At 40.1% G+C, this 243,793-nt stretch overlaps 5 protein-coding genes and 1 pseudogene across 11 annotated transcripts; 3 read left to right on the top strand and 3 right to left on the bottom strand.

Moving 5' to 3' along the window:
• The first annotated feature begins 619 nt into the window (after positions 1-619).
• PARP4 (poly(ADP-ribose) polymerase family member 4) lies at positions 620-77,722 on the top strand. The gene is given in 35 exon segments (XM_070380564.1): positions 620-739; positions 5,615-5,747; positions 6,944-7,145; positions 9,626-9,695; positions 13,149-13,224; positions 13,981-14,094; positions 16,171-16,320; positions 16,820-16,957; positions 17,776-17,949; positions 21,069-21,229; positions 22,051-22,188; positions 24,721-24,816; positions 27,114-27,297; positions 27,485-27,641; positions 28,718-28,842; positions 30,982-31,113; positions 31,828-31,914; positions 33,966-34,130; positions 35,715-35,761; positions 35,913-35,991; positions 40,482-40,619; positions 44,098-44,293; positions 45,235-45,302; positions 45,874-46,061; positions 47,719-47,818; positions 49,861-50,031; positions 50,289-50,369; positions 53,671-53,751; positions 54,999-55,094; positions 55,694-55,816; positions 60,622-61,689; positions 61,692-61,898; positions 63,539-63,638; positions 71,310-71,442; positions 76,026-77,722. Coding segments are annotated over 35 exon segments (5,397 nt in total). The 5' UTR covers positions 620-716; the 3' UTR covers positions 76,222-77,722.
• On the bottom strand, positions 8,186-9,473 carry LOC102274527 (antizyme inhibitor 1 pseudogene; annotated as a pseudogene).
• Positions 77,723-79,820: 2,098 nt separating the features above from the next.
• Positions 79,821-125,003, top strand: MPHOSPH8 (M-phase phosphoprotein 8). 2 transcript variants are annotated; one of them, XM_005888733.3, is made up of 14 exons: positions 79,821-80,222; positions 91,455-91,610; positions 105,690-106,511; positions 110,351-110,450; positions 113,290-113,547; positions 116,464-116,589; positions 116,669-116,757; positions 117,697-117,837; positions 118,460-118,546; positions 119,898-120,052; positions 121,710-121,864; positions 123,393-123,520; positions 124,338-124,421; positions 124,759-125,003. In XM_005888733.3, exons 1-14 carry the CDS (start codon positions 79,998-80,000, stop codon positions 124,798-124,800), a joined length of 2,568 nt encoding a protein of 855 aa, XP_005888795.2. In that variant the 5' UTR covers positions 79,821-79,997; the 3' UTR covers positions 124,801-125,003. The 2 variants fall into 2 exon arrangements, with proteins under 2 accessions (XP_005888795.2, XP_070236662.1); XM_070380561.1 differs by having other exon boundaries at positions 113,287-113,547.
• A 2,159-nt stretch (positions 125,004-127,162) lies between these two features.
• On the bottom strand, positions 127,163-206,827 carry PSPC1 (paraspeckle component 1). Its single transcript, XM_070380562.1, has 13 exons — positions 206,319-206,827; positions 202,374-202,675; positions 193,185-193,280; positions 188,844-189,040; positions 181,584-181,668; positions 177,809-177,914; positions 160,177-160,234; positions 156,152-156,321; positions 150,525-153,953; positions 129,980-130,075; positions 129,248-129,355; positions 128,037-128,169; positions 127,163-127,639 (listed from the first exon to the last, which is right to left on the bottom strand). The coding sequence occupies exons 1-9, from the start codon at positions 206,679-206,681 to the stop codon at positions 153,768-153,770; spliced, it is 1,563 nt and encodes a 520-aa protein (XP_070236663.1). The 5' UTR covers positions 206,682-206,827; the 3' UTR covers positions 127,163-127,639; positions 128,037-128,169; positions 129,248-129,355; positions 129,980-130,075; positions 150,525-153,767.
• On the top strand, positions 183,689-184,292 carry LOC138990207 (c-Myc-binding protein). Its single transcript, XM_070380563.1, has one exon. It carries the CDS (start codon positions 183,729-183,731, stop codon positions 184,038-184,040), a length of 312 nt encoding a protein of 103 aa, XP_070236664.1. The 5' UTR covers positions 183,689-183,728; the 3' UTR covers positions 184,041-184,292.
• Positions 206,828-216,309: 9,482 nt separating the features above from the next.
• ZMYM5 (zinc finger MYM-type containing 5) lies at positions 216,310-242,417 on the bottom strand. Of its 6 annotated transcripts, none has more exons than XM_070380557.1 (8): positions 242,309-242,417; positions 241,373-241,442; positions 233,290-233,794; positions 232,958-233,051; positions 222,791-223,076; positions 221,757-221,922; positions 220,643-220,855; positions 216,310-217,710 (listed from the first exon to the last, which is right to left on the bottom strand). In XM_070380557.1, exons 3-8 carry the CDS (start codon positions 233,782-233,784, stop codon positions 216,943-216,945), a joined length of 2,022 nt encoding a protein of 673 aa, XP_070236658.1. In that variant the 5' UTR covers positions 233,785-233,794; positions 241,373-241,442; positions 242,309-242,417; the 3' UTR covers positions 216,310-216,942. The 6 variants fall into 6 exon arrangements, with proteins under 6 accessions (XP_070236658.1, XP_070236657.1, XP_070236656.1 ...); XM_070380556.1 differs by having other exon boundaries at positions 242,205-242,312; XM_070380555.1 differs by lacking the exon at positions 242,309-242,417 and adding an exon at positions 242,089-242,302.
• Positions 242,418-243,793: the final 1,376 nt, after the last annotated feature.

Raw genomic sequence — 243,793 nt, 5'->3', positions numbered from 1 at the left:
CCTCATAGCCCAAATCCCGCCTGAAAGATGAATCCGGGTCCTGACGCTGGAAGACCGCGCACAGTCCTGTCGCCATCCGCGGCGCTATACGGCTCCGCCGTGCGCGCCGCGGCCAGTGCAGGGCGGCGCCGGAACCCCAGAACCCGGAGCGGGGGGCGCGCCCGAAACCCGGAAGTGCCCGGACACGGGAGTCCCGAGTCCTGAAGTCCCGGGAGTCGGAAGGCGAGAACTCAAGGCCGCCAGCGCCTGAGTGGGCCGGAGCCTCAGGCAGGTGCGTGGGCGCCGCTGCGGCCGACCGGTCGGGCGGGGAAGTCAGCTGAAGGTCCGGGGGTGAGGCCGAGAAGGGGACCGCGCCGATCGTCCGGGAAGGGCTGGTCCCCTCGCCGCAGCGGCCGCTGCCGCCGCCAGCTGGGAGACACCCCCGCTGCCGGGTGCCTCGGGGTGTCCCCAGCTCGCAAAAGCGAGCAGATAGAGATAGAACTTAGTTTTTTCTTGGGTGGTTTTTTTTTTTTTTTTGGATAGTTTTTTCTTGTTTCCAATGTGCTAAATAGGCTTTCTTCTGAAAGTTAGGTTCCAGAGAAAGAAACTTGCCTAATACTGCATTTTGGTGACTAATCAGGGACTGTAGCCCGACGTGGCGAGTGACAGGGAGCCCGGGACGGAAACACGGAAGATACCTGCGAGTCCAAAGTGGAAAGCCCGGAAATGAGTAGCTGATGCCTCGGCAAAGCGCACGGACGTGGGTGCAGTCTCAGCTCCTTAGAACATGCTGCTGCCCTGTGTGGAGCCGTGAAGTGTATTCTGGGGCGGACGCAGTGCCGCAGCGTGTGGGCTTTGCCATTGCAGGGGTTTTAACAGTCCCATTAGAGATGTGCGGAATTAATGACATTTAAGCCCAGAAATGCAGGTTTTGTCAGAAGGGTTTTGGGTTGTTGTTTTTTTTTTTTTAAATACTCCTAGGCTTAAATTCCGGGAGAAGGCAATGGCACCCCACTCCAGTACTCTTGCCTGGAAAACTCCGTGGATGGAGGAGGCTGGTACGCTGCAGTCCATAAGTTCTGGCTTCCCTGGTGGCTCAGACAGTAAAGAATCCGCCTGCAACGCAGGAGACCCAGGTTCAATCCTTGGGTCAGGAAGATTCCCCTGGAGGAGGGCGTGGCAACCCACTCCAGTATTCTTGCCTGAAGAATCCGCATGGACAGAGGAGCCTGGCAGGCTACAGTCCATGAGGCCACAAAAAGTATGACAGGACTGAGCGACTAAGCACAGCACACAGCAGGCTTTAATCATGCTTGGAAGAGTTTATAGTTAGCAAGCGTTTGTTGAATGCCTGCTGCTATTGCTGCTGCTGCTAAGTCGCTTCAGTTGTGTCCGACTCTGTGTGACCCCACAGACGGCAGCCCACCAGGCTCCCCCGTCCCTGGGATTCTCCAGGCAAGAACACTGGAGTGGGTTGCCATTTCCTTCTCCAATGCATGAAAGTGAAAAGTGTAAATGAAGTCGTTTAGTCGTGTCCGACTCTTCGCGACCCCATGGACTGCAGCCTACCAGGCTCTTCCATCCATGGGATTTTCCAGACAAGAGTACTGGAGTGGGTTGCCATTGCCTTCTCCTGTTGAATGCCTACTGTGTGCCAAAAGATGTCTAGATTCCAAGGATATAAAGATGACCAAGGACCAGCTGTTCACATAGGCTTGCCATCCTGGAGACACTGATAATCTTAAGAGTGCAGGCCATCCCATGATTACAGAGAGATGTGTGATTAAAGCCACTGCTGTGGGCTCTTGAAGTGAAGGGAAAGCGTTAGTCCCTCAGTCCTGTCCAACTCTTTTCGATACCGTGGTCTGTAGCCTGCCATGCTCCTCTGCCCATGAAATTCTCCAGGCAAGAATACTGGAGACTGTTGCTGTTCCCTTCTTCAGAGGATCTTCCTTACCCAGGGTTTGAACCCAGGTCTCCTGCACTGCAGGCAGATTGTTTACTATCAGAGCCATCAGGGAAGGAAATGCCAGCTGTAAAGATGCCAGATTGGGTGGCAGTGAGCCTCTTGCTCCCAGATGCATCCATGGTTTCTGGATAGAGACAGGATTTGTGAGGGGAATGCTAGAGTTTCTTCGGACCTGAAGCTGAACTGGGCCTGATGGATGGAAGACACCCAGAGCTCACATGTGACAGAGCAGTCTCCATTGAAGATGTGAGATTGACTTCATGTAGAGAACGTATGAGAAGAAGATATTGACAGATGGTGTGTGTCTGTCAGGAAGCTGCTCACAGAAGAGGCAGGTGTTTGAGGGAGACTCCAGACAGAACCTGCAGGAAGACAGGAGTCAAGGCCAGACTTGAAGTTTCACAAAACTTAGTGTTAGTCTCTCTCCTGCCCATGCAGCCTCTGCTGGACCAGAGGAGGCTCACAGCCACCCAGTCTGGCATCTTTTCAGCTGGCATTTCCTCCCCTGGCGGCTCTGACGGTAAACAATCTGCCTGCAATGCAGGAGACCCGGGTTCAAACCCTGGGTAGGGAAGATCCCCTGAAGAAGGAAACGGCAACAGTCTCCAGTATTCTTGCCTGGAGAATTCCATGGACAGAGATTTATTAATATGTTTAAAATCTTTATATTCTGGTTTCACAATATGAATATACTTAATGCTACTGAGCTGTATGCTTAAAAATAATTATTGTTGTTCAGTCATTCAGTCAGACATGACTCTTTGCAGCCCCATTAACTGCTTCCCGGTCCTTTCCATCTCCCAGAGTTTGCTCAAACTCACATTCATTGAGTCGGTGATGACATCCAACGATCTCATCCTCGTTCCCTTCTCCTCCTGTCTTCAATCTTCCTCAGCATTAAGGGTCTTTTCCAATAAGTCTGCTCTTTGCATCAGTTGGCCAAAGTATTGGAGCATCAGCTTCAGCACCAATCCTTCCAGTGAATATTCAAGGTTGATTTCCTTTAAAAATGATTAAAATAGTAAATTTTATGTTACGTATACTTTGTTGTTGTTTAGTTGCTAGTTATGTCCAACTCTTTTGCAACCCCATGGGCTGTAGCCAGCCAGGCTCCTCTGTCCGTGGAATTTTCCAGGCAAGAATACTGGAATAGATTGCCATTTCCTTCTCCAGAGGATCTTCCTGACCCAGGAATCAAACCCACGTCTCCTGCATTGCAGGTGGATTCTTTACTGCTGAGCCACCAGGAAAGCCCATGTATACTTTACCACACAGGAAAAAAAATGTATATACTAACACTTTCTTCAAAATATATAATGAACAATTTTAGATAACCAAATACCTGATGACAGGGTAGGAGTTAAATAACAGAAAACTTATGCCCCACTACAAATTCTTTAAAAGAACATTTAGTGCCATAGGAAAATTCTCATGAAAAGTTAGAGAAACTGTCCATAAACTTAAATAAACAATATGAATAAATAACATTTTATAAGAATACTGTACAAAATAGTAATGATATGGGTAAAATAATACCAAAAAGAAATATTGCCGTATTAACAGTTGGGGTTGTTTCTGGATGGAGGGATCACAGGTGCTTTTTCTTTAATACATGTGTGCTACATACACGTGTGCAGAGTTGGTATAGTGGTGAGTGGTGGTATAGTGGTGAGTGTAGCTGCCTTCCAAGCAGGTTCGATTCCGGGCCAACACAGCATTCTGAGTGTTGGAGACTGAGAGCAAAGTGGATGAACCTGAATAGCATAGTCCCATATCTTTCACAGTGTCTATCAGCATTCTTGTCTATGCACAGTGCTAATTATCAATCTATCTGCATGTGAAAGACAGTCAACACCTGTGAAGTTAAGGAGTTAGTAAACATTAATGCCGCAGAAAGGCAGAGTTAAATCCAGGCACTTCGGTTTAACTGGATCTTAGACCATATAAGAAACAAGAAATGTGAAGCCTTAGTTTGTTGATTGTTGGGCAGACACCACTAGGTCCTGGGTGGGATACAACAGTGTGAGTGGCAGCAGTGGGTGGGTCCCAGGGAGAGGAACAGCTGTGTGAAGGCCCTGAGGGTTTGCCAACCTGAAGAAAAGCCACCTGGGCCAGGATGAGGCTGCGGGGAGGCCATGTCTTGAACCCTGACAGGGAAATTGAATTTGATTTGAAGCATAATTTTCAAAATAAGAAAATGGTTATTCATGCTTCAGTGTGGTGAAGGAATGAGAGGCGCAGGGGAGCGGAGGTAGGGAAACAGGTTCCACTGCCGGGGGTGGGGGGAGGTAGGTGGCTGGTAGGGGAGTAAGGAGGGCTGTAGGGGTGGGAGGGAGCCTGGCTCCAGAGCTGAGGAGAACAGTTGCCTATGGCAGGTGCCCGTGGCAGGTGGGGCCTTGACCTAGAACCACAGCCCAGTGGGCTGGCCAGGAGGAGACTGGACATGTCAGGGGCCCACGCTGAGACACAATAGACCTTCTGTGCTAAACTGGGGGTCGTTGGCACACAGGTGCATTGTGGGTCTCCCGTGGGCACTACGACCCAGCAGAGGGCCTAGGGTGGGACTCCAGCCAGGGGTACCCAGTGATCAAGGGCAGGTGCAGCAAAGGAGGCCATCCTGAGAGGTCACCTGCTCACTGACCGTTTTCAACCCAGTGGGACCCGCAGCCTTCTGGAAAGTACCAGCTCACTGTGGACAAGCTGTCAGAGAAGACTCCAGGTTCAAAGCTTGACAAATAGCTACTGTCTATTAAACCCAATATCTCACCACTCATTAGTTAAATACACATAAAAGTTCTTTCAGTTAAAAATATGCTTATTTTTCTTAGAAGTAATTCTTTTTTTCTATGTTATGTCTAAAAATAACAGTATTTTTAATATTAATGGTTCAAATTTTTTCCCCCAGAGTGGTTTTACAGAAACTTGTGTAACTAATGAGCCTCTTTGAGTTTAGAGAAGAATTATATGTAAAAATTCATGGCTTCACTGTCACATAATCTTAATTTTTAATTTAGAAATAAATGCTTCTATGGTCTTAAAATGGGCTTCCCTCATAGCTCAGTTGGTAAAGAATCCGCCTGCAATGCAGGAGACCCCGGTTCAATTCCTGGGTCGGGAATACCCGCTGGAGAAGGGATAGGCTACCCACTCGAGTATTTTGGGGCTTCCCTTGTGGCTCAGCTGGTAAAGAATCCGCCCGCAATGCGGGAGACCTGGGTTTGATCCCTGGGTTGGGAGGATCCCCTGGAGAAGGGAAAGGCTACCCATTCCAGTATTCTGGCCTGGAGAATTTCATGGACTATAGAATCCATGGGGTCGCAAAGAGTTGGACACAACTGGGTGACTTTCACTTTCATAGTCTTAAAACACACCCATTTATAACCGATACCTGCTACATTTTCATGAAGATGAGTATCATGAGTCTATGCACAAGGATTTGGGGGTGTTACAGTATTAGCCACAAAAATTAGAAACCAACATGCAGTTTACAAATTTGGATAATGTTGAGATTTTGTGATTATAACATGATTGCAATATCTTTTAAAAAAAAAATAACATCCAACTGCCCCACAGTTTTCCTGTAGAACAATTCTAAATTCAGTGTCAATTATATTCACTGGAAAGAGAATCCTTAAGAACTCAGACTTGAAACTTTTTTTCCTACAGGATGACTGTGGGAATCTTCGCAAACTGTACCTTCTGTTTGAAAGCCAAGCACTTAACTCGTCAACAGAAGAGAAAACTACAAACTGATATTAAGGAAAATGGTGGAAATTTTTCCTTTTTATTAAATGCTCAGGTATTTTCAAATTTTATGACAACTGTATGATAAACATTGTGCATTACCTGAGGGCAAGTCATGGTTAGAAGGGCAAGCAGAGGAAATCGGCAGCAGGAGAAAGCCAGAAAAGGCAGGAGAAAGTGTGCAGTTGTTTCCAGTTTTCACTGTTGTGGACAGTGGTGTGCTGGATGTTTTCTTGTCCCATCCTCATACATTTCTTTAGTTACTTCCTTAAGAGTAGAATGAGCGGTTCAAAGGCATTCATTATTTCTTTTAATTTGTTGATTTATAATTTTATCCATTTATTTTTGAATAAATATGAATATCTATACGTTGTAGAATATCTAAAAAGTAAAACAATAATAAGTTAACTTATTTCCCACCGTGGTTCCCGATTCTGGAGCTGCTCTCTGCATAGATAGCACACACGAGGACATATGAGTGCACACAAGCACACAGCTCTGTTTCAGCCCAAACGCAGAAAACACATTCTGCACTTACTTTTCCACTTCACAATTTGAGAGATCATTCCTCACTGTCACATATCAAACTACTTCCTTTGTTATAGTACCTGGTGTGCACATTTCAGATGTTTATATATATTGAAAAATAATGTCCAAAAAGATTGCAAAGTTTCTAAAATTAGAGACCCTGTTGGCATTCTCTACCCAGAAAATGGACTGAGAATAGGCAGGAATTATTCATCTATCCACAGAGATGGTGAGGTAGGTTAAGTTGTATGATTCTGCCTAACTGGTGGCAAATTGGGACATTTCATTTCTGACATTCACAGGCAAAGTATTAAATGCCAGAGAAGCACCCAGTACCTCCTGGCTGGAATAGAATGTACCTCATAGAACAAGCAGGCTCCCTGTGGGCTGTGGTCCAGGATGGTCCAGGATGGGAGTCGGCCCCCCCCCCCCAGTGACCCAGAGGGAAGCGCAGCCTAGGGGACAGGCCCTGCATTTCAGGCCTGGGGTCTAATAACTGGACTTCAAGTTTTACTTTTTATGATGAGGTGGTTAGTTGGTTAATCAATTATGGTACACCCATATCCATACTCTGTTGATTTTTAAAAACTTTTATGTAACTAGAGATTGTCATTCATAAAAGTTTTAGAAATCTGAGAAATATTAGTACCAATGGGGTGAAAAAACAGGTACAAATAATTTATTTTTGTCTTTACTAATGCATAATTACTTGTTTTTTCTCAGTGCACACATGTAATCTTAGACAATGCTGATGTTCTGAGCCAGTATCAGCTGAAGTCTATTCAGAAGAACCATATTCTTATTGCAAACCCAGATTTTGTATGGGAATCTATCAAAGAAAGAAGACTGCTGGATACAAAGATTTATGGTCCCAGTGAGTCATTGGACATCACATCAGCTTCCAGTGAAGAATGGAGCAGCCCTAGTAAGTATTTCATGTCAAGTGCCTAATGTTTTGGGCTTCCTTGGGGCTTCCCAGATGTTGATAGTGGTAAAGAACCCACCTGGCAATGCAGGAGATGTGGGTTTGATCCCTGGGTCAGGGAGAGCCCCTGGAGAAGGAAATGGCAACCCCCTCCAGTATTCTTGCCTGGAAAATCCTATGGACAGAGAAGCCTGGTAGGCTATAGTCCATGGGGTCACAAAGAGTCATACACAACTTAGCGACTGAGCACACACACTTAATGTATTAGAGTTTCTACAGTAAACATTTTGGTATATCAAAGATATTATTGACAAAAGATTGTCCAAATACTATGAAACTAAGCAGGCTTCTTATCATCCCAGAAAAGGGTCAGCAAACTAGTGAAGGGCAAAATACTGCTTTAGCAATAGAAATAGATTTCTCAATATTCTGTCTGGTACACTCAGATTCAAAATGACTACAAAAACACTGATAATCTCAGAAAGCTTGATGTGTAATTTTTTTGAATCTATTCAAAATTTCATTGTCATACAAAGGCTACATTAGGTTAAATACAAAAAATACTATGAGGCAATTTTACATTTATTAAACTATTGTTCAAAGCATAAGTTTACACATTATATATACACTGAACATATCTGCTGAAGTCAGGACTGGTCTTCCATTGACATTTGATACATCTTAGTGAAAGATGTTGACTTTGCAAAACTTTTTAATGTGAATCCTTAATATGAAAACTTGTACTACTTGTATGTAAATTGTTTAATGGGGAATCCAGTGAGTAGGCTTCCATCACCACCACATCCTCCATTTTGTTGCATATTTAATTTTAAATGCATATAAGGTAGGGCAAAGCGTCAAGTTTAAATCTGAACACATTACCTAAATCTCCCAATTACCCACAGTGAATTATAGATGAAAGCTGGTTTGATCTGGTCCCAAACACCTAATACTAATGGTTTTTGTTTGCAAGAGAATTAACAGAATAAAACTGTTCACATGGTTCCACACTGGAATGTAGACTAACTTCACCTGCTACTTCAGATCTTTCTAAAGAAAGTGCTGATGCCTGTTGAAGCATCAGTGGAGAAGCTGTCTTGGAGGCTTGGCTGAGTGGGTGAAGGCACAGAGAAGAGCTTTCATCATTGTGTCCGAAGTGATTGCAGCATCCTCCCCTCTTGCCAGTCACTGAATGACATCCTGTGATAAACGGCTGGCTCTGAAAAAGCGTTCAAAGCAGATGGTTTGTGGAAAGAATCTGCTTCCATGCTATCAGAGAAAAGCCAGCCTCCAATATTCAATAAGAGAGTTTTACACAGTTTGATCAAGCTCATCACAGGATGGACCCCACAGCCTGCTTGTAAACTTCATCCTTGTATTTCTTGTGAATCTTCGGGATGGTATTTAAGTCCTTAGACAGTTTACTTGCAAAAGAACCATAAACCCCATCATTCGGATAATACACAAAGTCTGGCTCATCACTTCTGGTGTTTTCTATTCCAGAGAAAAATGTTATCACTTTCAATAGCTTTCTTTTCAATGATGTTAATAGCAAATGTAAAGGCGGAAGACACCTAGTATCTTCTAGGTCCTGAAGTTGTCTTAATGCTAGATCCTTCTGGAAATTGGAACATCCAGCACCGGGCTGGCAACATATGAACCTCTTTCAGCTGAAGTTTAGTTCCTGTGACCGTCCCCCTCCCCCATCCACAACGTCTAGCGTGTTCATTGTGAGGCTGAGTTCTGCAGCCACGTCCCACACTGGGCATCTGATAGAGTGTGGGTGTTTACTTGAGAGTCTTTGCAGACCCTTGAAACATGAAATTTGACCCCAGTAATTTAGACACCAAGTTCCTTAGCACATTGAAAAAAAAACACCTATTGTTCTTCAGGGTAGTGCTGCCCTCGGTGTTAACCTTCTGCTGCAGTAGGTAGTGAGACCTCAGAGAAGGGGAGATGGGGCAGGGCTGGTCCACGCCCACAGCAGCACATGTCGGGCCTGCAGACTGGAGCTGTGTGGACGGTGCTAGCGCCCCCAGACCCAGGACTGGAGAACCAAGTGAGCCTCACAAAGTACAGTCTAGATTACAAGTCTTTTATGTCTCCTGCATTGGCAGGCAGGTTCTTCACCACTAACGCCACCTGGGAAGCCCATAGCTAATTTAAAGTGAAAGTGAAAGTGAAAGTCACTCAGTCGTATCTGACTCTTTGCAACCCCATGGACTATACAGTCCGTGGAATTCTCCAGGCCAGAATACTGGAGTGGGTAGCTGTTCCCTTCTCCAGGGGATCTTCCCAAGCTAGGGATCAAACCCAAGTCTCCGACATTGCAGTCAGATTCTTTACCATCTGAGCCATAAGGGAAGCCCATAGCTAATTTAAGGACACCTAAGAAAACATAACAGCATAGCAAGATTTATTGTTAACTAATTTTAATATATATTTGGGTAGTAAACATGCTTTGTTTGTTTTAATTCTAGAAATGGAAATGAATGATTCTTCATTCCTGGACAGTTCCACAGAGAAGGAGAACACTGTTGAACTCACTAAGTAATCTACTTTTTTTTTTTTAAGTTTTTTTTTTTTATTTTATCAACTTCATACTAAGTCACATTGTTCAAAAATAAAAAGGGACATTACCTAATAAACACAACAAAGTACTGCTAAAAACAAAGTCACAGTATATCCAGAGAAATAAAAAAAAATAAAATAAATAGAAACACAAACTCTCAGACAGTAAAATAGTAAAAGAATATCATATTGAGACATTTCTGACATTATTATATTGTATACCTGAAGATTAATATGAAGTTGTATGTCATTTATACCTCAATTTTTGTGTATTAATTTTGTATAATGCAACTTTACTGACTTTGCTGACTAGTTCTAACAATTCTTGGTGCACTCTATGATTTTCTATTTACAAGATCATGACAGTAACATTCAGAGACAATTTTATTTATTTATTTATTTATTTATTTTGCTTGTAGTTTTCCTGAGTTTGTTTATGCTTTTGGATATTTCTTAGTGAATTCAAATAATTTTATTTAAATTTTTCCCCCATTTTTTTTAAATTTTATTTTATTTTTAAACTTTACAATATTGTATTGGTTTTGCCAAATATCAAAATGAATCTGCCACAGGTATACATGTGTTCCCCATCCTGAACCCTCCTCCCTCCTCCCTCCCCATACCATCTTTCTGGGTCGTCCCAGTGCACCAGCCCCAAGCATCCAGTATCGTGCATCAAACCTGGACTGGCGACTCACTTCATACATGATAGTATACATGTTTCAATGCCATTCTCCCAAATCTTCCCACCCTCTCCCTCTCCCACAGAGTCCATAAGGCTGTTCTATACATCAGTGTCTCTTTTGCTGTCTCGTATACAGGGTTATTGTTACCATCTTTCTAAATTCCACATATATGCGTTAGTATACTGTATTGGTGTTTTTCTTTCTGGCTTACTTCACTCTGTATAATAGGCTCCAGTTTCATCCATCTCATTAGAACTGATTCAAATGAATTCTTTTTAATGGCTGAGTAATACTCCATTGTGTAAATGTACCACAGCTTTCTTATCCATTCATCTGCTGATGGACATCTAGGTTGCTTCCATGTCCTGGCTGTTATAAACAGTGCTGTGATGAACATTGGGGTACACGTGTCTCTTTCCCTTCTGGTTTCCTCAGTGTGTATGCCCAGCAGTGGGATTGCTGGATCATAAGGCAGTTCTATTTCCAGTTTTTTAAGGAATCTCCACACTGTTCTCCATAGTGGCTGTACTAGTTTGCATTCCCACCAACAATGTAAGAGGGTTCCCTTTTCTCCACATCCTCTCCAGCATTTATTGCTTGTAGACTTTTGGATCGCAGCCATTCTGACTGGGTGAAATGGTACCTCATAGTGGTTTTGATTTGCATTTCTCTGATAATGAGTGATGTTGAGCATCTTTTCATGTGTTTGTTAGCCATCTGTATGTCTTCTTTGGAGAAATGTCTATTTAGTTCTTTGGCCCATTTTTTGATTGGGTCATTTATTTTTCTGGAATTGAGCTGCAGGAGTTGCTTGTATATTTTTGAGATTAGTTGTTTGTCAGTTGCTTCATTTGCTATTATTTTCTCCCATTCTGAAGGCTGTCTTTTCACCTTGCTAATAGTTTCCTTTGTTGTGCAGAAGCTTTTAAGTTTAATTAGGTCCCATTTGTTTATTTTTGCTTTTATTTCCAATATTCTGGGAGGTGGGTCATAGAGGATCCTGCTGTAATGTATGTCGGAGAGTGTTTTGCCTATGTTCTCCTCTAGGAGTTTTGTAGTTTCTGGTCTTACGTTTAAATCTTTAATCCATTTTGAGTTTATTTTTGTGTAAGGTGTTAGAAAGTGTTCTAGTTTCATTCTTTTACAAGTGGTTGACCAGTTTTCCCAGCACCACTTGTTAAAGAGATTGTCTTTAATCCATTGTATATTCTTGCCTCCTTTGTCAAAGATAAGGTGTCCATATGTGCGTGGATTTATCTCTGGGCTTTGTATTTTGTTTCATTGATCTATATTTCTGTCTTTGTGCCAGTACCATACTGTCTTGAAGACTGTGGCTTTGTAGTAGAGCCTGAAGTCAGGTAGGTTGATTCCTCCAGTTCCATTCTTCTTTCTCAAGATAGCTTTGGCTAATCGAGGTTTTTTGTATTTCCATACAAATTGTGAAATTATTTGTTCTAGCTCTGTGAAGAATACCGTTGATAGCTTGATAGGGATTGCATTGAATCTATAAATTGCTTTGGGTAGTATACTCATTTTCACTATATTGATTCTTCCAATCCATGAACATGGTATATTTCTCCATCTATTAGTGTCCTCTTTGATTTCTTTCACAGTGTTTTATAGTTTTCTATATATAGGTCTTGAGTTTGATCTTTAAGACTTTACATAGTTTGTAAAATGTTTTGTAAACCTCAGTATTAAAATGCTATTAGTACATCAGTATTTTTATAGTATTTTAATTTATCTTGCTTATCTAACTATTAAGTTTTTACTTATTCACTTACTATAGTGATAATTATTTTTATCAGTATTATATGAGACTAGATGTAATTATTAGGTTGATTTTAAAAAAGAAAAACCACTGGAGATGAGATTTGGGCAGTCTGCTCTTTCTGTTACCTTCCTGAACAGCGTTCAGAGTAAAGACCATTCATTAGTCTCTACCTGATACTTTAAAAGACCCTGATACTGGGAAGGATTGAAGGCAGGAAGAGGAGACAACAGGGGATAAGATGGTTGGATGGCATCACCAACTCAATGGACATGAGTTTGAGCAGGCTCTAGGATTTGGTGATGGAAAGGGAAGCCTGCCGTGCTGCAGTCTATGGGGTCACAAAGAGTCAAACATGACTGAGCAGCTGAACTGAACTGATATTTTAAATAAATAGAGATAGAAATAACACAACCTTCCCCAATGACATATATGAGTCTAAAGTTCTATATGGACTCTTAAAGTGTACATACCCTCAGCTGCACTGTCATTTAAACATCACAGTTGATCCCACTTTATTGTTAATCTTCATGTTACAAGAGAGAACAAATATCAAAAATAAAAATACAGATTATAGGAAATCTGATACCCTTAATTAATTAGTTTGTTAATTAGCTAATTATTGTAAAGAGGACTTGAGTGTAGTCTGGAGAGGTATGGGTCCCTCTGGAGTGACCGGCTTCCAAGGGCCAGAGCCCAGGGTGAACACAGGTCCCCCTGCCCCCATCTCCGTGACACATGTCACCCCCCCACACCCTGTTGTAGACTCACAGCACTCAGAGCTCTAGAATTGTGTACAGAAGGGATCAATCCATTCTCTCCACAGGACCTTGTTGCCATCTTTAGAATATCTAAGGAGGTGTTAAGAACTTATATTTTGTATGGAATTAGGAGAGCTACAAGAAAAATTTTACGAAAAGTCTGTTTAGTCTAAAGCTTCATTTTAATGTTAATATTGTATTATACAAATTTCAGGTTTTATGCAGAGGGTGTTGAAATTCCTCATTTTCCTCAAGATTTTGAAGTTGCAAAATATAACATCTTGGAAAAAGTAAGAGTCTAATTTCTAGTTGAGGGAACAAAGCTGTTTGAAGTCTTCTGATTATTTTTCCTGTTTGATAATCTTCCCGTTTTTGAAAAATTATGCATCTCCTGAATAAATACTCCTTAATATATGAATTGATTTTTAATAGTAAAAAAACTTCACATTTAAAATGTTTAATTTTAGTGTTTTTATTATAAAAGAAATGCATGCTTATAATAAAATATAGTAAAAATATAAATAGCACAAAAACTTAATATGACATTAAAAAATGAAGATATTCCTCTCTGTTAACAGTTTCTTGTATTTTAAAAGAGTAGATTTCACACCAAGTATTTACACTATGTTGAATTTCCATTATTTTTCATTAAAAAGAAAAACAAAAAACTTTTCCTCTGGCATCATATAAATGCAAAATAACAGTAGCATTTAAAATGATGCTCCATTTGTATTTTTAAGATATTTTAATAAAATATAACTTGAAAATAACATTTTCTCTGTGATTAAGAAAATGTGAAAAGTGGGATGGTTTAAACATATACAAGTATATTTATAACAAAAATCCCAGAAGGAAATATAAAAAAATATTAATAGTGATTATATATCTGTAGTAGGACTCCAGATGATTTTTATTTTCTATTTACTTTCTAAATTATATCTGCAAATGATATAATTTGTATCAGGTTTATAATCAACATTTTTAAATGGCATGTGTAGTTTGTTATTTAGTGAATGCAGTTTATAAAAGAGCAACATGTTTTCCAGGTTGTGACAGAGGGAGGTAAGGAGACCGCGGTGGTGGAGCTGCAGTGCCTCCAGGGCCCTGGGGACCGTGGCTTTCTGATATGCACACACTTCCTCCTGGCCACTGGCACCCAGGTAAGGGCTTCGTGGTGACACCTACGTTTTTATTGTCCACCTTGTTGATAGCGAATTTGGTAAAAACTGGTAAATTGAACCAGCCAATCTGTTAGCGTCTCTCTTTTTAGCTAGTACCATTTTGAAAAGTGGAGAGGTGCTCTTTTGGGATATGGAGGTGAGGAGTGCAGGCTGGGAGCCAGGAGAACATTCCCTGGGGTGCAGGTTCCTGCTCCTGCTCTGAGTTACTTACAGAAACTTTGCTAATGTTTGTACCTTGGCACTGGATCCCTTCACTCACTTCATTAAACACCTGCTCTGTACCAGGGAGTCGCCTAGAGGCCACTCCTAGTGTGAGGTGAAAAGACAACACACCCACCCTTGGAAATTGGGAGGGACAGCAAATCATGGTCCTGCCCCCGCCGTGACTCAGCTGCTACTGAAATGTGTGAAGTGCCTGGGCTCAGGGACAGCAAGTGGGGCTGTCCATGCCCATGACCTTCTCGAGGTCAGTGTCAGGTCAAGGGCAGGGTTCTGACCTAAGACAGGTAGGGAAAAAAAACAACCCAGAGCCTACACCTGAAGTTCCAAGTAAAGCCTGCAGCCCTGTCAGAGTCTTCTGTGAGATGCTAACTGACCGGAGGCTCACAGGCTCCCCTTCGAGTGACCACACAGTGGTTCTCTCAGGCTCAGGACGCGCCTGCCTCACCCATTCCCCACAGTGGGGGTCAGCTGTCGTCCAGGAAGGAGACATCTCAGGGCCCAGACTGCTGGTGATGCCCCCGGATTCCTGACGCCCAGCAGGGAGACAGTTACACAGTCCTGGGCCCAGGGCTGAGGCTGGCCATCTGTCGGTGTACACTGCTGACCTCCAGTCCTGGTGTGGAACTCCATTACCCAAGCAGTTCTGCCAAATATTACAGCTGGTATCCCACACCTATCAAGATTCCATGAGGACATAAAAGATTAACCCAAGGTCAAGTGTGTCCAAGAAAGAGAAAGACTTTGTTAACCTTTTACCCAGAAATGTAGACCATGTTTTGTGGAGAATTTAGGTATGTGGGTGAAAAGTAAGTAAAAATCAAGTTGAAAACCAGGTAGAATGTGTCAGAGCTGCTTCTGCCTTCCCAGCCTCCCTCCTCCAGCCTGGCCCTTCTGCTCCTGGGTGAGTCTGTTCCCTCAATGGGCATAACCCTCCCTGATGAAAGAGACAGAGCTTCTCTGGCCCTTGTCCTTTGTTAATCCATTGTGGCAGAAATCTTCCAAAATTAGGTTAAATTTTACCTTTTTTTTATTTTGTTTTTTTTGCAAAAATTGATTTTATTGAATCTTGGCCCTTGTTCTTTTTTTTTTTTTTTTAACTTTCCCTGCTTGAATGGAGTGACATGGACGTGGTGTGTGTCCTGCGGCCAGTGGGGCAGGGTTATTGGCCCCATGCGATCCAACCCCCATGCACAGCCCGCAGGGTCTCCACAGCCCACTGGGCAAGCCCTCCATGTTCGCTGAGGTTGGGATGGGGCAGGATTTGGGGGGGACAGACACCCCATCAGGACGGCAGGAATGATCACGGTGTTTGCCTCTGCCTTTGTCTGCGTGACCTGCCAGCACCCCTTCCTGTCTCCTTGGCTAGGGCAGTCCTTTCGTTTAGGCTGTGCCTGTCTCCAACGATGCCTCATCTCTGAGGTATTTTTCTTTCCTCGCCTCGCCCGGTTTTCTTATTTCTGGAAGGCTAGAAGCCAGACTTCAAAGCGGGGTAGGATGGTGTGTAAGGTCAGATTCTGGGCTCTGAACACATGTCCTGAGGCTCTTCCGTGAGTCCAGTGCTTCTTTCCCACCTGCCGTGCCTCTCAAACTTTCCCCCCCAACTTGCAGATTTTAGGCTGTTTTGTCAAGAATTGAAAATGTGAAGTCATTCCTTGAAATACTAGTTTCTCAGTTCTGTTACAGCAGGAAACTAGCGGAGGCGCCGTATCTGTGACCCTGTTCCCCACCCCCACCCCCACCACGGCACCCAGTAGGTGTTCAGCAAAGGTCGATGTGCTAATAGGCTTCCATGTGCTCATGTCCTGACACTGTGCTGCGTGCTCTAACTTACAGACCAGAAGGCAGTCCTCTGTGAAGAAAACCTCTGCAGACGCAAGTGAATACTATGAGAATTATATTGAGGAACTGAAGAAACAAGGCTTTCTACTGAGAGAACATTTTACACCTGAAGCAACCCAGTTAGCATCTGAAAAACTGCAAGCAGTAAGCTTGATTTCTACATATTCTTCTGTATTACTGATTAAATAGATTTAACAGAAATGTTTTCTTCATGACAAATAAAAAGCTGGCAGGAGATGAGAATAGGAGTTAAAAGAAGGGAAGAGGGGCCCACAGAGTCGAGTGGGGAGTGAGTCCCAGGATGAGCCACAGACCTAGCTTCCCAGAGATTTTACTGGGAGCCAGGCCCAGGAGTCAGGGTCCTCAAACCCTTAATGCCACTTGATCTTTAATGCCACAGCAGGCCTAAAGAATTGCAGAGTGAATAAAAAGGCAGGAGGGAAAACAGCATGGGGGTAAAAGAGAAGAGGGTCAAGAGAGGAGGACAAGGAGCAAGGGCAAGTTGGGAGGGGCCCGGGGTTAACAGTCACCCTCTCCTGGGATGACATGGGCTGTTTCCTCTCACACCTCTGCTTATCTCAGGTTTAAAGGAGCACACTCATGAACTCTTTGTGGATGTTTCTCTGTTTCTCTGTGGTTGCAGTTGCTTTTGGAGGAGGTAATAAACTCGAATGCCCTGAGCCCCGAGGTGAGCGGCTTGGTGGAGATGCTCTGGGCAGAAGCCCTCGGCCGCCTGGAGGACACACTGCTGAGACCTGTGGGCATGATGAGCCTGAATGACGTGAGTGCCGTGTCCTGGAAGCAGGTTCTGCCAGGCAAGCCTGCCTTCTGCTTGTGGCTTAGAGGCCTGTGCCTCATCTGAACCAGGCTCCCGCTGTGCTGCTGCTCTTCCTTCTCTCGATGGAGAGAGGGGCACGAGGGGCGCTGCTGGGAAGTGGACTTCCGAGGAAACTAGAGTCCCATCTGCAGCATCAGCCTTGGGAGCAGAGCAGGGCAGGCCTGGGACATGGGCGCTGCAGATCCTCAGGGAGAGGTACAGACCCTGGTCCACTTCAGAGTGACCGTCTTGAGCCTTCGACCGTGTGGGGAAGGGCAGGTGCACCTGCAGCCATCAGGAAGCTCTTCTTGACTGTGTACAATTGAAGGAGCAGGTGAAGAAGGTGTTCCCAGGGGTAGAGCATGTGTGGCTGCACCAGCACATTGAAATAACTCGTGGAGAGAGTAATGGGATCAAGTCCAAAGGCACTTGTGTGATGAAAAAGGTGTTCTGGTGGGCTTCATCCCTGAGCCTGATCCAGACGTCTTTCTAAATGTCTCATGTGGAAGGAAGTCCCCTAGTGAGAACTCCTCTCTGTGGACTCGAACGTGGATGCAGACACGCTGACAATGAGGACTCTGGTTCCCTCCTCTAGTTAAGCCCAGCCCAGTTTGGAAATGAGATGCATTTTCAACAGCATCAAGCTTGCTTTGTACGTGTCCAGTCGAAAGCTAATAGTCATGTATCTAAGAACCATCTTAGGTATTTTTATACAAGTTACTTTACTTTTTCTAGATTATCAAGTTAAATTTTAATAATCATGTGTCATCTTCTATTTAAAGGTGAGCAAGGCAGAGGGAATTCTCCTCCTGGTAAAGGAAGCAATGAGAAATGGAGAAACACAGGAGCAACTGCAAATGATGCTGACCGAGTTCTACAGATTAATCCCTCACAGAGCTGCTGTGGCCGAGAAGGTCAGCCTGAGCCTGCTGGCTAAGAAGGAGGACCTGTGCCAGGTAAGCCTCTGCACCTTGGGGTTCAGTTTACACTTTGTGGGGACAGGGGAGAGGGGTCTTTCACATCTGACTGAGATAACACTGGATCACAAAATTTGGCTCTTGAGATTCCTCAAAAACAAACGGTTGAGCCATTTGGGGGTGATTGGGGTCCTTATGGAAGTTACCTGAATCACACTCCCAAAAGAGCCTGTGTTGGAAGAATGGTGCAGAAGCAAGTGTTTAGAATTGTTACGCTGGGGACTTCCTGATGGTCCAGTGGTTAAGCATCTGCCTTCCAATGCAGGGGATGTGGGTTCAATGCTTGGCCTTGGAACTAAGATCCTACCTGGTCCCAGGCAATTAAGCCCACACACCGTATCTAGAGAAGCCTGTGAGGAAGACCTAGCACAGTCCCCCCGCCACACACACACACACACACACACACACACTCACATACACAAAAAAAGAATTTTCAAAATTGCTATGTTGTGAAATGACTTTCCGGATCAGGAGATAGGTAGGATTCTTTCCTAGAAGAAACAGAAAGCTGCTCCTGACTTGAACAATGAGGAGGCTTGTCACCCTGTAGGACGAGTAGTGCAGCTGTGGGGTGGCCACTGGTCCAGTTCACTCAAGGCTGCAACCTCACTGGGGCCTGGTCTCTTCCCACTTCTGTGCTTCCTGTAGGAATGGCTCCCCCCTCTGCCAACTCCCCTTCCCATCAGCCCACAGCATCCTTCCTGGATGGTTTCTTCTTATGTTTCTTGGAGGATGCCCCCAGTACCCTCTTATTTTTCTTTTTATTATTATTTTTAAATTAAGTATAGTTCATTTATAATATAGTGTTAGTTTCAGGTGTACAGCGAAGTGGCTAGGTTTTATATACACACATAGCTATATACATATATATTGTACACATATATATACACACATGTACACATATATATACACACACGTACTTTTCTATGATAGGTACTGTAAGATGTTGGATATAGCTCCCTATGCTACAGTAAATCCTTGATTTTTTATTTCTTTATATTTACTTCTTTTATATGTAAGGGTATGTATCTGTTAATCCCAGACTCCTAATTTATCCCTCCCCTTTTGTAACTATAAGTTTATTTTCTATGTTTGTGAGTCTGTTTATGTTCCATAAATAAGTTCATTTGGCTTCCCTGGTGGCTCAGACAGTAAAGAATCTACCTGAATGCAGGAGACATGGATTTGATCCCTGGGTCGGGAAGAACCCCTGGAAAAGGGAATGGCTACTCACTCCACTGTTCTTGCCTGGAGAAATTTCATGGACAGAGGAACCTGGCATGTTGCAGGCATGGACAGAGGAGTCTATGGAGTCACAAAGCATTGGACATGACTTAGCAACTGAACAACAACAATATTGATTCCACATACAAGTGACATCATAGATATTTGTCTTTGTCTGACTTACTTCACTTAGTGTGATAATCTCTAGTTCCATCCATATTGCTGCAAATGGCATTATTTTAGGCATTATTTTATTCTTTTTTATGACTGAGTAGTATTCCATTGTATATATGTATTACATCTTTATCCATTCATCTGTCAGTGGGCATGGGTTGCTTCCATGTCTTGGGTATTTCTTTAGCCAGAAGCAAGTCATGTGTGCATAGCTAAGCCAGTTTCTGCTGAGGAGGATAGGATTACTGAGACTGCTCGGAAGTGGGGGAAGGAGCTGTTCTTTCACAGAGAACAGCAGGAAGGCAGACAGGGCTCACCCTGTCCCGGGTGAGGCAGCACCCACTCTGACTCTGGGTTGCCACATCTGAGCATAAAGGATTTGGGACACAATCAGAGATCCATGACCTCTAGACTTCAGAGGAGTTTTTGGATGTTAAATTTTGCATGTTTGGGGGAAATTACAGCTTCCCACAGATTCCCAAGTGGTGCTAGTGGTAAAGGACATGATTGAAGCAACTTAGCATGCATGCACACACCGATTCCCAGAGGAGTCTGTAATCCAAAATATGTGAGGAACCAACAAATGAGATGAGCTAGTGAATGAGCTGACAATGGACCTCCATGTTTAAAGTTCCATGATTTCCTCAACACTGAGTGTAACTTCAGTTCCTGGTTTTGCTACTGAGAGGGTGTGTGCTGCCCACCCAAATACTGTTAACCTGGATTCTGTATTTTCAGTAGATCACACATCCCCATGATTCAGAAGTCAAAATTATATTTAAAAAGTGTACTATGTTGCACCCTGTCCCCACCACCCCTATTCCAGCTCCTCTTCCCGAACACATAACCATGCTTGTTAGTTTCCTGTTTGTCTTTGCACCATTTCTTTATGCAAATAAACGTGAAAATGAACAAGCATACTTAGTCCTTCCCCCTTTTTCTATGTAAAAAGTCATATACCCTCTTCACTGTCCTACACCTGTTTTCTTTACGTGACATAATGTACTCTGAGTGTGGAGACCACCCTCATTCTGGTCCACGGTGGGACATGCCCCTGGGTGGGCATCCTCCACCCATCCCCGCCAGACACAGTGAATGACGCCACAGGAAGTAAACTCTCTGTGTGTCTGGTGTCTTGTTCTTGCGCAGGGACATCTCTGAGAGGCAGTCCCCAAGGGAGAAGTGCAGCCCGAAAGAATAAACACGTCAGTAACGGGTGATTTTGTCTGCTTCCCTCAGGGTTTCTCTGTGCTGCCCTGTCACGGCCGATGAATGACAGTTTCCTTTTCTTGTCATCTTATGAGCTGTGTCTTTGTCAAACTTCACCATGTGTATGCACTAGAAACGGCTTCCGTGTAGTGAGTCTAAGCACCTTTCCAGATGTTTTAGGGATGTTTGTGTTTCTTCTGTGAACTGTCTGTTCATGTCCTTTGCCTCTTTCTCTCTTGGGTCTTGATGTTTTTATTCATGGTTTTTAGGACCTTTGTAAGTTAAGAAGCTTAATCTGTGTTATGAATTGTGACTATTTGGCGGTTTTTGCAGTTTATTTGGGTTTCTTTCTTTGCTCATACTGAGTTTGTTGGTGGTGAAAAAAGCTTATTCAACCTTTTTGAGAAATGCAGTATGATATAAATTATTTTGATATGTGGTCGTTCTGACGTGTCAGAAGTAGAAATGACTGTAATCATTTCTGCTTACAGCTAATAAGAGACATGGTTAATGTCTGTGAAACTAATTTGGCCAAACCCAACCCACCGTCTCTTGCCAAATACCGAGCTTTGAGATGCAAAATTGAGCATGTTGAGCCGAACACTGAAGAATTTTTGAGAGTAAGAGAAGAAGTGTTGCAGAATAATCACAGGTAGGATTGCAGGAGATAGGTGAGGGTCCACTCTTTAACTTGCTTCAGATTCTGGTAGAGCAGATCTTCACACACCTAGATAATTAATCCTCACTGCAGAGTAATCACGATGTGATGACAGATACTCACTTCTGTGTCTATAATAGGGCTCAGAGCTGTGTTCTGTGCTTAAACACTCCCCACTGTTGCAGTCCATTCCAAGTTCACCTACTGTTGCACAGAATTAAATTCTAAAGATTGAGATGTTTTGTTTGTTCACAAATGCAGTGTTTAAGTGCTGAAGGGTATTGCATGGGAAAATCCACTCAAATTAAGATTTTAAGGTGAAGAAACATGTTTTGGATCTCTCTCTGAACCTGGCTGGACTGCTAAGCAGCACAGAAGGTCAGCTGTTTATTACTTTCTTGACCTTGTCTCGTCAGGGTGTCAGCTTGGCAAGGCTGAGACCGTGTTTTCTTATTTCTGTTGCTGGTAGAGTACTTAGCACAGAGTATGTTTGTTAAATGAATGCATGAATGTTGAACGAAGGAACATATTCAATTTGTATATTCTGTATATGTTTGATAAAATACGGGATATTTTGTATGATGTTTTATAGCCTACTTATAACACTTACATCTTACTATAAGTTTTGTTTCACATCCTTACTTATTTTTAAGAGAGTATTTTTTAATGGCTGCATAGTATTTCCAAGAAATGTTGCATTGTGATTCATTGAATCAGTTCTCTAATAATGGACATTTGGGCAGTTTTGGGTTTTCTGCTGCTGCTAACAATTTTTTATTGTGCTTTCAATTATGTAATCTCTTCTAATTCTACAGTAAGGGTCCAGTGGACATCTTGCAGATATTTAGAGTTGGCAGAGTGAGTGAAACCACAGAGTTCCAGGGCCACCTTGGCAATGTCAGGCACTTGCTGCATGGGTCTCCTGTGCAGAGCTTCATGGGAATCCTGTCCCGGTAAGAGCACACCATCTCTATTTTCCAGACTTTCAGCTCACAGTTAGACTTTTTTTGCTGTAGTACGTGGATCTATTCCATTGAAGTCAGCCAGCTTATTGAATTGCAGAGAAAACTGAACACTTTATAGTTAAGTGTGTAATTTAAGTCATATGTTAATTATTATATATTTTAAAGTGCAGTGCATGGAAATGAATTGCTTCTTGAGGAAAGGGGATTCTCTATGTCCTGAGTCTTCTCTGTGTATCTAACTCAAAGATAGTCTAGAAATTAGAGCTCCCAGATGCCACGAATTATCTATTCAAAACATAGCTCTAATTTCTGTTAGCTTTGAATAACACTTAATATTGGAGTTGAAACTGAAGTCACAAGGAGCAAGGGAAAGCATAGTTAAGTCTAGATCTTAGTTAAATCCCCTGCTGCTGCTGCTGCTAAGTCACTTCAGTCGTGTCTGACTCTGTGCAACCCGATAGACAGCAGCCCACCAGGCTCCCTGTCTCTGGGATTCTCCAGGCAAGAACACTGGAGTGGGTTGCCATTTCCTTCTCCAGTGCATGAAAGTGAAAAGTAAAAATGAAGTCGCTCAGTCATGTCCGACTCTTAGCAACCCCATGGACTGCAGCCTACCAGGCTCCTCCATCCATGGGATTTTCCAGGCAAGAGTTAAATCCCCTACCAAAGACTTACAAACATGCAGGCTCCACCTGGAAAAAGCTTTAACTGCTTCAGAAGAACCCAAAGGCAAGCTGATTAGAAAGATACAGGTTTTCCTTGAATTGACCTATGCATTTTGTGCTATCACAATAAGAATACTAACAATACTAACAATTGACTTCCCTGGTGGTTCAGTGGTAAAGAATCTGCCTGCTAGTACAGGAGACACGGGTTCAGTCCCTGATCTGGAAGGATTCCAGATGGTGCGGAGCCACTAACCCCATGCACCACAGCTATTGAGCCTGTGCTCTAGAGCCCAGACACTGCAACTACTGAAACCTGTCCACGCCAAAGCCCATGCTCCGCAACAAGAGAAGCCACCACAGTAAGAAGCCCGTGCACCACGACTAGAGAGAAGCCCATGCTCGCTGCAACTAGAGAAAGCCCACGAGCAGCAACGAAGACCCAGCACAGCCGTAAATAAATAAGTAAATAAACCTACTAACAAGATTTTTTTTTAAGAAAAGAAAAGCTGATTCTATAGCCCATATTTTTTTTTAATTTGAATTTATCAGGGTAATTCTGAAAAAGAAGGATAACCAGAGAGGATTAACCAGTCAGATGTTAAAAACATAAAGCTTTACTGGGTAAAACAGTGAGGTGAGAAATAGATGAGGCAACAAAATAAAAATCCACAAATAAATGCAAAAACATAGGGGATTTAATATATGATAAAGTTAGCTTTTATCTCTATGGGAAAGTTTATTTTCTTCAGTACCATATATGGATATAAATGGTTAACTGTCTGGAAAAAAATATAAAGTTGGATCCTTACTTCATTCCTCACACAAACTCCATGTGGATTGAAGATTTGAAAATTTAAAATAAAATGAAGCAGTAAAAACAATCTTTGAGTAAGAAAGATTATTTTAAGTACATCCCAAAAGCCATTTTACAAAATTAATTCTATTTCATAACATGGAACATAAACCAGATGTAATAAAAGGCAGGAGTCTCTCTTTTACCACCTTCCCAGAGATAATCTAGTTTGTTTGATTGCAGAGAGTTCTAGAAAGCAAGAATCTGCAATGGGAGCACAGTCAGCCTTGGCCTCATGGCTGTTCTGGTGAGCCCTTCATGGGCCCAGCCTGAGGGTGGGCAATGGCTAGCTGGCCAACCAGTCCAGATGGTGATGAGAAATAGCCTTGGCTGGGTCCATTTCAATGGCACCTGGAATTCCTACTCTGAGGTTACTTTGAAATATATTTTTCTTTTCACTTCATGCTAATTATTTATTTATTGACTTTCAGTTGGTATATTTTTTCCAGGTTTGTTGAGTTATGATTGACAAATAAAAATTGTATATCTTTAGGTTGTACAACGTGACTTCTTAAAGTTGTACAACGTGATGGTTTAATATATGTATTTATTATGAAAAGATCTCCATGATCAAGTTAATTAGCATATCCGTTAATTAGCATATCCGTCACCTCGCAGGCTTACCTTTTCTTTTTCTTGTGGTGAGTACAGAAGGTCTAATACTATCTTAGCAGACTTCCGGTGTACAGTATCATCACAAACAGTCACCACTGTAGGCATTGCATCCCCAGAGTGTTTTCGTCTTGTAACTGGAAGTTCATGATTTTTGACTAGCACCACCCCCTGTAGCTTCCCCCACCCCCAGCCCCTGGAAACCACAACTGTACTCTCTAGGTTTATGAGTTCGACTTTTTCAGATTCCACATAAGTCTTGTAGTGTTTGTCTGTGTCTGGCTTGTTTCACAGAAGTGCTTAAATAGCTTCTTTCTTGGCCAGAATTGTGAGGCTATAATGAAAGATTCCTTTTTTCTAGTAAATCACTATAATGTTCTTTTCCAGTGGGTTGCTTTTACCCAAAGTAGTTGAAGATCGTGGCATGAAGAGAACAGACATTGGAAATCTTGGGAGTGGGATATATTTCAGCGATTCAATCAGGTCAGTACCTTATCTTTTTAATTACATCATATACACCCGTCACCAAGGAGACATGACCAATACTTGCTGCGAGTTTTCACCAAGTTTTCACCTGTCTTTGCTTGGTGAGGATTTCTCACCAAGAACAGATAATTAAAACAGCCAGTTTTCTCAGTATATTGTAGAAGCCTGTCTTATGGTGGATATTTGGGAAAATTATATTTGAAATCATCTTAGTGATTTTACTATCCTAAGAGCTTTTACCTGTATTTACTCACTCAGTCTCACAGCAAACCTCTGAGGTCAGGCCTTGTGACTCCCACCCCGATCACAGATGAGAACACTGTGGGACAGTGGGGGTGACTTGCCGAAAGCCACACAGAACCTTGTCTTCTCCAGAGCCAGCGGTCCTGACTTCTGCAGCACATGACCTCGCTCACAGACAGGGCCTGGAATAATATCTGAGTCTGTCTTCATTTCAGCCACAGCATATTGAACTTACTAAGCACCAGGTTTAGTGCTTCAAGTATGTTGTTTGATAACCTCACAGTGGTATTGGGAATCATTTTATGAAGATGAAACACGTTTATGGAGTTTAAGTAACTTGCATTCAGGTCACAAAACTAAGAAAATGACAGGTTCAGGCCCAGGACAGAGGATGATTATCCAGGAATTTAAGGAGTCCCCCCAAATCAATGAGAGGAGGAATACCCAGTAAGCAAAGGGCAAAAGATATGAAGAGGAAACATGTATGGACACACTTGAAAAGATTAGTGATCAAGAACGTGCAAATCAAACCAGAATGAGACCATTTCACACCTGTTGTATCAAAAGACACTTCAACACCTTTAGGTGTTGGTGAGTCTCCCCTCCTGGAAAAGGGTCCCATCATCTCATGGAGCTGAAGAGCAGCTGTGCTGATGTGACTTGGCGGTTGGGAGTCAGCGCACCCCATCCTGGCTGCACGTGGAATCACCCTCGAGCTTTCAGACAGTGTTGGTGCAGAGTTCACTCAGATCAGCTCAGTCAGGGTCTCGGGGGCTGAGATTGGGCTCCCAGTAGTTTCTCTGCTCCGTGTATGACTTTAACACACAATCTGGGCTGAGAATCACCACCCTAATAAATACTGGTATACGTAGACAAGTGGGGATTGGACAGTGGGGTGGTGTTGTGCTGGTGTGGTCCAACGTTTCCATGTGTGTGTGTGCGTGGGTGGGTTAACCAGGTGCCCTCCACCTGCACGTGTCAAATGGATGAGCCTTAGAACCAGATCACAGAGTGACTCTCTCCACATAACATTATTACCGAGGGGCATGTGCCTATGTGCTGACTCCGAGAAAGAAAGACAAAATAATGATGCTCTTTTTCCTGAGCTGGTGGCAGCTACGATAGCTGTCTTATTATTATTCTTGAGACTGAATATTTATAGAATAAATGCTTTCCTCTGTACAAAGTATTTCCAAGTAAGCACTTTTATATGTTAAAATATTTTTCAAAAGACAAACTGGCAGTCAGTTGAATTTAACCAAATTAAAGTCCTCAGTGGATATGGACAGTGGGGTTTTGGTGAGGAAGTGCAAGCAGACCAGACTGCAATGGGTTGAGAGCTGGTTCGCAGACAAGCCAGAGAAACAGTTGCTGATGGTGAGGAGCGAGGAGGGAGGAGAGGGGGGCGAGGGGAAGGGGAATAGATGAGCAGGAGGAGGGTGGGGTAGTCAGGGTCCTGTGTTTATAAATATGGAGCACCCATTAGCACAAACAGAAGTGCAAGTTTTAGAGGTGTGTCCTCAACAGTGCCCCCCAAGGTGCCCAGCCTGAATTCTTGACACAAAAGTTATTTTATTAAAGCTGTTGGTTCCTAAGAAAGTTAAATGGAATTGCTCATTTGGGCATCACTTGACATTTTGTTTTTCCACTTGGATCCAGAAGGCTTCATGAGGGTGCAGCATTGTTTGTCCCTTGACCAGTTCTTACATGGCATTTCATGTTCTTTCTGAACTTCAGTGCCAGGAATTAATCCACTTTTTCTTCTTATCAGGTGGGCTTCTTCCTTCTCTTTCCTCAGTCTCTATATTTTAGTAGCTGATAAAGAGCTGCCTAGCACAGCAGAGGAGCAATAAATGTGTGTTTTACATAAAAATTTTAAATAAGTAAATAGAGTTCTAAATGGAATCTTCAGAGATATTTCAATAACAGTAAAATTTGAAATATTCTACTAGCAAAGTCGTTTGGATTCTAGTTTTCCTACATGTATAAAATAGTGTTGCCATGCAACTGTAAAGTAAAACACATATGTGCTTACTTCCTGTGACATGCAGTACAAGCATCAAGTACTCGCACCCTGGACAGACAGATGGCGCCCGACTCCTGGTTGTCTGTGATGTCACACTCGGCAGGTGCATGGACCTGCACAAGCGAGACTTCTCCCTGACGGAGGCACCACCCGAGTACGACAGCGTCCACGGGGTGCGGGGAACGGATATGGTCAGCTCGGACTTTGAGGTATTTCTATCGAGGCAGACAAACAGGCTCTTGTTTTTATCAAATATGTTTAAGTTTAAATAATTACTGTATAGCTACTGTCTGAATTCAACAGTTTCTAAATTAACAAACATGAAATTCTGCTTTTATGAAAACATTTGCCAATAAAGTTTCTTTTCCTTTATTATTAAACTTCTGTTTTCTCTAGGATGATGAATTTGTTGTATACAAAACCAATCAGGTTAAAATGAAATATCTTGTTAAATTTTCTGTACCTGGAGATGAAATAAAGGACTTTCATCCTTGTGACAATACGGAACTAGAGGAAGACAGACCTGAGTTTTCAAATTTTTCAGCAGTTGAAGGTAAGATGGCTTTTTTGACTGCTGTTCTCTATGATGTTTATAGAACTTAAACATTGTATTTTCAGTGAAATTTATATTCATGTCTGGTAACTATATCTCTGATTTCTTACATAAATGCTTCATTTCCTTTTTTATTTTGTAAAAACAAAACCTGGGGTGATTGAGAGATCGGATGATGTCAGAGCCCCCTGTTACTTCATTAACGCGCTGAGGCTGAGCTACCACCCCCCCCGATCCAAGTCCAGGTGTCGTAGTGTAGAAAACGAAGCCTTAGAGTTGAGTAGCTTGCCAGTTACCAGGCTGTGCAACCTCAGACAAACCTCATAACCTTTCTGGGCTCAGCTTCTCCCCTGTGGGAATGAGATCAACACCTGCATTACGTGAAGGGGCTGCAAAGTCACCATGTGCAGCTTGTGTATCAGCAGAAGGTGACCGCTTCTCAGAAAATTGTAAATTCAAACTAGTATAATATTAATTGATAGCATTTAAAAACACATCAGCATTTTAAACTGTGATCAAATTATTTTTTATCAGAAATATATGGCTTCATGTAGAACATAACCCCTGTTTTCTGCTGGGAGTCACTAAGTGTGTATCTCCTAAGAGTGTATCTGCCTCTCTAGCCCAGTCCGGCACCTTCCCCACGTGACTCATGGGGACATGGGCTTCCTGGGACTGAAGTCTGAGAGACCTTCTGTTGCTGCAGTTCTGTGGCACAGTGACAATGCTGACTGAGCAGGGAGTGCAGAAACCCAGATTCATACTTGAGATACACTTAATAGGTGTTCTGAAGACCTGTGTGTGCTTGTGTATGTTTAAACTCTGAATTTGCGAGATGATGCCGCGTAGTTAGCAGACTTTAAAAAGGCAGCATGCCCGTTGGGAATGCTTCCCTCACCCCATTTCATGTGGGTTAACTTTTCAGAAATGGTGACTGAGAATCATAAAATGCTATTTGTCCACTTACCCTAAAATGTAACGTTTGAAGGGAAGGGGAAGGAATAAAGGTCAAATTGACAGAAACAGACAGTGGAGGGAAGGCTTTCAAAGCTGATATGAATGTTTCTGACTTGCAGTTCACCAGCTTCCAGGCAGCACGCCTTTCCCCGACATCAAGGCCGGCCTCCAGGATGCCTCTGGGAATTCAGTTCCTCTGGAGGACGTTCACATCAAGGGGAAAATAATAGACTTTGTAGCCCAGGTATGTTCTTTGTGGTTTTGTGATGCTTAAACTAAATGAATATAAATCATACACAAGAATTGGATTACAGTTGTGTGAACTAAACACGTACATTTCTAAAATTTGTTCATTGAGCACCCAGTGTGTGCCTGGGGCCGTCCTAAGCTCTAGGTGAACCGCAAGGAGCAGGCTAAGGAAAGCCTGCCTGGTAGAGCAGGACCAGGCAGTGCACTCGGGAAATAGATCAAATATGTAACATGGGCCTTCTGGAGAGAAAACCAGGGCAGGTAGGAGGGGATGGACTGGTGAACATGGTGGCCAACAAGGCCTCCTGAGAAGGGACATCTGAGGTGCCCATTCCAGGTGGTGGAAGGGCATGTGCAAAGGCCCTGAGGCAGGAGTGCACCTAACATGGGGTGCACCAAGGACCAGGGTGAAGAGGGGTGGGGGGAGCACGGAGGAGCAGTGGGGGCACCAAGGAGCAGGGTGGAAGGGACACTGAGGATCAGCATGGGGGGTGGGGGGCCCGGAGGAGCAGCGTGAGGGGGCCATGGTTGGAAGTGCATGAGGAGGCGGCAGGCACTCTTGTCAGGCACAGACAGACACACGGTGTGAGCGGGAAGCCTTTGGAAGACATTTGCAGTGACGTGTCAGAGCTGTGTTCTCACGGGATCACTCCAGCCCCTGCCCTCCTCCCCAAGTTGAGGACAGTCAGAGGATGACCAGTTAGGAGACACAGGTCTGTCCAGGAGCACACCGTGCAGGGATGCGGGCTGGAGCGAGGCCTGCAGGGGAGGGAGGCAGGCTGGCCAGAGAGACTGGCTGTGGTCCTTCAGAGGGAAGTGGGGCTGGTCTTTAGTGAGCACCTGACTGGGGAAGGCGGGGGTGGGGCGGGGAAGAGCCTGCCTGCCACCCCTGAGGCTGACACCGAGTGGGTATGTCTGACCTCCACCCCTGCCAGTGCTGACCCACCCCCACAGCCCTGAAGCCTCTGGGGGCACCATGTCCGGCTATGGGAAGGACCCAGGTGTGGGCTCCAGGCAGGGCACTACAGGCGCTCCTCTCTGTGGGGCCGTGTAGAAGCTGTGAGCACATGACTGCCACTTCCTGTGACTCAAGCTTCATCTGCACGTCAGTTCTTCCCAGACTGCACAGGGTGAGCACTTGTACTGTTGTTTGAACGAGGAGGCACTGAACAATATGATAAAGACCAGTCTGAACTCGTCATTCCAACTGGATAGTCTGGGATGGATTGAGTTGTGGGGGGACTGGTGTTGACTGCAGAGGAGCCCTGGGGTTTGAGAGCCCAGTTAGGAGTTCGTGCTCATCCTTCTCCAGCCTGATCATGTGGTGGTTTCCTCAGGTGTAGATGAGACAGCAATGCTGGGCTGCCCATCGGTGGTGGCTGTTCTGCGTAGTTTCCTCAGGTGCAGCTGAGACGGTAACGCTGGGCTGCCCGTCGGTGGTGGCCATTCTCCAATGGTTTCCTTGGATGTAGATGAGACGGTAATGCTGGGCTGCCCGTCGGTGGTGGCCATTCCACAGTGGTTTCCTTAGGTGTAGATGAGACAGTAATGCTGGGCTGCCCATCGGTGGTGCCTGTTGCGCATAGTGAACGTGATAGTCCCGGTGCACACAAGTGTTGCAGGAGCGGCCTGTGTCCTCCGTGTGTCACTGTGGATTAGACACTGTTTGATGAGTCTTTTCCGTGGAGAAGTTTGCCCCACACATATCTCGTGGTGCAGCTGTGAACCTTCCTCTCATTTCTGGATAGCTGGCCTGTTGTTTGACTTGAGTGTCCACACAGGCCGGCAGCAGGGAACTTGGCTATACGTGGCCCACTCTGGACTTCTCAGAGTGAGCTTAATGTTTTCAGTTTAACAACTAAACTGAACTAAAACACTAATTGCATTTGAAGGAGGAAGATTAAGATGTCAAAAATGTGTACAGAGTATTGGTTTCTGTTGTAAGTCCTAGTAAAAATCCTCCATCATCTTTACTTAAAATTTCTTTCTTTTGGTGCCTGTGCGTCATCAAAGGCAGTGACTTGGATGTGGTCTTGACCTCTGGGCCTTACATGCACAGCAGTTTCCATTAATAGCTGTTCCTGCAAACATCATTAATGCAGTTTCATCAAATATATGGGTTTTTCTTCTTCAGGTCATTGTTTTTCAAACATACACAAACCAAAGTCATGTGCCCATTGAGGCAAAATATGTTTTTCCCTTGGACGACAAGGCAGCTGTATGTGGTTTCGAGGCTTTCATCAATGGGAAGCACGTGGTGGGAGAGGTAAGGGAGAACCCCGGCTGTTCTGTGGGGATGGGCCATCCTAAGTCCCTTAGTTTCGGGCTGAGTGGCAGCCTGGTCATAAAACAGGATGTTCCTGGAAGAGTCAGGCCCTTGTACAGCCAGCCTCCACTCAGACATCTGGCGTCCCTCCCTGGTTAGCTAGCCTCTGTCCCTGCCTGTCCAGATTCCTTGTCCAAACACTTCAACAAACAGTGATTTCAGTATCAAAAGTTTGAGAGACACATTGGAAAATTGGTGAAGCCCTTTATGTATTTTTGCAAAAATACTGATCCTTTGTACCCTGCTATAAAAGCCAACTGAAGTGAAGAAAAATATGTCCAGAAGAAGTATAAATTGATTAATTCTTTGTTTATTCTAAGAGTCCACAGTTGCAATAGTAACTCACATTTTATCAAATTTAAGACGAACTTAATTTTTTATTTATTCAGAGTAAAGCTCCAAACTTCCTTTTCACTGTCAACTCTCAAATATTTTCGTCCCAGCTTTTAAAGAGCATCCTCTTCAATTGGCCTTTTCTGATTCAAATTCTTATTAGATAAGTACATTTTTATGATCACTGTATGTAAATTTTCATTCATCTTAGATGCTTAGTTTTCTGTTTTTGCCTGGGTTTTAATAAATGTTGATGAAGTTTTCCTTATTAAAGTCTGAAGTCACTGTTCATATCGTGACTGGTACAACTGTCTTTTTCAGATTAAAGAGAAGGAAGTGGCCCAGCGAGAGTACCGAGTGGCGATCAGTCAAGGTCATGGCGCCTACCTGATGGATCAGGACACACCTGTAAGACTTGATGTTCATCCAAGTCAGTTCCGTGTGCTTGCTAGAAAGGGGAGAATAGGTGGAAATTGATTTAGAATATGAAATTCTAATTTTCACTAGAAATTTAGCATATGAAATTCTAATTTTCACTAGAAAGTGGAATCATTTTTACTGGTTTAGGCTCTGGAGTTTCATGTGGTTGGGAAGGGAGGTTGGGCTAGTGAGACCCATATGACTTGTTTAGATAAAGGAGGAAATGGCCAGGGTCACCCAGCGGATCCTAAGAGCCATTTCTGTCCTTGGGAACTGCATTCCCCAGACGTGACAACGGAAAGAAACCATGTGGGCACATAATTTCCATCTTCCCGTAGAAGCGTAAGATATTTACATTTCCCCTTGAACTAAGCTAACTTAGCAGTTTATCCAGTTTTCACAAGTTGTATCTCAGGAAGGCGCATCTGCAGGGCTTGGACTGGTTCCACGGTTAGGGTTAGGTCTTCACAGGGTCAGATGTGGAGATCTGGGAGGAGGAGCCACAGGGCCGCGTCCACGCTCTTCTTGCCTTAACTGTAAGATGTTTTAAGTATGCCTCAGGCAGGTGCTGGGCCGCATGCAGCCTCTCCAGCATAGACACATCAGTCGTTTGTAAAGACAGCCACAAGCTTCAGACACACCTCTGAGGAGGACTCATCGCCAGAATACTGTCAAAATGTGATGTTTGGAGCAATCAGTTATTAAAATTACAATAGATTTAAGGGATAAATCTGCAGAATGGGGATTAACAAGAAGAGGTGATTATTCCACAGGGAGCTCACTACCCCTGTGCTCAAGTGCTGGGTCCCCTGGGGTCCCTATAGGGGCATGGTGCTCACACAGGCCCCTAGTGCTCTTTATGCAGGTGGAGGCCCAGCTTGGAATCCCAGTGTTTAAGTGGTGAAGTAACAAGAGAGGTTAGATAAAAAGTTAATGGGAAAACAAAGAGAAAATTTGAGTGCCAAAAGCAAGGCTGGAAACAGTGCCCAGCCTCTGTGGAGAAGGCCTGCAGGAGTTAGACCCCTGTGTCAGGAGGCCCAGGTGCCCTAACCATGGGTCCCCTCTTCCTCTGAGGGATCAAGCTGAAATTCAGTTCACCTGGCTGCCTGGCAGCTCGGCCTTCCTTCAGGTTTGGGACAAGTTAGGATTCTGTAGGGGACCTGGGTGACACCACATGGGTGACAGCTGGCACCCATCCAGACCCTGTATCGGCAGTGCCACCATACACCTCCAGTGGTGCCTCTCCAGGAAGCCCTGGCCTCCATACCCTTCCCTTGAGGCTGAGCGCTGCTGCCGTGTGATAATCCTGTCTTCATTGTTTATTCCCACCTTGATGTCAAAGATAACAACAATTGACTCCTCAAATCCACATTAATCGTGATATCATACACCCCTAGTCTAAGCACACTGAGTTTTCACAGCAGCACTGTTGAGTGAAACAGAGCACAGGCTTGGCCATGTCAGGAGGCACCCAACATGGGTTCAGAGGAAGTGATCCAGTCTCTTTCTGACCTCACTAGGCATGAAGTTGTTTCCTTACACAGTGATTGGCAATACTCACTAAAAGAAAGCAAAGCAATTATTCTGAAAAGTAAGATGATGAATTTTCTAGAAAAGAGTTAAATGAGGGCCAAGCTTGGTGTGACAGGCTCCAGCTCTATAGCCAGGAGGAGTCTCCTGGTATACTGTGTCCTCAGAGAGGCCTTGGGGTTGAGGGGGTGGTCTCCAGGGAGGGGCGGGCAGGCATCCTGGGCAGAGCCCTGCGGCCACAGAGAGGCCATAGAGTTGCAGCGGGGGTGGGGAGGGGGTAGTCTCCACTGGAGCAGAGGCCACTGGGTGCAGCTGCTCGGATCCCAGACCGCTGGGGAAGGGCCCTGGGTTCTTCTTCCGCACAACCAGTGCTGGTCTGGAGGCCACGTCCCCTTCTCTGAGGAGGAAGCAGGCAAGTTGTGATCAGACCATTTATGTAACAGGAGGGGATCGCCCAAAGGATAGAGATGCTTCTGAGACACAGGCTAAGTCATGTACTTCCATTTCAGGACATCTTCACCGTCAGCGTCGGGAACTTACCCCCAAAGGCCAAAGTCCTGGTCAAAATCACCTACATCACGGAGCTGAGCATCCAGGGTGCCTGCGCGGTCTTCTTCCTGCCGGCCACGGTGGCGCCCTGGCAGCAGGACAGGGCTCTGAGGGAGAACCTTCAGGTCTGTTTGGCGACAGCAGCTTTGTTGTGATTTATGCAGAGGGAAGAAACAGCATCTAAATAACCTAACCTTTGGGCCATAGAGTCAATTGTAGTGACATTTAGGGATTTAGACACAATTGTAGTGACATTTAGGGATTTAGACACATGTAACGTCTGCTTTATTGACTATACCAAAGCCTTTGACTGTGTGGATCACAATAAACTGTGGAAAATTCTGAAAGAGATGGGAATACCAGACCACCTGACCTGCCTCTTGAGAAACCTATATGCAGGTCAGGAAGCACCAGTTAGAACTGGACATGGAACAACAGACTGGTTCCAAATAGGAAAAGGAGTACGTCAAGGCTGTATATTGTCAACCTGCTTATTTAACTTATATGCAGAGTACATCATGAGAAACACTGGGCTGGAAGAAGCACAAGCTGGAATCAAGATTGCCGGGAGAAATATCAATAACCTCAGATATGCAGATGACACCACCCTTATGGCAGAAAGTGAAGAGGAACTAAAAAGCCTCTTGATGAAAGTGCAAGAGGAGAATGAAAAAGTTGGCGTCAAGCTCAACATGCAGAAAACAAAGATCATGGCATCTGGTCCCATCACTTCATGGGAAATAGACGGGGAAACAGTGGAAACAGTGTCAGACTGTATTTTTCTGGGCTCCAAAATCACTGCAGATGGTGATTGCAGCCATGAAATTAAAAGACGCTTACTCCTTGGAAGGAAAGTTATGACCAACCTAGATAACATATTGAAAAGCAGAGACATTACTTTGCCAACAAAGGTCCGTCTAGTCAAGGCTATGGTTTTTCCTGTGGTCATGTATGGATGTGAGAGTTGGACTGTGAAGAGAGCTGAGCACTGAGGAATTGATGCTTTTGAACTGTGGTGTTGGAGAAGACTCTTGAGAGTCCCTTGGACTGCAAGGAGATCCAACCAGTCCATCCTAAAGGAGATCAGTCCTGGGTGTTCATTGGGAAGGACTGATGCTGAGGCTGAAACTCCAATACTTTGGCCACCTTATGTGAAGAGTTGACTCACTGGAAAAGACTCTGATGCTGGGAGGGATTGGGGGGAGGAGAAGAAGGGGACGACAGAGGATGAGATGGCTGGATGGCATCACCGACTCGATGGACATGAGTTTGGGTGAACTCCAGGAGTTGGTGATGGACAGGGAGGCCTGGCGTGCTGTGATTCATGGGGTCGCCAAGAGTCGGACACGACTGAGTGACTGAACTGAACTGAACGTCTGTGAGATGAAGAGAATAAACACAGATATGCTCAATGACATCCTGTTTTTATTCTGTTCAGTCTCTTTAAAGTTTATGTTGGTACTGCCTGCTCATTATGAAGAATTTTGATAAGCATAAAGAACGCCAATAAGCCAAAGAGGAAACTTTAAACCATCCTTAATTCCGTCGCCAGAGACACCACCAAAGCTGCTGTTGCTGCTTTCCATACAGTGTTCAGACTCCTTGCTTTGTGTGCATCTGTATAAATTGTGTACTTGTGTGTGTGTGTGGATTCTTGTGGTGAAACTGAGCAGATACTTAGTTGTGCATATGTATTTTTCTTTTCACAGGATACAGTGGAGAAGATTTGTATAAAGGAAATAGGAACAAAGCAAAGGTTAGTACCTAAAATACAAAAACCTGTCAATCATTCAGTGAACATTCATTTTATAGCTTAAGTTATCATTAAAACTTACACAGAAGAGCTGCATGTAGTTGGTCAGTAATTGGGATGTTGGATTGAGCCACCTCTCTGTTCACTTCGGTAGCTTTTCTCTGAGCATGTCTATCGAGATGCCGCACATGATTGAATTCATCTCCAGTGACACACACGACCTGAGAAAAAAGGTTAGTAGGTCTTTGCTTTCACTTCTTAAGAACTCGTATTTTAACGTTAGTTTTCCAAAGCAATACATGCATGTGGTTTAAGTTAAATTACACCAAATTACATCAGCTTATAATCAGGAGCAGCAGCTGGTCCTGCCTCACCCCTCCCCACACCACCGTCTAGGGACAGAGACTGACTACATGGTTTAGCTCTTTTCTGGTGGCTTCCAAAGATTTAATTAAATTTTTTACTGCTTGTTCTTGTTTCAGAAGAGCAAACATCTGTTCCAGAAGTTATCTTTTTTTTTTTCCATGTGTGCTTCTGTTTGTTTATGTTATGGCCATTATGTATGTGCACATGTTAAGTCTCTTCAGTCGTGTCCAGCTCTTTGCGACCCTATAGACTATAGCCCACCAGGCCTTGTCTGTCCATGGGATTCTCCAGGCAAGAGTACTAGAGTGGGTTACCATGCCCTCTTCCAGGGGGTCTTTCTGACCCAGGGATCGAGACCCTGCATCTCTTAGGTCTCCAGTATTAACAGGCAGGTTCTTTACCACTAGTACCACCCAGGAAGCTCTTATGGCCATTATATTGAATATAAATTTTTACATTTGTTTTTTTCACTCTACTTTGTATTGTAAATATTTTTGCAAGTATTCAAATTATTCTGAGATACAGCTTTTTATAAGCAACTATCCATTGTGACTATATAAGAATCTATCATTCACCTCTCGTTAAGTTTATAGGTTCTTGTTTTGTGGTTGTTGATTTTAAAAAAGCTCTCCAATGTCTATCTGCTTGTCTTCTCTGGTCTCCATTCCTTCTTGCTGGAGGATCTTTCTCCATCTAGTCTTTCTTAAGGCTGCCAGAGGTATCTATTCTCTTTCTGTTATGGCAGATGAAGATGTAACCCACTTGCCCTCCTCTCACCTCAGTGCACATGTTTCTAACCCACTTATTCCAAGAGTTATAGTATGGTTTTTGGTTAAATCAATTTGCTGCTATTATTTAGTCACTAAGTCCTGTCCAACTCTTTGCAACCTTGTAGACTGTAGCGCTCCAGGCTCCTCTGTCCATGGGATTCTCCAGGCAAGAATCTGGAGTGGGTTGCCCTTTTCTCCTCCAGGGGATCTTCCTGACCCAGGGATCAAACCCATGTCTCCTGCTTGGCAGGCAGATTCTTTACAGCTGTGCCATCTGGGAAACCTGGTTAAATCAATAGTAAATGTTTAAGTTATTATGAGTACATAAATGATAATTACACTGAGCCAAGAAATGTATTATGATGGCTTTTTTTCTTTTTACTTCTTTATATTTCTTGGGGGGAAAAATTGCCATTTTCTTCGTCTTCTAGTACTGTTTCTTCTCATTTGTTCTAACCTGTCATGTAAAGCCCCTCTGGGGCTGTTTTCGCTGTCTCAGTGAGTCAGCAACTCCTCTTCCCTGACCCTGCCTGCTCCCCTGGGGCTGCTGTCCACGAGGCTTTTCCTCTTTAGTTCCCAACACCTGACAGCACAGTCTCCCTTATAACCCGAACGTCTGAAAACATCCTCTTCTGCGTGCTTCTGCATGGGTAGGTGATCCCACTCAGAACCTTGAAAAAATTGTCATCCCGCCCCCAGCATTACTTTCGAGAGATTAAACCTTTTTATCCCCTGTTCTTGATAGGCAGTTGTTTTGTTTTTGAGCCCTGAAAGAATTTCATGTCTTCTCTTTATCCCTGATGTTCTGAAAGTTCATCAGAACCTGACATTCATTCATCATATATGTAATTCCTGGCCTTTAGTTCTGGGGGATCTTCTTATATTTTAATGCACAAGTGTCCGTCTCCCCTTCACCTCTCAGTGGCTCTTAGTGAGACGTCCCTGAATTGAGCCCCTTGTTTTCTTACATTTTCTCTCCTGTTGTCCATTTCCTTGTCCTTTCATCCTGCTTTCTGGGTGATTTTCTCAGTTGTAAGTTCCAGCCATTTTATTTAAATTTTCATTCTCTCTCTCTTTTTTTTGGCAAGAGCTCTTTTCTGTTCTGTAAGTATTCTCTTTTTTTCTGGCTTTTTGCTCAGTTGGCCTCCATTTTCATGTTAAAGGCTTTTCCTCCAGCATCTGAGTGGCCTCTCTCTATGTTTGTCCTCAGAAGTCAGTTACATGCAGTGTGGTAAGTGGGGCAAGTGGGCCCCGGGTCCCGGGGGCTCGAGGCTGGTGGCAGCTGGTCGGCTGGTGTCGGGGTGAGTCTCTTGTGTGTTTTTACCCTTGCGGGGTTGTGCAGAGTACCTCCAGGGTGTTCACAGGTATGACTGGGGATGCCAGCCTTCACTTCACTGCCCTCTGTGTCTATGCTTCGTTATACTTAGGACTCCCGAGTCTGGACTCTACTTGGTTAAATTTCTCTAAGTAATAAATCCTCAATTTCCATTAGTGAGAAAACAGGTGCCAGCTGCTTGCTACCAAGGGCAGGGAGGGGACCTGGGCTAACAGCTCAGGGCATGATCTGCTCTCCGGTGCCTCCGAGGGGTCCTTCCCAGGGAGCTGCAGGCCCTGAGCCCACAGCTCATGGCTGCCCCGCCATGGGGCTCGGGCAGTGGCTTCCTCTCCTCTGGCTGAATCACTTAACACAGCTCTGTCAGTTCTCCATCTTCTTATTGAAATTTGCTGGCATCTTCTCTGCTTTTATCTTTGTTCCCATTTTCAATGTCTTTATGCCCTTTTTATTGTAGGGAGTTTTGGGATCTTGCTAGGAAATAGAGTTGTCTGTGTGCTCAGTCGTGTCTGACTCTTTGTGACCCCATGGACTGTAGCCTGTTAGGCTCTTCTGTCCATGGGATTCTCCAGGCAAGAATACTGAAGTGGGCTGCCATTCCCTTCTCCAGGGGATTTTCCTGACCCAGAGATTGAAGCTGTGTCACTTGCATCTCCTGCATTAGCAGGAACCTTCTTTACCACTACACCACCTGGGAAGCAAGGGAATAAAGTTAAACACATGTAAATAATACATTCTTAACAAAGAACCCCTTGGCATCAGAGCTTTTGCTGTGTAACAATCCCAACATTTTGTGGATTAAAACAATAAGCATTTGTTGTTTCTCAAGCTTTCCTCCTGTTGCTGGGGACAGGATGGGCTGGGACAGGTGGCTGACGGCCTGGTGTCAGCCAGGGTGCTGGCCCTGGTCTCTCACCTGCCATAGGTTAGCTCAGAGCTCAGCACAGCAGAGGAGGGCAGCCCGTTCCACAAACACAGCACAAGCCCCTGCCTGCATTCCATCTGCCAGTGTCCCCTTGGCCACAGCACATTCAAGGGCAGAAAAATGGGCACGACCTCCTGAGAGGAGGAGCTGGAGAGTTTTACTACAGAGGGCAGGCCCAGAAATATACCATGCCGCCTTTGTCACTTAAAGCCTCCCCTCTGTATTTTCAGAAGGTATTTTATACTTATAAAAATACTATTTTACAATAAAGGCATAATTCTAAAATTCTTGTTGGATTTTCTGTTTTACTATTCTGTGTTGTAATTATCTTCTGCATCCAGATAACGGGATACACAGACCAGTCACCTTTGGGTCCAGGGTCTGAGACTGTCTCCAGGGGGTTGAGTTTGCTTGTGTGTATCCACTGTAGATGGAGAAGGAAATGGCAATCCACTCCAGTATTCTTGCCTGGAAAATTCCATGGATAGAGAAGCCTGGTGGGCTACAGTCCATGGGGTTGCCAAGAGTTGACCATAGCTGAGCGACTGAGCACATGTACCTTAGAACCAAGAGGATAAAAACATGATCTGGTGAATGGATAGGAAAGCTATGGTACATATACACAATGGAGTATTACTCAGCCATTAAAAGAATACATTTGAATCAGTTCTAATGAGGTGGATGAACCTGGAGCCTATTATACAGAGTGAAGTAAGCCAGAAAGAAAATCACCAATACAGTATACTAATGCATATATATGGAATTTAGAAAGACGGTAACTATAACCCTGTATGCGAGACAGCAAAAGAGACACAGATGTATAGAACAGTCTTTTGGACTCTGGGAGAGGGTGAGGGTGGGATGATTTGGGAGAATGGCATTGAAACATGTATAATATCATATGTGAAACGAATCGCCAGTCGAAGTTCGATGCAGGATACAGGATGCTCGGGGCTGGTACACTGGGATGACCCAGAGGGATGGTATGGGGAGGGAGGTGGGAAGAGGGTTCAGGATGGGGAACACATGTACACCCATGGCGGATTCATGTTGATGTATGGCAAAACCAATACAATATTGTAAAGTAATTAGCCTCCAATTAAAATAAATAAATTTGTATTAAAAAAATAATAAATGAATTTTATTCTTGTTTTAAAAAAAAAAAACGTGATCTTGGTCACACTTGTAAAACCTACAGTTCACAATTTGGGGATCTGTTGACACATTGTTGATTTTTAATAGAGTTATGTAAATCATGCATGGATTTGCTACTTGATAGTATGGTGTAATTCACTTATTTACTTTGTTCTCACGGTTGTTTGTTTGCAGAGAACAGACTGCAAAGCTGTGATTAGTACTGTGGAAGGCAGCTCCTTAGACAGCAATGGATTTTCTCTCCTCATCGGTTTGGTTGATGTGTATCTCCCAAGAATGTGGGTTGAAAAGCATCCAGAAAAAGAAAGCGAGGTATACTCATTCTTACTTAGAAGTAGGAGATACTGTTGAAAAAGTATTTTAGGATAGATCATTTAAATTTGGAAATGATTGATAGTCTTGAAAAGCTAGCGTTACATAAAGAGCTCTCACCACCCCAGGACTTTACAATGAAAAATATTCGTGATAGAGGAGATTCCTTGGCAGTCTAGTGTTTCCACAGCAGAGGTTTCAGGTTCAGTCCTTGGTTGGGATCCCTGCATGTGAGAGGCACAACCCAAAAATACTTAACGACATCAAGAATGAAAAATTTTTGTGGTTTCAAGCAAAGCCCCCATGTGGCATATTTCCCATAAAAATTGTCATTTTTACCTTTGTTGTTGTTTAGTAGCTAAGTTGGGTCTGACTCTTTTGCGACCCTATGGACCATAGCCCACCAGGCTCCTCCATCCATGGGATTTTCCAGGCAAGAGTACTGGAGCTGGCTGCCATTTTCTTCCTCAGGGGATCTTCCCAAACTAGGGATCGAACCCAAGTCTCTTGTGTCTCCTGCATTAGCAGGCAGATTCCTTACCACTGCACCACCTGGGAAGCAATTTTTACCTTAATAGTGTTCTTTGCTCAGTTGTGTCTGACTCTTTACGACCCCTTGGACTGTAGCCAGCCAGGGTCCTCTGTCCATGAGATTCTCCAGGTAAGAATACTGGAGTGGGTTGCCATTCCCTTCTCCAGGGAATCTTCCTGACCCAGGGATCAAACTCAGGTCTCTGGATAAAGGCAGATTCTTTATTGTCTGAGTCACCAGGGAAGCCCTAACTTTTTTTTTTTACCTTAATCCCTAACAAAAAGAAAATGTGCCTTCATATATTACATTGGTTAGTCTGTATACTTTTTACAGCTTTTAAAACATTGATACTGTAAAAAGATAGAAAATTATTTACGGCTGTTAGACCATATTATGTGGCTGTTATAATCTCTTCTAATTAAAATAAAAATTGAGAGCAACATCAGCAAGATGGTCAAATAAGACATCCTTTGCATGTACCCCAAACAAATGGGCAACAGGTTCATGAAAAGATGTTCAGCATCACTAATCATCGAGGAAATGCAAATGAAGACCTGTGGTATCACTTCACACCCATTAGAACGACTGTTTTCAAAAAGACAAGTATTGATAAAGAAGTGGAAGAAAGGGAACGCTCAGACATTATTTATGGGAATGTAATCCAGTGTAGCCACTATGGGGAACAGTGTGAAGGATCCTCAAAAAATAGAACTACTAGGACTTCCCTGATGGTCCAGTGGTTAAGAATCTACCTGCCAGTGCAGGAGACACAGGTTTGATTCCTGGTCGGGGAAGATCCCACATGCTGCAGAGCAGCTAAACTCACGCTCCACAAATACTGAACCTGTGCTCTAGAGCCTGGGAGCCGCGACTCCTGATGCCCAAATGCCCTGGAGCCCTTGCTCCCATCTCTGCAATGAGAAGCCCGAGCACCACAACTAGAGGGAAGAGCCTGCTCACCACAGCCAGAGAAAGCCGTGTGCAGCAACCAAGATCCAGCACAGTCAAGAATAAATAGTAAATAAATATTGCAAAATAGAACTACTGTATAACCCTGCAATCCCATATCTTGGTATATTTCAAAGGAAATGAAATTGCTGTCTCAAATACTCACACCCCAGTGTTCATTGCTGCATTATTTATAATAAGACATGGAAACAACCCAAGTGTCCTTTGATGGATGAATGGATAAAGAAAATTAAATATATACACATATGTGTAACATGTGCAACACATATGTAATATATGTTACCTACACATACAGTAGAATATTACTCAACCATAAAAAATAAGGAAATCTTGCCGTTTGCAACAATACAGATAGACCTTGAGAGTATCATGCTAAGTGAAACAAGTCAGACAGAAAAAAACAAATACTGTATAATCTCATTTACATGTGGTGTCTAGAAAAAGCTGGGCTCACAGAAACAGAGGGTAGAATGGTGGTGGTTACCAGGGCTCAAGGGTGGGGGAGTAGAAACAAGGTGGTGTTGGTACGAGGATACTAAGGTCTAGGTATAAAACAAATAATTTCTGGGGATCAAATATGTAGGATGATGATTGTAGTTAGGCATACTGTGTTGTGTATCTGAAGGTTGCTAAGAGGCTAAATCTTAGATGTTCTTGCTAGCTAACCTTATTGTGGTAGTCATTTCACAGTACTGTGTGCTAAATGGTTGCACTGTAAATCTTGAACTTACACAATGCTGTATGTAAATCGTGTCCAGTGAATCTGGAGGAAAGTTTTCATGGAAAGTAATAGTAGTTCTATTTTGAGTGTTGGTTGGTTATAAGATAAAAGGTCAGTGTGTGCATTTCAGTCATCACACACCACAGTGCCAGAGATTGGGACATATTCATTATTTATTCATCCTGAAGACACTTTTGATATCACAGCAATGTTCAGATATTAATTCTGTATTAGTTCTGAACCTCTCAGGGGTTTATGAGGTTCACGTTGGGAACCCCAGCTCTGACATTCTGCTTTTTGTTTGATCTCCTATAGGCCATCTCATTTTTGAATAAATCTTATTATTTTTGTTTTTATAGTAGTATTTTGCCTGATTATAAAGTTTTCAGATTTTACAAGTAAATCTTTTCCAATAAAAATTACACATTTATGCCAGATGTTGCAAATCCTAGGTACATGTGTATCTTGTTTGTACCTTAGAGGGTTTTGTGAGATACTGCTGCTGCTGCTGCTAAGTCAGTTTGGTCATGTCCGACTCTGTGCGACCCCATAGACGTCAGCCCACCAAGCTCCCCTGCCCCTGGGATTCTCCAGGCAAGAACACTGCAGTGGGTTGCCATTTCCTTCTCCAATGCGTGAAAGTGAAGTCGCTCAGTCATGTCCAACTCTTAGAGACCCCATGGGCTGCAGCCTACCAGACTTCTCCATCCATGGGATTTTCCAAGCAAGAGTACCATTGGAGTGGGGTGCCATTGCCTTCACTAGGTGTGTACAAACTCAAGGGTCTTTGAAGTGCAACAGCTGATTGTGGTTTAAAGGGGCAGGGTAAGTTGCTGAACCCTGTAAGTAGCAAGAATTAGTACCTTTTCATTCATCTTGCCTGTGACGTGGGTTGTTGTACACTTGCTATGCTCCTGATGAAGTGCACACTCCTATGTACATTAGTGTGGGGTGTATCTCCCTTCTGGAGGCTTAGAGGATTTTTTTTTTTTTTTGCCAGCCATTCCCATTGACAAGTGGCACATTCCCATGAGGCTCTGAGAAGTAGTGAGAAACCATGGGCCTGAGCCCATAGGGCCTCATTGTTTAGATTGGTGACTCAGTGTTTTATAACTGTCCCAACTATGAGTGCATCGTTCAGAAAAGCTGTGGCATGGGTTTTAGAGTGAAGTTCTGGGTCTCTGGGTGCATGTAAATAACCAGATGAACTCAAGTGATAAGAAGCACCAGCCTAGCTCCTGTTTTTCTCCCTTTAGGCCTGCATGCTTGTGTTTCAACCAAATCTTGGTATTACCGTCCCTGACGAAGCTGAGAGGAGTGAAGTGATTATTTGTCTTGATTGCTCCAATTCCATGGAGGGCGAGACATTCCTGCAAGCCAAACAGATTGCCTTGCATGCACTGTCCTGTGTGGGAAAGGAGCAGAAGGTGAACGTCATCAAGTTCGGCACAAGTGAGTGCTCCGCCCTGCGCCTCCTCCAGAGCGTCAGCACGTCAATGGGAAGGGGTGACTGTAACCTGTCTGTGGAGTGAGCGGCAGCACAGCGAGGTTCAAAAGCAAGAACTCTGGAGCCAGGTCCCCAGCTTGAATCCCAGCTCTGCACCTGAGCCCTGGATGTGGCCCTGGGCAGCTTACTGGAACTTGGTTCTCTCATCTGTAACAGGAGAGAAATAGTCCCTCCTCGTAGTGCTGTGGTGAGGGTTGAGCTCATGTATTTAAAGGACTTTAAACAATGCCTATCATATAGAAAATGCAAGATGAGTATTACTATTGTTATTGTTACCAGTTGAACTGAGTGTGAGACCCTTGGTTTGATGAGTTCGAGGGTCCAAGGATCAGGACAGAACCTCTGAAATCAGCACAGTGGTAGAGGAGCTGTAAGGAACAGTCTCAGGAGGCACCAGACAAGCCCCACTGAAGAAAGGACTGTCCCCTTCAGGTGGGGTCCAGGGGCCTCTCAGCCCCTCGGAAGGAGCAGCATGGGGTGTGGGGACAGCCACACCCTGCTGATTATTTACTGTGCCGTTTGGTGGAAGAGGCAGCCCCTTCACGAAGGAGGAAGGAGCCAGGGTCTGCTGCTGCTGGTGGGGAGAGTTCAGATGAGCAGGGACATGCTGAGGGCCGGAGGGCGGCGTGGCCTGCTGCCTGGGCTGTCCCAATGTCCTGTGTCTTCCTCTGCACATAGTTGGCTGAAGAGCAGACTCCTCATGCACAGCCTGACCCAGGTCGTTTTTGCTCAGTAAAGTGCGTCATTTGAATGCAGTGGAATTTTTTAAAGGAATGCTGTGGTGAATTTTTTTTATGTATTAAAATTACCAACCATTATTATTGTTTGTTAGTGGTCAAAAAGTGAATATTTAATGGCAACATCTTACGCCAGTCTTATCATACAGGTTACAAGGAATTATTTTCATATCCTAAGTGCATCACGAGCAATAAGATGCCGACAGAGTTCATCATGGTGAGTACCAGTAGCTACCTTTGTCCTCTGTCTTCTCTCCGTCAGGCTTCAGTGGTTCTGCCAGTCTCCCCAAGAAGCCCTAGTCCTTCCATTTCTGTATGCGGATGGGCTCGTTTAGTTCATTAATAAAAGTGACATGAACTCATTAAGAAAATGGAAAATTAAAAAATAAAGAAAAAATCGTTCACAGTCCCACCATCTGAATACAATCAGCATTAACAGCTTTGAATGTTTTGCTCTGTCCCCTTTCTTTCTTTCTTTTTTTAAATTGAGCAAACTAGGAATGACCAATTGTGTCCTCGGTCCAGACTAGCTGGCAATCCCAGGGGTGTTTTGATGTAATAGTTCTTTGAAAACCGTAAAGAAACAAAGAAACGCCAACTAATAATATTATAGGTACTGTGTGACATGAAATAAACTAAAAGGATAGTTGTTCCACAAATGAATCATTAGGAAAGAATTTCCTTTCGGTGACAATAACCCTCACTAAGGGGTGTGCTTCAGTAAGTAATTACAGTTGGTGGTGAAGACACCCCAAAAGAAGTAAATGATTTTGCTTCAATTCCTCCAGTCTGCTACACCTACCATGGGAAACACAGATTTCTGGAAGACACTTCGATACTTAAGTTTGCTGTACCCTTCCCACGTGTTACGGAACATCCTCCTCATATCCGACGGGCACCTCCAGAACGAGAGCCTGACCTTGCAGCTCGTAAGAAGAAGCGTGCCACACACCAGGCTGTTCTCCTGTGGGGTCAGGTGAGCACAGGCGGGCCGGTCCCACGGGGAAAGTCAGCAGGTGGGAGCTGCTTGGTGCAGAGGGGCCAGCTCTGGGCTCTTGGCCCCGGCCGCTGCCTGGGTCTCAGAGCCTGAGCAGCCTCAGGTTAGCCGTGCCTCTGGGGGGGCACCTTCACCCTATTCTGTGAAGTGGAGATGACAGAGGGTCTAATAAATTTACTCTGAAAATCTCGTGAACTTGTATACATGGAAACAGCCAGCAAGCTCCACTTCAGTGTTGGAGACTGTTACTTGAATAATTGAACCTAACCTGGCAGGCCGGGCACACCCAGGGCTGATGGTCACCCCACCCCACCCCACCCCCGGCTGCTCTGTCCCTTCCCTGCACCGCTCTGACTGCTGCCATTTTCTCACTGGCATTTGCTCACCCTGCTGTGTACAGGAATCTTTCTCTAGAGAAGCTAAAACCCACGACTGTTGGGGTTCACTCCCTCCCCATTTATAGTTAATGTTTTTGCATTGAATTGAGGATTATGGTATAAAAATAAGGAAGACAGCGGAGAGCAGGGGCCATGCTGGCATTTGCACACAGCATGCCTGACCCTGCCCCCCTGCCCTCCCCTGCTGTGAGGTCACTGTCCTGACCAGTGGGCATCGGCCTCCCTGGGCAGGACGTCCTGCTGCACAGGCAGGGGTGAGGAGGGATGTCCAGGGCTCTCCTGTCCATAGTCATAGAGCAAAGGGAGCAGATCATGATTTGGGGGGGGAGGTGACCCTGAGCTTGGACACAGTTTGTCCAGTTTTTAATGTTTTCTACGGGTTTCTTCTTCATTTTATATGTACACATTCGTGTTCACATGTTAACCACATTTCGTGAGTCTTCAGGAGCAGAGACTGTTTATTCCACCTGTTTAACAAGTGGTCCTCTCAGGCTCACACGGCAACCTCACTAACCTGTAAAAGCTGTAAATACATATAGACTCTGTCTTAAGGATTTTCTAATCAGTGTTGTAATCAAATCAGTTAGTTTTTATCACCGAAGACATACCCACGTTATCAATAGGCTGAAGTATATTTCCAGAATATCTTTCTCAAACTCTTTTTCTGAAAAAATTATTGATCACTTGTCTAATACTTCAGGAGGAACTTCTCTAACAAAGTACTCTTGATTAGTTGTAGAATAATTGAGAGAAATGTAACAGAACATTGTCAATTAAATATCAAAGATTACATTTGCCGGAATGAAAGTTACTTCCTAGTTCTTTGTCATCTAAATGTGGACCAGATTTTAAGACACAGGCTTGGTTAACTCTTCTGTCAGCCTTGACTTTAGAATCAGCTGAGGGCAGCTTTGACATTCATTGAGAGTGGATCCCAATCACCATCCCTGTCACAAACACTCCGGAGGTTTCTCAGAATCATCTCCTCCCTCCTCCAGTGAATCAGAAGCCAGAAATTTATGCTTTTTTCTCTTGTGAAAGAGACATGAGTCTTCTGATATGTGGGAACTTGGATTACCCAGACCTGTAGATGTTTCCTACTTTCTGGCCTAAGTTTTATATCTGCCTTCAGCTGCAGAACATAACGTGTCTTCCACTGAGTCCTAAGCTGTGTCAGTATTCACTATGTGTACTTCAACATGTTTCTAAAATTCCGTTAAAACGTGAAATGTTATCAGTTCTACAGCAAATCGTCATGTCTTACGGAGTCTGTCCCACTATGGCGCTGGAGTATTTGAATATTTTAACTCAAAATCCAAACATAGCTGGAAAAAACAGGTATGTGTCTCAAACATCTTATTTCAGTCTTATGTTTAAATGTGGAAATCTTATCTTCTTAGAAATCTAGTGACAGTAACTTCTGTGTTTTCATCAATGGAAAAGGGAGCTAGAAAAAGGCAAAAAGGTACCCAAAGCATATGCAACCCACCCTTAGTTACCCCTAGCCTTCCCTCCCACCCTTAGTTACTGCTAGGCTTGCACAGGAAACACTCCACTGGGGCGTTCTTCTAGCTAACTTTTTTTTTTTTTTTTCCAATTTATGTATTATTGCATGGATACAAGCCTTAACCCTGGTTCTGACAACATGAATTCCTCTTCCCATCTTTAACCACTGATTACTATAAACCTCGGTGTACTGTTTATTTTAGCCACATGGAGCTTGGCCATTTATTCCATCTTGTCATCTGGATGAGCTTCAGATTCAAAACACACACTAACCAGAGCCCTGCAGGCAGTTGTAGCTAGTGGTTTGATTTCTGCTTTATATAATGTCATGGGTTGGTTTTTAAAAGTGAAATATTACACGTTTTTTTGGCTCAGATTAATTTTTTATTGTGGCAAAATATACATAAACTTTACCATTTTCAGGTGTACAATTCAGGGTTATTAAGTGAACTCACAGTATTGTGTAGCCATCACCATGATCTAGCTCCAGAACATTTCCATCATCCCAAACAGGAAGTCTATCCCTAATTCTTTTCTTTTTTTGGCTGTGCCATGTGGCATGTAGCAATCTTAGTTCCCTGACCAAGGATCAAACCTGTGCCTCTGCAGTGAAAGCACAGAGTCTCAACCACTGGGAACCCAGGGAAACCCCCTACCCCTGGTTAAACAATGACTCCTCACCCCTGCTCCCCCAACCCCCTGGCACCCACCCTCTTCTGTCTCTGTAAATTTAGCTCCTCTAGGAACCTCATATCAGTGGAATCCAGCAATGTTTGTCTTTTTGTGCCTGGCTTATTTCATTTGGCATAGTGTTTTTGAGGTCCATTCATGTTGTAGTATATGTCAGAATTTTGTACCTTTTTAAGGCTGAAAAATACTCCATTATATGTATACACCACATTTTGTGTATCCATTTATTGTCACTAGACCCTGGGGTTGTTTCTGCCTTTTGACTGTGAATCATACTGACCTGATGATTGGTGTACAGGCATGTGTTGGAGGCCCTAATTTCAGTACCCAGAAGTGGGATTGCTAAGTCATGTGGTAACTGCACTTAGTGTTTTAAGAGCTGCCATTCTGCGGAGAAGGCAATGGCACCCCACTCCAGTACTTCTGCCTGGAAAATCCCATGGACGGAGGAGCCTGGTAGGCTGCAGTCCATGGGGTCGCTGAGGGTCGGACACGACTGAAGCGACTTTGCAGCAGCAGCATACTGTTGTTCACTGGCATTTTACATTCCCACTAGCAGTGTGCCAAGGTTCCAGTTTATTCCACATCTGCATCAACACTTATTTTCACACTTTTTGATTTTATATAGCCCTCCCAATGGATGTGAATTTGTATCTAATTAAGGTTTCGATTTGCATTTCCCTAGTAACAACATGTTTTCATGTGCTGATTGGCCATTAGCATATCTTCTTTGGAGAAATGTCTATTCAAGTCCTTTGTAGGGTTAATTTTTATAACTGGAATCTACTACACGACAAAGTTGTTTATTGGTAATTAATTAATAGAATAATTCTAAGATGGTTTGTGAATTTAAATTGTGTGCTAGTGCTATTATTAAAAATTTGACTTAGGAGGCCGGGAGTGCGCGTGGACCCAGCTGGCGCTGAGCTGGGGTGGTACGATGAACGGTTGGGTGGCTCGGGGTCTAGCTCGGCGTGCTGCGGCCCTAGGCCTGGGGCTGCAAATTTAAAAAAAAAAAAAAAAATTTGACTTAGAATCCTGTTGGAAATATACCCAGTAGCAGGAAGGAGGGGAAAAAAAGAGCTACAATTCCCAAAGGACAGAATGTAAAGTCATTTTTAAGTGTTAGGTAACTATTTTCTGAATGTAACACTGAAAGAGAAATAACTCCTCTTGATAAATAGATAGAAGCCCAGATGGATAGGCTGAGTTCTCCCAGTTGCCACTCGGTCTCCGTCAAATGGCAGCAGCTGAGCACGGACACGCCCACACCCCTGCAGGCCCCCACCCAGGTGCAGTCCCTGTTCCACAGCGAGCGACTCCTTGTCTACGGGCTCACTCCTCACTGTACACAGGTGAGGAGCACGCAGGCTTTTTATTATGGGAACAGCAATGTGTTTTGCTAATAACTTTCTTTTTCTTTTTTCTTCCCTTTCCTTTACCCCCAAGTCATAATATGCTACACAGTTTTTCCTGGGATCACAGTGCTTGGTTAACCAAGGGCACTGGAGAGCCTCTTAATTCTCATTAAAATCACTGAAAGAATCACTGTTGAACTAACCAGGACATTATGAAGTAGAAAAACTATAAGGAATTTTTTTTCCCATTTCAGGCAACTCTACATGCGCTGATTCAAGAGAGAGAGTATTCTACAGTGGTGTCAACTACTGAACTTCAGAAGACAACTGGAACGGTGAGATTAAAAACTTAAACTGTGCACTCACTGTTTTTGAAAGTTAAAATAATTCTGTATTTTCCTATTTAATGCACCACGTCCTTCCTGCATTGTTTTCTGTGTTGACATCTTAGCACCTGATGTGATGTGGAGGGTTGTTATCTCCACAAGCGAGGACACTGACCATCAGTTTCTAAGGCAGCAGCTCTTCATCCGGGGTCTTGAGTCCAGGAGTAACCACAGGGGCATGAGTGGGCATAAATAACTGCAGTTAAACCTGGTGTTTTGTGAATGAAACCTTTAAAGGTGGTTCTCAAAGATGTGCATGTCTCCCTACAAGTTCAGTGTACCTGCAGTGCCTGGTCCTTGCCTCTTATTTTAGAATACTGAGTATAACTGTACTGGATTGCCGGGGACCAGCCCCAGCTGATCCAGGGTATTCGAAGGAGAGACGGCCTAGGCGACTATTTATATGCTAATTAGAGATATAAAGAATAATAGAATGAGGATAGCTCTGTAGGAAAATTCAGTGGAGAAAAGAGGCTGAGTAGCTTGGTTTACGCGGGAGACCAATAAAACTTCAAGACAAGAAGTTTGCACCACTTACGTAGGCCGCAGGCGCCCTCTCAAATAGCGGAAGGTGCCTCACCCTAGACACCTTCTCGAATGGGTCTTAGAAACCCAGGCATAATTAGTAAGCGTGGTGGGTTCCGCGCTCCAGATGGAGACTCAGCTGGAAGTTAAAGGGAAGAATGACATGGGGAGACCAAGCGCTGGTGAGCAAGGCCCGTAGCTTTATTTTTAACAGGGGCTTTTATATCCTAAGTTACACATAGAGGATAATAGGGGATGCAAAGTAAGCAGTCTTTGATTCTTATCAAAAACCAGGGTTTCTTTCCTGCAAATTTATCGTATACAAATGGTTTAGGTGATTTACATCATCTTCTGGCCAGAAGGCCTACTAACATTTTATGACTCTTGACAAGGACTTATCAACAAAGACTTATTTTCTCTAAGAGTAATTATTTTAAGGTTTGGCGCCATCTTCCAAAGATAAAATTGCATTCCTATAGGGCGGATGTGTAATGGGTTTACAACAAAGGAAAGAATTTATTACCTTAAGGGTCTAAAGTTACTAACACCAAGGCCACTACTTATTTTTTCTACATACCCACTATTAATTAATACACATTCAAGGATACAATTCAGAGGATGTGAAAACTTGGCAACAAGCATTGACTCATCAATGAAATCCTTTACTAGTTTATTCTGACAGTTTTTAACTCTCTGAGAGGCTCTAAGCTATTTGAATACCTTAAGCTTTCCGTGCCTCTCGAGGCTGGGAGACTGTAAACAATCGTATGCATAGCTGCAGGAGTCTGGGTAAACTTGTCAGGCGAGTTAGAGAGCCATCTGAGGGGTTTGGATTTAAACACTCCTAATTGCCCAGGACCTTTATTAATTGGAGCTGTAAGTTAACTCTTTGACAGAGAGAGCGAGATGGTGGTAGGGGACAGCCCCCAGTAAAGTCAGAGGTGAGAGCACAAAGCAATAAAGTAGGCAGACTCTGGTTTTTTGGGGGGTAGATGCTCGAGAATATCCGGGGACTCCTGAGGCTCGATCCCGCCTTTGCATATGCCGAGCCTCCTTCCTCATGACCTTTGTCACGAGTGGAATGCCTCACCGGCTCCCAGCACTGGATGATAAATAAAACATTGTATATTGAGGATGTGTTTTTGTTTTTCCTATTTTTGGATTAAAAGCAAATGAATTTGTAGTATTTGCATTAGTACCAAATCTGCTATAGTTAGATCTGGAAAACTCCTAAGCTGTCTATGCTGTATGCCTGGAGAATTCCATGGACAGAGGAGCCCAGTGAGCTACAGTCCATGGGGTTGAAAAGAGTCAGACACGACTGAGGCAGTAACTACTACTACTATTCATAGGAGTATTTATATAACCAGACAACCATTCCTTATTTATATCTATATAATCAGACATTGCTGTGGCTCAGTGGTAAAGAATCCACCTGCCGATGCGGGGGACGAAGGTTTGATCCCTGGGTCGGGAAGATCCCCTGGAGAAGGAAATGGCAACCCACTCTAGTATTCTTGCCTGGGAAATCCCATGGACAGAGGAACCCAGCAGGCTACAATCCACGAGGTCACAAAAGAGTTGGACATGACTTAGTGACTAAACAATAACAACAACAACAACAAAACTAAAGCAAAGCTTTCATTTTGGCATTGAATGAAAACTTATTACTTGCCAATGACTTATGTATAGAATTTAAGGGTATCTTTGTATTGTCTGAAAAACTGAATCTCAGTGGGATTTTACCTGGGAGCAGGTCATTTTCCATAAAGTCACAATTTTTATAGTTGTCTTTCCACTGTGAATCGTGGCCTTACCAGTAAAAAATGGCAGGAGTTGGAATTGTCACTGATGGGAGACGTTGCCTTTTGAGTCCTGTTGTTTCAGCCATTTGAGGAAAGGGTGGTGCCCTGGCCCTTGACTTCCTGGTGCTCTGTCTGTGGCCCCTTCAGAGTGGAGATCACAGGCAGGCCTCACAGCCCTGGGCTGGCTCTTCCAGTAGAGCAGGTCACAAGTGTATAGAAAATGCCAACTATAGGGACAGAATGGAGACGAATGGGTGCCAGGACTGGAGGTGACTGCACAGCGACACGACACGAGGTTTTAGTGGGAAGAAATCCCCTTGTCTGTGTTTCAGTGGTGCTCACACACCGTCTGTATGCATGTATACTCAGTCACTTCAGTCGTGTCTGAATCTTTGTGACCCCATGGACTGTAACCCACCAGGCTCCTCTGTCCATGGGATTCTCCAAGCAAAAATACTGGAGTGGGTTGCCATGCCCTCCTCCCAGGGATCTTCCCAACCCAGCGATCAAACCCTGATCTTCTGCATTGCAGGCAGATTCTTTTCAGCTGAGCCACCAGGGAAGCCCCCACATACAGTCTGTGAAAGTGAAAGTCGCTCAGTCATGTCCGACTCTTTGCGACCCCATGGACTATACAGTCCGTGGAATTCTCCAGGCCAGAATGCTGGAGTGGTAGCCTTTCCCTTCTCCAGGGGATCTTCCCAACCCAGGGATCAAACCCAGGTCTCTCACATTGCAGGCGGATTCTTTGCCAGCTGAACCACCAGGGAAGCCCACACAGAGTCTACATTAGTTAAAACTTATCAACCTGCACACCTAAAGGGGGTGAATTTCATTGTATGCAAATGCATCTCAATTATGTAAATAATTTCCTATGTATGACATGAATTAGAATCTTTTTTCCTTTGGTGCCTGAACAGATGATTCACAAGCTGGCAGCTCGAGCTCTGATAAGAGATTATGAAGATGGCATTCTCCACGAAAACGAAGTGAATCACGAGGTTTGCTTTTTCATGTGAAAGCCATTGTCTGTTTTTTTGGCCTTTCTTGAGTTGCTTTATCCTTGGAAATGTGAATGAGGATCAGCAGATGGAAAGGGACCCCTGTCATCATTGCCGTGTTTTCCATCCCGGGGTGCAGGGTGCCCCATAGTTACTGGATTTAGTTTTTAGTTAGCTTATTGAATGAATTATTGACAGAACAAAGGAAACTCAGATGCCTCCCTCAGTGCCTGTAAAGACACCACCTAGGTGCTTGTGTGTTGTAGGGTGAATGTCTCCATCTGTGATGAAAAGGCCAGGTCTGGGGGGCTGAGCCGCCTGGGGAGCTCAGCAGAGCCAAGCCCACCTTGCCCCCCCATCACTGAGCCACTCTGAGGCCCTGGCAGGGGACTCCCTCTGCTACCCCATACCCAGATGACTGCTGTCAAATGATGGCTGGAGCATTAGCGCTCAGCACACTCCTCCCCAGGCAGTTGGTTCCCTCAGAGGTCAGCACCCTCCTTCTCACCCTCAGGTCAGCAGCCTTGGTCCTGCTTTGCTCAGGGTCCTTTTCCATCTGAGGGCAGCTGACCAGCCGCACTGGCAAACCAGCCTGGACCAGTCCCTCTACCTCCTGACACCCCTGGGCTCCTCATCTTTACAGTGAGAGACAGACTCAATGTGACAGGTCTTGGCAGCTCAGCATCCTTGACCTTGAGGGCTCCTTATAAACACACCACAAGCCACAAGAAGCTCATGAATATGAATTGCTGTTTCTGTACTTTAGCCTCTCGTTGAGCCCAATTTTTGCAGGAAATGGCAGGTTAGCCACTTGAGATACTTAGGCAGAGCCATCGACTCAATGTTGCGTTGGAAATCCTAATTATAAAATTGCTGCTAAGTCACTTCAGTCGTGTCTGACTCTGTGCGACCCCATAGACGGCAGCCCACCAGGCTCCCCCATCCCTGGGATTCTCCAGGCAAGAACACTGGAGTGGGTTGCCATTTCCTTCTCCAATGCAGGAAAGTGAAAAGTGAAAGTGAAGTCGCTCAGTCGTGTCCGACTTTTAGCGACCCCATGGACTACAGCCTACCAGGCTCCTCCATCCATGGGATTTTCCAGGCAAGAGTACTGGAGTGGGGTGCCATTATCTACTTCTTATTGAAAGACACCTTTTTGTATTATGTAGTATTCATTTAACTGGTCAATAGGACATGATTTCATTTGTTATTCATTATTATTCTGTCTTATTATTCATTTTTCTTAGATGAAGAAGCAAACTTTAAAATCTCTGATTATTAAACTCAGTAAAGAAAACTCTCTCATAACACAGTTTACAAGCTTTGTGGCTGTGGAGAAAAGGGTATGTATTGTTAATTCACCGTCATTTTATCTATATTTGCGGGCTAAGAAGATGATTCTTGCCTTTGCTGTCACTGGTGGCCCCTGCGTCTGTGAAAAGCAGCAGAAAGCCTCTTATCCACGCAGGGCACAGGGCTTGCGTGATCTCTGCGTGAGTTACCTATGCTGTTATTTTAATGTTACAGTTGAATTAGTACACAATTAATAAAGATGAGAAATGCCAAAAATGTAACAAATTGTTGAATATGTGAATTTTAAGATATACTACAATTTGTTACATTTTTGGCATTTCTCACCTTTATTAATTCTTGACCCTCAGAAAATAAGAGAGGCCTGGGCTCCCCTTACCCTGTGAGTGGCCCTTTCGTCTACACAGTTTGAGAGGAGAGCCCTCCAAGGCACTTGGTACAGCACCACCCAGCAGGTGCTCTATGAAGGGGACCCTCACCCCAACCTGACCATCTTCTCCCCCAGGACACAGGATCCAGTCCGACCCCCAAACATATTCCAAACCAAACGTTCATGAGGCTTTAGAATTTGTAATAATAATTTAATGTGATAATGTCTGTTTTCTCTTTACCTGATTGTTATTCAATATAGTATGGTAATGAGTCACCTTCTCCTGATATTCCAAATACTTTGGAACTTATTGCCAAAGAAGACATAGATTTTCTGCCATACATGAGCTGGGAGGGGGAACAACCAGATGCCAGCAGGATGCAGGTGAGTGTTGATTACAAATCAATTGATATAATTGTGTGTACAAGTTGTGATTACAAATCAATTGATACAATTGATCAATTGTGTGCTCATGCTTTTATGATGGTAAGGGGAACCCTTCGCTAAAATAGCACCCTTTTGATCTGTATACGCAGATACTGATGTCTCCCTGATGATGGGAATTTTTGCACATTTTTAAAAATGCTGTTATGTGAGAAAGGCTCCATTTACAAATGTAGCTATAAAGTGCAAAAGAGGAACAATAGTGGTTACAGACAAACTGTGGTTCAGGAAGCCAAAGGCCTTATCTCTAAGAGTGACAGGCAGTTCATCCTGAAAGTAGTGATAAAAGCCTATCTAATTATCTAACTTCACCACCAATATTTATTAAAGTTTGTAGTGCTTTATGCTGTGGCCTTTGTGACCACATGATAGAAGTTGAGAAGCACAGCTTAAATAAAAACTGGAAGATGTTAGTCACTAGTCATGTCCAACTCTTTGCAACCCCATGGACTCCCACCAAGCTCCTCTATCCTTGGAATTCTCCAGGCAAGAATACTGGAGTAGGTTGCCATTCCCTTCTCCAGGGAAATAAAACCTGGAAGATATATACAAAAGCAAAGGAACAAAACAGTGGTAGTAAGACTCTGGAGTATCCAAATTAGAGAAGTAAAACTGCCAAAATCTAAGGATTTAAAATCCAAGGGAAAAAATTTATGTGCTTCCAAGGTGGGCCTAGTGCTAAAGAACCTGCCTGCTGACACAGGAGACATAATAGACACCAGTTTGATCCCTGGGTCAGAAAGATCCCCTGGAGGAGGGCATGGCAACTCACTCCAGTATTCTTGCCTGAAAAATCCCATGGACAGAGGTGCCTACAATTGGCGGGCTACAATCCATGGGGTTGCAAAGAGTCTGACACAACTCGGCAACTAAAGAACAAAATGTAAAGGATCTTGGCTAGCTAAAACACCTTTGAAAAGGAAGAAGAGGTTGGAGGCCTTACACCATGTGATATTGAGGCTTACTATAAAGCCACAGTAAGTAGGAAAGTGTGGTATTAACATAAAATGGACATCTAGACCATTGGAACAGCATGGAGAATCTAGAAATATATCCAGATATATAGGGCCAATTGTCTACAGAGGCCCAAGGCTATTCAATGGGGGAAAACGATCTTTTTAAAAAAAGATTCTGAAAAGATTGTATAGTCATGTACCAAAAAACAAAACAAAACCCCTCTACCCTTAGTTCACTCCATATAAAAAGATTGACTGGATTATTGGCTTGATTATTGGCTTAAATGTAATAGCTGAAACCTGAGTATCTGGGAAGAAAACAGGAGAAAACCTTAATGAGCTAGGGTTGTACAAAGCTTTCCTAAATTTAAAGAACAAACCACAAAAAAAAATTTGTGAACTGGACTTTATTAATATCAAAAACTTTTATTCTTCAGAAGACACTGTTAAGAAAATGAAAGGGCAGACCACAGACTGGGAGAAAATGTTTGCAAAACATATCTGACAAATATGTTTATCTAAAATATATAAAGAAGTCTTACAATCCGATAATAAGAAAACAACCCAGTAAAAAAAAATAAGCAAAAGATCATTTTAGAAAACTCTCAGTTTCTTAAAGAGTTAACTATACACCTATCATTTGACCCAGCCAAATGAAATGAAAGTATGTGTTTACACAAAGACTTGCGCATGAGTATTCATTGTGGCTTTACTTGTAGCAGCCAGAAGTTGGACACAACCATCAGGAGATAAATGAGTAAACAAATTGTGGTACAGCCTTACGAGAGTAACTACTCAGCAGTAGAAAGGAGAAATAGTCTCTCAGCCGTGTCTGACTCTTTGCAACCCAGTAGACTGTAGCCTGCCAGGCTCCTCTGTCCATGGCGTTCTCCAGGCAAGAATACTGGAATGTATTGCCATTCCCTTCTCCAGAGGATCTTCCTGACCCAAGGATTGAACCCAGATCTTCTGCATTGCAGGCAGTTTCTTTACCATCTGAGCTACAGGGAAGTCCTGTAGCTCAAAAAAAGGTTAAAAAGGAGAATTAACCATTGATATATACAACAACATGGATAAATGTCAGGGCAGTTATACTAAGTAAAAGTCAAAGAATATAAGCTGTAAGCTTCCATTGACACAAAATATGTGCAAACCAATCTGAAGTTACAGAAAGCAAGGAGGAGGAGTGAGATGGGGCACAAAAGGGCACGCTAAAGGAGTGTGTGCTGAATATGTCATTGCCCTCGTTGTGACAATGGTCTCAGGGATGTATATTTATGCCAGAACTCATCACTCTAAGATGTAGTTGTTTATGTCAATTATACCCAAATAAATCTATTTTGAATATCTAATTAGCTTTAACCAAATTGCCTGTTTGCGTGTCCAACTCTGTGGCCCCATGGACTGTAGCCCATCAGGTTCCTCTGTCCATGGAATTTTCCAGGCAAGAATACTGGAATGGGTTGCCATTTCCTACTCCAGGGGATCTACCCAACCCAGAGATCAAACCCGCCTGTCTTGCATCTCTTGCATTGGTAGGCAGATTCTTTATCTCTAGAGCCACCTGAAAGCCCAAATTGCCACTACATAGGTTATATCAGTTCACTCTCCCATCAGAAGCACTTGAGAGGCTGTTACTCTATTCTCTCTTTAACCCAGTATATTATTCAAATTTTTGATCTTTACAGATCTGATAGGTTGAAAGTATATTAGTGATATTTTAATTTTCATTTATTTCTTTATGAATGAAAAGGAACATGTTTTCATATTCCTAAGAGCCCACATATTCATCTTTTCTAGGTATCGTCCATTAATGTCTTTTACCTTTTTAAATTGTGAGATTAGTCATTTTCTTGTTTATCTTAGGAAAATTATATTTTGTAGGGAAATTAGGCCTTTATGATACGAGTTGCAAAAATTTCTCAGTTTGTCATTTGTATTCTGATGTTGCTTATCATCATTTTGTCATGCAGATATTTTAATGAAGTCAAGCATTTTCATCTTTGGGTTTCTTTGTTTTGTATTGCTTTGTCTTTTGTCATGCTTAGAAATCTTTCCTTCAGATATTATGCTTTATAAAAATTTCCCATGATTTCTTTCTTTAAATAGTTGTATGGCTTCATGTTTAGTTGAAATTTTCTTTCCTGGTATAAGATGGGACATATGGGAACAACTTTATTCCTTTCCAGATGACTTCCAACTTTCTCCAGCACCATTTATTAAATAAGTCTTCTTTTCCTCTAATTGATTTTAGGAATCTTTGTTGTCTTTATCATCTCCTAACTCCCCACTTGTGTTAGGATCTGTTGCTGGACCCTGTATTCTGTTTCCTAGATCACTCTGTTATAATTGTAATTTTATAAAAGTCTTTAATGTCTGATGGGTCTGGTCCATCACTTGCTCTTTTTTCACTTTACTCATCTAATTAAGAAAAATTAAACCAGAAAAATTTAAATATTATTTTAAATGTGTGTCTTGTCCTGTGTCCTGCAGTATTAATTATATGTGCTGAGCTGTGCTTAGTCTCTCAGGCATGTCTGACTGTGTGTGGCCCCATGGACTGTAGCTTACAAGGCTCCTCTGTCCATGGGGATTCTCCAGGCAAGAATACTGGAATGGGTTGTCATGCCCTCCTCCAGGGCATCTTCCCAACCCAGGGATTGAACCCAGGTCTCCCACATTGCAGGCGGATTGTTTATCCTCTGAGTCACAAGGGAATCCCAAGAAGACTGGAAGGGGTAGCCTATCCCTTCTCCAGGGGAGCTTCCCAACCCAGGAATTGAACTTGGGTCTCCGGCATCACAGGAAGATTCTTTACCAGCAGAGCTACCAGGGAAGCCCCATTAATTATTTAAATATACACATTTGTCTGAACTGGGAAGGGACTACTCCTTTTAAAAAAAAAAACCTCATTTACATTGGTAAAACTAAAAGCTGATTATTTTCAAGATATCTCAAGGACTAGTAATTCATATAAAATTTGATTTTATTTACATGTATGTTTTTAAGGAATACTCTTAAAATTTATTCAGATAATAGTAGTGACAGCATCCCTCATTCTCTTTTTTTTATATATTTTCATATTCTAATATAAAAGACATTAATTTACTTAAAGCTTTGGAGTTTTTTTTTTCAGTTTTCTCATTTTCTTAATATTTCTTAAAGCAGTATAAAAGACTGGAATAATTTCATTCTATCAGTTTATTTTAGGGCTGCTAAGTTGCTTTAGTTGTGTCCAACTCTCTGTGACCCCATGGACTATAGCCCACCAGGCTCCTCTGTCCATGGGATTCTCCAGGCAAGAATACTGGAGTGGGTTGCCATGCCCTCCTCCAGTGGATCTTCCCAAACCAGGGATTGAACCTGCATCTTTTATGTCTCTTGCATTGGCAGGTTGGGTTCTTTACCACCAGTGCCACCTGGAAAGCCCATTTTAGGACTAATTTGACACTATAATATTGCTTATTGTCAAGTCTTTGGCAAGTCTCTTTTATGGTCCTCAGTTTCCTCTTGTGGAAAATAAGGGATGTTTAAAATTCTGTGATTCTAAGAACAGAGAGAGATTAAGATATTTGGTGTATTTACCACTGATATTGTCTCCAGCTCTCCAACTCCATGTCTGTAAATGAGGGCACTATAGGTAAGTGACCCTGAGTGTCTGGTCTTCTCAGTGCCCTGGGACAGACAGTTTCATCAGTGCTGAGAGGTCAGCTCCTAGGAAGCCTGGCTTCTTGATCATCATCCACTTAACCTGTGCTTTCCTTATATTGTCACTTCTCTTTCTGGCAGACACTTTCAGCATCGTCTGAATGGAACCAAGAACCCAAACGTAAATGTAAACGTAAACAGACTAAAAAGAAGCGTTCATCACTTAAGATGATACTTTCTGAAGATTTTGAAGCCTTTAGCTCAGATGCCCCAGAAGAATCTGAAGCGGTCAGTTTTGTCTTCAGGGATGCGGAGGAGCCCTGGGGTTTGGGTCCGATGGAGTCATCTAAACAAACAGAAGTTAAACCACAATTCACAGAAGCTATCTCACAGAAAACGGCCGTTTCTGACATTCCTACTGCCCCTAGTTTCTTAACTACACCCCTCCATGTTGGCTCTGGTTTCTACCTTCAGGCCAGTTCAGCACTGTTTGGTTCTCCAGCTGGTCCCAAACACTTCGGTTCCCCTAAGAAGTACCTGGAAATGGGCAGTGGTGCCGACATTTCCCTGGACATGGCATCTTTTCCCAGGCTGCATCTCCAGGGGTCACCTTTGCAACTTGCTGCTGCTCCCAGGGTCTCGTTTAGCTCCAGGTCTCAGCTGCCCAAAACCAATCAAGGGGGTGCCACAGGCTTCAGTGCCCTCACTACCCTTCAGCCAGACCCTCTCTCACGGCCGAATCTTTTTTCCTGTTCTGCAAGTCTTCTCCCTTGTCCACTTGTAAAGTCTGTCTTTTCTTCCCCTGCCTCTCCTCCCTCCCTACCCAGGGGCGTTGTTCCCCCTCCTCCCCCTCTACCTGGGTGGTGTGGTGTTCTTCCTTCTCCCCCTCTTCCCCCTCTAACTGGGGGACTTGTTCCCCCTCCTCCCCCTCTACCTGGGTGGGGTGGTGTTCCTCCTCCTCCCCATCTTCCCCCTCTATCTGGAGGAATTGTTCCCCCTCCTCCCCCTCTATCTCAGGGGGTTGGCATTCCTCCTCCCCCTCCTCCCCCTCTTTCCTCTCCTCTTCCCTCTCACCATCTCCCATCTCCTAGGAGTGCCAGTTATAAGCTGCCAGTGGCTCCATCTGGCCCTGCTGAGGATGCCCGGCCGGACATTCCTCTGTTAGCTGTGTATGATAAACCTTTGTCATTAGACTCCCTCAATATGACTGTTCATTTTTTGAATGTTCTTCTGAAACGGAAAGTGATAAAACAGGAGAACTTCTGGCAAGTAGGATTTTTAAAAAGCTGGCAGAATATGACCTGAGAAGTGGCTTTACTGCAAGTACTCAGGCACAAAAAGATGAGGATGGCCTAGTTGGCAAAGCAAGCTGGAGGAATTATGTGCCTTCGACTGAACTCTTCAGGCTTCAGACCAAGGTACTAGTCTTCTCTCTCCATAAATCTGCTTCATTAGCTTCAAAGTTCAGGATGGTGCTACACAAAGTAGCTACTCACCAGACTGCTGCTGGTCCACACTGACATGAGGAGCTAGTCCCAGAACGCAGCTTCCTTCACTGAGAAGCCAGCCAAACAAACAGTGTGCTTGAGAAAAGCTGGTGTTTACCTACCTATTTTTAACTGTTAGGCCAGAATATCATGAAAGGGAGTGTTAACATTCCTCAGTTGAAGGTTAGCATCCCTCAGTGGGTCCTGGGGTAAGACATTAATCTCCTAGGTTCTAAAACTGCTGAACTGCAATTCACACAAATTTCACATTGCAAAGTAAAGCACAAGTGTTGTAAGTACACTTTAAATATTAAAAGTTCTCAGGAATATGACTCAACATGTGAGCTTATATTAGAGATTAGCATTCCATTTGTGAAGCTAAATCACACTATAAATTTAGTTCTTGCACTGGTACTAAGACCCAATCTGATATCTGTAATTAACTTGTTTTGATGTAATATGCTCAATCTCTCAGCCATGTCTAATTCTTTGCAACCCCATCCACGGTAGCCTACCAGGCTCCTCCATCTGTGGAATTTTCCAGGCAAAAGTATAGTAAAGTAGAAAAGTAACTTGGTTTAGTGTCAGTTCAAGTCCCAACCCTTCCACTCTGTGATCCAGGGCAAGTCAGTCTTTCAGTCATCCACGTAATGAAAGTAATAAAAGTGTCCAGCTCGCAGAGAGGTAGACCAGCTGCCCGCAGCCTCCACCTGGAGAAATGCATGTGAAAACAGCATAGCACAGCAACAGTCTTTGAGCCAGAGTGTTGAGGTTTAGGTCCTGCTGCGACTGCTTGTCAGCTGTGTGACTTTGGACAACTTGCTTAAGTTTTCGTACCTCAGTGTCCTCATCTGCACAGTGGGTTCAGTGACAGTACTTCACAGGAAGCAGCTCACAAGAAAACAGCACTCCACACTAGGTGAAGGCCAGCTGGCACAATGTGTCACTCCTGTTAGTTTTCAAATTGTTGCCATAGATCCTTTCACCCATGTGCTTGCCTGCACCCCACCTTCGCCTCCACGCCCTGTGTTAGTTCACCTTGGACCTGGAGTCTGTCTGCTTCTCAGTTAGGATCCCAGGATCAGGCTTGCAACACTTCTGTAAGCATGTGATGAAGATCTGTCTTAGCTGGAGTGGGCAGAGTATGTGAGCACAAGGAAGGTAGTTTCAAAGAGCATGTTCAACATAATTTTATCTTCAGTAGAAAAGAGTCATTTTCATATTTCATCATAAGGACACATTTTAATGTTGAACAAAAGGAACCATGTTATTTAAAAGTTTGAGAAACATTGTTTCAAAGAATTATTAGAAGAAAAAAAGTATAATACTATTTTAAAAAACGTCCATACGTGAACCTCTCTACTGCTTTATTACAAATGCTACCAGATATAATACTTATTGTCCATAGTATTTATGAGATTCCCAATAATACTGTGTTTGCACATGAAGAAACTTCAATTTTACAGTATAGATGTCTTAATTCCCTGAGTGGAAAACATATTATTCATCACATAACTCATGTGATGAAATTGTAATAATGTGGCTGAAATTTTGTTTTGTTAATTTCTTAGGATGGATGCTGGAAACTTACACAAGAACTGGGATTTATATTAAAACTTAATACAAATATTTTAAACAGCTTTCTTGAGCAAAAAGGCATTCGATCTTTAGGTATGTCACTAGTTTTCTATTTATAAATGTCACGCTCTTAAATGTTACACGTTTTTGTAAACCAGTGTTCTAATATATTTGTTTCTTCCAGTCCAGCATTTCTCATGATGTACTCTGCATATAAGTTAAATAAGCAGGGTGACAATATATAGCCTTGATGTACTCCTTTTCCTATTTGGAACCAGTCTGATGTTCCATGTCCAGTTCTAACTGGTGCTTCCTGACCTGCATACAGATTTCTCAAGAGGCAGGTCAGGTGGTCTGGTATTCCCATCTCTTTCAGAATTTTCCACGGTTTATTGTGATCCACACAGTCAAAGGCTTTGGCATAGTCAATAAAGCAGAAATAGATGTTTTTCTGGAACTCTCTTGCTTTTTCCATGATCCAGCGGATGTTGGCAATTTGATCCCTGGTTCCTCTGCCTTTTCTAAAACCAGCTTGAACATCTGGAAGTTCACAGTTCACATATTGATGAAGCCTGACTTGGAGAATTTTGAACATTACGTTACTAGTGTGTGAGATGAGTGCAATTGTGCAGTAGTTTGAGCATTCTTTGGCATTGTCTTTCTTAAGGATTGGAATGAAAACTGACCTTTTCCAGTCCTGTGGCCACTGCTGAGTTTTCCAAATTTGCTGGCATATTGAGTGAGCATGTTCACAGCATCATCTTTCAGGATTTGAAATAGCTCAACTGGAATTCCATCACCTCCACTAGCTTTGTTCGTAGTGATGCTTCCTAAGGCCCACCTGACTTCACATTCCAGGATGTCTGGCTCTAGATGAGTGATCACACCATCGTGATTATCTGGGTCATGAAGATCTTTTTTGTACAGTTCTTCTGTGTATTCTTGCCACCTCTTCTTAATATCTTCTGCTTCTGTTAGGTCCATACCATTTCTGTCCTTTATCGAGCCCATCTTTGCATGAAATGTTCCCTTGGAAAGCTGGAATCAAGATTGCCGGGAGAAATATCAATAACCTCAGATATGCAGATGACACCACCCTTATGGCAGAAAGTGAAGAGGAACTAAAAAGCCTCTTGATGAAAGTGAAAGTGGAGAGTGAAAAAGTTGGCTTAAAGCTCAACATTCAGAAAATGAAGATCATGGCATCCAGTCCCACCACTTCATGGGAAATAGATGGGGAAACAGTGGAAACAGTGTCAGACTTTATTTTTGGGGGCTCCAAAATCACTGCAGATGGTGACTGCAGCCATGAAATTAAAAGACACTTACTCCTTGGAAGGAAAGTTATGACCAACCTAGATAGCATATTCAAAAGCAGAGACATTACTTTGCCAACAAAAGTCCGTCTAGTCAAGGCTATGGTTTTTCCTGTGGTCATGTATGGATGTGAGAGTTGGACTGTGAAGAAGGCTGAGCGCCGAAGAATTGATGCTTTTGAACTGTAGTGTTGGAGAAGACTCTTGAGAGTCCCTTGGACTGCAAGGAGATCCAACCAGTCCATTCTGAAAGAGGTCAGCCCTGGGATTTCTTTGGAAGGAATGATGCTAAAGCTGAAACTCCAGTACTTTGGCCACCTCATGCAAAGAGTTGACTCACTGGAAAAGACTCTGATGCTGGGAGGGATTGGGGGCAGGAGGAGAAGGGGACGACAGAGGATGAGATGGCTGGTTGGCATCACCGACTCAATGGACGTGAGTCTGAGTGAACTCCGGGAGTTGGTGATGGACAGGGAGGCCTGGCGTGCTGCGATTCATGGTCGCAAAGAGTCGGACACAACTGAGCGACTGAACTGAACTAAATATATTTGTTACATGTGAAAGGGATTATATTTGTTAATCATCAAAGGATGGGACTAGTTTCTAGTCATCTTTACCATTAAGTAGGGTACTACCTGTGCAGATCTATTTGCACGAGTAGCAATGACTGCTGTAGAAAGATCCAAGTAGCCTAAACACAAAGATCGCTTTCACACACACCTCATAGTCAGGTGTCGGTCCATAGGAAAGTCCCACCCCATACAGCGGTTTGGACACGTAGACTCCTTCTATACTGCAACTCGTCCATCACCAACATGTGTCTTTACAGTTACTCCTATTGAAAAGAAGAAGAAAAGATTACTCTGGCATCATCCACCTGGTAGACCAGAGGGAGAAAGAGAAAATGTGGCAAGGATGAGGCTCTGAGCCCCACCCAGATATTAACACAGGGAGTTGGGAAATGTACTCTTTGAATTGCACTTTGAATTGCATTAGACGAAATGTAACAATGAAAACTTGCACAAGCAGAGTGTTCTAGTTTCTGGAGTGAAAGAAGAGCTGATTAACTCCTGCCAATAACATTTATTAACCCTAGACAAAGTATTTTAAAACCACTCTCTGAAGGCCTGGAATATAATCAGAAGCAGGCAGAAACTAGCAGGGACACAAACTTTGAAAGAAGAGAAACAAATTAGGTGAGCTCCACTTTTATCCAGCTTTTCACCTGAAGGTGCGTCTCAGTTCACGAGGCACATGGAGGTTAGAACTGAAACAAAGTGTTCATGGGATGATGGCACAGGGGTCAGCGTTTGAGGCTGAGAGCACCTCGAAATTAAAGGTGAGAATACTTAATGGAGGGGACCGAAGAGCAGGGAGCTCTGAAAGCTGCACTGAAAGCTCCCTCAACTTTTGTTTTGGGATTGTGTGTTTGTTTTTTGTTGTATTGATTTATTTGCTTGTTTTTAGAGAAACAAACTGCTACATCTGCTAGTGGAAGAAAATGCTTTGGTTTGCTCTGAAGATTCTGCAATTGTTCAGGTGTATCATAGTTCATAGATTGCCATGAATAATGCTAATTAAATGCCAGTAAACTTTATTTATTCTTTTTGTATGGAATGTACAAATTTCGGGGGATGATCGTATCAGTGGGCCCTGTTCTTAACTTATGTAAAACATTCTCATCAATATTGGCATCATCTGTGTAATACTCCCAGTAGATTTTCTCAAAGTCTGTTCACTTAAAATTGTATGGAATGACATAATAAAAAAATCTGACTTACGCACACACACCTCCCTCAGATCCTTGGCTGTCCCCTAACCTATACATACACCAGTGTGCCTTCAAGGAATCCAGAAAAAAGCAACAATCCAGAAGCTAGAGGGCTGAGCAGAGATTTCAGCTGTCACCAAGTGTTAGGAAGACAGAATTTGGTGTTCAGATTACAACAATTTAGACTTGATAAATGTCTCAGGCTTTCCACTGAAACCCTAGAAGAGCCATAAAGACTGTATATCATGATCAAGGACTGTCTGACAGGATGAGGGGGGGGAAACTGAACAGTCCCACCCTAACAAGGCCTAAAGCAAAGCCTTCAGAGGATCCACCAGAACAAATGTAAAACTATGAAAGTCCTAGAAGGACACAAGGAAAACTGAAAAATTGAAACATATATGGAGATTATGCAACATGTTACAGAAGAAAACGTGAGTCAAAAGAGAAATTAAAAAATACCTTAAGACAAATGAAATTGGAAATTGTGGTGGTTGTTGTTTAGTTGCTAAGTCATGTCCAACTCTTGGGACCCCACGGACTGTAACCTGCCAGGCTCCTCTGTCACCTGGTGGCTCAGCGGTAAAGAATCCGCCTGCAATGCAGGATGTGCAGGTTTGGTCCCTAGGTCAGGAAGATCCCCTGGAGAAGAGAATGGCACCCACTCCAGTATCTTTGCCTAGGAAATCCCATGGAAAAGAAAAGAGAAAATGGAAATACAACATGGCAAGATTTATGGGATACAGCAAAAGCAGTTCTAAGAGAGAAGTTCATAGAGATAAATGCCTAATTAAAAAATAAGATGTTTAATAAGCAATCCAGCTTTTTCTGCAACCATTGAGATGATAATATGATCTTTATTCCTCGATTTGTTGAACACATTGATCAGTGTGTGCATATTAAACCGTGATCTTAACTCTTCTCTACATATTTTGCTAGAATTCACTGTGAAGCTGTCTGGTCCTGGACTTTTGTTTGTTGGGAGGATTTTGGTGTGTTTTTTTTTCCCCCTAATTCAGTCTCATTACTGATAACTGATCTGTTGATATTTTCTACTTTTCTTCCTGATTCAGCCTTCTTGTTGTTCAGTGGCTCAGTCGTGTCTAACTTTTTGCGACCCCATGGACTGTAGCACACCAGGCTTCCCTGTCCTTCACCACCTCCTGGAGCTTGCTGAAACTCATGTCCTTTAAGTTGGTAATGCCATACAACCACCTCATCCTCTGTATCCCCTTCTCCCCCTGCCTTCAATCTTTCCCCTCATAAGGGTCTTTTCTAATGAGTTGCCTCTTCCCATCAGATGGCCGAAGTATTGGAGCTTCAGCTTCAGCATCAGTCTTTCCAATGAATATTCAGGATTGATTTCCTTTAGGACTGACTGGTTTGATCTCCTTGCAGTCCCAGGGACTCATGAGTTTTCTCCAATACCACAATTCAAAAGCATCAGTTTTTCGGCATTCAGCCTTCTTTATGGTCCAACTCTCACATCCATACATCACTACTGGAAAAACTATAGCTTTGACTAGACAGACCTTTGTTGGCAAAGTAATGTTTCTGCTTTTTAATACACTGTCTAGGTTTGTCATAGCTTTTCTTCCAAGGAGCGTGCGTCTTTTAATTTCATGGCTGCAGTTACCATCTGCAATGATTTTGGATCCCAAGTAAATAAAGTCTCTCACTGTTTTCCCATATATTTGCCATGAAGTGATGGGACTAGATGCCATGATCTTAGTTTTTTGAATGTTGAGTTTTAAGCCAGCTTTTTAACTCTCTTTCACCTTCATAAAGAGGCTCTGTAGTTCTTCTTTGCTTTCTGCCATAAGGGTGGTGTCATCTGCATATCCGAGGTTATTGATATTTCTCCCAGCAATCCTGATTCCAGTTTGTGCTTCATCCAGCCTGGCATTTCACATGATGTACTCTGCATAGAAGTTAAACAAGCAGGGTGACAATATACAGCCTTAACGTGCTCCTTTCTGAATTTTGAACCAGTCCGTTGTTCCATGCCTGGTTCTAACTGTTGTTTCTTGACCTGCATACAGGTTTCTCAGGAGGCAGGTAAGGTGGTCTGATATTCCCATCTCTTTAAGAATTTTCCACAGTTTGTTGTGATTCACACCATCAAGGGCTTCAGCATAGTCAGCAAAGCAGAAATAGATGTTTTTCTGGAATTCTCTTGTTTTTTTTGTATGATCCAGTGGATGTTGGCAATTTGTCCTCTGGTTCCTCTACTTTTTCTAAATCCAACTAGGACACCTGGAAATTCTCAGTTCACATACTGTTGGAGCCTCGCTTGGAGAATTTTGAGCATTACTTTGCTAGCGTGTGAAATGAGTGCAGTTGTGCAATAGTTTGAACATTCTTTTGCATTGCCTTTCTTTGGGATTGGAATGAAAACTGACCTTTTCCAGTCCTATGGCTACTGCTGAGTTTTCCAAATTTACTGGCATATTGAATACAGCACTTGGGAGATCCAGTCTTGGAAGATCATATATCGCTAGGAATTTTTGCATTTCCTCTGTGCTGTGTTTAGTCAATCAGTCGTGTCCGACTCGTTGTGACCCCATGGTTTGCAACCTTCCAGACTTCTCTGTCCATGGGGATTCTCCAGGCAAGAATACTGGAGTGCGTTGCCATGCTTCCTCCAGGGAATCATCACAACCTAGGGACAGAACCCAGGTCCTCCCACATTGCAGGCATTTCCTCTAAATTGTCCATTTTCTTGGCATATAACTGTTCATAGTCATCGACGATCACTTTCAAAAGCAGTGTATGTCACAGGAATGTCAGTCCCCAGATCAGAAGAGTGTTTATTTTGAAAAGCTGAGGGAAGGTTGGAGTGTAAGTGGATGGATTGGAGGACGTATACAAGGGGGGCTTCAACTTAAAATATTTTCTTTCTTTTAAAGAAAAGAGAAAAATTCAAAACGTGGAAAACTGTTAAGAGTAGATAAGCTATGAGGTGATGGGGATATTCATCATATTGTTTTTTCTACTTTTCTGTAGGCTTCAGATATTTTTTAAAAAACCATTGAGTGACTTTGTTGTGGTGATGCAAACAGTGCTACGTATCGGACATTTTGGAAACAGTTAATTGACCTGGGAAACTACAGGTGTACATAGGCGTGTATGTAATTCAAGTTGTTTCTTTCTCTTGTTACTCTAATGATGATGAAGGTTGTAGGAGAGGAAAAATAACTCTCTCTCTACCCTTCTGGTTCTTGGCTGAGACTCCCCTGTAATTAAAGGTTAACAAGAGAGAAACAACTTGAATTACATACGTGCATATGTACGTGTATGTATGGGAGCCAAAGAAACATGAGACTCAAAAGGCAGCCAGGCAGCTGAGAAAGGGAGAGGGACAGGGGCTGTAGGGCTCCCTGGAGGGTGGGGAATGGGCAGGTGAGGGGACAGAATGTGTGGTAGACAGATATTTGCACTGCCTGGCGATCAGTCTCTTGATGGAAGACTGGCAACAGCTCTCTTCCTGTTATAGCCCCTCTCCTAATTTATTTTAGACTGTTGTGGGTGGGGGATGTAGTAAAAAGCTTTTCCTGAGTCTCCTAAGTGTTGATTGCCTTTAGCTTTTCACCAAAGTGGTAGATTCTGGGGTGGCTTATTTTGAACCCAAAAAGATGTGGAAAGTTTGGTTTCACAAAGTTTGGGATTGGAAAAGTAACAATATTTAAAATGAAAATATTTGTATAAAGTCATCTCAAATACATAGGTTGCATTTAGAAAATAAAAATGGGTCAATTTCTGGGCTCAGTAGATATAAGTATTCATTTTCAATGTTGGTATTTTTCATAATAGAGTAAAATATCTTGATTTGGATAAGGACACTGGTTACCTGTATGCACTGTTAAAATCATCAAAGAGAGCAATTTATTGATCTTGAAAAGCAAAAAGGTTTTAATCTCACACTTCATAAAGCAGGCAGACTCCAGTCTCGAGCCCAGAGAAGGCACAGTAAGGAAGGGGCTCTTAGCTTTTATAGGAGGGGGCAGCAGGGGACAGGAGGTGCCTCTGATTGACTGATGCATATCCGACTTCTCAGAAAGACCCAGGAACAAAAAAATAAGCAGAGACCCTAGGAGCTGATTTAAGAGTTGCAGGCTTGGCTGCCTGAGTGTGTAGTGCTTCTGGTCAAGCAGAGCATTTACAGGAACATGAAAATTATCTAAATTTTGTTTTACTGACAGGGCCCCCAAGGCACCAGTAGTGCTAGAAAGTCTATTCCAAGACTACTGATCACTTAGGAATAATTTGATATTAATACAGTGGTCTAATCAATGTATCAGTTGTTCATCTGTTGTATGCTTAGGTTTATCCCCCTGAGGTATTTGCAGCAGGAGCCTAGAAACTAAATTTCTTTCCGTGAACTTCGCACATCTCTGGTTATGTGGAAAGTTAGGGTGCAGGGGGGACTCTGGATGGAATTCAGTTTCCTAACAACCATCAGCATATTATGATAAACCCTTGTTCCAGTTGCCCTCCTTTTTTATTTAAATAGCTGGTTAGTTAAGGACCTTGTTAAGTATTACAGAGTTTTGTGATGTGCTCATGTGTTATGGTTTAATAGTAATATTAATGTAATTCTTCAACAGAACTGTTATAAACAGGTACCGTTTGGGATGCAGTGTCTCTAACAGACATAAACAAATGCTTCACTTCCAGGTATAAGAGGAAGAGAGCGCCTTCTAGACCTGATCGCCACGTTTCTAGTGCTGCAGTTCCTTCGCACCAAGTTGGAACAGGAGGGAATAATCGTCAAATCGCTGATGAGACTGGATGATGCTTCCATTCCCAGGTGACTTTAACTCATTTATATTTTCAGTCATTTCTTTTATTATATTTGCTTATTTATTTGCCCTCAGCCTGTTTGTTTCATCTTGTTTGTTTTCATCATGAGCAAAAGAAGCTATAGCAAGTGTATGTGTGTCGGCCAGGTTTTTATTGTACTGTTTTGTGGATCCAGTGTAATAATTATGGAGAGTAATTCCTAAATTAACAATGATGCCCCTCTTCCCCACAGAATTATCTTAATCAAGAAAAGAAATTGTTTAGGCTACAGGGAAATACATTCCTATTAGGTACCCTAGTTAGCAACCAAACTCTTTCAGTGGATTTCTTGTAATAAGCAAGACACGGGTAGAGAGCAGGCCAGGAAGCAACTTTAGGTGCTCATAAATAGCACCCCAAGTCTTAAAGCATTATGTATAAGGCTAAAGGAAAATTTGTCTATATTTTTTTTATTCCAGAAAATAGTGGAGTAAATAGGGAATGATTTTTTTTTTATTTTTTAAGTTTTTGTGTATAATAAGCCTCTACATTTTGAAATCATCTTTGAATTTATCTTTAAAAATTAACAAAATTTTTCACATCCATGAGTCTTTTATTGGTCATTTATATGCCAGGTAGCAGCGTCAGCAAAAACAAACAAAACAAGTGTTTCCACCTAAAACAGCATCTTGTCTCCTCATTTGCCTTTTCATGGAGTGCTTCTCTCCCAACTCTAGATCCACATAGATGAAAACAGCTTTACTGGCAACAGATCTTAAGGGGAAAAATATTGATCAGGAGGCAAGAAAGCTATTGATAAACACCTCCCAAATACAAAAATACTAGCCAGCAGTTACTACACCAACTAGCAGTTTCACATACAGTCTCCCTTTAAGGCTAAGATGATCCTATTTTATAAGGGGTAGAGGCAACAAGTTCCAAGAGAATTCAACCTTCTTTGAAACTAGCCCACATGCTCTACAGCAGACACTATAAGCACAGCTTTTATGGCCACCGAGACCAGGGTTCAGATCCAATGGGAAAGGGAACTGGAGAGTAACAATTTCTTTAAACACTTTTACATTGAATAAAAGTGGATCATAATTTATGCTGATCAATTACAAATCAGCTATGTTTTTACAAAGTAATTGGAAGTAACTATTTTACAACTATTTCCTATTTGAAAACATTTTTTCAAGGCTGTAGTTCACAAGTGTGTGTATGGAGGGCAGGGATGTGGAAAAGATGAAGATGGATTATTTAGTTAAAAAAAAAAGGCTCAACCATTTCTTAACTACCTTGTAAGAAGCTGCAGCGAAGTATAAGCACAGAGATAACTGTTCAAGGGAGCCTCTCACCGGAGCTCTCCCACTGTGTGCGGGTCAGACAGTGTTTTCACAGGAAACGGCTCAGAGAGTTACTGTGCTGCTGGGTCCTGGTTCAGTGCTCCTCTCACTACAGCACATGGCTTGTATGTGCTTTTGGAAAATCTAACATTTCCTGGGCCTGGGACAAGCATACAAATAGAGATTCACATGCTATATGTCTTAAGTATTTAAAAATTGCAGATTAAACCTTCAGTTAAATATGTTTAAAGCTCTACTCCAACAAATACAACTTTGTAACCACCTAGAAGACCAGGTTCAGATTTAGAATTCTGGGGCCTCCCTAAGTTTTATGCTTAAATGTGGCAGCGTGTGACAAGTGTGTAAGTTCTGGGGCCCCAGCCCTTGGCTGATGCCTGGTACCACGGAGGCCTTGGGGGCAGGTATGAACACCCTGCTCGCTCATCGAAGCCGCATCTGTACCCATGCATATGGTACAGTGTTGTGTGTGTACACATATGCACACACACATACACAGTGTTTTTTCAAAAAAGGCAAGATAAGGGGAAAACTAACAAAACTAATAAAATATTTTCTTTGGGGGAGAAGGAGGAGACAGGATGGAAGTTAGGTTTCTCATGTACTTTGTTTTATGATTTTGACTTTGAAACTGTGTAAATCTTTTACCTAATAAAGACCAGGTATCAGAGAACAGAGATTGAGCATGTTAAATTATACCATGGAAATGTAGTCAGCAGTGTCTGGAATATGAGGAAATAAATGACAAGAGAAAAAAGAGAGGAGAGGTGAAACCTATAAATTAAAGGACATTTAAAAAAAATAGAAGGACGTTTGAAAGGAGGCAAACGTAGCCCTCATTTGGATCCTGATTTGAACAAGACCCATTGTACTTTTTTCTTTTAAAAAAAGACAGGGAAATTTAAACATTACCTGAATATTTTGTGATATTAAAGAATATTCATAACTATTTTTAAGTTTCACATTTAAGAAAAAGTTGTCATCTCTTAGAGATAATATAGACGAAACTAAAATAAATAAGTAAATCTACTTGTACCTTCTCACAAGGACTGATTAAATTCTCCACTTCTGGGGAATTCCCTGCTGGTCCAGTGGCTAGGACTCCACAGTCACTGCCAACAACCCAGGTTCAATCCCTGTTCTTAGAACTAAGATCACACAAGCCACGCAGCTCAGCCATAAATAAATTAATAAATTCTCTACTCCCAACAGCATCAGACCAGAGAAGGCACTGGCAACCCACTCCAGTACTCTTGCCTGGAAAATCCCATGGATGGAGGAGCCTGGTGGGCTGCAGTCCATGGGGTCGCTAAGAGTCGGACACGACTGAGCGACTTCACTTTCACTTTTCACTTTCATGTATTGGAGAAGGAAATGGCAACCCACTCCAGTGTTCTTGCCTGGAGAATCCCAGGGATGAGAGCCTCGTGGGCTGCCATCTATGGGGTCGCACAGAGTTGGACACGACTGAAGCGACTTAGCAGCAGCAGCAGCAGCAGTAGCAACAGCATCAGACACAAAGGAGGTACTCATAAAATAATTAACTGAGCATTTTACTATATGTAAGCAACATGTTTTAAATGAATATCTGGAAAAATACATTGAAGAACTAGTGGAAGGGACTGTTTGATTTACAGGCACAACCAGTGAGCCACCTCCTCTTTTTAAATCTTTTCCAATTATGATAGCCACTGGAATAACTTTGAGTCTCCTTTTGAATTGTAGTGGCACAAACTATTAAGTGAAGATTTTGAAAAACGGTGAAGTATATTCCATCACACATCATAACACCCATGCTGTTACCCTATCACTGTTATTGTGTGGGCAAAATTATTTGTTGGCACTTTACAACAATATTTTAAGGAATTTTTGTTTCGTATTTATGCATATTTAAAGCTTTTATATATTTTCGGCTTCATGATATATATAACATTAATGCAGTAGCACATTGCTTGGAGGTATATGATCAAAATTTTCATTTTAGTAGAACCATGAAAATTTAGAGGCCATTTGGATTCGTGAGAATATTTAAAATCATCTTGCTGCTTTCAGTAGTTAGTAACTGTCAATAAACTAATAATTAGTGGGTCTTTTTAACCATGTTGGGTATGCCAGCTATTTAGTATGTTCATGTCATCATATTCAGCTAACATTTATTGATTGCCCACTTTGTGCCAGAGACTGTTTAAATTCATGCTTTTTGTTAATCCCCACAGCAAACTCATAGGATCTTGTATCACTGTCATAACTGAAGAAACAGACTTCCAGTGATAAATGAAAGCTCTAACAATATCACACAACTAGAGAATTCCCTGGTGGTCCAGTGGTTAGGACTCTGCAGGTTCACCACTGAGGGCCAGGGTTCAGTCCCTAGTCAGGGAACTAAAATCCCACAAGACAGGTGGCCAACAACAACAAAAAACCAATATCACAACCAGTGAGTGCTCTGTGATCACAGAGGCAGGATTTGAACCCAGCTCTTAACCACCACACTACTCTGATGGCCTTTTCCCAGTTCATGGGGGGGCGGGGAAGATGGAGAAAATTCTCCAGGTTTTCAGTTTCCCCCATATTCTTTAGTATATATCAACATTTGTTTGCTAGCAAGTTCTAGCAGACAACAAAACAATGAGGAAGTAGCTAACTCATACTAATGAGCAGTCCCACGGTTTTTCTGAGTCTTTAGTTTGAATAATTGACACCATTTTCTGGACACAAACTTGAAGTTTTTATGTTACGCACATTTTACAAGTAAGTTGTTCCTCGTTTGTGTGCTAAAATTAGATATATACCAGTATCTTGGGTGACTCTCAGGTACTTTACAAGTAAACAATGGAGTTGAGAATTCCTGGGACAATAAAAAGGAGAGAGAAATGAAAGCCTTTGTAAAATAGCATCAAGCTTGTCCTTGAAGTATAGAAAGGAGATGACAACAAGCAAACATGTAAAGGGCCAGAGAAGCGATAGTTGTCCTGGAGCGAGAAGAACATGTGTCACATGCGGGGAAGCTGGGCAGTGAGGGGGCTACTCTGTTTCCAAGTAGTTGAATAAGTTAAATGCACCATGTCAGACAGGTGGAAGAACTTTCACAAAACGTCAGAGGAAAAATAAAAGAGAACTGCTTTTATTAAGTATCTTAATTTTTGACAGATTTTGTCTGATTTACATAATGTGCTAGATTTGGCACCACATGACATTTCGTATGTAATTATATTCTGAAATTGATGGAAAGATGTGTTTAATCTAGGAATATTCCCTGGGATTGCGAGAAAATAAAGAAAGCCAGTGAGTGGCTCAGAAGAACTGAAGGGCAGTACCCATCCATCTGCCAGCGGCTGGAGCTGGGTAAAGACTGGGACTCCGCCACCAAGCAGCTGCTGGGTATCCTGCCCAGAGATGCCGCCTCCCCTCCTCACAGGCTCCTTAAGCACAGCCAAGGCTGACGCACATGCACTTGTCTTTTAACATGCACTCATGCCTCATGTATATGATAATCAGATATAATAGATGCCTATAATGAAATCTAATTATGATTTTATTCAGTATAGCAATCACTTTAAAATAAATGGAAAAAGGCTATTGTTTCAGTGAACTAACAAGCAACTATACAATAAAAATTTCAAGGAATTCCCTGGTGGTCCAGTGGTTAGGACTCCAAGCTTTTAACACTGTGATTCTGGGTTTGATCCCTGGTCAGGGAACAAAGATCCCACAAGCCAAGCAGTACAACCAAAAAAAACTTTTTTAGATAAAAATTCTAATATTACAGACTTTTTCTTTAACCAGAGGTTGGGGAGGGTGGAGATTGGATGAAGGTGATCATAAGGTATAAACTTCCAGTTACACAATAAATAAGTACTAGGATGTAATATGCAGCATTAAAATATACTTAACACTGCTGTATAGTACATGTGAAAGTTGTTCAGAGACTAAATCCTGAGTTTTCATCACAAGGAAAAAATGATTTTCTTCTTCTTTTACTCTATATCTGTATGAGGTGGTGGATATTCACTAAACTTACTGTGATCATCATTTCCTGATGTTTGAGAGTCAGATCATGCTGCTGCCATCTTAATCTTATACTGTGCTATATGTCAATTATATCTCAATAAAACTGGGAGAAAAAATTAAATCACTACCCTCTTTGACCTATAAACTCCACTGGTAGGAATTGTACTTATAGAAATTAATCTTACAGAAACATGGACACATTGACACGTGCAGGTATCATATGTGCATATATACATAGTGCCATCACCCAGCGTGTGCAATAGAGCTCATTTTAAAAGTTATATAAATAGGTGTTTATGAGATAGAACTCTATAATGTCATATTCCAAACTAGTTACCTTTGTGGAATAGAAACTTTATTTCTGTCTTACACACTTTGAATTTTAAAAGTTGAAATTAAAAAAATTAAAAATTTTTACAGGGAATGTATATATTTAGTTTTTATTTCACAAATACATAAAAGCAGAGTAAATAGTGTAATGACCCCCATCAAGACTTAAAGTATTTTGTCAATTTTTTTACATGTATAACAGTCTTCTCTCCCCTCTTGCTGTCTTACCGAATGTCTCACATTCGGATATGTCTGGCTGTGTCCATTTCTTTTTCCCCATATTTCCTGTAAACTGGGAATTAAATCTGTAGTCCCAAGGAGATTAAGGATCAACATTTTTGTCAACCTGAACCATGAAGTCTGGTTGATCTGCTTTAATAATGTTAACACTGATTAGCAGGTTTCCTATATGAAGTTGTTTCCGTACAACCAGCATATATCTGTGGAGAGATATACTTTGACATCCAATTCCTTATCAGTCTTTCAGCTAATGATGCTGTTGTCTGAATCATTTTAAGAAATATTGTGATTCTCTATTTTATTTCCTTCTCATTAGCTAGAATTCTGAAATAATAAGCTGTCCCCCATCAACTAATATTGCTTTATAATATTTTTTAAATTATAATTTAAATATTTTATTTTATTTAAAATATTTTATTTAATATTGTAAATATCTCAAGTTATTAGAATTGCTGTCCTTCTTTAGAGGCTGAGAGTCCCTGGAGGGCAGGCTGTGATGTATTTATCTTTATGTTCCTAACGCCTAGGATGCTCTTAGCGAGCCAGCACAAAGATCTGCTGCATCAGTCGTAATCTGTTAATTTAAAAGAGTTAATTTTGTAAATTAAGTTGTCAACTAAAAACTGTCACTTGCCATCTGCCTCTACAAGGATGAGGTCATTAGTCACTGCAGTCTCTGACCTACAACACCCCCTAAAAGGAACTTGGGGCCAGGATTAGGAATGAGGCTCTGTGCTCTGGGAAAAACTCGCAGGACTGGCTTCAGATAGATATTTTCTGGAGATTTTATGAGCCCAATTCTCACACCTCCTCATACCTAGAAAAGCACTAAAGTCATTAAAAAGGACATCTGCTCCAAGCAACTAGCAGCGGCCCTCTGCCAAAGCAGGTGCTTGAGTGTGAGTACCCTCTTCACTGAAGTCACACCTGTGCTGAGCCCCCACCTCTTTGGAGCAGTTCCTCCAGTGCTGGAGAGAGCCTGTCATCTGCATAGAGTTCTCATTTTACCCCAAATAAGACTTCGCTCACAATTCTCACCTTGTGCATTTATATTAATCAACAAAATTCAAGGTTAAAGAAAAAGCTCCACTGCCACAAAGTCTCTATTTGCTTATTTGCAATTCAAAGAGAAAAATATTTCACCTAACTACTGTGGGAGCAAAGAAGAACTAAAGAGCCTCTTAATGAAAGTGAAAGAGTGAAAAAGTTGGCTTAAAACTCAACATTCAGAAAACTAAGATCATGCATCCGGTCCCATCACTACATGGCAAATAGATGGGGAAACAGTAGAAACAGTGACAGACTATTTTTTTGGGCTCCAAAATCACTGCAGATGGTGATTGCAGCCATGAAATAAAAAGATGCTTACTCCTTGGAAGAAAAGTTATGACCAACCTAGCAGCATATTAAAAAGCAGAGATATTACTTTGCCAACAAAGGTCTGTCTAGTTAAGGCTATGGTTTTTCCAGTAGTCTGAGAGTTGGACTGTGAAGAATGCTGAGCACTGAAGAATTGATGCTTTTGAACTGTGGTGTTGGAGAAGACTCTTGAGAATCCCTTGGACTGCAAGGAGATCCAACTCTTTAGGATTGACAATCCTAAAGGGAAACGAGTCCTGAATATTCATTGGAAGGACTGATGGTTAAGCTGAAACTCCAATACTTTGGCCACCTGATGCGAAGTACTGACTCATTGGAAAAGACCCTTATGCTGGGAAAGATTGAAGGCAGGAGAAGGGGACAACAGAGGATGAGATGGTAAGATGGCATCACCGACTCGATGGACATGAGTTTGATTAAGCTCCGGGAGCTGGTGATGGCCAGGGAGGCCTAGTGTGCTGCAGTCCATGGGGTCGCGAAGAGTCGGACACGACTGAGCGACTGAACTGAAATGTGGGCGAGAATTCATTTGGGGGGGGGGGCACTTTTTGTCAATCACTTATAACCTGGGCAAATTACTTTTTATCACGTTCTCTGATTTTCCGGGGGGGGGGGGGATGGAGGGGCGGAGAATCCCACCTAGAACTTGGAAAATAAACGTTTTCCTTATCTTTAAACAGCACGCCCCTAAACCGTAACAGCACTGAGTTGCGTTTGATTGGATCCTAGGCGTTTATCCTAGCTACATCACCCAGATAAGAATCCCGGTATCTGGACAGCATCCGGCCAGGGAAGAGGTTTCGCCGGGTATCTTTCTGGCCCGCCTGCTCCACTGCCCGCCCGCTTCCCGCAAGCCCCGCCCGCCGCGCTCCCCACGGCGCTCCCCACGGCGCTCCCCACGGCGCTCCCCACGGCGCTCCCCACGGCGCTCCGGCGCTCCCCGCCCCGCCCACCGCGATGCCCAAGTCCCTCAAGCCCCGCCCCCCGTCGCTGCCCGAGACTCTCGCCGCGGCCTTACGTCACGGCTCTTCCTTCCGCCCAAGGCACCTCCCGCCTTGGCCCGCCCACCCGCTTCCTGTGGGCGGTGCAGGGCTGAGGCGCGCCCGCGTTTACGTGTTTGTTGTGCGCGCGCGTCGCATCTCGGTCCCGAGCCCGCCATTGGCGCTTTCCAGTTAACCGCGCCCGACTGACCGGGGTTCGGGACTGAGAGAGGGGCCCGCGTAGCGGCCCCTCTCCTGGCAGCTCGGAGAGCTCCGTTATGGCGGAGGCGAAGGCGGAGGCGGAAGGAGCGAGCGTGGCTACAGTTCCTGGTTCGGGTGCCGACGGCAGTGGTCAGTTGCCTGCAGTCGAAGGAGAGGGATTTGGGGCGAGGGGTAAAGAGAAGGACGCGGCCGCGAAAGGAAAAGAGGCCGGCGGGGACAGCGAGGAGGACGGCGAGAATGTGTTCGAAGTGGAGAAGATCCTGGACATGAAGACTGAAGGGGTAGGTGCGGGCCCGGGGTGATGCTGCCCGCGCAGAGGGGGCTCCGGAGGCGATGTGGCGGAGGTCCACGGCGCGGGGGCGCTGAAATCTCGGCTCCCTCCTAGGCCGCCGTCCTCGGCGCGAGGGCGGCGTCTCGGCTCCGAGAACCGAGTGTCCTCGCCGCGCTCTGCTCCGCGCTTCCCCATCTCTCGTGGGGAACCCTGCTCAGTGTCTTGTTTGACCCTGGTCCCCTCAGAGTGAGGTGCTTTCTCCGTTTGTGCCCTTACGAAACTTTGTGTAGACCTCTGTTTTACATTTCAAGACTTCGTTCTTTACATGTTGGTGGTCTGCTAGACTGTGAACTCCCTTAGTACAGAGACTGTGCTCTTTATTAACTTGTTAACGCTGGCACTTGAATCCGGTGTCTAGCATGCAGTAATTGCTTAATGTGTATGAGGTTGTTAAGTGAGTGAATCATTTGTGGGCTGGGGGAAGGTGAGTGGGTGAAGGATGGGCAATGGGAAGATAATATATTTTAGTAAATAGGTGTAGGGCGACCAAAGGCCCTACACGATCGTCCTCTGTGTGTTGTGTTTTTCAGTTCAGTTTCTCAATCATATCCGACTTTGCAACCCCATGGACTGCAGCACTCCCGGCTTCCCTGTCCTTTTTATTCCCTTTGTTTTTTTAATTGTCTCTCATTTCCCATTTGTCGTATGCTACCTTTTTTTTTTTTTTGCGCATTCATTCGGTAGAGTTTTGCTTTCAATTACTGCCTGGTAGGTGCCGTGTTTAGGTCCTGAGGCTATAGAGATGAATTGTAGCATACACAGTTGCTGACACAAAAGATTCTCTTGTCCAGTGGGGGATAAATAACTAAAATCCAATGTCGACAATATTATTGTTAGTTGAAGTTAGGGACGTTCTTATGTATTTAATTTTCCCAATTAAGTTGTAAGTACCTTGAGGTGAGAGGTGAAGCAGTCTTACACTTTTGTATCACTTGCGTTTAACATAGTGCCAGGCAGGTGGAAGATATTCAGAAAATAGTTAAGACGGTAATGTCTTCACAATTAAGATGATTCACTTCTTAATACAATATTTTCTCTTGTTAGCTTCGAAGGATTGTAGGAACTGCACCCAAAGCCCCATTTTTAAAATCTTTTTCCTTTAAGTGGAATCTCACTATATTTGTTTGGTGTGCATCTGCTTTTTTTGCTCAGTAACATCTTTGTGAGGTTTAATCCCTGCTGTTGGAGCTATAGTTTGGTGTTTTTTGGTTGCTGCTTAGTACAGTTGACCTCAAACAACTCGGGCAGAGGAGTGCTTGGCCCCACACAGTTGAAAAGCCAGTATAACTTTTGACTCCCTCAAAACCTAATTACTAAAAGCTTTTATACCAGAAAGGGAAGCCTTACCATAGTGTAAACAGTTAACAAATATTTTGTATGTTATGCATATTATATACTGTGTTCTAATAAAGGGCTTCCTTGGCTCAGCTGGTAAAGAATCTGCCTGCAATGTGGGAGACTTGGGTTTGATCCCTGGGTTGGGAGGATTCTTAATAAAAAAGTAAACTAAAGGAAAGAAAATATTAATAAAATTGTAAGGAAGAGAAAATATATTAATGGTATTGCCTACCCTATTTACATCATTTGTTTACAAGGTGAATTACCTGTCAGAGCCTACATCAATATTGTCTTAAATAAAACATTGTAGGTGTTGTATGTATTACTAATACGGACATCAACAATGAAAAGATAATGTGAAAAAGTTGAATGATTCAGTGTTTTATGGTAGCCTAGTGTAATCAGTCAGAGAAGGCAGTGGCACCCCACTCCAGTACTCTTGCCTGGAGAAGACCATGGCCGGAGGAGCCTGGTGGGCTGCAGTCCATGGGGTTGCGAAGAGTCAGACACGACTGACCCATTTCACTTTCACTTTTCACTTTCCTGCATTGGAGAAGGAAATGGCAACCCACTCCAGTGTTCTTGCCTGGAGAATCCCAGGGACGGGGGAGCCTGGTGGGCTGCCGTCTATGGGGTTGCACAGAGTCAGCCACAACTGAAGATCCGCTGGCGGAAGGCATGGCAACCCATTCCAGTATTCTTGCATGGAGAATTCCATGGACAATCCATGGGGTCACAAAGAGTCAAACATGACTGAAGCGACTTAGCACAGCACAGCAGTCTAACCTAGACGCTAAAGAACAAATCATTAGAAAATTTTTATGGCATACAGTATTACAGTCCTATTTATAATATAGTATGAGAAACACTGTTACATTTTTAAAGACATCATTTACCTTGAATAATAGGCTAATATTCAGTTTCTCCAATTAGAAAAGAATGATATAATTCTTTGAAAGCAGAGTTATAACACATTAAGAAAACTTAACACATTAATTTTCCATTAACTGTCACTCATCTTATACTCTTGTAGTAATAGACCAACATCTGCATATTCTTCATGCATTCTTTTCATACTTTTTTCTTAATTATTTTAACATTTCTAGACTATATATGGTTCATCTGCAATTTTTTTGCAAATTGTTGAAAATCCCTAAAAATCTTTCCAATATATTTATTGAAAAAAGTCTGCATATAAGTGGATCCCACAGTTCAAACCCATGTTGTTAAAGGGTCACCTGTATTCAGTTGTATGAATATATTACAGTTTTATCTTTTCTACTACTTTTGATGGGCACCTGGGTTGTTTCCAGTTTTGAATAATGCTTCTGTGAACTTTACTGATGGAGAAGGAAACGGCAACCCAGTCCAGTATTCTTGCCTGGATAATTCCATGGACAAAGGAGCTTGGTGGGCTACAGTCCATGGGGTCACAAAGAGTCAGACACGACTGAGTGACTAACAGGCCAGGAACTTTACTGGACATGTCTCCTGGTGTATTGTGCACAAATGTTTCTTTCGGTTGTATTGCTATGTACCTAGGAATGGGAGGTATACACCTCGGAGGACAAGATGCATATGTCTTCAGCTCTAAGAAACTGTTTTCAAAAGTAGTACCAATTTACACTACTACTACTGGCTTATGAGAATTCCTTTCGTTTCACATCCTGTCAATACTTGATATCATCAGTCTATATTTTCAGCCAGTAGTGGTGGTGTATTTGTTGGTATTTCCTACTTATAATTTATATTTTTCTGGATTTTATATTAGAAATCGGCGTTGAAATCATTGAGCGTCTTTTCATATATTTATTAATCATTTGGTTATCTTCTATGAACTGCCCTTTCAGATCTCTACTGAGTTGTCTTTATTGATTTCTTGTATTCTGGATTCAAACCCTTTGTGAGTGGTGTCATGTAAATCTCTTTTCCTGCTATGTCTTTTTGGTAAATAGAATATGATTAATGTAGGAAAAGTTAATCTTTGTCTTGGTGTTGAGTGCTTTTAATGTCTGGTTTGAGAAAGCTTTCCTTACTCTAAATATTCTTTTTTTTTTTTTCTGAAAGCTGTGTTGTTTTGTCTTTCTGACTTATGTTTGCACTTTACTTGTAATTGATTTTGTGTATAGTGTAATGTAGGAGTCAAGTTTCATTGAGCACATCTTTTTTTATTCTTTAACAATGCCTTGTAAATTTTAGAATCAAGTTGTCAATTTCCTTGCACACAAAAACTTTGAGTTTTTATTGAGGTTTGCATTGAATTTGTGGATAAATTTAGAATTAATTTAATTTTTTCAATAATACTTTATAACTCTTTTTAAAAAATATTTATTTGGCTGCACCTGGTCTTAGTTGTGATGTGTGGGATGTTTTTTGTTGTTAGTTTCTGCAGGTGTGATCTCTTTAGTTGCAGCCTGCGAACTCTTGGTTGCAGCATGCAAATTATTATCTGACCAGGGATGAAACCCAGGCCCCCTGCATTGGGAGCAAGGAGTCTTAGCCACTGGACCACCAGAGAAATCCTGTTTTATAACTTTTTATGTTTTAGTAAATTGATTTTTAGGTGTTATTGATTTTTCAGTGCAGTGGTAAGTGATTTTTTGAAAAGTTTCCTTGTCTTACTGTTTGTTGCTTATGCAATTAATTTTTGTATATTTACTCTTTGTTAAAGAGATTCCCTTTATTTCTGGTTGCTAAATACTTTTATTGTGAATGGATGTTGAATTTTATTAAATTGTTTTGCTGCATCTAATAAGATGATTGCATAATTTGTCTCCTTTATACTTCTAATGTGATGAATTACATTGATTTCAACTTCATGTTCATAGAATAAACCAAAGTTGGCTGTGATATTATCCTTTTTAATATTAGATTATATAGTTCTTAATTATTTCATTTATTTCTGCTTTTTCTTTATGATTTTCTTTCTTTATTTGTTGGTCTTTTTCTAACATCTTGAGATGGGTGCACAGCTTTTTAAAAAAATATTTATTTTTAATTGATGATTGTTTTACAGTATTTGTTTGATTTGTCATACATCAACATGAATTAACCATAGATGTACATATGTCTCCTCCCCTCTTATCTCCCTCCCACCTCCCTCCCATCCCACCTCTCTAGGTTATTACAGAGCCCCAGTATGAGTTCCCTGAGTCATATAGCAAACTCCCATTGCTTGTCTATTTACATATGTTGGTGTGTATGCATTCATGCTGCTCTCTCCATTCATCTCACTCACCCTTGTCCATAAGTCTGTTCTCTATGTCTGTGTCTCCACTGCTGTTCTGCAAACATTTGTCAGTATCTTCCTTCTAGATCCCATATATATGCATTAATATAAGATATTGTTTTTTTCTTTCTGACTTACTTCACTCTATATATTAGGTTCTAGGTTCATCCACCTCATTAGAACTGACTCAAAAGAGTTCCTTTTCATGGCTGATGTGATTGTATATACGTACCACAGCTTCTTTATCAGTTCATCTGTTGATGGACATCTAGGTTGCTTCCATGTCTTGGCTATTGTAAATAGTGCTGTGGTGAACATTGGGGTACATGTGTCTTTTTCAGTATTGGTTTCTTCAGGGTATATGCCCAGTAGCAGGACTGTTGTATGGTAGTTTTATTCCTAGTTTTTAAAGGAATCTCAATACTGTCTTCCACAGTGGCTGTATCAATTTATGTTCCCACTAGCAGTGTGCTGCTGCTGCTGCTAAGGGGCTTCAGTCGTGTCCAACTCTGTGCGACCCCATAGACGGCAGCCCACCGGGCTCCCCCATCCCTGGGATTCTCCAGGCAAGAACACTGGAGTGGGTTGCCATTTCCTTCTCTAATGCATGAAAGTGAAAAGTGAAAGTGAAGTCACTCAGTCGTGTCTGACTCTTCGAGACCCCATGGACTGCAGCCTACCAGGCTCCTCCTTCCATGGGATTTTCCAGGCAAGAGTACTGGAGTGGGGTGCCATCGGGTGTAGTGGTTCCCTTTTCTTGATACCCTCTCCAGCACTTGTTATTTGTGGATTTTTTGATTATGGCCATTCTGTCTGGCATGAGGTGATATTTCATTGTAGTTTTGCTTTGCATTTCTCTAATAATGAGTGGTTTTGAGCATCTCTTGTGTTTATTAGCCATCTGTATGTCTTCTTAGGAGAAATGTCTGTTTAGGTCTTTTGCGCTTTTTAATTGGGTTGTTTGTTTTTCTGGTATTGAGTTGTATGAGCTGCCTGTATATTTTGGAAATTAATCTAACTCTGTCAGTTGTTTCATTTGCTATTATTTTCTCCCATTCTGAGGGTTGTCTTTTCACCTTATTTATAGTTTCCTTTGCATAGCTCACTGTTCTTAGCCTTTCTTTTTTCAAATAACATACCTTTATGTTATGTTAAATTATGTTCTCATCTTACTTTAGTTGCAGTTCATAAATTATGTTTGTTTTCATTCAGATAACATTATTTTCCAATTTCCATAAATTGTGTACAAATACATTGCTTAATTTCCAAACATTTGAGTATTCATAAATGTTTCATGCGCTTTAAAAGGATTTTTTACTTTCACTGACGTAAGTTCTTATGTTGTTTTACATTGAATATTTGCCTGATTAATTGTCTTGAAACCGTTCAACTCAGTCACTCAGTGGTGTCCAACTCTGTGACCCCATGGACTGCAGCCTGCCAGACTCCTCTGTCCATGGGATTCTCCAGGCAAAAATACTGGACTGGGTCGCCATTCCCTTCTCCAGGCGATCTTCCCTACCCAGGGATTGAACCCAGGTCTCCTGCATTGTAGGCTAATTGTTTATCATTTGATCCACCAGGGCCCAATTGGGTTACTTGAAACCTATAATATATCTGCCAGCAAGCAAATGAACCATTAGTTAAGAACTTGAAACTGTGGGAGAATGGGGAAGTAATGTGAGAATAATTTGAATGCAGGAGGCTATTCTCTGTTTCATTCAGTTTCAGTTCAGTCGCTTGGTCGTGTCCAGCTCTTTGCAACCCCATGGACTGCAGTCCACCGGGCTACCCTGTCCATCACCAACTCCCCAAGTCTACTCAGACTCTTGTCCATTGAGTTGGTGATGCCATCCAACCATCTCATCCTCTATCATCCCTTTCTCCTCCCGCCTTCAGTCTTTCCCAGCATCAGGGTCTTTTCAGATGAGTCAGTTCATACTTCATATTCTTCATATTATTGATTAGTATAACTGTCATTTTTTGTGATGTGTTTAAAGCAGTACTAAAAGATACCAGATATTTTTACTTCTTTTATTACTCATTTTTTGCCTCACCATTTTAGAATATATTCGCTATTTTTACTTCTTTTATTTATTTATTGCCTTGAAACAAGGCATCCTGACCAGGGATTGATCCCCCAACACCACATGAGAAGTGCAGTCTTAACCATTGAACCTCCAGGGAAGTTCTTGCTTTTATTATTAATATACTTGAAGTCCATTAAAGTGCCTAATTACAGTTGTGCTTTTTTTTTTTTAATTTCATGTTCATAATACACTCAGACTCACTGGCCTTGAGATTTTTTTTTTTTTTTTTAACTAATTATCTAGTATATAGAATCTTAAGAGGATAGGAGGACCATCTCCTTCCTTATAGTTTGGCTCATGGGTTAAGCTCAGCTACCAAGAAAATAGAGATTATGGTAGTTTTGAAGATAAGTTTATAGATCCCAGGACTGTCATGAAATTTTTTAGTATACAGCAAAGTCTTGGGCAATATATGGGTTGACATTATTCCTATTAAAAAAAGAAGTATAATTCAACGATTTCATTTCTTTTGTATACTGCTGTACACATAGTGACCCTCAGTAAACATCTGTTGAATGAATGAATGAAGCAAAACTGCTGAAATAAAGGCTGTTATTTATCAGTCAAGTCTGGAGCTAAAATTGAGAATGTACTCCTTATACTCAAAAATGATTATTAATATTCTTCATTGTCATTGACTAGATCAAACTTAATTGATAACTAATATTAAATTTATATCTATGTTCATTGTTGAAATAAAGCTTTACTAGTTTGTTTTTTTTTTTCCTTAAATCAGAAAAGCTGCAAGAATTGTGTAGAATCTCCCACATGCCTTCACTCATATCCCCCAGTTGTTAATATTGGCTTTGTTTTTTTTCCTCTATATACCTTTTTTTTTCTGCTCATATGAAAGTAAATGGTGTTTTTTTTTAAAGCTCCCTTGAGTAATAAATTTAGCATTATTTTTATCCACACAAAAATCAGGTGGCCCCAAAGCAAGGATCATTTGTTTCCATGCCCTATTGTTGGTACATTAAGGGGTTTTTCCACTCTGTTGTAACAGTGTAACTTCTCGTGTGATACTCCTACCAAGACCAAGAATACTGCTGCTTGAAGGCAGTACAGCACACTATTGACTAAGGTTTTTTTCCTTTGCCTCCATTGGTACAGCGGAGTTCAGCATCATGCAACCATGCTGTCTCACCTTGGTGTATCTGGTTTTAACTACACCTTCATAGAAGCTCTTGCAATGTTGTATACTAATTCTCTTTTTCCACACTTTTGCTAAAAAAAATGTGCATACATTTTCAGTTGGTATAATCACTCCTCCCCTGCCCCCGCCCCCACAGCTGCATAACTGAACCATTAAACTGACAGACTTTTTCTTTTTTTGGCCACTTTACGAGATCTTACCCCACTCCAGTACTCTTGCCTGGAAAATCCCATGGATGGAGGAGCCTGGTAGGCTGCAGTCCATGAGGTCGCTAAGAGTCGGACACAACTGAGCGACTTCACTTTGACTTTTCACTTTCGTGCATTGGAGAAGAAAATGGCAACCCACTCCAGGATTTTTGCCTGGAGAATCCCAGGGATGGGGGAGCCTGGTGGGCTGCTGTCTATGGGGTCGCACAGAGTTGGACACCACTGAAGTAACTTAGCAGCAGCGGGATCTTAGTTCCCTGACCAGGTACTAAGAGAGCCTGCTCACCCTGTAGTGGAACCAGAGAGTCTTAACCACTGGACCACCGGGAAGTTCCTACGTAGGCTCTTAATTATTATTTTAAAATTATAAAGATTTTCAGGATTATTGTTGAAAGTTAAGAGGCTATATACTTTTCCCATCATCTTTCACTTTCTCACCCTTTTAAAGGCTGATACTGAGTCTTCCTACAGGTAGCAGAGTGTCTGGAAAGCAGTGTGGGCATGACTGGGGGCTGACCTGGGAGGGCACTCAGCTTGGAAAGCTTGTGGCCTTGGTGGCTGTGTGAATAAAATCAGACAGTGTTAAAAGCAGAGCCAGAATGGTGCTCTGCAGATTGTGCGGGAACTATTGAATTGAGGGCATTCTTGCTTCTCAGTGAAGTTGGGCATTAAGGAGAAAAAAAAATCAGAAATCTAGAAAAGCAAGAATTTGGAATATATATGACAAAGACTTAATAGTCATCAAGTATTAAAAAGAAAGGGACCTCTCTAGTAGTCTGGTGGTTAGGACTCTGTGCCTGCTGTGGCCCAGGTTTGATCCTTGGTCGGGGAGCTAAGATCCTGCAAGATGCGTGCCATGACCAAAAACAAAGGTTTTAAAAAGAAAAATTCTTATAAATGAACAAGAAAAATGGACAAAAGACACAACAAGGAACTTTAAAATGTTTTTGTTGTAGTTTATGTATATGGGCTTCCCTGGTGGCTCAGATGATAAAGAATCTGCCTGCAATGAAGGAGACTTGAGTTTGATCCCTGGGTCGGGAAAATCCCCTGGAGAAGGGATATAGCAATCCACTCCAGTATTCTTGTCTGGGAAATCTCATGGATAAAGGAGCCTGGTGGACTACAGTCCATGGGGTCACAAAAAGTTGGACATAACTGAGCGATTAACACATACATATGCATTCTATATGTGTATCTTGAATTTTCCACTGTAACCACTCTTCAGTGTACAGTTGAGGGGTAATTAAGTACATCCACATTGATGTGCAGCAGCACCTCTGTCCAGCTCCGGAACTTTTCCATCTTCCCAAAGTGAAATTCTGTCCCCATTAAACACTGATTCCCTTTTCTCTCTCTCTCAGCCCCTGTCTCCTTTCTGTCTCAGTGAGTTTCCATGTTGTAGGTGCTTCATGTAAATAGAATCATAAATATTTTCCTCCTGTGCCTGGCTTATTTCACCTAGCATGTTTGTAAGGTTCATCCATGTCATAGCATGTGTCAGAATCTCCTCCCCTTTTAAGACTGAATACCACGTTTTGATTATACATTCATCTATTGATTGACTGATTGGGTTGTTTTCCACTATAGCTATCGTGAATAATGCTGCTCTGAAATGTGTGTTCAAATATGTCTCTGTTTTCAGTTCTTTGGGATATATGCCTCATAGTGGAATTGCTGGATTATGAGGTAATTCTCTTTAACTTTTTGAGGAATTGCTGAACTGTTTTCCATAGCAGTTGTATCATTTTACATACCCACCGTCAGTGTGAGAAGGTTCTCATTTCTCTACATCCTCACCAACACTTGTTATTTTCTGTGGTTTTGTTTGTTTGACCTAGTAGGTGTGAGGTAATATCTCGGGTTTTTTACATTTATTTTGGTTGTGCTAGGTCTTCATTGCTGCACAAGCTTTTTTCTAGTGGTGGTGAGGGGGGCTACTTTAGTTATATTGCAGTAGCTTATCTTGTGTGGCTCCCCGGCTCTAGAGCACAGGCTCAGTAGTTGTGGTGCACGGGGTTAGTTGCTCCTTGGTATGTGGGATCTTCCTGAATCGGGGATCAAACCTGTGTCTCCTGCATTGGCAGGCAGATTCTTCACCACTGAAGGGAAGCACAGTTGCCTATTTCTTAATCCGATTGGTTTGTTTTTTTTTTTTACTGTGTAGTTGTATCGGTTCTCTCTTTTGTTTTTTTGGCCACGTGGCACGCAGGATCTTAGTTCCCTGATCAGGGATCGAATCCACAGCCCTGCATTGGAAGCCTGGCGTCTTAACCACTGGAAGTTCTCAGTTCTTTATATGTTTTGAATTTGACTCTTTATCAGATACACGACTTGCAGGTATCTTCCCATTCAGGCGGTTGCCTTTTCATTTTGTTGATGACTTGCTTTGCTATGTAGAAGCTTTCTAGTTTGATGTAGTGTGACTTTTTTGCTTCTGTTGTTTTTGCCTTTGGTGTGATACTTTTTTTTTTTTTTTTCATATTTATTTATTTACTTATTAGGCCGTGCCAGGTCTTCGTTGCACCACCTGGGGTCTTTAGTTGGAACAAGTGGGATATAGTTCCCTGACCAGAGATTGAACCTGGGCCCCCTGCATTGGGAGTGCTGAGACTTCACCACTGGACCACAAGGGATACTTTTTTTTAAGGCCACTTGCTTCAGGAGAAGAACTCCCCCCACACACACATTTTATTGTTGTTGTTACTTAAAATTTTATTTTTTTTAATTTAAAAATTACTTATTAAGTGAAAAATACCATATATAAAACAGATTGAAGATGAACTCTCCTTCCGCTCTCCTCCCCAGAAACTTGGAATCACTGGTTTCTGTCTTAGAACATTTTAAGAGATGCTTTTAGGCCAGTTCATGTTAGGAGGGGACAGAAGTTAAAATGTGACTGATGTCTTATTATTCCACTGTGGTAAGCAGTTGCCCTCAGAGGAGAAACTTTAGCTGGACTTGGACTGGGTAGAATTTCATTACATGTTTTAAGGAATTCACAAATGATCTCAGGAGATGAATTTTTTTTTAGATGAACATTCTTTATCATGATTTTAATCTCCATTCTAAGTTGATTCATTTGTTCTCAGCAACCGTATGGCTTTGGAACTATAATCAAGTCTAATACCTTTTATTTGCCTGTTTTTAATTTATGTTACAGGGTAAGGTCCTTTATAAGGTTCGATGGAAAGGATACACAGCAGATGATGATACCTGGGAGCCTGAGATTCACCTTGAGGACTGTAAGGAAGTTCTTCTTGAATTTAGGAAGAAAATTGCAGATAACAAAGCTAAATCAGTGAAGAAAGATATCCAGGTATTATATTTTATCTCTTAGTGGTTTTTTTTAATATAATAAATTTACTATAAATATAATGGTATACAAAATGTACAGTATGGAATTTACAAGGAAAAATGAAATATACAGCATGTTTATTGTAAGCTCTGTATAGCCAATTGATTCTCATAGAATGCTTTCATTGATTTTTGCCAAACTGTTCTTTCTGTAGCCAGCCTGTGATTGCAGGTGACAAACAGCTATAGTTTGGACATGTTGATTAAGTTCCAAGTAAGAAGAAAGTGGGGAGAAAAGAGACGTGGGGAATTTTGTTTGTTTGTCCATGATGTGAACATTCTGTTTTTGTATACCTGAGGAATACCTTTTGTGCTATTCACGTTACTACTGCAGATACAACACACACTTTTATATTTAATCAGCTTTCAATTCAGTTCAGTTGCTCACTCATGTCCGACTCTTTGCAGCCTCATGAACTGCAGCACACCAGGCATCCTTGTCCATCACCAACTCCCAGAGTTTACGCAGACTCATGTCCATTGAGTCGGTGATGCCATCCAACCATCTTATCCTCTGTCGTCCCCTTCTCCTCTCACCTTCGATCTTTCCCAGCATCAGGGTCTTTTCAAATGAGTCAGCTCTTTGCATCAGGTGGCCAAAGTATTGAAATTTCAGCTTCAACATCAGTCCTTCCAGTGAACATTCAGGACTAATTTCCTTTAGGATGGACTGGTTTGATCTCCACGCAGTCCAAGGGACTCTCAAGAGTCTTCTCCAACACCATAGTTCAAAAGCATCAATTCTTTGGCACTCAGCTTTCTTTATAGTCCAACTCTCACATCCATACATGACCACTGGAAAAACCATAGCCTTGACTACATGGACCATTGTTGGCAAAGTAATGTCTCTTGCTTTTTAATACGCTGTCTAGATGGGTCATAACTTTTTTTCCAAGGAGTAAGCGTCTTTTTATTTCATGGCTGCAGTCACCATCTGCAATGATTTTGGAGCCCAGAAAAATAAAGTCTGACACTGTTTCCACTGTTTCTCCATCTATTTACCATGAAGTGATGGGACCGGATACCATGATCTTCGTTTTCTGAATGTTGAGCTTTAAGCCAACTTTTTCACTCTCCACTTTCACTTTCATCAAGAGGCTCTTCAGTTCTTCACTTTCTGCCATAAGGGTGGTGTCATCTGCATATCTGAGGTTATTGATATTTCTCCTGGCAATCTTGATTCCAGCTTGTGCTTCCTCCAGCCCAGCATTTCTCATGATGTACTCTGCATATAAGTTAAATAAGTAAGGTGACAATATACAGCCTTGACATACTCCTTTTCCTATTTGGAACCAGTCTAATGTTCCATGTCCAGTTCTAACTGGTGCTTCCTGACCTGCATACAGATTTCTCAAGAGGCAGGTCAGGTGGTCTGGTATTCCCATCTCTTTCAGAATTTTCCACGGTTTATTGTGATCCACACAGTCAAAGGCTTTGGCATAGTCAATAAAGCAGAAATAGATGTTTTTCTGGAACTCTCTTGCTTTTTCAATGATCCAGCAGACGTTGGCAATTTGATCTCTGGTTCCTCTGCCTTTTCTAAAACCAGCTTAAACATCTGGAAGGTCACAGTTCACGTATTGGAGAAACCTGGCTTGGAGAATTTTGAGCATTACTTTATTAGCATGTGAGATGAGTGCAAGTATGCGGTAGTTTGAGCATTCTTTGGCATTGTCTTTCTTAGGGATCGGAATGAAAACTGACCTTTTCCAGTCCTGTGGCCACTGCTGAATTTTCCAAATTTGCTGAAATATTGAGTGAAGTACTTTAAAATCGTCTTTTAGGATTTGAAATAGCTCAACTGGAATTCCATCACCTCCACTAGCTTTGTTCGTAGTGATGCTTTCTAAGACCCACTTGACTTCACATTCCAGGATGTCTGAGTCTAGATGAGTGATAACACACCATCGTGATTATCTGGGTCGTGAAGATCTTTTTTGTACAGTTCTTCTGTGTATTCTTGCTACCTCTTCTTAATATCGTCTGCTTCTGTTAGGTCCATACCATTTCTGTCCTTTATTGAGCCCATCTTTGCATGAAATGTTCCCTTGGTATCTCTAATTTTCTTGAAGAGATTGCTAGTCTTTCCCATTCTATTGTTCTCCTCTTTTCCTTTGCACTGATCACTGAAGAAGGCTTTCTTATCTCTACTTGCTATTCTTTGGAACTCTGAATTCAAATGGGTATATCTTTCCTTTTCTCCTTTGCTTTTTGCTTCTCTTCTTTTCACAGCTATTTGGTGTGAAATAGTGATTAGTAAAACTAATCACCTTTAGTAACATATTTCTAAGTCTGACTTGTCTGCTAATTAAAACAATTCTTAGATCACTTTATAAAGCTATAGTTTTTAATCTATAACTTAAAAGCTATACTTTTAATCTATTTCAGATTATTCACAAGTCTGATTTTATCCACTTCAGTTTTTAGCCACTTTATTGTTTTTCCCACTTGTTGATGCTAAGGAAGGGTAACGGATTCAAAGGAACTCAGATGAGTTAAACTTCCTTCATCAGCAGTTTGTAAAAAGACTTGATGGTGGTTGAAAGTGGGATAATGTTAAAATTAATGCACAAATTGGCTCAAGAGTTTCCTTCTAGGGGTTTATCCGTTGTTTTATCTTTGATTCTTGTATTCTACACATTATTGAATTGACTTTATTTATGAATCTTCTGAGAATTTCCTGTTTTACTATAAGTTTCATTTATAACTTTTATTTATAAATCAAAGCTACTCTTGTGCAGTTTCTTCTTTTTGCTTTTAGTTTTCTTTTTTATTAGAAATAATTTTCATTTTTTAGACTGACAAATGTTCTTGAACTTAGAACTATTAATATACAGTGAAAATCACTCACAACAAAATTTCTTATTGAAGTTTTTATTTTAAGGACTGAATATTGATCCCTTCTTTCCCTACAGTTTGAATTTTACTACATACTTAGTATCTTTTAAATGACAAAAGCAATATTAGGACTTGACTGTGTGTAATGGTTGTTAATAATAATTGTAGTGATAGAGGCACCTCTGCCTGGCTAGTGCTTGTACTCTGTATGTACCAGATACCCGGCCAGCACTTTTATGGACTAGACTGGAAAACTGAGGCTCAAATGAGCTAAGTAACTAGGCTCAGTTCACCAGTTAGTACTGATAGAGCCAGACACTATGGTAGGCTTTCTTTTGGTTTAGGCTGTAGTTTAAAATTGATTTAGAAGAGTGGAATTACCAGTTTTTAAAATGTATGGTGTAGTGGCAGGGTCTTTAATAAATAGTTTTTAAATTACTAAGGAAATTCTTTAGTGCTTTTTAAATTTTTGTAAAGGAAATACTTTATGAGTTCAGATTAGAGCCTTTTTTCCTTAAGTGTTTTGCTATAGTCATACTTCACTTTTCTAGAATGGGTGCCTACTTCCTCCTTCCCTATTTCTTTCATTAAAAATACATACATACAAATCCACCCATCGTACTAGGTGATTGGTTCATAGGCAATGGCACCCCACTCCAGTCCTCTCGCCTGGAAAATCCTCTGGACGGAGGAGCCTGGTGGGCTACAGTCTGTGGGGTCGCTAAGAGTCGGACACAACTGAGCAACTTCACTTTCACTTTTCACTTTTCACTTTCATGCATTGGAGAAGGAAATGGCAACCCACTCCAGTGTTCTTGCCTGGAGAATCCCAGGGACGGTGGAGCCTGGTGGGCTACCATCTATGGGGTCACACAGAGTCGGACACGACTGAAGCGACTTAGCAGCAGCAGCAGCAGCTCTCAAAAGTTAGACATTTTGATTGAGTTTTCTTAAATTTATCTTTAACTTTACTCCCTGATTAGTGAGATAAGTTTGCTGAAACTTTTCTCAGAAAGTCTTGACTCATAGAACACTGGCTTTGTTGTCCCATCACGTCACCAGGGCTCTGCTTCAACCCAGCTTGCACAGGAGTCTAGATGAGAACGACTCCTGATAGACTGCTGGGTTTGAGGCTGCTTCTTAAGCTTAAAAATCCTTGTCCTAATGGGAGATACTTTTCAACTAGAAAGTCTTTTTCTAAGTTGTCCTTACTATTTTATAAATAACTTAAAATTCCAGGCACTAATAATGTTTTGAATCTTTATAAGACTGAAATCTCTATTTCTCTTTATTATTATTTTTTATTTTATATTGGGGTATAGCTGATTAACAACATTGTGATTGTTTCAGGTGCATAACAGAGCAACTCAGCCATGCATATACATGTATCCATTCTCTCCCAAACTCCCCTCCTATCCAGGCTGCCATATTAACATTGAGCAGAGGTCCCCTGGGGTATACAGTAGGACCTTGTTGGTTACCCATTTTAAATATAACAGTGTGTGAAAATGAATGTGTTAGTCACTCAGTTGTGTCTGACTCTTTGCGACCTCATGGACTTTAGCCCTCCAGGCTCCTCTGTCCATCATGGGATTCTCCAGGCAAGAATACTGGAGTGGGTAGCCTTTCCCTTCTCTAGGGGATCTTCTTGACTCAGGGATCGAACATAGGTCCCAGATTATGGGCAGATTCTTTACCGTCTGAGCCACTAGGGAAGCCCATATTTATACAGTATTCCAGTATTTATATTGCTATGACTTTCAACCTAATTATTAACCTAATGGTGTCAGTAGACAAGCCTATGGCAAAAATGCAACTACTCATTAACCTTTTCCCACTTTAGCAAAATAGTTTTGCTGTTCATAAGTTCTTGTGATTCTTTCACTCTAGGTGTAGAAGTAGAGAGTAGGAGAAAATGCTTCATTCATCTCGTCATCACTGTTCATGTAAGAAACAGACATGTGCCGCCTGTAAAAAACGATATTTGCCTATCACCAAAATCTTTGTCTTATGGAAAAATGTTACCAATTCTGGGAACCCTACTTGTTCAGGACTCAGTCAGCATCACAGAAACAGAAATGGTTTCTACCAAAAAGTGATTGTTGATTCTATTCACCAGAAAATATACATCATGCAGAAATGGTATTTGTTCATTAAAATACTTTTTTTTAGCATTTGGATACCTTTATCTTTTGCTGACCATCCGGCAGTTTGAGATTTTTTTAAAAAAGCAATGAAGTATTGTTTAATGTTGATTTGTGTGATACAGTCTAGACCTTCAGTTTTAGTCAACTAAAAATCCACAGCTAGGCACTGGCTGGTTTCCTTGAGAGCTCTGATGATGATGTTACATGACAAAGAATAACCTCTGCTGGACCATCCCAGCAACATTTTACTGCTTTTACCTTCCTGGTTTTCTTTTTTAGGGGTAGCATTTTTTTTTTTTTTTTTTTAAGTAAATATCAAGTGTCTTATATGGGCCAGACTCTTAAATGGTCGTAGTTTTATGAGAATAGATCATATCTATCTTTTGTTCTTGAGAAGCCTTACAAGTTGTCCATGTGTGATCTTACTTTTAAGAATAGTTCCATATACTTGCCTTCTGCCTTTCTTTTAAAATAATTTTTTATCAGTACATATTCTAGCCAGCAAACAGATGTGTATTTTAATAATTAACCTGTGTCCCTACTCCTCAGCTAAGAGATAGTTTTGCCTTTATTTTAAAAATTTTCTGAGGCTAGTTTTTTTAGCTTCTTGAAATACTGGCTATAAAGTAATACTGGCTAATTCGTTTTAATATAAAACAAATGAGAATTTGCACACCCAAATGAGCTTTATTTTTAAAAGTGTATATTTTGTGAAGTAAACATTTATTCCAGTAGTGCCATGAACCAAAATATTTTTAAACTTACTGTTTTGCAGTTGTCTTCATAAGAATGTGAATGTCATGCAAGAAAATAATTTCTAATGACGCCTCCTTTTTGTGTGCAAAAAAATGCATGAGATGATGGTCTAACAGTGCAAAAGTGCACTTCCAAAAGTTATTTGAGCAGTGGTTGCACTGTCGAAGAGCTCATGCTTCCCAGAGGTGATTAGCTAGAGGGAGTGACCTTGAGGGGGGTGTATATTGTGCGGTGATTTTGTCATAACACCTTGTTCATCAGGTGTTGACCTAGAGGAGGAGAGTGACTGAGTCAGCCCCAGTGTATGCCTGTTGACTTACTGTAATCATGATCAGAGCCCCCCTTCATTTTCAGATTTTCCCTAGTTTATATAATAAATAATATGCTTGTTGTGTGTGTGAAACTATTCAAGTAAGTAAAAAGACATTACTAGTGTACTGAAAGTGCTCAGGTTTGTGATACGTGTGGTTTTAATTTTATTCGCTTTTTAGTTATTTTAAAAGTTAACACTAATTCCTTTCTATCATCTAATACCTGTTTATCAGTTGGTAACTAATTTTTATATCCTGACTTCATTGAATCTGGCCAGTTATTCCAGGGCTGGATCACCCCAGTGCAACTAACCCAGCGATTCATTTGAAATCAGCTAGATAGTTTCACAATGTGAAGTTACACTTTTTTCTTAATATCTTCTAATATCTAATCTGTTCAGTTTCTCTCAGTTGTCTCAAACAAAGCATGTCTTTGTTGACTTGATTGAACTAGGATTCGAAAAAGGTCTGGATATTATATATCCTTGATAATCTCTGCATCTCTCTTAATCTATAACAGCTTTTTCCTGTAACCTTCCTCCATTTTTCCCCATCATGTCTATTAGATGAAGAGACCAGATTATTTTTCTGTAGAGTTTCCCGTATTCTAGATTTTGAGCACATGGTGTCTGTTAACGTGTTCCTCTGTCCCTCCATGTTTTTGTGAACTGGTAGCAGATGGAGAAGCAGGATTGCACGGGAGTTTATTGGCTTTTTTATTGATATTTTGCACAGATGGTCGTGAGCCTTGCTGTGACCTGTCAGAATGCCCATCTTGTCTAGTTGACTCCTCTCCCTTGAGGTTAACAGAATCTCCGAGATGAGTTTCAGTCTGATCCATGTGACAAATCCTCACATTTCATGTGTAGGTTTTATGAGCCACTGATGGTCATTGCCTGGAATCATTATTTCATTACAGCTTGTGATTTTGTAATTCTGACATTCCTTTGCCTTTACTACTTTCATTACTGGGAAGATGATTCTGAGACGCTGTGGTCCTGACTGACTCTGGAAGGGGAAAAGGGAGGAGCTGAGTTGAGGTGGTGAGGTGCAGAATTGATGCACAACCGTCAGTGGCTGAGGGAAGAGCGGACTCAAGAGACAACTCGAATTACTGGATTGGGAACCTAGATACATCATGATGTTATTTAGGGAACAGCTCCAGTTTTGAACACATGAGACTGTAGTTACTTGCTTGTTGTCCAGGTGAAGATGGCCAGTCTCCCGTTGGAAACATGGGTCTGGTCTGAATTGAAGAGGAAGATTTTGGCTAGAAATGTAGATTGGGGAGCTGGTGGTGTGTGTGGGATACTTTTTCTTTTTTTTTACAATATTTACTCTTTATTCATTAATTTTGTCTCTGTGTTACATTTATTTATTTTTTTAAAATTTTATTTTATTTTTAAACTTTACAAATTGTATTAGTTTTGCCAAATATCAAAATGAATCCGCCACAGGTATACATGCGTTCCCCATCCTGAACCCTCCTCCCTCCTCCCTCCCCATACCATCCCTCTGGGTCATCCCAGTGCACTAGCCCCAAGCATCCAGTATCGTGCATCGAACCTGGACTGGCAACTTGTTTCTTACATGATATTTTACATGTTTCAATGTCATTCTCCCAAATCTTCCCACCCTCTCCCTCTCCCACAGAGTCCATAAGACTGTTCTATACATCAGTGTCTCTTTTGCTGTCTCGTACACCGGGTTATTGTTACCATCTTTCTAAATTCCATATACATGCGTTAGTACACTATATTGATGTTTTTCCTTCTGGCTTACTTCACTCTGTATAATAGGCTCCAGTTTCATCCACCTCATTAGAACTGATTCAAATGTATTCTTTTTAATGGCTGAGTAATACTCCATTGTGTATACGTACCACAGCTTTCTTATCCATTCATCTGCTGAGGGACATCTAGGTTGCTTCCATGTCCTGGCTATTATAAACAGTGCTGCGATGAACATTGGGGTACACGTGTCTCTTTCCCTTCTGGTTTCCTCTGTGTGTATGCCCAGCAGTGGAATTGCTGGATCATAAGGCAGTTCTATTTCCAGTTTTTAAGGAATCTCCACACTGTTCTCCATAGTGGCTGTACTAGTTTGCATTCCCACCAACAGTGTAAGAGGGTTCCCTTTTCTCCACACCCTCTCCAGCATTTATTATTTGTAGACTACTTTTTCTTATTAACTCTGTTCCCTCTGATAATCTGACTATAAGATTGACTGTATTTTGGGGGGAAAAATTCAGTTTTAGAATTCATTTAAAAATTTTTTGAAGCAGTCAAAGCTTTGTCTGTTCTTCCTCTTCGCCCCCCACCACCACCCTGCTTTCTCCCCTTCTTTTTTTTCTTTTTTGCAAAGAAAACTTCATTAAATGCTTTGGAAAGACTGACTAAAAATGAGTCACTTAAAAAAATCACAGTTGACAAAGAGACATTACATAATGAGGAAAGTTTAAATTCTCCAAGAAGATATAACAGTTCTTACTTTGCCCCCTTTATCAATGCAGAAAATTTAAGTAAAAACAGTGTATTCTGTTTGGAAACAAGGCATCACCGCTGTTTCAAGAAGGTGGAAGTCAGTTGTCAACTCTTCAGGATTGAGGGAAATTTGAGAAGGTCTCCTACAGGCAAGTAGTTCTGTAGACAGGTGTCCTGCAGAACTTGCTTAAAGCAGAGGGGTAGCTTTCTGGTGAGTTGCTTTCTTGATTGAGTTGCAGGCTTTGCCCTTGGTTTCTGCGTGTGTATGTTCGACGCAGCAGAGACCCTCTTCTGTGTCAGGGCCCGTGACACCTCAGCAGCGTCCGGCAGCAGCACTTTTGTCCCAGGTGCAGCCGGAGTCTGGCCACACTGTGTGGGTTTCCTGGTGGTCCTGGGGGGGTCCGTCACCGAGCTCTGTCCTGTCTTCTCGGTTTCCTCTCATCTAATACCCCTCAGAGCCCCCCTCCTTTTCAGAATCCAGGCCAGTAGTTTTATAGAAGCTTCTTCATATTGGAATTAGATGGATGCCAATTAATGTTAAATCACAAATCGTATTTTCAAAATTGAAATTAGATGATTTGTAGATTAAGCATAGACATTGGGCACATGTATTCTATCGGAAAGGTACATGACATCGATAGATGAGTCCTGTGTCAGTTATCTCATTGCTGGTGTTAAATTACAATTATGTGATAAAGTGAGGTCTATCATTTTTTGTTCCCTTTTAAAGGGAACTTTCCCCCTGTAAAATAGTAAGTAACCTTATAATAAGTAACCTTTCAGACTGTGAGAATCACTTCTTCAACAACCTCTCACCCATGATTTTAAGATAATTTTGAATAATTTTGCTTTAATTGGTTATTACTGTGGTGGTTGCAAATAACAACTTTTCTAATTCTGTTTTCTAAGCTTTTTAGTTTGTGTCCTATAAAGAACAGCTCCTCCCTCCCCGTTAAATTTTTTAAGTAGCGGTACACACTCTTGGAGTCTTCTTACTTGATTGCTGTTGTTAAACCAGGCCCACCCCTGGGTGGGAGGCCCTGTGGGTGAGCTCCTGCGTCCTCCTGTGGTTTCCCTGTCTGTCTGGGCATGTCTTTGCTCCCTGGACAAAGTGTCCCCATGTACTCTCCTCCAGCTCTGGCACCAACCTTTATTCAGGGAATCTTGATTCTTTTTAGGGCAGAATAGAATTTAGAAAGCAAGATGCAGTTATTGCTACTGGGATATCATTATTTCTAGGCCCTTTAGACAGAGATAAAGGGGGAAATACATGTTAGTTTTAAGTCAAGTTCATATTGATGTCTAATTTCAGTCCATCACCACTGTGTCTTCCTGTCATTTTTAGTGTCTAGTTCTGTCTCTCTTTTCTTCCATGAGAACTCTGATGTTCTTCAATATTATATGTAGTCATTTACTGAGCCCTGCAATAACTAGAAATTAGTTTCAGATTTACTATGCCCATTCTACTGTGAAATTCCAAATTTATTTACAGTTGTTTTTGTTCCTACAGTGTATTCATTTCTGGTGTTGATTGTTCAGAAGTTACTTGGATTAATTCTTTTTTTTCTTTGCTGTGGTTATCAATTTGATAAATAGGTTATTTGATGATGTTGATTAGTACCTGTTTTCTCACATCCTTCCCTTTCCCTCCACACCCAGTTTGAAATACGGATCTCTAATGACAAATCTGAGTTTCTTTCTCTTAAATGACTTGGTCTTTTTTACCTGATGCCTCAAATTTTTTTATTTTCACTGTTTTGTATAAACCAAAATTCAGCTGAGTAAATTTGAAGCTCTGATTAGCTTTATCCAATTCATGAATCAGACAGCATCTATCTAACAAACAGAAGGATGCCCCCAGGGAGCTCATGAAAGGAAAGGTTGTTAATTGGCAGATGGAGACGATTCAGTTCAGTCGCTCAGTCCTGTCCGACTCTTTGCAACCCCATGGACTGCAGCACAGCAGGCTTCCCTGTCCATTACCAACTCCCAGAGCTTGCTGAAACTCGTGTCCATTGAGTCAGTGATGCCATCCAACCATCTAATCCTCTGTCGTTCCCTTCTCCTGCCGTCGGTCTTTCCAAGCACCAGGGTCTTTTCCAGTGAGTCAGTTCTTTGCATCAGGTGGCCAAGGTATTGAAGCTTCCGTTTCAGCATCAGTCCTTCCAATGAATATTAAGGTTTGATTTCCTTTAGGATTGACTGGTTTGATCTTGCAGTCCAAGGGACTCTCAAGAGTCTTCTCCAGCACCACAGTTCAAATGCATCAATTCTTTAGCACTCAGTGTTCTTTACGGTCCAACTCTGAAATCCATACACGACTACTGGGAAAACCATAGCTTTGACTAGATGGACCTTTGTCGGCGAAGAAATATCTCTGCTTTTTCATATGCTGTCTAGGTTTGTCACAGCTTTTCTTCCAAGGAACAAGCGTCTTTTAATTTCATGACTTCAGTCACCATCTGCAGAAAATAAAGACTATGAGACTATTTCAGACCAGATCACCTTCCCTCACGGAGAGGCTGGGGGTCCTATTAGAGCAAGTAGTACCCTTCACCAGTGCTGATCAGGAAACTCTAGACTGCTGGTTTATAATTCTGAGTGTCGTTAGATATTTGTCTTGGTGGGCTTAGGATCAGCGACCACATTTGGGGCCTGTTGTTTCTTTCTAACAGTAGGTGTGTCTCTCTTGCATCCTGTTGTTCTTTTTAGGTTAATTACTCTGTTCCTTTGTCTGCTTTCTCTTATAACAATTTAATAAAATACCCTGCTTTAATCAATTTATATTGCTTATATTTATATGAATTACTTTTTTGAAATTTTAGTAGGCAAAGGAGAACAAGATAGTATTTTTTAGCTTCATGACTGCTGAGCAGGCTTTATTTATTTTATAAAGAATCAGACAGTATAACCTCAGACTTTATGAGGGGTTTTGGGGGCTCTAGTTTCACCCTGCCACCACCACCACTGTTGATTAGTCACTAAGTCATGTTCAACTCTTTTGCGACCCTATAGGCAGCCTGCCACCACCATCACTTATATCTGAATCTTCTATTTTCTTTCCCCTTCTTTGTTTGGAATCTGATCTCAGCAGTTTCTCATGGTGGGGCCTTTTCCGGTACACCTGGCAGGGAGCATCGGCTGGTTACTCTAGAGAATGCTCAACCTGGGCCATCCCTTCATGGTTCAGTGCCCAGAGCTCCTGCCCTTTCAGCAGCTCCCTTCCCGGTGACCCGCTAGACTCTTGAGTGATTTCTTCCATTCTCCTTGCTACCTTTGCTTGCTCCTGTGTGGATATTTGTACCACAGGGGTCTTATTGCTGTTACTAGTTTGTTCCTAAAGTGAAAAGTAAAGTCACTCAGTCATGGACTATACAGTTCATGGAATTCTCCAGGCCAGAATACTGGAGTGGATAGCCTTTCCCTTCTCCAGGAGATCTTCCCAATCCAGGGATCAAACCCAGGTCTCCCACGTTGCAGGAGGATTCTTTACCGCCTGCAGTGTTTGTTCTACCAGCTTATATTCTGGGGTTCATTGAAATACTTGGACACTTAATTTTGTTGTAGATGTTGTCTGTGGTATGGGGTGGGGGGCGGGGGTTGTTTTGCTGTCCTGGTGAAACTGTGTACCTCAGGTTGGGACTTGAACCCACTGTCTTTTTAAATCCCTGATCATACCTGGGACTTAATGAAGCTCAAGTACTTGATGTCACAGAAAGAATTCAGTGAGAGACAAAGTGATGGGTAAGAAGTGAGTTCACTTAGAAACAGTCCACAGAGTGAGGGCCATCTCAGAAGGCAAGAGCAGCTCCAAGCTATGAGATTGTCAGTTTTTATAGGTGAGTAATTTTTTATACTCACCTATATTTTTTATAGGTGAGTAAGTTTTTATAGGCTGATAAGTGGGAGGAGTATGCCAGCTGTTTTGGGGAAGGGGTGGGGATTTCCAGAAATTGGACCACTTGTTGACCTTTTGTGCTCGACCTTGGAACTGTCAACACTTCCTAGGTGGCTCAGGTTCCCTGAGAGGCCCAGGTTCAATCTTTGGGTGAGGAAGAGCCCCTGGAGAAGGAAATGGCTACCCGCTCCAGTATTCTTGCCTGGAAAATTCCATGGATGGAGGAGGAGCCTGGCAGACTACAGTCCATGGGGTCGTAAAGAGTCAGACATGCGGAGCCACTAGCACTTTCATTTTCTTGGAACTGTCATGGTGCCTCTGGGTATGTCACGTAGCCTGCTGGTGTGTTACAATGAGAGTACACTGAGGCTCAAGGTCTAGTGGAAGTCGTCTTCATCATCTTGGACCTGGTTGTTCATTGTTCAGTCACTTAACTCATGTCCAACTCTTTCGGCCCCATGAACTGCAGCACACCAGGCTTCCCTGTCCTTCACTATCTCCCAGAGTTTGCTCAAACTCATGTCATTGAGTCAGTGATGCCATCTAACCATCTCATCCTCTGCTGCTCCCTTCTCATGCCCTCAGTCTTTCCCAGCATTTGTGTCTTTTCCAGGTAGTCAGCTCTTTGCATCAGATGGCCAAAGTATTGAAGCTTCAGCATCAGTCCTTCCAATGGATATTCAGGGTTGATTTCCTTTAGGATTGACTGGTTTGATCTCCTTGCTGTCCAAGGGACTCTCAAGAGTCTTCTCCAGCACCGAAATTCAAAAGTATCAATTCTTGAGCTCTCAGCCTTCTTTATGGTCCAACTCTCACATTTGTACATGACTGGAAAAACCATGGCTTTGAGTATACGGAACTTTGTCAGCAAAGTGATGTGTCTGCTTTTAAATACGCTGTCTAGGTTTGTCAGACCTGGTTAGTTCTAACCATTTATGTCCTCTCCTTGGGCCATGTCATTCTTTTAAGGACTGTGCTTTACCACTCTCCCTCCTATTTCACTAGTCACTTTTTTATGAAGTGCTATAGGAAGAGTCAGAAAGTTTTGCCAATGCCACCACATTTCCACTACCTTATTAAACTTGGTGGTGGTCTTGCTGAAGCACCACAGGGAAAACTTAAAAATACACCTATCTTTATTCTTCTCCTTTTTGTCCTTCCCCAAGTCATTTAGAAGAGATTGTGGGGAAATAGGACCTGAAAATGCTTTGCATAGTGTTTTTATATCTAGACAGATACTTAATTCTTAAAGGGTTATTTTGACATCAAATAAATAAATCTTTACAAATTACTTATTGGTGTTTTGGAAATTTTGAAGTTGAAATTATACATAACCCACCATACATATGATATTAGGACCTACAGCAGCACTGATAATTTCTGCCCGTCTGTGTTTGTCTGTTTCCTTAAATTGATGCTTATTGTCACCTCCATTTCTTAAGTTAGCAGTGTAAGTAAGTTATACAACCTCAGTTACATAAACAATTTTAAGAAGTTGAGAAACTGGAGGAAAAAAAATTCCTACCAGATTTCATTAGTACGAGTATTCAAAACCTTTTAAATTACTGTGTTCTTAATGAGTTTTTAAATCTTTTTTATACTTTATAGAGACTGTCCTTAAATAATGACATATTTGAGGCAAACTCTGATAGTGATCAACAGAGTGAGACTAAAGAAGACACTTCTCCAAAGAAAAAAAAGAAAAAAGTAAGGCATAAGGAAGAGAAAAGCCCCGATGACCTGAAAAAGAAGAAAGCAAAGACTGGGAAACTGAAAGACAAGCCCAAACCAGACCTGGAGAGCTCCTCTGAAAGTTTGGGTTTTGATTTAAGGACAAAGAAAAGAATTTTGGAAGCCAAAGAAGAATTAAAGGAATCCAAAAAGCCCAAAAAAGATGATATAAAAGAAACTAAGGAGTTAAAGAAAGTTAAAAAGGGTGAAATAAGAGATTTAAAGACTAAAATAAGAGACGATTCCAAAGAAATTAGAAAAACAAAAAAAGAGAAATGTGTTGAATCTCAGGTGGACTCTGACCTGGGTGTACTTAGTGATTCCCCGCTTCAGGAAGAGGACTGTGAAGATTTACAGGTTGACAACAGAGAGGAGAAGCAGAAGTTTAGAGGTGCTAAAGATAAAGCTGAGCAAGAAGCCAGTCTAGATCCTGCTTCTGACATACAGCAGGATGGCAGTGTAAGTGCTGATGAGGAAGAGGTCAAAGCAAGGAGGAAAAAAAAGAAACCAAGAAGGACAGAGGAACTTAAAGAGAGCAAAAAGCTAGAAAACAAGAGCCTCTTCTTAGAGAAGAAGACTACACAGAAAAAGCAAAGGAATCAGGACAAAGGCCAGAGCAGCACAGAGTTGGATAAGCCAGTGCCTGCCTCTGCTCTGACACCGCCGAGGATGTCCAGGCCCACAGACTCCCCGGGGGAGGTGAGTACGCAGGTCCGGGTGGAGGGTGGTTGGATCCCACGAAGGTTTGTGTCTGACAGAATACAGGGACGGTCCACTCAGGCTGGTGCTCTAAGTAAAGACTTGGAGACAGTGGAGCACAGCCCATCCTCGTTTCGTTTCACTTAGCAGATAGTGCGTTTTTTATTAGACTGAAGGTTTGTGGCATCCCTGTATCTGAGCCGGTCTTCCTATAGTATCTGCTCACTTCTGTCTCCGTGCCCCATTTTGGTAATTCTTGCAATATTTTAAACTTTTGTTTTGCTTTTTGGCCACCCTGTGTGGAACTTTCCTGACCAGGGATGGAACCCATGTCCCTGGAGTCTCAACCACTGGACCACCGGGAAGTCCTAAACTTTTTCATTATTACTGTACTTCTTACAGTGTTTGTGATCAGTGACCTTTGATTTTGTTTTTGCAAAAGCTGAAGGTTCAGGCAACAGCCAGCATTTTTTTAGCAATACAATATATATTTTTAATTAAGGTAGGTATGGCTATTTTAGACATAATGCTGTTGCACACTTAATTCTATAGTGTAAATGTAACTTATATGCACTGGGAGGCAGAAAAATTATAACTCGTTTTATTGCAATGTTTGCTTTATTTCATGGATTTGAAGCCAACCCTGTAGTGTCTCTGATGTGTGCCTATAAGAGAAGTTCTTCTACCATTACAGAGTTAATACTTTATCGGGAGATTTTCTTCTCCCTCCTAGATTCTAGGTTGCCTGGCTGCTCTAGAATTGAACTGACATGAAACAGATTAACATGGGGAAAATTAAAAGTTTACTAACACTTACACATGAAAGAGACCTAGGAAAACTGAGTAACTCTCCAAAATGGATGAAACCCTCACCTCAGACACCACCCTCAGCCAAAGACAAAAGAGGATGCTGAGGATGGGGAACCAGTCCTGGGAGGAGAAGCACCGTAAACAAGGGCGAGGTTGCCACACTGACTGGTGAGTCCTCGCCTGCCACTTGAGAACTCTTAGACGCCCTTGCCAGAGGAGATTTCCCTCAGAGTTGCAAATGTTTCTCAAAAGGGTGGCTCTGACTTGACTTTCAGAGTTTTTTCCTTGCCTGCTGTTACTTATCAGTAACCAGCTTAAAATAGTTAAAATGCTAAAGAGACTATTCCCCTACTCCCCTACTAGTCTGTCTGTGCGGTGCTTAGTCGCTCAGTCATGTGCTACTCTCTGCAACCCCATGGGTTGTATATAGCCTGGTATTCTCCTCTGTCCATGGAGATTCTCCAGGTAAGAATATTGGAGTGGGTTGCCATACCCTCCTCCTGGGGATCTTCCCAACCCAGGGATCAAAGCCAGGTCTCCTGCATTGCAGGCAGGCAGGTTCTTTATCAGCTGAGCTACCAGGGAAGCCCTGGTCTTCCCACTAGTCTGACTGGTGGGAAGCAATTATAAATGCTAATGATCCCGCTTTTGAAAGCACCTCAACTCTTCCCTTAGTCTAATCCAGACTTTCTTTTGGACTGACCGCAGCTGGAAAACTGGGGGCTAATTTGTGAACAAGTCAGGGTTTTTAGAGGAATTCAGATACGATGTAGCATTGTGAAGTAAAGCTTAGAGCTTTGTCGGCTTACTCTATTAGCTTTTCACATCCTACATATATTTTCCCCATGTTCTTTTAAGAATATACCACTTCTGAAAAAAAAAAAAAAGAATATACCACTTCTGGAACTTCCCTGGTGTGTGTATTAGTTGCTCAGTTGTGTCTGACTCTTTGAGACCCATGGACTATAGCCTGCCAGGCTCTACTGTCCATGGACTTCTCCAGGCAAGATTATTGGAGTGGGTTGCCATTTCCTTCTCCAGGGAATCTTCCCGACCCAGGGATCGAACCCCAGTCTCCTGCATTGCAAGCTGATCCTTTACCATCTGAGCCACAGTGGACTCTACTGGTAGTCCAGTGGCTAAGACTTCCGTCTTCCACTGCAGGGGGTGCGGGTTGGAAACTAAGATCCCACATGAGTGCAGTGAGGCCACTCTACCCACCCCAGCTTGTGATGAAGAAAAGGGCAGCCTTTATGGGAAAGGCCCCAGTGCAAGGAGAATGGGTGTGGCTCCTGCTTGAAAACCCCAACTCTCCAGAGGGTTTCAGCATAGCATTTTTAAAGTGGGGAGAGAGCGGGTGGTGGCAGGACCTGTGATCAGTTGTGCACAACTCTCTGGTTCTTTGATGGTGAGATTAAGTGATGGTGTCACAGGGTTAATATTGATCCTTAGACTCCATTAGGCCTGGGAGGGCCATGTCTTCATGGTCCTTCATGGTCATCAAGCAGTTAACTAACACCTTCCCTTTGGTGGGGGATTTCACATCAGTAAAACTACACAGGAAGTGTGCACCGGACACTCTTACCCAGGTTCTCCAGAGTGGTTAGCTGCAGCAGATATGGGATGTGCGGTGGCGGGGGGTCTGCCCTGGGAAGGCCCCATGGGGCTCCTGCTCTGTTATTAAACTAATGCTATATCAATAACCTCAGATGTGCAGATGACACCACCCTTATGGCAGAAAGTGAAGAGGAACTAAAAAGCCTCTTGATGAAAGTGAAAATGGAGAGTGAAAAAGTTGGCTTTAAGCTCAACATTCAGAAAACGAAGATCATGGCATCCGGTCCCATCACTCCATGGGAAATAGATGGGGAAATAGTGGAAACAGTGTCAGACTTTGTTTTTTGGGGTTCCAAAATCACTGCAGATGGTGACTGCAGCCATGAAATTAAAAGACGCTTACTCCTTGGAAGGAAAGTTATGACCAACCTAGATAGCATATTGAAAAGCAGAGACATTACTTTGCCAACAGAGGTCCGTCTAGTCAAGGCTATGGTTTTTCCTGTGGTCATGTATGGATGTGAGAGCTGGACTCTGAAGAAGGCTGAGCACCGAAGAATTGATGCTTTTGAGCTGTGGTGTTGGAGAAGACTCTTGAGAGTCCTTGGACTGCAGGGAGATCCAACCAGTCCATTCTGAAGGAGATCAGCCCTGGGATTTCTTTGGAAGGAATAATGGTAAAGCTGAAACTCCAGTACTTTGGCCACCTCAGGCAAAGAGTTGACTCACTGGAAAAGACTCTGATGCTGGGAGGGATTGGGGGCAGGAGGAGAAGGGGACAACAGAGGATGAGATGGCTGGATGGCATCACTGACTCGATGGACGTGAGTCTGAGTGAACTCCGGGAGTTGGTGATGGACAGGGAGGCCTGGCGTGCTGCGATTCATGGGGTCACAAAGAGTCGGACACGACTGAGTGACTGAACTGAACTGATACTAGCCTGTCTAGTCATGAGGGAAAAAGTTAAGAAAATATAATAGTTGGGGACTGTTAAATATCCACTGAAATATTATGAGGTCAGCATAGCAAAAACAGAAACATTTACAAAATGTTACGGTGAAGAAAACCATACATACATGCGAACAAAGTAAAGTAAAAATATCTATGCAGTGTAAATAAAAATAAATTTTAAACAACAAAATTATCTGTAAAATTACAGAGATCCGAGGGACAATGTGGAGAATTAAAAATAGTTATGTTTGGTTAGTATGACTCTAGATGAAGTGTTTTGGAATTTTATTAGTAGTAATAAAAAATTCTTCAAGGAAACTTGGTGTTGGGTTTTGAATGTGATGTTTTGTGAATTGTCGAGGTTGGGGGTAAACTTGACCAAGGAAGCAGTTGACATGAGTCGTCAGGGGTCATGTGCACAGTTCACAGAAGGGGGGCCTAATGCCAGAAACCTGTTTCCCAGTTTTCAGAATCAGTATCAGTTCTGTCTGTGTTTGGGGTCTTACATGTGTCTTTTTCAGGAGAGAGAGACCAAAAAATATGAACCCAAAGAAAAATACCAAAAAAAGCAAGATTTGGACAAGGAAGAAAAAGGCCGAAAAGAGCCCAAGGCATTAAAGAGTGAGTGAATAGTGACATTTGTCATTTATGTTGGTCTTTCAGACAAAGAGTCTAGTTCATTGTGAAGACAGACTCTCTTCTAACCTGCAAAATTTGTTCACTGGGGACTTGAGAACATTATGCTACTGTTGTTTACCAGTAATCAATGTATACTAGTATAACTAACTCCTCCCCCATCTAATCATGTTTTTCTTTTTCCTTTTGGGTATGAGATGAAATACGTTATCTTCATTTTTTTTTTAACTTTAGTTTTTTAATTGAAATAGTCAATTTACAATGTTTTAGATTCTGGTGGGAATACATTATCTTTCAAGAGACAGGAAATTAGTTTTGACAGAAAAGTAAATAAGTATCTCTTCTAGTAGATGCTGAGATAAACTTCTGTTTAATCAATTTATTGTGTTTAGCTCTGTGTCATTTGTATAAATAAAATTAATATACATTTTGATCACATCAAGATTTAACTCAATTAAGAATCTATAGTGCATGTTAGTATTAGAACAAGTACTTTATAAAACATTCACCATTACAGTGTTTGAATAAAACTGGATATTTCAGTTCACACACCAAAAAGTACTTGGAAAACAAGTTCTTGTGGAAGCAGTGATTTCTAAGAGATGGCTGATTACTTGAGAGTGTTCTCCCACAAACTGTGTACCTGAGGTAATACTAAAAGTGAGTTTGGGCTCTAAACCTCAGTTCAGACTTGGCAGGAAGTGGCAGCTTTGATGGAATCTGGGAAGGAACAGCTTTGATGCCTTGTGTGCAGGTGAGTGATGTAGAGACTATGCTTCTTCATGGTGATACTGCAGCTCTAAGCCTCTCTTCAGAGAGTGACTGGAGATTCAAAATATTGTAAGATTAGAAGTCATTAGGAACTTTTTCTTCCTCTGAGTATCTGTCAGTTTCAGGTACATTTTTACTGTGAATGTTCAGTCTGTTCCTTAAGTTCAGAAGACCACACCTGGAGTCCGATTTTCAGTATTCCTGCTGCTAAAACCTACCTGCTTCCACCCCAAGTCCAAAAGGTGCTATGGCTGGGACTCTGCCAGCCTCACTGTGTCTGCAGTTTTTCAGAGTCTGTTGACCGTAACCTTGCAGCTTATATATACCTGTGCTTCTGTCTGATCCTTGGCTCCCAGCCTCCAGGACAGAAATAAAATTGCATTTGAGGGTATATTTTGGGAGTGTGTCAGAATCGGTGAACATGAGTCTTTACATTGCATTATGCTGTGTTACAATGGATTCAGCATCCTCTTCATACAGTAGCTTGGGAAAATACCAGAATTCAGTTGCCTTCAGATTTAAATGTGGAAAAAAGGACTTACCTGTGGAAAAAGGAAAGAATGGTTAACACTTTTATTTCTGAACATTGAATGAGATGTTCCACTTGCTATTCTCTATTTTTGTTACTGGACTGGTGTTCTATGTAAATAATCAGGATATTCAGAGTTTAAATGTCTGGGACAAGCAGCTTTAGTGCTGCCACTGTGGTATTATGTTCTGCATATGTCGTTTTGTTGTGTCATATACTTGGTGAGGTTTCCTCAAGGCACATAGAAAACAAAATTGATAAATTGCTCAGATTCCTTTCACTGTGATTTGGAAATGATACATCTTGATAGAATGAGAGCTTTTTTTTTGGACTAGCTTTCTTATAGAAAAAGAAAAGGTTCAATTTGTGTTGGTTAGCACTGCATTCATGTAATGCTTGCTTTTCCTCTGGTCACACTGTGTTGTGCCGTTAACCAGGATACCTCTACTTGTAGCAAACTGTCAACCCACTCCAGAGTTCTTGCCTGGAGAATCCCAGGGACAGGGGAGCCTGGTGGGCTGCCGTCTATGGGGTCACACAGTCGGACACGACTGATGTGACTTAGCAGCAGCAGCAGCAGCAAAACTGTTTAAGCCTATGCAGTTCTTACAGAGGAAAATAAATGAGAGATGTCATCTAAAAGTACTATTGAGAAGGTATTCCTATTTAACATAAAAGAATTCAGAATTTAAACAAAACACCTGTCTGCTATATACCTAAAATTTATAGTTGTTCACTCTGTTCTGTTCTACCCCTTTTTGGGTGTTGTTATTACAGATCTGCTGCTTTGCCAGTCTTCTCTCTGCTTTGTCTTTAAAGCGAGTGGATTATCGCAGGCATCAGGTGCAGTGTTGCTGGGCCACAGTCAGTGCGCTGACACTCTTTCATCTCCCAGTCTCCGCCAAAAGTCATTTTTGTACCAGGTCACTTCCGGGCACAGTGGAGGCGGTGTCTCAGCAGAAGGGTGGTTGGTGACATGACTAGGATTATTCTGAGGCTCATGGGCTGTGGTCACCTTTGTCAAAACTGAGAGTAGTTCAGACCCCCAGAAGAAGAGCCATTCACTTTGGCTGTCCTTTCTAAGTACGAAGCAGCCAACACAAAGATGAATGGAAAGGCTTCATGGCTGTGATAGTCAACCTGATCAGGCTTTCTAAGCAAGGCAGATATTAAGAATTAAGAAAATATCCAGTACTTTGGCCACCTCATGCGAAGAGTTGACGCATTGGAAAAGACTCTGATGCTGGGAGGGATTGGGGGCAGGAGGAGAAGGGGGCGACAGAGGATGAGATGGCTGGATGGCATCACTGACTCAATGGACGTGAGTCTGGGTGAACTCCGGGAGTTGGTAATGGACAGGGAGGCCTGGCGTGCTGCAGTTCATGGGGTTGCAAAGAGTCGGACACGACTGAGCAACTGATCTGATCTGAAGAAAATATCTGTGTGTTTTTTTTAAAACACCCAGACTTTCTTTTGATTACAGAGAAATTAGTGACTCATATCAATTTTATTTTTTTCCAGTAGCATTTAAGGAAATTAGAAATGCGTTTGATTTGTTTAAATTAACTCCAGAAGAAAAAAATGATTTTCCTGAGAATAATCGGAAGAGAGATGAAATACCGCCAGACTATAAAGTCACAGAAGACCACAAAGCCAAGGAAAACAAGCCGTTACTTAAAGAAAGAAGAAATACAAGAGATGAGACTGACACGTGGGCATATATAGCTGCAGAAGGTGACCAAGAAGTTCTGGACAGCGCCATCCGAGTGGAGGAGAGTCCTGGTGAGTTTGTGTGACTGTCTGCAGTTTTCTCAGGGCTGTGTGCAGAGCTCTCTCCTCACCTTCCTCTCCTCTCTGCACTTGTTATGGTCTCGGGATGGAGTAGAAAACTGTTTCAATCTATTTTCTGATTCCCTGTAGAATAGCTCAGCACATTTACAATTACAGAGATTTTTGGTTTGCTACCTTATCTCCTCTTGTCAAGTTGTCTGATTGTATCTCTTACTATATTGCTTTCAGAAAACTGTCAAAATACAGACTTATTTGTATTCTTCCCTTTCAGCTTTGTAGTAAATAACGTTAAATGAGGTTATGTTGTGAGTGCTGTTCTGAAATACTGGAATTAGCTGAGGAGGCAAGGGCTGTGTATAGAATGAGGAATAAAAGTATATTTATGTATTTGTAACTAGGGCAGGGGTTTAGAGATTTGTCTGATAAAACTTTGTATAATTTATAAATCTTGTAAAACAGTTGAAGTTTTGAAATATTTGGGGATATATAACAAGCTAGATGTTAGGTGACCCTCTTACTGCAAAACGCCTAGGTTCTGGGATCCTTGGTAACACGATTGCCCAGCTGGTTGGAAGCTGGGTTCATTTCTTCAGCCAGCATACGGTGGGGGTTGCAAGGGCCGGGAGGGGACTGGGCTGCCCAGATGTCAGATAGCAGCGCTGCTGTTGAGATACCAGGCAACAAAGAATAGTCCCTCATCAGAAAGATCCCCTGGAGAAGGCAATGACAGCTGATTCCAGTATTCTTGCCTGGAGAATCCCATGGACAGAGGAGCCTGGCAGGCTACAGTCCACGGGATCATAACAATCAGACATGACTTAGTGACTTACCAGCAACAAATACCTTTTTAGGGGTGGGGCTACTATACATATATGTTTGTATGTAAGCCACATCTTTGTTTTCAGAGGACAAAGGTGTGCAATTAAAAGTCAGAGACAGAGTCTGTCATACAGAGTGAAGTTAATCAGAAAGAGAAAAAACAAATATTGTATATTAGTGCCTATTCGTGGAATCTAGAAAAATGGTATGCTGGTGCTAAGTCACTTCAGTCATGTTTGATTCTGTGTGACCCCATAGACGGCAGCCCACCAGGCTCCCCCGTCCCTGGGATTCTCCAGGCAAGAACACTGGAGTGGGTTGCCATTTCCTTCTCCAGTGCATGGAAGTGAAAAGTGAAAGTGAAGCCGCTCAGTCGTGTCCAACTCTTAGCGACCCCATGGACTGCAGCCTACCAGGCTCCTCCGTCCATGGGATTGTTTCTGTGTTGGGATGTCCTTAAATCCTTTTAACTTTTTTTTTCTCGAAGTATAGTTGATACACAGTGTTGTTAAAGTGTACAGCAAAGTGATGCAGTTACACATACACACATATATTCTTCTTCCGATTGTTTTCCATTATAAGTTATTACATGATACGGAATATAGCTCCTTGTGCTATACAGTAGGTCTTTGTTTATGTTATGTATAGGAGTTTGTATCTTTTAATCCCAAACTGCTAATTTAGTCCCCTCTCCTTTCCCCTTTGGTAACCATTAGTTTGTTTTCTGTGAGTCTGTTTCTGTTCTGTCAGTAAATTCATTTGCATCTTTTTTTTTAGATTCCATATGATATTTGTCTTTTTTGTGTCTGACTCACTTCACTTAGTATGGTCATCTCCTGGTCCATCCGTGTTGCTGCAGATGACATGATTTCACTCTTTTATGGCTGACTAGTATTCCTTTGGATATGTATATGTATATACATACACATATGTGTACACACACACCACATTTTCTTTATACATTCATCTATCGATGGACATTTTGGATATTTAAGTTGCTTCCATGTCTTGACTGTTGTAAATAGTGCTGCTGTGAACATAGGGCTCCATGTATCTTTTTAAATTAGTTTTCATCTTTTCTAGATATATGCCCAGGAGTAGGATTGCTAGGTCATATAGTAGTTCTGTTTTTAGATTTTTGAGAAACCTCCATATTGTTCTCCATAGTGGCTATATCAACTTACATTCCCAGTTTGTAGAAGGGTTCCCTTTTCTCCATGCCTTCTCCAGCATTTATTGTTCGTAGATTTTTTTAAATGATGGCCTTTCTAACTGATGGGAGGTACTGGCTGTCGCTTTGATTTGCTTTTCTCTAATAATTAGCAATGTTGAGCATCTTTTCCTGTTAGTCATCTGTTTAAATCCTTTAACTCTTACCATCAAACATTTGTGCCTTTCACCATTTAAAATAGTACAGCCATTTTGAGTTCTTCCCAAATGTCCTCTATTCCACTGCCAGTTAGGGAATAAAGATTTTCATCCCTAGTGTTGATGAGTCCATGGGTCGGACATGGGTTGGAAACTAGCACTTGCATCATTTGTAGTGGGGGTATCTCAGGGCCCTGGTGGCTGTGGGGCTTGGTGCGAGTACTTGCAGGGGGAGAAGCTTGAGCCAAGTCTGACAGGATCACAGGCAATGACTTATTTATATTTAGAGTTTACCTACATGAATATTGGAAGCAGTGTACATTCATCCCTTGTGTAACGTTAACCCTCTGTCTCTGGCCCTTCTGGTTGGGGGGGGCTGACCAGCTGTCCAAGAAGAATGGCCAAAGGAACAAATCACAGGGCTTCCTCTTACTGAAGCCCTGTGATTTCTCGCTTTCTTTCAGCTACTAAAATTCATGTTACTATTTTACAGTTAATAAAATACCTATTAGTCTTTATGCCTCTTCTTGTATGACATCTAAAAGTGGACAATTCATATTACTACCCAAAGAAAGTCAGAAATTTAATGAGAAACTCAGATAATGACGTAAGTTTAAAGTGTAACATTTGGGTTAGGACACCATATGCTTAAATAAAAATGGCATTGTATTTTTTATAGTCCATAAAAGTATATCTTAATAAGGCTCTTCTGTGTCGCAGATGGCAAACAGCAGGTTCTGAGTCTGGGCATGGATCTGCAGCTGGAGTGGATGAGACTGGAGGACTTCCAGAAGCATCTTGATGGAGAAGATGAGAATGTTACTACAGCGGATGTGATTCCAAGCAGTGAGTAGTTTTGGAATTATAGGGATCTTCTTCATGAATCTAGTTATTGAAACCTAATTTATCTTTTCTTTCATTTTAGATTTATTGAGGGATGCTGTGAAAAATGGGGATTATATTACTGTGAAGGTTGCACTTAACTCAAGTGAAGAATATAACCTGGACCAAGAGGTGAAGTGTCTTTGTAAAAATCTGATGAAAGGAAGATGGAAAATAGCTCTATTAAAATAACTCAGGTTTATTCTTTAACTATAAAAGTAATACATGTTCACTTTATAAGAGTCAAACATTGTAGAAACGTGTAATAGAATTACAGTTCTTGTAATTCCAGCCCTGTATAATGCCCTTTAGTTACCATGATATGCCTGGTTTTGTCTATGGTTTAACCTCTGCATTTTGAGGGGAAAGTGACTCCTTGTTTTGTCACCATTTGTTTTTGATTGATAGTTGCCTATTTACAGCAACTGCCCCTCTCTATTGTTTTGGGGGTTTTTTTGACCATGCCCTTGGCTTGCCAGATTTTATTTCCTGGACCAGGGATTGAACTCATGCCCTCTGCAGTGGAAACACAGTGTTAACCACTGGACCTCCAGGGAAGTCCCCAATCTTTTATTGTTGCTAGGTTTTTTCACACTGATTTATAAGCATACTTTAATAGAAGCATATTAACCCTTTCTGTTTTATGTTTTTGAATCTTACTGCTTGGTGCTTGGGGAGATTTTATTTTTAGGTAGTTACATCATTTGATCTTTTCCTTTATGGCTTTTGGTCATCTAATCTTGCTTAGAAAATATTTTTATATATTCTTTTTTTACTTTTCTTGCTTTAATTGTGGACTTTTTAGGTTTAATCCCTTAGGATTACATTAAAATAGATTAATATGGCTCAGAATTGACATTTTAACATTTTGAGTCTTTTTTTGAGAAACGTATCTACTCTACATTCATTCAGCTCATCATTTCTTCTCTTATACCAAATTCTTTGGGTTTTTTCTTCATGTAGTTCTTGTACATTTATTTTAGATGCATTCATACAAATCATCTTATTGTGTTCATTGGGATCTTTCTCTCCCACACTTTTGCTACCACGTGTGTAACAAAACCAACACAGGATTCGAGCGGGATGACACTGCTGATGCTCGCGGCTGCAGGAGGGCAGGACGACCTGCTGAGGCTGCTCCTCAGGAAGGGGGCGAAGGTGAATGGTCGGCAGAAGAATGGGACTACAGCACTCATCCACGCCGCCGAGAAGGTGGGCCCTGCAGCATGCTGTTCTTTCACAGTCTTGGAGACAGAATCTGTGTCTGTGGGGCAGTGTGCTAGTCACACAGTCACATAACTTAGTTCAGTTCATCTATGACTTGTCATAAATCAGTGTTTTTATTGACAGTTGTACTTTGAAACTTCCAAATATCGTGTATCTAGCTGGAGGTGATTTGTATTGAAAAAGAACTTCTGATTAAGGTATTAATATTGATTTAATTCTTAGATTTTTAAAAAATCTTTTCCAATCTAAAGTATTGCTTTGGTTAATAATTTAATTAAAATATTCCCATGTTATCTTATTAAAGGACTGAGATGAAGAGGTTCTTTATCTTGAAATCAGTGGTTAAACTTGAGGTTGAAGTTGCTGGCAGACAGTGTGTGGCTGTGCAGGGTGCCAGTGGGAGGGGCCGCTCCATGCAGGGTCTTCCTGGGACCCTGGAGGGCGGGGGCGGGAGGGAGGAGCGAAAGTGGTGGTCTGTGGTATTCACCAACCTGCAGGAGATAGAATCTGAGTACTTTTGCTAATGGCTAGAAATTTTAAAACATCTTGAAATATCTTGTAAAGAATTTGAGGGGATTAAATCCTTTTTTTTTTTTTTTTTTAACAGAACTTTTTAACTACTGTGGCTATTCTTTTGGAAGCAGGAGCTTTTGTAAACGTCCAGCAGAACAATGGTGAGACGGCGCTAATGAAGGTAAATGCCTCCCTGGGAACATGTTCCCACAGGACCTCCCACTGCCACTGTACTGGGACTGGTGATCAACGGGGACAAGACAGTCTGTGGACTTGAAGGGGTTGCAGCTGAGTGACAGAAACAGTCCCAGAAAGACGGAGTTACTGAGTGTGACGAGAGGAAGCACAGGGAGCTGTGGGCTCTGTAACCTGGTGGCCAAGCTTTGTGGATTCAAGCTGAGCCTTGGAGGGAAGCTGGCAGCTGGCTCAGCTGCATCCTGAAGACCTAGGTTGGCTGGGATAAACCGTGTCAGTGGAAGGGGACAGGGTGTGCCCTGCAGAGACCCGGGCATGGAGCAGATGGACGGGGATTCGTTACTTCACATTGGTGACTTCATCTCCTTGGCCTCAGGTTTCCTCACCTGTGTGTGGATTGTGGAAGCTTGGAGAAGCTCCCCACTCCCACCCACAGCTCCAGGTTTTCTGGCCTGAGGTGCTGTCCACCCACCAGGTTGTGACCCTGTTGTGGAGGCTGTGGCTCCCGCCTCCTCCATGAAGGGAGAGCTCACCAGGGGCTGGTGGCTGCGGTTCCTCTTCTAACCTTCTTTCCTGAGTCAGGCAGATGGTCAGACCCCTCGTTCACCGTGGGCCGGACCCTAAGGCTGTGCTGGACTCTGCCATTCTTCTTCCACACTAGGGGGTTAAAACTTGTTCACTGCTGGTGTTTCTGTTTCATTTTTGGTTCATAGAAAACTTTATTTTGTTCAGGCACCCTCTTGAATTTTAGTTATCCTTTATGTGTTCCTATTGAAGTATGTTTAGAGCATAAGTGGCAGCTGAAAGCATGAATTTAAAACTTATTGAGAAATCACCAGGCACATTCTAAACAACAGATATTTAAATAGGAGCATAAAGGGTGTGTGTGGAGTGAGGGGTGCACAAAACTGTCTACATCTGTGCCAAGGAAGTAGGAGTTCATTCAAATAGCAGCTGGGAGCCTTCAAAAAGTTTAACCTCGAGAAAGACTTAATCCGAATAGAGGCTGGACTTTGATGCTGCTGTGTAATATCCCCCATTACAGTGGGTGGCATGGATTGGTTTGCAGACTTGTGGTAGGATTTTTATACATATTGTAAATGCTCAGGTGTTTAACATGTGAATCTTAAGCTCAGGAGAGAGGCAGGCTAAACTCAAATTGGGAGGGAAATGGCAGAGAAGCAGGAGGGAGGGACAGTCGCAGGAGGACCACAGGACTTCTATTTCCAAGCCAGTTTCCAGCCCCAGGGATCCTTCTCCATGGAGAACTCTCAGCTCAGAGAGAAACAGACACTGATCACAGCTGAGTAATTTTTACTCCTTTACTCCTGACACAGGCTTGTAAAAGAGGAAACTCAGACATTGTCCGGCTGGTCATTGAATGTGGAGCTGACTGCAATATTCTGTCAAAGCACCAGAACAGTGCTCTGCATTTTGCAAAGCAGTGCAACAACGTGCTGGTGTATGACCTGCTGAAGAGCCACTTAGAGACGTAAGTGTGGGAGGAGTGTGCCCTGGATGTAATGGACAGTATGTATGTAACAGCTCAGAAAAAGGTAAGTACAAGTCACAATGGGTTTCTGGTCTAAGAAGATGAATTTTAAAAGTGGTGTACAAAGTCTGCAAGTTATTGAGGACTTAGAAACCTTCAAACTTAACGCTGTTCTATCTAGGAGTATCATCTTAAAATATTAATTACACTCTTAACTTGGCTTCCAAACATTTTCTTAAAGCCATTTAAACTTCATTGTTTCTAAGAGATATAATTTTTGAGAGCAGTTTTTAGATTCTGAGCGAAGTTGAAAAGAAAGTAGCGATTTCCCACATGCATTGTCCTACCCTGGCAGTGAGGCTGTTACAGTCAATGGACCCACCATCATGGCTGACCCACACATCCCCCTGACCTAGAGCCCCCCGAGGTTCCCCTTGGTGTCACAGATCCTGTTTTCGGGCGAATGTGTGATGACGTGTACCCACCATCGCCCTGTCACACACTCAACTCACCACCCTAAACATCCTCTGTGCTTCCCCATCTGTTCAACTTGCCCAAACCCTGGAGACCACTGATGTTTTTACTGCTAGTTGGACTCATACGCTATTTGCCCTTTTCCAGGTTTGCATCTTTGTGATAAGCATTCATGTCTCCCCATCTTTACGCAGCCTGATAAACTTGTTTTAGTGCTGAATGGTTATTACATTGTCTGGAAATTATCACAATTTAGTTATTCAAGTTCCTGCCTTTTCAAATGAATTCAAAATCATCAGATGTTATTGGAAGTGCATAAAAGTAATCTAGTAGTTTTTTATTACTTCTCTTGCTCACATGTAACAGGTGCTTCAGGAGCAGTACTATTGTAGGTAAGGTGCTTTCTGTCAGGTAGCAGAGCCCCTCTCCTCCCCACCCACCAAGGGTAAGATAGGACTTGGATCTTCACACCTGAAAGATGGTTATTCTCATTCCAGATATAAGCAAATTTCAGACAAGAGACAAAAAAAAAAGGCAAAAGGGGGTGTTTCTAGCAACCTGGGCTGCCATCCCTGAGAGCCTCAGCAGCCAGGTATTGGTTATAGGTGGCCACCAAGTAGAGAGACTAGCCTGCCTGCTTTGCCCACAGCTGAGGGGGGGTCCGGGCATTGCTGGGCTTTGTTTCACATCTGTGAGTAAATGGTTTTGGAGATTTTATGCTCCTTAAAGCAGAGCATCTTTTGGAAGGTGGCAGGGGGGGTTCGGGTCAGATCAGTTACACTTTACCTGCAGGATAGTCTCAAAATACTTTTCTGAATTAGCACCAATCATTTTATTTGACTGCTTTCTAAACCAAGTACTATAACAAGACTTTGTGTGACAATTCTTGGCTTTATTTTCTAGCAGAATTCTTATTTCTGATTCTCCTTGATCATTCATACACTCACTTGACGAGTGTGTGTTCAACTCCAACTGTGTGCCTGGCACAACGCAAGAGACTCAGGGGGTGGGGCGTGAGAGGACATCTAAGACAGACCGGTGTGTGCTGAGCACACAGGAGTGCTCAGAACAAAGAGCAAGGGGCAGGAGTTTTTCAAGATGGCTCTGGGGAGGCTTCACTAGTCCTACTGTTTTGTGCCTCAAGATTCTTACATGAACAGCGTTTACTCTGTTTTTTTATTAGACTTTCGAGAGTAGCTGAAGAAACTATCAAGGATTACTTTGAAGCACGTCTTGCACTACTGGAACCAGTCTTCCCAATAGCGTGCCATCGCCTCTGTGAGGGGCCAGATTTCTCAATGGATTTCAATTACAGACCCCCACAGACTATACCAGAAGGTAAGCCTTGTTTTTCTCCCACTTTGAAATGTGACATTTTAAACATTAATAACCTTTTCTTTGAAGAAAACCTTAACAAACTCCATCATGTATACTAATTATATAAAATAGGTAAGAACAAAATGCAGCCGATACCATTGTAGCTGACCCTGAGAAGTCTACACAGCAGTCTTTACATTTGTTTTAGAAGTTTAATAAGTTTAATAATACTTTTTATTAAAATTTACTGAATCTAGCTTTCAACATGGTTTAAGTCCAGAATCAATATTTTTCTTGAGTTTTATTATTGAGTCTTGCCCTTTAGAAGAGATCAAGAATAAAGAAAATGTGTTGCCCCATTGTAAAGTTGAGTAGTAAGAGATGAGAATTTCAGTCCTGCCTCCTATGAGTTTATGCTTAACAGCTACTTGGCAGGTGAGACCATGGCCGCCTCTAGGACACGGGTGCCGAATATATGGAATGGAGACAGCACTTTCTTGGCCTGAAAGGTGGGAATTGGGTTGGGTTCTGGCTTTTGTTTTGTTTGTTCTTGTTCAGTTGCTCAGTCGTGTCCCAACTCTGCAACCCCATGGACTGCAGCATGCCACACTCTGTCCTCCTCTGTCTCCCAGAGTTTGCTCAAACTCAAGTCCATGGAGTCAGTGATACCATCTCATCCTCTGCTGCCCCCTTCTCCTCCTGCCTTCAGTCTTTCCCAGCATCAGGGTTCTTTTCCAGTGAGTCTGCTCTTCACATCTGGTGGCCAAACAATTTAGGCTTCAGCATCAGTCCTTCCAGTACACACTCAGGGTTGATTTCCTTTAAGATCAACTGGTTTGAAATGTTTTGTTTAAATATTTGTTAATGGAAACTTAAGCTACAGCTCTACCAATCAAAGCCAGTCATTCCTAACATCTTAGTTGTTAGTCAGCTGTGGATTTGACTGTCCAAGTGGACCATTTGCTGGGCACCCACACCAGTGCTCTGGTGCAGCTGGACAGCCCTGGGTTACATGTGGCTTTTTCTGCACATGCACAATGTCTGCAACCACTAACAATGTTTTCTACTCATCTGAAATCTTACCAAGACAGCCAGCTATCCTGACTCTTGAGACTTGGCATATGGTCTTCTCAGTCTGCTCTCAAAGTCCCACCCAGACCAGGACTTTCAGCCAACACCTTTAAAAGTACTCAAGTTTGACAGACATTGACCTTGGTATCTTGAGGGGTATGTAGCTCTTAAAATTGAAGGAAAACAATTTATATTGATAACCATGAAACAAATGCCAGCAAATTGACTAGAGTACCTTGGTCATACCCTTTGTTTGGATCAAGTATGTGTCTTGTCAGACTAGGGTTAAGGACCACTCTGCTCCTGGATCCCAGTCTCAGGTTGGCAGGAACATAAACATGACCTTCATGAACACGTTTTCTAATAGGATTCCCCTGTGGATGGCCTGTGCACTTAAGCTCTCATGATGTCCTCAAGCTCTGCGAGGTGCCATCTTTGGATGGAAATTAAAATCTGTATTTACATCTCCTCGATTCAGGCTCTGGCGTCCTGCTGTTTATCTTCCATGCAAACTTTCTGGGTAAAGAGGTCATTGCTCGCCTGTGTGGACCATGTAGTGTACAAGCTGTTGTTTTAAATGATAAATTTCAACTTCCTGTTTTTCTGGTAAGTCTCTGTAGTTCATTACTGATGAGTACATTCTTCTAATCAAAAGCAGGGATAACCTATAAATTCTTCTATTAATCGCAGTTTTTGGAAATGGCAATAACCCAATAATCACTGTTTTAAAATTCTCGGTCTAGAAACTAATTTTAAATATGCCTTTAAATGCATTATAATTACAAATGTTCACTTAAAATTCAAAAAGAAAAGCATGCTGTTGATGTTTCAAAAAATCCCAGTGCAAACACTGTGCTGTTATATAGTGACCATTTTACTCTAATTTTTTTAAATTAAAAATGCCCTTGAAGATGTTCCCTGGTGGCTCCGACAGTAAAGCTGCCCAGAATGCAGGAGACCCGGGTTCAATCCCTGGTCAGGAAGATCCCCTGGAGAAGGAAATGGCAACCCACTCCAGTACTCTTACCTAGAAAATCCCATGGATGGAGGAGCCTGGTGGGTACAGTCCATGGGGTTGCAAAGAGTTGGACACGACTGAGCGACTTCACTTTCACTTGCCATATACAAAAGTCTGTCCTTAGGCTGAATTAAAATTAACTGGTTATGAAGATTTTTAATACTCATGTTATATATATATGTCTGGATACATATTAATGAAGGATTTATCTCTATATTGCTTTTCCAGATGAAGGTATCTAAGTCAAGGGAAAAGTAATCACAGCATGTTGCCTTATAAAGAAACACAAACAAAATGTATTTTCTTCTGTGTCATTAGAGTCTAAAGATGTCTGGAGTCCGGCTGTTACTAGATAGAGATGGCTGTCTACAAAAATGCTCATCTTTCATTTGCTCTCTTCCCCAGGACAGTCATTTTGTTTACTCATTCAGCCCTGTGGCAGGCCTCAATAAAATGTTCATAAGGCTGACAGAAGCACCTTCTGCTAAGGTGAGAATCCTTTCCTTGCATCTATTGTCACTGCTCGGGTGTTCCTGCCTGGATCTGAGATGGGCTCAACCCTCTTGATGTCCATGGAACACAGCCGTAGGGGATGTTCTATACTGTGATACCTAATTGTCCACGTGTATGATCACTAGCTAGACTGAATAAGGGAGTAACCTAAAAATTCAAGTACTTGGATCTTTAATTAAAATAATGGTAATCTATCCACTACACCGATAACCAATTTGAGAGTCCTGCCAAAGAGACAGGGTTTTTTCCCCCTCTCTTCTAACTAAGGAAAACTAGAAATATATCCTGGTTTTTTTTTTTTTCCTTTCAACAGGTTAAGTTGCTAATAGGTGCATACAGAGTACAGCTACAGTGACCAGAAAGAATTGGAAGAGTTTCTCTTAAGACCTATTTCTAAATACTCTTTGAAGCAGTTTGGAATTCTGGCACAGCTAATATTTCCAAATTTAAAGTTTCTTCTGTAAGCCTCTTGCATTGAAGGCCAGTCATCTGTTACAGTCTGTTGAGATGGGACACAGTGGGTCTAACATAAAACACAGCTGTAAGTATTTGTGCAAGTGTTCTGAGTCTCAGTGTTGTGTCCAGACTATGTTTTTCCACAATGTGGAATGGTACATATGAGGATTATTTAAGAAAATTAAAACTTTTTTTTTTTAACTTGAAATTTTTTTTACTAGCCCTAGTGAATTTTTGTGTTAAAAAACCCCAGCAGGAATGTTACATTAAGTTATCCAGGCACTAAGATAAGGTATGAGTTTGCAGCCCTCAAAGTAGGACGAATCTTAAAAAAACACGAGGAAGGTTGAAGGTTTGACCTTTCCAACAAGCTGTTGACATCAATCCTGAGTAAGTGACAGCTTTGTATATGTGCAGTTATCCTTTATTGTTTGCAAAGAAAATAAACCAGAATCTGAGATATAGCAGAAAAAACAAACTGGGACATTACATGAGGCATAAAAAGTGATATTACATGTGAACTGTATCCTTGTTCTTGAACCCAAGTCATCAGATGGTCTGTTATTCTGAACGCTAGGAAGGCCAGCCACACTGTGCCTCCAGTCAAGTGATTTCCCACGGGGCTAATGCTTCCATTCTTTCAAGAAACATTTGGCAAACTAATAAACCAAGATGTCTGGATTATTGAAATGTATAAAATCATTAAGTTCGATTGGTTTTATAATTGAGTTAAATTTTAATGAAAAATTTTCAGAAATGTCTGGGTTCCAGAACCCTGTCAGATACCAAGATCCAAGATGCTCTAGTCCTTTACATGAAATGATGTTGTACCTGCATTTAACCCGTTTGAGTCGCACCTTTTACTTTTAATCATCTCTGGACTAACAGTACCTAAAACAAAGTAAATGCTAGGTGTTAATGTTAATTCTATGTAGAGGGTTCCTGGTGTGCTTTAGGGGAACTTTTTTCTGCCCTAGACGCAGGCAGAACTTGTGGATACTTACAGCAAACCACATACACTGTATAGACATTTCAGGGTTAAACTGACTTTTCCTATAGTGTCCTCAATAAAATACAATGTTTGTCTGTTTTCTATCTCAAGTCTCAGGACTTCAGCAAAAAGGTGATGTGAAATGTCTGGAATGTCTGGTTTAGCAATAGTAATACCTGCGTTAGACTTTTCAACTGTATTGGATCCTGTACTCCTCTGCATCTGACTTCACAGCTGCGAGATCTGTGTCAGCAGCAGTGCACTTTGTCCAGGATTGTAAGAGAAGTGAGTTTTTAAAGAACATTCCTGTTATCATAAGAGCACACCTTTACAAGAGCACTGGGAATATAACCACTTGTAGAGCCATGCAGGTTAATATAGTTGTTTTCATCTAAACTCACTTCTCTCTATAGTAGGTGAACCTAAGCAGATGTGCTCTTGGGTGGGGAAATTCTGACCCTTGTGGCTTAAGGATGATGAGGTCTTGAACCTCTCAACTGCCAACTGACAAGGCAGCTGATTAGATCAGATCCTTCAGTTAATATTTCCATATGTGTATATAATGATTGCTCTGAAAAACCCAATTCTCAAGCAGTACCTTATCAAAGGTTTGCAGATTTGCTGCTACTACTATTGAGTAGAAACCAAAGCCATCTCAAGCCCCATAACTACAACTGAGCTTAGGGCCACAGGAGATCTCAACTATAATGGGATTGCATTGCTCATTATCCAGATTCACTGAAGAGCCATTAGTACACATTTTTCTACTTCAGTTTTCTCTTAACTCTAAAAACCTTGACTCCTCAGCAATTACTACTTTCCAGTGTATATACTGGGAGAAGGAAATGGCAACCCACTCCAGTGTTCTTGCCTGGAGAATCCCAGGGACGGGGGAGCCTGGTGGGCTACCATCTCTGGAGTCACACAGAGTCGGACATGACTGAAGCGACTTAGTAGTGTATATACTGAGGTAAGAACATAATGCAAAATTGGGTTGTCAGTTTAACTCATCAGAGAACTGGGCAACTCTCATGAATGTGACTCCAACAGAAAGCACATTATACATCCTTGTTTAGGGTACCAGCACCAAAGAAAAGTACCTAATATACCTACCAATAAATAGGTATTAAGTATGGCTGGATGGGGAGTTACTGCCTTTGCTAGACATTCTCATCTTAACTCCTTAAGTGGAATGTCAGGAAGTTTAAATTTGAAGCTCAAGTGCTACTTTTAAAATTCTACTTGGAACTGTTACACTTCCAGATTTAAGTCATATGAAAATTTGCTAGTTTATTTAGTAGTAAGACTTTAGCATACAGAAAGTTGACAGACTTTAGTGTGTTTTAGGGTTAGGGTTAGGGAATAACAAAACATGATTTACAAAATAAGAATTCAGAAAATTTTGGGACTTGCCTGGCAGTCCAATGGTTAAGACTCCATGCTTCCAATGCAGTGGGTGCAGGTTCAATTCCCAATCAGGGAATTAAGATCCCACATGGACAAATACATAAAGTCTTTGAGAATTTAGAAAAATTTCATGAATGCAGTAAAATCTGTTTCACAGCATAATACAGTACAAACCCTTTTAAGTTATTCTGAAAAACATTGCTAGGTAAGCTCAGGACACTGAGGGCGTCTACACCACTTCCCTCTGCCAACCTGCAGGCGATGAAGCTCTTTTCCAGGCAAACCTGGCGTTTCCAGGCCTGACTTCTTCCAACTGGTACAAAAGAGCTTTACTCGTGGGCTGGAAAATGGTAATAACAACAGTGAGGTCCACAATCTAGTCAAGACACACTCACCCTGAGCTCCCCAAGAACCACCCTCCTGTCTGCCATCATTTTGTGGAAGAAGCTGACTTGCAGAAGCTCTACCACAGTCTGTCTTGATTCATGTCTCACTACTTCCTTCCCTTGGGCCAAGATACATGTCAGTAAAAACATGATTCTTCTCACTTGAACAAAGAAAAATTTCTTATAAGTAGTTCCTTTGTCTTAGGGACTAACCCAAAATTGTAGGTTACTTGGGGTATTTTTTTCTTTTTTTTTAAACCTACAACAATTTCTAGTTCCAGGGGGTAGGGGCTGGGTCTGTGGTAGTCAGTCAGTGTGCCAGGGGAAGGTATACAATTGAGGAAAACAAACCTGGATAAAGTGTCATGACTGCTCATCTATCCACAGGTTGTTTATAATGGAGTGGTAATAAATTGAAAAATAAAACAAAATTCTTCTGGCTCATTTCTCCTTGTCATGAATTTCTCCCACAGAATGATTTCACCTGGGGGGAAAAAAAGTAAATTCATTGTTAAAAAATAGTAATAGTATATATTTTCTAAAGAAAAAATAAGGTTTCTGTTACAAATAATTTGCTGGGATAGAATTCAACACCTGAAGTCATATATTTGACCTATAAAACTAGTATTTTGTTGTGAACTCGTATACAGAGATTAAAAGTACCTTAAGAGTTTGGAAAACCAGGTCCCTAGCCCAGAGCAGCACCACCTTGTTAAGAAAGGAAAATTCTTGGGCCTTTAAGTCACAGAGTGGGGCCCAGCAGAGTGGGGCCCAGCAGTCTGTTGTATGATTTCTGACAGAAGAATAAGACACTTCTTCCTCCTTCTAGAATTAAATATACATCTTCCATTTTATTTAACTGTCAAAGTTACTGTTTTCCTTGAATGAAGTTTCTTTTCACTGACCAGAAACTAAAGTCTGGAATGAAAAGCAGTAGATTGGCCATATAAAACCATATCTTCAGCATCATAGCACAGTTGGCCTATGTACATACGGGGTTTTTTCTTACCTGTATTTTTTTTTACTTAAGTAAGGAACCTACGTACTAAAACACTTTGAAAATTTAATGCCAACAAAATGCCCAGAGTATAAAGTAATTCTCTGTAAACCTATTTTCAAAGGGCAATTATAAATTATAATTGATCAGTAAAAAAAGGGTTTTTAAAAGTAAAACATAATTTTTAAAGGGGGCAGCAGGGTAGAGCTCCTTGGTCTAGAGCTTAAGAATCAGTGCCTTCACTACCATGCCTTGGTCAGTGACCTGAAATCCCAATAAGCCATGTGGTGTGTTCAAAATTTTTTTAAACTGCTGGATCCCACCACACACCACCCCCCACCCCCTGCAAGATCCTGTTCAGTAGACAATGTGTAGAGCTGGGAATTGGCATTTCCAGGAAGTTTCCAGGTGATAATGATTCTGACTCGGAGCTTCAAGAACAACAACCCAATGTAATTCCAGGGCTGGATAAACAGCTGTCATATTGTGTGTCCATGAGACCTCAGATGCTTTGAAAAGGTGACATTTCCCAAAAGTGTGGCCCCAGTCAGTGCTGCTCACTCACTGTGGATGCAGATCCCCTGGGACCCTATTAAGCCAGTGCTCTGATGTCATCAGTCTCATCTCACAAGCGATAATCAAGAAAGGCTGAGGTTCCTGCTCCCCAAGACCACTGTAACAAGAACAGATTAAAATCACCAGATTAGGGGTGTGGGTGAGGGAAAAAATATCCTTAATACTTTTGGGATCTATTAGGATGACAATATACCATTCATGACGGTTGTCATCATAATGACTCTAAAGAACTTTATAATTTTTAAAAATATTCGAAAATCTGTTTCTAAAATCCTCTTTAAAAGGTGGAAAGCAGCAAGGGAAAAAACGGAGTTCATGTCCCAGGTTGAATCTGAGTTTACGATGTTGAGTCATTTTTAAGATTATACGCTTTCCTAAGGGACACAAGACTAAAATTTTAGGCTGAGAATGACTAGAAAACAGGAGGAACTTTTTTCTGCATAAATAGGACCCTGTTTATTGCATTTCTATTCCCTGTCCAGTCTCGCCTAAAGACTAATCAGTATATTACTACCAGTGGGGGAAATTGGAGCTAAAAATAACCTCAAATCTTCCACAAAGAAAAGAGCAGCAACCCTCTGAATCACATACAAAGACAGAGAAGCACAGGTTTCAACTCGCCCATAAACTGTTGTACTAATGCTAACACATGGACCAAGTCATTCAGCAAATCCTGGCATCGGGAAGATGAAAGCAGTGGTGACTGCAGGTGCTGGCTGACCTGAAAGGAAACTCTGGCAGGTTTTCCTCAGCTCTCAACTTTGGGCTCACACAGGAAGCCAAATTTCAGGTAGCTTCATCCATGTTTCCTTTTCTCCTAGGATTACAATAAAATCCGATTTAGCCATTTAAAAACAAGTTTAAATGATCAATTAAAAACCATGTATTATCTCATTTCCCACAGTCCACGACAGTAATTAAGTTCCACCAAGACGCCATTTAAATCTGTACCTCATCTGATTATGTCCATTCAGTCAAGATTGTTTCTTTGTTTCGTCAAAGAACATCAACTGACTTAAAATTCTGCTCAATTTTGTGTTTCAGCAGCAGAGAAAACACTTCAATCCTAGATGGTAAAGTGTCCTGTTTTCATCTTCCATAGATAGGTCCTCTTGTCTGGACTGCTGGTCCCTCATCACAGCCCTGTGATGCTTGTAATACAAAATCCTACATAGGATCCCGATTCCTATCCTATCTACAAAATGTTATTCGGCTTGTTCCAAGGTAGGGCACACAAAACCTGCTGTGCTCCATCAGATGACTTCTTACCTACCAAGACAGCATGCACTCCAGGTTTTCTGCTGGGGTACAGTTTGTGTTTATTGTTACCTCATCCGTATGAAGTGTGTCTTAATAGCATCCCTGAAATACTAGTGCCGTAGTACACAATTATAATTGAGAAGTAAATAACTAGTTTTAGGCTCACTACTACTAGTGACCCAAATATACCAGAAGTAACTATCCTCAACTGGTACTTTTCAAACCCGTTTAGGTCTCAAATTACCTGAGAATTGGATGAAGTATCACCCTCCCTGCAAAAAGCATGCAAAAATTATGTGAAAATCCTGGGTGTGCAACAGGCTCACAGCCAACTCCATAGTCCCAGTTTAAGAACCTTAAATACATTTTCAAGCAAAGCATGCCATAAATCAACAAAAATTATGTTTTATATTATTTCCATCTGCAACTAGCATTCTACGTTAGTTTTATAACTATTACCTATATATATTAACCTTTGGTAAAATCAAGGATGAGAAGAAAAATGGAAATAAATCAAAATGGACACCCGCATTACTTAACTCTTACAGACACAATGACACCAGGACTACTAAAGATTTTAATTATCTTCAGTGAACCCACAAATTTTGCAAAGCACTAACTACACTGAAAACTAAAAAGGTACTCTCCAGAATTTAGAAACTGCTAGTTGGCAGTCTTAAAAAGGGTGGTTTACCTTAATCCTTTAATTCAATATTAAAAAACAATCACTAGAGTTGTTTAAAGTAGTCTCTGGGATTCCTTGGTGGTACAGTGGTTAAGAATCCACTGCCAATGCACAGGACACAGGTTCGATTCCTGGTCTGGAAGTCCCACATGTCCTGAGGCAACTAAGCCTGCGTGTGCCACAACTACTGAAGCCCACCCACCTTAGAGCTGGTACTCTGCAACCAGAGAATAGCCCCCACTCTCCACAACTAGAGAAAGCCTACACACCATCGAAGACCCAGCACAGACAAAAAAACAAAAACTAAAATAATGACGTAGTCTCATACCAAATGTGGCCAGATTTACTCTGCACTGGGTTGTAACCAATACCAGTAAGACACACACAGGTGTCCTGCTACCCACATCCATTCAGTGATGCTCATAATTTAGAGTTAGGAATCTGAGGAGATGTAGAAGTTTGATATACTTTTAATATGTTCTGATCCTGAGGAATATTCAAAATGTGAAGATCAACCAAAAATTGTATTTAAATAAAAATAATTTTTTTCACAGTGCCACAAGGCTTGTGGGAAATTAGTTCCCCAACCAAACAACAAACCCAGGACCGTCAGTGAAACTGCCAAGTCCTAACCACTGGACTGCGAGAGAATTCCCTAGGAAAAGTCTTTAACTAAAACCTGAAGCTGTAACTATACAAAAACTATGTGACAAACATGGTCCGTTTTTAATTTTAGGATAAAAGGCTCAGTCAGAACTTTGTAAGGTCTTCACAGTGCATAGGAATCTGCCTGCAAATGCAAGGCACACAGGTTTGATCCCTGGTCTGGGAATATTCCATATGCTACAGAGCACCTAAGCTCTCGTACCACAAATACTGAGCCCACGTGCTTCAAGAGCGAAGCCACCATGATGAGAAGTCCGAGTACTGCAACGAAGACTAGCCCCCACTTGCCAGCACAAAGCACCCATAAATACATATTTTTTTAAGTCATAGGCAGAGTTACTTTAAAAAAAAAAAAGCTGTGTGAGAATTAATGTTTGATTTTACATTCCATTCCAGTACATCTGAAATGGCTGGTAACAGTGAAAACAAAAATGACTCCAACCACACCGTAAGATTTTTTTCACATAGTCAGAAATGTGAATGGCCGATACCACATGCACTTTTCTGATGACTTTTCTCAAAGAAACAAACATTAAAAATACAGAAGGCATATTCTTAACAGTCAACTATGTACCAATGAGATTGAGTACTCACATTCTCATTTTCCGCTGAGTTAATACAAGTCAATCATTATTACATAGTCTATTATATAAATTACATATAAATAATAGTACATTGCAAGAAATTACTATGGAAGATAAATACTACATAATTCAACAAGTATGGAGGTTGAGGAATACTCTACAAAGCTCTTCCAATTACAACACATGAATTGTAAAAACTGAATAAACAGGATTTTAATAATGGCTCATGGTGAAAAATAATACCTTGCCAGAAATCACCCCCAAAGGTAATGTTCTCCTCTGGAGCAGACTCCTGTGGTATTGAACCATAAAGGAATCACATTCTTTATTAGCAAGCTCGCAAATGCCTTCTGAGAAATTCTGAAGTTCGTAGTTATGGAGAAGGGGACATCCTCATGATTGTCACCCTCTGTGATCTTATGCAGAACCAAACATGATCCTCGGCCTTGATGGCAAAGACACCACAATAATGGCCACAAAAACAATAAACCAAAGGCAATTTACAACAGGCAAAATATGTACTGTACTCTTTACTGAAGTAATCTCATTCTGTTACCTAATACATTCTCTTTAAGCAACAAAGAATATGTCTTCAGAGATTATAGAGAAATAGTTTGTGATTAAGAGAACAGTATACCAAAAATTCAGAAGTCATTATTTTCCAAGAAAACGTAAAAGCAGTAAATCTGTTAAAAACATAACAATATATATATTTACAAGTTCTTCCTGCTTTTTGATGTAATACAATTTCAATTGATGAACACATGATACAAGAAAATACACCTTAAATTGACTGAATTCATCAGAAGGTAGACATTTTTTCAACATGACTCTAATTTTCATGACTTCTGGATTGAAAATCTGCAATAAAACTTAAAAACTCTAAGGCTTTGACTTTCTATCAGGTTCATGGATCTTCCACCCATGTTATCATGACAGAAGATATCACACCGTAAGATTTTTTCAACTAATAAGTTTCATCTTTCAGCTGGCATTATACAAAAATATGTAATAAAAACATTCAATTTTGGATTCCCAACATCATCTGGCTTTTCAGAATTCTAAAAGCTATCTGTACTTAAAATATACATATATATTATCTCATAGGTTATATACACAGATCAGTGAGTTTTATATCAACTAGTAATGAAACTTACACAACCTAGTTGTAAACAGCAGTTAAAAGTATGGTAAAAGAAAGGCAAATGTGCTTCACTAAAAAGGTACCTTAATGGCCAAAACTATCTGAAAAGATAATCAACATGAGAAGTTACTAGGGAAACATAATGTGCCTGCATCTCAACAGTGAATACCAACAGGACTGATGCTGGCATGGATACAGAGCTGTAGGCATCATCACTGCTCGGGCTGCAAGGCCAAGCAACTCTGGAAAACTGCTTGGCTGTTTCATACGCAACACTCAGCAACTCCACCCTTAGGTATTTTCCCCATGAAAAATGAAATGTGTAACTAATTTGCAGAAGAACATTCATAGCAGTTTTATGAAGAGCCCAGATTTGTATGTGTCTGCCATATGTGCAAAATCGATTGTCATGAGAGAAAGAAAGACCTTGGAATTGAAAAACACCACTGAAAATTGTCAAACTTAATTATGTTTCCAAATTCCTACAAGGCATTTTAAGTTAAAAAAAAAAAAAAAAAAAAAAAAAAACAAACCAAAAAACTCTTCAAAACAAAAGTGAAAAAAAAAAAAAAAATCCAGGGACTTTACTGATGGTCCTGTAGTTAAGAATCTGCCAGCCAATGTAGAGGACACCGGTTCAACCCCTGGTCTGGGAAAACCCACATGCCTCAGGGCAGCTAAGCCCCTGTACCACACACCGGAGCTCACAAGCTGCAACTACTGTAGCCTATGCACGCCAGAGCCTGTGCTCCACAGAGAAGCCCATGCACTCCAACTGGAGGACAGCCCCTGCTCTTTGGAACTAAAAAAAAACACATGCAGCAAGGAAGACTCAGCACAGCAAAAAAATGAAATTTTAAAGGGAAAAAGCCCAGCAGCATTATCAGGTTGTGATAGTATTTCTCAAGTGCCCTCCCCAAAAAAGCCAAAGAAAACCAGCCTCTGTGGTCGTATACTCAGGTTAAGTTTTAAAAGCAAGTTCAGCTACAGCAACAATAAACTGTGTTTTTTGCTCAAGATGACATTACTTGTTCAGCCTCCACTGTTTTCTTTAAAAATTCAATATTCCAAATACATTACTGTCACAAAGAATCCCACAGTAGTTACTTCACAAATTAACCATGTTCACATATAATGAAAAGGAAATAGAATGAACTATCAAATGACAGTCAACAGTTATTTCAACATATACTTCAAACCACTTAAACACAGCATTTAACATTGAAGATACCATGTAAATGAACAAACTAGGAAAAGCATTTCTTGCAGAACCCATTACGCATTCATATGCAGTGAATAATATCACAATGCTGTACTTAGGAGACGTCGTTCTTTAGTTGCTCAGTTGTGTCCGACTCTCTTGCAACCCCAAAACATCAAACAAGTTTAATGTGCACTGTTGTGAGTTGATCATCTACTTAAATACAAGGTGGAAATAGGTGCTGAGCAACCTTAGTGAGGTGGCTGGAGGGTCACCATCTCAGAGACACTCTTTCACTCTGGGTGCCACCTACCAAGCCCCTCTCATGGGAACTGCTGAATTAGTGTGTCCCAAACAGTATTTCCCTGAAAATTCGGCAGGCGAAAAAAACGTCTGTTTGGGTTCTCCATAATAGCTTACAGAAAAAAATCTAAATGAACTTTTTGGCCAACTCAATACACTGAGGTGGTTAAATGTCTTAATGCTCTGTTCATAAGCACTGCACAAGATTCCAACCATTTCTTCAGAAGAAAAAAAGAAGGGGGGGCTGAAAAGTCTAAAAATGGGAGAGATTTTTAAAAATCCTGTGTCACATTTTTTAAAAGCACAAAATTTTTTTGATTATTGGGGAGTTTGAGAAATTCACACTCTGCAAACTAGATGACTAGAAAACATTAAAACAAGGCTTTTTTTTTTTTTAAACATAAAATCATCCATCATAAATCTCATTTCTCAAACTTTTTATGTCTCCACAACATCTGAACATGCAACATGCTCACCTCAGCAAATGCTAGGAGGGCTGCTTGATGTCCCACCACTTGGCCAACGACTCCACAACCCTTCACAAAGCACCACAGGAACTACAGAAATGTGTGGGCACTTCGGCACTCCCTTGAGTACCTTTTTAGACTATATATGCTATCGTATTTCCCCTTTTTGGTCACCATGAGGACTTATAAAGACATATTAAAAATATCTCACTGTGACTTCCAAGAACTCCAGTGAGAGCCTAGAAAGTTGCCTGCTAACTGATTTCACAAAGCGAAGTGGGCAGGGCAGCAAGAACCCCGTAAGAGCCTCAACTCATACCAGTGTCCCTCCATAAACTGCTCCAGAACCACTTTACTCCAAACAGTATTCAACTTAAACTGTACACGTACTAATGCATGAACACTGCTACTGCGGTAAAACAACAAAAGAGAAGGCAGGCTTTTAAACAGATCCCCCCTTTTCCCATCCCAGAAAAGTCTGGAACAAAAGGCACAAGATATAGGGGCACGTTCCTGCTGAGACAAAACAAAAAGTTGAAACAAATCTGGAGTTTTGAACATTCTCAATTTGTGTGTGTGGGATCATCTAGCTACATCCAAGTGACTGAAAAATAGAAAATTTAAATGGCTTCAAGGATGAAAATCAGACTCCACACTCTCTGTCGTTTCCTGGCTAAACCTCACTGAGGCCCAAAGATGAGCTCCCCTCAACAGTAGACACCTTTGATGACCATCAAAGCTGAGCCCACTGCATCTGAGTCATCGAAAGCCTATGTGGACCAAGCCCAGCTCCCCTTCCCTTCTCTTTACTTGTCATTGGTCTGCCTGTTGCTTGCATCCTGGGCTCTCCTTCAGTCAAGTCCTTCATCAGCTGCTACAAGCCTTTCAGGTCAGGTCAGTTCAGTTGCTCAGACATGTCCAACTCTTTGCGACCCCATGGACAGCAGCATGCCAGGCTTATCTGTCCATCACCAACTCCTGGAGCTTACTCAAACTCATGTCCATTGAGTCGGTGATGCCATCCAACCATCTCATCCCGTTGTCCCCTTCTCCTCTCACCTTTAATCTTTCCCAGCATCAAGGTCTTTTCCAGTGAGTCAGTTCTTCACATCAGGTGGCCAAAGTATTGGAGTTTCAGTTTCAGCATCAGTCCTTCCAATGAATATTCAGGACTGATCTCCTTTAGGATGGACTGGTTGGATCCCCTTGCTTGGGAACTCTCAAGAGTATTCTTCATTCAATACCACAGTTCAAAAGCATCAATTCTTCAGCACTCAGCTTTCTTTATAGTTCGACTCTCACATCCATACATCAGTACTGGAAAAACCATAGCTTTGGACCTTTGTTAGCACAAACCAGGTCACATCACTGCCCGGCCCGGCCCAAGCCTTTTCTCTGGCTTCTCATTTCAAGTAAGAGTCTCGTGGCCTCCACATACGTGGCTCTAGACTTGTGTTCTCAATAGGCCAGAACTGCTCCCAAGAGGGAGAAAATTAGTTGGTCAGCAAAAATTTTAAATTTTATGTATAAAGCACAAATACAATACACAAACAGCTATCTGTGGTGCTAAAATTTCACTGAATGGGACGGTTGAGGGCTTCAGTCAGACAAAAATGGGAGGAAAGAGGGGTAAGAACCCTCGGTTCACTCAATTCCAGCCACAGTCCCTTCCTTGCTATAAATGGTACCCCTCAGCTTGAACAGGGCTCACCTTCAACCTCTAACCTCCCAAGCCCCCTCCTCCTGTCATTCATATCAGCTCAAGAGCTGCCACCTCTCCTCAGGAAAACCTCCGGGGCTGTCCTGGCTAAGTGGACAACCCGCCCCCTCCCACCACCCCCAGTGATGTGGATCCCAGCTGCAGCCCCAGCACCAGCAAGGCCACACCACATGTTCAAGAACATTGCTCACCTGCACTAATAACCACCACGCATAAGGGAACAAACACCATGGAGAGAACACTCATATGACAGTAGATACTGGGAAAGTGACCTGTGACCAAGGACATTCCAATGTTTCAAAGAGCAAACTACTCAGTCCTTGGGTATACAACATACATGTAATTATTACTACCTTAAGAGACAGAAAATTTTTAATTAAAAAAGTCATTTCACGTTGTTATACAATGTTAAATTTATATAATAATTCATTGAATAACAAACTGCAATCCTTTGGGAATGAACATAAGCGTTTCTAAACATTTTATTAATTTTACACAAAACTTAAAATATAGCTTAGGGACTCCACCCTTTTTGGCTTATAAATGAAGTATATCTCCCCCTCCAGTATTTCCAAGTAATATCAGATTTTAAATTCAAAGTGAAATTTTAACAACAGCAAAGAGAGGGAGGATTCTTCTAGAATAAAGAATTCCCAGTTCTTCCTACTCATGCTATTTAAGAAGTGAACTTCAAGTCAAGCACACCACTGTTAATACACTGACCCATTAGCTCTCCCCAGTTCAATCATATAATTTCTCTTCCAAGACTTTTACCATCACCTGCAAAGATGCCATTATTTCCTATCAACATATGACATTTACTGAGTTTATGCCCTCAGCTAAGGACTGCTGGGGGTAACGTTAAGTTGCCACTGTCCACAATAAGGACAGGCAGCATCTGAAAAAAAAACATTAAAAACACACATACCTGGGCTTCCCTGGTGGCTCAGTGGTAAACAATCTGCCTGCCAATGCAGGAAACATGGGTTCATTCCCTGATCTCGGAAGATACCACATGCCACAAAGCAACTAAGTCCCTGTGCCACAACTACTGAGCCTATGTTCTCTACTGAAGCCCATGCCCTAGAGCCCATACTCTTCAACAAGAAAAGCCACCGCAATGAGGAGACCAAGCACCACAACTAGAGAAAAAAAGTCCACATAGCAACAAAGACCCAGCACAATCAAAAGAAAAGAAAGAAGACCCCAAAACCACACATACCCTATGGCCTAGTACTCTATGTCCTACAGACATAGTCACACACAGTCTCTATTCTGTGTACCCAACAACATGCTACAAAGCATATAACGGGGAAAAAAAAAAGAATCAATGAAACACTATCCCCAAAAGATCTGGTACACACACCTATGACCTACCAATAAGTATAAGAAGAGTGAGGGATCATTTAGAACACTGAAAATAGAATATTGTGAGATGATTAATAGGAGTGTGTAGTTGCTTGCATATGTATTTAGAATGTAAACAAACATGCCTGTGAATGCACAAAACCTTCCAGATGGATGCACAAGAAATTGTGACCATGGCTGCTCCTGGACAGAGAAACTGGGTGATGTGTAGACAGTAGCAAGAAAGTTTCACTGTGCACCAATCTGGATCTCCGTGTTTGTGTATTAGATACATATTATTCAAAAACTCACAATATACTGAATTAGTTTATGCATCAATAGTATTTGAAGGCCTCTTGATTTTTATGAGATGTCGCTGCTGCTAAGTTGATTCAGTCGTGTCTGACTCTGTGCAACCCCATAGATGGCAGCCCACCAGGCTCCCCCGTCCCTGGGATTCTCCAGGCTAGAACACTGGAGTGGGTTGCCATTTCCTTCTCCAATGCATGAAAGTGAAAAGTCAAAGCGGAGTCACTCAGTCGTGTCCGACTCTGTGCAACCCCATGGACTACAGCCTACCAGGCTCCTCCATCCATGGGATTTTCCTGGCAAGAGTACTGGAGTGGGGTGCCATTGCCTTCTCCTTATGAGATGTTAATGCTTTCTAATACACAATGGTGTGACAAAGAATTTCCAGGTCTCCAAGGACTTGAATGCTGCTACAATACACAGCCTGCACTAAACAGGGCTTATTCCACCTCTGGTTTCCACACTGTCTAATGCTGGCCATTAACCAAGTATGAATTAAGTAAGTTATTTAAGTGTGCATTTCTAATGAATACAATGGCAGTATTCTATGGAGCCTTAAAGGTTTAGCTGTATTCCAGTATAAGACTCAGTTCACCAAAGCCTTCAAGTTCAAAACCTAAACATCCACAGAGATGTGTGAAGGGTGTATCAGCCCCTAAACTATATACATGTGCACTGGTCAACTATCTGCTTCACACTTTATCAATTGGTGCTCACTGTTGATGACTGTCAAAATTCTCAAGCCAAGATCATTTCCTAAGCTGAATGATTTTCCATACTCAGCACCCTTTCTAGATGTCACAAGAACGTGAAGAGCTCCATCCTGACCTCACTGCTCTGTTCCTGTAAGTTGGTGGCACCAAAATGGTATATCGGACTTGGGGTTCAAAACCAGTCAATCTTGCCTTTCTTCCACATAACCTCCCCAACATTCAATTAACCACCACCTTCTGATCATTCTGTAATTCAATGCTATATCTTGGTTTGATGCCTACTTTTACTCTCCAATCCTTTTCCTGATCTCAACAAGCTGTCTGGCCGGCAGTCTGAGTTTAACCAAAGTTGTCCTTCCACAATCCAGGTAACCTTGAGATACAAATCTCAGGACTTACTCTCTTGCCAATACATTCCTTGTGGTTATTATGGAGTAAGAGCTGACTAGTTTTCCATTCTCACTTTGGCTAACTTCTCACTTCACACAGCTTTGTTCATACAGAGTCCTCTTTGATACCACCTGCTCCCGAAACAAGATGCAACTCACCCTGGAGACAATACTAGGACATCTCTACCTCCCCAAACCTTGGACACACTCATGAAGTAACTCTCCCCTTATGTTCTGAAGGGTCCTCTAACCCTTCTGCCCTGAACAAAAACATTCCCTGCTCATTCATAGTATGCATATCCTTCCCAACTAGTTTATCTTATTTCCATTTCTCTTCTCCAAACTCCCTGTAACAATTCTGAACAGGTTTCATGTGTACTGTACCAAGTTGCCAAGTGTCCCCAGCACTGCCACTGAACTGTGCACACAGCAGGTGATTATTTCACATGAACACACACTCTAATAAGCCCAGCACAAGGTACACTCTTTCCTGATAACAACACTCCAAGACTTACTGTGTATTCACACATGCTCTCTTGAATTCTCCCTTCTGCTTCCCAATTCATGCAGATATGACCAATCTCAACCCTGCTGGTGTTCACCAGCCGTCCCTGCACTGCACTTTAGTTCCTGTGCTGTACTTGAACCGCAAGAGTTGAAGTTGCTCAAAAACATGAACACCTTGTGTCCGCCCAACACTGGCTCCTTGACCTTAAATGAAGCAAACCCTTTTGGTATGGAGCTAATAGACCTTCTTTGGAACCAATGATTCAGAATCACCAGCCACTTCTAGTGAATACCTAGGCTTTATCCACATCTAACAATAATGTGATCCCTTACATTTCATTTGTGAGCCCTATACGATTTTTAAAAAATCATTTTATTGAAAAATGTAGTAGTAGCATATATCCAAGTATCATGACAGCAATAAAATGTCTACATTAAATTAGCATTTTTAATACCTACATCATGATGTGATAAAATTCATTTAAAGAAAAAAAAAGCAAAATTCACTGTGGCACTAGCACCCATGGTAAGTGTATGTGCGCTCACACACTGTCCAGAAGAAAAGAACTAGTAAAGGACAAACTGGAAGAGAATTGTAGTTAACAGTCACGATGAACTGTCCAAGGTTCACTTAATGCTGATCTTGCCGAGCACATGCCAAGAGGAACACATGGATCCAGCAGAGCCCTGGAGCATCAAGGGGCCCAGGGCCGCTGCAGCTGTTGACAGCTCGGGTGGGCGCAGACAAGGCCAGCCTCCAGAAGGCGCCACGTAAAGACAGCGATGAGAAGCAAGGGAAACTGAGGAAATGTTCAAGATAAAGGGCACTGGGAACATTTTATGAAAAATTGAAATAGTCCAAACACCTAATTAATTGGTCTTAAAAAACAATTCTCTTTCTACACTAGTAAGTATAAAGGCAGGAAATTGAACCATAATTCAAATAAATGTATTAAAACATATTTGTATTTCAAATACTACATATTTGCTATATATATAAAAAAATTAAACCTCTAACTCAACTTGATTATATTTGACCTTCATTAGAAGTTAGGACAATATACACACAACTGTAACATGCTGATTTTTACCTGAAATGGCACTATATTGTAAACTAGAAAAAATTTTTGATCCTCTCCAACTGCATTTATCTCCTAACTTTTCAGCAGCTCTGACGTCAGGAGCAAAGAAATCTCAAAACAGAAAACTGCTGCTTGCAGGTTCCCAGGTGGTGGCACCCCACCCACTCTTCATACTCTGCCCACATTAAATTTGTCTTCACCGTAAAGCACCTAGTCAGAAGACTTACAGAAGCCAAAATGCAGGGACTAAGTATTATCACTATACAGTTAAGTTTACTATATAATCTATAAACATTTCAAAACACCATCTCAAAGGGAACCCAGAAAAGCAAACAATGACTGTAAGTAATTTTAAAAATCCCCAGAAGCCATCCAACTGAACAGTAATAAATGTTAACCAAAAGACCACAATAATGGAAGCAAACAAGGGAAAACAGGGTGCAGTGAAAGGGAGCCAGCAGCCTTAATCAGGGTATGGAATAATGACTCACCCTTGAATAACAGGAATTAACAACACAAAAGACCAAAAGAGAGAAAATTCTTCAAATTACGTATTACATGCTTTTTCTCCTCCCAATATTTGCACAAACTAATATCTCAATCTTTTTTGATACAATACCCAACTTACTAAACAAAGCCTGAGAAGAACAACTATTCCCTTCAAAACAGAGCATTACTGAACTATTTCTCCTGGAAACCATAACCACGGAGCCACCTGACAGTTCAGTCACTGAAGGAATTATCACCATCACCATCCGTGTCCGCTGGAGTACACATGACGATCACGCTCCCTGAGAGCTGTTCTGGCCCACTTGTCCCCTTCTCTCCAGGTCATACCAATGCCAGGAAAACAAGACCGGAACCTTCAAAAACCAGCAGCCTTTGATTGACACTCAATTAGAGAACACCAGACTCCCCTGCAGAGGACAATGGCAACCTGCTGCCCTTTCTCATGTATGCCTGGGGCTCCTCCGGCACCAACCTCCACTGCACAGAGCTCAGGCACTTACAAAACTGCAGTGAGAGCCTTTTTAAGTTAGAACTGATACCAGCAACCTCGCCTCCCCAGGCTCCCCTGTCCGTCCCAAATCACTCCCTTTACATTCTCCCTTCTTTCCTAGTTCCTCATTCTTTTTAGACATATTTCTATAGATGTATGTAAGGGCATATAGTCTCCCAAATTCTGTTACACATGCGGCTTTGCTCAATGTTCTGCCTCCTCTTCTTGCTCTAACTCCCCACTGTGATGACAGCTAAGAACTTGCCAGTTCTCACCGCGTTTCCCTCACCATTCACCAGACTCCAAGCTCACAGCAGGGAGAGACCAAGTCTATTTTCTTCATTATTTACATTTACACACAGGCTGAGACAAAAGCTGCTTAAAAACTGTCTACTTAATGAATAAGCAACCTGGGAGGCTCATCCACACACATGAGCTGCAAACTCTCAAGTCTATGCCATTTCCTCTTGGGTATCTCCTCAGACCAGTTCAAGAAATAGAAGTACCAACTGTGCCATGATACTGGGAACATTGATAAAAGATAAGTAAAAGGCAGGTACAACAGACAAACAAGCACCACACACTGACGAGGTGACAGTAATGAGAAGAAGTGGTCTAGTTCTGTGGGGAAAGGGTCCTCCTCAGAGACCCAGGGAAACAGGTGCCATCTCAGGGCTCAGTGTGCAAGGGCAGAAGGATGGTGGGATGGAAACAAGAGAGCAGGTCAAATAATGCCCATGGCCAACAAGACAGCAGGGGCTCTGTTCAGACAGAACTACTGCATCTGGCACAGGGTAGGAGCCTTTTAGAAGGAAGCACAGGATATTATATGGAGAATAACTGCAAGAGGGACAGTAAAAGCAGGACCAGCATGAAGTGTACTAAGTCACCTTCAGTGATAAATGACAAGGCCTTTCTAGGTCACTGTTCACCAGAGAAGCTTTATACAGTCTTTAAAACCCCAACAAACCACTGTAGGAACTCAAATCCAAAATATTACAAAACCCAGTGGACAGCCATTCTCTCCCTCAATCAGCTACACCCCATGCCCAGTCCTGAGCACTTACCTTCCGTGTCTCAGCAAACAGTATCACCACTGGCCCAGCACTCAGACCAAACACCGCAAGGTCACTAGCACCCTAACCTCCTGCTCCCATCAGATTACTGCAGCCAGCCCTGGGCATGCGCAGGGGGCTGGTTCCAGAACCCCCTCAAAACACCAAAATCCACTATAATATGGCAAAGCATTTGAATATAAATCATACCTCCTATATGGTAAGTATCTTTAGATCACTTACAATACCAAATATAAATGTTATGTAAATAGTTGCCTATGACAAATTCAAGTTTCAATTTTTGGAACTTTCTGGAATTCCCTACCCCTCCCACCCCCACACTTTTCAGTCAACTGTTAGTTGAACATGTGGATACAGAATCCAGGGACACAAGAGCCAACTGTCGTCTCAAACTGCACTCTATGTGTAAAATACTTAGCTGTAATCTGAAGAACCCTCGTAAATACTAAAGATCCTGTCAAGGAGCATGTGTAGCTGGGGAGTGGGGGTAGGGAATCAATGGTCTATGTGGTCACCTGTCTTTCCATTTATGACCTAGCCACTCCTGTCCTGACCCCTCCTCACCTCAAACTCAAAACTTAGCAATCTTCACTTCTCCACCCTGACTCCTGGCCCTGGATAGCTCCTTGTTAACTACTCATTGCCCCAGAGTCGTCTCTCCAACTCCCACCTAAAAGTCTACCCTGGGCACTTACTTACTCACCTTTAAGTCCTGCTCAAAAATGATCATCTTAGTGAAATCTTCCCAACATGAGTGGATATTCGCTTCTGGGTTTCCAGAGCACTTCCTAATTGTTTCATTACTATCAACTGGCCTAATAGTTTGCTTAATCTCAAGAAGGTGCCATATTTTGTTCATTTTTGTATTCTCATTAGTGAATACAGAGTCTGTCTTACAGTTGGTGTCATTCATCCACTAAACATTTAGTAAGGACTTGCTAGGAACTGAAAATATATCACTAATTGACAGATAAGGTCCTTAACTTTCTCAGAACTGACATCCTAGATTAAATGGAGTAAATAAATGAAGAAAATTTCACAAAGTTTTAGGAGAAATCTTACATGACAAAGTGTCTTCAGGAGTTAAGAGTAAATATTTTATAAAGAAAGTGTCAGGTAGATAATATACAAAAGTAAAGGGAGTAAAACGTGTGTCGCTACTTCCTGAGAACTGGGAGTTCAGCCGCGCTGGCCACTCCTGCACAAACACCAACTGATCATACAGGAACGCTGTCCCACCCTGACACCTCACAGTGAGCATACACTCAGCAAACCCTCAACCTCAAGTTATTCTTTTTAAAAGATAAAAATAAACAGATTCATAACTATAGGCCATGTAACAGGATTCGAGGATTACAATCATGTAAGGAAAATAACAGAATTTGACAGTTACTATCCTAGACCAGCATTTCCCAGAAGAAAAATAATGCAAACAACAAAAGAAATTCTAAATTTCATAAAAGCAACATTGAAGGGGGAAAAAAAGCAGATGAAATTAGCTTCATAGTAAACTTTATTTAACTGAATATATCCAAAATACTACCAATCCAACAAGTAGTCATATGAAAAGTTAAGATAGTTTATTCTTTCTTCATACTAAGTCTCTGCAATTTTGTGTCTATTTTACACATCTACTTCAAATGGCAAATTTTCAATACTTATGTATTAGGTTTCATTAAATTTAAGATGCAAAAGTAAATTCACATATCCAAATTACCCCAAATATGTTTACTACTGCATTGATAACCGAATTTAAGTTAATTATAATGCAATTAAAATCCAGTCCCAGCCTCACCAGTCCTGTTCCAAAGACTCAACAGCAACCTGTGGCCGCCACATGGAACAGTGCAGCTACCACGTGGACTGACTGTACCACTCACTCGACCACAATTCTGTTTTATCAGTACAGACTACATTTAAGAGAGTTCTGTCCCTTTATCTCCTGAGATGGTCATTTTCCAGTCTCCTTTAATAAAACAGCTATCATTTTCTCTAGTCATCTCAACTATTTGTCACTGAGTGTCTTCAGATCTAGAATGCAAATGCCAGAGAGCTGAAGGCAGGACTGCCTTTGGCACAGCTGTCTCTGCAGTACCCAGGCTGCGGGACACTACTGCCAATATTCAACTGCTGAAATCAGTCTTGTTTACATGTTGCTAAATTATTTAGTATATGTATTATATGGATATGACCAAAAAAAAAAAAAAGACTGGACATGTTGTGTCAGGCAGTGTTCTTCCATATTGTTCAACTAATTACAAGATAATTCAAATTATCAGATCTGTATTTTTAACCCAGAGAAATCATCCAGTCATTGTCTAAAAGATCATAATTTGAATAACTTGGCTTACCTTATCTCTAACACTTGAAGCACAAACACTAGAATATATATTTAGTCTTCCTGAAATATAAACACATTACACTGCAAAGCAGAAATTAAGAATCTGAATAGGTATTTTCTATATTGTACTTCACAGCCCCCAAATTTGGAACATGTCATTTTCCAAGAACTTCTGATCTTCCTCCTACATATAATATACATGATTTAATGGCTCAAGATAAAGGCCCATTAAGCATAATATACAGCTAACAAGCAAAAAAACAAGGTCTCTTACATTTTCCTAATAAATCATTATGCATAAATCTAAATAGCAACAACACATCATAAAACTTTGATGGCTTCCTGGGAAGATAATGGTGGGGGGCTGTAAGAAGCAAACGTCAAGTCTGAATCCAAAAACTACAGTAATATAAAAACTATAAACAGAAACCCAAGACAGTTTCCTTCTTCAAAATTTATCATTTTTCTGCATTCATATGCCTAAAAATAGTTAAGCGCTGACTTTTGTAGATGTCCAAGGACTTCCCTGGTGGCTCAGATGGTAAAGCGTCTGCCTACAGGGTGGGAGACCTGGGTTCAATCCCTGGGTCAGGAAGATTTCCTGCAGAAGGAAATGGCAACCCACTCCAGTATTCTTGCCTGGTGGGCTACAGTCCATGGGGTTGTAAAGACTCAAGACAGGACTGAGCAACTTCACTTTCACTTTCAAGGACTGCCAGCCACAGGACTTGGCTGAAGAAAACTAGCAATAAACATTTAAACAGGAAAAACAAATATATTTAGAAATCTATATAAATTTGCTTTAAAGGATGTATGAAACAAAGCCTTCCTCTCATTGACCTGCATGAGAATTTCTGTTTGAAAAACAGGTTAACAAGCCACCCTAGGATAGAAGTTTGAGCCTCTTAAGTCCTGGACTCTGAAGGAGCAAGGAATCTGACTCCTTAATGGGGTCTGTGGATATGACGACTTTCTAGACCACAGTTAACACTCCTTCCTGGACCCACACCCATTTCTAGCTCATAAAAGAAAAAAAAGCTTGGTCGAAGTGGATTTACGGTGTCAGGGTTATTAGTCTGGTGGGAAGCAGGACAGAGAGGCACCTAGGAGACAGCTGGATTACAAGGAGAAACAAGTCTCCACACTTGTTTGCTTTGCACAGATATTCTTAACTAACATATACCACAATGTTCTAGAAACTATATTCCAAGATATTTAGAAGGCTGCAAACCAGGCGATTATTTCTTTGCACTAACATAGTCACAACTGTTTGGAAGAAATTATTGTCAGTATATTAACTATGTGCTCTCATTATGAACCAGTTTGATTATTTCAACATACTATATAATTTTAAATAGACTTTTAAATCACATATATATGTAGCATACATATATATCAATATATGTAGCATACATATATATCACTGTAAGGTCTCACAAAGCAGGTTATAACTCTACCTAAAATTATTTAGCAATTCTCATTTACTAAACTGCCAGATGGGTATCACTAAAGTGCGTAATAAAAATTGAAGCTGCAAAGCAAAAGAAATTACATTTAGTAAATATACACATGGTCTTAGAAAAAATAATTTATCAAAACTTTACCCTCAATCTGGAAAAGCAAAAGGTGAGCTCACTTACAAAACCCATTATTTCATCAAAATAGTATCATTCTATTCATATTCACCAGGATGGGAAGTAAAGATCAGCAGTTTTCTAGCACCTTCACAGGTCATCTGGCACAAGCACATTCAAATACACTGACACAAAAACAAATTATTACACTGTTTCAACCTCATACTGGTAAGGATAGCTGAGAATCAGTTAAGTGAAAAAACTTTACATTTCAAAGTGTGTATTTCTCTATACGCCCCCTTCACTTAAACTAACTAGGTTTATGAACACACACATAATAAAATCCTACTTCAAAAAGAGCATTATGTTTAGGACTCAGCACTCAATAGCCAAGCCATAGCCTGATAACAATAACAGATTTTTTGCAGTTCTTGCCAGTTGGCAGAAACTGGGAAAGCTTGAAGAGTGTGTTGGTTTCTCTTAACGATTGGCTAAGGGTTCTACTCAACATACAATGTACCAGGACAATCCCCTATGCCACCACCACCAAAAACAACCAACTGAAAGAGTTACTGTGCCTCTTCAGAGGAACACTTTAGAAAAGAGGTTTTAAAGTGGGGTCCCCAGACCCAACATATGGGTATCACCTGGGAACTTGTTACAAATGCCTGCTGTTTAGCCCCACCTGAGATCTGCTGAATCAGAAACTCTGGAGTAGGGCCCAGAAGTCTGTTTTACTGAACCTCCAGGTGATTCCAGTGCACACTTAGCCTGAGAGCCATCAATTCAGAGGACATCCACGACTACTGTAATTTATAGCAGGGATTTTTTCCCCCACTGTTGTATCTCAGCTCTGGAGATGGGTCCAAAATACAAGAGGACCTCTCAATACATAACTGGTGCAACAAATAAACAAATATAGTGAATTCTTAATGACAGAGCTCCCATAAACATTTTTTGTCATAAAATGATATATTCGTATTAGATACCACACCATTTATTTCTCACAACCCAGTTTGCTAAGTTTGCTAAACTGTTGGCTTCATAGTTATTCTGTTTAAAATATTCTAACCACAGGCATAAAAATGTAAATATTTTAACCACAGGCATAAAAAAAGAAAGATTATAGATTAAATAACCACTGAGCAAGTTATTATTATTTATAACACTAAAAAGGTCAGAAATTATTAAAAGAGAATCACTATGTGAAGTTGTTTAACATCTGTTTAGTACATAAAAAGTCACACTTGTAAATCTAAGCAATGTATCATATTTTATATGAATTTACATTATCTAAATTAAAACATACCTTGACAAGAAATTAACTAAAATCATCCTGGCAAAATGTACAATGAAATAAGATGGTTTGTCTATTTTTATGTATTAGATAATATGAATAATTTGCAGAAAATAATTTTTTAAACAAGCATACAAAAATAAAAATGTACATAACTTGCACAGAACACGGCAAGGATAAAACATACACAAAGCTTCATTCACAGAAGCCTGGTTCACTGACACTTCCCATAAAAGACATCAGAACTCGAAGACTATTTCTTAAAGATCCACTCACAAATATGCCATGAAACATTATAGATTCCTACAGCTTTTTATATTATTTCATATATATATATTTTACCTTAAACTGAGATGTATAACACACAATAAAAATGAACTTGATCCTGTAGTGACAATTTCAGAGCTGGAAACAAATTCCAGGTGTAAATATCAATTCTAAAACCTTCAACAACATGCCATTTAAGACATATGGTACACTTACATTATTACGGAACCAATCAACACAGGGCCCTTGTATTTAATGAGTAAATTAAAACCATTTATTTTTTATACTTTTTAAAAATATAAAGAATACGTAGAAAGAAAAATTCATGTATTCAAATTATATACACTTCATTCTACCTAATCCTAACAATTCAAGTCAATTTTTACACAGAAGTGAACTGCCTGAAACTTGACATTTTACTTAGAAGCAATACCATCTCTTTTGAAACTCATTGCTTTAATTCGGGATGACAAACTGTAATTTTAATGAAGATTTTTAAATGAACAGTCAACAAAATCTGAACAGAGGAGTTGGTAGTTACAACACTGATTTAAGCTATAATACAATATACTTGAAAAAGAATTCTTTTAAATATGCATTACAAACTCTGGCTACATTACTCTAAGAAATGTGATATTCTTCATCTAGAAAATGAAAGTTTATCATATTGAAAGTATCTCAAAACAAAAAAGTACACACTGCTAATTCCACCAGGTGAATAAAAATATACCCTAATAATAGGTTTCAACCAAAAGGAATCCTTAAAGATACTTATAATCTAAATACGATTTTATAGAAAAAGACAAAATGTCAAATAATATTCCCAAGGTAACACAGCACTTGGACCTTTAAATATTCAGTCATGTAAGATTCAAACTTCAATCAGTAATAACATTATTCAGTAATCAAGACCCTTTGAAACAAAGACCCTTTCAAGATATTTTTTCCTATACTCAGAAGATAGTGCTATTGATTTTAAAAGAACTAATACACAATATATAATCCTGATTTTAAAGATCAGAAAACTTTTTAAAAAATCAGATTCTATAAAAATAGTGAAATTCTTCACCATTTTCCCAGAGTGACATTCTATAAATTACTTAACCACATTCAATCAGGAAACTGTATGTGTATACTTCATTATACACACTGGAGAAAACCAGTATCTTATACTACTACATTTTTAAAAATTTAGTAATGAAGGGTACTGGAAAGGAAACAATGCTCTTGAAAAATGTAAAACTACTGTCAATTTATTTAACCATTATTTGTTTACAATGAAATAACCCATACTGGGCTACATGTACCACTTAAGAGATGGCCTGGCTACTTACTCTGAAGTAGCCCCTCCTCTGACCCCAGGAGTTCCTGTGGAGGAGCATCTAACCAACTAGGAAGGAAAAGACAGGGCAACATTTACAATGGTGAAATCTAGGAGTCAGGAATGTGCCTTATTCTTAAAAGTAAGTCTGACTTTAAAATCAGTTATGCTCTCAAATTTCACGAATATGGTTAAACATACTACTACATATTATAACAAAACTCCTAACATACCAAAAAACCCACATTTAAGTATCATACTCTTCCCTAGTATCTTTTTCATTTCTGACTAGCACCATTTGACACTAAATATCAAAAATTTTAGAGGTTTAAACACACATTTATCACATTCTTCCACAAACCATCTCCATTCAATCACACATTTATGTACTTTCTCTCATTCATAACCTAATTTGTAATTATAAACCCACCCCCAAATCATTAATGTGACTATTAACCATTCACTGTGACATTTAGCAATTATTATAGAGTTTACATGTAACACCAACTTTCTGAAACTTGTATGTTCGACAGGTACATTTCTGAATAAAATGTGATAGCATAATTCAATTAGGTATTTGAGAAACAAAATCCAATTCAGATACTGTCATTGTTGATCATCTCTGGTTCTATTAAATGGCAATTCTAGGTAAAACAAATATTTTTCCCATGTTACTGATATTGTAGGATTCAAAACAAATATTTAATATCTTCCAATGAATGCTCAGCACTGATTTTAAGCATAAAAATCTAAAAACTCAAAATAACAAATTGAGCTTTATGAAATACAAGTTAACCAATAGCTTTTAAAGACAGAATCACGTCAAGAAGAAAATGAATACATTCATTCTCAAAATAAAAACGGAGAAATTAACAAAATACATCACTAAAATAAAACAATTAGGAAAATGGATATTCATTTTATTTTGTGCATATTAATAACAGCATATGAAACCTAAATCATGCAGACTTTAAATGCAGTGTTTCAAATCATTACACAAAAAGAAACATAATACTGTGATGTTATACTACTAATATTGTTTCATATTATCTTTTTAAGAAAAGAATTATGGGAGCGTGGATGACAAAATCACATTTATTTAGAAAAGCTAATACTATTCTTTATTTTTATATCTACAAGTTTTAAGCAAATTGCATTCAAATGTTTTCCTTGGCATACTTTTCAAAATAATGACTGAGCCACAAAGTTGTTTAACTGGACAAAAACACTAAAAACTTGAGTAACTAGGAGTTCACAGATGCTCCACTTGACTCACTCAGAAGCTGTTTCCAGGGTAAACTTGGTAAGAACTGGAACAAGGACTTTCTCGATGAAGGGAAAAAGCTGTGTAGAGCTCTGTTCTTGGAGCCAGAATGAGCCGGACACTAGAATGTTCAGATTAGGGCATCTCTTTGTGCAATGGTTTCAAATGTTCTTGAGTGAATCATACGGAATTTCACAGCCTTGGCCAAAGCTAGCTTGGTATTAACATCAAGGACAAAGTTTCTCCCAATTTTAATTCAGTTTTGAAGCAAAATACAATACTAAAAATTACCTAAAGATTTTAAGAATAAAAATACAGATGACAGGAAAGGTATATTCAGGTGCAGCAGATATCACTTAAAAATTATAGCTGATGTTAAAACTCCCCACGCTGCAATTAATGTCACAAACATTACAAATTACACACCCCTTGCCAACTCACATTCACAGAAAATGTGATGAGAATAGTCTATTATTTTACAATCTCCTTATCGTGTTTTCAAAGATTTGCCAAAAACAATAGAATGCTGCCAATTTTGGAAAATAACTACATCCATATTGTTGTGTCTAAAAAAATAGAACATAAAATAGTACATAAGAAAAATTTGATACAAAAGCATGCATCTCAAGCATGCCTTATAGTCAATTGCTTTTATGCAATCTTAAGTAACCAAACTTTTTTCAAAGGATGCCTTCCAGCAAAAATGGGTATTACCATGCCTGGGTAATATTTACACACTGCTCACTTTTTTAAAACACATTCTTCTTCAGAAAAATGCTAAAAGCATGGTATAGTAACACACTGAAATGTTATGTGAGAAGTAACTGTGCTACAACCAATGCCTGATGCCTTAGATTTGTGGCTTAAATACATGATTCCTCAAATGTAATTTTAAATTAAACATGGCTAACATACAAAATTTTTAATGAGAACTGTTTTAGAATAAAAATCCTAATGTGATGTTTCTCCATACTACTGAAAATCAATCTTCAAAACATAATTGATAGGAAAGAGATCTAATCTGATTGCTGTAACACTCACCACATGAACCATATTTCTCGGAGACAAGCACACCTCGCCTGTCTGACTGCAGAGAGACTCCTGAACATTCATAGCCCTGCAGAGTCAGGCTACCTTGAACATTTCTGGAAACAAACATGCTCAAGAAGTGCCCAATTTCTTTTAAATACCACAGCAAATTCCCAACTAACATCCTAGCTAATGCTATTTATTGTTTGATTTTAAAGAAAATTTAAAGAGTAAGATCTAGATATTGACACCAAATAAATAAAAGCCGGTAAGATTAAAAATAGATATTTTATAAGCAAAAGAGATTTGCCTTCAAACATTTTTTCTCAAGATTCAAAAGATTTATTTGGAAAACTCAGCACAAGACAAAGATATCCTTAATATTCCTCCTGAGAATATCTGAATATTCAGAATCTGTATGAAATGTAGACAGCAACTCTGATTTCACAGGACATCAATGGTGCATACAGGTGTAATCCCCACACCCGCCCTCCCCCCACTTGCTACTCTGTCTGCCCCTTACTGACATCAGTTTTCACTAAGCTCCTATTTCAGGGCAACTTGCACAAATGAAAATCATTGTCATTTGTAAATGGCTGGGGTTAGTTAAAGCAATCCAAGTATTACCGTTACAGCAAAGTTTAATAAAACTGTAAGAGAATACCACTAATAACAGTTTAAAATTATCCAAGATGATTTCTTTATTGAGATTAACTACACAAAATTCACAGTACTGTGGCATACTTATATTTAGCTAAAGTCACAAACACATTTGAACATTCACAATGATGAGTATCATCATTACCATTCTAATCTACAAAGCTTATGAATAAAGAAAAATACAAAAACTTCAAGTATTTAAAAAAAAATTTAAAGTCTAAATACAATCACAATAAAACTTTTCTTCTAGGTAACAGGTAAAAGTTATTTTTCTCCTCTAAACAGTCATGAACGAAAGACTGTTTAGTATCTACGACGCTTGTTAGGGCCTTCAAAGTTGGCCCCTTGGCTCCCTCTACCAAAACCACCAGGACCACCACTAACAGGACCTACGCCACTCATCGGTGCTTGAGGGGTTTCAGAACCTGTTCTACTACCCATAGGTGATCCCATCTGAGACGGTGGTCCTTGCGGAAATCTATCATTGTGCTAGAATACCACATAACAAATGTGAAGTCCATTTGGAACACGCCAAATATAAGTGACAAGAAAAATTGGCACAATCCCAAGTGGTGGTGTCATGAAGTTCAGCAGATAGTCCAGCAGAATCAGGATCACACATAGAAGGAAGAAAGGAGCAATTTAATTAGTTACTATGTTTTAAAAATAAAAAATAAAAGAAGCATCTGAATGAAGAGTTACATTTTGCTAATGCTATGCCCCAATTTCATGAAAAACGAACTGATTTTACAAAGTGAATGCCATCTTAAACTTAGTTATTATTTTACTGTTCTGATCTCTCTTTTTATTTGTATTTATTTTTCGCTTGGCCATGCTGTATGTGGCTTGTGGGACCTTAGTTCCCTGACCAGGGAATGAACCCAGGATCACAGCAGTGAAACCACACAGTCCTAAATACAGACTGCCAGGGAACTCCCTCTCTTTCATTAAAGTTTATACTGCATGTAACAGTTCAATTAATAAACGTACTGTGTTTTAAAAATCAGAGACAAAACTGGGGAGCAGCATCACATTGTCTGAAGAAGTACTGGGTTGGCCAAAAAAGTTCATTCAGGTTTTTCTGTGCCATCTTATGGAAAAACTCCAACCAACTTTTTGGCCAACACAGTAAATATTATAAAAATTTCAACAGTAATGCATTTAACATAGAAAGTATAAATAAACACAGTTATAATTTCAGCATGAAAACTTTCAAGGAAGGTGCTTTTCTGTAAAGACTATTACTGGGGAAATAGTTTTTAGAAGTCAACAAAAGGCAGAATTAAACACGAATTATGTATTCTGAAAAACTTCACAGTAATAACTACATATCATAATTGCAAAGGTTGAACAGAACTCCCTATAAGCAGTAGTAAAATACCACTGTGAAAAAGACTAAGAGGGACATTTAAATAAATGTTACCATTTCTGTGTGAGGTAGGTAAAAGCAGACCAGTTACTTTTACTAAGTCTCTGCTGATTACATGCTACACAAAACTTTAACCAAAGTATTTTTACAAGTTTTTACTAGCTCTCAGACACTTTACTACGAAATAAGCCTCCACTGAAGGACACAGGTACACTGATCAGTATGTAACACCAGATCTGATCACAGTCAGTATTATGTTACTTCCTTGGTATCTGTGTAGATACTCATTTAAAAAGCCTGTTGGCATATCCAGTTTGTCCAAATTCTTAAAGGACTATATTTAAAGTAAATAAAATTTAAAATAGAATAGTGCATCCATCGGTTCTAAGACCCATATTCACTGCTTGTGTCTCTGAGATCAAGAGGGTTTAGAGCTGATGGCAGGTCTGAGTCTTAACAGCAATACCTTCTCTTTCTCAGCAGTAATGGTATCTTCTATTCCAGAACTGAGCTTCCTTTCCCAAATACACAGTCAACTAATTTCCCCTTTCTTAATGTTACTTAGGACAACCATTAACAAAAACCAAATAAGAAAATGTTTTACCAATATAAAGTCTCATTTAAATAGTGACAGACTTTAAGGGAAAAGAAAATGGTATGAGTCTTGTCACTGATACTTAAAATATGAAGTACAACTGAAAAACATTTTTATAATATGTAACCCAGGCAAAGATATCTTCACACTCTCAAACCAAGATATGAAATTGCCTAAATTTAGTAGTAAATGTAACTGAAATTTCTAAGTCTATTTAGTGAGAATGCAATATCAATATGTTTAAAATATACTTTAAAACTTTAATGAAAATTTTTTTACAGTTAAATTCTCTGAAATTACTCATAAGTGATTTTTTTTAAAAAAGACAGAAAACTGTGTTTTCATACATATTGGGGCTTCGTACCTCACCAAAGGTAAGGAATTCAGAGGAAAAGAACACAATCACAAAATACTAGAATGTACGCTGAATGGTGGTAAGAGGTGTATACAAATGAAAATCACTGTAAAATGACTAATTAACATATACATCTGCCATACACTCATATACAAAAGCATGCCGTGGATCATAATCCTAACTCTTGAGATAATAAAAAATTGCCTCTCATAAATCAACATCTAAGTTCATAATATTATCTTTTCTTCATTGGACACTGATCTTTACTGACAAAACAAATGATGCCAAATTATGTTAAGTGTGAAGTTACCTTTGGGGCAGAAGTAAATACTACTGATATAATCACAATAATGCGCATGATACATTACCACTGCTCCATTATCTGGCATCATTGGAGTTCCCATATTTGCAGCTCCTTCTGGCCCCATGGCAGGACCAGGACCCATTGGCGGGCCAGGAATAGTTCCTCTGTTGTTCATATTCATACCCATCATTGCAGGAGGACCTTGGTTACCAGCAGGTGCTGGGCTAAACGCATCTACGCAAAACAATCTATACTTAGAGCTGTCCTATCTTAGTTGAGTAAACATTTAAAATTTAACAATACTTAGGCAATCTATATAACAAGAATATTATCAAAATCATTTTACTTCCTTAAGAATGGAACACTCAATTATTGACTCTGATAGAGCACTACATTTGCTAAACAAATGTACATATAACAAATGAGAAAACTATCAATTATTTTATGTCTGAGACTATCAAAGCTTGAAAAGTTTTCTTTAAAACATCAGTATTATTTGCTGCAGTCTGCTTTTTAACCTAATTAATACTCCCTTATGAGTGAAGAAAGTATGACATCTCTCTATCAGTTTAAATTAACAGCAAAGGATTAGCACTTACAAAACCACTTAATTTTCTTATAGTCATGACTAAAAATACTAGCATGTAAACTATATTAAATTGTGATGGAAGAAACCACACCCTCATATATAGGTATATATGTGTGTGTATATGTATATATAGTGTAGGTATGTGTGTGTGTGTACATTATATATATACATATATACATACATATATAACACCCCACTCCAGTACTCTTGCCTGGAAAATCCCATGGGCAGAGGAGCCTGGTAGGCTGGAGTCCATGGGGTGGCTATGAGTCGGACACGAACTGAGCGACTTCACTTTCACTTTTCACTTTCATGCATTGGAGAAGGAGATAGCAGCCCACTCCAGTGTTCTCGCCTGGAGAATCCCAGGGACGGGGGAGCCTGGTGGGCTGCCGTCTCTGGGGTCACACAGAGTTGGGACACGACTGAAGCGACTTAGCAGCAGCAGCATATATATAAAGTTGACTGTAAACAAACTGACTTTTACATAGTTACTGAACGCCTCCCAAAATTACAGGAGGTACTTGTTAACTTTATATAGAAATATACAATAGAAACAAACTAAAAAATTGAAATGATTCATCATGACAAAACTTTTTTCTAAAAGCAAATGCAACCAAATACAGATAAAATATTGATACAGCTATTTGAATTTTTTTTGAAATACTGAATAAAGAAATTCTGGAAATGAGAACAATCGGATACCTCAAATTTTTTTTTCACCAAGACATCCATCCACCTGCCTCATGTTAACTACAATAATGTTTAAGCTGTAATACAACATTTATAATGACTTCAAATACATTTTTAGGTATCCTCTTGTAACTTTTTAAACTTTTAAACTAGTTATACTTGTTTATTATTAAAAATTCATGACAAAGACTGAATTTTCTTCTAGTATTAGCTAATTTCATGACATTCAGAATTCAATTTCTCAAAAACACATTATAATAGGAGTGGAACTTGTCATTCAAATTCACAATTCAGTATCCAATGAAGCTCAACTTTGCACAAGGCCGAGTACAGGAGCAGCTGAGGGAGGAAGTCTGACTTCCTGTTGTCCTGGCAACATACTCTGTGGCTCCTTCTGAACCCAATCCCCAGACCTCAGCCACTTCCTGGAAAGGAAGTAGTTGCTTAATCCCAAAAAGTTCTCACTAGTAAATCTACACTTGAACTACCCAACAATGTTTCTATTCCCTTAGGATAGCTACAAATAAAATTTTTTACTGCTGCTGCTGCTAAGTCACTTCAGTCGTGTCGGACTCTATGCGACCCCATAGACGGCAGCCCACCAGGCTCCCCCGTCCCTGGGATTCTCCAGGCAAGAACACTGGAGTGGCTTGCCATTTCCTTCTCCTAAACTTCTACAACTTTTCCCACAAGCAAAATGATTAAGGGCAGAGGCATGATCCAGGAGGAATCCTACCTCAACTTTCCCCAAAAAGAACAGATCAAGGATTAGGGTTTTGTTTTTGTTTTTCTTTTAATTAAACATAATTATCACACCTAACTTCTAAGATACAATATAACTATACAAGTATGTGTATAATAAAAGACAAATATTTTCAAATATCAACAGTTGAAGTACTCTTATTTTTAGTAATTATGTTCTTCTACCAGATGGCTGTAATTAGACTAAATGTAAAGATCTAATAAGGAATGTTAGAATTATCTGGTCCCCTGAAAAGCAATTTTATAAACTGTGTTCTACGTGGAGTACACCAGAAAACCTACTGTCACATATCATCTATGTAACTGGAGAGAATACAACAATTTACCAACTGAACAGTGACAATCAACTGCATAAAAGTCATAACTCTCACTTTGAGGATAAACTCTCACTTTGAATAAAATGTAAAAAGGAGAAAATTAAATGGAGTGGATGTTAGGGGAGCTAACTAAGTGTTCAAACAAGGTTCTTTAGTGAATAAACTGCCATCAAAACTTTTAAATCTCTTAAATTCCTAACTAAATAAGAAATCTAAAGGTATATTCTCCCATTTCTTCTAATAAAGTTGCTCATCAAGTCAGACTGTTTTCATGGTCCCTAAAACATCAGAAATATTTCAAGTTTGGTTCCGATGTTAATGGACAATCTAACAATTATAGTGGCATTTCAAACTACCTGTAAATGGCATTTCAAACAACCTCACACTGAAAATCCTTAAATCCACCTGGATTATATTATACACCAGCCCACAATTCACTCTGAAAATGATATAAACACTCAACTACTTGTACATCACTATACCCTCAACTGTACTACCTGATTTAAAACTTCTCATGTACTCTTGGTTCTCTGATTTTTTTTCATGTACCACTGTACTACAATTGTACTACACAATTAAGTTCTTTGAGTTAAGGGCCATGTTTTGTGCTTCGTCTGCATCTCAGAGATGGTCAATAACCACTTTTTTGCAGGTAAGAAAAGTGACAAAAGTAAACAGCATTTGTCTTAAATGATTTAGATTAGCTAATTGGCAAATGGCAATAAACTGGCATGGTGGGAAGTGGTCGGTCATGAAAAACGCTCGACCTACATATTAGATGCTTTCAGATTTCTTATTCCACACACCGTGCATACATTCTAAGCACAATGTGGATCTCCTCACTGGGAGTGCACTTGACGCACTGGAGTGTTCAGGTGATGTAATCCTTGCAACAATATGTACACTTGACTTATGTAGATTTAACCTCAGCTTCTGTGAAACTCTTATAAAACTTATTTATCTAAATCTCGAAGGTGTGACAGTTAAAATTTAATAAAACTTATGAAAACATGCCACTTATGTTTCTCTTAGCTTATTTACTTAGTATTGCTCCCCTGACCACCTGGGTAGACAAGCAATCAATATTAAAGTGCTACTATGAACATTTTCTTAAAAACTTCACATCAATTCTAAAGATATACATGAGCTTAAATATGTAAGACATATCTCATTTACTTGACAAGTCACACATGTCTCCAAACAGTGCATTTCTGTGTACGATACTGTGGGCTAGTGCAAAAGAAGTTAAACATTCAGTAAAATAAATAAAAATAGCTTCAAAGTTATGCAAAATGTTATGTTAAAATAGAAATATATAAAATACTCTCAAAAAGTTTAAAGACACTATAACTCAGAAGCTAGCAAAATTCCAACACCAAAAAAATTGCAGGGCATGAAGTTTGATTTTTAAAAGTACATCATTGCTGTATTATATCATGTGATGACTACAAGTTTCAGGTTGTTAATCAAAACCTGTTTACAGGTTTCTTTCGTTGCATCTATTAAAACATAATACATCTTTTAGCCTTCGAATAAACAAAATAAAATTGTTCTTCCTAGCACGTACTTTAAATATACTGATTTTTTTCTCAGTTTAATAAATGTAGGAAATTTCACCACTTACAAATGTTGGTTCCAAATTTTTGTTACTGACATACCACAAATAGCATGTATAGTTCCCTGAAAAATGACAAGTAAGTGACAGAAGCCTGTGCTTCAAATCCCTACCTCCCATGTTTATTGCTCCACGGGGACCCATATCACCCATTCTCATTTCCTGTTCTCTCTGTAAGTAAACATAGTTGTCACAGTCAACCTATCGATCTTAGGACTTAACATTTCCCATCTAAAATTAAAAAGAAAAAGATAAATTGGGACATAATGTTCCATTAAAATTTTAAATTTCCAACATCATTTACTTAATAAGAACACTGAAAAGAAACCACTCTCACAGCCTTAATTAAACATATTACAAATGCTTAGGGCATCCAATTTATACTTCTATATATTACCAGTGAGTAATACATAAAATCTATTACATGACATTTTTAATATTATTCTTCCAAGAGATCATAGACACATGCCTAGAGTCTAGAAGAAGAAAAATCTAGTAATAACAACCAAGAAGACCAATTATTTCTCCCACCTAGGTCTCTAAAGTCTTAAAACAGAAATGACCATTACCGCTTTCACATTCAAATGTATTCAAACACACAACACAGCTGTGGGGCACTAAGCCAAAAATAAGGTTATAGACAATTTTCATTTTTGCAATATAATTCACCTTTGCATTTTTCTTCAAGTCCTCTGGCATTATTTCACCAGGTCTTTCAGATATACCATAAACCCTCCACTACATACAAGCAATTATTGAAAGCTCAACATAATATTGCTTCCTTTATCTGAATAAGAATTTTTTTAGAAACTGAAATAAAGTGTTATCACACAGTCATCAAGTTCTGAAACAAAATGCTCTTGAGGTTACCTATGACATAAAAGGCCACACAAATGTACAAAACATTTTAAGTTTCAGTACAAAAACTAGTCCTTAAAAACTCATTTACCAACAGTTACATAGAACTAACTTCAGTGAAATCTCTAGGTGAAATTACCCAACATATTGTAATTGAAATTTACACTATTATTTAATGATCTTTTCCAATACCAAACAAGTGTTACAAGTAGCAATCATAAAAAAATTCCAAGTGATGTCTAAATCTAAAAAAAGCCTAATTTTTCTGTTTTCAAAAGCAGTTTTATTACAACGAGTTGGTTTTAAAGTACTAGTGAAAAGTACCTATAAAGCTAGAAATGAAGGAAATAAAAAGCCTATAAACAGAGAAAAACCACTAAGCAGCAAGTCAACTGCCCATCTAACCTAATGGAGGTACCTCTAAAGCTAACCCATAAGGAAGCTACGACATGAGAAAAACACCACTTATGTAACAGTTCCATGAAGAAACGTTTCTCGTTGCCCAGAAAATCTGAATACCAAAGCTTTCTCAAAGTTAACGTTTAACTTTCCAAAAAATAAATTTGTTTCATCATAAAACATTTGACTATTAACAGATAGTATTACTGACCAGCAAGAAAGCTAGACTATTTTATAAAACTGATTACCAATGAAGTCATGTAATTCTGAAATTATAGGGAAAATATTATTCTATAATCATACTTCACACTATTATCAATAAATTAAGCCAAGCTCTCATTTCCTCAGTAGTAGAGCCTAGTGATAACGTGTGGACTCTTTCAGCAAACCCAAAATCTTTAACGTTATTATTTACAGAAGATACGTCTCACAAAGAGCTGGCTGCACTCCAGTACCAAAGTAAAATACATGGATTTTATGGTCCCAACATGTTGGAGGGAACAAAGGTTTAACTTAGGTTTTTACTTTTGATTTGCCTTAACTATGAAAGACTAGGTAGGCAATAGCTAATCACTGACAGAGAGTAATTATTAGTCTCACCGTTTGAGACTTCAATTTTCAAATCCCCCTATGTATTCCAACACCCATACTCAATGCCTGCAATTCATGGTGGGGCATCAGAGAATCCTTTTTATTGTTTAAGCCTCTTTATGATTTCAGCTTTACCTTTCACCTTCTGAAATAGTAGTGTTTAGTTTTATCATTCATAAAGTACTTTTTAAAAAAACATATTGTATTAGTCTATTTCCTTCATTAACAGAGTTTTGCAGAAAGTGTATTAACATACTGAAGAGATCTATGGTTTTAAGTCAACTATTCAACAGTGGCCGAAACAGTCCCCTTTTGATGCTCTGTTATAAACTATTTCCAGTTTTAAAATATCTTTAAATGAGACAATCAGAATGTCATAACATTCTAAGGTAGCAGATCATTGGATTACAGTAACAATTCATGCTATTACACCATTTTTCACTAAAAATGCATAATTTGTTAATATTTCCCTAAAGGAAACTTCTGAGTACTATTTTACATAGCTATAATCACAATATTAAGAAAAGAGATAATACAGATGACAGATCAATTTTTAACTAATTTAGAAAAAGCAAAAATTTTAGCTCCCTAGTTGTATTTTAAGGTTATTGTAACTTTCTATAAACCCATTGCTACATACTTCCAGTAAAATGCAAGAGGCAGATATAATATTTAAGGGTAGTGTTATCAGAAGAAATTAAGACAGTCCTTCTCATAACTTGATATATTGAGTATCAATAAGGAGAAATCACTTGAAGTTCACTATAACTATATACCCACCCAAAAACAATACATAAGACCCTCAACTGCTCCTGCAAATCCTTCTAATATATTTTAAATTGGAACTGATACAATAATATGTGTGATATTTTTATAATACAAATTTTAATGACATTATTACTTAACCAAAATTATTGTGGTTTAACAGGCAACAATTTATATGTAAACAAAATCTCAAAAGACTGCAGCGCTATATAAAAGGAGAAAGCTAAGATGACAGTTTTAATTAATTCAACAAATCCTCACAGCAACCCTATGAAGTAAGATCGAATGTTATCCTATTTTAGAGATGATAAACCTAAGGCCCAGCATTGTTCAATAACTTATGCAGGGTCATACGTGTAGCAAAGTGATTGAGCTGACCTATAAAAATCTGCCCAAATAGAGTTCATGGAATTATCTTCTTCACATTCTTCAAGAATCTTATTAAAGACTAACAAAAAGCAATGGTTTTTAATATGTTTTTACCATATTATTAAGAAGGTGTTCCTTTCAATTATAAGAATTATGCATATGTATTTTTGAAAACTGGTTAGTGAAACATGCTTAAATACACAGTTGACCAAAAACAAAAGAAAAGTACAACTGATCCCAGAGCCACATTGTATCAGAGCAACAGTTCATCAACACAAAGTTCTCAAGATGTGGTTCATGGAGTGAAAAGAATCTCCCAAGACGCACCCAAGATGTGCACGACCTCAAAGCTACTTCACAGAACACAGTTCTAACATTGTTTTATCTGGGCTTTCCACTGAGACACTCTAGGGCACAGTGCAAGAGCAATGGTGAGCAAAAATCCTAGTGTTAAGAGCACAAAGCAAGGCATCTGCACTCAATTTTTACTAGCAATCACTGTACTCTTCACATTACAATTGCAGTTAAATAACTTCAGTCACAGCTGCCTGGGCCAGAGCACCTGGAAAAGACTAAAGATTAGATTGTAAGAAAAGAAAATATAGAAGCCACATTTCAAACACCTGTACTTTATTTTCATTCGTTGTGGCTGAGTCAAGGCATATGGGATCTTAGTTCCCCAATGCAAGCGTGGAGTCTTAATCCCTGGACCACGAGGAATGTCCTTAAAGACCTGCTGTACAACATGGGTCTGAAATAGCTATCAGTTTGTTTCACAAAGCATCTCTGAATTGTGTGCAGTTACTTAGTTGAGTAGGTCAGAACCCTGTCATGAGACAGGTGAAAGGGAAAAAACCCAGTCACAGTATTTTCTCTAGCAACAAATGAGATGTGGTGATCAGGGCAAATGAAGCCTATCAAATGGGTTACATCAGTCAAAAGACAATTCTGACCGGGCTTCAGAGATGCAGCACATCAGTTTTTGAAAAAGAGGTGTCGAATTTATGTGGAAGGGAAAGCAGACTATGGCGAATATATGGATGAAAGAAATGTGAGACGACAAGCAACGACAATTACAGCTGATGTTAAATTTCTAGGTGACCAGACAAAAGACAAGGCATAGAATGCATGATTCTTCTTTGGCCATTGTGTGGTACAGTCTTACTTCCAAATCATGACAAACAGTATTTACATTGTATAAGGACAAGAATTAAGATACTTTATATTAAAAAATAATAATTTCAGCTATGAACACCTGGATGAAATAGTAAAAAGGATTAATTTTATGAACTTTCTATCTTTAGGTACATGTCTTTAATTATTCTATGCAACAAAATAGATGTCTACATTAAGCATTTCTGCTGCATTCTGAAATAGGGTGGATATTTCAAGAATACCACTTCTGTGACTGGGCTGCAGCTGAGTAAGACATTTTCTTGGAGCAAGATTATTACTTGAGACAGCATTTGACAGACAAGCAGATTACTGACCTGTGTAATTTCTTATAAGTGGATGGTATTAAGAAATGTGACTTGTTTTAATTTTGTATAACAAAATACATTAACATTTAGATAGTAGGTGAAACTCAAGGGATCACTATTTTTCTGTTTGGTACATTACAAACTCATGCACAGGAAAACAATCCACTCAAAGATAAGGTAGACGAATGGATTCTAATGCAAAAGAGTACTTTTAAGAAACTACTGCTTGTCAAGTTTCACTGCAATATCAAACAAGAATATTTCAATTATCTGAAAAGGTTAAAATATATATACTTGTCTCCATTTACTTATCCATGTGAAACCAGGTTTCCTTCATGCTCTTTGACCAAAAGAGCAGTTTGCAATAGGTGGAATGCAAAAGCAAATATGGGAAGCCAGCTATTTTCTTATAAAGCCCAAAATTAAAGAAATTCACAAAGGAGTAAAACAATACCACTCTTCCACTACACAAAGTCGAGCACTAGAGAAATTTGCAAAAACTGTAAAATAAGGTCCCTCTTTCCACTACAACACATTTTCTTTTAAATGTCTCTTTAAATTTTTAATATAGCATTGATATAGTGTAATTAAAACCTTTTTGGGGTCCTCAATAATTTTTAATAGCTTTTAAAAAAGGTTTGAAACCAAAAAGCTTAAGGACCACTGCTTGTAAGTTCCTGTCAGTATTTACTCATGAAAAAGTAAAGTAGCAGAAAATTTGCCCTAATGTAAATTAACTAAACCAATATACCTTAATGTAGAACTAGACATTATTTTATGGAGAATATTGACTTTTTTCCTTAATACTTAATGTGCTAAAATATGTATATGAATGCCTAGGGTTTAGGAAACAGTAAACTAAACAAAAACTGACTTTACCTAATTACCAGCTGGAATAACATTCTGCAAGCAATGATATGGTGTGTTCACCCAACACAATGATCAATCTAAGTACTCGTCTGAGTGAATATAGTCCCAACAGCTACTATCCTTCTCCTTTAATCCATCAAGTCCTTTCTCGGGTATATCTCTAAAGAAATATCTAAGGATCACGATGTGCTGTTTCAGTTCCATGTCTTAATAAAGAAAATGCTAAAAATCCTGAAATAAAACTCTAGAGAAATGTATAAGTTCTGGCAAGTAGCAATATTCAACCCATCATTAAATATTCCTAGAGTTTTTCCTAAAAATAAATTCTTGTAGCACGTGGAAATGTATCTTTTCACTAGAGAAGTTTACATAACAAGAATAACTAGACTGTTAGAGAGTCAGACTTTCATTAGAGAAGACAAACTGTCAGCATCTAGAAATATTAGGGAATAAACATATTTATAAACAAGAAAGCAACAGAAATCAATTACGTAAAATATTTTTTAAAAAACAGGTATAAAGAAAAATAAAATCACAAAAAAAGGTAGGCCACTTTGCCAAGAAATTATCCACTCATTTAAAAAGCGTTATTAAAAGATGTGCATCAAGAAAGTAATCTTCTGATAAACTAAAATAGGAAATAAGAAATGTTCCTATTAATAGAACTCAAATAACAGCATGCAAACCTTCCAACATAACCAACAGAGAAAGGCATGGAAGACTTAACACTCTAAATTCAAGTAATAAAAAACAGCGTTTTCCAAGACATTTATATCATTCACTGCTATATGGGGAGGGGGGAAAATATTTTAACATAAGACAACTATTAAAATATAAACTATACAGTATGTTTTCTGTTCAATTCGAATGCATGCATTCCAAAGTATCTACACCCATGAGTATGGAGGAAACATTCCTCAGTTTATGACTGCCAGAGTGAACCATTAATTCACACTTCATTAGGGAACCACAAAGAAACAGTTATCAGAACACATCTATCAGAATATCCAAAATCCTTAACAGTGACAACAGGAAATGCAGGTGAGGTCGTGGAGAAACAGGAATTCTCATTCTTTGCTGGTGGGAATGCAAAACAGTATGTCCACTTTAGAAGACAATTTTAACAGGTTTTTGGTGTGTGTGTGTGTGTGTGTTTTTTTTTTTTTAACAAAACTAAGCCTCCTCTTGACATATGATCCAGCAATCATACTCATTATTTACCCAAAAGTATCAAAAACCTATGTCCACACAAAAACCTGCATACAAATACGTATAACCGTATTATTCCTAACTGCCAAACAAGATGTCCTTCATTTGGTGACTGGATAAACTGTGGTACATCTGGGTAACGGATTATTATTCAGTGTTAAAAAGAAATGAGCTATCAAGCCATGAAAAAACAGAGGAGGAACCTACTTAAATGTGGATTACTAAAAAGCCAAAATGAAAAGACTCTTCATTCCAACTATGTGACATGCTGAAAAAGGCAAAAATATGGACACAAGAAGGGGATCAGTGGTTGCCAGGAATTATGAGGAGGGAGAAATACTAGGTGGAGCACAAAGGATGTTTAAGGGCAATGAAATTAATTATTCTGTGTGGGTATGTGTCATCACACATTTGTCAAAACCCAAGAATGTGCTGCAACACATATAAACTATGAACTTTTGGTGATAAGAATGTGTTAGTGAAGGTTCACCTGCTGTAACAAGTAGAGAAAGAGATCTCCGTGTGCTGCAGGGATCTAATGTAAGGGAATCTGACAGTGAGGAGTCTGTAGGCATGTGGGGTGAAGGGAACATATTTTTTATCTAAAAAAATAAGTTTACTTTTTTAAAACTTTAACTGTTTCTCTTTGAATAAATTTTATCTTAACTTACATCAAGTTTTAGTCATGAACTTGTTAAATACTGAATCAGAAACAGAAGGAACCCCAAATACAAGTAGGGGATTTTATTCTTACCTTACTGTATTCATTAACCCAAACACATGTGCCTCTTAAACTACATTCACTCAACAGTCCATTTCTAAAGCCTGGTTCAGGTAACTTAGTAGACATAATGTTTGGAAGTCACTGTCAAATTCAACTAAGTAGCAAACTTAATTGCTACTTGTTAATACATAGGATGACTCTAATTGAAAATGAATTAAGTGTAACTACATATAATCTAGCCATACCCATCAAGAGATAGAAGGGAATAAATATTTTAAACAAATTAATTTTTAAATAAATTTTTATTGAGAGGAGAATTTTATTTCTAATCTGTATATCTAAGGGACATTTTCAAGATCACTCTTTTCAACTGTCATGGAAAATTCCATTTGAAAAGCTGCTTTAAAGAATTGAAATTAATTAGGGGTATATAATTATTCCTCAAATTTAGTTATTTTATCTCAAATGCTTAAAGAAATCAGCAATCTGGATATCAACTACAACACATACATAATACTTTTAATTGTATCTTACCAATGTACATATAATACAGGTGACTGGTTTGCATTTCTTTACCTATAACTTCTTACCCAGTACACTTCCATATCAAAATCAAAACAATTATCATGACTGGCCAGATCAAAGGATGAAAGACGAAACAGAAGACCAAATATCAGCTGCAAGAGAAGCGATTTCAAGTCGGTCTCACCAACAGAAGAAAGCTAATAATAAAGCATAAGTGTTTCAATGTATGAAGAATTATGTATTTAGTAGATGAGAATAACTTTTTCTATTTGTGATACTAGACATAAAACAAGTTATCTTAGTAGTCTACCAGAAGATTAAAATCTTGACAAACTAGTTTCTAAGTAGTTAACTCAAAGCAAGAAACTCAATATACAGTAATATTTTAAAGTACTTAAATAATACCTAAATACAATTCAAGAAGTTACTTAAAATTTACATTTATAAGAGAAACTACTATACAAGCATTTAATTTTGTTTAAAAGCAAGATTTAGGGAAAGTAACAGCACACCAAATTAAGATGTTACATCTTGAGAATCACTACTTGTAGAATCACTATACAAATTTATAACCAAAAAGACAGGATTTGAAATGTGGTTGTACAATGTAGTGGAGGGTATCACAAGACAACTAGGCAAACTTACCCATATACGTTCAAGAACTTGGAATTCTAAACAGAAGTCCATTTCACCAGCAGAGCATGCTTATAAACTCAAGGTTCCTGCTCCCTACCACTCAGTTCAGTTCAGTCGCTCAGTCGTGTCCGACTCTTTGTGACCCCATGAATTGCAGCACACCAGGCCTCCCTGTCCATCACCAACTCTCAGAGTTTGCCCAAACTCCATCGAGTTGGTGATGCCATCCAGCCATCTTATCCTCTGTCGTCCCTTTCACCTCCTGCCCCCCCAAATCCCTCCCAGCATCAGGGTCTTTTCCAGTGAGTCAACTCTTCGCATGAGGTGGCCAAAGTACTGGAGTTTCAGCTTCAGCATCAGTCCTTCCAATGAACACCCAGGACTGATCTCCTTTAGGATGGACTGGTTGGATCTCTCTACCACTAGTAGTTAGTAATTACACAGGGATACTGACATTCACATTTATCTCATTTGATCTGGTAAAAAATTCTGACATTTCAGGTGATACTACAAAGCTTCAATACGAAGTACAGAATATACAAAATACTGATTGGCCTTAAAAAAATTTTTTTTACATAGCTATCTCATAGGATAACTCCTGTAAGAGGTTCTAAATGTTATAAGAAGTCACAAGGGAGAAGTAACAAGTTTTTATGCCTTCATAAAATGTTTTGTTATGATTTCAAGCTACTTAATAATTGAACAAAATTCCTATTATTTACACTGCACATAGTGGACATTTCAAAATCTGTGTTCACTCTAGTTCACTTGTATTGGCAAATACAAGTAAGCTCTCTTCTCCAGCCTCTCTTAAAAAGATAAACATTAGCTAAAGTGCTTACCATTCTGAACCAAGTAAGATGAGAAGAACTTACCATTTCAAATATACCTACAACACAGCAGAATAATAAATCAATGACATTAGCTTTTAAAATACACCCAATATAGCCCCTCAACAGTGCAGAGACTACACACTCTCTCAAGAAGGCAAATTTCTCTAAACTTTCAGAACTTTTTTTAGCTGTGTCTCTTAACCTACTCTACATAGGTCCTGTGTACCTAAAATATTCTAAAATCCTCAAAGATGTGTGTGACCCTAGGCTTGATTTCTTTCTGTATCCTCTACAAAGCTCAGGACTATTATAAACACAGGAAAAACAGTGAACAAAATTTCCTTACTAAAGGAAATCTTCAGTCTTCCTGTAAGTCTAACAATCTTGAAGGGATATTCAAGTGGAATGCGCCTACTAAAAAGTTATATGTGTGAAAACTAAGCATAGAAAATGGCTATTTTACTCTTCACTATGTGATACCATTATGAACACTACAAAAATACATCAACAGCTACGTCTCAATGCCACCTATGTTTCAAAACTACTGATGATGAACATCTGAGACTTGAGTATTCAATAAAAAATACTGAGGTTTGGTGGCTCTTAAAGAACACTCAAAACCATGTGATTGAGCTGCTTGCTGTAGTCTGAAGGACAACTATTTAACCCTCACAGTTTACATTTAAGTAACTATAACAAGTACAAAACGACCGCAAAAAACTCGAGAGGTCAACTATTGAACAAAAATGTCAGAAAATAATTAGAAGGCAATATAAGTACTAAAAATCATATTAAAAATGATCCAGGATCACAGCTGGGGTGAATAGTCAGAGATTATATATGTGCTGAGCACACACATTCTCCATGAGGGAAAAAGGGATATGGTAGTTTCTGTGGAAAATAAGCCTCTTTGAGACTATAATGGAAGGTAAGGTCAAAGAAGTCATCTAATATGACACAGAGATAATTAAGTCTAACAAACTATTCTCTGATGAAGTGAAGTGTAGAATGTAGATGAAGTAAAGAATCAAACCACTTCCATCTGGATTCATTCAAAAGATTTCAAAATACGAATGATAAAACAGAGGGGGGAAAACGCTGTTCATAATCATAACAAGGGAACAAGGGTGACCACAAACACAACTTGATTTGCCGAAGATGGCTTATTGTATACCTGCTATTTAAAAAAAAAAAAGAGAAAATTTTACCTAGTATCATATTCACTTGTCCTAGTCTGGATAAAAACTTAAAGTTTTCCCTACAAATAATTAGGTATTATTAAAATAAATAAATAAATCCTTTTGAGACATGATCAAAGAGTTAACAGCTGGTTAAAATGGTATTATATCTTCAACCCAAATTACACAAATCATTAAAATTCTAAAGATCATCTAGATTCTATGTTAGCTAACATTATAAAAATGTTATGTTTGCTTTTATTTGATTATAAAGTCTATGTACCATCCTAAAATATTCAGAAAAATTCTTCGATCACTGTAATAAATCAATTAAATTATTTTAGTAAATAAATGAAACCATATTAACAACAAAAAATGGTCACAACTAGTGCATCCTATGAAAGACCACTGTGACAAACCTATTATCCATTTTAATTTTCACCATCAGGCCCAAACCATCAGAAGTGGGCTTCCATTATACCAGCAATCGGCAATGACCTTCCCACACCTAAATCTGACACCAAACCCTACATCAAATAACTCTTATTTCCATAGGATGATGAAAAGTGTCATCCTATGAAATGTGTCAGTTACTTAACCCTTCCAAAATAATGCAATTTTCTACTGCAATACAACCAAATCACTTGTTAGAACTAAATAATTTACTGAAAAAAAGAGAAGTAATAGCCATGAGAAAACCACCAAATTTTGGCAGCTTCTCTCAAAAACTCAAAAGCCATTTAAGAAAATGTATTTGGACCTACTCATTACTAAGTGACAAGTTGGCTCTGCCAGCACCTATTAATGAAACTTTATTACTGGCTAGAATTGCTGTTGAGTTTTATACAGGGAAAACGGGGGACTGTTTGGGGGAGAGGGGAGGTTATAATTAAATCAAGTGATAATGATAAAGAGAAACAATAGCCACACAAGAAGCAGGAAGGGACTGGAATAAAATTAAACAAAGGCCAAATGTGGCAATCCGGATCAAAGGATTTGCCTCAACTGACTGAAAAAAAGAGACTTGACCACTCCAAGACATCAGCAATGTGGCTGTGACGCTGTATCGGCTCTTCCCATAACTTCTGCTCTGACTTATAACCATGACTACCAATGAACATTCAGGACACTAATCTGGATTCTTCAGAACCAAGAATCAAGGTTCTAGGATATGAGGCATTCTGCTCAATAGGCCTTCTAAAAACACTGGAAAAAAAAAAAAACAAATTAATAAAATTACATCTTAAATTACAAATTCTTTATGAGTTTCGTTAACATGGGGCATTTTTTATAGATTCCCTCCCCTAAATGAAAGGTTGTTGCTGAGCGGTGGAAGACGTCAGGATTCTCAGCCTCAGGAGGAGAGGAGGGGCCAGTGACGAGGTTGATCGCTCAGAGAGTTTGTGTGATAAGGTTTTGTTAAAGTATAAAAAAGATAGAGACAGCTTCTGACATAGACATCAGAAGCAGGCAGAAAGAGGACCCCCCCCCCACCAGTCTTTAGCCGGATGTTATATAGCTACTAACAGGATGTTAGAGAAAGGAAATGTCTCAAAACTCAGAGACTGGCATCAGGCCCCTCACCCAAAACATGCATTTTGGGATGACATTGGCACAAGGTGAGTTGTCCTGGGCCACAAAACTATTGACATGAATCTTTAAGAAGGGCAGGTTTCCAAGCAAATACTAGTCTCATGAACATAGCTTAAGAGAACATTTGCATGAGTAAACCATACTGGTTTGTCAAGTCAGTTCTGAGTCTTAGGCAGAACCAACTTGAAGACAGAGTCTAGCTTAAGAAAAACATTTCCATTAAGGTTCAAGAAAAGTTAAGTTCAGGTGGAACCAGGTGTCGTCATGGCAACACAGAATTTTAAAAGAAACCTCTTTTTAAATCTGTATAGAGAAGGGAAAAAAAATCTAACACTTGTAGTTTGTTTCTTCCTGCTGCTTAAGAGAGAGAGAAAAAACGACACTTGCAGGCTATTTCCTCCATTTGGAGACCCCTGGCCTTCCTGCCTGTTACCCTCTCACAACTTTCAAACTGGCCAGAGATCACAGGTCAGCAAACTTTTTTGGGAAAGGACTGGATAGTATTTCAGGCTCTGCTGACCATACAGTCTTGACACAACATCAGAGTTATGTCACCACTAGTCAATGCTGCCATTCTGGGGCAAAGCAGCCATAAGCAAAACATAAACATGACTGCATTCCCATAAACAGGCAGCACTCAGATGTGGCCTGACTTACCCTAGTCTGCAGACCCCCAGTCAAATGAAATATTTTAAAAACAAAAAATTAATGTATCATTTGAGACAATACTCCCTTCCATATAAAGGATGAAAGTCCAACAAAAAGTTGCCACACCAAAAACCTACAGAGCACAATTCACACAGAAGGCTGTGCCATTTGTACTGTTAACTAGGTGAGCCCTATTTCCCATGCAGAATGAACCTAAGTTCTCACTTCACCCAAAGTCCCCAGGTTCCATAAAAAATTCAAGTAGTATCACTATATTCATCTCAATATATGTCTCATTTCAACATCTGGCCAGTGGTTTCTGACCTTCGCTAATGAAAATAAGTAACCCAAAGAGCTTTTTAAAATGCTGATTCCATGCAACCCAGTCCCATTGGACTATATCTCAGGCACTTTTCTAAGTTCCACAGAAATGCTGCAAAGGTTGAAAATTACTGTATTTTCAACCAGTATGCTACCAATGGATAATCCATCAGAATCTACTAAAAGCACAAAATGAATCAGTGAGTAGGATGGAGACCTGAGCACCCACCTTTTTTAAAAGCTCCCTGATTCCTTACTATGCATGATCAGAAATACTACCAAGAAGAGGCCTCTCTCTCTTAGCTGGGCTGCATCCCCTCACTGCTTGTGGCCTTGCTGTCCAATCCCAAGAGCTACAATGGACACCTCTGACTAAGGAACGAGGGTCAAATTACTGCCTTGGCATGTAATAAACATTCAGGTTTTTATGCATATGTTCAATTCTCCAGGGCTATTCCTACCTACTCAAAAAGGAATAAAAATTACATATATATATATATGAAAAAGATATGAAGCGCTATTCTTTTCTTTACTAAAACCCAAACATTAATATTGACCATGCCAGCCAAAGAAACTACTTAAGTTTTAAAACAAAGTAGCATCCAATCTCAGAGAAGGCAATGGCACCCCACTCCAGTACTCTTGCCTGGAAAATCCCATGGGAGGAGGAGCCTGGTAGGCTGCAGTCCATGGGGTGGCTAAGAGTCGGCACGATTGAGCAGCTTCACTTTCACTTTTCACTTTCATGCATTGGAGAAGGAAATGGCAACCCACTCCAGTGTTCTTGCCTGGAGAATCCCAGGGATGGGGGAGCCTGGTGGGCTGCCGTCTATGGGGTCGCACGGAGTCAGACATGACTGAAGTGACTTAGCAGCAGCAGCATCCGATCTAAGCACTGATCCAATTCTCCAAGTCGAAGTATTTTATAATTACATGATACCACTACTAAAGCCAGAAAGATATTTACATGTTTTATGACATCGTCATTTTTCCAAGAATTACTCCAAGAAACTGCATTTTTAAAATATTCTAATTAAAATTTCCTCTTTACTCCAATCCAAGCTATATCCACAAATAAAGACTGGTACATACATAGCAGTACTTAAATTTTAAACTACTGAATCTACAAGCAGCAAAACAACCCAATTAAAAAAAAAAAAAAACAATCATACAGATTCACAAATTCTTAATGTTAACTGAATAACTTCTGTGTTCAAAGCTGTAAAATTGTGATAAGTAGAAAATTTCAACCTAGAAATTGGTCTGTCTAGAAAATGGTCCCATTATACTGTAGTAAAAACAAACCTAAATGAAATTAAGGAACGGCATAAAAATATATACAGTGTTACAGGAGTCAAAAAAATATTATATTGCAGGAGTGAAAAATAACATGTTTAATTTATAATTACAAATGTATTATCAAAGAACATGACTTCCTCTAAGGAGAAATAAGGTATGAAATTAAAATGACAGCTTCTAATTGACGAAGAGTTGGCATATTCTTGAAACTCTTAAAAATATATTCCTATGCATGTTATAATATTATGATCAATTTGAAAGCTAACAAAGAAAAACATGATCAAACATAATAGGTCTTTTGCTACATTAAAAAATATATACTATTCAAGACAAAATAAGTATTTATTTTATACTCCGAAGCAGCTACTGTTTGTTGTGTTGGAATATTCCTAATAGGAATATTAGAAAGAAGTGAGAGGTGGCATCTTAAAACAAACCAAGTAAACCTACATGACTTTTATTACTCAGGCAAGCTGAACACTTACCATGTGATTCCTCCCTTTACACTGAACAGGGAAATAAGAGAAGCACATAAGAGGGCCTAATTTCAAAGCTTTTAAAAACAAAAACAAACATTAAAATTGTTCAACAAATTTTTCCAGAGACAGTTTTGAAAGTAAATGAAGAATAAATGATGCAACAATGGCCTCGATGTTTTACTATTAACACAAACCACTTAAGACCAGTAAAGAGCTTTTGTTAATATTTCTTTAGTGCCTGATTAGCCTGATTAGTTTATACTAACAAGCATTATGAAGCTAGGAACCAAATAAAACTGAGACCAAAATGATGAAAAATTTATCTATTCATAGTTTCTTATCTCAGAAAAAACTAAAAATAGAATGAAGACTGTATTTTCCCCTACATATTAAATATCATTGCTACATACTATTTTAAATGATTCCTTTCCAAAAAAAATTAAGAACATACTAACTTTGGGGCCTAACATGACTATTAATTAAAAAGAAAAAAATCACCAATTCCAGCCCACTGTTCAGTAAACTTTTTCTGTAAAGAGTCAAAGAGTAAGTCTTTTAGGTTTTAATGGTCACAAATACTGTTTAGTAGTCTTTTTTTTCCTTATCTATCAACACTTTAAAAATGTAAACACCATTCTCAGCTCTGCAGTAGGGTGGTACAAAAATGGGTGGAGGTTCTAGGCTTCCTTTGCAGACCTCTACTCCACCCAAATTAATCCTATGATGCTTCAAATATGTAAAACATTCTTTTGGTAACTATTTAAAACTCTGTGTTAAAATATTTAATCATCTAACTTTTCTGACAGCATAATCGTATCAAATAATAAATGAGCTACTTCTGAAATTCCACTAAACCTGCCATACTTTTAAATATCTAATTTATTTATTCTCAAAGTTCCCTGGCTATTACATCTTACCCACCATTAAAATGAATTTGAAACATTCCAATGTTTTAAGTATTTGCAGAATTTCAATTTTAAACTGTAGCAAGATTTCTAAATAGTTTTTGCATTAAAAGTGAAAACTATCTGTCCTTCATTAATTATGCCTACCACTTGGACATATTAAAAAATATTGATGTAGGTTTTTAAAAACTGTGAAATTTCAAAGAATCAGAGTTTGTAATCAAGCTTTCAATGTAGCCAACTTAAGTTTAACAGAACATAGTAATCATTTCCTTCTGGTCCCTTAATGACTTAAATCATTAGACACAGCTACATAGTTGCTCCAAGGACATAAAGTTTATGCCAGAAAAATTTTAAGAAAGCTAATCCCACCGGTTTAACTATAGACAAGCACTTTAGAAACTGATATACTGAGGTACACAGAAGAACTAGGAAGAATTTCCTAGTCATCAATGGAATGAAATAAAATTTCTCTAAAAAATGTATCACATGTACTTTTCTATATTTTAAGATTAAAACACTTTACTACTTTTCAAAATATACACATTTGGGAACATTTTTAAATTCCACATTCTTTTACCACTGTAAAATATTCTCACATTGATAAATCCAACAAATTTATATTAAAATTTAACAGTGAAAAAGAAGACCACAATTTTAAAATGTCACTATGTAAGTATTATGTATCCAAGAAGAAAAGAGAATTGCAATAAAGCTAGAAATTACTAAAAAAAAAAACCCAATGCTCAGAAAACTTACTCAACTAATTTGCTAATGGGATTTAAAAATCTATTAACTTTTAGTGTGATTATAAATAACAAAAAATTTTCTAAGGGAATTTAAATAAAAATGTAATTTTCATTCAAAGGATATTTACTTGATGGAAGGCAAAATAAAAAGTTCTTGATTATTATTCTACTTAGGATTTACTTTGCTGTATTCATTTTAATTTAAAAAGCTTTAAAATTTTTCAGGGACAGAGACAGTCAGAAAAAAAAGGCCCCGGTGATTTGAATTACTACATTTAGCCTCAGAAACTTTAGAATCATGGCTTTAAAACAGAGAAAAAAATATTGGTAAGTATTTTTTTAGAGTCAGTTGTTAAGCTGGCATTCATCTAAGGTGAAGAACAAGACTCTGTTATTTAGAACCTGTGGGTTATAACACATTTGAAGTATCCTTTTTTGCCCTACCATTTTGTCTCCCTAAAACAAAAACCTGAGTCAGATAAAGTCTCTAAAACTAACTTCCAGTTTGTAAGAAACTCAGGCATAAAAAAACTTGTTGAACATCACTGCCAGGATATAATCAACAAGATCCAGGATGTGAAATATTCTTTATGACGGGCTGTTTCTTTAAAAATAAAAACAGTAAGGAAACAATGGAAAAAAAGAAAAAGAAAGAAAACCTACAGATTAAAAAAGAATGGATGCATCAACCCATTTGAAGAAACCAAATAATTTTTTTAAAAGATTGAAGACTTGGACAAATTGGGGCTTTTACTACTTAATATTAAGTAACTGACATCTTTTAAAGTATGATAAAGAAATTTTTTGAGAGTCCTTATCTTTTATAGGTCTACACTCACATAAAATTATATGAAGTCAAGGTTTTCATATCAAAAATTTCAGGATTACTTAAAGATGAAAAAGATCAGCCAAGTACTAATAACTGTTATGGCTGACTAATAAGCATATACTACTCTACTTTTCTATATGTCTAAAATCTTCCAAACTAAAGAACTGACATCAATTAATGGTGAACATCAGTCAAGTGGAGATGATGGGATTTATCAAGATTCCTAATTTAGCAACAATTAAAAAAAGATAAAGTGAAATAAAGCACAATTTAATATCCATTTCATAAAGCATGATTATCTTCAGAAACTAATTTTGGTTTACTACCTGTAAGAGGTTAAGAAACTTGTTAGTTTACCATAAACATGACGATTCAGAAAGATTAGAAAATACAGTACTACATAAAGCAGTATATAAAGAATTCTAAGTATACATCGTCCACCTGACAATATAAAATCACTTTAGTTAACTAGTACTTTACTTACATTTTCCATATAGTTTGGCTTAAAGCCCTCCTGCTGTCGCCTCAGCTCCTCCTGTTCTCTGTGTCGGATCATTTCCTCTTCACGACGACGGTGCTCTTCCTCATGCCTGAGAGATTTGTAAATAAAAACTCAGGGTGTGACATATAAGCCATAACCAGATATCTTATTTCAGGCAAAATAAAATCATTAATGTGTATCATGTATTTATACATTATGTCAGTCTTTGATAATGAGTGGCTTATCAAATTTATCTTCCTTTTATTTTGCTCTAACCTCTAATAAATCAAACAAACCAATGAAATGGCAATTATCTAGGGTAAATTAAAAAAAAAGTAAAATAACAGCATCCTAGCTATATGCTTACAGTCAAAAAAAATCCAGCCTCCAAAAGCTCAAACTAGTACTCTATTACGGAACAAAGAAAAAGCCTGGGATTCACCATTGGCAAAGCAGTTAGTACCAACCATTGCAAATTACCACACTGCTGAGACAAAAATCCTACTATGTACAGAAGGAAGCCTTCACAAGCCCCCTCTCCCTCATTGCATCAACCCACTGAGGAAATCTCCTGGGAGCAGGTATCTATATACCACCTATTTTTGTAAATTTTGGAACAATCGTTCACTCACTGTCTGTGGCTACCTCTGGGTTAGAGCACTGTTAAATAGTTGAGACAGAGACCATATGACATGGAAAGCCTAAAATATTTACGAAGGAGCCCTTTCCCAGAAAAAGTTTGCCAACCTCTGCCCCAAAGGTATATTCAAGCACAGAACAACAAAAATCCAATGTGTATGTAAAGGATTACTATTAAATAATAATTAGTTGTAATATGATCAAGAGGGAAACCCACAAAATATTAATATTATTGAAAATATTATCTCAAAATATTGAAATACATTGAAAATATAATAATATTTAAGACATCATGCTATTGCACACTTAAAAGACTACAGTATAGTACAAAGGTGACTCTTTATTGAGGTATTCTCTTGATTGTGGTAGCCTGGAACCAAACCCACACTAACTCTTTGTTATGCCTGTATTACTGCAGTATTCATTCCTTGGTAATTTTCTCTCAGGCTCCTTTCCTATTTATTATTTGGATTCTACTTCTAACAACTAAGGAAAAGCTGTCCATTCTCCTCCGTTTATTTACTTATTCATTAAATTACTTTTATCACCACAGACTCATGGGTATTTGACCTGAATAAATATCATTTGACAAATGTACAACCTATCATTTCTTATTTTGTTGTTGAAATTGTTCCAACTTTGGCCTTTAGGAGCGTCTTCAGTTTAGCTCCTGTGTTCTTTGAACAGGCCTGAGCTTAGTTCAAGGACTTCCCTTCACTCTGGCACATCAGTCAACTTGGACTTTTTAATACTGGAATCAGCCACTTTTCCAAAAAGCCCTGGTTCCTTTTATTGGAGAATGATATTCAGAAACAAAAATCTGGGCATTATTCCCGAGGCATCACTGCTTCTGGGTAGACAGAGCTAGGAAATATATATATGTATACATATGAACCCACATATATACACATCTGTATTTCTGTATTTGTCTAGACTAAACGGCACTCAGTTCACACTGATACTGATCCCCACTGAACATGACAGGATTCATTTTCATTTTAGCCTTTCTGCCTTCTTTCTTTCTCCAACAATGAGAAACCTCAGGTCATATTTACCTAATTTATTCATTTAAGAAAGTATATACATTATTCTCAATAAAGTCTTGATCAAAAGGGAAAAAAGTAGTTTCAGAATTGCAAACCTATATCCTCTATATATTTTTTCATTATGGTTTATCACAGGATACTGAATATAATTCCCTGTACTATTCAGTAGGACCCTATTGTTTGTTTATTCTATACATAATATTTTGCATCCCACACTGCTTACTTTTAATTACTTATTATTTCAGCATAAGTAAAGGGCACTAATTTTAAAAGCCTAGCTGTAAAGGATAAATGTAAAAGGAGAAAGCTAGATTCAGAAAGGTTTATTTTAGAAGAGAGGAGGTTTCCTTTTATTTGGACAAGTAGAGACTTAAACACAATTACACAAAACAGAAAAAAGCAGTAAGAAAGAAACTGAGGATGTCCCTAGTGGTAAAGAATCCACTTGCCAATGCAGGGGACATGGGGGTTCAACCCCTGGTTCAGGATGATTCCACATGCCACAGAGCAACTGAGCCCACGTGCCACAACTACTGAGCCCGCACCCTAGAGCCTGTGCTCCACAACAAGAAAAGGCACAACAACAAGAAAAACGTGCGCTGCAACTAGAAACTAGCGCCTTCTCTCTGCAACTTGAGAAACCCCATGGACACCAACAAAGACCCCAGTGCAGCAATCAATCAATAAATAAATAAAAATTGTTTTAAAAAAAGAAAAGACACTGAAAATGGCCCCTCGGGAAAGGAGTTAATTGGGAGTTTCTTTTACAACAGTGGTTTCCTAACTTTAGAATGCCTCAGAGTCACCTGGAAGGTTTATCACAACACAGGTGAGTCAGCTTATGACTCAGCAGTACTGAGGCTAAGATGCTGATGCGGCCTGCCAAGTACTATAAATTGAGAGTAAGTAGGTTAGAGTACGGAGAAGGCAATGGCACCCCACTCCAGTACTCTTGCCTGGAAAATCCCACGGACGGAGGAACCTGGTAGGCTGCAGTCCATGGAGTCACTAAGAGTCGGACACGACTGAGGGACTTCACTTTCACTTTTCACTTTCATGCACTGGAGAAGGAAATGGCAACCCAATCCAGTGTTCTTGCCTGGAGAATCTCAGGGACGGGGGAGCCTGGTGGGCTGCCGTCTATGGGGTCGCACAGAGTTGGGACATGACTGAAGTGACTTAGCAGCAGCAGCAGCAGGTTAGAGTAAAATCAGAGTAGTCCTAATACAGAAACACACATACACTGGTATCATCAGGTACAAAGTTGAAAAAAATATACTATACGAATATACCATCTACCTCCAGACCCTGAGGACACGTCAAACTCATTAATAGCTTTTCACTTTCTTTCATTTCCCATGATCACCTTACTTCCCATCACAGCACTTAGTACTTTAACGGCACTTTCAAAACAAAATTTTAAGCTTGCTTTAATCTATCATAGCCGTGCTTACAATTCCTAATTAAGACTGTTGAAACATGTAAGAGTAATATTTATCTTGTATTTTACAATTAAATCTTGCAGATGCAAGAAAAATTGTTACTATTTCTTTCCACATCTTAGATCAACTACTCCCTTAAACTTCCTTCCTTAACCTAAAAGATTTTAAGTTGCCTGTCACAGTTGTCTATCATGTACTGAGATCTCTGATGCTCATATTGTTTTCACCGTGGATTCCACCACCAGATTATCTTTTTTAAGTAAATTATCAGAAGAACAAAAATGAATAATGGCATTCAAACCAGTCTTAAACACATGGAAAAATCAAAACTAAGAATGCAAATATATGCATCTATAGAAAAACAGTCCAGTAAAGCACAGTCCATTTTTACAATAAATTGTATGAAATAATGCCTAAGCCCTCTAAGTTCACAGTGTCTGTGAAGTGTCCACAACTGGCTAGAAACAATCATATTGATAGAATAATGAATTATGGGAGACTGTTAGTAATTCCATAACTGTAGTCAAAAATGGACAATTCTGTTATTAATATTAAATACAACTTGTCAATAACAGACATTGGAGTTTTATTAATAACATACGCAATAAAAGCTACATATATTCATATATATGTTATAACGATGTTCTTTACCTCAGCTGTATTTGCTTTCGTTTTTGTAGCTCTTGATTTCTGAGTTCTTCCAAACGTCTGAGTTCCTCTTGACGCCTCATTAAATCTACAAAATATTGACTACAGATTAATATTTTTAGCTTCTTCTTCTGTATTTTTACATCTATAAGCATAAAGGTTCTCCAAGACTGGCAATATATATAGTAACTTATTTATACTCATGCACCTAGCTTCTCTTTTTAAAGTCTTACCGCACCATTCTACAATGAAAGATTATAAGCTTGTAATGAACCAGATCAATATCATTCCTGGGCCCATTTCTTCAGGTATATGAAGAAAATAAAATCTACCCTTATGCTAAAAAATTAAAATGGGTAGTAACTGCTTTAACACAGGGTCTGGAACATACTAAAAATAGAATGAATAGCTACATTTTCATTTACACAGTTTTAAGCAAATTACAATTTTTTTCAGCAGCAAGCTTGAAGCCCAAAATGATACCTTGGGAAACATCAGCAGAGGGCAGATTAAGCATCAGACCAGAAACAGTAGGAAAAATGGGATTGGACACAGCATAAAACCCCAAAACATCCCTCTCAACACTATGAGCACGTTTCCTCCTGCATCAAGTCAGCGTCACATGAAGAAAAGAGGGGACAGTTCCTGAAAGGGGAAAAAGGGCTGAACACTGATGTGAACAAGCCCACTTTAAACAGGACAAGCATTCCCACTGTCACGAACTCATGTCACGTTATCAAGAACAAGGCTTTCAGAGTGAAGCAACACAACGAAAGATGCCCATTTGAGAAGCAGTTGATAAACCTCCCAAGTGTTAAAAATATCTTTGTACTATCCTACCAAATTATACATGCATGCATGCACTAATAAATATATTTTAAAATATATATAAGTACTCCAGATAACACAATTATTGGTTTTCTTTTTCCTATAACCACGTTATCTCAAATTGCTAAAATGAACATAAATTATCTCAAATATTTCTTTTTTTTTTTTTTTTTTTTTTTTACTTTTTACATCCATTATATTTAATTTAATCCTTAGAACACCTTGTGAGATAGGCAAGATATGAAATCTACATTTTACAGATAAGGCAGCTGGAACAGCAGGAACTGAACAGATCGGATCCTTTTTTTACTCCATTGAGCATCATGTACACTGTCTTCATCCAGATCCTTGATAGAAATGTTGAAGAGGACCTGCAGAGGCCAGGCTCACCCTGAATTCTTACATAGCACTGACTGATACAGCAGTGTAAGCATGTCAGTTCCCCCCAAGAGTCTGATTATCCAACTCACAGGTTGCCTTTTTTCAAAAGGATGGTACAGGAGACAATCATCTGATTTACATAAATATTAATACCAGTCTCATTAGGGAAAAAAGCAAATAAGGGTTGGCTGCCAGAAAAAATTTCTACTTGCCTGTCCACAAAGGGACTATGACACCAACTGCTTAAAGAAGCCATGTCTCCCTCTCTTCCAAAACCCCCCAGGAGGCCATGTTTTATTATTATCGTTCTTAGCACATCCTATCCCACATTGTGATTATATACATGTCTTATAGTTAACTTCAAGTCATTCGTCTTTATAATACTCAGCCCACTGCTGTCCCTGTAGGAGGCACTCAAACTGGTAAAAGATAAACCAATTCAAGTAAATGTTCTTCCAGCCATATCTGATTCCCCTACAAAAACAAACCTGTGACTGGAAGAGACAGACCACTGCCACATTCCTGCCACTGTGACTGATTAAGATGCCCTTATAATTGGCTTGGTCACAGCTTCCAGCAGGTGCTGAGGCTTCTGCTAGTTAAAAACCAGCTTTCATTGTATGGTTTTCTCTGTGTGTTTTGACCAAAAAATAAGGACATTTCTGTAACACTGGGGACAAAGTACATGAGATAGGGCTACTTCTTAATAATGCTAATCAATCAATAAGGAAAAGAAGTGAAGAGTAACACAAAAACATCTGACTGTAGGTCTTCCAAGAAAGGAAAAAGGACTAACAAACAAGAATATAGTGCTTTACCATTTACAAATCTTTCATATACATTCCATTTGACCCTCACAACAACCCTGTGATGAGCAGTGCTGCTCCGAGCCCGCCAGCCACGGTCTCCGGCGCCAGCTACGCCGCTGCCGCTGTCACTATGGCCCATTACAAAGCCGCCGACTCGAAGCGCGAGCAGTTCCGGAGGTACTTGGAGAAGTCGGGGGTGCTGGACACGCTGACCAAGGTATTGGTAGCCTTATATGAAGAACCAGAGAAACCTAATAGTGCTTTGGATTTTTTAAAGCATCACTTAGGAGCTGCTACCCCAGAAAATCCAGAAATAGAGCTGCTTCGCCTAGAATTGGCAGAAATGAAAGAGAAATATGAAGCTATTGTAGAAGAAAATAAAAAACTGAAAACAAAGCTTGCTCAGTATGAACCACCTCAGGAGGAGAAACGTGCTGAATAGGATTCTTCTCAGTTGAAAAGACACTGAAAAAAATGGTTTTGTATGACTCGAATAGTTTGTACAGTATATAATCTTTTCTGAACAGATGCTATAGCACTCTTTTAAATATGTTAAATTCACCTATCACACGTTAACTGTTATAAACACATATACTTAGAATCACCAATAAAAACTCAGTATAACTTTCTTTGGGTCTTAAAAAAGCAGGAGAATCAAAAGTGAATCCTGGAAAGAAAAAAAAAAAAATCTATAAACACAGCCATCGAATTCATTACCTTAAAAGACATTCTATCAGTCTGACTAGAAATGATGGTACTGGTTGTATTTTAGCCAAGGAAGTTTAGCACAGAGCTATTCCCTGGTTTAGCTCAGGATTATGAGCACAGGTACAGTCATTCTTTAAAATGAAGATGACACTGTTGTTTTATATTCTCTGTAGGCAGCTGGAGAGATCTGTGTGATACACGATGCTGTTTCATGGGGGTCTCATGAATCTTCTGCTCTTGTTTATATTAGGTGGAACGAATGACTCTTTGCCACCACTTTGCCTTAGATACTGTGTGTGTGCCAGTATGAACTCTGACACCACCTTTCCTTCTATGCAATCATGCCCTATCTGATACTGTTGCCTTGCTTTACTGTGCTTCCCTGGGTCCCAGTTGCACATTGGCCTTTCTGTGTTGTTTTTCAATTTCCTGTAATAGCAGTTACCCTGACTGTAATTTATATAAAGAGGATCACACTGTTCCCCTGCCTTACTTAGTTGCTTAGCGGAACACAGAACAGAGGCAATTTAAAATTCTGGGTTCACGCACAAGCCTGGATGACAAGGGGAATGAGCCATATATTGTGGAAAATTATAGTTTGTGGGTATAATTATATAGTGCTTTTTCCCCTCAAAGTATTTTTCTAGCTTTGAATTCATTTTATCTTCATTATCCCTGTGAAGTAGGTAGGCAAGTGTGAGGGGAGGTGGGGTGCTGAATCTTTAGGCCAAAGACTGATATGAATACCAATTATTTACCAATTGTAGAACCTTGGGCACATTAGTAAATTGCTCCAAGATTCACTTTCCTCATCTGTCAAATGAAAATAATATCTGTGCTGCCTACCTCACAGGGTTGTTGTGAGGGTCTCAAATATTTCTTAATAAAACACTATATTCAGAATTCTTATAATCCTAATGGTTCAAGTTAAAATCCCACAGGCAAATAATTCTAACATCTTAACTATAACAACAGGGGCATCATAATTATAAAAAGGTAGTATTATCCTCCCTAAAGGTTAAAAAAGATTGAATTATGTATTAATTATGTAAACAAAAAAAGATTCAGACAGATTATATGGCTCTAGTCATCCAGGCATGATATGGTTCACTGGGATATATAGCCAAATCTCTCAGTATTCCAAAGCTCCTTCCAAAATGCCACATCCCAGACCTGGATGTTCAGTCTCAATTGAGAAACTTAAAAAAACAAAAATTTAAAAAAAAAATTTGGGGACTCTGCTCAAGGAAAGTCTATATGCACCAGGAACCAGGTGATTCAGATAACATTTAGCTATCTAAAAAACATGACGACAATGATCTTCTAACATTTTTACCATTAACTGTCAACCTTACTAGCTCATTAGAACTGCTCAAGTGCCTTTTAACCACAGATCAGTTAAATCAAAATCTCTAGGGATGTGAACCAGCTATGAGTTTTTTCTTTTTTGAAGCTCCCTAGATGACTTCATTATACAACCAATATTGAGAGCCCATAACTGTCATATAATTTCTATAGCTGGTGAGACTGGTAAAGACCAAAAATATACAGTCTATTTATATTCCTAAGGGGAAATGCTTCAATAAGACAAAACATGGCAAGGCAAATATCTTACTATCATTAACTAAGAAGTCAATACAGTGTATCCTTTAACAATTTTATTGATTTTCTAGGTTTGCTGCTCTTAAAACAGGAACATACATAGTAATATATGTAAAAATATATACTATATTTTCTTCCATGAAAAGGAGTAAGAAAAGAGCATGAATATTTCCTGAAAACTGAATTTTCTTCTTTTAAGTTGGGCCAGTTAAGAAAGCTGCTTTGCCCTCTCAGATCATGCTTCCTCACCAGAACAGGGTACAATAATTAGCTCAAAGGATCTGACAATCAAATTATCTGATAAACACACTATCTAATATGAAGCAGGAGCACGATCAACTTACAACATTTTGTATCTTCGAAATTAATTCCTTTAAGTTGCTAATACCCAAAGTTTCTGAAATTTCACAAAAAGTTATATATTTGTATACCGCCATAATAATGTACTTCTGGAGGAAAGTATTACCCAAAAAATATGTAACCTGAGGTGTTTTTAATCCTTTAATCCAGTAAATAACACTCACAGGAATTCTTCTTAAAAAAAAAAATAATAATAATAATCCAGGAGGCTTCCCTGGTGGTCCAGTGGTAAAGAATCTGCCTGCCAATGCAGTGGACACAGCTGTTCAAACCCCACTCCAAGAAGATACCACATGCCATGGAGCAACTAAGCACTTGCACTACAACTTCTGAGCCTAGAACCCACAAGCCACAATTAATGAGCGCCTGTGAGCCACAACTACTAAAGCCTGTGTGCCCTGGAGCCCATGATGCGCAACTAGAGAAGCCAACACAATGAGAAGCCCACACACCACCACAAAGAGCAGCCCCGGCTCACCGACACTAGAGAAAGCCTACATGCAGCAACGAAGACCTAACACAACCAAAAGGAAGTATTTTTTCAAAGATTATAAATATAAATAAAATAATGAGTATTAAAAATAACAGGCAAGAAGAGTTACGACTGGAGGAGGGAAAGAAGATGGGAGATGGTAGAGCTGAGGAGTCGTCAGCAATAGGAAACAGGGCAAGCTGCAATTTCACTCACACTTGATGCAGATGGAACACATCTTTGAAAGCTTGCAACTTTAAGATTCCTATTGAGAGGACTTACCGTATATATTTAAACATACTAGTGTATGATATGAATGAGTTAAATTTTATTAGAAAAAGAGTGACTGTACAGAAACATTAGGTTTAGGGTACCAAAAGAAACCAAAAATATCTGACTAGTTTCTGTTATTTGCTGAGCTGGATTTTAACTTACTTGGCACCAGCAGTTATTCAGTGACTTGACTGAAACTGCTTCAAAAACATGAACTAATTGTGTTAGTCGCTCAGTCGTGTCCAACTCTTTGCAACCCCATGGACTGCAGCCCACCAAGCTCTTCTGTCCACGGAATTCTCCAGACCAGAATACTGGAGTGGGTTGCCATTTCCTTCTCCAAAACATGTAATGAACAGGCTAAAAAAAGCTAAAGTGGATTTTATACTAAAGAAAATGATAATCTACCATATAAAGATTTACAGATGAATGCTGACCAAATGGCTGATTCATGTCAATGTATGGCAAAAACCACTACAATACTGTAAAGTAATTAGCCTCCAATTAAAATAAATACATAAATAAAAGAAAATACTGGCTCTAGTATAAAGAATAGTTTAGAGGAGGCCAAGATTAGATGACATAAACTCCAATAAGAAAGCCTCTGCAAACTTCCCTGGTGGTCCAGTGGTTGAGACTCTGTGCTCTCAATGTAGGGTGCACAGGTTCAATCCCTGGTCAAGGAACTAAGATCCCAAACGCTGTACAGAAAAAAAAGACTAGTTGAGTCAGTAAAATTATTTCACACTTCACTTCATAAAAAATAAAAACAATGTATAAATATATAAAAGAAAGAAGGTTGCCACAGAAACCAGGCAGCTATCTGTAGCACCTTCATCTCTGACGGGCAGCCAAGAAAAGATAGATAAAGGTTCTTTTGTTATTGTTGTAGTCATTAAGTCGTGTCCAACTCTTTTGCGATCCCATGGACTGTAGCCCACCAGCTCCTCTGTCCATGGGATTTTCCAGGCAAGCATACTGGTGTAGGTTGCCATTTCCTCCTCCAGGGGAGATAAAGATTTAGTGAAATACTAAATTTAAAAAAAAAGGCAAAAAATTTAAGAGCAAAGTAGAAAGCAATTAGATGCTTTAAAGAAATGCAAAACTCTGGCAATTCCCTGGTGGTTCAGTGGTTAGGACTGCACACTTTTACTGCATGAGCACAATTTCAATCCCTGGTCAGGAAGCTAAGATCCTGCAAACCACACAGCACAGCCAAAAAAAAAAAAATGTAAAGGAAAAAATAAATAAAAAGTTTTATGGAAAATGGAAAAGTGATAGGAAGAATCAGAAAAAATTACATGGAGTATTAACAGAAAAGAACAAAGGGGAGAGAATATTAAGCAGACATAATAAGAAACCTAGAAACAAGGATGGGAAAAAGTTAAGCTTCTGATATATACTTAAGCAGCTTGTCACATTAAGTATCTGACCAGTGAATATTAATAAATGTATGTTATGCATAACACCTGCTATGAGTGCTCTTAAAAATTCAGTTAACAACAAAAAAATCACACACACAAAAAATTCAGTTAGCCCTGTCTCAAGTGTTCAAAGTGTTCTTGCAAAATACTAAGAATTTAGTCTTCCTAAATTCCCATATCCATCAGCAAACCTGAAATCTTTTTCATCTCTGCCAAGGAACATCCATCTGTAATCTTTTGACACGTAATAAGAATCTTAAATAGTCAGCTTTTTTAATTTTTTTTTTTTTCATAAGGAAGTTCTCTCAGAAAAGCAAAAATTTTATTTCTAGTATTTTGAGTTTGAACTGTCTTGAAACTCTTAACTAGCAACTTCAATAGTAACAGTTATCAATGAGAAAAGTACCTTGCCGCATGAGCATCAGCTGGTGCTCGTGCCGGGCCGCTTCCATCTCCGCCTCCAGTTTCTCTTTGGCTTCTCGGATGTTTCTGTCAACCTGCTCGCGCTGCTGCTTCTCCATTTCATCCAGAGCCTTCCATCGAGATGCATACTCAAATTCAAATGTCCCAGGCTGAGCAAAACGTGGTGGCTGTTCTCTTTCCCTAAGTTTACATGAAAAGACATTAAAAGTTTTTAAACATATGTTTAAAAACTAAAACAACATATAAGAACAACAAGCATTACCATTAACTAAGCTTGCATAGTGTTCATGGCACTATCTGAAAAGTAACCTCCAAGAAATACTTCACAGCAATGCTGTCAAGCACTTTAACAAGCCTAAGTTTAAGAAACTGCCCAAAGATGCCCAACTAATTAATAAGCAATAGAACCAGGATTCAAACCAAGACAACAAGATACTACAACCTGCACTCCCCAAATTACCACCTCCAATAAGGCCTTTTTGGTTTTCAATCAACAATTTTATATAAGGCAGTCCGTAACATATGAAGCAAATGTCCCCCAAGTTAATGGTCTGAAGTCAGATTTTTCTAAAAGTAATAACTTTTAGGGACAGTAATAAAGCAGAAACAGTTTGTTGAGTGTTATGTGCCAGGTTAATTGGCTACACCAAATAATACAGGCCTAATTTACTTCAAATTGTTTTACACTTGTTTGCCTTGCTAGACTGTAAACTCAATGAGTATATGAAATTCCTGTAAGCCACTGTACCTAAGTACCTAGCACATACCTAGCACATTGTACACATTTAGTATTGATTTCTTAAATGAATGAATGTATGACGGGGAAAAAAATCTTTTAAATGAAGACCTATGAATGTACCCAACATTCAAAGAATTTCAATTATTCGAAAGTATTTTTATAAGAACACAATTCTCACCCACCAATAAAACTACAGATGCCTTGTAATCATAAATTTTAACTTTTATTTGGGGATGGGGAGGGGAAGATGGTGGATGGGACAAAGTTGGGAGATAGAGGAGGAGGTTGTCACAGAGGGAAAACATAGTGACAAGAAACAGCTTCAAAGATATTCAGGGGGTAGATAAAATCAAAGTTAACCATGATCAAGGGATTCCAGACCTAAAAATAGACTTGGATCTTTTTCTTTTTAAAGCACTGACTGGAAAAGGGAAAGGAATAGAGAGATCCACCACCCACTAATTTTTCTGAAAGAACTGTTTATTAGTTAGCAGTTCCTAAGTCAGGTGTTGACTACAGTAATAAATATAAAAACTTCATTTTCTCCCAAAAGAAACACTATTAGAAACAATATGGATTTGGGGGCACCAGAGCTGAATTTGAATCTTGACTCTTAAGTTTCATGAATATTCCCTTCAGAGCATAACTCTTTAGCAGTAAAGTTTAAAAATATCATGAGATCATGTAATATTTGCTGGAATAATTAAGTCATTATATAAACAAGTTTGATTTTGGTTTTGTTTTTTTTTTTCCCAATAAACAAGTACAATCTATAAATTCTACTTCTTTTAACACCTTTATAATTCCAGTTCTCTAATTCCTGAATGCAAAAGGATGCTCTACTTAAAATCTGTAATAAGCTATAACCAGAAATCAAATGAATAGGAAATTAAATGTAAGCCTTTGAGAAACAGCATTTAAGAGAAATTTACATGGCTGAGTTACAACTGATTACTACCAATCCCTTGCTTCTAGGACACATTCTGCTGGGTGTCCCTCCCACTGCTCCCACTCAGTCTCTGTTGATTCCTTTTGACCTTCCCAACTTCTGTCAAATGAGCAATCTGGAGTTGGTCCTTTGACATTCTTTTCCATCACACTGGTAACTTGAGCCCAAACAGCACATCTGAATTCCAGATACAAATCCAACTATCTTGACAACAGATCCCAAAACAAGGTTCCTGATCCAACTCCCCCAAATCAACTCCTCCAGGTTCTCCATGTCAGTCACTAGCAAGTCTATACTTTCCAGTTACTTAGGCCAAAAACCTCATTATCACTCTTTTAACTCTCTTTCTCCCACATCTCCATATCCATCAGCAATATCCAATCTAGTTTCAAACCACATTCAGAATCTGACCACTTCTGGTCATCACCATTGTAACCACTTCCTGTCAGCAGGATCCTAAACTTACCCCCCCAATCCCACCATTGGCTCTTTATAATCTATTATAACAGAGCAGTTACAAAGCTGCTTTAAATTTAAAATTAAATCACTATCCTGCTTCTTCCTTTCACATGAATCACAGAAGTCAAAGTTAGTTCAATAGACCACAAGCCCCACAGTCTACACTCCTCCCACTATGTCCTAAATCCTCTTGATCGCTACAAGGCTCCCCATACTCACCCTGGTCCAGTTAACCTAGCCTCTTCACTGCACCTGCACCATGCCAGTCCTCCCCCAAAGCCTGCAGAGCCGTACCCCTCAGCTGACTGAGATCCCTATCCCATCTGGTGCCCTCACCTCCCACCCCCTTCCCCCTACCCCCGCTTTCAAGTTGTGAATCAAATACTACCCTCACAAAAGCTTCCTTAACCACCTGTATAAAAAGAGGCACAATCTTCTGCTCCCCTACACCCACTTTTCCCTGGTTTTCTGCCATCTTTATTTTATTGTTTACCCCCTTCTTCCCAAGGGCTTCCATGATAGCTCAGTTGGTAAAGAATCTGCCTGCAATACCAGAGACCTTGGCTCAATTCCTGGGTCAGGAAGATCTGCTGGAGAAGGAACAGGCTACCTACTCTGCCACATAGCAAGAATTTCTGGTTTATTCTGTTCATTGATACATCTAACACCAGTTAAAAATAAGCACCCAGGGACTTCCCTGGTGGTCCAGTATTTAAGAATCTGTCCTGCAATGCAGGGGACGTGGGTTCAATCCCTGGTCGGGGAATTAAGATCTCAAATGTCGTGGAGCTACTAAAGCCCTCCAGTCACAACTATAGAATCTGTGTGCTACAACAAAAGCCAAATCAATCAATAAAAAAGCACCCACATTTGTCATTTAAATCAACTACAAGGAGAAAACCAGTCTAAAATCAAAGAGTGCTATTAAAACGTGTAAAACGTTATTTTGAACACAAACTATCAAATCTTAAAATCATAACCATTTTTTGGTCAGGATGAAGAGAAATAAATACTTTTATGCATACACCAATGAGTATAAATTGGTATAATATTTTGGGAGAACCATCTACCAGAATTAATCACCATTAAATACGCATACTGTTTGATCTTAGCATCATACCTCACTTTAGTGGTTTTAAATGGTATTTCTCACTACTTAGTGTATTTATTAAAACATTATTCTTTGGTTCAGTATTTATTGTGTAGCCCTGCCACTAGAAATGTAAGCATCATGAGGGCACTGGCAGCATCTAGGACAGTGCCTAGCACAAAGGCAGTCCAATATTTAGGTTCATGCACACAAATATTACAGTGTTTTTTGTTTTTCAGTCACATCACATAGCATGTGAGATCTTAGTTCTCTGACCAGGGACCAAACCAGTGGCCCCTGCTTTGGAAGCACAGAGTCTTAACTAATGGGATCATCAGGGAAGTTCACTACAGTCTTACTTATTATAATAAACAACTTAGTAGTTAAGAACAACACAATGTATTCACACAGTCAGCTTACATAAAAATATCTGAACCACACTGAATGAAAAGTAATTGTTAAAAGGTTATTTTTCTTTTTCATCTCTAAGAATTCTTTGGAGAAGGAAATGGCAACCCACTCCAGTATTCCTGCCTGGAAAAATCCCATAGACAGAGGAGCCTGACAGTCTGTAGTCCATGGGGTTGAGCAGGACACGACTGACAGAGCATGCATGCATACACACACACACAACTTTGGTAGATACCACAGATTGATAAACTTTTAAAAAAAGAAGAATTCTTACCCTTTCCCAAGTTCTTTAACTAGAATCATCTTTCTACTCCTGACAAAGTCTCCTCTTAATTCATAATATACCTGTAGCATACTCAATACAGAAACTTTTGTATCTAAAATTCACTGTTTCTCTGGCATAGGTACTACAGACAGTATACGCTTATGGAACCCACCCATGCCCCAGTTATAAAAGTTGAACTTTTCGAAGTCAAGTTAACCTTTTAACAATATACACAAGAAAACTAGCATTCCATGTAGACCAGCCCACTCTATTAACCAGATTGTTACTGGCTAACAAGACTAAATAAAACACCTTATAATCCAACAATATTCAATAACAAATGTAAAGTAATAAACACCCTTGAAAGCACATTCTAAATTTATCAGAATTTATCTTCTTATAAAATCTTACTTATGATACTGCTGAGTTTTCTGCATTAGTTTCTCTGGCAAACCATCTTCATCATCAAACTGTTCCATGGGCTCCACAATGACCGGACGAGGGGTCCTGGACAGGTAAAAAGCATTAATAAGAATTAGAACAGTATCTAGAACTAAAATCCTCCTAGAAATCTTTTATAATAATTCCAAGATACATACTTGGAAAATTTATCTGAGAAAAAAGTCTTAGTAAGTATCACATATACACACAAAATCAGTCAATAAACACTGGCTGCACCAACACAGGTGAACATATAAGTCAAAGATGAGTGCTTATTTTTAGAGCATGGAGTCTATTCGGGACCACAGAAAAAAACATCAACATAGACCTGCCTGACCACTGCAGTTAACTTCTACAAAGAGCAACGCAGAGGAGCAAGTACCCAACTCTCCTGTGTGTCTCATCCACACGCATACCCGGACCCCCATCCCCTCCATGGCCTCAAACTCCCAACTCCACCCAGCTCCCAACCTTCCATTGTCCAACCAGTCTCAAAAGGAAAAGTCTTTCTAAAACTTAAAATATATCAGCCTAAAAGATATCAGTCAAGCAAAAGGGAAGGGGGTGTAGAGGGGCAGCCAGAAGCAACACAATCAAGGAAGAAATGGGGTGTGGGGACAAGAAGAGTAGATGATCAAAGAGCTGACCTGGAAACCCTCCTTCTGTATTGTTTTCCTAAGGAAGGGAAGGCTCACTGAGGAAAGACAAGAGAAATAAGTGGAGGAGATGACATACTAATATTAAAGTTTCCTTGCTATCAGTCTCTCAGCATGAAAGCAAGTCTGAAAAATGAACAGAGATGCTTTAAAGAGAAAAAAAATCATGGCTAACTTCTGAGGTGTTAACAGAGGAGCTAGAGAGGTGAAGGAGCTTTCAGGGTTCAAAATATTTCTTTCCCTTTATAAAGACCCAGAGATTAACAGAGACTAAATCCTTCTCTATATGGAAAGTAAAGCTATACAATGGTCACATAAAAAATTATTCCTGAGCTAGTGAGACATTTGATAGAGAAAAAGAATTACAAGCACGTGTAGAATACCTCGGAGTAATGAAAACAATGCAATTAGAAACCTCAGGTAAAGTGAGTGGAAACCCAAAAGAAAAGGAACTTACAGGCCTCATTCTCCAGTCTGAGACCTCATGTCCAAGAAGTAAAAACAGAAATGTAATAAAGAATGAGTAAATACAGCCTCAGAGAGTTCACACAACTCAGTGAAGTTTGAGAAAGCAGCTGAGAACTGAACCCACCCAGCCCACAGGAGGATGTGGTACTTCTAAGAGGACCCGAAAGGGCACAAGGACAAAAGGAAGACACATCATACGGACCACTTACCCCCCTAGAAGCTGAGGCAGGGCCACCAACATTCAAAGAGTAATACAGCCAGGTAAGAACTACACCTGAGTAATTAAGTGTTATACAATTCCAACTTCAGGGACTTCCCTGGAGGTCCAGTGGTTAAGACTCTATGCTCCCAACACACTGGGGGAAGGGTTCAACCCCTGGTTAGGGAACTAAGATCCCAGATGCTGCAAGGCTTGGCCAAGAAAAAAAAATTCAATTTCAACATAAATGTGGCCACTAGATACTTTTCTACAAGTTCTCTAGCAGAGAACTTGACAAACACACACTAATGTTATATATTTACATCTTATTTCCACTATTCCATTTCTCAAGAGATACATGAGTCAGTAAGGATCACACAACCATTCATCATATTAAGACCATGCATGTTGTATACAAGGGACATCTTTAAGGGACCGTGTCTTGTTTTATTGGGATACGTGCTAAAATGTGAACATTTATGGTTTCACTGTATGCACCACTCCTGTGTCCAACCGACTTTGTTTATTTAAGTTTTAAACTTAACATAAGGACTCCAAGTTCTCACTGCTGAGGACCTAGGTTCAATCTCTGATGAGGGAACTAAGAATCCACACCCCACAAGATTTGGGCAATGTGGCAAAAAAAAGAAAGAAGGAAAATCTAACTTAAATTTTGTCTATAGGACTTTCCTGGTGGCTCAGTAAGTAAAGAATCTGCCTGCCAATGCAGGAGACACAGGTTTGAGCCCTGATCCAGGAAGATCCTACAGGCCCTGGAGCAACTGAGCCAATGCACCACAACTACTGAGCCTATGTTCTAGAGCTAGGGAGCTCCAACTACTGAAGCCCAAAATGCACCACCACTAGAGAAAAGCCCATGCAGCAACAAAGACCCAGCAGAGCCAAATAAGTAATTTTCAAAAATTTTGTTTATACATGTAATTATTTAATTTACTCCTTCTACAAACATAGGTAAATATTATATAGAAAAAAAGACTGACAACCATGTGTTAAATCTGGAATTGTTGTGATACCTTTTCCTTCTCACGCTGCCCCTAAATTAATCATTACCTTGACTGTAAAACTGATAAATGTTCAACTGTGAAAAAATTTAAACAATATAGTATTTTTATGTAAGAAAGTAAGACCCAGGACTTCTCTGGTGGTCCGGTGGCTAATACTCAGCATTCACAATGCAGGGTCCCGGGGTTCAATCTCTGCTCAAGAAACTAAATCCCACATGCCACAACTAAGACCTGGTGCAGCCAAATAAATAAATAAGTAACTTTTTTTAAAAAGTATAAAATACATTGATAGGCAATGGAAAAATTTTTAATATTCAATTAAGATTAAATTCTGACATTCAATATTAAATAATATCAGGTAAGCGTTGTTTCCTCAGTGTGACAATTACACTGCAGTTCTGCAAGAGAATATTCAAAGGATATACATGCCAAGTACTGTAATTCAGTACTGTACTCTGCAGCTGACTCAAATGAATTGGCAAAGAAAAAAAAAAAAAAAATATGTATGTATTTCCCATAATGAAAAAGCTATAGCAAAATGCTAACAATTAGTGAAGATAGGTAACATTTACACTAACATTAAAGGATTCTTTAAAGGGAAAATACCTTTCTCTAAATTGAAATTAAAAGACACATTTTCCTGTTTCTAAGGAAGCAATTCCCACAAAATTTTTAGGGTATAATTCGGAAAAGAGTAAGAACAGACCACTACATCTTCACTTAAGTTAACCTGCAATGATTCTTAAAACAACAACAAAAAAGTGAAAGAAAAATTCGAAAACTGAGCACTTTTCATTATCATTATGCCTCCTCAATTTGAGTTCTAAGCATGAGCACTTCTGCTGCTCTAGATATGATTCTAAAGTTTAAAGATGTGGGCATACCATTATAATAATAAATTTTTTAAATTAATTTTTAAACTTTACAAATTGTATTAGTTTTGCCAAATATCAAAATGAATCCGCCACAGGTATACATGTGTTCCCCATCCTGAACCCTCCTCCCTCCTACCTCCCCATACCATCCCTCTGGGTCATCCCAGTGCACTAGCTCCAAGCATCCAGTATCGTGCATCGAACCTGGACTGGCAACTCATTTCATACATGATATTATACATGTTTCAATGCCATTCTCCCAAATCTTCCCACCCTCTCCCTCTATGATCCAGCAATCCCACTGCTGGGCATACACACTGAGGAAACCAGAAGGGAAAGAGACACGTGTACCCCAATGTTCATCGCAGCACTGTTTATAATAGCCAGGACATGGAAGCAACCCAGATGTCCATCAGCAGATGAATGGATAAGAAAGCTGTGGTACGTATACACAATGGAGTATTACTCAGCCATTAAAAAGAATACATTTGAATCGTTCTAATGAGGTGGATGAAACTAGAGCCTATTATACAGAGTGAAGTAAGCCAGAAAGAAAAACACCAATACAGTATACTAACGCATATATATGGAATTTAGAAAGATGGTAACAATAACCCTGTGTACGAGACAGCAAAAGAGACACTGATGTATATCATAAATTTTTTAATTTTCCCTTTTTATTTTTCTGCCTCGTTAGTAATTTCAAAACAGCATAGATACATAACTTACACATACTTTTTCAACTATGTGTTAATCATTATACATACTGTATACAAAGCTGTTTATCTAAAGCCATGTACAGTATACATTTTATGACAATTTAGAGATATTTTCAAGAGAAATCTTAATTATAAAAGATGTCTACATTTCGAAACAAAATCCCTGTAATATCACCTTTATAAATCACTTGTATTAACTAAGATATGTGAGATTCAGTTAGTCAATAAATCTGATCACCTAACAGGTTCCAAGACTAGTTGGAGCTAGGGATCCAAGGATAAACAAAACAATCCCTACAAGTCTTCTAAAAACTGCTCCCGCCCCTACATGAGAAAATAAAAAGATCATTTTAGGGCCAAGAAAAAACCACACTGTCAGAAGGAATAAGAGAGAAGCCACTTTAGATAAGGCAGTCAGGAAAATCCTCTCTATAAATCAACACTTCAACTGAGACCAAGTATTCAAACAGCAGGGAGGACATCTGGAGCTCCATGAGAAGGTTTAACAAAAGACCTGAGCAAGAAGAATCTACAGAAAGTATAAACCACTCCACCTGTGGCATACTGTAAGAAGCAAGGAATTTGGCATCAGACTGAACTCCACCATTTATTAGCTGTGAAATCTTAAGCAAATTACTTAACATCTCTGAGTCAATTTTCTTATCTGAAAAATGGGACGAATAATAACCAGTTCTCCAGAAATCCAAGTGATCGTGATTAAGAAATAAGACAGATAAAATGTTCAACACCTTGCCCATTCCCTCTAAGTGCTGTGTGTTAAGTGTTAGTCAATCAGTCATGTCTGATTCTTTGTGATCCAGGGACTGTAGCCAGCCAGGCTCCTCTGTCCATGGAATTCTCCAGGCAAGAATACTGAACCAGGAGAAGGAAATGGCAACCCACTCCAGTTTTCTTGCCTGGAAAATCCCAGGGACAGAGGAGCCTGGTGGGCTACAGTCCATAGGGTTGCAAAGAGTCAGACATGACTGAGCGACTTCACTTTCACTTAAAATCACTGCAGATAGTGACTGCAGCCATGAAATCTAAAAAAAATTTTTTTTTAATAAAAATAATAAAAAAAAGAATACTGCAGCGGATCACCATTTCCTTCTCCAGGGGATTTTCCCAACCCAGGGATTGAATCCAGGTCTCTTGAATTGCAGGTGGATTCTTTACCATCTGAGCCACCATGGAAGCCCTCAAAACTGTATATAAATTTTTTTTTATATAAAACAGTTAATTGAGTGGTCTTTTGGGGGAATCTGATGCATCACCAGTGTATTATAACTGGACCACTAATCTTGTAGCTTCATCAACATTAACTGGTATATTTTCACGACGCTGCTGAGAAACCAACTGTTTCTGCAGCAGCTCAAAGCAAAGGCCTTTTGAGAAGGCCTTTGTTTATCCTCTTTGTTATCCTCTTGTTTATCTACAAAAGCTTTATTCACTGTTAACTTTTTCAGCATTCACAATGTTTATATTCTTAAAGATTAGTGGTAACAGGTTTTACTTTATTTTTAACCTTAAAGCTTTTTTGGCTAGTTATGTGGAATACATTTCTGGACTTCTGCCCTTTTAGTTTGTTCTTGGCCATCATCAGACCTCCAAGATCCTTGTGCAGCTGCTCAAGTTCCAGGTGATGCCATCTGCATGTCATTTATAAAGTATTCTAAAAGCTACCTGTAAGAAATACTTTGGCCACCTGAGGTGAACGGCTGACTCACTGGAAAAGACCCTGATGCTAGGAAAGACTGAAAGCAAAAGAAGAGGGCACCAGAGGATGAGACAGTTGTATGGCATCATGGACTCAATGGACGTTAATCTGAGCAAACTCTAGGAATTAGTGAAGGACAAGGAAGCCTGGCATGCTGCAGTCCACGAGTCACAAATGTCTGACACGACTTAGTGACTGAACAAGAAGAAATAGTTAAATATTTATCAGTGCCCGATTATGACTTTAACTAGCAGCAATTAATCAAAGCTTACAGCAGAAAATATATACTAACTACATGCCTTGCCTACTGCTTTAGGACTTACCTTCCTTCACTCTTTAAATAACTATTGCAAACTTACTAAGAATCCAGGAAAATACCAGAATACAAGTGTCAGGATTACAGTGTTAAACGAGACATAGTCCCTACCCCAGGGGAGCTTACATTCTAGGTAGAGAATGCAACCTTAAGTGCTATGAAGAAAAGTTAAGTTGGAGAGTAAAGCATTAGGCTATTTTAACGTAAAACAGTCAGCTTCCCTTAAGAGATAATATCTTACCAAAATGTGAATGAAATGTGAGGGCAAGACCTGTGATGACAGGGAAAGAGATAATCTCTCTAAAGCAAAGGGAATGGGAACAAGACCAAAGTCTCTAAGAGAACAAGCTGGCAGAGCTGTAAAATGTCTGCTCTACAAGAGCTTCAGCACAAATGCTTAACTGTCAAAAACAAACTGAAAAATGCTTCACAAGTCACCAAACTAAGCTCCCTGGAGGTAGAAAACAATTTTTCTACATTGTCTTTGTATCCAATTCCCCAAACCCTAAATATTTGAATGATTCCAATCAATAGCTCAAGTGCCAGAGCTAAAAGAAATCCATTCAATAATCAACTTAGGAACTTCTACAAATTCAGTCTGAAGACTAAGAATGTACATTGAGAACTTTCTTGTGGACAAACTGAAAGGAAAGCCATGTTAATATGGCAACAGGTTTAATGACCACTATAATTACTTTAAAATATTTTTAAGTAAATGGAGAAACACATCACGTTCATGGATTGGAAAAGGGCTGATACTGTGAAGATGTTAATGTTCCCCAGAATGATCTGTAGATTCAAAGCAATTTCAACCAAAAGCCCAGCAGAACTTTTTTAATTGACAAGCTGATTTTAAAATCAGTAAGGATATACAAAGAAATGATAATAACCAGAACAATTAAAAAAAAAAAAGAATAAAGTTGGATGCTACTATCTGACTTCAAAGTCTAGTATAAGGTAATTAAGAAGTACAGTAACAGCATAATAGACATACCGATCAAGAAAACAGGAAAGAGAGCAAATTTGTTTCCAGTTATTTGATAAAGGTAAAAGGTAACAAAGGGAAAATCATAACCTTCTCAATTAATGGTGGCAGAACATTAAAGCAATGAACTGCTACCTCACATCATACTCAAAACGTATCACAGGTTTAAACAAAAAGCTACAAAATTTCTCAAGAAAATACGAGAAAGCTTTGCTACTTTAGGAAAGGCAAAGATTTCATACACAAAAATTCCAAGGAACAAACCAAGTAAGAAAATAAATTGATAAACTGGACTTCACAAAATAGAACAACTTCTGCTCTTTGAAAAACACGATTAAAAAAAATTAAAAGGACTTCCTGGTGGTCCAGTGGCTAAGACTCTGCGGTCCCAATGCAGGGGACCTGGGTTCAATCTCTGGACAATCCAACATGCCGCAACTAAAAATCTTGCCATGTGGCAACTAAAGATTCCACATGCCCCAATTAAGATGGAAGATCCTGCTTGCTGCAACCAAGACCAGGTGCAGCCAAATAAATCAATTAAATAAATTATCTTTTTTAAAAAATTAAAAAGCAAGCCACAGACTGGGATGAAATAGTGTTAATACAGGCCTGGACCCAGATGTGTTAAAAAAACATTAAGACAAACCAGCCAATTAAAAAACAGGCAAGGAACTTCTCTGTGGTCCAGTGGATATGACTCTGTACTCCCAATGCATGGGGGCCGGGATTTGACCCCTGGTCAGGGAACACGACTTACCTGACTTAGCAGTAGCAGTAGCAGGGAACTAGATCCCACATGCCACAACTAAGCCATGGTGAAGCCAAATAAATTTTTTTTTTAAAGGCAAAAATATCAACAGACATTTCACAAAAAGACACATATCCAAAAAGCACATGAAAAGATACTTATCGTCAGTCGTTAAGAAAACAATATTTAAACCACAAAGAGACATCACTACACTCACTAGAATATCTAAAAATTTCAAGTGTTGCGGAGGGGACATGATCATTAGAACTCTCTTATTCACTGCTAGCAGGAATGTAAAATGATACATGTATCTGGAAAACAGTTTGGGAGTTCCTTATAAAGTTGAACATACATTTGCTGCTGCTGCTGCTAAGTCGATTCAGTCGTGTCCGACTCTGTGCGACCCCGTAGACGGCAGCCCACCAGGCTAGGCTCCCCCATCCCTGGGATTCTCCAGGCAAAAACACTGGAGTGGGTTGCCATTTCCTTCTCCAATGCATGAAAGTGAAAAGTAAAAGTGAAGTCGCTCAGTCGTATCCGACTCTTATCGACCTCATGGACTGCAGCATACCAGGCTCCTCCATCCATGGGATTTTCCAGGCAACAGTACTGGAGTGGGTTGCCATTGCCTTCTCCGGAACATACATTTACTTCCTCAGTATTACCAAAGTCACATGAAAGTATACTGTTTCGAAGAAGTTTTATACACAAATGTTCGTAATAGCTTTATTCACAAAGGCCAGTAGTTGGAAGCAACTTTGGGTGAACATCCACCCAAAGGTCACCACAGTTGTAATTTGGCCATAAAAAGGAACAAAATACTAATATAGTGGTATGGATGAAATCTCATAAACATTATACTAAGCAAAAGAAATCACACACAAAAGAATACATACTATTAATATATAACTTCATTTATATGAAATATAAGAAAAAACAAAACTATAGTAACAGAAAGATCAAGAGCAGTCTAGGCAGGGATAAGAGGAGTAACTGCAAAAGGACAAAAAAGAATTTTTGTTGGATGCTGAAAATGTTATCTTGATTGTGGTGGAGGGTAAATGACTACATACATTTTTTAAACTTCACATGCAAAACTGGATGCATTTTAACATATGTAAATTACATTTCAAAACTGATTAAAACCTCATTCATTAAATGTAACGTTTGGCTTTGCACCTAATACACATTCAGTAGGGTGAATAAAAATGGTAACACAAAACATTCCTGAGATTCCTTATGGATTAATACACTGAAGTTTGAGTAAAGTATTGATTCTCGACTCCTGGAGGTACACAAATATACCCTTATTTGTATTCACTGAGTACTTACTCAACACCTACTTACCACATGCCAAGACAACATACAGGGAAGGAACTACAAAGAAAAGAGGCAGAACAGAAAGAACCCTATGTGTAACTCTATAAAACAAAGACTTTTAAACTTACGTTGTTAGCAAGAACGCCCCATCACCACATCTTTCCAGAGCCTTTCGTGCAGGAGGTTTTGCTGCAAATTCCACAAAACCTTTTCCGGTGGCTCTACCACGATCATCCACAACAACAACAGCTTTCTCTACTGGACCAAACTGGGAAAATGCTTGCTCTAGTAGCTCATTGGAAACCACCGGAGAAAGGTTCTTAACAGTTAGGGCTGCTCCATGTGTAGCAAAACGAATTCGGAGAGGTCTGCTCTTCAATATGGTGCCATCCAGCTCTGCTTTTGCAATTTCAGCCAGTGTTCTGGACTCCTTTTTAGGAAGAAAAAGATCACTTTTTAAAAAATTACAGTTAACAAAAAAATTTTAAATAGTGGCTTCTTTCTAAAGAGGGCTGGGTAGTTTTACAAAATGGCTGATAGGGCCACTTTGTTTCTGTGTCTTTCAGTTATGGTATCACACGTATTTTATTAATTTTTTTAAGATAAGTAATTTTAAACATTTTAATAGAAAGTTCCAACCCCAACGTTGTTAAAAATCATCACTTAAAGATGATCTGTTCATAAACAGATTGCTATTGTTTAGTCGCTAAGTCAAATCCAACTCTTTTATGACCCCATGGAGTGTAGATTACCAGCTATTAAATATGCAAGCAGTATCTTTTATAAGTCTCCTAAATGTATTAAAGGAAATACAGAAATACTTTTTAAGACCAAGTATCAGTTACTAGAAACTATTATTGAAAATAGTTTCTCTATACACTTCATGTTTGTTATTTATATCTTAATAATGTGTACCACCTCTCCAATGACAGACAAACCCCTTTTCATTTCCATTTCTTTTACATTATCTGTAAAAAAAAAAGCTGTCATCAGGTGTTATTAATTACTTCTTCTAAAACATTTTCATGGGCTACACATTTCTCCCACTACACTAAGAAAAGCAAATACCCATTCATGGGCTATAAGAAGTCTCTCCATTAAACAGAAAAGCATGTACACATATCCTTATTATTATAAACTAGAGAATATGTTCATTGCTGAACTACAAGATAAGAGAATTTCCTTCTTGAAGAACTCAAAAGTTTCTACAAAATACAGGCATCTAATACAGCAAACTGGTAAACTTACTACAGGTATGTTCTTTTTCAGTTGTGAGAACTTCCAGCAAAAAACTCAAAGAGGCTTAATATGCATTTTGTGAGAAGAGTACAAATTGCATTTTCTTATGAAAAAGTCTTAAGATCACAACAGCTTTTTATTCAATCTCTGAAATGTTCACAACAGCTTTAAACTACTTCACTTATGCGAAAATCTACCTACAGAATTAATTTTACAAAAACGAACCTAACCTCTTTAGCTATTCAAAATGGCCATTTTATTACTCTTCAACTGTAGTAGCAATAGTACCAGCAAACATTTCACAAATACCTAATAACGGTTATGTCCTTTGCAGCTAAGATGTCAGTAATTCAACAACTGTTGAGAGGTAACTTTTAGGAATGGAGACTTGGATTAGAATGCTGTCACACGTATAACTAGGAATGAGAAGAAACATGAGCAAATTTCATGGGGTGATGATAGTATCTTGATCTAAAATCACAAGATTATACACTAAGTATCTATGCATCTCATTATATGTAGGTTTCAAATACCTCAAAAAACAAAATTGGACTCTAGTTAATGATAAGCATGCTGAGAGTCATGGACTGATGGATGGACTGAGATAGAGATGAACAGATACGTGAAAAAATTACAGCAAAATTTAATTGTAGACTCTAGGTACTGAATGTATGAATATTGAAGTATATCAGTGTTCATTTCCAAACTCTGAAATTAGTCATAATAGTATGTTTGTGGGCAGCGGAGGAGAGAGAGCCTGGTGAGGACTCCATAAAGTGTTTCTAGAGAGCATCTTCTGTTCAGATTCAGTCAGATATAATGACAAAGTGTGACATGTCATTTTTCAAGATAAACAAATCTTCATTTTTATGTTAAATCAAGTACTTTTTTATTGTTGGCAACAAATACAATTTTTAATACTTTCTAGGACAAATAATAAAATGTTTATGCTATCAAGAATTTCATGCCATAGTGCATCTTCAAAGTTTATACTTTTGGTCTTAAATGGTTGTACATCAGAGTTTCCCAACCTCAGCATATTATGAACAAGGTAATTCTTACTGTGGGGGCTGTCCCGTGCCCTGTAGGATGTTTATGCCAGTAGAACCACCCCTCCACTACCACTGTTTAACAACCAAAAATGTCTCCAGACATTGCCACATGTCCTCTGGGAAGTAAAACCACTCCATTTGAGAACTACTGCTCTGTATGTGTACTGAAGTAACTATCAAGACAATTAAAATTATGTACTTGAAACAAACCAAGGATTTCCTTACTTCATAGCTCAGAAGTGACAATAACTTTTACTAAATGGTTATTACATGCCAGTCATTTATTCCTCCCCCATCTATTAATACACATACACAGGTCTTTGCCTTATCCTTCATCAGCCTCACCAACAATCTCATGAAGTGGGTTTTGCTACTATCCTCATTTCACATAGGGAAACAGAATTATAAAGGTTCAAGTAACTTGTCCAAAAACACACACAAATCTGATTTGAACCTATCAAAATCCACAATCCATCAATACAGCCTTCCAGCTCTATCTCTGAATCACACTCTTCATAAAACGTTCAAATTACAGGTTCTTAACTAAAGGAATACAGAAAACAAAAAACTGAAGTTACTACCCCAAGAGAGACTGCTTGAACTTGGGTCTAACCACCTCCACTGGCTCCACTTGCCACTTACACAGCACAATGGCTGTAGTGTGTTGTTTAGTTGCTAAGCTGTGTCTGACTCTTGTGCGACACCAAGATCTGTAGCCCACTAGACTCCTCTATCAATGGGATTTTTCAGAAAAGAATATTGAAGTGAGATGCCATTCCCTTCTCAAGGAGATCTCCCCAACCCAGGGATGGAACCCGCCTCTCCTGCGCTGCAGGAGAATTCGTTACCACTAAGCTACCTGGGAAACCCCACACCATTACCAATATTCAGATCAGGTACTTATATTCAGATCAAGTATGCACTATGATCTTCCTAAACAGAAAAAAAAAAGTCTAATAGCTCAGAAATATTTTAAGTTTTTAAATTCACCTGTTAAAAAAAAATAAAATAAAATAAATTCACCTGTTAAACACAGAGTTCAGATTAAACAGTAAAGTTATCCATGAAGTCAAATCTCAAACTAAATTGTAATTTCCAACTGAAAAATTTTTAACATTCTTACACAAATATTTAGGGTGATGGCTCTGAAGAAGCATATCTCAAAAGAGCAGACAATAGCAGCCCTTCTCACCTCCCCATTTCACAATCCTATAGAAAGCTTTTTTAAAGAAAAGTGAGGACCTATGTTATACAATAATAGCAGCCACAAACCACATGTGGCTATTTAAACTGAGAACAAATAAAATTTAAAATTCAACTCCTCGGCCGCAATAACCACATTTCAAGTGTTGAACACTCACATGGTTATACTAGTGTCACTTAATTAAGATCACTTTTCTCCATATTAAGATTTTTGCTTTGTCCACTCACGGAGAGAAAACCTATTAAAGTACTTGAAATGAACCAAAGATTTACTTCATAACTCAGGATAATAACTTTTACTAAGTGGTTATTACAGGCCAGCCATTAATTCCTATCAAGGTTTAGATGAAACGGGAAAAAAATGTGTGCTATTCTACTACCACAGAGTGTAAGGGAGACACAGAAAAGCGGTAAGTCCTCGTGGGAAGTTCCCTCACGCGAGCCATGCGACAGCAGCCCGGCTCTGGGGCGGGCGGGGGGGTGGAGGTGACGGGGGGTCGGGGTGAGCCGGGGACAGGAGAAAGGCGAGATGAGCGGAGGGAAAATGAGGGACCTCGCAGCGCCCCAGCCCGCCCTCACCAGGCGGATGAAGCCGAAGCCGCGGTCGCGGTTGATGAAGACCTCGCTGGGCTCGCCATAGCGTTCGAACAACCGCTTGAAGTCGTCCTCGGTGATGTCCGTGGGCAGGTTCCCCACGAAGAGGCGGCAGCGCTGCGTGTACGTCTTCTCGCCCGGCTTGAGGAAGCTCTTAATGTCAATGGTGAAACCGCCCTCGTCAGCCGGCCGGTCCTCTCCGGCGGGCGCGGCGGGCACCGGCGGCTCCCCTGGCAGCGCGAGGGCCAGGGCCGCCGGGTCCCCCTCTCCGGCCGCCGACTCCAGAGCGCGGAGGCGCGCCGGGTTCTTCTCAATGCGCACTTGCTTCAGGTTTCCTCTCAGCATCATCTCAGCGCGTGCCCCCAGAGCCGGCCTAGAGCTCGAAATGCACGTCGGTGTCGACCCACGGAACAGAGATCGGGAAGAACTAGCTCCGAGACACCTCCGACCAGCCGCCCGCACTCACGCCCAAAATGGCGCCGCTATAGCCGCGGTCGGAGGGAGAGACGCCACGCAAGCCCCGCCCCTCCAAGGGCGCGCTGAGGCCGATGCGCCTGCGCACTCCTGCGCCAACGGCGCCCTGGCGGCGTGCGCATGCGCACCAGTGTGCGCGCGTTCCTGTTCCCAGCCTTCCCAGGGCTCGGAAAGATGCAGGTTCGAGATAACAGTGGCGGTGGGTGTTGCAGCAGTGTGTGAAAACGCGATGATTCAGGGAAACATGCACATTCTCCTTGACATCCAGCTCTATTTTCAATGACAGCGGGAAAGTGAAGACTTGCAGATTTTATACATAGCATGAATAACAATGTATTTCCCAGTAATTGAAACAAGTGAAAACACATTTCCGCCCTTTTCAAGAGCAAGGTTATTATATTTCGTAATGAAAAATCCGGTTCTATATAATAGTTGTGATGTTGATTATTCACGTCAAAGAAGGACTCCCTGAACTATGGACCACTCTAGGACAGGGTCATCAAACGTTTTCTGTAAAGGGCCAGATGGAAGATATTTTAAGATTTTCAAGCCATATACTATGTCGGCCGAACTACTCAATTCTGCGCGGTACCGCTCCCGGCAGGCACATGGTAGGTCTTCATCAAGTATTAAAAAGAAACGCATTCACGGTCACTTTACAAACCCTTCAGCAGTTTCTCGTGAATTTAAATGCTTACTTTAGAATGGGCAGTGTTGCTGTGCTGTGCTTAGTCGCTCAGTCGTGTCCGACTCTTTACGACCCCATGGACTGTAGCCCCCGGACCCCTGTGTCCGTGGGAGGCAGGAATACCAGAGTGGGTTGCCATGCCCTCCTCCGGGAACCTTCCCGACCGGGGAAGATCTCCAGGGTCTCCCTCATTGCAGGTAGGTTCTTTACCCACTGAGACACCTGGAAAGCCCAGAACGGCAATAATACTTAGTAAATCTGTCGGCCAAGATTTTGCATGAGACGTTTAAATTAAAAAATTGGAGAACGGCAATCCCTCTGCTATTTACCCAGCTGAAATGAAAACCTGTATTCACACAAAGACCGGTATGAAAATGTTTATAGGGATTTTATTTGTAATCAACGAAAACTGGAAAGAATCCAAATGTCCAACTGGTGAATGGACTAACTGGTACATTCATATAATAGAACATATTCAGCAATAAAAAGGAAAAAACTACATATAAACGCAATAATGTGACTCAAAGGCTACACACTGAATATATGACATTCTGGAAAACTAGCTACAGTGGTTGCTAGAAGCTGGAAGAGAAAGTAAGGTTGACTAAACAGAGATACAGAGAACTTTTTGGAAAGACGGAAGTAAATCTTAGCGACTGCCTGACAGTCCAGTCCTCATGGCCCCAGGTTCAATCCCTAATCGGAAATAAGATCCTCCCCACGTCACTCATAGCTGATATTGTCAAATTTGTTAATTTCACTGAAGAAAAAGACAATCAGAAGAAAATTGCCTCATTCTATCAGCACCGAATCAACCCACTTAATTCCATATGTAGCCAGCCATATGTGCTGCCTTATGTCCTGTTATTAATAAAATGAATGGTCAAAAATCCCCTCTAAGGTCAAACCACTGGATGGCATCTTTTAAGTGCTTTGCTTCTACAGTTACCTAATCCCCTTCCAAAGTGAATTGTTACTTGATCTAATAGTTAATAGATCATTTCTATTGAACTATTCAGTTCTACTGAACTATTCCCACCAGCAGAAGAAACTGTTGATGAAACTAGCATCTTGAAAAAAAAAAAAAAAAGGAAAAAAACTCTTCCACGACCACAGGTTGTCCTTTAGTTACCATTTCTTGTTGAAGACTCTTGAGAGTCCCTTGGACTGCAAGGAGATCCAACCAGTCCATCCTAAAGGAAATCAGTCCTGAATATTCATTGGAAGGACTGATGCTGAAGCTGAAACTCCAATACTTTGGCCACCTGATGCAAAGAGCTGACTCATTTGAAAAGACCCTGATGATGGGAAAGATTGAGGGCAGGAGGAGAAGGGGATGACAGAGGATGAGATGGTGGGATGGCATCACTGACTCAATGGACATGGGTTTGGGTGAACTCCAGGGAGGAGGATGGACAGGGAGGCCTGGCATGCTATGGTTCATGGGGTCGCAAAGAGTCGGACATGACTGAGTGACTGAACTATAGTCAAGAAAGAAAGGAAACAAGAGTTGTTTGCTTTGTCTTGATTCACTCATCACCTGATTTCTCCTTCAGCCACACGAGCAGATGTCTATCCCACATTCCATCCCACTGAAACCTCTCTTGTCACCATGGGCAATATCTCTCACTTTGATCAGAGACAGCTGTCCTGTCACAGATCTTGCAGTAGCATTTGACATTGTAGATCTGGGCCTGAGTTTCATCATGTGTCATATGGAAAAAATACCTTCTTTGCAGAGTTTTTGTGCATGTTAAACAAATTAATTCAAGTACAGTCTGCGACTTCCCTTGTGGTCCAGTGGCTAAAACACACTCCCAGTGAGGAGGGCTTGGGGTTTGATTCCTGGTCAGGGAACTAGATCCCACATGCTGCAACTAAGATGTAGTACAGTTAAAAGTATATAGTCTTAGGGAAATAGTCTGGCATCATAAATACAACTCTATTATTAATGATCACTTCCCTCCTACTTTCTTAAAACAGTGTTTTATCTTCTGCACTATGATATTCCCTGATATTCTCACAGCCACTGGCCACTCTTCACTCTCTGTCTTTCCTGGGAATCTGCACTTGAGAATGTTGGAGAACCACAGGTCTGAGTTCTCCTCTCCTCTTCTGCCACACTCATTCCCTAGGTCAGACCATCCACACTGAGGTGCCTCAGAAGCATTGGAACAGGTTTTCTTAACTTCAACACTATTGATATTTTGGACCGAATGATTATTTATGGTAAGGAAATGTGTAGCTGCATGGCTGGCTTCTACTTACAGGGGTGCTATTGTACTGGGCATTACTCTAATTGCTTTTACTTATTAGCTCATTAATCATCACAACAATCTTTTAAGATATGTTTTATTATTATCACCTTAAATTTTTTTTTTTTTTTTTGGTTATGCCGAGTCTTTGTTGCTGTGTGGGAGCTTTCTCTAGTTGTGGTGCTCGGGCTTAGTTACTCCACAGCATGTGGAATCTTCCTGGACCAGGAATAGAACCCTAATCCCCTGCATTGGCAGGCATTCTTAACCACTAGACTATCAGGGAAGTCCTCATCTTTTTTTAAGACTCTTTTTTGGAGCAGTTTTCAATTGGCTGCAAAATTTAAGAGGAAGGAATATGCTTTCCTATACACTTCTTGCCCCTACACCTGCACAGTCTCCTCTACTATCAGCATCCCCCACCAGATGGGACATTTGTTACAGTCCACGAGCTTACACTGACACGTCATCAACAACCAGAGTCATAAGATGACATTAGGGCCACTTTTCATGTTGTACATTCTGAGTCAAACAAATTATAATGACATGTATCCAGCATTGTAGCATCACACATAGTATTTTCACTACTCTAAATCTCTTCTGTTCTCCACTTATTCATCCCTCTCCCCATCCAACCCCTGTAACCCCTGATCTCTCTACTGTCTCCATAGTTTTGCCCTTCCAGAACATCTCAATATTGAGTCTTCCTATTCATCAACATGGTATGTCTCTCCTCTTATTTACTTCTTTGATTTCATTTATCAGAGATTGGTAGTTTTCCTCATATACATCTTATAGGTAATTTGTTAATTTTTATCTAAGTATTCATTTGTTTTGGGTGGTAATGGCAGTGGTATTGTGTTTGTAATTTTAAGTTTCACATGTTCATTGCTGGTGTGTAAAAACATTAAAGTCCATGAGGTCCCAGAATCTCATACAATTTAGTGACTGAACAACAGCAACAACAACAAATTACTGACTTTTGTGTATTAACCTTGTATCCTTCAATCATCTACTTACTCTTTTTTTTTTTTGGCCATACTATGTGGCTTGTGAGATCTTAGTTCCCTGACCAGGGATGGAACCCAGGCCTCCCAGAAATGGAAGCACAAAGTCCCTAACCAGGGAATTCCCCCATTTAAATACTTTCAATTTATATATGCCTTTAATTTAAAGTGGATTTCTTATACACGACACAGAATTGGGTCTTGCTTTTTGACCCACCCTGACAATCTTTTTCTAATTAGTGCATTTAGATCAATGACATTCAAAGTGATTACTGATATAGCTTGATTACTATCAACCATTGTTTTGGAAAATTTATTTATTTAACTGCATCAGGTTTTAGCTGAGGCACTAAGGATCTTTCCTGGTGGCGAGTGGTCTTACTTGCCCTATAACATGTGGTAAAGATTTTAGCTCCCCAACCAGGGATTGAACCCTCGCCCCTGCGTTGCAAGGCAGATTCCTAACCACTGGACCACTAGGGAGGCCCCTATAATATTTTTATCATTTTCCACTTGTTGCTCTTATTCTTTGTTCCTATTTTTTAATGGTTTTTAATTGAAATACAGTTAATGTACAATGTTATATTCATTACTACTGTACAGCAATGTGACTCATTTATACACATATATTCTTTTCCATATTCTTTTCCATTATGGTTTATCAAGTTACTATTTTTGTATACCACTCTTTCTGCCTTTTGTGATTTTAATTAAGCATATTATAGTTTCATTTTCTCTCATTCATAGCATATCAGTTGTATTCATTGTTCTGCTTTAAGTGGTTGCCCTAGATTTTGCCATATACATTTATTTACAACTAATCCTAAGACCACTTTCAAATTATACTGATTACTTCACTAGTAGTGTAATTTATAACAGTAAAATAATCCTGATTCCTCCCTCCCACCCCTTCTATCTCTGCAGTCATTCATTTCATTTATATATAAGCATACATAAGTGGGTAGCCATTCCCACACTTACATTCCCAACGTAACCAGGGCTGAGAGCTATGGGCTTCCCCAAAGCCTTTCTCGACAGGAGCTTGTGGATTCCAAATAAGAGTATCTAAAGCATTGTCTGAAACTTTTCAATTATGTACACGGAGCAGGGTTTTACACTCAGATAATCAAACATGCAAACAAAAATAAGCCAGGAGATGAAGAGGAAGGTCAAACCAGTTAGAGATGATGCACACAGAACCTGGAGTCAGGACAGGGTCTGCTTCTCAGGGAAACAGGAGGATTAGAAAGGCAAGTCTCTGAGGGATGAAAGGAAGGATCATGGATGAAGCTGAGAGTACAGATGGTCAGGCCTGATAGGCAGTGTCCTTGTACCAAGCCCTGAAGCTGGTGTGTCCTCTCGAAACCCCTATGTTCAACTCCTGTCCCCCCAGGACCTCAGAATGCAACTGAGGATTTGAAGATGACATTTTAAAGAGGTGATTAAGTTTAAATGACGTCATTCAGATCAGATCAGTCGCTCAGTCGTTTCCGACTCTTTCCGACCCCATGAATCGCAGCACACCAGGCCTCCCTGTCCATCACCAACTCCCGAGTTCACTCAGACTCACCTCCATCGAGTCAGCAATGCCATCCAGCCATCTCATCCTCTGTCGTCCCCTTCTCCTCCTGCCCCCAATCCCTCCCAGCATCAGAGTCTTTTCCAATGAGTCAACTCTTCGCGTGAGGTGGCCAAAGTACTGGAGTTTCAGCTTTAGCATCATTCCTTCCAAAGAAATCCCAGGGCTGATCTCCTTCAGAATGGACTGGTTGGATCTCCTTGCAGTCCAAGGGACTCTCAAGAGTCTTCTCCAACACCACAGTTCAAAAGCATCAATTCTTCGGCACTCAGCCTTCTTCACAGTCCAATTCTCACATCCATACATGACCACAGGAAAAACCATAGCCTTGACTAGACGAACCTTTGTTGGCAAAGTAATGTCTCTGCTTTTGAATATGCTATCTAGGTTGGTCATAACTTTCCTTCCAAGGAGTAAGCGTCTTTTGATTTCATGGCTGCAGTCACCATCTGCAGTGATTTTGGAGCCCAGAAAAATAAAGTCTGACACTGTTTCCACCGTTTCCCCATCTATTTCCCATGAAATGGTGGGACCGGATGCCATGATCTTCGTTTTCTGAATGTTGAGCTTTAAGCCAACTTTTTCACTCTCCACCTTCACTTTCATCAAGAGGCTTTTGAGTTCTTCTTCACTTTCTGCCATAAGGGTGGTGTCATCTGCATATCTGAGGTTATTGATATTTCTCCCAGCAATCTTGATTCCAGCTTGTGCTTCTTCCAGTCCAGCATTTCTCATGATGTACTCTGCATATAAGTTAAATAAACAGGGTGACAATATACAGCCTTGACGTACTCCTTTTCCTATTTGGAACCAGTCTGTTGTTCCATGTCCAGTTCTAACTGTGACGTCATTGGGGGGCCCCAATCTGATGTGACTGTTAACTTTTTAAGAGTTTAGGGAATTCCCTGGTGGTCCAGTGGTTAGGACTTGAGACTGTCAATGGGTCAGGGTTCAATCCCTGCTTGGGGCTGTGTGGCATTGCCAAAATAAATAAATGGGTAAGAGAGGATGGCATATAATATTTCTTTCTTGTATTATTCTTATTAGGTGTTGTTGTTTACTTGATATTTGTTATATTTGTTACTTGGTATTTGTCTAGGGTATTTCTGACCTTGTAGAACAAGCTAGGACGAGCCCTTTTCTTTCCATTCTCTAGCAGTGTATGTTCAAGATATCGTCCCTAAGGAAGAGAAGGAATCTGAGCCTATGGGTTTCTTTGTGGGAAGGCTTGTAATTTCAGAGTCAATTTCTTCAATAGGGACAGGCTATTCAGATTTTCTATTTCTTCTTGGGACAGATTTGGTAAGTCTTTCTCAAGTGATTTGTCTATCACATCAAACTTATCAAATTCTTGACCTAAGTTGATCATAATACCTCATGCTTTTAGTGTCCATAGGATCTCCAGTGATCTTTCATGTTAGTTATTTCTCCCTTTTTTGATCCCCTAATCAGTTTCAATAATGAAACTGAGTAGAACCCTGTGGGGTCTGCCTAGGTATAAGCCTCTCCCTGTTCCACAACCTTTTGTCTGTAGAAGCAGCTTGGTCTCTGAGACCTTCCCCAAGTTCCTCCTCAAGGAATGTAGGTAAAAAACTGAGCACACACTTGAGTCATTTTACAGAAACCAGGGCCCCACCACATGGAATCAGTTCAATTCAGTCACTCAATCATGTCCAACTCTTTGCAACCCCATGGACTGCAGTATACCAGGGCTCTCTGTCCATCACCAACTCCCAGAGCTTGCCCAAACTCATGGAAACTGCTTAACAAAGCCAGCGCCCCCGGACACACTGGAGCCAGAATGACGGAAACCTGTTAAGACCAACCAATCAGAACCATGTCCACACATTTAAGATCCTTACCCTTAATTTTAGTCTCTAAAAACACTTGCCTTGAAGCCACCAGGGAATTTGGGCCCTTTGAGCCCTGGCTGCCAGGTTTACTTGCTGGCACCTTGCAAATAAACATTACCTTCCCTCCCCACAAGCTGGGTCAGTGCATTGACTCTGGTCAGTGCCTCAGGTGGGCAGACCAGAATTCGGTTTGGCAAACTAGTGGTTTACAGTTCTATTAATTTATAAGCATATGACTTATGAAAGTCTTTTTAACACGTGCCTGACTGAGGTGTTAGTGCCATTTCCCAAGTTTCAGGTTTCCCTTGCTTTATACGTAGGTATGAAATGAATTAATTGCTCTTCACTTCAAACGTGACTTCCACAGCAGAGACTCATAACCATCTAGCAATACAATCTCAGCTCCTAAGACTTCCCTGGCGGCCCAGTGGTTAAGACTCAGTACTTCCACTGCAGGGGGCATGGGTTCGATCCCTGGTTGAGGAACAAACATCCCACCTGCAGCAGCCAAAAACAAAAGAGTTTTTTCAAAACCTTCTCTACTCTGGAACATTACACCACTATCTTCCCAAACTATCTTATTTTCTGAAAAACCAAGACATAGGTACTTGCTCATTTTTCTTTCAGCTCTAGTTAAATTCTCAGATCTCAATTTCATCCTAATATGGTCACCCTTTATAGTTCAGTGTTATAGAGGACTGCTCCACTTCTCAAATTTTGTACTTTGTCGTTATCCACAACCTCTTTCCCTACTGTCAGCCACTAATAACTATAGCTAACAACCTTATGCCAAGCAACTGGAGTTTCAAACTGAAAGCAACGGGGAGCTTCCAAGCTTTGAAGCAGAAGTGATGCAACCTATAATGATACAGCATCATTCCTTCCACTGAACTTTAGCTGAGCTCTTTACTCCAAAACTTAGCTAAGCTCTTTACTCATTCACTTCTATATCCTATGCAGTAAATTGTGACTTGTACCTATGAAGGGGCTATTAGCAACTCTTACTTGACTACAGTAGTAAGTAAAGGAGGGACGGGGGGAATCACAGGAAGAAAATGGCTCAAATAAGAGTCTTAAAGATAGCAATTTTGAAAATCTGAGGTTGATAAAAAAAAGTCAGTTGTCCTCTGTGATATTAACAAAACCAATAAATTACCATTTTTTGAGGACTGTTATTCTGAACTGTCTTTCCTAATCTTTGATATTAAATTTGCAGTAGAGGATAATTTTTTTTCTAAGACTTGCATTTGTTTCCTTCCTTCCTTCCTTAAGGTGAGCACATACTAATTTTACAATGTAAAAAATAAGAGCTAGATAAGGAAAAAGAAACTAAATGATTCACCAGGCTAGAGAGATATACTCTTATCATCTTCAGAATTTACAGTTTCTTCAACATCTCACTATGAAAAATTCATACACACTAAAAAGTTGAAATTTACAGTGAACAAGGATAAACTCAGCACCTACATCTTTTGAATTTTTCACACCTAACTCATTATACATGCCTCACAGGTGTGCCTGCAGTGTGCTGAACATGGCCACTGGTTGATTTCATCAGTTTGGTCAGATTACACAAGCGTCTAATACAACCACATGACACATCAGTAATTCAATTAACTGGTAAGTGCTCACAAAATAATGGGCACACAAAGCATTTGCAGAGTAATTTCAGAACCTGTTATGCTCTGGGTATCCTCGCGGGCCTCTGAAGAAACTGGATTTTGGAATTATTCCAAAGCCTCATTCAGACCCAAGTATGAAACACACTGAAAACGACCCAGTTGTCAGGAAGCAAAACGGCTATAAACTAATGAGACTGATGTTCTGGGTTATTTCCCAAAGTTTTCTGTGCTGACAGAGTCTGTAAGTGCCCCATGTCGTCCTGCTCCAGCCACCATTCACATACCATTTTGTTTCACAGGAAAAGCCTTGAGACAAGGGTATGTAAGGATGGAATATATGACAGAACTGCTATCAGAAACCAGAAACAAGGGAGAGTTAGTAAATACATGGTGAAGGAACATGACTGACTACCTGAAAAAAAAAAACCCTTCTTTCAATTTTTATGAGTGTATTTTTACTTCAGATGAAAACCAAAAAATTGCCACAACACATAAAGATTAACTTAATATATTTTTATTTTAATATTTATACCAACAATATATTTTATATTTGTACCAACATAAAAATAGGTATATTCTTTATGCTTATAGTTTTCACATGACAATAAAAGCTAAAACATTTATAAATTAAAACAAAACCAAAAAACAAATTAACCACCTTAATTCATTTAACATAACAAATGATGCTGCTTTGTTCAAATAATAACATTTTGCCCAAATGAAATAAACCATAAGTATTTGGTTTACTAGCAAAAAGCTGCAGTTTCAGATCCCATTCTATTTCTAAATAACAATACTTGTTCACATATGTATCTTGTTCAACTGGTATTGATAAATTCAAGGCTTTTTCTCCCTCTTTCAAGATAATCAGAACAAAATATTAATCACACCGGTCAAAAGTCAGTCCTGAAATGCCCATTTTAAAAGATGTGAATTGAAAGACTGAAAAGATCAACAACTGCCTTCACTGGAATGGGCATTAATCATGAGAACCTGGAGCAGAAACCATCTTTACGAGGTAACTTGCTATAATTACTAATGAGCGGAGGAAGCACTATCTGGGAACCTCAGCACAAAGCACCAACTATCAGGGTACAACTCTGAGTAAGTATTCAACCTCTTCATGTCATGTCAGATCAGGTCTAAGGTGTACAACAGCTTCACACCATCCTTCCCCTCTCTCTCCTGTAATCTGTGTTCTGAAGCTTCAACAATTTTACTTGTTTTCAAATCAGATTTTAATTTTGAATATTTAACGCTATTGTTGATGTGCATTTCACTCTCCTCGTGTTTGCTAAGAATATGTGATAAATGCTGCCAATCTCTGCACCCATTCTCATTCTTCAGTTGATTTTTTCCCTCCCCAAAGAGTTTGCAGTACAGACAAAACACAGAATCTTTCGAGGTCGAATAAAGTAACCAGGATCTAGTGGTTTTCTCACCATTTGCAAGAATTCTTGTATAGTAAGTTTCTGAAAACTTCCTCCCTGTACTGTCTTTTGGGAAGTTAAAATTTCTTACTTGAGGTGGATCATTTTCAACTAGAGTGTCCCTCTGTTTAATACTCAAAATTCGGGGCCATGTACCTGGATCTGCAGAAAGCACAGCTGGAATAATGGAGTCTTCTGATGGTTTCTCTCCCAGTTGCTCTTGAAGTTTATCAGCTATGTCTGACACGGAAGGAGGTAAATTCACATTCTGTTGGACCACTGATGCGTCTAGGCTACATTCTGCTGAAACCTGTAATTCTGAAGTCTTTTCCTTTTTTTCTGGTATTTCTTCTGTTTTTTCTGGAAGTATGTTCAATGATCCATATAATTCTCTTTCATTTTCTTCTCCAACAGCATTCCTTTTTCTGTTTTCTGATGCTAGTATTTTTTTTAAGTTTGTTTCTATCATCTGAGGAAAAATAGATTATAATTTTCTTACATTATTAACACTGAAAAAAGTTAATGTATATACAAATGCCCAGTAAGCATATGAAAAAGATGCTTATCATTAATCATCAAAGAAATACAATTCAATACCATTACAAATCACCTCATACCCACCAGGATGCCTACAATAAAAGGAGTGATAATAACAAGTGTTAGCAGAGATGTAGAAAAACTGGAACCTTCCTAAGGCACTGATGGCAATGTAAAATGGAAAATAATGCAATTCCTCAAAATTAACAGTCACTCTGTAAGACACCCTATGTCATCCTCTGCTGACACATATGGTCACCATAGTGACCCTATGCCACTTTTGAAGAGTGGCAATTCAAAAATGAAAATACATTAAGACTTGTACAAAATGATCACAGCAGCATTATTCACAAGAGCCAAGAAAATAGAAATAACAGTGTGGTATTATCCATACAATGAAATATTATTTGGCAATAAAATTAAGTGTGGTAAAGATACATGCTACAACTTGGATGAACCTTGAAAACAGTATATGTGAAATTCAGTCACAAGGTACCATATAGTATATGATTTCATCTAATAATTAAAATTAGCTATTCTGGGGTCAAAAATGTACACACACACAAAAGAGTCAAAAAAAGAAATGTATGCACTGTGAAGGGCATCTGCTAGCTCTAGTATTTTAGTACAGGGTACAACCTGACCACGGTAAACAATGGAGCTCAGGAACCAAGAGCACTGCTCTGAGGCAGTCCTGCATGCAGAAGCAGCACCGAGGCAGAGCAGGAGTGACATGATGTGGCGTGTGCCCTGGAAGACCACCCTGACTGCACCCTGGTCTCCAGTGCTCAGGGAAACCAGGAAACAGAGACGGCCAGGAGGCTGTGGGGCCAATTCTGGCAAGAAGGGACGGCGGTCAGGTCTAGGACTATGGTAGTGGGCACAGGGCAGAGCCAGGAGTGGGTTAGGAAGTAGAATCCAGGTTAGTTGGGAAATGAGTGGCACTGGGGGCTAAGACAGAAGAGTAAGGAATAATCCAAAGTTTCTGCTTGGACACCTGACTGGATGGGGGGTTATTTACTGATTTGGGAAACAAAGAAGGAAAGTAGGCTTGGCGTGTCAGTTGTGGACAGAGTTCCAAATATTTGTGGAACATTCAAATGGAAATTAGACAGACATACTGGTGTGAACCTGAATAAATATATATTCCAGATATATTCTGGAAGTCATCAAAATACATGTTAGCTGAAACTATGGGACTGGTAAGACGATACCAAAAGAGCATATTTAAGAAGAGACAGAATGCCAAGGACTATTGCTAATGTTATTTTTTTAAACAACCAAACTCAAGCCTTGGTCTTCTTTCTTTCCTTCTTGAGTGTCTTGGTAATGAATAGGTAGTCAAGTTGTCACAATTTCCCCCACATCTAAGACTCATCTTCCTGGGGATCATTAAATTGAATTCAGTGTAGATCATCAGGAAACTCAAGGCTTACATATAATTAAACGTTGGCATCAGAGCGAACACAGCATATACATATACATATTTTCTTGCAGGATCTTAGTTCTTCACGTTACCTAAGGTATTATACATGAGGTATAACCTAGCTGTGTGACTCTGGGGAAGACCCTGTCTGAACTTCAGTATCTTTAATACTATTTCGAAGGTTTTATTTAATTGAAAGTTAATAAACATTTAGTAAAGAGAATCAACCAGTTACATCTAATTAAAAGAAATAATTCTATTAATTAAAACATCCCTTTTCCCAGAAGTACTTTGAACATTTTTAGATGATTCTTTCCATATTTATTTCCAAGTATCACAACAACATGTTTGTATCACTATTTACTGATTTTTCCTCCCACTTTTAGGCATTGCTATCGACTTCTCAATGAGGAGGGTGCAAGTTTAGTTCTCTCTGCCACTGTGCTTACCACACACAGTCACCCTCCAGCTGCCTTCTCATCCTTTTTCAACTTTGGCACCAATGATATATTGGCCAGGTCATTCTTTGCTGTGAAGGCCTGTCTGGCCCATTGCAGGTCTGTCTGCATCTTTAGCTCCCACTCACTGATGCCAAGCTCTTAGCTGCAGCATGCGGGATCTAATTCCCTGTCCAGGGATTGAACCTGTGTTCCCTGCATTGGAAGGCAGAATCTTAACCACAGGATCAGTAGGAAAGCCCTCCCACACAAAATTAACTTGAGATGGATCACAGATATAAAATTTAAACCTAAAAAGAAGACAAGATAGGTAAATATCTTCATAACCTTGGTAGGCAAAGACACCCTAAACAAGAGACAAAAAGTATTAATCAGAAAAGCAAACAGTAAATTGGACTTTACCAAAATGTAAAACTTGGGCTTTTCAAAAACACTGAGAAAAGACAAAAACACTGTCCAATAGAAAAATCTTCCAAATACATTTTACAAAAGAAATGTATCTTGAATATATAAAGAATTCCTATCACTCAATAACAGAAAAGACAACCCAATAAAAAAAGTGAACTAAAAAAAAAAAGTGAGCTAAGACTTGGATACTTTACAAAAGATATACACGTGATAAAAAAAGGAACAGCAGTTATCAGGAAATTAAAACCACAATGAGATAATCATTTCATATTCACTAGAATAGATTAAATCAAAACAGACAACACCAAATATTGTTGAGACTACGGAGTAATTGGAACTAGTGGGGACGCAAAACGGTACAGGAGAAAATTACTTCTTGTAATGTCTGCAAAATGTCAAGTCTTAAAGCAAGCAAGCTTAGATCAATCAATTTCAATACTCATTTGAGAGTAATATTCAATGAAAGACTTATAAAGGAACTAAATGAGATTCTAAGAAAAATCTGCTTAATGAAAGCTATCAGGACGGTTACTGCAAGCTTGATCATTTAAAACTCATTAAAAGAGAATTACCTGTTTATACTCGTTAACACAACTTTGGCAGCAAAATCGCATCTGCTGACCTTCAATGACCAGGACATTGTTCCCAGCTCCTTTGCCGGGCAGGTACTCGCCACACTGCTCACAGCAATTCATCACTAGACCATTGGCCAGCCTGTACTTATTAAAGCACTGGTTACTGCATAGCTTGTGTGTCACGTTGTTAACGCTGACTTCATGCCGAATCTAGAAGAAAAACCAATTTACTAAATAAATCAACCAGATTTGCGTCATACCTGATATATCTATTTTTTTTTTTCAACAAAGAATCTCCAGTAATTTCTCAGTGGAAGAAATATTCAGGTAAAAGACATTAAAAAGCACATTATACTACTCTTTTATTTTTATCTTTGATTTCTTGTAAAAAGGAAAAATAAGATTCATAGAATAAAAAGCAGTAAAATAAGAGATATTTAAGAATAACAGAAAATGAATTAGATAGGTTTTGATATGACTTGATTAAAACAAATGGATAGGGAATTTGTAGGTATTATAAACTTCACTGCCCTAGAAAACAGGGGTGAGGGATGGCCAGTGGGCACCAGTATCACCCACTTTCAGGATGGTGTCTGTAAGGACCTAAGTTCTTGCTCTGCTCAGCTCTGTGGTAGCTGAGATAAAATCCTGTCCAGAATTTGCATGGCTACCTGGTAACCCAGACCAAATTCAGCCAACTGAGCACTCCCTGGATGCCTGGGAAGACAGCAGTGACACCTAGGAAATGTGGGATGACCTACATAGGTCCACTCCATTTATTCTATGTGTTCTTCTAGGACTGGTTGTTTCCTTCATGTCCTGAACCTACATTCATTCTCATTTAGTGTGGCCAATAAGAACAAAATCCACCATGAAACCACTGCTTTCTTTATGACTGCATTCAATTCCACATAAGCACATGTTTACTCCTCATTCAATGGGAAGGGGATGTTTGTTAGGAGACAACTCTAACATACGCCTATTCTTCCCTTCAACTTCACTGAGGGAATTCAGGACACATCTATTAGGTAGATCGCAGAACATATAGTAGCACCTAAAAGTTAAAATTATCCTGGTTAATCTAGATAGTAACTTAAATAAAACTCCAGACCTCTGTTAGTTTATTGCAGATTGTACATCTTGATTTGTTCAGAACTCTTTTTCGAAGATTCTGGCTGTCTTCATAGGGAGACAAATGAGATGTACTAAAACATTTTGGGAAGGGTTCACTTGACTCCCCTTGAGGAACAACAGTAGCTTTTTTGGTAGGTGCATCTCTGAAACGCAAAGGACAGACACAATTTAAGAACATTTCTTTTTGGTCGTGCTGTGTGGCTTTCAGGATATCGGTTCCCTCAGCACCCCAACCAGGGACTGAAGCCAGGCCACAGAAGTCGCCAGGGAACTCCCCAGAATACTGCATTTTAATAGAAGTCAAATATATGAATAACAACTGACATTTTTCATTTTCTCATGATTTAATCCTAGGAATCAACTATAATTTTTGGATCCATCCAGAAAAAATCCACATTTTGGTTTCACTGCTAAGAGTTCCTAAATGATATGGGAAGAGATTCAGAAATATTTTGTTGAGACTCATGGTCGTCCAGTGGCTAAGACTCTGTGCTCCCAATGCAGGGGGCCTGGGTTCAATTCCTGGTCAGGGAACTAGATCTCACATGCCACAGCTAAAGATCTTACATGCCACAAGAAGACTGAAGATCCCAAGTACTGCAACTTAAGACCCAGCACAGCCAAACAAATAAATAACCATAAATTAACTAGAGCAAGTATTGTCATCATAGGTTGACCTTTAGAACCTTGCCACAGGTTATGACTTCTAAAAGGGGACAATCAACCAGGTAGACAAGATAGAGCGTGGGGGAAAGGGTGAGGAAAAGGCAGTGGAAAAGAGAGGGTCCATTTATCTCAATACCTAAACTCCATTTTCCTGCCAAGAGTAAGTACAGTACAAATGACCCACAGCTCTGATGTATGCTAAGCTAACTCAAATTCTGTAAAGTGGAAGACACCTGTGCATCGATTCTACCTATCGATCTCTGCAACTCTGTAAGGACATTCAGAACACATATGCATACTACCAGTGTCCAATCATATGGAGGTGTGTTGAAGGGTACAGCTTACTTTTTACATGTCACATTGCGTTTCTTTGGAGTACGCTTATGAGAGAAGGAAGAAAGGCAGGTGGTAGAACAGAAGAGATGAGCTGATCCTTTTCGCTGATAAGCTGTCTGTCCCTTCTGTAAAGGTTTTTTGCAGTTTGCACAAGTGATTTTAGCTGCTTTAGTGGGTTGCTGTTGGGCAGAAGACTGGAATATCTGTTTAGGAAGCGAGGCCACTGGTGATAAAGAATCCACCCCTGGCTGTTTCTGATTACGGGGAAAGGATGCTGACTGGGAGATCCAAGAATCTTAAAAATAAAACACACAAGAAAGTCACGAAACAGTTAAACATTCACATCAGAAAGATACTTAAAAATTTTCATTTTGCACAACAGAGTATTAAGGCAGGCTTGTTTTACAACCCAGCAGAACAATCTGCTTCATATTCTAAGTGAATAAAGCTATACTGTGCCAGCAACAGAAATGGTGGTCCTGGAATAGTACACTGAGTAACCAGAATCTCTAAGACAGACCCTCTGTGCTACAAATTTGCAAGTAATTTAAACTGAGCCTCGGTTTTCTCAGCTACAAACTGCAGTAACACCCGACCTATCAGTGTTATGAAATCTAAATGAGAGGGAATTCCCTAATGGCCCAGTGGTTAGGACTCTATGCTTTAGGTGCCAAGGGCCTAGGTTCAGTCCGTAGTTGGGGAACTAACAAGCCAAACAGCAGGAAAAAAATAAAACGCCGAATGAGGCAATGCATATACTAAAGCATCACTTTTGTACACAGAGCATTTCCTAAAGCACTTTTTCTCTTCTAAGAAAATATTAACACATTATAAAAAAATGCACAAATATAGACTACAATCTAGTATGCTGCTGCTGCTGCTAAGTCACTTCAATCGTGTCTGACTCTGTGCGACTCCATAGACGGCAGCCCACCAGGCTCCGCCATCCCTGGGATTCTCCAGGCAAGAACAATGGAGTGGGTTGCCATTTCCTTCTCCAACTCATCAAAGTGAAGTCCCTCAGTCGTGTCGGACTCTTCGGGACCCCATGGACTGTAGCCTACATCATGGATGTAGGTAGGCTCCTTCATCCATGGGATTTTCCAGGCAAGAGTACTGGAGTGGGTTGCCATTTCCTTCTCCAAAAATCTAGTATATGATATCCATTTTGATAACAACTTCCCCCTAACATTATGAAAAATTTAAAGTATATAGAGAAGCTTAAAGAATTTTACTGTGAACACCCACATGTCCACCATGTAGATGCTATACTATTTTACTGGTTTTGCTTTATCACACCTTTCTATTTATTCATTTATTCTATTTATTCATTCAAGATAGATTCTAAATAATCTTGTTATGTAGTTCAAGTAACTTGTAGATATTAGTACACTTACCTCCATAATACTTCAAAATACATGAAATTTAGACATAGCATGTTAAAGCAACTCTGTCTACAGGTACTGTAGACTATTTCCAGGTATCAGTGAGGTGGTATGGGCAGGAGACCCAGCTCTCCTACCTTTACACAGGCACTCTGCTGTTTGCCTCAAAATGCTACAGGTTATGTATGGGTTACAGTGCCTTAACATGCATACGATCATTTGGGAATCTTGTTTACACAGAGATTCTAAACTAGTAGGTCAAGTGAGGAGCCTGAGATCTGCATTTCTAATTCACTCCAGGGTAATGATGAAGCTTTGAGAGAAAGCCCAAGAGTGAGATGAGAAAAATGGCCCAAGAGTACTGAATTATTTTGTAACCGCTCTTCAAAAATAGCTTTTGTCATTAGCAAAAGGCCTATGGCCCCTTCACTTATTACAGCTCCAAACAACTTTCAGAATACTAGCAATATTAACAACTCTATTTTCACTTCTAAATTCCCATGTGCTGCTTCTAATTTTGTCCTTTTTGACATTTTATCTTAATAGGCAAAAACAAAACAGAACCAAAAAGTAACCAAAGAAATTCTTTCACTCCACAGGAAGATATGCTGGCAAACATGAAGTATATTCCAATAAAGATTTTTAGATTTCTTTTTGGGTATAAAACACATCTTATAGCATCTTATTTCCTTGACCAGGGATTGAACCTGGGCCCTCATTCGAAGTCCTAACTACTGGGCTGACAGAGAGTTCCCCTGATAAAGTTTTTATTACCAAATGCCCGTAAGTTTATTGCTTCACCTGCCTACTTCTGAACTATTTCTTTAGAAAACAAAAATTACATGTTCCATCTATAAAATACAGGATGCATTCTGGGATCAACTTCTCTGTAGATCATGTGGATAACAAAGCAGATTTAATGACAGAAATAAATGCAAAGCACTACAAGATTTCCCATTACCATTACTATGAAAGAAAAACTAGGCTTTTTATTTTTAGCCATGCCAGGTGGCTTGTGGGATTCTAGTTCCTTGACCAGGGACCAAACCCATACTCCCGGTGTGAAAGCATGGAGTCCCAACCACAGAAACGCAAGGGGATTCTTTGGGCTTGTAAATTTGTATACTTACCCACACTTAAAGGGGACACAGTTATACATAATTATGAAAAGTAAAACTTCTACTGCTAAAAAAATAGATTTTCTTTCACTTTAGCTTTGACGCATACATAAATAGAGCAAATGTTTTCTTTGTTCATACTGCAACCATTTAATTTATCCTAATTTCCAAGTTTATTTTAGTATTATTTATCTTTGTCTGCACTGGGATTCTGTTGCTGTGCATGGGCTTCTCATTGCAGTGACTTCTCTTGTTGCTGAGCAGGGGGCTCTAGGGCCCAAGGGCTTCAGTAGTTGTAGCTCACTGGATCTACAACACAGGCTCAGGAGTCATGGCCCACGGGCAGCCCTGTGACATATGGGATCTTCCAAACCAGAGACCAAACTCATGTCCCCTTCACTGGCAGGTGGATTCTTAACCACTGGACTGCCAGGAAGTCCCTCAAAGTTTCTTCTTCCATCAAATTCCTATTTTATTTATTATATTAGTGTCTCCAGGTTAAATAAAAGAAGTCTCAATCACATTTTTCCACGCTGTCCCCAGAGTAAATTTTAAGAGAAGGGGCCCAGTAGATTAATGCAAACCCCTCCTTACACGCAAGAAAAACCAAGACTTAGAAGGCAGAGGTGGTCTGCCTGAGACCAGTACATGCCAGACACACTATTTTGAGTTTTAGGTATTCTTTCTTCCCACATCCAAACTCTACTTCCTAAAGAATAACATCTTAGTATTTCTTAAGTGTTGGTCTGAGTGAAGTTACTTTAGTGTCTCAGTGGGGTTTTTTAGTTGTTAAAGAGCAACACATACACGTGAAGCTTGAATATCTTAAGTGCAGAGCTCAATAAAGAAACCACCTACCAATGCAGGTGCCACAGGAGATGCAGGTCCGATCCCTGGGTCAGGAAGATCCCTTAGAAAAGGGAATAGCAACCCACTCCAGTATTCTTGCCTACAGAATCCACTGGAAAGAGGAGCCTGCCAGGCTACAGTCCATGGGGTCACAAAGAGTCAGCCATGACTGAGCATGCACACACCTATACTTTTATGACCACCACCCAGATAAACACACAGAAAGGTCCTCATGTCTTTTCAACTCAATCACTTCCCTTCTTTCCCACAAGCCGTACCTGTCCTGACATCAGAGTAGTTGTCTTATTTTGAACTTCACATATGTCATCACGTAATCTGTACCCTGAGTTTCACACACACTGAAGATAGCTGTTCATCTGTTCCCACTGTTGAGTATTCCATTATGTGGTTCATACTATTTATCATTCTATTTCTGATGGACATTTGGAATGCTTCCAATATTTTGGGCTGAGGGGACATCAACAGTTTACTGGATAGGGGGATCTGATAAGCAAGGTCTTGAGTGACATTTCACTGTGTATGACAGAGTGGGCAGGACACAGGAGCGATCTTTGCTACTCAGGGGAGGAAGCTACAATGTATAGGGGGAGGACTGTCTTCCAATTTTTTTTTTGTCTTCCAATTTTTGACCATGATTTCTGTACATGTCTTTTAATGGTTTCCAGGGTATTTATCCTGTTCAGTATTTGTAAAGATTCTCGAATGCAAAGGTTAAAGTTTTTTCTCCATTTTAGAAAATCTTCAGTTACACCTCTTCTGCCTCATTTCTTTCTTCCTCTTTCTGGGACATTAATTACATGTCCTTTTCATCAAGTATCCTAAGTCTCTTCCGTTCTTTTCTGCATTTCGCCCTTTCTGGTTCTCACTCAGTCTGGATAATATTCTGATAAACCTAGTTCATTCACACTCTCTTCAGCTGTTCCTACAGGTAACCTACAGTTAAAATGTAGACAGATAATCCTATTACCACACCCCTCATGGACTCACTTCTAGTATCTGCTTTTTTCTCTTGATTGTGTTGTTAGATGGCCTGCCTTCTCATATCCCTGACTACCATTTCTATATGAAAAACTGGGGAAAACATTGAGACTCTGGATTATGTTCACATTCCCAATCCACAGGTCAATGGTTTTTGTTGTTTGTTTTGAAACCAGTGTCCTTCCTTGCAGGCCCCCATGAGTCTGCTAAAAGTCCCCTTTAACTCAGTGGCCATTTCCGGAATTGACCAAACTCGCATTACAGAAGAGCAACCCCAAGAAGATAGCGTCATCTCAGATATGACAAACCTCATTTTCCCAGTGTATTTGTAGCTCTATAATGCTTCTGACATTTTATACATTTTGTCTCCCCGCCATTATTCTCTGTAGGAGGGACAGGAGTTACCTATCAATTGTTAGTTTAAAATCTATTATTATCAGAAGCAGAACTTCCTAGAATCAGTATCCAGGCCAAAAATGCTTATAATCCAACAAAGATACAACACAGATGCCAAGAACAATTTCCAGGTATTCTCTTGGATGAGATTTTTGCCATTTACATAAAGATACATGATGACCGAAGAACTTTCAGTGTAATACAGTATACCCTAAAGGTTAATGCAAAAATTAAATAACACAAAGTCCATTCTAATGGACACAATTCTATTTTCATAAGCTGTTAAACAAGTTTTATCTGTCATTTATGCAGAGCCATAATTTTTTTAGGATAAAATCTGAACCCATATATTTAAATATAACTCAACTCCAGAAATTCTCATCTTGCTCTTTTTTTTTTTTTCCTGTGCTGCAAAATATTCACAGCAATTAAAGACAGACACTTTGAGGGAGCTTTGACTCTGAATAATAACAATTTCAACAGTAATATAATTGCCGCCATCTTATTCTGTATGTCTTCTGATAAAATTCATTAGTTTTACCAAAGCTGACAGCAGGCAAAAACAAAATTTGGGATTAACACTAAAATTAGACAGCTTTCAAGATGCTATATTCCATTTTAACAAAGAAAAAAGCAGCAACAAGGCATTCCTTTTGAAAAGTGACTCCACCTTTCAGAAAACTTGACACATCTTCACCATCACTCTTCACCTGACAACTTGGTAGACACTCTCTTAAGAATTCTGGACCAAGTGGTATTATTTAAAAGGATATAGTCTGTAAATTCTGTCCCCCAAAGTAGAACTTCAGAGAACCCAGGAACACTGTAAATTCATTCAAACTTCATAGATAACAGGAAGGAATTGCCTCAGCATACACAAAATAGTTCAAATGTAGCTAAGAACTTCTTCATATATATGAATGAATATCAAGTGAGTCCTTTAATGCTTGTTTTTCTGCTATATTTTAAAATCACTGATATTTCATGTCATGAGAAAATATCATAGTAATATACAGTTTTGAATTAATGAGATAAAAGGATGACAAGAATGAAAATACATCTAAGTAATCTAAACAACTTTTGCAAGTCTCAGTTATGTCCACTATTTGAGTGGAGTGACAGTATCACATCTAACCACAGTATGCTCCTTTATAGTTAAGTTTATCAAGTTTATGTGCTATGCTTTTAAATTGAAAAGCATGTTACTGATCCATTTCACCATTAAATACACAACTTCAATTTACTTCAGAAAGTGAAAAATAGGTCAAGGCTGAAGCATCAAAGATATACATGGCAAGGTTTATATTTTAACTTAAGAGCTTATATGTACATAAGATTGAATTCATGCTTCCACAAATATACATCTAAAATTTAGGAAATAATTACAAAACAAGAAATAAGTGAAAGAAACAAATCAATTATATTAGAAATAAAATTTTTTTAAAAGAAGAGTGAACAGATCCAAAAGAATGATTTTTCAATGAACATTATTTCAAGTCTTCAACATCTTCAACTGTTTTTAAGCTTATCACATCATTCTTCACAGAGATCACAAGTTTTTTATATTATTTCTCATGTTTCACTCAATCAATAAATAAAAGATGTACATGGTAATAAGTAGATGACAAACATGAATGAATAAATTTATATTTTGCAAATCTATTTTTAAAAGTTCAGTGATATATAAATTTGGGCTTTCCTGATAGCTCAGCTGGTAAAGAAGCCACCTGCAATGCAGGAGACCCTGGTTCAATTCCTGGGTCCAGAAGATCCCCTGGAGAAGATAGGCTACTCACTCCAGTATTCTGGGGCTTCCCTGGTGGCTCAGCTGGTAAAGAATCCGCCTGCAATGCAGGAGACCTGGATTCGATCCCTGGGTTGGGAAGATCCCCTGGAGAAGGGAAAGGCTACCCACTTCAGTACTCTAGCCTGGAGAATTCCATGGACTGTATAGTCCACGGGGTTGCAGAGAGTCAAACACAATTGAGGGACTTTCACTTCACTTCAAAGCATTCTTGGCTAAAAAATTCCATGTACAAGAGCCTGGTGGGCTATAGTCCATGGGTTCGTTAGAGTCGGACATGACTGAGCTACTAAGCAAGCAAGCATGATATATACATTAAGGAAGTTATCACCTTTAAATGGTCAGTTTAGCAAACATTAAACAATATTCCTACTCCTGAGGACAGTTTACAACATGGAAAAAAGCCCAGAATTTTTTTATGAGGGCCATTTTGCATTTACCATGAAAAGCTTTAAAAAACTGACATCTGACTTAGCCATTTCACCTACAGAAACTTTTCACTAGAAAATAAGTGTGCTAAACTTAGAGATTTGACATGTCAATCAATATACTACTGATGAAATGTCAAATGCTTCCCCCCAGGTCAAGAATAAGACAAGGGAGTCCAGTGGTTAGGACGTGGTACTTTCACTGCTGAAAAGTTGGGGTTCAATTCCTGATTGGGGAACTAAGATCCCACAAGCCCCACAGTGCTGCCAAAAAAAAACAGACACGACTTTATACTTTGATCACTCCTATTCAACATTACGTAAGAAATAAAAGAGGATGTGCCAGGCTAAACTATTTTCATAATAAAACAGATTATTTGTCTTTTTCACTATGCTGGCATTTGCACTAATGGTGCAAAAGCAATGATGAGTAAAACTGCTCACAGTGGAACCCAACTGTACTAGAAAAGTTGTCCTCACTATCAGGCACATTTACTTCTGCTGTTCTTCTTCCAATACCGACAGGTCGACACTATTCTGATACTAAACACCTGGAGTGAGCACCAGCCCTGCTTAAAGACACATCCACAACAAGACTGCCCTCCCTTCACATGCCACCTGGATTCCTGGCCAACTGGCTGCAAATCCGGGAGCTTCCTAAGGCCACTTCAGGTTTGATAATTTGCTAGAATGACTCAGAGAACTCAGGAAAGCTTTATACTTATCATCAGTATTATTTAAAGGATACAAATCAGGACCTGCCAAATGAAAAGACATACAAGCTGAGGAGAGGGAGGATCCCAATGCAGAGCTTCTGCCCATTCTCTGTCAATCAGGTAGCGTCACCCACCGGGCATGGATGAGCTCACCAACCAGGAGGCTACACTGATCTCAATGTCGAGAGTTTGTACTGGGTTTCATCACCGTGTGGACATGAATGATGGGATTATTTGCTGCAGGTGATCAGACAATCTCAGCCTCTTTCTCCTCCATGGAGGGTGTGCTGGCTCAAAGGCCCAACTACTTGAATCACATGGTTGGTCTTTCGACCTTCCCTTAGCCTTAGAATTGGTTAATCTCAAGGGTTCAGCCTCTCTCCCAAGAAACATGGACAAAGACCAGTGAAATTATTTATTATACAAAAGAAGTCCTTGATGAAAAAGTAAAACTTAGTATGAATTTTACTAAATTTCAGCCTCTGATTACATCTTAATACTCTGTATGATGAACGAGGAAGCTGTATGATGAATGGGGAAGCATCCAGAAGCCACTTCCTTTTCATAACAAAGTACAATGAGACACAGTGGAAAAGCACTTGCAAAACTTGCACTGCAGGCTGAACTAGCCTTGAAAGAATGACAAACTGGTTACATTTTCTTAAATTAAGCTTTTCATTTCAAAAAAATAACTGTTTGTTGCCAATGAGAAAATTTGATGTTTCAAGTGAAAATCAGAATGTTTGAAAACTTGCATCTAACACTGCTAGCTTTCTAAGGTGTCAACATTTAGAAGACCTAGGTAACTCAGTGAATCAACACTTACAAATAATGAAAGCACAATGTTACCAATTCATTCAAAGGTAAAATTCATCTGAAGATTAATGAATTTTAGTGTAATAATGTATGAAAAGTTCATTATACAGTTTCAGATTCCACACTGTAAGAACTTTTAAGAAATGACCACTTATCAAGTTTTGGAGCTATGTCAAAAGGAAAAGAAAATATCCATAATTAACTAAAAAGACTAGTAAAATATCGCTCCATTCTACAATCATGTATGTATGTGAGGCCAGATTTTCTCCTTATACTGCAAACAAAAGAAGACAATGCAACACATTCTATGTAGAACTCAATCGGAGGAGCTAAATATACTGTCTTCAACTAAGCCAGAATAACGTCACTTTTTTCACTAAATTTCTTTGAAAGTAGTTATATTTCATTAAAAATATGTCACATAATACATAATTATTGTTAAGTACTTTTCAAATTTAAGTTTTAATTTCTAGTATGATAACAGATAAAAACAAACAAAAAACTCTGGGTTCCTCAATCATTTCAAAGAGTGAAACTGAGTTTGAAAGTTTGAGAACTGTCCTTTAGAAATAATAAACAATGTAAACAAAGACATTTAGTGTGTGGAGTTTCAACAGTTAAAAAAAAATGACAAAACATAAATGCCTTTAGAGGAATAAATATCTCAGACAACAGAATATTTTATAGTCACTGAAAATTCTGTTTTTAAAATGACATAACATACTTAAAACTTACATTAAAAAAGTCAAGAGAACACAAAACTATATACAATATGCTCTAAATTCTATTTTTAAAACCACAGAGGCAAAATGACTGATAGCAAACAAACTAAAATTTTAACAGCTATCAGTCACTTCTACTTAGTGGGTTGGTAACAGATACTAGTTCCTTATTTCTAACTATGATTTCTTTCAAATGTTGTGTAATGTTCTCATAATCAGAGAAAAAGATTAATTTTAAAAAATTTTAAAGAAAAAAATATACTAGCATTCCATTAAACAATAAGTGATTCGGTTCTTAGCTCTTGTTACTTTCTAGTTCTTTTCTAAAATTCTAAGTTGATAGATGGCCAAAAGCAAACACAAACAAAAACCAAAGAACAAACAAAAAAACAAAGGGCACATTAAGTCATGAAAAAGCTGAAAAAAAAAGATTTGCTAAATTTTAAATAACTTTCATTGTATTTTACCAGAACACGAATGGCCACAGAAGTGTATTTAAAATATAGATCTCTGATTTAAAGAAAGTTTTCCAAATTTAAAATGAAGAAACTAATAAAGTGCTAATTTAAAACAAAAATCAGGAACAGTCCAAGAGTAAACACTTGAAAAATCTGAAAAATCAAGTTATGTAATTACAAATTAAATTATTATGTAATATTACTTTAATCCTTTAGTTCACTACCCATCTTTTATCCTAAGAATTTTACATTAAAGATGGTAAACAAAGATGGAGGTAAGAATTATGGGAGTTTTCAGTTAAAATACAAAACACTTGGGTAAACTGCAGTTTTACTAAGTAAAAAAAAGTCTATTTTAATATGAAAGTTAACAAAAAAAATTTCACATATAGAATAAATAAACTGGATATAGGTACTAAGAGTAAAAGCCAAAAGCTTACAAATTTAGGGTGAAAGGAAAGTATTTAGTATCACTCACTGCTTACCAGGACTATGATGAGTTGTAAATCCTCCATTCTGAAATTCACCTCCTGCCACATTCATTCTACCAGGATTAAAAGGTCCTACTGCAGTCTTGGTCTGTGAAGTTAAAGACGGGGTGTATGTTTGCATATTAACACCAAAATTACTTGACTGAAGTCCTTTAGCGACATCTCCCAAGTTGGAATTCTATAGTGATGTTATATTTGTAATCATTAAGTTCATATCTCGCCCATCATTCAGAGCTTAAAACCTGCTTCTAAAGTTGTAACATTAGTAATATGAATTTCACAGTCGATTCTGTAGTGATAACACCATTACCCATTCCTGCATTTACCTTACTTCTGGAAAGACTGGAAGTGGAGAAATCCAAATCTTTGGTTCTGTTTTTAGTTCCAGGAAATCCCCATTCAATAAAACTGGAAGAAACTGTCTTTTCCCTTCCATTTGTTTCCATGTCCTCTTCATCATCAATAACAATTGTCTCACTTGTATTTCCCTTCTGAGAAGCCAAATATCTTGAGGAAGGAAGAATTACAGAATAATGTCCTTGAAGCTTTTTATTTCTTGATGCAGGAAATACAAAATGTCTTTGATCAGCTATTACTGGAGCAGAACTTGAAGGAGGTTGTATAGATTCAATAAACACAACATCATCATCATCACCATTATCACCTTCCACCAATGAGTTTCTAGACCTATTAACTAACAGACTAGCTGGGTCACCAAATGAGTCTCCTACATCCATGAGACTAGCTGCCATGGCTTTACTCCCTAATAAGATAGGAGTCTGTTCAGTCAAGTCTAATCTTCCTGCTGAACATTCACCCATGCCAAAGAACCTGTAACAGAAAAGAAAAAAAGTTCGAGTAAATTATGATTATTACATTTTATTGCAATTAAATAGCATAAGTGAAATTTAAAATTCTTTTCTGTGATTCTATCTATTAGTAAGTTCTTCAATGAAATAGAAAATAGTACAAAATAATTCCATCTCCAATAACCCAGGGTCCAAATACAGTTAGTATACCAGATATATCTTTATCTACTAAAATTATTATATTGTCCAAACTATGTTTCCCTAGTGTGTTTTTTCATTGTTTTTCAAATTCTCTGCTTCCAATATAACTATGTAATTAAATCATTCCGAAACTTTTTTTGTCATTGTCCACAAATTGCCAGATACTATATTATAGGTTTACGTAAAATTCTGAAAAAACCCATGAGGTACATATAGTTTAATTCATTTTATAGATCAGGAAACATATGGGTAAGCCCGAATAGCATTTCCACTCAGGGCTCTAATTTTAGGCCCCAAATTCTTAGCCTTGGTTTTATTTAACAAACACTTCTGTGTACCTATATGCACTAGAGAACGACAAAGGAAAGGATCCAGATCCAAATAATTGGAAGAATTTGGAGAAGTGAAAGATCAATGGAGCAAAGCTCTCAAAGCAGATGAGACAAGAGGAGGATGAGGATATGCACAGCACCAGGTGGTAATGAAGCTAATCATGAACAAGAAATCACCTTTATCTCAAAAGCAAGAGGGAAAAGTTAAGTGTATGGCTGTCCCTCAGTACCCACAGGGGGTTTGGTCCCAGGATATCCACGGAGGCTCAAGTCCTACAGTTGGCCCTCCGTATCTGAGGTTCCACATCCACAGATTCAACCAATCCTGGATCCTGCAATACTACAGTATTTACTGAAAAAAATCTATGTATTAAGTGCATCTGGGCAGTTCAAACCCATGTAGTTCAAGCGTTTGTCCAATTATAACTGGAACGTATATAAGTATGTAGAAACAATAGATGGAAAGCTGAGCTAAGTTTACAAATGCTGGCTTCAATTTTCTTAGAAGCTCAAGACAGTGAAAGAGGTGGGATCTGTAGGGGTACTGAATAATTAAGAGAACTCATACAGCAGTCATCATTCAATTTTAAACATTTCATACTGAAATATGCTAAGTAACATTCTATTCTAAAATTTTCCCAACTAATTTTAAGTGATAGTACTTAGTCATACAATAGATAATGTTTATTCTTAATGGGTGCTGTATCATTAAATATAGTAATTCAGTAAATGCTTAAATAAGTGAGGTAGGAACTATTCTTTGTCTCATTTTACTGATCAGGAAACTAAGACTCAGAAGACGGTAAGTAATCTGCCTGGCCTGCCCAAGTCTCCACTGCTGGAAAGGGTGGAATCAGGAGTCAAATCCAAGAAATCTGACTCTATAATCTATTTCATAGACACCACATTATATGCAATTATTGTATACAATTTCTTAAGTCCTTGTTTTATTAAGATGAAACAAAATTAACAGTCATGTAACTGTACTTCAAAGATAAATAACAAATCTAAGGAACCAGTTAAAAGGGTTATAAAGGAAATACGAAAATTAGGATCAGAATTAACACCTATCCAATAAGCTTATAATGTGGTTGATTTTCAAATGAAAGAGGCAATAACTCGCCTAAACTAAATCATGAAATTTAAGAACTGTTATTTACACATACACAAATTCTTGTTAGTTCTTTCTGTATTTGAATAAATCTAAAAAGGAAAAGAACAATTTCTGGGGAAGAGCAACAGCTGACTCCATGGTGCCCTCTGGTGGCTGTTAGGTTCTATCTTGATCTTCCCAAAGAAAATAATAGGGGATTCTTTATGCTCAGCTCATTCCAGTCATCTATTTCTGAAAAAAAGATTAAGTATTTATCTATTTTCAAATTTCAGGTTGTAAAAAAGTTAAAACCCAACCCTGCTGCTGCTGCTGCTGCTAAGTCGCTTCAGTCGTGTCCGACTCTGTGTGACCCCATAGACAGCAGCCCACCAGGCTCGCCCGTCCCTGGGATTCTCCAGGCAAGAACACTGGAGTGGGTTGCCATTTCCTTCTCCAATGCATGAAAGTGAAAAGTGAAAGAGAAGTCGCTCGGTCCTGTCCGACTCCCAGCGACCCCATGGACTGCAGCCTACCAGGCTCCTCCGTCCATGGCAGTTTCCAGGCAAGAGTACTGGAGTGGGATGCCAGGGCCTTCTCCAAAACCTAACCCTAACCACTATTAAAAGTCACTGTTTATATACTTTAATTATCATTTTCTTAATTCTATAAACATAAGCCTACAAAAAAGTTTTAAATATTTCTATGATATTATCCAAAAAGAGAAAAGGTTAAAGTTTAGCTAAGGCACTAAGCAAATTACCTCACTTAATTGACTTTTACTTTTCTAAACTGTGAACTTGTTCATACTATAAATGGGGATAAAAAAAAAAGACTGAGGTTTTTATTGTGATAACTGGACATACAGGTCCCTGGTCTCTGACTGGATCATATTAAAGAGTGCAAAAATGATAAATCTCTCTCTACCGAGAAAGTATTTAGGCAAATACTTTGGCTCCACCCTAGGATTTCAACAAATGTCTCAGATCAGATCAGTCGCTCAGTCATGTCCGACTCTTTGGGACCCCATGAATCGCAGCACGCCAGGCCTCCCTGTCCATCAACAACTCCCGGAGTTCACTCAGACTCACATCCATCAAGTCAGTGATGCCATCCAGCCATCTCATCCTCTGTTGTCCCCTTCTCCTCTTGCCCCCAATCCCTCCCAGCATCAGAGTCTTTTCCAATGAGTCAACTCTTCGCATGAGGTGGCCAAAGTACTGGAGTTTCAGCTTTAGCATCATTCCTTCCAAAGAAATCCCAGGGCTGATCTCCTTCAGAATGGACTGGTAATTAATCTTAAATATTTTGTCTTCCTGTGGTATCTTTTGGAGAAGGCAATGGCACCCCACTCCAGTACTCTTGCCTGGAAAATCCCACGGACAGAGGAGCCTGGTAGGCTGCAGTCCATGGGGTCGCTGGGAGTCGGACAGGACCGAGCGACTTCACTTTCACTTTTCACTTTCATGCATTGGAGAAGGAAATGGCAACCCACTCCAGTGTTCTTGCCTGGAGAATCCCAGGGACGGGGGAGCCTGGTGGGCTGCAGTCTATGGGGTCGCACAGAGTCGGACACGACTGAAGCGACTTAGCAGCAGTAGCAGCAGTGGTGTATTTTTGTTAAAAATCTTTATTGAATGTGTTACAATGCTGCTTCTGTTTCATGCTTTGGTTTTCTGGCCAAGATGTATACGGGACCTTAGCTCCCTAAACAGGGATTGAACCTTCACCCACTACATTGGAAGGCGAAGTCCTAACTCCTGGACCACCAGGGAAGTTCCCTTCCTGTGGTATCTTATTCATCTACAACTATTTAATTTTCATCTCGATACAATGAAAATTAATATGAAATTAAAGGAATATCCACACAGAGATGTGTGGAATCTAATGGGAGTTCCCTGGTTGCTCAGTGGTTAGGATTCCAGGTTTTCGCTGCTGTGGCCCAGGACTCAATCCCTGGTCAGGGAAGTGACTTCCCACAAGCCTCACAGTGCAGCCAAGAGAAAAAAAAAATTGGACTAGAATTTCAGCCTAACTAAAAAACTAGGCTGAAACCCAAGCAAGACTCTTATATGTAAATTATCTCTAGGCTGTAGGTAATAACCTTGCAACGTTAAGAAGGTATTTCATTATCGGTAAAGGTAAGAGTTAACACTAAAACAAAGACACAAATTAGGGTCCTTTGCCCTATTGTGTTTACTTTTATTCTAGTTTTTATTTCCTAACGATTGCTAGTTATCTTTTCAAAAGATTACACTAAAATATATATAACATAAAATGCTATTTTAATCATTTTTAAGTATGCAGTTCAGTGTTATAGTTTTTTAAATATGCCTTTTTAAAGCTGCAAAAATGTCTGCTGAATTCTTAAGTTACAACTCAGTATCATTAATTTCCTGAGATCACCTTCAATTAAAAAAAGTTGAATACTAGCCAGTCAATACTCAATTATGTTTATGCACAATTTGGTAGAACTTACATATTAAAATGACTCAAAAAACAGTAGCTAAAATAGAAATGGTGTTATTAATATGACAAGATTAGCACTTGATGATAAAGGTAAACAAACCTGCTCACAAGCCTTCAAATATTAAAATCACCAAGAAAGTATTTTCAAATATTTAATCACTGCTCCAAAGGTTCATTTTTGGCTACCTATTACCACATCTATATCTTCAAGGCTCTATGAAACATAAAGGATGCATGCTATAAAAATCTGTTGATCACTTAGTAAGTTCTAGAACACATTCTAGGGCATCTCTGAACTTATACTGTAACAGATCTTTTGTAATATAAAAATATTTGTATATTTACATAAAAATAACATCAATTTTAAAGTTAGCTTCCTGTTACAAGGATTCCCATTTAAAATCAAAAACTAAATAAAGGTATATGATGATTCTCGAGGTTTTACTCACAACTGTAAAGAGACAGGAAAAGGAAGAATCAAATGAACAATCACAACAAACAGCAGGAGAACTACTTAAGTACCTAATAGGCACTTAAGAGACGGTAGATTGATCACACAAAACGAACTTCAATCCCTTCTAAAATCCCCATAAATGACAGTAAAGTTCCTACTCACAATGAAAAACTAAAGAAGAAACAAAAGCAAAAAATCTGATAAGCTGAAGAGCAGCAGGTGGATGAATAGTTAACCAACTCTGCCTGAGACAGCCTAACTCTAAAACAATAAAGGAAAAAACTGAGAAACCTCTGACTTAAGCTGCGGAATCATCAAAAGGCTCAAAGCCTGTAACTCCTGATATCACTGGAATAGGGAGCAGACAGCTAAAACAAGGAGGATGTGAAATTCCAGGTCCCTTCCCTTTCTCACTTTGATGATCACAGGTCTTCCCCCTTTCTGGCCCAAGTTCTAGACTTCTCTTCTTTGGAGAGGATAGAACAAAAGACCTTTGTTTCAGGTTTACCAGGCACTGGTGAATGCTTCAATATCATGTATTTGAAATGCTCCCTTTCCCAGCTGATTTCCAGAGAGCAGGCATCCAGACTTCAATCTTCCAAGCAGCAGACTCTTCCCCAGAAAACTTCTTTCTCAGAAACACTCCTTTCTGTGGAATTAGGAACCCCCCAAAATGAAAGACCTAAAGATAATGACTTCAGAGGTTCTCCATCAATTGGCCTAAAAAGATTCATCCTACAGTGAAGCTCCAAGTTGAAACATTCCACTCATTTTTCTAATCTATTTTCTATTTCTCAATTCTTAACCATGAGTAGACCAACCAAGGATTATAAAATATCTGAAGAAATCCTCAAATAAGAAAAACAGTCCTGACATATATATATACTATTGATACTGTGCATAAAATAGATAACTGAGAACCTACTGTACAGTTCACTAAACTCTACTCAATGCTCTGCAGTGACCTAAATGGAAAGGAAATACAAAAAAAGAGGGGATATATGTATATATACAGGTATAGCTGATTCACTTTGCTGTACAGTAGAAACTAACACAATGCTGTAAACATAACTCAACTATACTCCAATAAAAAATAATGTAAAAGAAAAAGTTGTTAAAAGAAAAAAAGGAGAAAGAGAAAAGTGCAGGAAAAAGAAAACAAAATCGAAATCCACACAACTATCAGAACTCTAGCCGGACACATGACAAGCAAAAGACCATAAAAAATTGCTATTTCTAGTATTAAAAAAGAACTTCTAGAAATAAAAGCTTACCAAAAATGGAAAACTCAGTAAAAGGACTGAAAAATAAAGCTGAGGAAATATCAGAAAACAAAAAACACAAGAATTGTAGCTACTGTTAACAATGTGTGTGTATGTTTCACATAACTTACGGGCTAGGCACTATACAATCTTCATAGCAATTGGGAACACAGACACAATTTACTCACGTATAAAATGTGGATAAAAAAGTGTATTTAATTGAATAAGATGTGCATTTATAAAGGTTCAGTTATTGACTCTTATTTAGTTTGCACTTGCCAAAGTAATAAGAGAGCAGAGATATAAACCAGGTATGAAATCTGACTGGCACTAAACCTAGTCCTTCCCACACTGTGCTCACCTATGCTAGGAACCTGCTGTTGAGAAAAGTGGATTTTCTAAGTGGTAATAACTGAGCCAGCGATTTGTTATCCTTCCAATCTTTTAGTCTCCACTAGTTCCCTTTTCCTAATAAAGTCCCTCATAGCTCTAGAACCCTGTCCACATTCCTTCACCTCACACAACTACCACATAATCTGAAATATCATTTCAGGTATCCTATGAAAATCACCCAGTCAAAACAATATCCATTCCTAAAAGCTGTCTAACTAATGAAATGTGCCATGAAGCATATCAGAGTAAGTGCACAGTCGAGTCTGGCAAGAAGCAACAACAGCAGAGGGAAGGCAGGAATAATACTATGAGAAACAGCAGTATTCACAAGTTTCTTTTTGATGACTGGTGAAAAACTGACCAGCTGGACGGACAAAATAGGCAGGATCTAAGACTGTACAGAATCCCAGATAATAAATGTAGAATCAGAGATTTTTTTAAAAAAATCATTTTGAGACACTTTACAAAATTGACTCAGGCAAGGATTGGTGTTAAAGTCATTAACGCCAACAGGTGACAGGGAACTGGGCATTTTATTGTACCAAAATGAACAGCACTTAGGTTACTTTTTAGTAACAAGAAAAAAACACACATCAACTTGGTAATGGAGACTGTCACTACCAATTTAGTAATTCGGTGGTCAATGAGAATCGCTACTAGGGTAAGAACTAGATTATCTCTTAAAAAAAAAAAAAAATCTCCTGATGTGATGCTTGCCAGAGTTTTATCAGGATACAGAAACACAAATCTTCCTCAAATATAAGACAAACACACACACAAAGTATTGTGTCCATCAACCTTAGAAAACGATAAGATTCAATCAGTCTAGTTAATTCAACAGTATGGAAAAAAATTATTTCTAACCATTAGAAAGCAAAAAAAATGTTAAGAAAGCATTAAAAATGGAACATCTTAGAACTCTAAGAGAACACCAGTGGTGTAAATATGAGCAGGCACTCCCCATGCTTTCCCAGGGACTTCCCTGGCTTGGCTCTGGGGACAAGGTCCACTCCAGAAACTAACTCTCTGCCTTCAAGGTAAGAGAAAGGTAAGTTCCAACTCTGCTGCTGCTGCTGCTAAGTCGCTTCAGTCATGTCCCATTCTGTGCGACCCCATAGACGGCAGCCCACCAGGCTCCCCGGTCCCTGGGACTCTCCAGGCAAGAACACTGGAGTGGGTTGCCATTTCCTTCTCCAATGCATGAAAGTGAAAAGTGAAAGTGAAGTCGCTCAGTAGTGTCTGACTCTTAGCGACCCCATGGACTGCAGCCTACCAGGCTCCTCCGTCCATGTATTTTCCAGGCAAGAGTACTGGAGTGGGGTGCCATTGCCTTCTCCGGAAGCACACTCTAGTACTGCGCTAACTGTATTCCACAGACACACAGGGTAAAATTACTCACCGTCGACGCTTTCCTCCTTAATTACTATCACCGAACTATCACCAGACTGTCCTGAAGGTGATTCCTGGCCCTAGAACGAAGAATGAAAACGGACTTCGTTATAGCCAACCTAGACGCAGCACCAGTTCACCAGAGAGGAAGCAAAGGGACAAGAAGCCTCAGCGCTCCTCCACACACACACCCCCCCACCCCACGGCCGCCGAGGCACCAGGTACACAAACACCGAGGCTCCGCCACTACCACACAACCACACAGTCCCTGCGAGCCAAAGGCGGGAGGCGGAGGGCGAGCGCGGCCTCGAGCCCGCGGAGACGCCTATCCCCCGATTCGGCCCGCTCGCCGCCGCCGCTGTCCCTCAGGAACCCACTCGCCCGCAGCTCGCGTCGCCGCGGGGCGGAAACCCCCGTGTTGGCCCGGAGCCCGAGACCTGCCCGCTCCGCGTCCGCCATTAGAAACTCGCCCAAATAAGCCGTGAGAAGACGCCGCGCCAGGGTCTGGGCGGCCGAAGAGAGGACCTGGTGCGGGGGAGCTGTGTCCTCACCCCCAAACGTGCGGACCCAGGGTCGCTGCCGGGAGAGTGCGAGCTCGGCCACGAGAGCCCACGGAGGCGCCCCTTCCCCCACCCGGCGACCCCCGAGGCCCGTCGGCGGCCGCCTCACTCCGCCCTCGCGGCCGCGCCCGCACTCCCGCAGCCCGCGGGCCGCCCGCCAACGCGCCTGGGACATTAGCGGAGCCGCCGGCAGCCGGAGGCCCCGAAGCGGTAGCGGCGACGGCGGCCGCGCCGCGGGGCGCTCGTCCCGGGTCGGTGGGAGGCTTCGGAGGCCGCCCTCACCCATCTCCGCCTCCCGGCGCCCCCGCCTCCGGAGGCTGCGCCGCTCCCGGCCACCCCCACTGTCGGCGGCCCTGGACTGGAGACACGGCGGGGACAAGCCTCACCCGGTTCTGGATGCGGCTCAGCGGAACAAACCTCCCCGCCCCCGGCCCACCCCCCTTCGGCAACACGCGCAACTACGCTCGGTCCAGTGCCCGCATTAGCGCTGGTGAGGAGGCGGAGGCGGCGGCCGCGGCGGCGCGGCCCGACCCGGCAGGCCCTGCCCGCTGCGCCCTCACTGGCGGCCGGGAAGGGCGGGCTGGGCGCCTCGGGGACGCCCACTGGCTGCGTCCGCCTTCCTTCAGGACCCCCTCCTTGAGGGGGTGGTCCGATGCCCTGTCCGTCAGCCGTAGGCCACACCCCCGCGCCTCCATTGCACTCCCCGCCTTTTCCGCCTGGATCCCCGATCGGCGCGTCGCAGTGTAGATACAGTCTGGTGCTAGCTGCAGTGGCCAATGGTTGTCGGGCCGCAGCGGCCCGAAGACCTGAGCTGGGCCACTTGCCCTCGCAGCGGCTGCTAGCGCCGCGGCCTCGATGTCCCATTCGCCCTCCCTGTCCAGTGTCTGGGAGCCCCGTGAGACCTGGGCGGGCAGGGGTCTGGAAAGCCGGCAGCGGAGACCCGCGCCCTCCGAGGGCTGGAAGCGCTTCCCTTCCCCTCAGCCCCGTGGGGAGGCGTCTCCCGCTCCCGTCATGGCTGCTGGAGGAGACGACGTCCTCCATCTTGTCGGGGCCGCGGGTGGAACTGGGGACAACTCCGACTGGTCCCAGGAAGCCGGGGCTGGGCCCCGCGGCGGAGACGGCGCCTGATGCCGGCTCCGCACCTGGGCCCGGCCTCAACTAGAGAAAGCCCCCACGCACCAGGAAGACCCAATGCAACCATATAAATAAAATTTTAAAAAAGAAGATCAACAAGAACATAGTTGAACTCAACACCATCACTCAACTGTATATAATGACATCAAAAGTCTTATCCAATATATGGTAGAATATATATTCTTCTCAAGCTCACATGGATCATTCACCAGGACGGTTCTAGGTTCTCAAACACACCTTAACAAAATTAAAAGGACAGAAATTCTACAGTGACTGATCTTTGACCATGATAGTATTAACCTAGAATTAAACAACAGATAGCTGGAAAATCTCAATAAATGAAGACTAAACAACACAGTTGAGCAAGCTCTGGGGAGTTGGTGATGGACAGAGAAGCCTGGCCTGCTGTAGTCCATGGGGTCCGGTGGTAGAGTCGGACACGACTGAGCGACTGAACTGAAACAACACAGTTTTAAATAACACAAGTCAAAGAAGAAGTCTCAAACTGAAAAATACTTTGAAATAGATGAAAATGAAAATACAATTTATCAAAATTTGTGGGATACAGTGAAAGTAGTACTTAGAGGGAAATTTACAGCACTGACTTCATTGACTGGAAAAGAAGACCTAACATTAATTAGTCAGCTGAGTTTCCACCTAAGGAAACAAGAAAAAGAAAAGCAAATTAAATACAGAGTAAGCATAAAAAGGGAAATAATAAGACTCAGAGCAGAAAT

This window comes from Bos mutus, chromosome 12, assembly GCF_027580195.1.
Source record: "Bos mutus isolate GX-2022 chromosome 12, NWIPB_WYAK_1.1, whole genome shotgun sequence".
Taxonomy (NCBI): Eukaryota; Metazoa; Chordata; class Mammalia; order Artiodactyla; family Bovidae; genus Bos; species Bos mutus.
This window is presented reverse-complemented; position numbering and strand designations above follow the sequence as displayed.

What these genes read in the sequence shown, in the direction of transcription:
- LOC138990207 (XM_070380563.1), top strand. Translation starts at nt 183,729, where the DNA reads ATGGCCCATTACAAAGCCGCCGACTCGAAGCGCGAGCAGTTCCGGAGG.
- MPHOSPH8 (XM_070380561.1), top strand. Translation starts at nt 79,998, where the DNA reads ATGGCGGAGGCGAAGGCGGAGGCGGAAGGAGCGAGCGTGGCTACAGTT. An exon ending in CAGTGAAGAAAGATATCCAG is followed by an intron (nt 91,611 to 105,689) that starts GTATTATATTTT and finishes TATACTTTATAG; the next exon opens with AGACTGTCCTTAAATAATGA. An exon ending in AATATAACCTGGACCAAGAG is followed by an intron (nt 116,758 to 117,696) that starts GTGAAGTGTCTT and finishes AAACCAACACAG; the next exon opens with GATTCGAGCGGGATGACACT.
- ZMYM5 (XM_070380557.1), bottom strand. Translation starts at nt 233,784, where the DNA reads ATGGGTGAATGTTCAGCAGGAAGATTAGACTTGACTGAACAGACTCCT. An exon ending in TACAACTCATCATAGTCCTG is followed by an intron (nt 223,077 to 232,957) that starts GTAAGCAGTGAG and finishes TTTATTTTTAAG; the next exon opens with ATTCTTGGATCTCCCAGTCA. An exon ending in GTGTTAACGAGTATAAACAG is followed by an intron (nt 217,711 to 220,642) that starts GTAATTCTCTTT and finishes ATTTTTCCTCAG; the next exon opens with ATGATAGAAACAAACTTAAA.
- PSPC1 (XM_070380562.1), bottom strand. Translation starts at nt 206,681, where the DNA reads ATGATGCTGAGAGGAAACCTGAAGCAAGTGCGCATTGAGAAGAACCCG. An exon ending in GCTGATGCTCATGCGGCAAG is followed by an intron (nt 181,669 to 188,843) that starts GTACTTTTCTCA and finishes AATATTTTGTAG; the next exon opens with ATTTAATGAGGCGTCAAGAG. An exon ending in TGGAGCAATAAACATGGGAG is followed by an intron (nt 156,322 to 160,176) that starts GTAGGGATTTGA and finishes TGTTTTGCGTAG; the next exon opens with ATGCGTTTAGCCCAGCACCT.